The sequence below is a fragment of the Bos grunniens genome, chromosome 15, assembly GCF_055505025.1.
Source record: "Bos grunniens cultivar Pamir isolate PY7600 chromosome 15, Bosgru_T2T1.0, whole genome shotgun sequence".
NCBI classification, from domain to species: Eukaryota; Metazoa; Chordata; class Mammalia; order Artiodactyla; family Bovidae; genus Bos; species Bos grunniens.
The window spans coordinates 22400975-22689332 of NC_141179.1; the positions used below are offsets into that span (position 1 = coordinate 22400975).

Consider the following 288358-nt stretch of genomic DNA (forward strand, 5'->3'; position numbering starts at 1 on the left):
TTCCGGTCAAATAGTGATTATGGGCCCAAAAATAAAATTACTGTATTTAGTCTTCTGGGGAGTGGTCAGCATCTTCTTTCATCCTTCTGATTTGGATTTCCCTGGGCTACTGGATGGGGATGTTTTCTGTCCTTACATGGCAATTTGAGAAGGGTAGCTAAGTAGCATAATTGTTATTTACCATGTGGTATGCACTATTTGGGAGTTAGGGGCTGAACCTGACAGAAAATTAAATGTGATTTCTGCCCTCAGAAGTCCTCATTTTACTCTGATGAATAGATTTGGCATGTAAACACAGGAAGGAGAGGAGAACACCAGTCTCAAGGGCAATGGGGTAGAGATATACCCAAAAGAGATGTCTGTCTGTGGGATTACCTAATAAATTTAACTTTGATGATGAGTCAAAGAAAACTAATACACTTTTAAGCGGAAAAGCAAAGACTTTACAGATGCTGCCTCTAAAGCTGATCTCCACACCTCCAATCTTCTTCCCCCAAAGTTTCTGTATAAGTCATTCTATGACATCTGCCCACAAACCAGCTTCTTGGTGACATTCTATGTTCTTCACAAAAAAAAATATATATACTCCTCTCTCTTTCTCACTGTCAGCTCTGCCCTCCAAAAAAAATCAGGGCACTAGAAATAAGCATCAAATTATCTTCCTTCTTGGGGATGGATGGATCCCTATTTAGGAAGACATTTATTCAATATGTCAAAATGGGGCTGACCAGTAGAGGGGGCCTGGGCTTCATATTTGATATTCTTCAAAAACACAAGAAACCAGAAAGAAGGGTGCCTGGGTGAGGTCACAAAGCAGAATGAACTAGGTGTAGAGGGCACTGACAACTACTAAAAGGCTTTGTGAACATTCTCTCTGTATCTTTACATTCCTGCGTGGGCATATGAGAAAGGAACATTGTGCAGACTAGAGGAATGAATCACTCCCTTCCAACAGTGCATGACATTTCTCACTTGAGCTCTCTTGCAATCAAATTCTTCTTACTCAATGATACTTCATTTTAACATAGTTTTTCCATTGTGACACATATGTGCAAATTCCTCAACTTGCCATGGCATACTTTGGCAAAATGCTTAAATGAACTCTTTGGTGAACTCTTACCTTCACATATCTAGAGACTGTTATCCTCAGCAGAACAATTACTCAAGGTTGGTATCCTAGTGATTAAAACAATCTTCATGACCAGGAGCCTAACCCCGTTGTTAAGGGCTGGGCCTTAGAGTCAAACAGATGAGATTTCAAGTTCTGGAATCTACCACGTGCTAGCTTGATGCATCCATAAAAAGGAGATCATAGTAGTAACCCAAAATAGGATTGTCGGGCAGATTATTGATAACTAACAACAAAAGCAAAACATAGTGAAGGAGCTGATGTTGTTCATGCACTCAGCTGACCAGAAGTGGATTATCTTTGATTCATAGCTCATCACTGTCTAAAAATGGTCCTCTTTTGTTTTTATTTATATAAACTATGTATCCATTTATGAGTTTGTTTATTATTAATAAGATAAACACATATGAACCAACCACCTGAATACAAGAATCATTTACACCCACCTTTGGACTTCTCCCCAGTCTACTCTTCTACTTCCCCTTCCTTGCATCTTGCAGTTATTATTATAACTTGCTTTTGAAATTAATAGCTTTATCACATATATGTATTTTCTAATAATTATATTTTTTAGTTTTCTTTATTTTCAACATTATAAAAGTGTCAGTTCTATAAAATCTTAGGAAATTTCCTTTTTTAAAAAGTTTATTATTCAGGTTATTCATATTTTTGCTTGCAGTTATTTATTTGCTATATAACATGCCATTGTGTGAAATTACCACAATTTCTTTTTCTATTTTCTATTGAGAAGTATGTGGGTTGTTGCAGGTGTTTATCCTACTAGTAGTAAGAATACAGTAAGTGCTGCTGGGAACATTCTTGTTTAACTCTCCTACTGTACACAGTTTTTCTTGGGTATATTCCTAACAGTAGAATTGCTGGGTTACAGGATATGGAAATGTTCAACATTAGATAATGACAAACTTTGCAAAATGGTAATACCCATTTACACGCCCAACAGTTTGTATAAAACACCCAGTTAATGCACATTCTCTCCAATATGTGGCATTGCTCCATTTCTTAATTTCTGCCCACTGAATGGGTATAAGTTGATATCATTGTGGTTTTAATATGCCTTCTCCAATAAACAATGTAGTTGACCTTCTCACAATGATTTATTGATAATCTGTGTCTTCTCCTCTGTGAAATTCTTATTTGTATTTCTTGCTCATTTTCTCTTGGATTGTCTGGGTTTCCTCATTAATTTGAGGAAACCTCTATATATTCTTGCTATTAGTCCTTTGTTGGTTAGTTGGGTTGCAGACATCCTCTTCCAGTTGGTACCTTCTCTCTTTTCTTTTTATAAGATATCTTTTGGTGTTCAGATCTTGATTTTAATGCAGCCAGATTTATTGATCTTTTCTTTGGTGTTCAGGTCTTAATTTCAATGCAGCCAGATTTATTGATCTTTTCTTTTATGATTAGAGGCATATTTATAAACGCTTCCCTACCTCAAAGTCAGAAATATATTTACCTATATTTTCCAGTAAAGTTTATAAAAGTTAACATTTGATATTTAAGTCTTTAATTTATCTGGATTTCACTTTTTTCAAATGACATGAGGTAGGAATCAATATATTTTTCCATTATAAGTAACCAGTTATTACAAATATACTTATTGAACAGTTTCTCCACTCCCCATTACTCTGTCATGCTACATCTATCATATACGGAAGTACCATATATATAGTACATGGGCCAGCTTCTGAGTTTTTATCTGCCCCAAAGTTAATTTTTCTGAAAAGTATCACAGGTGGCACTAGTGGGAAAGAACCCACCTGCCAATGCAGGAGACACAAGAGATGCTGGTTCAAACTCTGGGTTGGGAAGATCCCTTGGAGGAGGGCTTAGCAACCCACTCCAGTATTCTTGCCTGAAGAATACCAGGGGCAGAGGGGCCTGGCAGGCTATGTCCACAGGGTGGCACAGAATCAGACACGACTGAAGTGACTTAGCACATCATACTATATGTATGTTTTAGAATAAACTATGAAGTTTCATTAAAATTCTACTGAAATTTTTGTTGGAATTGCATTAAGTCTATGAGCCAATATGAGGAGAATTGAAATATAATATTAAAGTTTTTTCCATTTAAGAAATAAGAAATATATATCATAGTATTGCTCTTCATTTCCTTAGGATTTCTTTAATGAATCTCAATAGTTTTAAGAAACCTTTTGAGAAACCTGTATGCAGGTCAGGAAGCAAGTTAGAACTGGACATGGAACAACAGACTGGTTCCAAATAGGAAAAGGAGTATGTCAAGGTTGTATATTGTCACCCTGCTTATTTAATTTACATGCAGAGTACATCATGAGAAACGCTGGGCTGGAAGAAGCACAAGCTGGAATCAAGATTGCCAGGAGAAATATCAATAACCTCAGATATGCAGATGACACTACCCTTATGGCAGAAAGTGAAGAAGAACTAAAAAGCCTCTTGATGAAAGTGAAAGAGGAGAGTGAAAAAGTTGACTTAAAGCTCAACATTCAGAAAACGAAGATCATGGCATCTGGTCCCATCACTTCATGGCAAATAGATGGGAAAACAGTGGAAACAGTGACAGACTTTATTTTTCTGGGCTCCAAAATCACTGCAGATGGTGACTGCAGCCATGAAATTAAAAGACACTTACTCCTTGGAAGGAAAGTTATGACCAACCTAGACAGTATATTAAAAAGCAGAGACATTACTTTGTCAACAAAGGTCCGTCTAGTCAAAGCTATGGTTTTTCCAGTGGTCATGTATGGATGTGAGAGTTGGACTATAAAGAAAGCTGAGTGCTGAAGAATTGATGCTTTTGAACTGTGGTGTTGGAGAAGACTCTTGAGAGTCCCTTGGACAGCAAGGAGATCCAACCTGTCCATTCTAAAGGAGATCAGTCCTGGGTATTCATTGGAAGGACTGATGTTGAAGCTGAAACTCCAATACTGTGGCCACCTGATACGAAGAGCTGACTCATTGGAAAAGACCCTGATGCTGGGAGGCGTTGGGGGCAGGAGGAGAAGAGGATGACAGAGGATGAGATGGTTGGATGGCATCACCGACTCGATGGACATGGGTTTGGTGGACTCCGGCAGTTGTGATGGACAGGGAGACCTGGTGTGCTGCGGTTCGTGGGGTTGCAAAGAGTCGGACACAACTGAGCGACTGAACTGATACTGATATTGAATAGTTTTAAATTTCTCCAAGGAGGTCCTTCACATCTATTAAAGAAATTTTATATCTATATATTTGATTTTTGAAATACATCATAAGTGATGTCTTCTTTAAAATTATTAAAACATTTTATGGTTATTTGATGCTAGGGTAGAGAAATAAACTGACTTTGCTAAATTCTCTTATTATTTTGAATAATATAATACTTTACCCCTGGTGTCTTTTTCTGTGAGACAATCATGTCATCAGCAAATAACTGGCAATTTTATTTCTTTTTCAATCCTTATGCCTCTACTTTCTTTTTCTTGCCTTATTGCATTAGCTAAAATTGTCAATACCAAGTTGAATAGAAATGATGATACTGAGCACCTTTAATCATTCTTGATGTTAAATGGAATACTTCTATTGATTCCTCATAAGTATAATGTTTGCCATAACATAACTGTCCTTCATTAGGTTAAGCAAATTCTTGATTTGTTAAGAATTTTTATCATGAATTTATGCTCATTTTCTATGAAATATTTCTCCAAATCTTTAAAGACAACTATACAATTTTTGTCTTTGAAGCTGTTAATGTGAACTATGTTTATGGATTTTCTATGAATCTATCTGCATTTTTGGGAAAACACTACATGATATATTTTACTTTGTATACTTTGCTGGACTTAGCTGGCAAATATTTTATTTAGGCTTTCTATACTTATAACCCTAAGGAAATAATCTATAATTATCTTTTCTCATATTGCCCTTTCCTTATTTGAAGATCAAGATTTTATGGCCTCATAAGCGAAAAAGTTGGCTTAAAGCTCAACATTCAGAAAACAAAGATCATGGCATCCGGTCCCATCACTTCATGGGAAATAGATGGAGAAACAGTGGAAACAGTGTCAGACTTTATTTTTGGGGCTCCAAAATCACTGCAGATGGTGACTGCAGCCATGAAATTAAAAGACGCTTACTCCTTGGAAGGAAAGTTATGACCAACCTAGATAGCATATTCAAAAGCAGAGACATTACTTTGCCAACAAAGGTCCATCTAGTCAAGGCTATGGTTTTTCCTGTGGTCATGTATGGATGTGAGAGTTGGACTGTGAAGAAGGCTGTGTGCCGAAGAATTGATGCTTTTGAACTGTGATGTTGGAGAAGACTCTTGAGAGTCCCTTGGACTGCAAGGAGATCCAACCAGTCCATTCTGAAGGAGATCAGCCCTGGAATTTCTTTGGAAGGAATGATGCTAAAGCTGAAACTCCAGTACTTTGGCCACCTCATGCGAAGAGTTGACTCATTGGAAAAGACTCTGATGCTGGGAGGGATTGGGGGCAGGAGGAGAAGGGGACGACAGAGGATGAGATGACTGGATGGCATCACTGACTTGATGGACGTGAGTCTGAGTGAACTCCAGGAGTTGGTGATGGACAGGGAGGCCTGGCGTGCTGCAGTTCATGGGGTCACAAAGAGTAGGACACGACTGAGCGACTGAACTGAACTAAAGTGAGTTGGGAGTATTCTTTTTCTAGTTTTTGCTACAGTTTGTACAAGTTTAATCTGATATGTTCCTTGAAAGTTTAGTAGAATTATCTGCAAAACCACTTGGCCCAAAATTTTATTGGTGAGATGATTTTTTAAATTGCTTTAATTTCATTATAACACTATTAAGGCCTTCTCGTTCTTCTTAATTCAATTGGTAGATTATATTTTTCCAGGAATTTGCCCATACTCTTCAAATGTGTTTGTACAGTATGGAGATGATATTGTAAACAGTAACATGGCACATTTTGTTCTTATCTCATTCATGCTCCAGACGTCTGAGGTTTTAAAGTTAAGATTAAAAGGTGATAAGAAAATACTAGTTTTTAAATTAGTTTTTCCCTAGATCACTCTTGCCATAGGCTTGCCTATTTTGTTAGTTTTTTTCAAGGAATCAGCTTTTAGTCCTGTTGATCTGTATTATTTTTGTTTCCTATTTCATTAATTTTGGCTATTTTCTCATCTCCTTCCTTCTACTTTCTCTAAATTTATTGTTTTATTTTTTCTACCTTAACAATGTTTAACTTAAAGACACCACCTTCGATATTGTATAAAATTTAAGTCTAGGTTATGGTAGACATACCTTCTCGTTTTCTTTTCTTTGATCTTTGGTAATTTTTAAAATACAACACCAAACTTTATCCAGGTATTTAATTATCTTTACTTCATATACTTCTAGTAGCATCTCCTGGATTTGCTTCTTTCCTTATTTGAGGGCTTTTTCCAACATTCTTTTCAATATGGGTTCTTTTGTGACAAACTTTTGAGGCCTAATATGCCTGAAAATATTATTATACCCTCAAAGTTAAATAACAATTTGGCTGGATATATTTTCAATACTTTAAAAATATTACCATTATCTCCTGTTGCTCTTGGAAAACCTGAGATCCTGGTGATTCTTGTTCCTTTGCAGTCGATCTGCTCCATCTTTCTAGAAACTTTTAGAATTTTATTTTTGCCTGTAAAACCTCCATTTCATTATTGGAACTGCATAAATATAAGGTCTTTCATCTTTCTTTAATTCTGGTAAATTTTTTACATTTCTTAAAATATTTCCTCTTCTCCACTTTTATTTTTCTCTTCTGACAATCCTATTTCCTGTAAGCTGAAGGTCACATTCCAATTCAGTCTTCTTTATCTCTTAGTTTTTATGTTTTTATTTATTCTTCCCTCCTTCCTTCCAGAAGAGTTTCTTAACCTGACCTTCTAGGTAATTTTTTTTAGCTATGTCTATTCTGTTCCCTGGGAGAAGGCAATGGCACCCCACTCCAGTACTGTTGCCTGGAAAATCCCATGGATGGAGGTGCCTGGTAGGCTGCAGTCCATGGGGTCGCTAAGAGTCAGACACGACTGAGCGACTTCACTTTCACTTTCCACTTTCATGCATTGGAGAAGGAAATGGCAACCCACTCCAGTGTCCTTGCCTGTAGAATCCCATGGATGGAGAAGCCTGGTAGGCTGCAGTCCATGTGGTCGCACAGAGTCGGACATGACTGAAGCGACTTAGTAGTAGTAGTAGTATTCTGTTCCCTCTACTATTACATACATATTTTTCATGTCCAGTATTTCCTCTTGACTTTTATGATTTCCTTATAAATTACTTAGTATGCTTATTTTATGTTTGTTAACCATTGGATTTAATGTATTTTCTTCTGGTGGCATCTGTAATCCAGGTTGTTACTTTCTTTTGACGTAGTTATGCTCTTAAACTATCTCATTGCTTTGGCCTTTAAGCATATATTTCTCTGATGGTATCAGCTGTTCTGTCTTCACATTTGGCATGAGAAAAGACAAAAGGGTAGATTTCAGTCTGTGTCAACATCCAGCAAAATCAAGGGGAGAGGGAAGGGTAACCTTAGGGTCAGAGAGTTCCAAGCACCAGACTACATAATTAGTTGCTTGGGCTGGGTACCATGCTGCCAAGTAACTCTTCAGACCAGCTCTCTACTTTTAGACTCACCCTACCCTGCACCCAAAAAGGAGAAGCAGCCTTAAAAGGAAGTACTCCTAGGCGCTAGAGAGAGTGGGGAGCAGAGGGAGATGTGAGTAAATGTTCAGAGTCAGTCAGTCTCTACCAGCTTTCTATACTCTGGCTTCTGTTCTGCCCTGGTTGTCATCCTTGAGAATACTTACACCAGAGGTCTGGGGCTCTATTGCTAATTTCCACACAAGTCTTCTGCCCCAGGCTTCAGGTGTATATACACACACACACAAATACGCACATCTGTTCTAAACAGCCTTTATTGTCCCTGGCAATTTCTCTTGAGTTTCCCCCTGTTATTTCCTATAGTTGCTCCAAAATGGATCTTGGATCAGCCACCAGCCTGTGGTAATTCTCCATTTTAGCAAAATTAGAGGCTACATAGATTTCTATTAGACAAAATTGTGAAAACAAGTATTCCCTGAACTTGTTTTCAACAAGCTTCAACAGGACAGCCCAAAATTCAAAATCTCCATTAACAATGTTTGTGTACCTGAGCCTCACTTCTCCATAGTCAGCCAAAGGTCTCTCCTCCTACTAGCCTTCTTTGCATTCCATCAATATGCTTATCTTTTCCCTATGCAAAAACCTAATTAACCCAATCATGAAAGCTAGTGGGAAAAAAAAAATAGCAAAGATGCCCTAGAGACTTTCTCTCCAGGTAACCTAAGTGCATTTTGATAGTGATTTTTGGAAGGCTATCTCATGTGCTTTGTTTAATTCAAAGGAATAAGTTGGCGTAGAAGGAAGTGGTGGTTGCTGGAGGGAGACTTCTTAAACGAATGTAATCTTTCAGCTTTCAAATTTCACTGTGTATAATCACACATCCATATAACATTATAATTCTTTTTAATATTTATAAGCTAACAACAATAGCATGTCAACTTTTCCCAATTCAAGTCTAATGGATCAAAATGTATTTCAAGATCTATATATACAGGACCCCACGTAATATGATCCTAACCTACCCCTTCAGGCCCATTCCTCTATCTCCATTCTTACTATTCAGTTGGAATATTTTCAGCTTTTTCCCACCTCAAGATATTTAGACATCTTTTCACTATCAGTGGTAGGATTCTCCCCACCTGTTATTCCCTGATTTACTCATACTGATTCTTCAGATCCTACCTTAAATATCACTTCCTTAGGAAAACTTCTTGACCCCCACTCCCAGACTAAATCAGGACCCCGTGTAATACAATCTCATAGCAAGCAGTAGTTTTCTTTCAGAGAATTTATCATAATTATAGTTAACTAATGAAATATGTGAGGAAGAGAACTGGTATAATATACTGGGAATAGAAAATAAAGATTTTGTATTTGCTTTTTTAAACACACATATATTGAAAACTTACTGTGTTCCAGGAATTGTGTGAAGTAACTGGGAAAACAGTGAGGAAAGAGGCAAACCATTTCTCCTCACTCTAATCACCCATTCTTGAGGATATCCCCTGGATCCTAGGCTCGTCTAAAACAACATCTAGCTTAAATATATCAGCATAGACATAACTCCTCAAGATCTTTCCCGTACTGACTCTCATTTCATTTATGCTCCAGACTCTTGAGCCCTCCATTTGCCCATCAGTCCTCCTGCTTTTTTCCCATATATGCTGACTACATGGTAATTGTTTTTAGCAAATTTCTTGCCAAATCCTCAACTCCCTTGACATTCTGTAAGATCCACCCAGCAAATTCAAGCCCTGTATGAATCTGACAACCACACTACCAAACGTGTTTGCAAAAAGTCCCATGACAACAGGGGTTTGATCCCCTGTCCAGGAAGATTCCACATGCCTCAGAGCAACTAAGCCTGTGTGCTGCAACTGTTGGAGCCCACTTGCCTCAAGCCTGTGCTCCACAACAAAAGAAGCCAGTGAAACACAGCGAAGAGTAGCCCCTACTCACCACCACTAGAGAAAGCCCACATGCAGCAACAAAGACCCAGCACAATCAAAAATAAAATACAAATGAATGAATTAATTAAAGAAAACAAAGTCCCATGACCATGTGGATTGATGTTTCTTCCAAGTCGTGGTTTTTTTCACCTCAACTGGAGATTCTTATTCCTCAGGAAATTTTCTGTGTGTCCTAATCAATTTCCTCTCTCATTCTCAGAGCAGATTTTCAAACTCTCACAACTCGTTGATACCTTTCTATGCCTCCACTTTCACTCTGCAGATAATCTGCTTTCTACCTCTCAGAGGAAACTGACGCCAAGAGTAAACTTCCTGGACTTCCAACTACCCACTTACCTGCAGCCAAAGTTGCCCCTGCTTCCTCCCCAGCCCCCACACCAGAGTAAAGGAGGCATCTCATCTCCTGACTCTTGCATTCAAATTTCATTGCCTTCTATAGATATCTAATCACATTATTTCAATCTTTCTCTCTTCTTACCCTTCCCCAGAAATGCTTCAACTTCCACCAGTGAGAATAGAACAAAACACCAAACTTTTCTTGACTCTGCATCCTCTTCTATCTTCATTCCTTCACAGACAAATTTCTTGAAAGAACAGTCTATACTCACTTTTCCTCACCTCTTCCCACTCACACTAGTTTGGCTTCCACCCTCAGTACTTTGAAATCCTCTGCAAAGATCATCCATTATCTCTTCATGGCTAAATCTAAAGATTTTCTTTTCATCTTGATCTTGCATGACATCTTTTCAGGGATTGAAAGTACTCCCTCCTTCTTGAAATTCTCCTCCTTTAAGCTCAGTTTTCCCTACACTTAAAAAATATCTTTCCCTCTTGATCCATGCTCCTTTTATTTCTCTGGCCTCTCTTGGCGGAGAAGTATTTTGTCATTGTTGTTGTTCCGTCTTTCAGTCATGCCCAACTCTTTGTGACCCCATGGACTGCAGCATGCCAGGCTTCCCTGTCCTTCACCAACTCCCACAGTTTGCTCAAATTCATGTCCACCAAGTCTTTGATGCTATTCAACCACTTCATCCTCCACTGCTCCCTTCTCCATCTGCACTCAGTCTTTTCCAGCATCAGGATCTTTTCCAATGAGTTGACTCTTCATATCAGGTGGCCAAAATATTACAGCTTCAGCATCAGTCCTTCCAGTGAATATTCAGGATTGATTTCCCTTAGGATTGACTGGTTTGATCTCCTTGCCATCTAAGGGACTCTCCAGAGTCTTCTCCACCACAATTCAAAAGCATCAATTCTTCAGTGCTCAGCCTTCTTTATGGTCCAACTCTCACATCTGTATATAACTGGAAAAACCATAACTTTGACTGTGAGGACCTTTGTCAGCAGTGATGTTTGTGCTTTTTAATACACTGTCTAGGTTTGTCATAACTTTCCTTCCAAGGAGCAAGTGACTTTTAATTTCATAGCTGCAGTCACTTTTTGGATTTTGGAGCCCAAGAAAATAAAATCTGTCACTGCTTCCACTTTTCCCCTTCTATTTGCCAAGAAATGATGGGACCAGAGGCCATTATATTAGTTTTCTTTTTGATGTTGAGTTTCAAGCCAGTTTTTCACTTTCCTCTTCTCCCCCCATCCCCATCAATAGGCTCCTTAGTTCTTCCTAATTTTCTGCATACCTGAGGTTGTTGATCTTTCTCCTGGCAATCTTGATTCCAGCTTGTGATTCATCAGGCCTGGCATTTTGCATGATGTACTCTGAATATAAGTTAAATAAGTAGGGTGACAATATACAGCCTTGTCATATTCCTTTTCCAATTTTAAACCAGTCAGTTGTTCCATGCCCAGTTCTAACTGTTGCTTCTTTTTTAAAATTATTAATTTATTTTAATTGGAGGCTAATTACCTTACAATATTGTGATGATTTTTGCCATATGTTGACATTAATCAGCTACGGGTCTACATGTGTCCCCCCATCCCAAACCCCCCTCCCACCTTCCTCCTCATCCCCTCCCTCTGGGTCATCCCAGTGCACCAGCTTTGAGTGCCCTGTTTCATGCATCAAACTTGGACTGGTCATCTATTTCATGATGGTAATATACATGTTTCAATGCTAGTCTCTCAAATCATCCCACCCTTGCCTTCTCCCAAAGAGTCCAAAAGTCTGTTTATATCTGTGTCTCTTTTGCCGTCTTGCACACAGGTCGTTGTTACCATCTTTCTAAAGTCCATATATATGTGTTGCTGCTGCTGCTAAGTCGCTTCAGTCGTGTCTGACTCTGTGCGACTCCAAAGACGGCAGCCCACCGGGCTCCGCCATCCCTGGGATTCTCCAGGCAAGAACACTGGAGTGTATGTGTTAAGATACTGTATTGGTGTTTTTCTTTCTGACTTACTTCACTCTATATAATAGGCTCCAGTTTCACCCACCTCATTAGAACTGACTCAATTGTGTTCTTTTTAACAGCTGAGTAATATTCCATTGTGTATATGTACCACAACTTTCTTAGCCATTCGTCAATCATCAGACATCTAGGTTGACTCCATGTCCTGGCTATTGTAAACAGTGCTGCAATGAACATTGGGGAACACGTGTCTCTTTCAAGGCTGGTTTCCTCAGTGTGTGTGCCCAGCAGTGGGATTGCTGGGTCATATGGCAGTTCTAGTTCCAGTTTTTTAAGGAATCTCCACACTGTTCTCCATCTAACTGTTGCTTCCTGATGCACATACAGGTTTCTTAGGAGGCAGGTAAGATGGTCTGGTACTCCTGTCTTTCTAAGAATTTTCCACAGTTTGTTGTGATCCACACAGTCAAAGGCTTTAGTAATCAATTTAGCATATGTTTTTCTGGAACTCCCTTGCTTTCTCTATAATCCAGTGAATGTTCACAGTTTGATCTCTGGTTCCTCTATCTCTTTGAAACCCAGCCTGTACATCTAGAAGTTCTCAATTCACATACTGCTGAAACCTAGCTTGGAAGATTTTGAGCATTATCATGTTAGCATGTGAAAGGTGTGTAAATGTATAGTAGTTGAAACATTCTTTTGCATTGCCATTTTTTGTTATTGGGATGAAAACTGACATTTTCCAGTTCTGTGGCCACTGCTGAGTTTTCCAAATTTGCTGGCATATTGAGTGAAGCACTTTAACAGCATATTTTAGAATTTATAACAGTTCAGCTAGAATGTCATCACCTCCACTAGCTTTGTTTGTTGTAACGCTTCCTAAGGCTCACTTGACTTCACACTCTCCAGCATGTCCAGTTCTAGGTGAGCGACCACACCATAGTGTGGTTGTCCATGTCATTAAGATCTTTCTTGGATAGTTCTTCTGTGTATTTTTGCCATCTATTCTTACTCTCTTCTCCTTCTGTTAGGTCCTTACAATTCCTGTCCTTTATCCTGCTCATCCTCGTATGAAATGTTCCTTGATATCACCAATTTTCTTGAAGAGATCTCTAGTCTTTCCCATTTTATTGTTTTCCTCTATTTCTTTGTGTTATTCATTTAAGAAGGTCTTCTTATCTCTCCTTGCTATTCTCTGGAACTCAGTATTCAGTTGAGTATGTTTCCCTTTCTTCTTTGCCTTTCTCTTCTTTTTTCTTTCCTCAGCTATTTTTAAAGCCTCCTCAGACAACCACTTTGCCTTCTTGCATTTCTTTTTGCATTTCTCCATTTGCTCACTCCTGTGAGTACAAAACAAATGCTGTAGGATTCTGTCTTCTCCTTCACTCTTTTCTGAGGGGGAGGTAGGGGCAGTTTTTAATTGGTTTGTTTTTGTATTTTATTATCTTTAGGCCAGTGAACTGAGCAAACTGATATATTCCTAATCCTGGAAAACCAAAAATAAATGCAAATCTTAAAATAATTTTTGCAGTTACAAATATAAGAAACTTAAATTCAACAAACACTTAATCTAAAAGTAACTGCTAAGACTAAGTTAAAATTAATAGTCACCAACACTGGATAATTGTATTAAAAAAACTGAAATTTACATATTCACAGCTCCCAAAATATACCTACAAGACCAAAAAGAACAGGTCCACTAGTAAATCAGCATCTACCATAGTGCCAGTTTTCATAACATAACACACTTTACAAGACTGAAGATGAGAAAAGAACAACTATATAATGTTTGTAATGTTTATTCCCTTAAGAGGTGAGTCACAATGGCAAAAACTCAAAACCTGGCCCCCATGAATCTGTGAGTTTATCTCCCAGAGCTGAAACAAGCTCCTAGACTTAGCAGAAGGCAATAAGTAGCTGCAACATCTTTTCCTTCAGTCTTGATATCTTTATTGCATGACACCATCCACAAACCTGACTGCACAGATCAGTGCTATCAACCTCTAAATTTTCACCCTAAATCTCCTCACCAAGCTCCAGAATTATGTGTCCAGAACTTGCAAATAGCAACACAAAATATCTGACTCCTGCATGTGTGCATGCGTGCTAAGTCACTTCAGTCTTGTCTGACTCTTTGCGACCCTACAGACTGTAGCCCACCAGCCTCCTCTGTTCATGGGATTCTCCAGGCAAGAATACTGGAGTCTGTTGCCATTTCCTCCTCCAGGGGATCTTTCCGACCCAGGGATCGAACACATGTCTCTTATGTCTCCTTCATTGACAGGCAGGTTCTTTACCACTAAGGCCACCTGGGAAGCCCCCATCTGACTCCTAGCACAACTCATCTTGCTCCAGTAGACAAACATAATTTATATTGATTTCTACAAATTATTTAACAGGCTCTAAGAGTGTGTGTGTGTGTGTGTGTGTGTGTGTAAATAGATAGATAGATAGATAAGAAATAAGGACTTAAATGTTTGAATGATATTGATTATATGCTCTTTGAAGGCCAGATCTTTATTGCACTCACTTTAGTGTCCAACAGATTGATGACACATAGTAAACTCTCAGTAATTGATTGTATCTCTTCACTCCTGTCAAAAACCTGGTAGTAATCTTCAACATCTCTCTCTGGTCCTTCACATCTCATCACTGCCACAGCTGGAATCCATCACTCCTGCAGCTTCCTGCCCAGTTGCAACTTCATAATTTCTCTGCGTAAAGGTTTAGGAGTAGCAGTCTGGCTAGAAGGGGAAGAAGGAGCCCTTCACCACTTGGTCCCATGTATCTTCCTGTTTTATCTGTCAACACTTTTATCACTAAGTCTTGATATTCACAACTGATGGTAGTTACCTGAGCACATCTTGTCTCTTCATCCCTTCGAGACCATGGCTCACACAGTTTTGTCTTCAAATGCTTGTCCCATCATTTTTCAGCTGTCTGGCTCTTAGGATTTACAACTCTACTCAACTTTCATCTTTTGGAAGGCTCTCTTACGAACCCTTAAACTGAGCTAATCACCTCTCCTCTGAGCTCCCTGTGCAAACCTCTTATCTTAATTCTCACCTCTTTAAGTATTTGTTTATTTATCTACCCTGACCACTGTAATACTTTGAGGCAGGTGCACTGTTGAACAGATGAGAAATTGAGGCAGAAAAAGGTTAAGCAACTTTCCCAAGGTAGACCCACAACTTACTCCTCAGTTATAGATTTCAGAGTTCCCATTCTAAACCATAAATTCTCAAGAAGGGAGACCATACCATATTCATGTTTGCATCCCCAATGTCTGCCATAGTGCCTAGACACATGAATGCAATAAGTGTCAAAAGAAACTGCACTTGTTGAATTCTGCTGAAAAGTTAAGGAAATTAAAAAGATGACTAAGATTAGATCCTTACCCTCAAAGAAGTGCACAACTTAGAGGAGTTAGGGAAGATTAGTAAAATACTACAATAATAGAAAGAAATGAACTAAAGGGAAAGTAACTGAGAGTGCAGTAGCTTATGTATTGAAACACTGGTATTAGACTGTTGAGGACTCTCTTTTAAATCTTACCCCAGCAGCATTTGGAGAAGGAAATGGCAAACCACTCCAGTATTCTTGCCTGGAGAATTTCATGGACAGAGGAGCCTGGAGGGTCCATGGGGTCACAAAGAGTCAGACACGACTTATGACTGAACAACAACAAGCAGCATTAGACATGTCATCTTCTTGGAATTCACAGTTGTATGAAAAACCAAATCAAATGAATGTTGACCCATAAATTGTTAGAAGTCAAATTAGATGTCTAGTGACAAGCTCTAAAATTCTGACCCAAACTTTGCCTTATTTACCAGTTTATCAATCTAGTTATGAACCTACTACGAATCACACACTTGTACTAGGAGCAGTGATACAAAGAATAATAACTGCAGTAAGGCCATAGAAGCATGCTTTGAATTTGCAGATGACTCCGAGTCATGAAGAGTCGGACACGACTGAGCGACTTCCCTTTCACTTTTCACTTTCATGCATTGGAGAAGGAAATGGCAACCCACTCCAGTGTTCTTGCCTGGAGAATCCCAGGGATGGGGGAGCCTGGTGGGCTGCCATCTATGGGGTCGCGCAGGGTCGGACACAACTGAAGCGACTTAGCAGCAGCAGCAGCCGAGAACTAAGATTAGGTAACATGAAAGACAGCAGAGTGAAAAATCCAAAAAAATTTATTATCTGGAACCATAATTAAAATCAGCAAGATGACATTTTAACTATCAGAATTTCCATTTCCATTTTTAAAAAAGGAATTGCTCCAAAAAATGGTAATATTAATTGCTACTTTTAAAAAGCCAGAGGTTTTAGTTGGCTTTAATCTTAACTGTAGGCTGTGGCTGTTAAAAAAGAAAGCTATCACAATCTTTGGCTGAGTTCTTATGAGTAGAGTGTCTGAATCAAAGTAGGGACTATTCAGTGGCCAGTGTTCTAAGCCACTGATACTACATCCGGGCTACTGCATTCAGTTTTGAGAACAATATTTTAAGAGAGACTTTGACAACCAGAGTCCAGAAAAGCATAAGAAAGAGTAAAGGAATAGAAATATTGTCAGCTAGCTAGTGAATTTGGGAATGTTTTGCCTGGAGAACTGAAGAAAGAATATTTTTTACTGAGACATGTAGTGAAGCATGAAGCAGTAAACCAAGGCTTGATGCCATCCGTCAAGTATATGGGGATTTCTGTATCAAATGGGAAGATGGACTCAAAAGATTCTAAGATCCCTTTAAAATTTAAGATCCTAAGGAAATCTGTCATCTGGGAGGAGATACAAAATCTTTCAAATTATTTCAAAAGTTTAGAAAGGACCACACATTCTTCATTTAGAGAAGACCCATCACAGCTAAAACTACACTTAAAAAAAAATTAAAACCAGGACATGGTTACCCATCCTTTAAAAGAGCCAAAGAAAGTTTTCTTTACATAATGTTAATCCTCTAGCTTGTTTCCATAATAACACCTTAACAAGTACTTGTAATTGGCCCAGGTCAATGATTTGGAATTTCTGATGTCCTTTCTGCTTTTTGCACTATAAAAAGCAAGGTAGTCCTTCTAACTTTGTAATCTATTTTTTCTAAGCAAAGTCATTTTAATAAAGACTTTACCAATTTTTTATTTGGACTAACTCTACATTCAGCCCTGAGCCTACCAGTGTATTGACTTTTTTCAGTCCTGAAAAGATAAAACAGCAAAAATGCAGATGTTGTTTATGATAAAGGAAACATAGAGTACTTATTTATTTTTCAAGTTCATGGGATCTGCTTCAGCAAAAGATGTACAGCACTGAGCCATAAAGTTTTCTTTCCTCACATTTCAAATTACTCTTCCATCACCTCTTTGCTACCTCCTCTTCCCATTCCACATTCCCAGTCTATGTCTGCTTTATTCTAAGTATGTTATAGAACTAATTCTTATCTCAAACTTTCATCATTTTCTTAATTCCTTCTATGTGTACAGGCTTTTGCTTTCTGAAGTGTTACCTGAATATTTTTTAAGCAACTGGATGGCAAGTATAGTGGACTTACAGCCTGAGCTGGGAATGCTGCATTTTAAAGGTCAAGCAAGTAGGAAATTTGGTGACTAGAGTACTCTACCTCACCAATATAAACTGGAGATGAAAAAGATGGGAGTTGTATGAAGCCTCTCTTATCTTCTCTTTTCTCCCTTTTTCCTTTGAGTTCTTTTCCTGAGGGGCAGGGTGGTGGTGCCTGTGGAGCGTGGAGGGTGGAATAGGGAGAGAGAAAGAGGATAGAAGAGAAAAAAAGAGGGAGAGAAAAAGGCAAGACGTGGATAGTATTAGTAATTGCTGCAATGTATATAATTATCAATTAATGGAAGCAAAAGTATAGAAGAGATATACAGGGTTAAAACTGGAGAGAGGAAGTAGATCTTTTGGGCCCAGGAAACAGAGCTGAATCATGGATCCCAAGGTTGCAATATTCTGACTTAGTCCTCATATATTTCTTCGGGGTTACATTGACAACCTACCAGTGATTTTCAGTGGCACCCTTCCTGCATTTCCAGGTGGCCAAAGTTTTTTTTTTTTTTTTTTTCCGCCAGCTCCTCCTACTTCTCTCCCACCTCAAGGCTCTTTTTCTCTAACCTCTAGACACTCAGCACCCTCACACTGAACTCTGGCTTGCCAGAAACCTTTTTATATTCCCCACCAATCCTTTATCTTCTTTCCATCCATCCCTAAACCAAGTGGTATTCCTAGATTGCAGAAGCAGGTAGTTGGCCTAATTATCTGATTAAAATAATCAGATAGAAATGAGTATTAATTTCTGTCCAAAAGATATATTTTTAAAGGAGGGGGTTCTGGTTCTTAAGTAAGTGGCTTTTCATCAGATTCTCAGAAGAACCCATTCACAGAGCAATTAAAATACATTAATCAAACTAGAAAAAATGTATATGGGAAGTCTACTTAGATGAACCCTCATATACTACTCCCAGCAATCATTAATCTTAAACCTTCTCCCTCCTCCAGCCCCAATTTCCTTCTCACTTTTATAAACAACATAACTCACAACAGAATAAGGTACTGCTTTGGGAGAGTGAAGGGCAGAAGCACAGTGAGCAAGTGGAGGTTCCAAGAGCCAAACAATCTTACACAAGGAAAATAAAATAAATTAATAACATAAAATTATGAAATGAAATAAAATTTATACATACAGAAATATATTAATTTTAATTAAAAAGTTCAAGTATAGAAAAGTTGCAAGAGCAATACAATGAACTGCCATATACCCTTTACCTAGATTTATCAATTTAACATTTGGCTACATTTGCCTTATCTTTGCTAAACCATTTGATCAGTTCAGTTCAGTTCAGTTCAGTGCTCAGTCGTGTCCCATTCTTTGCGACCCCATGAATCACAGCACGCCAGGCCTCCCTGTCCATCACCAACTCCCGGAGTTCACTCAGACTCACGTCCATCGAGTCAGTGATGCCACCCAGCCATCTCATCCTCTGTCGTCCCCTTCTCCTCCTGCGCTCAATCCCTCCCAGCATCAGAGTCTTTTCCAATGAGTCAACTCTTCCCATGAGGTGGCCAAAGTACTGGAGTTTCAGCTTTAGCATCATTCCTTCCAAAGAAATCCCAGGGCTGATCTCCTTCAGAATGGACTGGTTGGATCTCCTTGCAGTCCAAGGGACTCTCAAGAGTCTTCTCCAACACCACAGTTCAAAAGCATCAATTCTTCGGCGCTCAGCCTTCTTCACAGTCCAACTCTCACATCCATACATGACCACAGGAAAAACCATAGCCTTGACTAGACGGACCTTTGTTGGCAAAGTAATGTCTCTGCTTTTCAATATGCTATCTAGATTGCAAGTTGCATATATCAAAACTCTTATCTCAAAATACTTCTGTGCGTATCTCTTAATAAGGGTACCCTTTTCCATAACCACAAAACAATTATAAAATTCAAAACGCTTAACATTTAAATAATGTTGTTCAGTCCCATGTTGAGTCCAACACTTTGTGACCCCATGGACTACAGCATGCCAGGCTTCACTGTTCTTCACTATCTCCTAGAGTTTGCTCAAACTCATGTCCATTGAGTCAGTGATGCCACCCAACCTTCATCCTCTATCCCCCACTTCTCCTCTTGCCCTCAATCTTTTCCAGCATCAGGGTCTTTTTCAATGAGTTGGCTCTTTAACATCAGGTGGCCAGAGTATTGGAATTTCAGCTTCAGCATCAGTCCTTCCAATGAATATTCAGGGCTCATTTCCTGTAGGACTGACTGGTTTGATCTCCTTGCAGTCCAAGGGACTCTCAAGAGTCTTCTCCAGCACCACAATTCAAAAGCATCAGTTCTTCAGCATTCGTCTTCTTTATGGCCCAACTCTCACATCCATACATGACTACTGGAAAAACCATAGCTTTGACTATATGGATCTTTGTGGGTAAAGTGATGTTTCTCCTTTTTAATATGCTGTCTATGTTTGTTAAATAATATTTAAATAATACTATTATCTAATATGCAATCCCTATGAAATTTTAACAGTTGTCCTGAAAATATTCCTTTCTAACACTTTTCTCCCAATCCAGGGTCCACATTGCCTTTGGCGACATGTCTCTTTAATCTCTTAAATCTAGAACAGTTCCACAGTCTTTCAGGACATTGATTCAGGCCAGTGGTTGGATAGAATGTTCCTCAATTTGCATTTTTTTCTGATAGTTTCTTTGTGATTATTTTCAGAACACGTATCTTTGACAGGAATACTACAAAAGAGATACTGTATCCTTCTCAGTACCTCACATCCAAGAGGTACATCATGTCATTTTATCCCGTTAATTGTTAATTGGTGACATTAACTTTGATCTTTTAGTTATGGTGCTGTCAGATTTCTCCACCGTGGAAGTACTATTTTTATCCATTTGTAATGAATAAGAAATCTAAGGATACTTTCAGACTGTGTAAATATCATGTTCCCCAGCAAATTTTCACCCAATGATTTTAAAATCTATTGATAATTCAGATAGAATTATCTGAATCAATTAGTAGTATAATGGTTGCAAAATGGTGATTTTCTAATTTCATCATTTCTTCTACATGTATTAGTTGACATTCCACTATCAAGAAAAATTGCCATTTCTCCCCATTTTATACTTATTTAACATTGTAAGAGACAAATTGCTAACATTTGTTGGATCATCAAAAAAACAAGAGAGTTCCAGAAAAACATCTACTTCTGCTTTACTGACTATGCCAAAGCCTTTGACTGTGTGGATCACAACAAACTATGGAAAATTCTGAAAGAGAAATGGGAATACCAGACCACCTGACCTGCCTCCTGAGAAATCAGTATGCAGGTCAAGAAGCAACAGTTAGAACTGAACATGGAACAACAGACTGGTTCCAAATCGGGAAGGAGTACATCAAGGCTGTATATTGTAACCCTGCTTATTTAACTGAACATGTAGAGAAATATGGAGAAATATCAATTATGCAAAATGCCAGGTGGGATGAAGCACAAGCTGGAATCAAGATTGCCAGGAGAAATACCAATAACCTTAAATATGCAGATGACACCACCCTTATGGCAGAAAGCAAAGAGGAACTAAAAAGCCTCTTGATGAAAGTGAAAAAGGAGAGTGAAAAAGTTGGCTTAAAGCTCAACATTCAGAAAACTAAGATCATGGCATCTGGTCCCATCACTTCATGGCAAATAGATGGGGAAACAGTGGAAATGGTGTTTATTTATAATAAACAGACTTTGTTTTTGGGGGGCTCCAAAATCACTGCAGATGGTGACTGCAGCCATGAAATTAAAACACACTTGCTCCTTGGAAGAAAAGCTATGACCAACCTAGACATCATATTCAAAAGCAGAGACATTACTTTGCCAACAAAAGTCCATCTAGTCAAAGCTACGGTTTTTCCAGTGGTCATGTATGGATGTGAGAATTGGACTATAAAGAAAGCTGAGTGCTGAAGAATTGATGCTTTTGAACTGTGGTGTTGGAGAAGATTCTTGAGAGTCCCTTGCGGACTGCAAGGAGATCCAACCAGTCAATCCTACAGGAAATCAGTCCTGAATATTCATTGGAAGGACTGATGTTGAAGCTGAAACTCCAATACTTTGGCTTCCTGATGTGAAGAACTGACTCATTGGAAAAGACCTTGATGCTGGGAAAGATTGAAGGCAGGAGGAGAAGGGGACGACAGAGGATGAGATGGCTGGAGAGCATCACCGACTCAATGGACATGAGTTTGAGTAAGCTCTGGGAGTTGGTGATGGTCAGAGAAGCTTGGCGTGCTGCAGTCCATGGGCTCGCAAAGAGTCAGATAGTACTGAGTGACTGAACTGAGCTGAAACATTGTAAGAATAAGTAAGCACCTGTGGATTGTTTTTTAGAATTCATTGTTATAGTCCATTTCCATGAGTATTCATTCATGATGCTCCAATTGTCCCAGATGGGTAAGTGAAGGTAACTTCGAACTGACTCCTGTTTCCTTTTGACATGTCCGCATTCTTTGAAAATCTTGCTTTCTGGGACAAGACCTTTTAAGTGCATTTTATACTTTCCCTCTCTGTCTGGGAATAAAGCCATTTCTCCAGAGTCTGGTTCCTTTTATTCAAAATATTAAAATAACGCTGTACCTGTTTCCCTGGGTCAGCATATGAAAGATCAGTGTGGTGATTTGCTATCCTAACTTTAGCATTACCAGTGTGACCTTGGCAATTTCCTTCATTCCCAAGGGGTTGATTCCTCATCTGAAAAGAAACTGGATTAGGTAAGTATTTCTTAAGCTTTTCAAGGTCACCAACACGTTTAAAAGCTATATTCCCATCTTCCCAGAGGCAAGCTCAAAGAAGCAAAAAAAAAAAAAAAAGAAAGAAATTTGCACACATTTTAGGGGTTTCGAGCCCCAAAGCCCATTTGAGGCTCCAAATCCCTCGATTTGGTGATCTCCAAAGTCTACTTCACCGCTGATACACTGTAAGGGTCGGTGCGGGTGTCAGAATGAACCCTAAGAGACATCAAATTTGGAGGGATGTATATAGAAACAGATGAGAAAAAGATACAAAGAAAGGAGCCTGTGAGCAATGCATTGCTCAGCCAGAGTTCTTCGCCCGTGCCAAATTTAGGAAGAACAGTAGTCATAGGTGAGAGGTTTTGGCGGGAAGGTCCCACGGGTGGGCGGGGAACGCCTGGCCCCGGGAAGGAGATGCCGGGGGGCAGGGGAAGGAGACCCAGGTCCGGCCCCAGTCGCTGCAGCCCTCCGCGCCGCCCACCAGGGCTCGCTCTTACCCTTCGGCTGGGTGGCCGAGGAGCGGGGCGGGCCAGGCGGCGACCCCGCCCCGCTCCTCAGCTAGGCGGCCGTGAGCTCTGAGGGCGCCGGAGCCCGGAAGGAACGCGCCGTCCAGGCCCCTCCCACCTGCCCTCCCTCGCGGCCGCTCGCCGCCGACGTTGGCGGGGCTCCGGTCGCCATGGTGACCAATCGAGGCCCGGTCCCGCCCCCGCCCCTCTGTCCCGGCCCCCTGACGTCGGCTTACGTCAGCGGCGGCGCGCGCCTGGCTGGGCCCTGCGGAGCGGGAGGGACGGAGCGCAGGAGAGAGCGGAGCCGCAGTCGCCCGAGCGGAGCCGCGCAGCCAGTCCGCCCGCCAGCCCGCCAGCCCGCCCGCCCGCCGGCCAGTCCGCGCTCCAGTCCGCCGTGCCTGGCAGCGGGGCCCAGCATGGTCATGGCGGATGGCCCGAGGCACTTGCAGCGCGGGCCGGTCCGGGTGGGGTTCTACGAAATCGAGGGCACGCTGGGCAAGGGCAACTTCGCCGTGGTGAAGCTGGGGCGACACCGGATCACCAGGACGGAGGTGCGGCCCGGGGCTCGGCGGGAGCGTCCGAGGCGAGGGTTCGGGAGACGAGCTGTTGGCCGAGAGGGGCGGCTGCCGCGGGGGGCCTGGGCAGCTCCGAGAGGCCGGGTCACCGGCTCAGGCGAGAGGGCCTGGGAATGTGAGGACCCAGAGAGCTCCAGGGGTCGGTGAACACCACGGGGACCGGGGCCGCGTCGCCCGGACCTGGGTGTCGTCCGATTTGGAGAGCCGGGCCGCCAGGCGCTTTGCCTTCTCTGGGCCACCCTTGGGGGCCCCCTGGAATTTCGCCCAGAGCCTCGCACCCGGGGCCGTGACCTAGTCTGTGGGCCTCCGCTCCGGAGCCCAAGTTCCGCGTCTTCCCGGCTTTCAGCTGGGGGTGGGGTGGGAGGGGAAGTCTCCGCGCTCCTGGGCTGCGCGATGAGAGGCGTCGCCAGCCCGGCCGAGGGGACCGCCTGCGCCCCGACGCCCCGGACGGGGCTCCTCGAGTCTCCGGGGGAACCGCGGCGCCCCCTCCCCGGCCGCTCGAGGAAGGGGGCCCCCGGGGGCCGGGAGCCCGGAGCGCCATGGTCCCATCTTCTCTCCGTTCCTGGTGCCAGACAGTATCTCTGACCTGGTGTCAGGCTCGCTGGATCTCGCGCCTGAGGCATTTCCACCTTAGTACTCCAGACAATAGAGCCGGTTAAAATGGTCATCTGGGCATTCGCACAGTTGGTGGGGTTGGTCTTTCTTATGCTAGGTGATTTCTTTACCAGGTGTGCGTTCTGGCGGTGAATACGCGTTCCTTAAGCCGCGTCAGATTCTACCTGTCTACTCTAAAAGCCCTCGACTGCTTCCTGACGGGGAAGCCAGCATCTCCCCCCGCCCTCCATCGCACATTCTCGCGCACCGCACATATTTTCTCGCAAGTCTCTGTTCTTACCTAACCTGCCCCCCCTTCCTTTCACCGCCTCAAGCTGCTCTCCTCAGGGTCTCTATTTTAAGACGTGCAAATTAAATACTTTAGAAAAACGGTAGAAACAAAACCATTCTTTAGAATAAAACCTTGTGTTTTTGGCGTACTCTACTTTGCCTCATTGTAGTTGTTCTGGAGTTTCATCCTTTGCTTTTTTTTTTTTTTTTTCCCTTCCCACTTTTCATCCTATTCAGCGTTTCACCTTGTTAGTGCGAAGGTACCAGAGTTTGGATATGAAATAACAGGATTCTTTTTCAGAATGCCTGTGTAAGGTGAAGGGCATCGGAAAACTTGAGTGATTTTTGTAGCTGTTGTTCTTAGAAGTTTTGCTTACTGTGAAGAAGTCCGTTTCCAAAAAGAAGGGGCATATGTCATTCTGTCATTCTCATTTTTCGTCTTGCCCTGCTGATCCTGACTGAGGCAGCCGAATTCCGACCATTTTTTTTGTGTCTTTTTTTTTTAGCATCAGAGCCAAGGTCACAAATTTTCCTCTCACAAATTTACCAGAGTTAGCAATTTAAGTTTTTAATGTAAATAATGTGACTGTAGTGAGATTACTTAATCTGATCCCAGTATTTTTAAAAACGAAGAAATTGATTCCATTCTTCTTAAGAAACATGGCTTAATGCCATGCTGTTTGCCCTTTAGTTACATGAAAAGAAGACATTTTTAATGTGTATTTTTGTATAAGTACACATTTTTAACGACTCTAAAAACTAAACAGATTTCACAGTTAGAAAGAGCTTCTACAAAACTTTTGAACTGTATTGTTCAGTGATTGAATTCCAAACCCATCAGCTCATATTATTTTTTTCTCATCAGCTCTTATCAGTGTTAGTTGAAAGATTTGTCAGCTGTTACTTATTAGTAAATAGGACTGATCTGATCTGATCTGATATATTAGTATATAGTATCTAAGAATTACTTAAGTAGAGCTATGAGTGACTGACACTTTCTTGAGGTTGTCATCTCAAACCGTGTTACTTTTAAACTGATCTCTCTTGTAGAGCTAGGGGGCAGTGTGGAGTAGTATCATGGTTTGGCTATCGGTGAGATCAAGGCATTTGTAATTGAAGGCACAGGTCACATCAAGGGGCTAGTGCACTGGGACGACCCAGAGGGATGGTATGGGGAGGGAGGAGGGAGGAGGGTTCAGGATGGGGAACACATGTATACCTGTGGTGGATTCATTTTGATATTTGGCAAAACTAATACAATTATGTAAAGTTTAAAAATAAAATAAAATTAGAAAAAAAAAAGAAAGAGCACTCAGATCCTGAACTGTGGGCATGGTTTACATTTGTAAAATCATTTCAGGTAAAAGCTAACTTTCTAGTACATAGAACCCATTTACTGTTGCTTTTCCTAAAGAAAGTGTTCTTAACATATAAAAAGAAAAATTGTGAAGTTGAAGGTGGGTGAGTATGAGTGTGGTAATTTGGTGTAACTGGAAGTATTACAGATACGAGGAGTGAGGGGAACAGCAAGGCATTAATGAGAAAAGTTCCTGTAAATCTCAAGTTTTATTAAGTTGCTCTGTGAACTTCTGTGGTAATTTGTCATAAGAATTGTTTAGCACAGATACAGTTGTTCCTTACTGTAGTATGCTATTTGTTAAGGAGGATTTTTAAAGCAGTATTTGTTGTTTTTATTCACTGAATGTGTATCTTTGGTAAGCACAACAACTTCCTCAGATATTATAAGTAATATGGATAGTAGAAACTTTAAAGTGCTATTTAACATCATTTGAGGTTCTCATTGCTGAACATACTAATTACAGCGAGAACAATTAATATGGCATAAAGAACAATATTGGCAAAATATCATGATTATACTTACTGCTTAGAAAAGTTTCTTCAATATAGTATGCACTAGCATCAATGTAAGTTTGTGGTTTAAAATATAGAGGTCTTTTTTCCGAAGTTTGAACATCAGGCAATTTTTAGGGTTTAGTTTAAATATTTAAGTAATGAGCGTTTGGGCCCCCCTTTTTTTTAAATTGACTTTTCTCTATCTCTTGTTTCATATCTCCAAAATGATGCATTTTTACAGAGCTTGGGAGATCCAAGACTGTTTGCTTTTTCAGGTGGAAAAAAAAAAATCAGTTGACAAGAGAGATCTTCATTTTGGTCTAATCTATCAAATAGCTTAACATTGTGTAAGAAATACAATTGCATCATCATCTGAAGCAGTGTTCTCATGTTAGATCTCTGTGTAAATTTTACACACAAAAGGGAAGGCAGGTGGTGGTAGAACCCAGCTTCTTAGTATAATACTTCATAAACGCTTTGTAGTATTTGTTTGTGATTTATGAATTAGAGTAGCTAATTTTATAAAATTAGCATAATGGAAAAGAATAGTAGTATTTAGACTATTAAACTATTTTAGGCAGTCATGGTTGCTATTTTGCTATGCTTTGAGTGTCTTTGAGAAGTGTATTTATTAATACTGCACTAGTAAATAACTTTTTCCTTCTAACTAAGCGTATGACTAGTTTTTTGTTGTTTTTTATTGTCCATCAAGTAAGATTTCAGAAAAGTCATTTGTGCCCTTAAATATTTTTGTCTCTTACTGTTAAATAAATATGGTCTTACTGTAGAAAATACAAAGAATATAGTGCACAAAAAAGTACATGTGTAATTCCTCCCTCAATAGAAATAAATCATTAACATTATGGCATATTTCCCTCTAGTCTTTTTTTAATGCATTTTTTCCACAGATGACATCACATAGTAGATACACTTATATAAACTGTATCCTTTTTTCCACTTATCATTATAGCCTCAACATTTTGCTTCTTATATATAACTTTATTAAACACCTTAACATTTTACTATTTATTTATTTTTGGCTGTGCTGGCTCTTCATTGCTGCACAGGCTTTCTTGACTTGCAGGGAGCAGGGGCTCCTGTCTGGTTGCAGTGTGTGGGCTTCTCGTTGCGGTGGCTTCCCTTACTGCGGAGCACAGGTTCCGGGGCTTGAGGGCTTCGGTAGTTGGCGCTCGTGTGGTCAGTGGTTGCAGTTCCCAGGCTCTATATAGCACAGGCTCCACAGCTGTTGCACCCCAGCTCAGTTGCTCCGCGGGGGCATGAGGGATCTTCTGGGATCAGGGATTGAACCCATGTCTCCTTCATCAGCAGATAGATTCTTTATCACTGAGCTACCAGGGAAGCCTCTTAAACATTTTTAATAGCTGCATAGTGTTCTTCCTTGTAGATGAATCCTGTTTTACTTAACAGTGTTCTTATTTACCATTAATTATACATGTTCAAGTTTTCATTTACAAGAAATAATTTGCAATGTATTTTTATGTATATAACTCTGTATCTGCGTTCTCAGTTATTTTAGGAAGGAGTGATTGGAGGTAAATTCCTAAAGGGAAATTACCAAGTGAGAAGTTATTATTTTTACATTAAAAAATAATGTATTTCTGTTATCAAATCTATCATGTTTATTATTGAACATTTTAAGAAGTGTAGCTAAATAAAATGAATTAACCATAATATTAGCACCCAAAGATAACCATTATTAGTTATTTTCAGACCATTTCTGTAATAGGTCATTGTTTTCCTCAATACCATACCTCTTGTTTTGTTTGGCTAAAGAGCCTTTAAATGTTTGGTCCATGGGATCTTAAATATATTTCATACAGGTTCTGAAAATTAGTTTATTGAAATGGCATGCAGGTATTACTTATTTAAAAAATCTGGAATATAACAGTGATAGCAAGGACATTGGAAAGCTGCTTTTTTTCCACTGAAGACAATTCTTTGTGTGCTCAGAGGGTTTTATATTTAGGCATAATTTGTAAATTAAGTACTACTTTAAAATGTAAGTATTTTTAAAGTTCTCCAAATAGTTAAAGTACAAAATTGCATTTTTAGAGCAAAGGTAGAAACAAGAGAAGAGCATATTACTCTCTGATTATGGAATTTCTTGAAGAGGATAACTCAATTTTTTAATACATTTGAGTTTTATATTTTACTTAAAAATTTTAAGTCTCCTTTCTGTAATCTTGATATTATTAATCTTATTCTGTGAAATATTCCAGATGTCAAGAAGCAACTATACTATGTTCAACAAGAGGAATTGTTACCAAATAACTTGATCACTAATATCTGTAACTAAGTCTATGTATGATCTTTAATTGTGTGTTGAAATAAAAATTAGATTTTTCATGGAACATACATGTTTTGCTTGAAATTGGTCTCTAGTTTCTTGGCACCCAGACAAGTAAAATTTGCCAAGTTTATTCTGCGAAATATTGTTCAAAATGATCTGTTCTTTGGGAGGGAGGGTGGGGACAAATGTGGAAAATAAGTTGTATAAATGTTCATATTCTGTAGAAATGCTTACCAGAGTTTAATGCATTCTGCTTTTAATTCTACTGGGAAATTCTGTCTCAGGCAATTAAGAAAACATTTATTTGGAAATAACTGAAACTGGCCTTGATTCCTGGATTCACATGATGATATTTGATTCATGGCCAATGCTGATGGCAAATTCACTTCCTTGGAACCGAATGGATTCCAGAAATTCATTAAGATTTCTTTCTTTCTTCTTTAATGTACCTCTTCTACCTTCCACCTCCATATATTTGAAATATGTTATTTAGGTAAAAGTTCTTTATACAGGACATTTGTGGACAATGCTTTCCCACCCTTCAAAGAGAAATAGCCCATATTTCCCGTTTGAGATAATTACAAGAATGAAAGACAGTTACATTCGGGAATTTCATCAGAAACTTTTCATTTTAAAAATACTTTAAACAGGTTAAGAGATGAATCTTGGGTGAATTAAACTGAAAATTGATGCTAAAATTTGTTTTTTCTTTTTCAAAGTAAACATAGTATTTGTGTGTTTTTCCCCAGTTACAAATATATGTATGTTCTTTGTAGACATTGTTGAAAAACTTGAAGAAGAAAATAAAAACATTCTTATTTTAATTCCACCATCCAGACCAAGAGACAGCCACTTAATATTTGGTTCCTATCCTCTTAGCTGTTCACACATATTTTATATGTATGTAATAAAATTGATGTCACCTATACATAAAATCTGTGTGTTTTACTTAGTATGTTTGTTAACATTTCCCCAAGGTTACAGAAAAACGTCTAAAGCATGGTTAAATAGTATCTTTGAATTTGACCGTCTATATTTTATTTTAATAAATTCCTGTTATTGAACATTTAGATCATTTCTCTCTTGCTGTTTCTCTTTCTAAAATAGTATTTCAGAGAATAATCATGTTATATACATCTTTGTGCATCTATCTGATTATTTCCTTAGAATAATCCCATAGCAGTGGAATTCTTGGGTCAAGGAGTGTATGTTTATTACAAGTCAAATTTTAAATTGGGGAAAAAGTTAAATTTATTTATTCTAAAAGGGTAACTGGAGAACTCCATTTGCTACTGACTTTTACTGAAGCGACTTAGCAGTTAGCAGTTTACTTTTTTCAGAAACCGTTTCGTTGTAGACCACTCAATCACAGTCACTATTAAATCAAATCATAGGCTGGTATATTCAGATTCTACCTGTGATTTGATGTGTGAGCTTGAAAAGTGTGTTTATGTTTTAATTTCAAAGGTCTCACTATATGGTAAGGATTTTGCTACTTGGTATTTCAGAAGGACAATGTATAATTAATGTATTAGTAGTAAATAACACTGAAGCAGATGTTACCTGAGACAGCAAACATTTATTAATGCCTTCTGATTTTTCATTAGAAGAATAACTTCATTGTATAACTTCTTTGTGAAGTCCCCCAAAACCAGTTTTGTGTGTGGTTTCTTTAAGTGCAAGAAATTAATATATCTTTTATGAGAAGTGAAATAATTTTTTAAAAGTATCAGAAAGCGAGCTCTTACCATTAAATTACATTTTGAAAAATGAAAAAAATCCCTTTTATTCATCAGCTGAACACCATTTCATTTCTGATCTTATATTTAATCCTTTGTCTTCTTGCAAATTTATATTTTACATAGTTGTTACTTTTACATGTTTTTTTAACTTAATCTTGTTGGAAACACTTTTATTCATAATTAAGATTTAAATCTTATTAAATAATATAGCCATTTATAGAGAACTTAGAAAACAAAAAAATGAAAATGACCAATATTTCACAGATGGAGAAGTTAGTCTGTATAATAAATTTAACTATTTCACTTTTCATTTTTTCTAGTTAGAAAAGTAATTCATGCTCATTGAAGAAATTTTTCATGCTCATTGAAGAAAAATTGCACTGAAAAGTAAATTAGGAAAATAAAATCATGATTTTTCACCCACTGATAATATTTTCATCATATTTATATCTAGTTTTTATTGCTCTTTTTCTATGTATACTTTGTGTTGAAACTGCACTGATATTCTCATTTTTTTACTTAATATTTTAGTCTCATCATTCTTCATATTGTTAAAAGGAACTATTTTAAGTCATGTGATAGTCATAATACACCATAAGTCATGTAATGATTTCCCAATTATTGTTTTCTGTTTTTTACATTATAAAAAATACTTTTGAATATATTGACACATAAATCTTGATCATCATTTCAGATTATTTCCTGCAAATAATTTCCAAGTGGGATGGATGATTTTTAAGGTTCTTGGTAAAGACTGCCAGATTACCTTCCAGAAAAATTATAATCAATTTTATATTCCTACTAGCAATACATATGTGTGTATATATATAGCCATCTCATTGAACTTCAGCTCACAAGGGTGCTCACTTTTTCATCTTTATGAACAAGTGAAAAATATTTTTTGAGATTTAGTTGACATGTCACATTATGTTAGGTATATATACATTTTCCTGTTTATGAGATTGAATATCCAGTATTGCTGCTTTACATGAGATTTAGTTGATAGTAATTATCCTTGTTTCCCGAGTTATATAGAAAACTTTCCTTTTGTATCCCCCCAATTTTTTTATTGCTGTATAAATTCATTGAAGTTTTTTTTAAAAAGATATTGTATGCATAATTAGGAATTAGTGCTCAGGTGCTCAGTCATGTCCAGCTCTATGCGACCCCGTGTTCTATAGCCCACCAGGCTCCTCAGTTGTGTCCTACTCTTTGTGACCCCATGAACTGCAGCATATCAAGCTTCCCTGTCCTTCACTATCTCCCAGAGTTTGCTCAAACTCATGTCCATTGAGTTGATGATGCCATCCAAACATCTCATCTTCTGTCGCCTCCTTCTCCTGCCCTCAGTCTTCCCCAGCATTGGGTTCTTTTCCAAAGAATACTGGAGTGGTTGCCATTTCTTTCTTCAGGGGATCTTCCTGACCCAAGGATCGAATCTGTGTCTCCTGCATTGCAGGCAGATTCTTTACTGCTGAGCCACTGGGGAAGGCCCAATTTAGATGAGCAACAACAAAGAAAAGATACATTGATTTTTAGAGTTCCATGCATGACTTTGTTGTGACCATGCAGATTTTGTCCTTGGTACTATGTTTGGAACTAAGTAGAGAAGGGATGCAGAGAGGAAGTTCCCAGAAATCTAAGTTCATAGCTACCTTTAAAATGAACTAGTGGAACACAACTCTTTCGTAAATTCGGAATTGCATACAACATTGGGGAAATCCCCAAATGCAGATTTTTTTGTTTGTTTGTTGATAAAATTTGTTTTCCAAAATGTCTTCCCCCTTTTCTCATAGACCTATTAAGTTCTTTGAAGGTAGGAATCAGATCTTGTTCATTTTTGTATCCTAGGCCTAATTCCAGGCATACAGCAGGTGCTCAATAAATGTGTGACTAATATGTTCAATGAATGGTAAAAAGATGGAACTTGAAGTTAGAAGGCCTGTGACTTTTTTCCCCCATTAATTCACTTGAGCTTTAAGACCTTTGTGGATTCTGTAATGATCTTTTCAACCTCAGTTTCATCAATTCATCAGTATACTGCTTGTTACATTTACTTCTAAAAATTGAGAAATAAATGAAATAAAATTTATCTTATTTCTTAAGATTCCAAAAGAGTGTCAAAGAGGAGATATCTTTTCGGTAATACCTAACTTTAATTGTTATTTAGTATTTAAACTTTTTCTTGAACATTAAATATGATACTCAAGATGTTATATAGAATAAATTTCTTAATGACAGTAATCATGCTAAATTTTTTTAAAACATGATTCCTTTCTATTTATTATTCTTTTTATATTTAGTAGATATTTATGACCCATTTCATTATAAAAGCTTTTTGTTTGGGAAGGACTACTGATCTCTAGATGCACTCCAAAAATTGTAGGGCAAGAAATTTTCTTCAAAATATGCATCTGTAAACCTCCATCTTACCTTCCTAAGGAATATTGAGGATATTAAAATATACACTTACCCTTTTATCTGCCAACTTTTACCCAAAGTTACCCTGAATAACTGATAATACTGTATTCTGTCATACTCTTAATTAGGTGAAGGGGGTCACCTTAAAGATTTAGATTTGAGGTGGCCCAATAATGTTCCTAATAGTAAGTACAGTTTTAATCAGTCACTCATCTAGCAGTCTTACTTTCTAGAATATTTTGATCATGGGAATAAATAAAATACCACCAAACATAATGCTGCTGCTGCTGCTAAGTTGCTTCAGTCATGTCCAACTCTGTGCGACCCCGCAGACGGCAGCCCACCAGGCTCCTCTGTCCCTGGGATTCTCCAGGCAAGAACATTGGAGTGGGTTGCCATTTCCTTCTCCAAAGCATGGAAGTGAAAAGTGAAAGTGAAGTTGCTCAGTCGTGTCCCACTCTTCCCGACCCCATGGACTGCAGCCTACTAGGCTCCTCCATCCATGGGATTTTCCAGGCAAGAGTACTGGAGTGGGGTGCCATTGCCTTCTCCGCCAAACATAATGAAACTATCACAAAATCTGCAAACTTTACTGCCTTTTCAGTAAAAGAAAGAAGGAGCTACCGCCTTTCTTCTTAGGCAATAAATTTAATTTTACCCATTATATTTAGTAATCTGACTTCCCATGGGAAGCTTGAGTTCTATGAGTTACAGTTAATTCAAATTAAGCAACAAGCTATGGACAGCAAAATAGAAATAGAGAACGGTAAGAAATAAACCTTACAGTAGGACTTTAACAGCACAGGACAGAGAGCTGTAAGGGAAGAAGAAAGAATTAATTGTATTAACAGGAGTCTAAGGGAATTAAAAACCAAGATAATCACGATGGTGTGATCACTCACCTAGGGCCAGACATCCTGGAATGTGAAGTCAAGTGGGCCTTAGAAAGCATCACTACGAACAAAGCTAGTTGAGGTGATGGAATTCCAGTTGAGCTATTTCAAATCCTGGAAGATGATGCTGTGAAAGTGCTGCACTCAATATGCCAGCAAATTTGGAAAACTCAGCAGTGGCCACAGGACTGGAAAAGGTCAGTTTTCATTCCAATCCCAAAGAAAGGAAATGCCAAAGAATGCTCAAACTACCGTACAATTGCATTCGTCTCACACAGTAGTAAAGTAATGCTCAAAATTCTCCAAGCCAGGCTTCAGCAATACATGAAGCATGAACTTCCAGATGTTCAAGCTGGTTTTAGAAAAGGCAGATGAACCAGAGATCAAATTGCCAACATCCACTGGATCATGGAAAAAGCAAGAGAGTTCCAGAAAAACATCTATTTCTGCTTTATTGACTATGCCAAAGCCTTTGACTGTGTGGATCACAATAAACTGTGGAAAATTCTTCAAGAGATGGGAATACCAGACCACCTGACCTGCCTCCTGAGAAACCTATATGCAGGTCAGGAAGCAACAGTTAGAACTGGACATGGAACAACAGACTGGTTCCAAATAGGAAAAGGAGTACGTCAGGGCTGTGTATTGTCACCCTGTTTATTTAACTTATATGCAGAGTACATCATGAGAAACGCTGGGCTGGAAGAAGCACAAGCTGGAATCAAGATTGCCAGGAGAAATACCAATAAACTCAGATATGTAAATGACACCACCCTTATGGCAGAAAGTGAAGAGGAACTAAAAAGCCTCTTGATAAAAGTGAAAGAGGAGACGGAAAAAGTTGGCTTAAAGCTCAGCATTCAGAAAACGAAGATTATGGCATCTGGTCCCATCACTTCATGGCAAATAGATGGGGAAACAGTGGAAACAGTGGCTGACTTTATTTTTCTGGGCTCCAAAATCACTGCAGATGGTTATTGCAGCCATGAAATTAAAAGATGCTTACTCCTTGGAAGGAAAGTTATGACCAACCTAGATAGCATATTCAAAATCAGAGACATTACTTTGCTAACAAAGGTCCATCTAGAAAAGGCTATGGTTTTTCCAGTAGTCATGTATGGATGTGAGAGTTGGACTGTGAAGAAGGCTGAGTGCTGAAGAATTGATGCTTTTGAACTGTGGTGTTGGAGAAGACTCTTGAGAGTCCCTTGGACTGCAAGGAGATCCAACCAGTCCATTCTGAAGGAGATCAGTCCTGGGTGTTCTTTGGAAGGACTGATGCTAAAGCTGAAACTCCAATACTTTGGCCACCTGATGCGAAGAGTTGGCTCATTGGAAAAGACTCTGATGCTGGGAGGGATTTGGGGCAGGAGGAGAAGGGGATGACAGGATGAGATGGCTGGATGGCATCACCGACTCGATGGACATGAGTTTGGGTAAACTCCAGGAGTTGGTGATGGACAGGGAGGCCTGGCGTGCTGCGATTCATGGGGTCGCAAAGAGTCGGACACGACTGAGCGACTGAACTGAACTGAAGGGAATTAAGTGAGTTGACAAAACTGTAAGTGAAAGTGAAGTTGCTCCTTCACGTCTGACTCTTTGCAATCCCATGGACTGTAGCCTACCACGCTCCTCTGTCCATGGGATTTTCCAGGCAAGAATACTGGAGTGGGTTGCTATTTCGTTCTCCAGGAGATCTTCCTGACCCAGGAATTGAACCTGGGTCTCCTGCCTTGTGGGCAGACACTTTACTGTATGAGCCACCAAGGAATCAGCCTGGTGAATTCAAATCAGTGTATTGACAAATTGAGTCCAATTATCTTGGTTACTTTTTAGGAGCTCTAAATGTTATGGCAGTAAAATGATTGTTGTGCTGTGTCACTTGAGTCGTGTGCAACTCTGTGTGATTCTCTGGACTGTAGTCCACCGAGTTTCTCTGTCCTTGGGATTCGGCAGGCAGGAATACTGGAGTGGGTTGCTGTACCCTCCTCCAGGGAATCTTCCTGACCCAGGGATTGAACCCACAGCTCTTATGTCTCTTGCATTGGCAGGCAGGTTCTTTACCACTAGTGCTACCTGGGAAGCCAGCAATGCAAGAATTGATACTAAAATTATCCTGAAACAACAACATAAAACCTGAATTATGTTCAGAATACTTTTGGGTAGAATGTGAAGTACATTTCAGAATTTCTTCAGAACTTACTATAATTAAGTTTGGGTGGTTCCCAGTTATCTGAAAGTTTTATTTAAGTCAATGACTTATTTCCTAACTAAATGCCTACTGAAATTAAAAAAAAAATAGTTATTTTTAGTTCCATGAAAAAAATTGCACAGTTGTTGTTTTATGACTGCCTAGTTATTCACCTTCAGATGCATCTCCTTCAAATTATTCTGTGTAGCTATGACAGGAAGAGGCCATGTTTTTTGAAAATCAGATTCCTTTAAGTAAAAATTTCATATAATTACTAACATTTGAAGTTTTGCACTTGATTTTTAAAACAAAATTTAATCCAATTGGCATTTTTCAAGTAGTTGGATTTTAATTATTTATACTTAGGTTTTTTTTTTTTTTTCCAGAAAAGTCTGTATGCTTTGGAACCTGTCATTTGCTTTTCTAGACAAATTGAATTTCAGTTATCATAGAAACTATCTTCTATTTGGTTGATGATTTGTTTATAGGTACTTTGCAATGAGATGACGACTTGTTGAAATTGCTGAGATTTTATTTCTTCAGTTTTTAAATGGAGTAAGGAGTTAACTGTTGTACAAAAAGAGAATTATGTTTTATTAAAGTAAAACTTTAAAGGGATATTATTTTTCATAACACATTAAAATAAAGCTTTAAAGGGTTATTCATCATACCACATTAAAAACACTGCCAAGCAAAATCTGCCACAGCGCCTTATACGTGGCAGATGTTTGAGACAGTAAGATGCATGAATGAGCATTGAATTTAAACTAGTTATCATCATTGTCATGGGGACCTACCTACTGGTAGAGTCTTAGATGTCATTTATTTAAAAAATTTATAACTGGAAAATGTTAACCTTTTTACACTAATTGTATTTATTTGTGTCTGGGATGCAGGTGGCGATAAAAATAATAGATAAATCTCAGCTGGATGAAGTGAACCTTGAGAAAATCTACCGAGAAGTAAAAATAATGAAACTGTTAGACCACCCTCACATAATCAAACTTTATCAGGTATGACTTAACTTTATACTTCTCCATGCTTCTCACATTCAGAACTCTATTTTACATCATCATTTTTCTCTTTTGTGTTAGTTTTTTCAGTCTCTAAAAAGATAATTATATGCTTTTATTAATATGAATGTTTCCATTTCTCTATATTTAAAAATTAGGAAATAAAAACTACTCCCAGCTTAATTTTCAGTTGTCTCTCAGACTGTAAGTTATGTACTTTCAAAGTTTGTAGTTGTGCATTTATGATAATCTGCTTAAACCTGCTGGGTTTTGGCGGTGGGTGGTTTAATGGATACAACAGTTTTGCTTATTTAAAAAATAATGCTGTTTATATTATATAAACTACAAAGGCTAAAATAGACTATTACTTTAGTGACATACATTATAATACCTAAAGTCAAGTCTTTATTTGAAAGAGGGTTCTTTTATCAGGTAAAGCAAATCCTTCGTTTAAAAAAAATTAACCTTATTAAGGTATAATTTTTGTAAAATAAACTGCATGAGTTTCAAGTGTAAGCCATGCTTTTTAAAAGGAAGATTTTTCTCAGATTTCTAAAGAGTAATTTATGCTTAAGAATGGTAATGTAATACAAAATGTTTTATATTTCTATTAATATTTAGAATTTTTATATTAGAAAACTATTTTTAAGCTAAAATATTATAGTGTGCTTGCTAGTCTATAACTTTGCTCTCCAAAGTGCAGTGTGTGACCTTAGAGATGTGCTGTGCTCAGCCTATACTTGCTGTGGGAGCTGATTGTCAAATTTTCAGAAGTTTTGTGAGTCAGTTAACATGCTGATAGCTCAGAATCAGTGCTGGTAGGAGTATTTTTGCACTGCAGAAATTGGTTTAAAAGAGCCGTTTTCTCCCTCCGTGAGCTAGAGCCAGCACACTTTTGCATGCATGCGTGCTAAGGCACTTCAGTCATGTCCAACTCTGTGTGACCCTGTGGGCTGTAGCCCACCAGACTCCCCTGTCCATGGGATTCTCCAGGCAAGAATACCGGAGTGGGTTGCCATGCCCTCCTCCAGGAGATCTTTCAGACCCAGGGATCGAACCCACGTTTCTTACGTCTCCTGCATTGGCAGGTGTGTGCTTTACCACTAGCGCCACCTGGGAAGCCCAGAACACTACTCTGTGCACTCAGATTGGTTAGCACAAGTGTCCCTCGGGGTATAGTAAAAAAAATTAGAAGCTCCAATTCTGTTTATCTTTTCTATTTATCTTCTTGTGTTCATTTTATAATGTATGTATTTATAAAATGGCGCAAGTATACAGTTTGTGTCTCTGCATGTATATATTCATAAATACATCTACATATGTGTGTATGTGTACATTTACATGTACACATACATACATATACATATTTGGCTTTATTGAGAGAGATTTTGAGTTTAAACCTTGTGGAAACTGTTGGAGAGCATTTCCGTTAGCTGAGAATGAGAGACTATGGTGTATGTGCCACTCAAAACAATTCCTAAGGTTCTAAACTGCAGAGGGCCTCTTAAATCAAATTTATATCAGAGTACTTCTCCCTTTAAGCTGTTTTTTTTTTCCCTAAAGAGGATGCTTGTAATAAACTAAGCACATGCTTAGAAGTCTGATGAACCATAGCCCAAACTGAGGTTAAAACTACTGTGATTCTTCAACTATACTTCAATTAATAAACAAAGCAAACAAACCAAAAGCTGCCATGATTCACATGATAATTCTGTGTTTATTTGAACTCCAGTAATCAGTTACATTGATTTACTGTTTGACTTGTTTAGACCCAGATTGTAGGTAGCCCTTAGTTTTCTAGCCTGTTTTAGGAACAGTCTTAAATCCGAATGTTAGAGCAAAATTGGTTTTTAGCCTTTCAGTAGATAGTAGTTAAATATTACATTTACTAGCATGTGCCAGTGTGTATGTTCCTTTCTAGATTTAGAAAAACTAATGTAAATAAAAATGTATTGCAGTGGAACTGTAGAAGAAGATTTTGAACAATGTTTTAAAATAACAGTACTTTGTAAAAACGTGAAAGTGTAGTAAGAGGATTACCACACTGTGACAGATTAGCTAGGTTATAGGTCAGATTAACAGCTCTATTTTATTATTCGTTTCTTAATCATAATCTACCATATAACACAGCTAGAAAAGTCAGTGAGGAGGTTAAAAAGTTGTTCTTCAAAACTCCTATTACGTGTATCAGTATTTTTCAAACTTGAATGAGAATGATAGTCACCTGAAGGTGTGGTGAAAGTGTAAACCTGTGTCGGTAGGTCTGGCATGGAGTCTGAGAGTTTATGCTTCTAACAGGCGTCTGGGCAGTGCTGCCGCTGCTGGTTGTAAACCATGTTGGAAGACGCACAATCTAGAGTTTTCACAAAAGTATTAGGATAAGGATATTGTCAGTCTTATAAACATCACCAGTTTCCGAATCATCTATAACTTGATGCTTTTATTAGTTGTTTTAATTTAGGTAATTCCATAGAGGGCTTCCCTGGTGGCTCAGTAGTAAAGAATCCACCTGCCAATGCAGGAGACGCAGGTTCAATCTGTGGGTCAGGAAGATCCCCTAGATAAGGAAATGGCAACACATTCCATTATTCTTGCCTGGAATATCCTATGGACAGAGTAGCCTGGCGAGCTACAGTTCATGGAGTCGCAAAGTTGAACATGATTTAGTGACTAAACAACAACGGTTTCACAGAATGTTGTAGTAAATAGCAATCTTTTCCTGTCAAACTAATATGGAATTACTTATCAATAGGTAATGGAAACCAAAAGCATGTTGTACCTTGTGACAGAATATGCCAAAAATGGAGAAATTTTTGGTAAGCACATTTCTTTCAATCTTTTAATTTGAAAAATGTCAGTAAGCTTTTCGAATAGAGTATTTTCTATTAATTCTCCTACTTGCTTAAAAGTTGCTAATGTGAATTAGAAATTTTAAAGTATTATAATAAAATATACAGTAAGCTAAAAATATGGAATATAATTTGTTCTCTTGTATTTATGATATTAAAGCTATTGCTTAATTCTCTCATCTGTGTTAAAGAGATTGGAAAATCAAAGTTGAGGGAAACTTTCAGTCATACTGCAAAGGAGATTCTTTTAATCTTCCTTTTTACTTTCTTTACCGGGTAAAAGATAAGTCAACAAATATTTATTGAGCTTGTACTATGTCTCAGACATTGTACTAGGTGTAGGGGATACAGTGGTGACCTAAATAACAGTCCCTGCTGTTGTGGCTGTTAGCTTTAGCTGTAGGTCTCTGGAAAGTCACTAAACCTCTCTGGGACTCACAGTTTCTTTATTTCTTAATAAAAAGTATTTGATTAATTGGTTTGTATGACCCATTCTAACTCTTAAAATTATAACTATTTTATTGGTTCTAGCTTTCACCTATTTTATTGTTCCTTTATGGAATAAGAACACCCTAAATAGTCTAAATATTTGGTTTTTTAACCTAAGTCCAAAATTGTTTTTGAAATAGCTTTATTGAGGACTTCACATACAATAAATTGTGTGTACTTAATGTGAACAGTTTAATAAGTTTTCAGACACACGTATGAAAGAAACCATCACCGCCATCAAGATAACCATCACTTCCCAAAGTTTCTTCGTAACCCTTTGTAATCTCTCTTGCCCCACTTCACCACTAGGCAAGCACTGATGTGTTTTCTGTCACTATAGATTATTTCTTCTGCAGTTTAAAGGTACTCATGTAGTCTGTACCTTTTCTTCATCTGGCTGCTTTCTCTCAGTATAATTATTTTAAGGTCCCTCCATTTAGTTGCACTTATCAGTGTATCATTTCATTTTATTGTAGGTTGTATATAATTTTGTAAGTATACCCCGGGTTGCTTATCCATTTGTATGTGGATGGACATTTCAGTTGGCTTCAGTTTTTGGCTACTATACATGAATCACTGTGAACATTCAGTGTTAAGTCTTTAACTTAGAGACTACCGTCAAATAATATTCACCGCTTAACATATAGTATATATTACTATGCTCAGTCACTCAGTCCTGTCCAACTCTTTGCAACCTCATGGACTGTAGCCTGTCAGGCTCCTGTGTTGACGAGATTTTCCAGGCAAGAATACTGGAGTGGGTTGCCGTTTCCTCCTGCAGGAGATCTTCCCGATCCAGGGGTTGAACCCACATCCCTTGCATCTCCTGCATTGGCAGGTGGGTTCTTTACCACTAGCGAGAACCTTAAAATAATGTACTTCTTCTTTTTTTAATTAGTTAACTAATTTGGCTGTGTCAGGTCTTTGTTGCAGCACCTGAGATCTTCATTGCGTCATGTGGGGGCGTGGGCTCAGAAGTTGTGCACGCAAACTTAGTTGTCCCATGGCATCTTAGTTGGCCCAGGGATCGAACCCATACCCCCTGCATTGCAAGGCAGGTTCTTAATCACTGAATCACCAGAGAAGTCCTTGATGATATACTTCTGTTCAATGCCTCCTTGCCTTTATTGTCCTGTCATACATTTTATTTATACCTGTTTGATAAAACACAAAATGCAGTGTCGTCGTTTTTGTTTAAAAATTTAATTATGTTTTAAAGAGATTTCATTATTTTTAAAACTCATACATTTACTGGTGGACTTACCATTGACACATCCCCATATGTGGATGCATGTTTTCTCATCTTTATTCTTTTATTTGGATGCACACTTTTATCTGGCATCATTTTTCTTCTGCCTGAAGGACTTCATTTAGCATTTCTTACAGAGCGGGTCTGTTGATGAAGTCTTTCAGCTTTTGTGTATCTAAAATAATCCTTATTTTGTCTGTTTTTAAATGACACTTGTACTGGATATGTAATTCTAGGCTGACTTTTTTCCTTCAGTGCTTTAAAGATGTTGCCCCACTGTCTTCTCTTTTGCATTATTTCTGACAAGAAGTCTGCTGTCATTTTTTTCCTTTGTATCTCATATATAAAGTGTGCTCTTTTCCCCTGGCTGCTCCTAAGATTTTCTGTTTATCACTGTTTTTAACAGTTTGATTATGATGTGCCTTTGTATGGTTTTCTTCGTGATTCTTAGGTTTGCTGTTTGTTGCCTCTTAAATTTGTGAATGTTAATTTTTCATGAAATTCATTAAATTTTCAGCCATTATTCTTCTGGCTTTTTCTTCAGAGACTCCAATTACGCATATATTGGGCTGTTTAAAGTCCTCCCGCTGTTCACCGATTCTAATTTAGAAAATTCCTCTTTCTCTCTGCATTTCATTTTGGATGGCTATTATTATTTCTCTGTCTTCAAGTTATTTAAATTCTTTAGCTATTTGTTTCAACTAGAAGCTTCTTAACTGATGTTTTAATACAATTGTGTGGGCTTGAAGCCAAAAAAGTCTAGTTTACAGTGCTGGCTACCCCATGTTAATTGTCTTTCAAGAAATCTTTATTGAAAACTGACTGTATACCACAGACTCTTCTGTGTGGGAAAAATTCCCCAATAAGGAAAACAGACAAAAATTCCTTATCTTAGGAACCTTAGGTTTTATTGTGGAGAGAGAGACAATATGCAAAATAAGTAAATTGTATATAGTATACTAGGTGGTAGTACATGCTATAAAAATAGAAAGGAAGGAAGGGGGCATGTGGAGTGGGAGAGTTGTTTGTGGTATGAGATAGAGTGGTCAGGAAAGGCCTTGCTGACATTTGAGCCAAGACTTGAAAGCAGTCATGTAGATGTAGGGAAATGAGAGTGATCCCAGTAGAGGAAGGAGTAAATGCAAAGGTACTGAGGCAGCAGTGTGCTTGGTGCGTTCAAGGAGTAGCAGGGAGGCCAGTGCAACTGGAAAGAAGCAAGCAAGAGGGAGGAGCCAGCAAGGAGGAACAGTAGGAAGGTCAGACAAGATCAGAAAGGTAGAGGTGAGGCAGCAGTGGGGCAGATTTGGGAGCTTTGCAGACCATGTAAGGATTGTGATTCTTACCTTCAATAAAATTAGAGAACCATTCAAGAGGTATTTGAGCAAAGAAGTGATTGCATCTAATTTATATATATATATGCATACACACATATGTTTTTTTTTTTTATGCTGCATCCCAGAGCTTGTGGGCCAAGAAAGATCTGTATAGTCAAAGCTATGGTTTTTCCAGTAGTCATGTATGGATGTGAGAGTTGGACTGTACAGAAAGCTGAGTACTAAAGAATTGATGCTTTTGAACTGTGGTGTTGGAGAAGACTCTTGAGAGTCCCTTGGACTGCAAGGAGAGCAAACCAGTCCATCCTGAAGGAGATCAGTCCTGAATATTCAGTGGAAGGACTGATGCTGAAGCTGAAGCTCCAGTACTATGGCCACCTGATGCAAAGAGCCGACTCATTTGAAAAGACCTGATGCTGGGAAAGATTGAAGGCAGGAGGAGAAGGGGACGACAGAGGATGAGATGGTTGGATGGCTTCACTGACTCAATGGACATGAGTTTGAGCAAGCTCTGGGAGATGGTGAAGCACAGGGAAGTCTGGCATGCTGCAGTCCATGGGGTCTCAAAGAGTCAGACATGACTGAGCAACTGAACAACAACAACAACTGAACAACAACAACAAGAGCTTGTGGGATCTAATTCCCCAACCAGGTATCAAACCCATGCCCCCTTATAGGAAGCACATAGTCTTAGCCACTGGACTACCGTGGAAGTTAATATTTTTATAGCATCACTGGCTGCAATGAATAGATAGTAGTGAGCAGTAGATAATAGTGAGCAAGGATGGAAATGGGAGCCCAGGTAGGAGAGATAATGATGGCTCAGACCAGGGTAGCAGAAGTGTGCATGGTGCTAAGTATGCTAATGGTCTGTTTTGGATGAGTAGAATCAGTAGGACTTCTTGACAGATGAAAACCACCCAAATATTGAATATTAGGAAAGAGACCAATGTCTCATCCCTGAGGCAGTCAAACATTAAAAACTTGGAAAAATAGGAAGAACCAGCAAAGAAGAAAAGAAAACCAAGAGAATGCAGTGTCCTGGAAACCAACACATGAAGAAAGTGTTTTCAGGAGGACAGGGTGAGCATCTGTATCAGATGCTGCTGGGAGTCAAGAAAGATGAGGAGTGACATTTAAGCATTGAATTGGTCAAAGCTATGTTGAAGAGCAAATGAGAGAAGAAAACCGGAGAGAGCCAAATACACAGCTCTTAAAAGGATTTCTTCTTCACAAAGAGAGGGCAAAATAGGTGGGAGAAGGTAGTTGAGAAGGGCAATGGGGTCAAGGGAAGGACTTTGAAATCTTTATTCATTGGAATATTTTTTCAAGCTTTAGGCTGCAGTTTTATTGATAAACTAGAGAGAAATGGCTATTATGTGTTAGATGTCATTTTTATGAAAATGGAAAATTCTCAGTTACTCCTTCTTGCTAAGACCTTTGATGATTAAAGTTGGGTCACATTGTTTTATATAAATTGAAGCATAATTTTGAGATTTTTAATATAGAAATTTTATTTTGAATGTAAAATGGCCAGAATAAATACGGAAGATAAGACACAGTAAGCTGTAGATTTAAGTAGTTGCAAGCAAAGCCAGTTTCTCATGTGGTACCCATGAGGACGGTAAAATAGAATTGAGAAGATGCAGTCCATAGAATATTAATCAAGTAGTGAAAATATATATATAACATTCCCAGTCGATTCTGAGCTGAAAACCTTTTCAGTCTGTTTTAGATGACACAAATGTGATGTCGAACTATGTATGAAGAACTATATGTTAAAATCTATTGTTCATGTTTACAATATTGAGGTTACTCTTTACAAATACACCTTTAGCGCCTCCTCTGTGCTGGAGGGCATTGTGGGCTTTTTTTTTTCTTTTTTTTTGGCTGCTGGTGTGTCTTCACTGGGGCCCATAGGCTTTCCCTAGTTGTGGGACACGGGCTTAGTTGTCCTGCAGCATGTGGGATCTTGGTTGCATGACCAGAAATTGAACCCACATCCTTTGCATTGGAAGGTAAATTCTAACTACTGGACCACCAGGGAAGTCCCTGTGTTCTCCCCACAACACACACCTTTTTTTTTTTTTTTCCCATTCCCTTAGTTTAAAGGTTACCAGCAAGTCATACTTTGTGTTCTTGGAAAATAACTTGAAAATTAAATCCTGTTTTCCACAGTCATCACCGTTATCTAGGCTTTCATCACCTCATTTCAATTATGAAGACCTCATATTTTATCACCCTCTCTTTCTTTTCCAGTCAAGTACATTTCTGATATACTTCCTGTTTAATCTTCCCCAACTATTAGTTTTATTATATTACTACTGTGTTGTTTAACCGTTACTTACCTTCCTATTACTTATTGGATAAAATTCAGACTTCAGTCTGCAAATAGGGTAGCTCCACTAAGTAAATGAATGTGTCCAGTTATTCCTTACATAGGTCCACAGATGATCCTTAGTTATGGATAACCAGTTGCCTCAGTTAATAATCAGTCTTCCTTCCTTCTTCCCTCCCTCCCTCTCTTCTTCCATCTCTTTCTTTCCATCTTTCTTGGTCTGTATCTTTCTATCTTACAAGTTTTATTTTTATAAAAGTTAAACATGTACTTGGGTAAGAAGTTAAATAATTCTGCCAAATTTGTTACGAAAAAACGCCAGTTTTCCATCCTCTTCTCCACACCTATTTCTCTTTCACAGGGGCTGCTACTTGCACTTCTTTCAGCTGATTAATCAGATTTGCTTCCATTTTCCTAAGTAATATGATTATATTGCAGCTTCTGGCTTTTTCTGTTTAAGGCACAGTTTTTTGAATACTTCTTGAATTCTTTACCTACTCCTATAAGTAAGTAGCATATGTTAGAGAGGTGTGTAGGGTCAGTTGTGAAAAACCTTGAGTGTTTTGATAAAGGGTTAGGATGATTTGTTAGAGTGGGCAGCTGTGAGCCAAAAGGTGATGATGAGCCAAAAGGTAGTTATCTGTGTGAGGTCTTGCTTAGGAAGATAAATCCAACAGGGGTATGTAGTGTGAAGTAAAGGAGGAAAGAAGCCATCTAGGAGATTATTTTATTGTCTAGAGATAGGAGGCTGAATGCCTAGATTAAGATGTTAGTTGTCAGATTCTTATATGCAGAACTTATATGCGGAGTACATCATGCGAAATGCTGGGCTGGATGAAGCACAAGCTGGAATCAAGATTGCTAGGAGAAATATCAATAATCTCAGATATGCAGATGACACCACCCTTACGGCAGAAAACGAAGAAAAACTGAAGAGCCTCTTGATGCAAGTGAAAGAGGAGAGTGAAAAAGTTGGCTTAAAGCTCAACATTCAGAAAACTAAGATCATGGCATCCGGTCCCATCACTTCATGGGAAATAGATGGGGAAACAGTGGAAACAGTGTCAGACTTTATTTTTTTGGGTTCCAAAATCACTGCAGATGGTGACTTCAGCTATAAATTAAAAGATGCTTCCTCCTTGTAAGAAAAGTTGTGACCAACCTAGACAGCGTATTGAAAGCAGAGACATTACTTTGCCAACAAAGGTCTGTCTAGTCAAAGCTATGGTTTTTCCAGTAGTCATGTATGGATGTGAGAGTTGGACTATAAAGAAAGCTGAGTGCTGAAGAATTGATGCTTTTGAACTGTGGTGTTGGAGAAGACTCTTTGAGAGTCCCTTGGACTTCAAGGAGATCCAACCAGTCAATCCTAAAGAAAATTAGTTCTAAATATTCATTGGAAGGACTGATGCTGAAGCTGAAGCTCCAATATTTTGGCCACCTGATACAAAGAACTGACTCATTTGAAAAAACCCTGATGCTGGGAAAGACTGAAGGCAGGAGGAGAAGGGGACGACAGAGGATGAGGTGGTTGGATGGCATCACCGACTCAATGGACATGAGTTCAATGGAAAGGGAAGCCTGGCATGCTGCAGTTCATGGGGTTGCAAAGAGTCGGACACGACTGAGTGACTGAATGAACTGAACTGTCAGATTCTTGAGAAAAGATTTTAGGCAAGAGATATTTCCTAAATAACAGCATTTATTGAGTACTCCTTTTCATTGGGTGCTATTTAAAGTACTTTATATGAATTATTTATTTAAGCCTCACAAAAACCTTGTATAATAAGATAGGCACGGAAAGATTCAGTAATTTTTCCATAGAAAGTAAAGAAAGTTAAAGAAAGTTAAGTCGTTCAGTCGTGTCTGACTCTTTGCGACCCCATGGACTGTAGCCCACCAGGCTCCTCCATCCATGGGATTCTCCAGGCAAGAATACTGGAGCGGGTTGCCATTTCCTTCTCCAGGGGATCTTCCTGACCCAGGGATGGAACCCAGGTCTCCCACAATGCAGGCAGATGCTTTAACCTCTGAGCCACCAAGGAAGCCCTACACAGCAAGTATGTGGGAAAGTCTGAATTTGAACCATGCAGTTCCTGAGTCTATACATTAGTAATTATAATCTGTCAGTTCACAAGAGAGGAAAACAGAGAGAGTTACATTTTAAAGCAGATGTGATTGAAGAATATTTGTGATGTGGGATGACAGCAATAGAGAGACCTGGTTCCCAACTAGAAATTTACAAATTAGATTTTAAATGTGCTGTCAGAGATAACATCAGGACATCTAGTTTGATGTGAGCTGTTGGCAGTTGAAGATATAGAAGCAAATGACATTCAAAAGAGAACTTAAATTCAACAGAAAAAAGACAAACAACCCAATTTAACAATGTGCAAAAACTAGAACCAAGCACTTCACAAAAGAAGATATATTAATGGTCAATAAGCACTTGAAAAATTTCTCAACATAATTAATCACCAGAGAAATGCAAATTAAAAGTCACAGTGAGATAACATTACATATCAACTAGAATATTTTACATTTTAAAGATTATAGTAAATGTTAGTGAGAATCAGTTCAATTCAGTTCAGTCGCTCAGTCATGTCCTACTCTTTGCGACCCTATTGACTGCAGCACGCCAGGCTTCCCTCTCCATCACCAACTCCTGGAATCCACCCAAACTCCTGTCCTTTGAGTCAGTGATGCCATCCAACCATCTCATCCTCTGTCGTCCCATTCTCTTCCTGCCCTCAATCTTTCCCAGCATCAGGGTCTCTTCCAATGAGTCAGCTCTTGGCATCAGGTGGCCAAAGTATTGGAGTTTCAGCTTCAACATCAGTCCTTCCAATGAACACACAAGACTGATATCCTTTAGGATGGACTGGTTGGATCTCCTTGCTGTCCAAGGGACTCTGAAGAGTCTTCTCCAACACCATAGTTCAAAAGCATCAATCTTTGGCACTCAGCTTTCTTTATAGTCCAACTCTCACATCCATACATGACCACTGGAAAAACCATAGCCCTGATTATATGGACCTTTGTTGGCAAATTAATGTCTCTGCTTTTTAATATGCTGTCTAGGTTGGTCATAACTTTTCTTACAAAGAGCAAGCATCTTTTAATTTCATGGCTGCAGTCACCATCTGTAGTGATTTTGGAGCTCCAAAAAATAAAGTCAGCCACTAGTGAGAATATGAAGCAGCTAATATTCTCATATATTGCCAATGAGAGTCTAATGTGATGTATAGCAAATCAGAATAACTATTATTCAGTTTTTTAGAAAGTTAAGCATGTATCTACCCTGTTACTGAGCCATTCCATTCCTAGGTATTTACTCTAGAAAAATGAAAACAAATGTTCATAAAATGATTGTACAAGAATATTCATAGCAACCTTTTTCACAAACAGGAGCAACCCAAATGTCCATCTAGAAGAAAATGTATCCAAAACAAATTACGTATATAGGAATACAGTGGATGATGACACAGCAGTGAAAAGGAATGAACTACTTATACATGCAACAACATAAACAAATCCTACGTTATGCTGAGCAAAAGAAGCTAGACAGAAAAGAGTTTATACTGTTATGGTCCTCCTTACGTGAAGTTCTAGAACAGGCAACACTAATAAATGTGTAATGAGGTTGAAAAGTGGTTGTCTCTTTTCATTGTTTCTGGGGAGAGGGGAAAGTCGACTAGAAAGGGGTAAGAGCCAACTGTCTCAAGTAGTGGAAATGTTGATTTTTGTTTTGAGTAGTGGTTATACGGAGTATACCATGATCAGAACTTATCTAAATCACTGCCTAAAAATTTACATTTTGTTGTAATGCAAATTATAGCTCACTACATCGTTTCTCTCAAAAAAAAGGGCGGGGGGGAGGTTTGGTAACATAGGTATAGATTTAAGAATTATCTATAGAAGTATGAGTGAAGCTTTAATTAATAATGAGACCTCAGAGAGAAGGCAGCTAAAAATTGAGTTTTTATTATGAAGGCAGGTTAGTAAAATGGACTTAGTGAAGTAGAAGAGTGTCTTGCAAAGTGAGGATAGTTTCTGTCCTTATTAGACAAGAGAGAAGTTTAGAATGAAGAGGAATATGTTTGGTCATTAAGAGATCATCAGTTGGAAAAAGAAATGGCAAGCTATTCCAGTATTCTTACCTGGAAAATCCAGTAGACACCTGGGGGGCTAGAGTCCAGGGGGTCGCAAGAGAGTCGGACATGACTTAGCAACTAAACAACAACAACAGCAAAGTTGGAAAAAACTAATGTGTGTGTGTGATGTTTATTTTTTTACTTGGCCTAAGTTTGAAAGGATGAAGGTGAAAGCCAATTTAGTAAAGTGTTTTTGGTCAAAAAAAGGAAGAGAGATCATCAGTGCTTTGAAGAGAGTACTTTTCAATAAATTGGGAAATAAAGCCAAATTTCAAAAGGTTATGGACTTATGGATGGTGAGAAAAGGGAGAAAGGTATTATGAAACTTTTTTTGAGGCTTTTTTAAGGTAGAAAGGAGAAAAGGAAAAAACTGAGGGATAAATTGGGGTCTGTAGAATTCAGTATGTATCACCACGGTGGTCTTAGTGTTTGAAGAAGCTAGGAAAGAAAAGAATATAGATAGGAAAGAAGAAACAGTTGGTGAAACAAGGTCCCAGGTTAGACAAGAAACAGCGGGATGAGGAGCACAGAGGGAATGGTCGGCTTAGAGGAGAGGAATTCCTCCTCCTCTGAGAAGGTGTGCAGGGGTGCGCGCTCAGTGAGAATTAAAGCTCGGACCAAGGACATGGCTACAAAGGCACTTCGGGGAACATAGAAGGAAGATGAGTTTGTTTGTATAGAATAGACTTAATTCTGTAGTGTAGCAAGTGAGACATCAGGGAAAGAACAACCCATAAGACTGTGGTGTGGGGAAGGGTTCAGAGCAGCTGGTGGTGTTCATATGACAGCCAGGGGATGAATGAAAGTGTCGATCATTAGCTCTGTGGGAGCGCCTTCATGGTAGACTCCCAATGAGCAGTGCTTTCCAACCCGGGAGGGGAAACAGTGGACACCGTGAATGAGCCAGGCTGGGTGCCGGGAGGGGACGAGGCCAGAGGCCCGCACACGTTCCAGTGGCCAGTGGGATCAGCATTAAGGTGGCTAACCGTGAGATCCGAGTTCAGAAGCGAGATGAGTGAAGCAACAAAGGACTCTCATGAGCCAAGAAACAGAGCAGTGGAGCAGCTGAAGGTTAAGAGGAGGGTGAAGTACTTTTGGGAGAAAAACCATGCGTATATGAAAAATAAAAACTCAAACCTTGAGTCTGTGCGTAGCTCGCGACACCTCGCCGCTTGCAGGTTCCCGTGTGCTTCCGGCGCTGACTGCCCTGACTGCCCTGCTCATTCGGGAAAGGCCTTGGGTCTTCGTCTCTCCTCACCCACTCCTTTGCATAGAGAGAGGTTTCCTGCGCCATCTGGTTTTCTTGCCTCATCTGACTAGGTTTAGGCCAAAAGAGTGATTTTGGTGGCATGCTGAGAATGCGTCTACAGTGCATGATTCATGCGTTATGAGGCTACAGGTCTTTATGCCCTTAATTTTTGTTTGGTTAATTAGATTGCACCTTATTCCGCAGATGATTGAAATAGCTTTAAATGAAAATAATACAAAAGCAATCATTCTAAAACAGAAACAAGAATAAAGAACTGAATCAGAATACATATAAAACAGCTGTGGAAAGTGAAAGAAGAGAACACAAATACAGAAGCAGGAAGGGCCTAACAGCTTCCGGTTAGGCTCTAAGCTTTCTGGCTGTCAGATAAAAATAAGATGTAGCCCTCTACAGAATTTTATCTAAAAAAAAAGATACCTATTCTTCAAAGAAAGAAAAACATTATCTGGTAGTAAATTCTAGAATTAATTTTTCCTTTGAGGTTTCTAATAGCAGGTACTAAGTAAGCCATCTTTTTAAAACCAAAATCCAATTAGAACTGATAAAACTTTTCAGAGGCTTCCATTGTTTTTGGAATAAAGTCCAGGAACTTTAACAAGGCCAGTAAAGATGATTACATGCTGTGTCTGAGCCTTAAAAACAATTACAACAAAGACTCGCTCCTTGGACATTGGCCATGTGTTGGACATTATGCTGTTCATTTACTGTGTCACTTTGTCCTCTCAAAAACCTTATAAGATAGGGACCACTAATATTTCCATTTTACGACAGAGGATACTGAGAAACAGGTTACACAGTTTGCCCAAGTCACACAGCACACAAGCAAATAATCAACATAACCAAGGCTTGAAGCCGGAGTGTGACTTGAGAGCCTGGGCTGTGAATGACCCCAGTGTACTAACTGGTTATGTGCCTTCTTAAAGTTTTTTTGAATTTAACAAGCTTCTTCTGTCACAGTGTCATTGCACATTACTGTTTCTTCTGCCTGAAGGATTCTGAGCCCTCCCCCTCATCCCCTTAAGCATGTCAATTAATTGAATCTTGAAGGATGTAATTGATTTAATCATAATGAATTAAATGATCATTAAAACTAGAAACAGGCAAAGCATGTAACAGTTTTGTCCACGATGGTGTATGGAACTGTTCTCCTTGATAGAGCTGCTGTGTTGTTCTGGTCCTGTGTTCCCTCCTTGCCTTTAATGGAAGTAGGAAGAATTTGAACCCTTGTCTTCAGTACTTTGGAAACTGGCTGGTGGACTTCTTACTAAGCTAATGACCACAAAACCCATAACTAGGCTAATCTTCATTTTGATTCTCAAAATAGAACATGTGAATTTCTGATTCCAGATCTGTGTTCTCGTTGACCTGGAGCCCAGGAACAATTCTTTTCACTCTACATATTCAAGTCTTGTCTTTTTTAAAGGCCTAGTTGAAATTCCATCTCCTCAATAAAGTCTGTCTACACTGATTTCCTCTTTTGAAAGCATTTCAATCTCTTTCCTGTATAACTCACTTTAAAATTTGCCTACATAAAAAAATAAAAAAATAAAATTTGCCTACATACTGCCTTTCATTATTATTGAAGGGCTTCTTATGTATCTTTTTATCTCTGCTAGATTGTAAGCTCCTGCTGAGAACTTAGCACAATACCCAGCATTCTATAAACACCTGTCGGATGAATGGTGTAATAGTCTACTTTGACCTTATACACCTTATTTACTCAGTGCAGCCAACAGGAGAACACTGCCAGGTGAAGTAGTCTGAAGGTACTTCTTTGTTCAGATTTTGAAAGAAGTTTGCTGTTGGACTACTCTTCAAGAGATAAACATGAATGAGGAAATGCTAACTGAATCAAGGGAGAAAATTGGCTTCCTCTAGTGTACTGAGCAGTTTTTGAGTAGTTACTGGTAGTTACCACCCCATAGTTACATTCTTTCTTCCAACTCCCACGTCCCTAAAATAACCCATTTGGGAGTAAAATGATAAGAGTTAAAAAATTTAATCTGAGTAATTTTTGTTTTTCAATTCTTATATAGCAGTTAGTGCACACCTCTAAAGGATATTATTTTCTTAATCTAGTAGGGTGAAGTATGTAATGGCAAATGAATTTGCTGAAGAGAGCCTAGAGTTATTTATAAGGTTTTGACTCTGAAATTTTCCTTTGGAATTAAGTGTGTGATTAATGAAAGTTACTCAAGATTCCTGCATTCTTCAGAACTATTTCTCATGTTTGTCCATTTATTTACCCACAGAAAAAGGTGCAAAATCTTAGGGTGGTCACCTTGTCGGACACTTTGGGCACTGTTCAAACAATTAGACCAGCAGTCAGCAGATTACGGCCTGGTGATTAAATTATTCAGGGCCTTTGTTTTCAAATTTCTGCTCCTTGATATTCTGTATCTTTCAAGGCCAAGCATATGCCTGAGCTTTATTGATTCATTTCCTGTCTTTCCCTTTCAGTGGAAATGTATTAGGATGCTGGCTCTGGTGACTGAAAAGGGGCTTTGTTTTAGCCAAAATACCTTTAGACACGTGGTTACTCAGACACCCTAAGTGACAATTTTTGCAGCCTTTGGTTATCTTAACAGCATAAAGGTAATGTTTGAAAAATTGTTCATTTGCCTTTTATTATAAGTTTAAATAAATTGTGAAGGTTTTCCTTACTTTATAATTCCAGAATTTAAGTTTTCATTCTTTGGGTTTTAAAATTATTAACTAGGGTCCCAGGTGCAGTAGTGCTTAAATGTGTCCTTAACCTCTCCAGTGTCTTCCATCAGGGCTTTACTTTTGACCTTCATCATTTCTCACTTTAATAACTTGAGCAGCCTAAAGTCTCTTCACCTCCAAATTTGTCCCTCATCTAATCCATCTTCCATGTTGCTGTCAGAATGATCTTTCTAAAATGTAGATCTGATCCTTGTCAGTTTTCTGCTTAAAATAGTTCTGTTCTTCCCCATTGCCTTCAGTGTGTAAAATCAAGAGTTCATATAGAATTGATATAATGATTTAGCCCCCTGTCTGCCTTTCCAGTTGCAGCTCATCATGTGTTTTATGAGCTTAATTAACTGGACATAATCTATTATGCAGATGTATAGGCAAATGTTGCTTTCATGTACCTGTGGATGGTAGATATCAGTGTAGAAAGATATTAAACCAATGTACAGTTCAGAAGGGGTATGCAAATATTAAGTTCAGACAGATAAAGTTAGCCTGTCCTTGGGTATAAAACTTAGGATATTTTCTTTTGGATTTTTATTTGATTCATGAACATAGTTACCTTATCTAATTGGATTACTTGTACATTTTTCTAGTTAACTTTTAGGAACTACTAACTGCATTAAAGAGTCAGCATGATTCATAATTCAAAAAGTTGCTGTTTGTCTCCCATCACCTTTTTAAAATTTGGTCAGACATCAAAAGAAAAATCCCAAGTGAGGTCTGTGTGCTAATCCTAGGTCTTACTTGTAATATAAACATCATGGAGCAAGCCATGTAACATTTCCGAACCTCAGCGTCATCCAGAAATGAGGAGATTGTGCATGTTTACCAAGTGCTGTACGCTTGATCCTGTAACTTGTACGGGGAATTGAAAAAGAAAAAAGAAATAAGTGACTTGACCACTGCAGTAGAGTGAACAGTCATTTTTCTGGGTCTAAAAAGCTGATGTTTGTAAATCTTAAGAAACAGAGTTTTCAGAGCATTTAATGAATGAAATGGATTTGTCAGAGATGATTAAGTAAATTGCTTTTAAGCTTCGTATATTTGGAAATACAAGTGTAACAGGCCTTAATTGAATAGACAAGTTTCTGAAAAGCAGTCCAGTTTTCCTGTTAACTTCTATATTAATTTCAGCTATCTCCTGCTGATTATTGGCAGCTTGCCTTTAGTTACGGCTCAAAGCTGACCTTCTGTGTTGTGAGCAGTGAGCTTCGCTCATGCCTGGCAGCTATGGCCGCAGCTCAGCTACAGTGCAGGGAGAGAGAAGCATCGGCTGTCCTGATCTTGGCCAGAACCATACCCAGCCCATTCCTGTTAATGTGAGGCTTTTGGCAGTCTGTGTTTTCTGTTTCTTTAAGCATGAATTTCTTTTAAGTGGCAATCGTTGTTTTCAGGAATTTCAATAAGACTGAATTAATTCAGAGAAAGCTGTTTGTGAAAGGGGAGAACCAGAGATAGATTTGGTGGCTTCCCTCATAGCTCAGATGGTAAAGAATCTGCCTGCAGTGCAGAAGACCTGGGTTCAATCCCTGGGTCGGGACAATCCCCTAGGGTAGGAAATGGCAACCCACTCCAGTATCCTTGCCTGGAAAATCCCATGGACAGAGGTGGGCTGCAGTCCATGGGGTCCCAAAGTCAGGCACGACTGAGTGACTAACACTTAACACTAGAAGTAGATTTATTTGCTGATTAGGTGGAAAGAGAGAGAGATTTCCTACTTAGGATAAATGGGGAAACCTTAGTCCACATAGAGAATGATATTCCCTTCCCCTTTTGGAGAATATTCTTTCTGCTTTCAGAAAGAGGTTGCTGAAAGAGACCATTGAGACCTTGTATTTCTGAAAATGCCTACATTTTATCCTCATACATGAATAGATAGTCTGACTGCTGTTGCTCCATTGTCCACTTCTGAAAAGTTATTTTTTAATTTCTGTCAGAGCAATATATTGTTTAGAGAGAGTCTGTTGTATATCAGATGTAGTTCTAAGTGCTCAGAACACATCAGTGACCATATAGTCCTTGCCCTCTTGAACCTTATATTTTACTGAGAGTGTTTCAGGTTGGGAGGACTGAAAGAAAATGTACTATGTCAGTGTTTCAGAGAAGGTAAGGAGCATAGGATTAGGGTTAGATTTGTTCTTTTATGAAAGGTGGTCCAGGAAACCCTCTCTGATACATATTTGAGCGGAAACCTGAAGAAAGAGTGTGTAGTAAATTGTTTGAAACCATACATGCCTGGCTCAACTGGTAAAGAACCCACCTACAGTGCGGGAGAACTGGGCTCAATCCCTGGGTTGGGAAGATCCCCTGGAGAAGGAATCAGCTCCCCATTCCAGGATTCTGGTGTGGAGAATGCCATGGACTGTGTATAGTCCATGGGGTCACATGAGTTGGACACAGCTGAGTGACTTTCACTTTACTTGCCTTGAGATTTTGTGTGTCTGCCAAATTTTTAATAGTTTGTCTTGGAATAGAATTAAATACTTTCCCTTCAGAGTAATGAGGGCATGGTTCCATTATCTTGTAGTTTCCAGGATTGCTTTTGAAAAACTTTGAGTGATCCAATTCCTGATACTTTGTTGAGAATTATTGTTTTCTGTCTGTGAGCTTGTAAGACTTCTCTTGATCCCTAGTCTTCTGAAATTTCACTTTGATGTGCCCTAGTGTAAGTCTGTTTTACTTCATGTATTAATTGCTCAGTCATACCTGACTCTTTGCGACCTCATACACTGTAGCGCACCAGGTTCTTCTGTCCATGGAATTCTCCAGGCAAGAATACTGGAGTGGGTTGCCATTCCCTTCTCCAGGGGACTTACGGACCCAGGAATCAAACCTGAGTCTCCTGCATTGCAGGCAGGTTCTTTACTGCCTGAGCCACAAGGGAAGCCCACTTCTTGGTACTGGGCTATCGGTGGGCCCTTTTAACCTGGAAACTCATGCTTTGGGTTCTAGGAAATGGCTCTAAATTACTTAGTTGATAATTTTCTTCCCTGATTTTCTCTCTCACAAATGCCTGTTATTCAGATATTAATCCTTCTGAACTGGCCCTTGGCTTTTCTTTTTTATTCTCCTAATACCAATGTTTTTGTCTTTTTTGCTTTGCATTCTGGGAGATTTTACACATTTTCTTCCAACCTTTCTTTTGCTGTCATATTTTTAATGTCTTTATTTCTTTCCCTGATTGTTTTTTAAAAAGAACACCTATTTCTTATTTGATGATTTTGCAATGTCTCAGATCTCTAAGGGCAACAATAATTTTAGTATCTTTTCTTCTCCTTTTTTCCTTCAAGTTGACTTTCTTCTGTTGGTTTGTAAGTTTTGGTCTATATATTTGATGTTAGGAAACTTTTTTTCTATATGATTACTAGGCATATTTAGTTGTCAATTCCTGACAAGAACAAGGAACTAAGAGGCTGGCTGGAAACTAAGCCAGTGGATGGGGTTTGTCAGTTATGAATTTTCCTCCAGTTTTTCTCTGTATGTGTCGTTTATTGGAGATACACGACGTTTATATCTTCACTCTTGAGTTGACAGTCCCATGAGAAGATTCTTCCAGTCTTTTACCCACAAGGTAAAAACCTGGTTACCTCATAGGTAAGGAAGTCTAAGGCCTGTCAGTATCCAGTGGTCATCTGTTTATTTAGTACTCCGGAAATCCCATGGACAGAGGAGCCTGGCAGGCTACAGTACAGTCCATGGGATCGCAAGAGGTGGCCACGATTTAGTGACTAAACGGCCACCACATTTTCAGTGTGGTGTCCCTGTCCTCAGCTATGCCTAGGATCCTTGTAGTTAGGAACCCTCTGTTTTAGTCTCATAAGAGACTAAGCCTCTAGATTTCTGCTGGAGTGGAGAATGAGAAGATTCGGGGATTGAATTGCTTCTTAAAACATCTTCAACTGATCACCTTTATTTCAGCTTCACTCATACCAACTTTCAGAGTTCCTTGTGCCATCAGTTCCAGAATTTGGGGGTAGTTCTTATGGGTCAGTAATATTCATTCAAGGTGTTTTCCATTGCTGAGGCTTCAGGTGTCTCCAGTCAGTTGAGGTTTGTAATTCAACAATTAAACTTTTTGTTTCCAAGTTCTATTAATATAATGGGTTATTTTTCCCGTTTCCTTTTCTTTTTTCTTAGATGTGATTTATTGCCTTATATCTGGAAAGATTTTAAACCTATATACTTTCCTCTCTATGTTACTTTTTTTCTCATTGCTATGTTTTCCTTTAAATACTTGAGCAAATTAAAATAACACTTTTATTGTTATTGTTTGATAATTCCATCATTTATGTCATTTCTGGGTCTGTTTTCTATCATGATTTTCTCTTGGCTATAGGTTACATTTTCCTGCTTTTTGTTATGTCTAGTGCTTTTTTTTTTTTTCTTCTGTTGGATGCTAGACATTGTGAACTTGACATTGTCTATTCTCTGGATTTTGTTGTCTTTTTAAAAACATATTGATATTTGGTAGACAATTATGTTAGTCAAGGCTGTGGTCTTCCCATTGGTCATGTGTGGTTGTGAGAGCTGGACCATAAAGAAGGCAGAATGCCAAAGAATTGATGCCTTTGCACTGTGGTGTTGGAGAAGACTCCTGAAAGTCCTTTGGACAGCAAGGAGATCCACCCAGTCATTCTTAAGGGAAATCAACCCTGAATACTCATTGAAAGGACTGATACTGAAGCTGAAGCTCCAGTATTTTAGTTATCTGTTGGATCATCAAAAAAGCAAGAAAGTTCCAGAAAAAACATCTACTTCTGCTTTAATGACTATGCCAAAGCCTTTGTGTGGATCACAATAAACTGGAAAATTCTTTAAGAGATGGGAATACCAGACCACCTGACCTGCCTCCTGAGAAATTTGTATGCAAGTCAGGAAGCAACAGTTAGAACTGGACATAAAATAACAGACTGGTTCCATATTGGGAAAGGAGTACATCAAAGCTGTATATTGTCACCCTGCTTATTTAACATATATGCAGAGTACATCATGCGAAATGCCAGGCTGGATGAAGCACAAGCTGGAATCAAGATTGCTGGGAGAAATATCAGTGACCTCAGATATGCAGATGACACCACCCTTATGACAGAAGGTGAAGAAGAACTAAAGAGCCTCTTGATGAAAGTGAAAGAGGAGAGTGAAAAAGTTGGTTTCAGACTCAACATTCAGAAAACTAAGATCATGGCATCCAGTCCCGTCTGCTGCTGCTAAGTCACTTCAGTCGTGTCCGACTCTGTGCGATCCCATAGACAGCAGCCCACCAGGCTCAGCCATCCCTGGGATTCTCCAGGCAAGAACACTGGAGTGGGTTGCCATTTCCTTCTCCAGTGCATGAAAATGAAAGGTGAAAGTGAAGTCGCTCAGTCGTGTCTGACTCTTAGAGACCCCATGGACTGCAGCCTACCAGGCTCCTCCGTCCATGGGATTTTCCAAGCAAGAGTACTGGAGTGGGGTGCCATTGCCTTCTAGATGGGGAAGCAATGGAAACAGTGACAGACTTTATTTTTGGGGGCTCCAAAATCACTGCAGATGGTGACTACAGCCATGAAATTAAAAGACTCTTGCTCCTTGGAAGAAAAGTTATGACCAACTTAGACAGCATATTAAAAAGCAGAGACATTACTTTGCCAACAAAGATCCGTCTAGTCAAAGCTATGGTTTTTCCAATAGTCATGTATGGATGTGAGAGTTGGACCATAAAGAAAGCTGAGTGCCGAAGAATAGATGCTTTTGAACTATTGTTGGAGAAGGCCCTTGAGAGTCCCTTGGACAGCAAGGAGATCCAACCAGTCCATCCTAAATGAAATCAGTCCTGACTGTTCATTGGAAGGACTGATGCTGAAGCTGAAACTCCAATACTTTGGCCACCTGATGTGAAGAGCTGACTCATTTGAAAAGACCCTGATGCTGGGAAAGATTGAAGGTGGGAGGAGAAGGGGATGACAGAGGATGAGATGATTGGATGGCATCACCGACTCACTTGGACATGAGTTTGAGTAAACTCTGGGAGTTGGTGATGGCCAGGGAGGCCTGGCAGGCTGCAGTCCATGGGGTCGCAAAGAGTCGGACATGACTGAGCAACTAAACTGAACTGATGTGAACAGTTGACTCATTGGAAAAGTCCCCGAGGCTGGGAAGGATTGAGGGCAGAAGAAGAAGAGGGCATCAGAGGATGGGTGGATGGCATTGCTGATACAATGGACATGAACTTGGGCAAACTTTAGGATATGGTGAGGGACAGGGAGGTCTGGCGTGTTGCAGTCCATTGGGTCGCAAAGAGTCAGACTCAGCTGGGTGACTGAACAACAATTACATTAGTTATAGTTCTCTTTGATCTTTCCAAGTTTTGTTAGAGTGGGTTTTAGAATATAACCTTTTTGCCAGAGACAGTTTAGCCTCACGACTAAGGTCCCTAGTTGAATGCCTTGAATGATCAGTGAGAACTCTCCACTTCGGATGTTGGGAATTTGAATGATTCTCAGCCCTATGTGGCTCTGGGAACTATTTAGCTCACAGTACCCCAGTCATTCCTTGCCCACCTTGTAGAATTTCATCCTGTACACACATATCTTAGAATTTAACAAAGACTTAATAGCAGATTTGTGAGCTTTTTTTCTTTTTTCTTCTGCATCACTCCCTTCTCTCCAGAACTGAACGCTGCATCTTCCAGAAACCTGAGACTTCTTAAATCTCATTTCTGTCTCCTCTACTCTGCAAGACATCCATGCTCTGCTTGGGATGTCTGCCCCTGCTGTGAAGTTCAGTGTGTACCTCCACACAGAGAGTTAGGAGATGGTTGGCCTCAGATCGTTTGTTTCCCCTCTTAGGAATCATAGGCTTATGTTGCCTGTAGTCCTGTGTCTGAACACAGTTGTTTTATATGTTTTGACCAATTTTCTAGTTGTTATAAATAAAGGGTACATCTGGTCCCTGTTATTTTTTTATGGCTAGAAACAGAAGTAAATGTATTTATTTTAAAATTCTATTCTGATTATATTTTTAACTCTTTCTTTAGGTGTGTTCATTGAGCTTGTTTCATATCCTAAATGGGATTTAAATTCCTCATGCATTTGTTCATTCTTTGATTGCATATGTATTTTTATCATTGAAATTCCTTGTTAGATTCTTTTCTGCCTCTGTTTACACAGCTTGCTTGAGAAAAGGGCTAAAATCTGCCGTTGGAGTTTTCACTCAATTTTCTGTGAGAGTTAACGAGTGGATAGAATATTTCTGGACTAACTATCCTTGTGGCTGATCTACTGGGAATGAACACTTCGTTTTCTTTCTAGGTATCACCATTCACCCAGGACACTGCCCTGTCTCTTTAAGATCTTATACAGATCACTCCCTTGTGGGGTCATATACCCTCTGTCACTGCCAGGGGAATACAGAATACAATACATGGGAATACAGGCCGTTGTATTCCCACTGTAGTATTCCAACTCATAATGCTGTTGAGGATCCCTTGGCCTCTTCTATTCCTATATTCCACCTTTGAGCATGGTACACTGATAATTCTGTGGCTGTTTGTGTCTCTATTACCTTTGAAGATCCATATTGACCTTACCCTTGATTTTTCTTTTTAATTTGATTTAGTCTGTTGTCAATCACAGAATATTTCCAGTTTCTAATCTTCAGTTAACCACTAATTAATTTTTTTTCATTTCCAAGATTTGATGTAGGAAGGGGAAACTGGCCAGTTCTCAGTTTGCCATCTTGAAGCCAGTAGAATAATCTCTTTTGGTCCTGTGTTCAATAATTTTTAGTAGATTTGCTTTTCATTAAATATCAGGATTCTAAAAAATAAATATGTCAGTTCACTATTAGCAAAGTAAGCAATAAAGTATTATAACATTTTTTCTTTTCTTCTTTGTCCTATTTTGGACCATTTATTTGGCTGTCAATTAAGAAATAATTAGGCTTCCCTGATAGCTCAGTTGGTAAAGAATCTGCCTGCAATGCAGGAGACCCCAGTTCGATTCCCAGGTCAGAAAGATCCGCTGGAGAAGGGATAGGCTACCCACTCCAGTATTCATGGGCTTCCCTTGTGGTGCAGCTGGTAAAGAATTTGCCTGCAATGTGGGAAATCTGGGTTCTATCCCTGGGTTGGGAAGATCCCCTGGAGAAGGGAGAGGCTACCCAACTCTAGTATTCTGGGCTAGAGAATTCCATGGACTGTATAGTTCATGGCATCACAGAGTTGGACTCAGCTAAATGACTTTCACTTAAGAAATAATTATCAGATATCTTACCTAGATATTTGAGGGAGAGGGTACTGCCTAAAGAGAGAATTAAAGATACAGCTATGCAAGAATATGGTATGTGATAAGTGCTATTAGTAAGTACAAGAAAAGTTCTGTAGAAAGTCAGGACAAAGCAGTCATAACAAGCAAGGATAATATTTGCAGCATGAGGAGTTAAACTCGGTAACCATATATTAGGTTGGTGCAAACGTAATTGCAGTTTCAGATCGTGAATTTTAAATCATTATAACTAGGTTCCAAGCACATCTTTATTAATCAAAATAGAAACCATTACAATCAACACATTTTTACCAATGAGAAATAAGTTTGTTTATTCCTGTAGCATAAAAATCGGTGCCTCGGGCTTCAACAAACTCTTGCAAAGCATTTTCTGCCTCCTGCTGGCTGTGGAAGCATTTTTCTTGCAAAAAGTTGTCAAGATACTTGAAGAAGTAAGCAGTAGTCTGTTGGTGAGGGGTCAGGTAAATATGGAGGATGAGGCAAATCTTGACAGCCTGGTTTGTTCAACTTTTGAAGCGTTGGTTGTAAGATGTGTGGTCGGGCATTGTAGAGAAGGATTAGGCCCTTTCTGTTGACCAATGCTGGAGGAGGCAATGGCACCCCACTCTAGTACTCTTGCCTGGAAAATCCCATGGACAGAGGAGCCTGGTAGGCTGCAGTCCATGGGGTGGCTAAGAGTCTGACACAACTGAGCGACTTCACTTTCACTTTTCACTTTCATTCATTGGAGAAGGAAATGGCAACCCACTCCAGTGTTCTTGCCTGGAGAATCCCAGGGACAGGGGAGCCTGGTGGGCTGCCGTCTATGGGTTAGCACAGAGTCAGACACGACTGAAGCGACTTAGCAGCAGCAGCAGTTGACCAGTGCCAGCTACAGGCCTTGCAATTTTTGAGGCATCTCATCCATTTGCTGAGCATACTTCCCAGATGTAATGGTTTCTCCAGGATTCAGAAAGCAGTAGTGGATCAGTTGTGAGACAGATCACCAATGACCATGACCTTTTTTTGGTGCAAGTTTAGCTTTGAGAAGTGCTTTAAAGGAGCTTCTTCTTGGTCCAACAACTGAGCTGGTTGTCTCTGATTGTTGTATAAAATCCACTGCTCATCAAGCGTCACAGTCCAATTGAGAAATAGTTCTTTGTTGTTGCATAGAACTAGTAAAGAAAGAGAGTGTTAGTCACTCAGTCATGTCCGACTCTTTGTGACCCCATGGACTGTAGCCCGCCCGGCTCCTCTCTCCATAGGATTCTCCAGGCCAGAATACTGGTGTGGGTTGCCATTCCCTTCTCTAGGAGATTTTCCTGACCCAGGGATCAAATCCTGGTCTCCCGCATTGCAGTCAGATTCTTTACCATCTGAGCCACCAGTTGACACTTCAAAATGATGACATTTTTTATTTTTGCCCAGCTCACGAGACACCTACTTACTGAGCTTTTACACCTTTCCAGTTTGCTTCAGATGCCAAACAACTATAGAATGGTTGACTTTGAGTTTTTTGGCAACTTCTTATGTAGTTGTAAGAGGATCAGCTTCAATGATCCTCTCAATTGGTCATTGTCAACTTCCAGAGGCTGGCCCCTGCACTCTTCATCTTCAAGCCTCTCATCTCCTTTGGAAAACTTCTTGAACCACCATGTACTGTATATTTATTAGCAGTTCCTGGGCCAAATGCGTTGCTGACGTTGCGAGTTGTCTCTGCTGCTTTTATGACCCATTTTGAACTTGAATAAGAAAATCTCTCAAATCTGCTTTTTGCCTAAACATTTCCCTAGTCTAAAATAAATATAAAATATACAGCAAGTAATGTCATTAGCAAAAAAGTAAAATAAAGTGAGAAATGTGTGTTAAAATAATGTATAACATAACCATGTTTACTTAAGAATATATTCCAAAATCAAGTGGCAAATTTGAATAATGCAACACCGGAATTACTTTTGCACCAACCTACTAGTAATTTGGGAAGGGTTTACCAGTGACTGACCTCTTGGCCCTCTTGACCTCTGGGCTTCCCAGGTGGCACTAGTAGTAAAGAACCTGCCTGCCAATGCAGAAGACCTAAGAGATGCAGGTTTGATCCCTGGGTCGGGAAGATCCGCTAGAGGAGGGCATGGCAACCCACTCCAGTATTCTTCCCTGGAGAATCCTACAGACAGAGGAGCCTGGTAGGCCACAGTCCATAAGTCGAACAGAGTCAGACACGACTGAAGCAACTTAATATGCATGCACTCATGACCTCATGGCCAAACATACTTGCTTCTTTTTAGCCCTCATTCTTTGTCTTCACTGCAACAGTTTGACACTTAGCAAGCACTCTCTTTTCCTTGGAAATTCTTTTCTGGGACATGTTTCTTTTGCTGCTTAAGACCTGTCTACCTGTCTCTTTTTCCTATTCCCTAAGAGGAGGGCTTCTGTACATTCTCTCACTGTGAATTCCTCTCTTCTGAAGCCTTCAGTGCCTCCAAGATGATTCTCAGATTTTAGATCTGAGCCTTTTCATTAGCCTGACCTCCAAATCCTTGCTTTCTACCTTGGTATCTGGAGAATAAATTTAAAAACTGAGCGTATTACCTCCTCTTCTAAATAAGCTCTTCCTGTGTCCAAAATTCTGTCATCATTTTGACCATCTTATCACCACTCTGTATCTTTGACTCACACTTCTTTATGTTATTATCTACTTAGTTGCTGAGTCTTACAAATTTTTTCTTTAAAGTGTTTCTCATTTCTGCTCTTTAGTGTGTATTTCTATTGCCTTAACCCTCATTTCGTCTCTCATTAACTCGCCTCCAGCTTATGATTAGCATTCCAAGTGCTCTCTTGATCTAGTATTTCCCTTTCCAATCTGTCCTGTACAGAGTTAGTTGCCAGTTTAAAACTGCTCATTCACATATGGTTTTGTCTGTTGTAAAGTACCATTACAGTTTATGTATCTTTCTTCTACTCCACTCTGATTTTCTTGAGGGCAGGATCAGTATCTATTCATTTTCTGTGTCCTCAGCACCTGGTAAAGTGTCTGAGGCATAGCAGGCACTCAGTAGGTGAATGAATGGGGTAGGGCTTGTTTTGGTTTTAAGGTATATTCCATTTTTAAAGTATAGAGTAGTCAGGCTGTCATTACAAATGTATGAATAGGTTTTATTTTTCAATAGCAACTTTTTGATAAGAGACTAATAATTCTTGAATATTGATTTTACTGATTCATGAAAAGTAGACAGTACCTTGAGAAACAAAACAGGAAAATAAAATAGGAAAAAACCCATCAATTGGCATTATAGTAAGACAGAGTATGTAACATCTGCCAGTGTCAAACAAATGTAAACATCTTGTTTTCCCAAAAGGAACTGAGAAAAGAGGCATTTTTCATAACATGTTAGCCACTTGGCATGTATCTCACTTTTAGGTGACTGTTCTCAGGACTTCTACTCTTGAGAGTAGTGTTATTGTCATTGATTTTGGAAAATTCAGGTTTTTGGAGTGAGAAAAGTTCTGCTACACATTCACTTGTTTATTTCCAAACATATATTCTAAATGTACAGTATGTCTTATGCTGCAAAAAATGAAGGAATCCACAGAAAAGGAAAACTAAAAGACTCATAAACTGTCATGGGAAGGTTTTGCTTTTCTATGGTTTAAGGAATTTGATTTACAAATCTAATACTGCTTTCTTGACTAACATACTGAAAAGCTTTCTGGACCTCTGTTATTTATTTTAATTAGAAGAGATGGTTACAGAAAACCATAAAATCCATTTCCATTTTTTTGTTCCCACCCAGACATTCTTCCTTTACATGTTTTCCTTTTTTTTAAATTGAGGTATATTAGGAATTACCTGGAGATCCAGTGGTTGGGACTTGGCGCTTCCACTGCCAAGGCCTGAATTTGATCCCTGGTCCAGAAACTGAGATCCCATAAGCCATGTGGTGCAGCCAAAAAAAAAAAAAAAAATTGAAGTATAATTTATGCACAATAAAGGGTACAAATCTTAAGTTTATAGCTTAATAAATTTTCTACTTCTGGTTTGCCTTAGGTAGACATCTCCTCAGACAGGATACAGAATGTTCCATCACCCTAGAAAGCTCTCCCGTGTTCCTTCCCCACAGTCAGTATCCCCACAGAGTAACCATTAGCTTGATCTCTGTCACCATAGATTAGTTTTACCTGTTTTTAATTTCAGATAAATAAAATAATACTCTTTTATGTCTACTTCTTCTACTGAAGCTATGTCTGTGAGATTCATTCATGTTATTATATGTGTCAGTAGTTCATTCTTTTAAATTTACCTTTTTCACCAGAATAATACATTTATTGAAGAAATTTTGGAAAAACATGTGAAACGTAAGGGTGGGGTGGGGGCAAAGAGAGAAAAAGACCTTTCAGTGTTCCAAGACAAATATGCCTAAGCTTTGGTTTGTTTCCTTCAACTTTTATTCTCTGTATATACACATAGTTTTTAATAATTAAAATCATGTTATTTAAGTTATTATGTGTCCATGTTTTATTGTATAGCATATAATTATTTTTATCGTATAACATATAAGTTGCTGAGCAAGGCCAGTTGTCCTTCTGTTTAGTCCCAGCTGAAATTGCTAATGGGCTAGAATGTTCACATATTCATTTAGTAATGCACATATTTGTTCAGCCCCTGTTGTGTGTCGAGAGCCGATCTAGTCACTATTCCAGGTACTAGAAGTAGAGCAGTGCACGAGACAGGCCAAGTCCCCGCTCTCCTGGAGTTTACAGTCTATGCTGGGGGAAGATGAATATTAAACAAACAAAAGTAAACAGATTTTCAGGCAGCAGTAAGTGCTATGAAGGTAATACATGGATATGAAGCTACATGAAATCATGCTCTTGGTAGTGTGTAAATTATTAAGTAAATAATACTCTGTGACCCAGAAATTTCTTTTGTGGGGATGGTCTCTCTTCTTAATTGACATATAGTTGATTTGTAATATTGTGTTAGTTTCAGGTGTACAGCATAGTGGTTCAGAATTATTGCAGATTATAGATTATTACAAGATAATGGATATAATTCTCTGTGCTGTATAATATATTCTTGTTGCTTATCTATTTAACATGTAATAGTTTGTATCTGTTAGTCCTGTATTCCCAACTTGTCCCTCACCCCTTTGCTCTCCTCTTGGATAATTGCAAGTTTGTTTTCTATATCTGTGAATCTGTTTCTGTTTGCATACACACTCATGTGCGTGTTGGTTTTTTTTTTACATTTCATGTATAAATGATATTTGTCTTTATCTAACTTATTTAACTAAATATTCTCTTGGATTCTCCACGTTGTTACAGATGGCAGTATTTTGCTCTTTTATGGCTGAGTAATATTCCATTTTAATCTATATTTATGTGTGTGTGTGTGTGTGTGTGTATGCCACATCTTCTTAACCCAGTCATTTGCTGATGGATACTTGCGTTGCTTTAATGTCTGTCATTGTAAACAGTGCTACTTTGAGCATCCGGCCAGAAATTTTATTCTGTTTCATGTACATATAAACCAGAATGCACCTAAAAGAATGTTCATAACAGTCCTACCTTAATAGTCCCAAACTGGAAGCACCCAAAAGTCCACTACCTGTAGGACAGATAAATACATTGTAATATATTCATACAAGAATACTGCTGCTGCTGCTGCTAAGTCACTTCAATCGTGTCCGACTCTGTGCGACCCCATAGACGGCAGCCCACCAGGCTCCCCCGTTCCTGGGATTCTCCAGGCAAGAACACTGGAGTGGGTTGCCATTTCCTTCTCCAATGCATGAAAGTGAAAAGTGAAAGTGAAGTCGCTCAGTCATGTCCGACTCTTAGCAACCCCATGGACTGCAGCCTATCAGGCTCCTCCTTCCATGGGATTTTCCAGGCAAGAGTACTGGAGTGGGGTGCCATTGCCTTCTCCAACAAGAATACTCAGATCAGATCAGTCGCTCAGTCGTATCTGACTCTTTGCGACCCCATGAATTGCAGCAGTAAAAACCAATGTGCTCCACTATAAATGATTCTCAAAAACATATTGTTGTGGGAAAGAAAACAGACACAGAAGAATACATTCTTTGTATTTACATAAAATCCCCAAATACGTAGAAACTAAGCTATATTGTTTGAGGATACATACTGAAATAGTAAAAAAGCTTTTTTCTTTTTTTAAAGAAGTGATTGCTGTAAAAGTCAGGATAACCTCTGAGGAGAGGGAGGAAGTTGTGATTAGGAAGAGAAATGTGTGGGGAGGTGCTTCTGGTGTGCTGGAAGTGTTCTATTGCTTGACCTTAGTGGTGCTTATGTGAAAAGTGAAAGTGAAGTTGCTCAATCATGTCTGACTCTTTGTGACCCCATGGACTGTAGCCCACCAGGCTCCTCCAGCCGTGGAATTCTCCAGGCAAGTATTGGAGTGGGTTGCCATTTCCTTCTCCAGGGGATCTTCCTGACCCAGGGATCGAACCCGGGTCTCCCACATTGCAGGCAGATGCTTTACCGTCTGAGCCACCAGGGAAGCCCTGGTGCTTATGTAGGTATTGATAATTCATTAAACTACGTGCTTTAAGCACTTTTCCATTTGTATTTAGGATTTCAGACAAAGCTATGGGATGATAGCATAAGTACAGTGTGTGTGCTGTGTGTGTGTGTTATTTGACAGCTTTATTGAGGTATAATTGACATACAGTAAAATGTACATTTAAACTATTCAACTGGAAAAATCTGGGCATATGTATTAACCCATGAAACCATCACCACAGTCAAGATCAAGAATGGGTCCACCAGCCCCCAAAGTTCCCGCATATCCCTTTATAATCCTTCCCTCTCATCTGTTTCTCCTCCTAACCCCCTACCCCTAGGCAACCACTGATTTGCTTTCTGTCACTGTAGATGAGCCTTTTAGAATTTGATATAAATGGAAACACACACACACACACACTTTTATTTTTGTCTCATTTAATCACTCAGCATTATTTTGAAATGCATCCGTGTTGTCGCATGTGTCAGTAGTTCATTCCTTTTAATGCTGATCTGTAGTCCCTCGTCTGGATATACCACAATTTGTTTATCCGTTCACCTGTTGATGGATACTTGGATTGTTTCCAGTTTCTGGCTATTGCAAATAAAATTGCTATAAATATCCATGTACAAATCTGTATATAGATATACACTTAACTTTTCTCTTGGTTAAATACCAGGGGGTGGAATGACTAGATCATATGCCAGGAATATGATCTAAAAATATGATCTTTCTAAAAAATATACCTATGTATCCTCCTAATATCTTATGAAAATATTTTCAAATCAAAAAATATATTCATATAAAAAAATTATTCTAAGTCACTTTGTAGTAATTCATCAGTTAAACATAATATAATGTATTTAACCAATTTTTTGTAGATGGACATTTAGATATTTTCCCACTATCATAAAATATATTACCACAAATGTCCTTGAAACTAAATCTTTGAATATATTCTAAATTGTTTCTTTAAGATAAAGGACTAGAATTGAAATTGCTTAGCCAGACATTCAAGCTTTTGTTACAGATTGCCTTCTAGACATGACAAATTAAATCTTCATCAGATTTTTAAATTTGAATACTAAATTTATGTCACATACAGTCAAAACTATATATTAGATATGGTTTATCAAAATATTCCTTTTGTGTAATGAAGTACTTTTCTTTCAGTTTCTTTAAGATGTATAGGTGAAAATAAGTTTAGAATCTTAAAAATGGTTTATTTGTTTCATATAGTTAAATTTCTGTCTGAATCAAATGTGGCTATAGAACAGTTACCCTTGGAATGAGTTAATCTGTAAAGTTAAGAGGTAAATTGTTAAGAGATTAAAAAAATAAATTGTAGAATAATGTATATGGTTGGAGAAGGAACTGGCAACCCAGTCCAGTATTCTTGCCTGGAGAATCCCCATAAACAGAGGAGCCTGGCGGGCTACAATCCATGGGGTCTCAAAAGTTGGACATGGCTTAGTGATTAAACCACCATATATAGTATACTTGCGTTGGTGTGTTAGTCACTCAATCATGTCCAGCTCTTTGCAACCCCATGGACTATAGCTCACCAGGCTTCTCTGTCCATGGGATTCTCTAGGCAAGAATACTGGAGTGGGTTGCCATTTCCTTCTCCAATACTTGCATTTAGGTTTTCAAATATATACTACTTAACACTTTATTTAAAGTTGTTTTTTTCATATTGATATGAAGCATATAAGAAAATATGTATACACAATACATTTATTTCATTATATATACATATTTTCAAAACAGAGGGCAAAATTCAGATAATTTGATTTGAGCTGAAAAGTGTGAGATTATGGGAGGCTTTCATTTGTACTTTGTGTGTTTTTGTGTTTAAAATTTTTTCACAATGAATATGTACAGCTTTCACTGTTGGGGAAAAATTAAGTATATTTTTGTTTGGAAAAGTATAAGACAGCTCTGCAGTTAAGCTCAGAAGACATTTTAGAATGTAGATCTTTTGGAGATGGTCCAACTGGATGAAGCCTATGACAAGTAGATCCTATTGCTGGAATATATGTCTTGTTTATCAGTTATGGTCTCCCAGCCAGTGTTTGTATTCTTGAATTGTTAGTCAGCAAAATATATACTTTTTACTTTCTCTAAATTCTGCCAGACTACACATATTTTATAATTGATATGCCATGTAGCTTGTCAGTTCCAGTGTTCTAGCGCCTATTATAATTCAGCACACTGCAGCTGGTTAGGGGAGTGTCGAATAGTTTTTTTTTTTTTTTTTTCTGCGCATTTGTCTCTCCATCTGTGAGTACAGTATTTTGTTGATCCTTGCACATACTGCGTGTATCTGTCTATACTCTTGACTTTGAATCTGTTAATCATATAGTACGCACTTTAGCTGGTGACCACTGTGTTCTAAAATACATTCTTATTACAAGTATGTAGCACATTTTTGCCCTCATGTCAGTTAGCGTCTACCAAGATAACCCCAGGTAACCAAGTGAGGGTATTTGAATACTCGAAGTTTATAATACTACAATGGCTAAGTCATTTAACTACATACCAAGGATTCCATGTAATTATTTCTAACTCTCTGATGTATTTAATAAGGTGTGTCATCTACTGGAGAAGGCAGTGGCACCCCACTCCAGTACTCTTGCCTGGAAAATCCCATGGACAGAGGTACCTGGTAGGCTGCAGTCCATGGGATTGCTAAGAGTCAGACACGACTGAGCGACTTCACTTTCACTTTTCACTTTCATGCATTGGAGAAGGAAATGGCAAGCCACTCCAGTGTTCTTGCCTGGAGAATCCCAGGGATGGGGGAGCCTGGTGGGCTGCCATCTCTGGGGTCGCACAGAGTTGGACACAACTGAAGCGACTTGGTAGCAGCTTAGCAGCATCTACTTGGGGCTAGTAACACTTGTCTGTTGAGGTAACTTAACAAGGAATTCACATTCAATCATTCCTGAGGATTAAGCAGTATAATATATGAGAGAGCATTTTATAAATGATAAGGACAATGCAGATATGGTTCTGACACTGACATCTGCTTTTGCTGTTGTGTGGGAGTCCCTGTGATGGCACAGCTGGTGGGGGTGCTGGGTGTGTGGAAAGAAGATACCGCTGGTACTGTTCCAGCATCACTTTTTCATAGCAGACAAGATCTTTTCTCCAGAATAGGTCTTTGATTTTTAAAACAATTTTCACTGTTCTAGGCGCACTCATGGCTCAGGTAAAGAATCTGCCTGCAATGCAGGAGACCCGGGTTCAATCCCTGGGTCAGGAAGATCCCTGGAGAAGGGAATGGCCACCCACTCCAGTATTCTTGCCTGGAGAATTCCATGGACAGAGAGGGGCCTGGCGGGTTACAGTCCATGGGATCACAAAGAATCAGACATGACAGAGCGTGTAACACTTTCACAGAAGCATTCATAAGTCTTTGCACGTCCAAAAGTGCAAAAAGGAAGTGAAGAGAGGCAGACAAATAACCATTTAGTGGTTTCCTAATAAACACATATTCAAGGTTATGCAAATACAGTCGTACCTTCTCAGCATTGACTATAAATAGTTCATTAGCCCCAAAAGCTTTATTGCTTGACTGTGATTCTGTAGATTCTTCCCTCATAAAACACTGAGTTAGTAGAGGTATCACTTTATGTCAGTATGATGACCAGTTAAAATATCGCCTGCAATGCAGGAGACACAGGAGTCACAGGTTTGATACCTCGGTTGGGAAGATCCCCTGGAGAAGGAAATGGCAACCCACTCCAGTATTCTTGCCTGGAAAATCCCATGGACAAAGGATCCTGGTGGGGCTACAGTCCATGGGGTCACAAAGAGTCACTCAGTTGTGTCTGACTAAAATATTGCTTAATATCCTTCATTTAGATATATTTTAAATCTTCTCTTTAGCAATTAATTTTCCTTTTCTTTGACTTTTCTAAATAACTAAATTTCAACTCATGACTTAGTTCAACTATCTCTGTTATGAACTGAACAAGTAGAAAAAAATCTCTGATCTGTATAGAAATACATGACTTTAATTATCAGTTGTTATATATTCTACTTGCTGTTCTTTAAGACTTTGTTCAAAGAATTTTGACCTCTGTATTGAAAGTCAATAAGAAAAAACGCTTACGAAAATAGTATTCCCCTAAAAAGTAGAAAGGCTTATTTATTTCTAAAATACTTCTTTATTCCTATTGTAGAAATTATAATAATATAATACCCTAGTAGAGTTGTAAAATCTTTGGAGTAATCATTAGTTTAGGGAAAGTAAAGGCCTGGCATCAATATCTAAATATTATATTTAATATTATAAACATTTACATGTTGAGCTCATGTAAATCATTCTTAACCTCTTCTATTTTTTCTATTCAGACCACTGGTAATTCAAATAGCAAAATATACATTCTTTGAATTGATTATGTTGCTTGTTTTTCCCTAAGTTATTTTATGTTTAAAGTTAGAAAAATACTTTTTTATAAAAACTGTACAAAGTAAGTGAAAATAGCAATAATAAGCTTAAAGAAAGGTTGTATTCAATAGAGCTAAAACCAAAGTGAACTCTACTTTTATGTTTACCTAATAATATGGCTGGTCTCAGTAGGCATGCATTTTCTAGAAATAGTACTGTTTCGTTTTGACTTTCAGCAGAGAGGAAGAGTTGTATGTTCTACCTTTGATGTTATGTATAAAAATTAAATTTATTTTTACTGCTTTTATTGAATATCTTATAAGTCTTTAGTGAAGAGCACCTCTGAGTTCAAGTTAGATTAATAATATTGTTAAGTTGCCTCAAGATATATTATCTTTGCTGAAATGCTTAATATTTCATATATCATATACAAGGAAGATTGGTTTTTAATTCACTAGAATAAAGTAAAATTAAAGGTAATTTACATTTGAGTTATTAATGTAGTGATCTATAGGAGCTGTGCTGAGTTGCTCCAGTCGTGTCCCATGTCTTTGTGACCCCGTGGACTGTAGCCCACCAGGATCCTCTGCCCATGGGATTTTCCCAGACAAGAGTACTGGATTGGGTTGCCATTTCCTTCTCCAGGGATCTTCCCAACTTAGGGATGGAACCCGTGTCTCTCATGTCTCCTGCATTGGCAGGCAGGTTCTTTACCACCAGCACTACCCGGGAAGCCCAGTTCAGTTCTGTAGGAGTTAGATGGGCTTTAGCTGAGGTCTGATGGGAAACTTGCTCTTTTTAGTTTTAGTGCCTTTTTTTTAAAGATAAAATAATGTGTTTACTTCTTTTTGGTCCAGTACATGTGTACAAAGGTGACCATTGTTTGTCCATTCATTCTTTCAGTAGATATGCAGTGAACACCGACAATAAGGCAGGCACTTCAGTTTGATTAATTTGTTTCAGTGTAATAAGTTACGGTTTTGGCTTTACCAATGACAAGTATATTACTCTGGCCAGGATGACTTTGCGGCTCTGTAGCATCTGGTAGGTGGATAATTTTAATGGAAGTAATTTGCTACTTCAAAAGTATTATATAAATACTACATAAGGATAATTGTTAGCTATACCAAGGAGCCAATATCAGATGCTCTTTATACAAATATGTATCCCATATCACTTTGTGATTGAAGATGACGCATGGGTGTTTATAAGATCTCATCTAGACGTTTCTTTATAAATCTGTCAAATTTATGGAAACACTGAAAAACACACAGTAATAAAAATGGATAAATATTAATTATATATAGGTGTATCTAAGTGTATATACATAAACATGAATATGTATATATAACAATGTGTATAAATATATGACAGTTTTATGTATATAAAAACAATGTAATCAAATCCTGAATTCACACAGAAAACACATGTAACTTTAAATCTTGCCATTAGATTCTGTAGATCTATTGGAAATTGGTGGCTAGGAAACTGTAACTAAAATCCATCACTCTGACTTTTAAACACCTTTTATAGTCAAGGGTGTTACAACTATGTGGGGTAGGGTAGGGCTGGAGGGAGGGGGAAATGACAGAAATTGATAGAACATCAAAATCAAATCGCTTAGTTTATAGTTTTGCCTAGAATCTTGGTGGTAGACAGTATGTCATTAATATTGTCTTGGGGCTGTGGACGCCCTTTGGCTCACCATTTTAGTTTTAAACAGATTGCCATGAAAAACACAGATCACTTAGGTATGAATGAGAGTAACTTGAATTTGTATAACAGGGCATCTAACTACTATAAATACTTAAAAAGGCAGAACTAACCAGATTCAGATGGCCTTGATTAGAAAAGCTTATTCAAAATGATTGTTAATAATGCTAATAATAATAACTGACGTTTATTGAATCCTTACCATGTACCAAGCACTCTGCTAATCACTTTGTATGTCTTGTCTCATTTAAACTTACATAGGTGCATGTGTTATCATTATCCTCATAGGTGAAGAAAGGGAGACTCAGTGGTAAAGTAAAATTTGCCCATGGTGATATAGGTAATATAGGTGAAAAGGGTAGGATTCAAATGCAGATGTGTCTTGACTAAAAAAACTCGGGTTTTTAACCATTGTAACCGTGTTTCTCAGAGTATGTTTTGTTGACAACAGGCATCAAAGTTATATACATTTTAATGCTATATATGTAATTTATACATAGTATATAAAAATTATGTTGGTTAACTGTATAAGATTTCTAGGTCCTTTACCAGGTCTGCTGAGTCATATTTCTTGAGTATGGCATCCAGGACTTAGCGTTTTTAACTGAGCCAATATGGTTCTTACGAACACTAAAGTGTGAGACCCACTATTCTATACTATACTGGTACGAAGTTTGGATATGCAAATGATAAGGACTGGTGAGTAGGAGGATGAAGGATACTTCTGATGTTAGAGATGACACTTAAGAGGTATTGAACATGTGAATAAGCTCCATATGGACTCGCAATATTTCTAACACTGGAAAACATAGACTGTTTTTATATAGAGGACTTGGAGGACTTTGAACTCTAAATTAAAGGTTAGGACAGTGCTTTAGAAAAGGAGGAAGTCCCCGGTAGATTGAATAGAGTTGGATGCCAACATTTTCTGCTCCATTTACACTTTGCTCACACCTGTATCCTTCAGACTAGATATTCTGTTTTATTTACTGTTGTGTCCCAATTGCTTCACCTAGTTTCGAGTACATACAGATCCCTAATAAATGTCAGATTGTCTCACTTTTTTTTTTCTTTTAGAACTTTTGGAAGGCCCCAAGTGGGCTGGAGTCCTTTCTGGGCCAACTTATAGAAATTTGAGAACCTTAAGTATCACTTCCCTGTCTAGACTCACAGATCCAAGCAGGAGCTTCAAACTGTGACTTGGCTTGTATGAACCAACTATTGACGTTTGACCCAACCTTGAGCCCCAAGTCTTTCCAGATGCCCCAAGAGGAAAATTTCCAGGAAGTCTCAGCAGTGTGTCTTCACTCAGCTCAGCAGTACTGACAGAGGGTCTGGGTAACCTGACCCTTGTCTGTGGGACCCGCTACCTTTCCCCTCCACCAGAAGGATCACCCCAAGATCAGGACAGACGGGAGAATATTCAACAGCAAAGGTAATAGGAAAAGACAGTGTTACTTCAATTCTGAAAAGACAGTTTAGTTGGAGATCCTTCAGTCACAGTATACATTATAAAAAGAACTTCAGATTTGAATTTGAGTGTTGTCATTTCTGGAGTCATCCTGGGACGCTTAGAATGAGGAAAGCAGCCTCTTCTTCTTCCTCCATAGCTCAGAAATGCTCAGTGACTTGATCCTCAGCCCTTGTTCCATCCTTCCTCTGCACTAGAAGAATTGTTCCAACAGCAGGAAAGAGAAGAGACAATCCAAACATTAATAGAAGGGCACTGGGAAAGGGAATTGACATTTTCAGAGAGAGGCTTCTTCTAACACTGCTATAAAGAAGGCTTGTCTTTCTTGTTGGATGGCTATCAGATTACATACAGACATGAATGTACATACTGCCTTGCACGGAAGCTTTCTAAGAACTTAAAACAATGAGGTATGGTCAGCTGTAGCAACAGGATGCAGAATTATGCCAGAGAATCATATCAGGAAGTAGACTCGGTCGAATTTCAGAGCCAGTGCTAAAACGTTCCACCTGTGATTTTAGAGCTGCTGTGTGGCAAGCTGGGAGGCTTCTGGGATGCAAGTGGTCTTTTACACTTCTCAGTTCTGTCTTTCATCCCCATCCTTGTTATTTGCAGTTTACAGGTTATCTATGTAGGTTGAATACCTTCCTGATTTCACTTTGCTTTATTCCTTTTTATTGACTAGCCATTCTTTGGCACATGTACATGTATTTTAGAATTCTATAGTCAGTTGTAAGATGTGATCTATTGTTAAGAATTCGAAACAGAAAACCATGGTGAAAGCAAAGTTGTTTAGGTAAAACATGATTATGATAAAGAATATATTAATAAATATTTTTTGCTCCATGAGATCTTGTTATTCCCTCTTAAAGGAATTTCTGCTTTGTTATTTCAATGTTTTTCAGTGCAGATTAAACACGAAAAAAAGTCTTAGAGAAGCTCCAATAATGGGATGAATCCTTATGGGAAAAACAACATAGAAATCAGGGTTAGAGTAGCTGATTTCCTTTTCTCTGCCACACATTTCATTTGCTTGTTAAAATCTCTGATTGTTGGAAATCTTTTGTCTGCAGGTTTGTATTCTCTGTAGTATAGAATGCCCCAAGATTTAAGTCAAGATATAATATTCAAACAGTATTTGACCATTGTCAGCTTGTTTAGCCAAAAGAGGTATTATTTACCTGCCTCTTTCTACTTATTTCTTGACTTAGTTGTATGATTTGTCACTTAGTACTCTGTTCATAATTCTATATAGGAACCCAACTGAAGTGAAATATAGATTCTTTAATATTGTGCTGTGTTTCATCAGTGTAAAATAACTTTTTAAAGTGTTGTAAGTCTAAGACAGGCATCTCAAATAGCTTTTAAATTAGTTCCCCACACCTAAATTCAAGTGAGAATTGTACATTTTTCTGCTTGTCATCAACTGCTTCTTCTCCTCAGTCTTAACCATGTTTCACTAACCATGTCCATCTGTTGTGTCTTATTAAGAATCTGTACACTCATCAACTTCACACTTTTAGAGGAGTACAGTATAAAAACTTCATGGAGAATATGACTTTATGTTTTATGTGAGATAAAATTTCCCTTCCCAGGTAAGGACTGATTTTATTTTTCACATAGGCACAGCTCCTTTAGAAGATAATCATGAGTATGAACTCTGATTTCAGAATACACATTCCCTTGAGGAAAAAGTTAATCAGAGTATTTAAAACATTATTGTGCAATGTAGCAAACGATTTATTAGATTTATCAGCAGATCCTTCATATCTAGACATATATTTACCCTATATAATAGATTTTTTAATTAAAATTTTTTTCTTGTTCCTTTGGTCACTTTATCTACTAGTAAAGTCTGACATCTTAAATGTAATGGATGTCAGTAATTTTTTCATTTCTATTTTTTATAACATGCTCAGTCAGTCATGTCCAACTCTTTGTGACCCCATGGACTATAGCCTGCCAGGCTCCTCTGTCCATGGGATTTCTCAGGCAAGAATACTGGAGTGGGTTGCCACTTCCTACTCCAGGGGGTCTTCCTGACCCAAGGATCAAACCCGTGTCTCCTGCATTGGCAGGTGGATTCTTCACCATTATGCCATTTGGAAGCTCTTGCTTAAAATCTGTGGGGAATCTACCGCTTGCTTTTTTGGTGTGTACAGAGACTTTTGATGATGATCATGATAGTGGTGATAGACTGATGATAGGTGATAGGAGTTATTGAAAGAACAGGAGTGTGAAAAGCTTCTCCCGACTCCCTAGGCAGGTTAGGCAGAGGTCCCTTCTCTGTGTTCCCACAACGGCCTGTGCGTCTCAATGCTCTACTTGCCGTTTTATAATTATATGCTTCTAGATCTGCCTCCTCTGCCAACTCGAACTCCTTGGGGGCACAGATGTGTTTTATTTATTTGCTTATGTAATTTTCTCCACTTTTATTATTTTTTAATCTTTTGGCTGCACACAGAGCATGTGGGATCTTAGTTCCCCACCCAGGGATCGAACCTGCGCCTCCTGCGTTGGCAGCACAGGGTCTTAACCACTGGGCCACTAGGGAAGTCCTTTTTATTTATATTTATATTTTCAGTACCTGGCTGAGTGCTTAGCCCACAGCGTATTGTAAATACAATGTAAATATTTACTGAGGAATTGAGAGTATTGACTCTGCAACATTGATGGGATTGCTGTTTTAGAATAAGATTGCACTTCTGTGGACCTAGATAGTCAGCTGAACACATAATTACATTGCTTTTAACCATGTCTCTGTTTTTAATAGTTGAGTTATTTATTTAACAGAGGATGTGTTATTTTTCAGTTTGCCAAGGAAGTTTAACATCCTCAGTGTATTCCTGTATAGATCATTTTGTTCAGTATGTTGTCGTTCAGTCACCCAGTTGTGTCTGACTCTTTGTGACCCCATGGACTGCAACACGCCAGGCCTCCCTGTCCCTCACCGTCTCCTGAAGTTTGCCCAAGTTCATGTCCATTGCGTCAGTGATGCCATGCAGCCATCTCATCCTCTGATACCCTCTTCTTCTGCCCTTAATCTTTCCCAGCATCAGGGACTTTTCCAGTGAATCAGCTGTTTACATCAGGTGCCCAAAATACTGGAGCTTTAGCTTCAGCATCAGTCCTTCCAATGAATATACAGGGTTGATCTCCCATAAGATTGACTAGTTTGATCTCCGTGCTGTCCGGGGACTCTCAGGAGTCTTCTCCAGCACCACCAGTTCAAAGGCATCAGTTTCTTTGGCGCTAAGCTTTCTTTACAGTCCAGCTCTCACAACCATGCATAACTACCGGGAAGACCATAGCCTTGACTATACGGACCTTTGTTGGCAGAGTATAGTCAAATGCTAATAAGCCTTAACATAAGGATACTTTGTCCTGGTTATTAAATGACTTCAAGTTTGTTATCCGTTCTCCATATGTGTAACTTATCAATTTGTATTTTATCACTCTGTGAGGATAACTGACATATAGTTATCACCACCTTTTATCTCTATTTTGGAGAAACTCTTTAATGGAAAGAAACAGAAGTTACTCATAATGCAAAATAACCAATTCAATTTGATTCTGAAATGCATGTTAACATTTTTGAAATGTCTGAGCTGAGATTTTTATTTTGTGTTATTCCTTACATGTATTATTTAATCTTTACTGTTAATGATTTTGGCATTCCAAGTAAAATAATTATGCTATTAAACTCTGACTTGAGTTGCTAGTAAGCTTGTTGTCCGATTCAGTTCTCATTCAATTTTTTTATTTGATTTTTCTTAAAAGCTTCTATTCCTCCCCTAGTGTAATATCATCACACATTTTCATTGTTTTTATACTTTAAACAAGATGTTTGGCTAACTCAAATTCTCCTTGAGAGAGAAGTAGGAACCCTTTAAAAGGTTGTTCCTTTAATATTTTAACCTGCCACTAGAAAAGGAAACCTCAGTGTCTCTTTTGTTCTCCAATAGCCTAAGAATAAATTTATGCAAATATTTATTGAACATCTATTACTTACAAGTCATTGTTCTTAGTGCTGTGGACTACAAATTGAATAAGATGTAGTTTTCCATTTCCAAGTCTGTTGGAATAAATGAGACTTATTCCTATAACAATGACAAAGCTTAAAGAGCAAGGCAGGAGTTTTTCTTTAGTAAGGTGGCATTTGAGTTGGAATTTGAAGGACTATTGAAAGGATCTAGTTTCTCTGACTAGTGCCTTTGGGTAGCACTTAGATCGCTGCTGCCCTTGCTGACAAAATCCCATTTTGGCTGCATTCTGTCTTTCTGTTTCAGTAAAGGGTAACTGATTTGGTAGTCCTTAGATTGATTTTGTGTATATCTACTCTGATCCATTCATATGCTAATTTTATTCATTAGACTATGCTGCTATCCCTAAAAATCGATTACTCCTTTGTGCTGCCTTCAAGGGCAGAAGAGAATTAGAGTGGGGAGAGGTAAGATTCAGATGAAGGTGAATCTTCTTACCATGAGCTAAGGTACAAAATTCAAAAATTATAAGGTTTATTTGGAGAACAAAGCAGTTAGGTTGACTGGGGCAAATAGGGGAGGAAAGGTGGAGAGCAGGGGGAAATAGGAAGGGTGTAAAAATGGGATGAAACTATATATTATGGAGGTTCTGTATACTAAGCAGACTAAGAAGTAATACGGGCTTAATTAAAGCCATAAACATGTAAGAGCTACTGAGAATTTTTAAAAAGAAGAATGACATGACAGTTCTGCTTTAGAAAGATTCCTTTGTATTGGAATTGGGAGACTCCAGAGCTATGGTGAGTACCTTGACAAGTATTACAGTTTGTTGTTGCTTAGTCACTCAGTCATGTCCAACTCTTTGCAACCCCATGGACTGTAGCCCACCAGGCTCCTGTGTCCATGGGATTTCCCAGGCAAAAATGCTGGAGTGGGTTGCCATTCCTTTCTCCAGGGGATCTTCCTGACCCAGAGATCGAAACTCCCATCTCCTGCACTGCAGGAGATTCTTTACCACTGAGCCACCAGGGAATCCCAGTATTACAATAATCCAAGTGAACTGTAATAAAGACCAATATGAGGCAATATCAGCAAAACTCAGTTGTGCGGGGAGTGGAAGAAAGAGGCACCAGATGGGAGAAAGGTGGTGGAGAGGAAATGTCAGGCTTGGGCATTCTTTTCCAAAGCATAAGAATAAATGAAAGGTAAAAATGTGTCAGGAAAGGATTTGAGAATCTAATGCTGGGTCTGGGGTACCTTTTTGCTGTGTATAGAATATCTCTGACCCATGATCTTTTTCTCTTTTGGTAGCCAGTTTATTTGATACTGATTGTATGATAATTTTGTTCACTTTTTATTTTCTTTTATAATCTTACTTGTTAGGTTTTTGCTATCATTGCATCCATTTTTTGTCTGTGTGTCCTTCATTTTTGGCCCTTTTTAGTTAACAGTTTTAGTCTAATTTGACTTTCCCCTCTCCCTCAACCCTCATGTGTCCTTGGACAGGGCTTATTAAGTAGCAGAGAACACACTCAGCCTAACTAACTCCTGCAGGATAGTGCAGTGTCAGGTTAGAGGGATGTCATGGTAATTCAGAGCTAGGGAAAGCTTAGGTGGGCCCCGGGGGAACTAGAAAGCTAAAAGAATGTCTTTTTCTTGAAGGAGCAGTCTTGTTCTTTCTAATGGCTTCTCTGCTTCTTGCTACACATCTCTGTATTCCAGTTCTCTCTCTCTGCTAGCTGGCTTCCTCTGTCTTCTTACTCCTTTTATAATGGCTTGGTTAAGTTCAAATTTTTATACACTTGTTCATTTCCTCACAACTGGCAGCTTCCCTCTTTGTCTCTTAATTCTTATATTTCCCAAGAGAGGTGAATCTGATTCACCCAGCTCACTCAGTCCTAGTCATCATATCCTTTCTGATCCAGCAATCATTCAGCTACAAGTGATAAAGCTAATTAGTATTAGTTGCTCAGTCATGTCTGACTCTTTGTGACCCCGTGGACTGTAGCCTCCAGGTCCCTCTGTCCATGGAGTTCTTCAGGCAAGAATACTGGAATGGGTAGCCATTCCCTTCTCTTTACTGGCTGAGCCACAGGGAAGCCCAAACTTAAAGGCCGGGCTTATCTGGGGTATGAACCCAGGACCGCTTGCACCCTGAGCAAGAGTCATACTCCTAGACTAACGAACCAACACAAGCAATAAAAACCTGACTTATTGTGGCTGAAAATGAGGAACTGCATTATTTTCTATAATAGGAAGTTCCGAGGAAGAAATTTGCCTTTAGATTTGGTTGATTGGAGATTCAACAGTGTTCTCGAGAACCCTGAGTTCTCTTCATCCTTCTACTCTGCTATCCTTAGGATTGGCTTTATCCTTAGTAAGATAGCTCCTACCATTCTAAGCATCACATCCAGACACAACATTCAGAAGAGGAGGTGGCCATTTCTTCCTGTGGCTTTTTCTTAGGAGTGAGGAAATTTTTCCTAAAATCTGCTCTGGAAATGAGCAGGTTTTTCCTCGTGTCTCATTGACCAAATTTGCAGTTAGAGATCTGTTTGAGTTAATACGCTCTTTAGTAAGAAACAGAAATGGTGAGACTGTATCATTCCTGCCCCATCACTAACAAGGGGAACGTGATTACCCAGAGACTAAATCAGGCCCATCTCTGGAGCTGGAATAGAAGTCACTTTTCTCTGTGCTAAATGAAGCCTTGTATTTGGAGAGTGGAAAGGAATGACAGTCCATTGATGGAAACCCAGAAAAGTCCTTTTCTTCAAAGGTGTATGTCCATGTACACTGACATATAAACTCCTCTTTTAAAAATGAAATTTACTGTGGGAATTTTACCTAAAGAAAATTGAAGTGCTATCCGGATGAAAGACAGTTTATACAGTTATTTTGGGTGAGGTATATGCCGCTTTCCCAGTTAGCCAGTGGCCTGGAGAGAGAGGTATAATATAGAATATGCACAGAATAAAACAAAACCACTTTATACTGTAAGTGAGGGCTTTCCCAAAAGGTCATGGCAGACAAGAACCCTGAAATATATGAGGTCTATACCTCTTTGGGATCCATTTTCTGAATTCTTACATATACAGCCCTTCCTGGGAGATTTTCAATAATGAATACATTTATTTCAGTGAAACAGTGCTTTTTACTATTGTCATAAAAAAATGTTCAGTCACATAAAATTTTTGCAAAGTCTGGAATATAATATAAAGTCCCTTGTTCACAATGAGCATTCAGTATGAGTATAGTACCAGTAGAGACATTCTTGCCAAAACCTGAACCTAATAGATTTACTATCCAAGCTGTGTTACCTAATATGATTTTCAGATTTAATTTTTAGTACGGAGTGTCACACTTTGCATGGCCTGTATCTTGCTGAATTTGTGCATACTAATGAATCTAAAAATACTGAGTATCTACTATGAGACGCTCTGCTTGATACCGTATGCAAGCAAAAGATTCAAAATATAACATATGTTCATTGAAGAACAAGATTATTTATGGATCAAAATGAAAACTAAAGTAGGTTAGAAGCCCAGAAAGGCTCTTCTTTTCAGACATATTTGCCAATACACATATCTGTGGTTTGAGATGGGTTTTTTTCCCCTTAATAAGTTCTGTTAGTAAGAAAGAGGACCCATAGAATGTGGAAAAGGGATGTGGGGAAAGGAATTAGGAAAGCACCGAAGATAACTGTGTTCTTCACCTTTTAACCTAGAGCCCTGATGGCCTGTTCTGAAAATGGCCATAGGTACTTGCAGCATCTTTCACAAAGTTGGTCCTTGACCTGCTCCCTGAAAAGAATTCATTCTGCAGTCACAAACAGTGGGAAATATCAAATCTTTCTCCAGGAGATTTATAATGCACATTAGTATATTAAAGAATCTGAGAAAGAACACAAATTCCTCCCTATATTTTCCACACTTTCTTAATGACCAAGTCCCTCTTGTGATACAGCATCTATTAACATCTTGCCGAGCTTATTGAAAAACTGCTGAGGTCAAAGAGGAGTGTTCTTGAGCAGAGAAATAACATGAAAGCAAAGTTTTAGTAAGAATCATCTAATGATACCTAAGATGAATTGCTGTTTCAAATCCTGAAAGATGATGCTATGAAAGTACTGCACTCAATATGCCAGCAAATTTGGAAAACTCAGCAGTGGCTACAAGACTGGAAAAGGTCAGTTTTCATTCCAATCCCAAAGAAAGGCAATGCCAAAGAATGCTCAAACTACCGCACAATTGCACTCGTCTCACGTGCTAGTAAAGTAATGCTCAAAATTCTCCAAGCCAGGCTTCAGCAATACATGAACCGTGAACTTCCAGATGTTCAAGCTGGTTTTAGAAAAGGCAGATGAACCAGAGATCAAATTGCCAACATCCACTGGATCATGGAAAAAGCAAGAGAGTTCCAGAAAAACATCTATTTCTGCTTTATTGACTATGCCAAAGCCTTTGACTGTGTGGATCATAATAAACTGTGGAAAATTCTTCAAGAGATGGGAATACCAGACCACCTGACCTGCCTCTTGAGAAACCTATATGCAGGTCAGGAAACAACAGTTAGAACTGGACATGGAATAACAGACTGGTTCCAAATATGGAAAGGAGTATATCAAGACTGTATATTGTCACCCTGCTTATTTAACTTATATGCAGAGTACATCATGAGAAACGCTGGGCTTGGAGGAAGCACAAGCTGGAATCAAGATTGCCAGGAGAAATAAATAACCTCAGATATGCAGATGACACCACCCTTATGGCAGAAAGTGAAGAAGAACTAAAAAGCCTCTTGATGAAAGTGAAAGAGGAGAGTGAAAAAGTTGGCTTAAAGACAAGTTTTAAAGTTAAGAGTTGACAAGAATTTCTGTTGATGATACCGTGTGCCGGGTTTTATTTTAAGTGTTTAACCCAAATTATTTAATCTTCATAAAAAACCTGTGAGGTAGGTACAGTTGTTTTCTCTGTTTTACAACTCGGAGAACCAAGGCACAGAAGAGTAGCTTGCCCAGGGCCCTACAGCTCTTCCTTGGTGGCACTGGGTTGTGGACCCAGGCATCCTAACTCCAGAGCCTGTGGGCTTCCCTTGTGGCTCGGCTGGTAAAGAATCCACCTGCAGTGCGGAGACCTGGGTTGAGAAGATCCCCTGGAGAAGGGAAAGGTTACCCACTCCAGTATCCTGGCCTGGAGAATTCCATGGACTATAGTCCATGGGGTTGCAAAGAGTCGGACACGACTGAGCGCCTTTCACTTAGTTTCAGATGTACAACATAATGATTTCATATTTGTATAAGTTGCAAAACAATAACTAAGAAAAGTGATTCAGGGGAAATAGTAACACATACTGATTGGCTTTGTCTGTAAAACTACAGAACAATGATTATCACACAAAGTGCCATTTACTTTTACTTTACTTTTTCATGACCATGTCATTATTTACATAGGTTCAGAACAAACCTATCCTTTTCCTATGGATTGACTTTCCTGTGGAAAGACTGAGCGACTTTCACTGTGCTCTATTAAGTCATTCTGTCCCCGTGGCCCCTACCCTCTCTAGGGAGGAATTAGGAAAACCTTGGGTCAGTGCCTTTTATCTTCACCCAATATATGGCAGAAAGTGAAGAAGAACTAAAGAGCCTCTTGATGAAAGTGAAAAGAGGAGAGTGAAAAAGTTGGCTTAAAGCTCAATATTCAGAAAACTAAGATCATGGCATCTGGTCCCATCACTTCATGGCAAATAGATGAGGAATCAGTGGAAACAGTGGTTGACTTTATTTTTCTGGGCTCCAAAATCACTGCAGATGGTGATTGCAGCAATGAAATTAAAAGACGCTTACTCCTTGGAAAGAAAGTTATGACCAACCTAGACAGCATATTAAAAAGCAGAGACATTACTTTGTCAACAAAGGTCTGTCTAGTCAAGGCTATGGTTTTTCCAGTGGTCACATAGGGATGTGAGAGTTGGACTATAAAGAAAGCTGAGTGCCGAAGAATTATGCTTTTGAACTGTGGTGTTGGAGAAGACTCTCAGGAGTCCCTTGGACTGTGAGGACATCCAACCAGTCCATCCTAAAGGAGATCAGTCCTGGGTGTTCATTGGAAGGACTGATGTTGAAGCTGAAACTCCAGTACTTTGGCCACCTGATGCGAAGAGCTGACTCATTTGAAAAGACCCTGATGCTGGGAAAGATTGAGGGCAGGAGGAGAAGGGGATGACAGAGGATGAGATGGCTGGATGGCATCACCAACTTGATGGACATGGGTTTGGGTAAACTCCAGGAGTTGGTGATGGACAGGGAAGCCTGGTGTGCTGCAATTCATGGGGTCGCAAAGAGTCAAACACGACTGAGCAACTGAACTGAACTGAATATATGTACACTTCATTAGAAATAAAATCAAAGTTTTTCTTTAATCTGCTTACAAAATGTTTGAGCTAATTTTGCATAGCCTTGTCCTTTTCCTTGTTTTTCTGTGAAACTATTTTTGAAAGACTTTCAGAGTGTCTCAGGGGAAATCATGTTTTTTTTGAGTTTTTATTTTTACCGCAGGAAAAGGTTGGGGCAGCATAAACTGGTGCTGGGCAGACTGGAGTGTGGGAGAGAGTGAGATAAGATTCCAGGTGTTCTTTGGGGTTAATTCTGACAGTTCTTTGAAACATCCGCTCCCCGCACACCTCTTCTGGTAGAGAGATGGGATAGCCGTCAGGATGTTGTAAACTGCCTTTTGTTTTCAGCTCAGCTCTGGGGGCCAGACTACTTAAGTGATTCTGATGATTGAAACAGGAGAACTCTCATTACTGATCGTCATCTTACTCTTACCTTTTCCTTTTTTCTCCTTTGCTTGAGGGCTTCAGAGACCTTTCTGGGAGAGAGGAGGCAGTCTTAGGAGTTCACATATTTGAAACATTTTTTTCTGCTTTCTGATCTGGCATCTGAGGAGCTCAGAAGTCATCACGCCATCCTAACAACAAGTAAAAATCTGAACAAACTGAAAAATCAACACCAGGCAAACGACTGTCCTGTTCCCTCCTCCCCACCACCCCCTACCTCCCCCTCCCCCCACCCCACCTCCGCAAAAATAAAGCAGACAGGCAAATGCAAAGAACCACATGTTAACCAGAGTGGAAGTCTACAGTGAGAAACCTCTGAAGGAACCAGTACTGGGGTTGGAAAATCTGAATGATGAATAGCTGGAAGGTCAGTGTAGACAAGTCTGACAGCTCAGAACTTCAGGGGGCAGGGTAGGGGACTCCACACTTCTCAGAGTTTTAGAATTCTAGAATGCTTCCCCTTCCCCCACATCTTCCCACCACACAGCTACAACCTACTTACTGGAGCGCCTTTTAAAAATCACAAGGCATATCAAAAGGCAAAAAAACACAGTTTGAAGAACCAGAGCAAACATCAGACCAGACTCAAATATAAGAGGGATGTTGGGATTATCAAACTGGAAATTAAACAACTATAATTAATATGCTAAAAATTCTACTGGAAAAGTAGACAACATGTAAGAGCAGATGACTAATACAAGTAGAGAAATGGAAATTCTGAGAAAGAATAAAAAATAAATAGTAGCTATCAAAAACAAGAGGGCTTGTCTGGTAGTCTAGTGGCTGCCTCCACTCTTCCAATTCGGGGGCCCGGGTTTGATCCCTGGTCAGGGAACTAATACCACCTGCTTTAACTAAAAGCTCCTGCATACCTCAGCTAAAAACCTCTCATGCCGCACTAAAGATTCCGCCTGCCACAACTAATACCTGGCACAGCCAAATAAATAGATATTTTTTAAAAAACACACTGTAACAAAAATGAAGAATGTCTTTGATGGACTAATTAGTAGACTGGCCACAACTGAGGAAAAACCCTCTTAAGCTTGAGGATATATCAACAGAAACTTCCAAACCAAAAAGCAAAGAGAAAAAAAAAATTTTAATGGAACAGAGTATCCAAAATCTGTAGGAAAACTACAAAGGGTATAAGATGAGTGATTAGAAAGGAGGAGAAGAGAGAAAGGGACAGAAACAGTATTTGAAGCAACAATAACTGAGAATTTCCCCCAAATTAATGTTAGACACCAAATTACAGATCCAGGGAGCTCAGAACACCAAATTGCATAAATGTCAGAAAAGCTATACCTAGGCATATTGTATCCAAACAGCAGAAAATCAAAGATAAAGTTAAAAAAAAAAACTTCAAAGGAGGCCAGAGGTTTGAGGGAGAGGACTCACCTATAAAGGAAAAAAGATGAAAGCTATTAGGCTGGCAATAAAAGTTCATTCCGTGTTTTCTCTAAGATGTCTGTATTAGCATTGAGTTGTCTTTAACTTCATCTTCAGTTTTGTGAGGTAGTATTGTGACAGCTGTCACGTCAGCCTGCCTTTTTTTAAAAATTTATCAAAATTGGTGAAGATGGAAGATAAAAAGCAATGGTATATTATATGTTATCATTTCATCATATGCTTTATTATTTCAAGAAAAGTAAAAACACAACTGAAACACAGAGATTTGTGCCACATATGGAGAAGGTGCTGTGACTGATTGAATGTAACAGAAGTTTTTAAAGTTTCATACTAGAGATTTCTTACTGGACAATGCCCCATGGTCTGGTAGACCAGTTGAAGTTGATAGTGATCAAATAGAGACATTAATTCAGAATGTTTATACCATATGGGAGATAGCTGATAGACTCAAAATATCCAAAGCAAGCACTGAAAATTATTTGCACCAACTTGGTTGTGTTAATGGCTTTGATATTTGGATTCTACATAAATTAAGCAAAAAAAAAAAAACCCTTCTTTACCCTATTTCTGACCCTATTTCCACATGAAATTCTCTACTTAAATGTAATGAAAATGTTCCATTTTTAAAACAAACTGTGATGGGAGATGAAAAGTGTATACTGTACAATAATGTAGAAAGGAAGGGCTCATAGAGCAACTGAAATGAGCCACCACCAACCACACCAAAGGCTGTCTTTATCCAAAGAATGTGAGGTTGTATATATGGTGAGATTAGAAGGGAGTCTTCTATTATAAGCTCCTTGCAGAAAACCAGACTATTAAATTCCAGCAAGTACCCCTCCCGGTTAGACCAACTGAAAGCAGCACTCAACGAAAAGCACCTGGAATTAGTCAACAGAAAATTTCCTAATCTTCCACCAGGAAAACACAAGACGGCATGTATCTTTGAGGACCAGGCAAAAACTGTTATAGCTTGGCTAGGAAGTTCTGATTCATCCCCCGCATTTACCAGACATCACACCTTCGGATTTCCACTTATTTCAGTCCTTATAAAATTCTCTAAATGGCAAAACTAATACAATTATGTAAAGTTTAAAAATAAAATTAGAAAAAAAAAAATTCTCTAAATGGAAAAAATTTCAATTTTCTGGAAGACTATAAAAGGCACCTGGGACAGTTCTTTGCCCAAAAAGATAAAAAGTTTTAGGAAGATGGAATTATGAAGTTGCCTGAAAAGATGGCAGAAGGTAATGGAACAAAGTGGTGAATACATTGTTCAATAAAGCTCTTGGCAAAAATGAAAAATGTGTCTTTTATTTTTACTTAAAAACTGAAGGAACTTTTTGGCCAACCCAGTGTATTCGGCTTCCATGAGAAACCAACCAAGCAAGAAATGAGTGGAGTGAAATACTTAAAATGTTGAGAGAAACACTTTTCTCCAGTTGTATTGTCTCTAATCTAACCAAACAAATCAAGGTTAAATTAAATCTGACCCTTCTTCCACAGTCCACTGAACCCAGTTTCTAAAATACTGGACTTGGGAGAATGTTTGAAACTGGGAAGAAGGGAGTAGATGCGGTACATCAGTGCTAAGTCGCTTCAGTTGTATCCGACTCTTTGCGACCCCAAGGACTGTAGCCTGCCAGGCTCCTCTTTCCATGGGATTCTCCAGGCAAGAACACTGGAGTGGGTTGCCATTTCCTCCTCCAAGGGATCTTCATGACCCAGGGGTCAAACCTGTGTCTCTTACAGCTCCTGGAACTTCATAGAATTTGGTGACGTATCAGGGTGCTGTGAGGCAGGTGTACATCCGGAGTGGGATGAAGTGATCAGGGTAAGGCCACAGTGGGTGTGAGATTAGAATCAAGATTTAGAAATGGCAGAGGACCACTGAGCCTATAGTTCTGTTTTGCCTGGACTTTGGTTTTCCAAGTGCTCCAGGTTAGCCAGCCACCATTATGGGTCAGAACCTTGGAGAGTTCCACACTGAGCAGAGCAGAGATATGACTATAACTATTGCATTGGCATGTAGTAGACGGGATAAAGACTCATATAACAACCAATGCTGAAGCAACGCTCTTGTTTGCTTTCTGTTTGTATCTCCAAGATTTAAAGGTCTGGTGCCTCTGCTTCTCCACAACGTTATGGAGATCTTGGTGGAGCTAGAGATTTCAGTCCATCTTGTGGAACAAGCATAAAGCCATCACTGTGGCAATGGGATTTTCATTAAATGCTGATGTTATGAAAAGGACATGGGCTTTCAGATACCTGTATATTCTCTTTAAGGACTGTCCCAGGGAATCATATTGCTTCTCTGTGTTATTTACTGATCTACTGTGAAATTAATCAAAATCCTCTGTGGGGTTGGGAGGATAGTTTTACCTAAAAGTTGCTTTCTGATAGGCATTTATGTTTGAAACTGAAAAATAAAAAAGATACTCTGTGTATTAGAGGTGATTTATCAAAGCTGAAGTAATTCAATCTATTGGCAGCAACAACAGAATTTTGCGGTATAAATTGAAGGCTGACTAGACTCCTAATTTCAGTAATCTGGTTTGTTTATTGTTTCTTTTTATGGCACTAACATAATCCAAACATTTCTATTTCCATTGTTGTTCTCTTTTTTCTCAGTTTTAGGGCATGTTCATGATTTTCACGTCAGATTAATAAATTTCTAATGCTTCAATTAAAGCTTCACTTAACTTTAACAATCTTTTTTTCTAAATCTACATTTATGATGCCATATGTAGCTAAAAATAGGAACTTGAATGTAAATTTCCGGAAACACCCAACTAGTAACTCCTGGCGACAATAATAGTTAAGAGCAGAAAATCTTATGAAACTAGGAGTTATTGCAGAGAATAACTATATGACATATTTATGCTCTGTTACAGTTCTAAGATGTGTTCATGGTTTTTTTTGTACTACCTGAGAGAACAGGAGAGTTAGAGCTGATTCCTAAATAGCTAACTGATTTGCAATACCAAAAATAAGTACAGTCTCTAAAATGTGTGTTATTGAAAGTGAGTCTCCAGGATTGCATGAGCATTCTAATCAGATTTTGGGGAGTAGAAAAAAGAAAAATTTAGTTATGGGTAACAATAATAAGTATTAGGGAGAAAGAGACAAGATTATACCAGAGATTTGTGTCTCCTTCAAGAGGCATCTTTTAAAATGCTTACTAATGGCTGTTGTTGGTTATCTTCATTAAAGAGTATTATTTTGTTATATGATGCAGTAGACCCAACTTGTGGTAGTGAACTGAGTTTGGACTGAGACCTAAATGTGTGGTTCACATCAAACACATCAAGAGGCTCACTATTTGTACTCTGTAAAATATGGATAACTAATGGGAACATACTATATAGGCCAGGGAACTCTACCTAATGCATTGTGGTGACCCAAATGGAAGGAAATCCAAAAGGGAGGGAATATATGTATGTGTATGGCTTATTCATTTTGTTGTACAATAGAAATTAATACAACATTGTAAAGCAACTATACCGAATACAAATTAATTAAAAAAAAACACACACATTAAGAGGCTAGTAGCTAGAAAGTTTTCAGATGGACTGTGTAGTTGGGGGAATTGTGTCCTGAGTGTAAATTTGCAGATGTGACCTTACAAGTAAAAATTACAGACTGTGACAGGATGAAGGAGAGCCAGGTGTCACAGACTGACTATGAAGGAAATACTGGAGCCATTAACAGGAATGAGGAGTTTACAAAGAAAACCAGTTAAGAAGGAGGTCCATTCAGAATGTGTTGAATATGAGGATTGGTACGATATCCAGTATATTACTAGATAGTTGGAAATTTTATTTAACAAATATTTATCAAGCCCTAGAGATTTTGAAGAGGAACTAAAAAGCCTCTTGATGAAAGTGAAAGTGGAGAGTGAAAAAGTTGGCTTAAAGCTCAACATTCAGAAAACGAAGATCATGGCATCCGGTCCCATCACTTCATGGGAAATAGATGGGGAAACAGTGTCAGACTTTATTTTTCTGGGCTCCAAAATCACTGCAGGTGATGACTGCAGCCATGAAATTAAAAGACGCTTACTCCTTGGAAGAAAAGTTATGACCAACCTAGATAGCATATTCAAAAGCAGAGACATTACTTTGCCAACAAAGGTCCGTCTAGTCAAGGCTGTGATTTTTCCTGTGGTCGTGTATGGATGTGAGAGTTGGACTGTGAAGAAGGCTGAGCGCCGAAGAATTGATGCTTTTGAAGTGTGGTGTTGGAGAAGACTCTTGAGAGTCCCTTGGACTGCAAGGAGATCCAACCAGTCCATTCTGAAGGAGATCAGCCCTGGGATTTCTTTGGAAGGAATGATGCTAAAGCTGAAACTCCATACTTTGGCCACCTCATGCGAAGAGTTGACTCATTGGAAAAGACTCTGATGCTGGGAGGGATTGGGGGCAGGAGGAGAAGGGGACGACAGAGGATGAGATGGCTAGATGGCATCACTGACTCGATGGACGTGAGTCTGAGTGGACTCCGAGAGTTGGTGATGGACAGGGAGGCCTGGCCTGCTGCCATGGGGTTGCAAAGAGTCGGACACGACTGAGCGACTGAACTGAACTGAGAGATTTTTTGAAACATTTGATGAGACTGAAAGTAGTACAGGTTTCTTTCCTACTCCTGTAAGCTCAATAATGTGGTCCCAAGATGGATTACACAGCTGTAATAATTGCTTCTTTTTTTTTATCCACCCCTGTGTTACATCTTAGGATAATCACAATTGATGGTTTCCAAACTCAAAGAATGCTTTTAGTGTTGTTAAAAAAAATAATAATTCTCCCTGTGAATATACTAGGAAACATTGAATTGTGTGATTTGAATGGTTAAATTACATGTTTGTGCTAATTGTATCTCAGTAAAGCTGTTACAAAAATTATTCCTCACTGCACACATTGCTGAGTAGATGTTAAGATCTCTAGGGAAGGACCATAGTTCTGTATCAGTGGTAGAATGTGTGACACACAAATAAATTATTGAACATATTGTATTTGAGAGAAAGAGAGAACAGATACCACTTAAATTTTAGAATGATGTTTCAAGCTAGTTTTAGAGTAGAGAAAATGTATCAGTAGATACTCTTAATCTCGTCAACAAACCCTGAGCACCTGTCCTGCCCAACTGGAGGCGTCAGGAAATTCTTCCTTAAGGAGGTACTACTGTGATATGTCTTGAAGGATGCACAGAAATTAGTACAGTGAGTGTTGTAGACAAATTCAGAGGCAGCAGCCTATGCAATGGCAGGCAGATGTGGGGAACTGCACTCAGTTTGGAATTACTAAAGTGAGGGGTGTGTGTCAGAGAGGGAGAGAAATTCTTCCCTGTTAATACATAAAGATTCACCACAGGTTTTAACAGCTTCATGGTATTTCCAGTATGATTATATGCCATAAATTATTTAACCATTCCTATATTAATGGGTATTTAAATTGTTGCTTGATTTTGGCATATTTCAAATAATATTGCACTGAACATACTTGTGCATATATCCTTGCAGACTTGTGAATGCAATTCTGTGTCGAAGGTTAGGCCTTGGTTTCAACAGCTTTGACAGATTTGAGCATTCACCTCAGGGCTGAGTTATGACCAATCATACTTCATTATATTGTAGAATTTTTGAGTCTGCTGTATTGATTAAGTCAAAGGTCTTTTCAGTTTCAGATCAGTTAGGGCCTTTTTTCAGCCATGGTGAAACTTTGGCCTTTACTCTAAGTAAAGCCATCTATATGGGAAACCATGGGTGGATTTTGGGCAGAGGACTGACATGATATATAAAAATATTTCTAAAGATCACTCTGGCTATTGTGTCAAGAACAGAAGATGAAGAAGCAAGGACAGAAGTAGGAAAACTAGTTAAGAAGCTACTGTAGTGGTTCAGGTGGGAGATAATGGTGACTTGGACTAAAGGAGAAATGATAAAGAAAAATGATAGGATTCCAGACATTTGTTGAAGTTAGAGTTGACCTGATTTTCTAACAGATTGTTTGTCAGGGGTCTCTATATTAACTCTCAGATGAAAGTTCTAGCCCTTCTTAAGAGGACTGGGAAAGGTCCATGCTTAGTAGAAATGATCAAGAATTCTATTTGGGGCATGTTAAGTATGAAATGCTTATTAGTTATCCATGTGGGTTGGTGAGTAGGCAGTTAAGAGGTGAGGCTAGTGATTAGCATGGTCAATATTTTATTAATGAATGATTTATTAAGTCATGAATAGGTAAATTAGGAAGGAAGTGGATAAAGTTTAAAAGAGAACCAGAATTACAGTTAACTGCTTTATTACGACTCACATACATGGTCCTTTTCTCTCTGCTTGCAAGTAGGTCTTGTTTTGAATGGAATTGAATTAAACTGGTAATAGATTGGAGAGGTAAAAGGGGGGAGAATACATTTGTATATGTATATTTCTCTCTGAATCTACCTGTATGTAAGATATGATGGTCCTCAGAAAAAGTTACTATTAATAATTTTACATATTCTGTCTTTGTGAAATTGCTTTATCAAAATGATTATAAAGAAAACTTCTTTTAATTTTGACTTGGATGTTAAGTTAAAAATGTTTCCCCACAGGAATCCCTAATAGCTGAGTTGGAAACCTTCTTAGCACTTAAGATATTAATCACTTTGTGGTATACTGGCTCTGGTCATTTACCCAGCCATAATGACTTCATGGTCATTAGACCTCACCTTTGCTTTGCCTTTTGAATGCATCGTTTCTTTACTCCCCTACCATCCTCTCTGATCTTGGCTATCCTTTTCTTACGGACTATAGACTACATTTCCTAACTCTACTCCCCGTTCTCTGTTTCCAAGGTATCTTTACTGCCTTTTATCTGTATGTTACGGGGATACGCAGATTTGATGAAGCCTCATTCTTTTCATGGCCTGAGCTGCAACTTAATTATAGTAGTTCAAAAGCCTGCCAGTCCAGTGTTTGTCATTTACCCTCGTGATGAAATTTTCTTTAGGCAACTCACATGCTGGCACTGATTGCTTAATCCTGTAGATTTCAAAGGATCAAATCCAAGGTCAATGACAGATCTCACTGTTTTTTTCCAATTTGTTTGGTTAATAGACATCCTTATTTATACAAAAGCTTAATGGTTCACAAATATTTGAGTAGTACATAAGCTATCCTATTTGAACTGTTGGTAATACTAGCACATGATGGACTTCAAAAATAGAGCAAGCTCAGAATTTCTCCAAGGCTTTAGCTTCACTCCTCTCAGGGTTGCACAGCTCTAAAAGTCCATAGTATTATGGACATGTTAAACGCCAATAGGATATTCTTTGACTGTTCCTAGAATGTTTAGTAAACCTTAGAGTAGCAAATTTTAAATTCAGAATTATTAAGGGAATCTACTTTTTAAATTGCTAACATTCTTGTAATAATTGGCTAATTGATTAGATTTAGCATGCCTTAACAAATTCCTAGAAAGTAAAATGGGCTTGCTGCTAAGTCGTGTCAGTCGTGTCCGACTCTGTGCGACCCCATAGATGTCAGCCCACCAGGCTCCCCTGTCCCTGGGATTCTCCAGGCAAGAGTACTGGAGTGGGTTGTCATTTCCTTCTCCAATGCATGAAAATGAAAAGTGAAAGTGAAGTCCCTCAGTCGTGTCCGACTCTTAGCGACCCCGTGGACCGCAGCCTACCAGGCTTCTCTGTCCATGGGATTTTTCAGGCAAGAGTACTGGAGTGGAGTTCCATTGCCTTCTCTGAAAATGGGCTTACTATTAATTTTTTTCCTTTGTTCAAAGAGGAAGGAACAAGAGGATCTAAACGATTGATTAGAAAGATAGGTCAGAGACTGTTGAGAAACTGCTAACTAAACAACAATAAGGTAGTTAGAAAACTCTTGCTCTGAAATGCATGAACACCACCTATGAGAGAATACAAGGACTTTTAGTGTTTTTCAAGTCATGGAACCATGTTCTAACTTTAGTGGATATGGAGCTTTGTGAAGAGTGCAGACTCTTCTAAACTCTGTAATTCTGACCATTATTAGCTTAAACTCTGACTGTAATAAAATTTTTTGGATTAGTGAGAATGGTACCAAATTGTATCTTAGAGTGCGTAAACTTTTGTATGTCAGCAGTACATGATAATAGTATGTTTGGTCTTCCTAATAGTCATGATTAGAAACCCATGCTGATCTCTTTTATGGTTAGCCACACCTATAACACAAGGCTAGCCACTTAAACCACCTGGAGACATCATTAAATGTTAGAGTTGAATCTGCACACCCAACTCTATGAAGTCATGTCCCTTGTGGAATATTAATCATTCAAAGGCCACAGGAGAGAACTTTGCTCAAGACTATTCCTGTTCCTCTGTTATTCAGGATCTTCACCACTACATTCTTAAAACCAGTAGGTTTCATAAGCATTTACAGCTTCTTGTCTTTTGTTAAAAAAAAAAACATTTATTAATTAGCTACATGATTAGAGGCCTTAATTGTTTTTGTCACTCTGAGTACTCTTGTTTTGGCACACTGCGTGCGTGCTAAGTTGCTTCAGTCATGTCTGACTCTTTACAGCCCTGTGGACTGTAGCTCACCAGGCTTCTCTGTCCATGGGATTCTCCAGGCAAGAATACTGGAGTGGGTTGCCATGCACTCCTCCAGGGGATCTTCCCAACCCAGGAATCAAAGTACTACCAGCTTTATGAAATGTCAGATATTGTTATCTGAAACTATCAGAAGTAGGGATCCAAGCTTTCCAGACTGTATTAGACCCCTGAATACTGCCCAAACCTTAACCATTTACCTTTTGTCTTTCCTGTGAGCGTCTTGGATTTGATCTGTTTTCTCGAATCATCTCCACTTAGGATTCTGTCCTTTCCACATCCCTGATATATCTAACTTCTCTCCAGCCCTAAAATAGCAGTCCTCAGGATTTTTATACCATCAGTTACAAGGAAAAAGATTTTATAAAAATAAACCAAGGGGGTTACTTACAGCTGATTCACATTGTTGTACAGTAAAAACCAACATAACATTGTAAAGCAATTGTCCTCCAATTAAAAATTTAAAAAAAAATCAAGAGAGAACTGTACACTTAAAACTGGTTAAGACAATACTTTTTGTTGCGTGTGTTTTACCACAAAAAAGTTTTTTAAATAAATAAACCAGGGGGAAATTTGAAGTCACATTTTTACACAAAGTTGATATCTACTGAAGTATTAATATTGAATTAAAAAGCAGCCTTAGAGGCAGTCAAAAGATACAAACTCTCAGTTTTGAAGTAAATAAGTACTAGGGGTACAATGTACAACATGATAAATATAATTAACACTGCTGTATGTTATATATGAAAGTTGTTAAGAGTGAATCCTGAGTTCACATCACAAGGAAAAAACTATTTTTTGTTTCTGTTATTTTGTATCTATATGAGATGATGGAAGTTCATTTTGATAATTGTTTCATGATATTTGTAAGTCAGATCATTATGCTATATACCTTAAACTTATACAATAATGAATATCAATTCTATCTTAATAAAACTGGAAACAAAATAAAAAGCAGCCCTAGAAATTATATTGTGTATTAAGTATGTTTAGAAACTGAGACCTAGAAAGATTAAGTGATTTGCATAAGAGCTGAGAGTAGAGTCCAGTGTTTTCAGCATTAGTGCATGTCCATTTCGGTGCTATTTTCTTTAATTACTTCCTTGACTTAGGAATAGCCCTAAGTAACCCCTCTGTCTGTTTTATCTTCCTTTGGAATTGAATCGTAATTGGTTCTTCAGAACCATGTCTAATCAGTTGTCCCCCTTACCCAGCGCTGAATCTGGAAGGAGGAGGCAGTGGGCAAGGCTGGGGGCTGATAATGGGCAGACTGGCTTGGAAAACATGATCACGTGACATGCTTCTGCCAGGAAACCAGACTAGTCTGTTTTGCATCATCTTATATAACAGAGCCAATAACTAAGACAGTCTACGTGAGCAGTTGTTCTTCAGAAGGAATCAAATTGGTTTTGATATCTAAAAAAATCATTCAGGTGTGTAAAAATAATACGGGTGTACATATAATAGGAAACAAAATGTTGCATAAATTCTGTGGCAAAAGTATTCAAAAGATTTCCTTGTATAATTATAGTTCATTTTATAGCTGAGCAAATTCTCTTTTCTAATACTGGACACTTTATCAGTCATATTTTTGCTATAATAATATTACATAACTTCACAACTCAGTGATTTACATCAACAATTGTGTTTTGTCTGTGGGTCAGCTGGGGTCACTTTATTTCAGGCTGTAGGTTGGGTTCAGTCTGCTTCAGTGTCTCTCATTCTGAGGCTCTTCTCGTGACACTTGGTAGAAACATATGGGATCAAGTCAGACCACACACTTTTCCCATGACCAAGCACAAAGGCCATAGGGCGAGGATGTATAGCATCTATTCTACTGGGAAGCACACGGCAGAGAGGATAGATACATATAATCTTTTTACAGGGGTGAAGGAAAGATACGGGAACAAAAATCTGCCACAGAAATAGTTCAACTTTGTAATGTCAGTTTGTTACTGAATTAACTGTCCTCTTTGATTTCTGAATAGTTGAGCAAGTACCTCAGTTCAGTTCAGTTCAGTTGCTCAGTCGTGTCCAACTCTTTGCAACTCCATGAATCGCAGCACGCCAGGCCTCCCTGTCCATCACCAACTCCCGGAGTCCACTCAGACTCACGTCCATCGAGTCAGTGATGCCATCCAGCCATCTCATCCTCTGTCGTCCCCTTCTCCTCCTGCCCCCAATCCCTCCCAGCATCAGAGTCTTTTCCAATGAGTCAACTCTTCACATGAGGTGGCCAAAGTACTGGAGTTTCAGCTTTAGCATCATTCCTTCCAAAGAAATCCCAGGGCTGATCTCCTTCAGAATGGACTGGTTGGATCTCCTTGCAGTCCAAGGGACTCTCAAGAGTCTTCTCCAATACCACAGTTCAAAAGCATCAATTCTTTGGCAGTCAGCTTTCTTCACAGCCCAACTCTCACATCCATACATGACCACAGGAAAAACCATAGCCTTGACTAGACGAACCTTTGTTGGCAAAGTAATATCTCTGCTTTTGAATATGCTATCTAGGTTGGTCATAACTTTTCTTCTAAGGAGTAATTGTCTTAATTTCATGGCTGCAGTCACCATCTGCAGTGATTTTGGAGCCCAAAAAAATAAAGTCTGAAACTGTTTCCACTGTTTCCCCATCTATTTCCCAAGAAGTGATGGGACCAGATGCCATGATCTTCATTTTCTGAATGTTGAGCTTTAAGCCAACTTTTTCACTCTCCACTTTCACTTTCATCAAGTACCTAGGGTCTCATTTTTTCCAGATAGTTCTTTCCTTTCACTGTTCTCCTTTCTCCTCTTTGACAAGTGACTTCACAATGTCATTATTACTTACCTGTGGAAGACCCCAGGAAACATACATCATAGTCAAGCCACTGGATGATAAATTAAGGGGCTTGACTTTTCCTGAACTTGTCTGCCCAAGAAACTTTATTTGCTCTGTAACTAAATTTATTGAGAGAGATTCCTTGAAAAATTGTTCTTTTCCAGCACAGTTTAAACTACAGTCTTGAGTTCTCTGTGTACATTTCTGAATGAACCCATCCAGCCTGGCTTCATTGTTTTCCACTCACAATTCACCTGAAGAAGTCAGTGAAAAAATAAATAAATATATTTGCTGTTTGATTTATGAGTGAATGACAACAATATCTTAGATCTCAAGTATGTGCTAACCTTGTGTCCTTAGAGTATGTATATACAGAAACCAAAATATTAAAATTAACATGTTTTTTCCCTTCTTCATCTGCATCTTATTCTGTTTGTTTGGCTTTTAAATCCTAATTCCTAAAAATTGCATGGTTTGGTAAACCACAGCCTGTTCTTTAGCCTGTATTTCTTTCCTTCTTAAGAAATAATTGCATATCAAACTAGTTATCTGGATGTATTTATCTATGTAAAGAATGTGTTAGAAGTGTGACCAGATTGCATTTATAAATATTATTATAACACTACCATAAATTGGGTAAATAGCATACAACATCAGTAGTTCAGTTAAAGAGTGACTCATTTATCAGTCCAGTCATATTCATTACTCTGAAATAATTCACAACAGACCTTGAGGTCCTGTAAAGATGATAAAAATAGGTGAGATGAAAATACCTATTTAAGGAATTGTCTGGAATGTTTAATGCCATTGAGATGACATCATCATCTGGTAGTATTAAATATGAGTCTGGGCACTTTCCTAGGCTCTTCAGTTGACATTAAAAAAAAAATGCCATCTTAAAAGCAGTTCTGGTACAGTTAATGAAATGTTACTGCATATATCAAAATCAGTAAGAAAACCAGATATTGCTCTAAAATTGTATTGAGAGTCTTTATTATGTTTTATACAATGTCTCATCTTAACATCTGTAAGCCAGTATTATTACCTCATGACATCTATTATCTTGAAGAGCTAGTTTTTATTATTTAACCTTCTTTTCTCATGTGTATTGTAAATTTGTTTGCGTTATTAGGGACTGAGTTTTATTTCTTTCTGGCTCTTGCATCAGTCATCAGGATCGTTCCCATAGGGGTGCTTAAATTTTTTATTTGAATTTTTACTTGATGGAACTGTATTGCTTATTAACATAGAGTTCAAAGTTTCAGATTATCTTTAAGTGCTTCTAAATTGTGAGTTAGGTCAGGTCTCTCACCTACTTAAAACTGTTTAAAAATTTCCCAATATTTTAAATATAGACACCCTCTTCAGGCTTGTAAATTCTTGCTGAGTTTGACCTTGTTTTTTTTGTTTGTTTATTTTTTCTTTTTTGTTGTGTTTTGTTCTTAATTTTATATTAGAATATAGCTGATTGACAATGTTGTGATAGTTTCAGGTGGACAGCAAAGGGAATATATACATGTATCCATTCTGTCCCAAACTCCCCTCCCATCCAGGCTGCCACATAACATTGAGCAGAGTTCCTGTGCCTTACAGTAGGATCTTGTTGTTAATTGACCTTGCCTTTTCAGTTTCCTCCTATGCCTTCTCCTTTTCTTTGGTCTTATGACTTAGCCTTGGATTGGTTTCTTCTGTTCTTGAATGCTTTTCTCCCGAGTTGAAATAGTACCTTCTCGTAAAGGCCTCTCCTGATCACTCTGTATAAAATAGCCTCTCCCAGATACTTTCCAGAGGGTCACCCTATTTCTCTGGCATTTATTATACTTCATGATTATAATTTTTATCTCCTTATTTATTGTTGTTTACTTCACCCAAATAAAAGTTTCATGAGGTCAAAGTGCTGACGTAGTGGCTGACACAAAGAGGTCACTAAGGTGTTTGTTGAGTGAATGAATAAACAGATGACTGTTTACTTTAAACTCACAATAAAGTGTGACTTTCTTCCTTAATTTGATTCTATGAGAGAGAAAGCATTGTGCTTCAAGACTGATCTGAAAAGAATCAGTACGATTGAGGGCCCATGTCATCATATGCTACTATGCTCATTATTCCTGGGCTTCCCTGCTGGCTCAGACAGTAAAGAATCTGCCTGTAATGCAGAAGACCCAGGTTCTATCTCTGAGTTGTGAAGATCCCCTGGAGAAGGGAATGGTTACCCACTCCAGTATTCTTGCCTTGGAAATCCCATGGACAGAGGAGCCTGGCTGGTTATAGCCCATGGGGTCGCAAAGAATTGGACACAGTTGAACAACTAATACTTTGACTTTTCATTGTTCTTGGCAATTGAATTTTTTCTGATTCATAATTGAGATGTGTCTGTGTGCTTTTTTAAGATCTGTACACATATATGGAAACTGGACCCCAAATCATGTTCTTTGTATATATTTATTTTTACAAGTCTTCTTTCTTGATTTTTCTATTAAATATTTCAAAACTGGAAATACAATTTTTTTCTAAAGCTTATTTTGTGTCATAACTACTAGACTCATATCAGACACAGCAGAGAGTATGATGTTTTCATACAACAGGATAAAAATTGCTGTGTATAGATGGAAATCAATAGACTAGAATAGATATGGAAATAGAATACTCTGAAAAAGGTTCTATGCTATAAAGTTCGGAGAAGGCAATGGCACCCCACTCCAGTACTCTTGCCTGGAAAATCCCATGGATGGAGGAGCCTGGTAGGCTGCAGTCCATGGGGTCACTAAGAGTCAGACACGACTAGGCGACTTCACTTTTCACTTTCATGCATTGGAGAAGGAAATGGCAACCCACTCCAGTGTTCTTGCCTGGAGAATCCCAGGGACGGGGGAGCCTGGTGGGCTACCGTCTACGGGGTCACACAGAGTCGGACACGACTGAAGTGACTTAGCATAGCATAGCATAGCATGCTATAAAGTTAGACTTCATCTGAGGAGCAGGTAAGGTAGGACATTCCCACAAAGAACAAATTTGAGATTTATTACTGAAAAGTCAGAGTAGACAGGGGCCTAAATAACTTGTCCAATGTCATTCAGCAGTGAAAAGTAGAAACAGCATTCATAATCAGGCTTGTCTGATTCCATAACTTTTTCTGCTATATTTTGATGTCTTCCTATGTACAAGGAAATCAGAAATTTATTTTACTTACGTATTTTTCTAAAGATAGGACAATTTTTTGAAGTCATCTGCTTGTGTCCATTACTGTCATCGGATATCACCATCTGTTGGCTTCTCTGTGGGGTTTACAAATAACGTTAGAAAAGTTTGACCATATTTGCTTTTAATTGTCCCTCAAAACTTACATGAATAGTCAAAGAAGCTGATTGTAAATAATCTTTAAAACTTTAAGCTCTGTAACTAAAAGCTCATCTTACTTCTCAGAAGACTGTGGTTTGTTTCAGTAGTTACACATAGCTTGAGGAACAGATGCAAACAGTCTAATGTAGGGAAATTGCTGAAAGCACAATTAAATTGCCAGAGTATACCACAAGCAACAATTTCCTTTAATTTTTGACAAACTCCCAATTTGAAATGATTATGTACTTACAGAAACAGACAGAGAAAAGCAAAATGTTTTAAAATCTATAGTTTCATATTCATAAATGTGTCTACATTAAAAGTTTAATGTAGTTTAATAGTATAAATAATATTATAGTCTAGTATTTTGAATTAGGATAACCCTCGTTATCCTAATTCAATACAGATCATACAACTAATCTGTTTTCTGTTAGTGTTTACCAGTGTAAAGTGGTACGTGTATTAACGTGCTAAAAACTGTTTTTCAGGGTTTTGTTTAATGGACCTTCCTTTCTTAATTATATTTTATCCAAGAGTGATTGTTAGAACCAGCACAGACTAAATTGACAAAGACCAGCATCCTAATTTATAGTGAGATGGTTTTATTTTATAGTGATACTTTGTACTGATTAAAGGAAAGGAATGTTAGAGGAAAAGATGAATAAAGATTTGAATATGGGGCTTGAAGATAATGGATCTTCAGAGTATTTTGAAGAGAATAAATGAACCAATTTTGATTACCTTATTAGAGCTTCAGGATTCATAATGGTCAGATTCCATAAAACACTATCTGTCTTCAGATTTAGTCTCTGTAAATTTGTGGGTTAGGAATGTCTGACCAGGATTTAATTATCAGAGGTCGTTTGATTTTTGTCTTTTTTTTTTAAAGGCTATTTCACCATAGAATATTAAATTGGCATCAACATTTTTACTTTACTCCCAGATTACAGACTGATGAAATTACAAATTAAATCCTTTTAGCATAACATTAAGTATGTAATTGCATAAAGTATTAATCTTTTCGTCTATTACCCAGCTCCAGCTTTAAGGAATACTAATAATTTCTGGGGGAAGAGCATTAAGCTTAAAGTTAGTCATTCAGAGAGTCTGACTCTCCTGAAATTTGAGAAGAGTCACCTGACTGGGTTTCTCCACTCTGATAAGAGCCTTGGAAAGCTGCTCCTTATCCCAGGGGAAAAACAAGGGGTGCCACGTGAGGTGGTGGTGGTGATGATGAACAACCATGATGATGGTAGCAGCTATGATTTACTGAGCATATATGAGCACAGTCATGCACTGTGCTATGAAATCTAGACTCCTATAAAAGCAAGGTGAAAACTTTCATTAATTATACCATATAAAACTTAAATCTTAAAACCTACTTTTGGGGGCTTTGTGTGCACGCGTGTGCAGTCTCTCAGTTGTGTCCGACTCTTTGCAACCCCATGGACTGTAGCCTGCCAGGTTCCTCTGTCCATGGGATGTTCCAGGCAAGAATACTGGTGTGGGTTGCCATTTCCTCCACTAGGGGATTTCTCCAGCCCAGGGATCAAACCCACATCTCCTGCTGCTCCTGCATTGCAGGCGGATTCTTTACCACTGAACAATCTGGGAAGCCCAATTGGGGCTTTAGCTATACTTAATTCAGGGGTTGGTAGAAGATGATGCTTGAAATTTTGAGGTTGAGTGACTGTAAGATGATAGTTATAGTGACTTAGAAGGTGGTAGTGAAGTTTATAAAAAGAAAAATGAACTCAGTCTTGATAACACCACAGTAGCAGAAAGAAAATCTGTGTAGGTCCACAATTGTGTTAGTTATTGAAAGGTTAAATGTGCTTGCTAGATCTAGTGAAAGTCACTCAGTCATGTCTGACTCTTTGCCACCCCATGGACTGTATAGTCCATGGAATTCTCCAGGCCAGAATACTAGAGTGGGTAGCCTTTCCCTTCTCCAGGGGATCTTCCCAACAGAGGGATCGAACCCAGGTCTCCCACATTGCAGGCAAATTCTTTACCAGCTGAGCCACAAGAGAAGCCCCTTGCTAGATCTAGAGGAAGTTCTAATCAGGGAATGAAATCCCTTAAGGAAGAATTTCCTAACTTTGATTAAATTAAATTTTATAGACCCCCTTGAAATTGCACATAAAATTTTACATGTGTCTTTGTATGTAAGTATAATTTTCATTAGATTCTCAATAGAATTTGTGACCAGAAAATTCCAGGTCAGATGTTAGAACATATTTTGAAGTGACTGAAGAAGTACCCCCGAGACTGGCAATAAATGAGAAGGATGTGAAAGAAAACTAAAATCATCCAGTTAAGAATAAAGCAGACCAGGACTTCCCTGGTAGTCCAATGGCTGACTTCTTGCTCCCAATGCAGGGGGCCCAGATTTGATCCCTGGTCGGGGAACTAAATCCCACATGCCACAACTAAGAGATCTCATAACACAACTCAGACTCAGCGAAGCCAAATACATTAAAAAAAAAAAAAAAAAGAATGAAGCAGATCAAAGATTATCCCTACGAAGGTAAGAGTTTAGATTAATTCTATGAGGGAAGGAGCATAGGAAAAGAACAGCAAAAGGCCAGAGCTATACTATGGTAGTCTTAAGTGATTGAAGAGAAAGTAGAGACAATTAGTGAAAGAGATGGAGAAAAACCAGACAAACACAGAATCAACAGGAAGAGATGTTTATTTTGGGAACCAATTAAGTATAAACTAATAATTGAAAGGTCATAAGAGATGAAAGCTGAGAAAGTTTCCAGGGACATTAAAGCAGTGTTGGTGGAGTGTGAAATAAACCATATCACAAGGAAGAATAGCTTCCCTGGTGGCTCAGTGGTAAAGAATCTGCCTGCAGTGCCAGAGACCTGGGTCCAGTCCCTGGGTCGGGAAGAGCTCCTGGAGAAGGAAATGGCAACCCACTCCAGTACTCTTGCCTGGAGAATCCCATGGACAGAGGAGCCTGGTGGACTAAAGTCCATGGGGTTACAAAGAGTCAGACATGACTGAGCGACTAACACTTTCACACATACAAAATATAGCCTTAAAAGGGCTTGTTGGGACTTGCCTGGCAGTCCAGTAGCTAAGACTCCTTGTTCCCAGCTCAGGGGGGCACAGGTGCAACCTCTGGTCAGGGAACTAGGTCTCACGGGCTGCAGCTAAAGATCCGGCGTGCTCAAAGACTGAAGACTGCACGTGCCACAGTGAAGACATGGTGCAGCCAAATGAATACGTACTTTTTAAAGTTTTGTTATTAAAACCAAAAAACATAAAATTAACAATCAGAACAAATGTAAACATAAGAAAGAATTTTTTAGAACTATCCCTTCCTCAAAAATACGTAGGCAGTTCATAGAGAGAATTCCTATTTCACTTATAAGTTTTTTCTGTAACCATAATTAAGTAGTTTTTTAATCTGAAATGCGTGCTTTTTGCATATTATCTTTAAACCTTGTGCATTAATTTGAGTTGGATTGATAACAGTGCCTCTCATGGGGATGATAATTTGCAGTCACGGGTTTTTACCTTGGTTATTTTCTGATCTCTGGGGGTTAGTTCTGGGGGTTGTCTCCACTGTAGAAATCATAAAGAGTAGGGAAGAGCATAGATATGCTGAAATACTTGCTGAGATTTTTGCTTAAGAAGTGAAAATTCCACCTCTGTAAATGGTGTCTTACTCTCTGGAACATGAGTGTTGTCGTTTTTCTCACAGTGTTATAGGTTTATTGACATGTGATGACTGTAGCTTCAGATATACCCCCACTTTGTTTTACAGACAGTCCCTTCCTGCCAAGCTACAAAGCCTTTTAACCCCCTTGGCTATAGTAGTTCCAGTTTGGACTGATCACTTCAAAAAACCATCAGTTACTGTAGATTCTATTGTGCATCCCAGGACTCATTTTGTAGGCAATAGTTTGGGTTATTTTTCTACATATATTTACATGTACTTATTCATATTGCATCTGTTAAGTTTCTCTCTGTTGTCAAAAATCCCAAAAAAGTTTTTTCCATTGATCCACATTGACTCAGAATTTTCAACAGGAAGAAATTCTGTCTATTTGGAAAAGTCAGTCATTTGTCTGTGGAAAGATTGTCTCATTTAGTGATACAGTTTAAGTCGCATTTATCTAGACTCTTAGGAAGGTTATAACTAACTTGTCAAAAGATAATCCCTACATAAAGCATACTGCATTCCCCTTGGGAATTTGCATTTGCCCTTAATTAACCTATGTCCCTGCTCATCCAGAGAAATGAGGCTCCAGTTTACTATTATGAAAAGAAAGCACATTGTTCACTTGCCAATGTATTTAGAGTCACTCTGATGATAGTTTGGACAGTTTGGCTCAAAAGTCTACAGATTTGTTCTTAAGTGATCCTTTTTCCCCTCTTACAAGTATGAATGGCTACTTTGTGCTCTATAAAGGCAAAGGGGAGTTGTGACAAACTCATCTCAGTCTGTTAACAGTACATATATAAAAATATATAAAAGTTCACTCACATTTAAAGCCTGTAGCATGTAGAGTAGAGCACTCCTGCTCCATACTTTCATCATATTGTTTTTGGAACGTTTCATGATACAATCTGTATTAAGACCTTAGTCAGCTGTGTACTCAGTATTTTACCTCTGCTAGTTTGTGCATAGTGCTATAAACAATGTGGGGAGTACAGAAGAGAATGATATGGGTCTGTCTTCAAGAAGCCTAAATGAAGGGATCTTTTATTTTCTAACGCACAGAGTGTTAGAATAAGGGCTGCATGTGTCTGCACGTTAGATGTTTATGCTATACATACAGATAATGAAAGTACAAGACAGTGCGTTATAAGTGAGAAGGAGTCCAGAGGAGAGTGATTATTAAATACCACCTGAGAGATGGCTCAGACGGTAAAGCATCTGCCCGCAATGCAGGAGACCCGGGTTCCATCCCTGGGTTGGGAAGATCCTCTGGCGAAGGAAATGACAACTCACTCCAGTATTCTTGCCTGGAAAATCTCATGGATGGAGCCTGGTAGGTAGGCTACAGTCCATGGGGTCACAAAGAGTCACACACGACTGAGCGACTTCACTTCACTCCTTCACCTGAGAGATGAGGGGCTCTTTCAGGGCAAGGTGGCGTTTGAGCAGGGTTTTGAAAGGATAGTTAGGACTTTAGCAGGAGGCTAATAAAGAAGTTTGATACAGTTTTTCAAAAATGTTTTTCAAAGGTTCTAGTACCAGAGCAACCACGCATTTACCAATTGTCTGAATTCAGCCAGATTACTTGGTGCCTTGAGTTTCCTCATCTACAAAATGGGAATTAGAGTAATAGTTATCATAGAGGACTTTTAGGAAGATTAAGCGAAATACTGTGATATGAACATGCTTGATAAACTGTAAAGTGCTATACAAATGTTAGTAAACTTTATAGTAAATATTGAGGATGGCATTAGCCAAAAAGATGGAATTAGAAAACCAGTAAAACCACAAAGCCTAGAGCAGAAAATACGTGACGATGACTGTGAATATTAATGCACTCATACAGTTCCTAACTTCAGAAAAAATCTTAAACTGAAAAGCCTTTCAGGTTTTATGTTGACCCCATTTTCCTGAAAAGATCATGTCAGAGGCCTTTCAGATCTTCAGGTGAAACTTGAATAAGTTGTAATGTTTAGTTTTATTGAATTCATATAGAATTAATTTTCAAATAAAATACTTTAATAGATATTATAATATTGCATAGAAAGAGCTAATGTATCTTGCAAAGTATACTTGTTTAGAGGACATGGTTTTGAGAACAAGTCTGCATGTTTTAGGGTAGATCAGCATTGCTCCCCTGAACAAGATAACAAGGTGTGAATTATTTAAGCTACTTCCAGGGACTGTTATATCTTCTATTACAGATGGTTTGTCCAATAACTTCACAAATGGTTGTTTAAAGGAAGGATATCCCTTGTCTGATGAGAGGTTCGAGAATTTATTTATGTTCTTTGTTTTAAATAAATTTTATTTTTAAAAGATGGTTAGGAAAAGTATTCAAAAATTTATTACAAAGAGCAAAGAGAATGTTGAGGCTTTAAAATGCATTTTAAAAAAATTGAAGTACAGTTTTTTTATTTTTAATTTTTATTGGGGTATAGTTGATTTACGGTGTTGTGTTACTAAAGTCTAGTTGATTTGCAATATTGTTAGTTTCAGGTGTACAACATATTGATTCTATATTTTTACAGATTATACCCCATTTAAAATTATTATAAAATATTGGCTGTATTTTCCTGTGCTGTACAGTAAATATGTCCTTGTTGCTTATTGATTTTGTACACATTAGTTTGTACCTCTTAACCTAAAAAAGCTTTTTGAATTATGCTGTATTATGCCAATTGCTGTTGTCTGGTCTTGGGCTCTGTCCACTTATCCAGACTCCAGTGAAATATGTTTGGAATTATTTTTCTCAGGACAAGGAACTTGGAAACTATTTTACTTCAACCCTAACTCTCATTATTAAAAGAAGTTTTTGAGGGGAAAAAAAATCCTGATACTAACAGTGGGTTGTTTTCTTTTTTTTGGTATGTATGAGTAATTCTAAATTCTTTCTCCTTTTACAGACTACCTTGCTAACCATGGCCGGTTAAATGAGTCTGAGGCCAGGCGCAAATTCTGGCAAATCCTGTCTGCTGTTGATTACTGTCATGGTCGGCAGATTGTGCACCGTGACCTCAAGGCTGAAAATCTCCTGCTGGATAACAACATGAATATCAAGATAGCAGGTAACTGGGACGCTGCTGGCTCTGACGTGGTCAGACGTGAGCCACAGCACTCAGGGTGTGCAAACAGACCTGCAGGCAGAGGTTCAGGAGCCCTCCTACCTGGGACGTCACACCCTCTCAGAGTGTATTTAATCTGTTCCTTAGTCCTATGTGTAATGAAAAGTAAGGGGAAAAAGAGAAAAAAAGAAAAGTAAGGGAAATAAGTTGAACACACAGCATGGCAGGACTCCGACTGGGGTCTGATTTGCATCCTCAGTCTGGTTTGTGCTCAGGCCCCTCTGTGGTGCTCCGCTGAGAGTGTGAGTGTTTGGAGGGGCCGAGGGGGCTGGAGGAGCAGCGAAGGTTGCTGGCGCTCTGCCCTGCTCTCTTCAGTATGACTGGTGGCTGGAGAGAGGTCGCAGACAGAAATAAGACAAAGGAGGTGACCGTAGGCGAATGAGAGTGCTGGGGACACAGAAGCACCTTGCCTTCTTCTGATACAGTGGAGTTTTGATTTACAACATGAAGAATAAGATTATTTTTGCTAGTTTTCCTCCTACCCTTTTCACAATTAACAAAGACTTTTATAGTTTATATTCCAAGTTTACTTATTCACATGGTCAAAACTCTCATTCAGTCAGTAAGTATTTATGTGTCAGGTACTGTGCTGTGCTAGGTACTGAGGATACAAATCAAAAAGTCATTTCTTGTGATCTTAAAAGCCTAGTGGAGAAGTAAGAATAATGAAAATACAACATGATAAGTGCCCAAAACTGTATGTACAGACTGCAGTAGAAGTATGGGTGTCAGAACATCAGTCTACCTAAGAAATCAAGAAGCTGCACAGAGAAGGAACTACTTGAATTCAAGCTTGAGAGATGAGTCAGAAGCTTGCCAGGGAGATAAACAGAAGTAAGATATTACAGACAGGCAGGCCAACTGTGTAAATGTCACAGGTAAAAGAGAGAGAAAGGGATTGAGATTGAAATGGGGAATGATTGCTCACTATTGGGTAAATAAAAAATCTGTAGGCATGGGGGGTTGATACAGGAAGAGCAGACAGGCAAGGGTCAGAATATGAAAAAAGTGTTGAAGACCATGAAAAAGACGGTAGAGTTTATTCTGCAGGTTATAGGGAGCATAGCCTGTTGGAGCTTTTCATGTGGTGTGGGGATGGAGCGGGACTGGATAAGACGATCAGATTTGCGTGTTAGAAGGATGTCTCACTCTGGCCACAGAGTGCAGACAGGTGGCAGATGTGGGTGAGGCTGGGCAGGAGACTAATCAGGAATCTGATGCATTTGTCCAGTTAAGAAAATGTGGGTATGCACCAGAGTAGCAGCAGCAGAGTCTGCAGGTGTGGGAAGGAGAGAGGTTTGTTTCGGTTAGAGTTTGGAAGAGCATCAAGGGCACAAAGCAAAAGTTTAGCAAAGTTGCAAGAGGTGGCGATTTGTCCTAGGTTCATTAAAAAGGGACAGACATCCACACGAGAGAAGCTGAGCAAGAAGTGGATGACTAACTTGGGTGGGTACCCACTGGACTAAGTTTAGGGAGAAAGCAAATGCCTTAATTTGCTGCATCGTGGTATAAAATAGAAGTGAGAAGCCTCTGATTCATGCATTTCGCTGGCCTATTTCTATGCCATTTATCATCAGTTTTTGTCTTGGGCATTTAGGGAAGGCAAACAAATTAATTTTACTTACTTTTTTTACTTATTTTACTTCAATTTTAATAGCTAATATTAAATGCCACTGTTACGTATCTTTCAGGGAGTAATGGATTTTTCATTCTGTAGTCTTCGATTTTTTTCCTCTAATAGAATTGCCTAAATAAGACAGCGTTTTTACGTTAATTTGCTATATTCCCGTTATATATATATAAAGATTTGTATTGATTTGTCTTTTTGTTTTAAAAATGTAGTATTAAAAAAAATGTAGTATTAGTGTTTATGTTATTTAAATGCAGTATTAGTGGTTCTGTAATTTATAATGTACATTCATTTCTCCCACTTTTCCTTTTTTCTTTTGGCCCTTCCTTTGGTCCCATTCATTTCACTTCTTTTTGCAAACCTTCTGTAGTGCAGACCACTGGAACTTTTTGTTTACTTCTCTTTGAAAGCATCAGCTGCCCCAAAGTTGTCCTTGTCAGAGAAGGCTCTTGGTTTTTTTTTTCTTTTTTGGGGGGTGGGGGGAGTTCTTTACTCTGTAAAAAACAATACCTTTATTAAAGGAGTTCTGGGAGTCATTTCAGGCAGAGAAAGAAATGTTAGAGGTGGGAGTCATATATTATAGGAATTACAAAGTGCTCTGTCACAAATATGTCAAAATAGAGCACCAAAGAAACTTGCAACCAGAATATGCAGAATATTCCATTAAGGTTATAACCAAGTTTTGCCTGGCTATAATAATGTCTTCTGTAATTCTGACCTGTAAGTAGATAAACTTAGTATTTCTGTCATTATGTGAAATCTGGTTATTTGTTTGTTTTTGCTGTTTTTATTTTTGAATACTTGAACTTCAAAATCCTCTCATTTTCATCTGGAAGACAGGTAAAATGTCAGGAACCTACAGTTGTTCCCTCTGGTGAGGCTAGTGTAACCGCTCACGTTTACTGAGCCTTCGCTATCCTCGGGCGCTCTGCTGTGCACTTGTGCCATTAACCTTCACAGCAACCCTAGGAGCCGCGTACCTATTGCCGGTTTTTAGACGAAAAGCTGAAACACAAGAGAGATTAAGTCACTTGCCAAGATGCCTCAGATAATAAGCAGACCTGGAGTTCAAGCCTGGTCTCTCTGACCACAGTATCTGTGCTTCTTGGAGCTCACCAGCTTGGTTTGTCAGTTACTCCTGAGGGAGTACTCACTGACTGAATTTTGGATTCTGTCATTCCATATTTATACATTTGGTGTCCTTGATTCTGTGTCTCACAAGTGGATACACACACAAACATGTACATGCAGTTTAGCTAAGCATTCAGATTTCCTTCCTGCCCACATTTTTTTCTCTTGTCACCCTCACCACCATTGACCCCAAATTTCAGCAAATGTTTATTAAGCATCTACTATGCTCCTCAGCTAAGTCCTAGAAATTCAGGTGTTTCGAGGTAAGAACAACAGCAGTGCAAAAAAGCTCAACTCTGCTCTTACCTCAAGGAGTTAATCTGTTCAGAACCAGACCTTTAAATGAATACAGCACAAAAAAGATAATTGTCATACAAGCCATGAGGCTAGAAGAAGACTGTGCCTGGAAGAATGAGGAAAGTCATTAGTAAGACTTTATTAAGGAGGGAGGCGTTTGTGGTGGGATTAGGGAGAAGAAAGGAAGAGAGCTGAGGAGGTGAGGTAGGGATGGCAGCTTCAGGCAGAGGCAGGTAGGCCAGAGAACTCGGTGTGTAGGGAAACTGCAGACCAGAGCTAGTGGAGAGGAATTGTCAGTGAGGAGTGACAGGAAAAGAGCCTGGACAGGTAGCCGTGCAGGATCATGAAGGATTCCACACACCCTCAGAAGTGTAGGTGTGTTCCAGTGCTGTTAGAGAATTTCTGCAGGGTACTTATTTTTATCCATTGCTTTTTATCTAACTTTTTTATTGCCCTGCTTCCCTTTAAAAACATCATCTTCTGGTCTCTGAGGATTCTTCTTGAATTTTAAATAAATTTAACACATGTAGGAAAGATGGGGCTCCATGGAAAAATTACAGAACCTCAGAATAAAGTACAAAAAAATTATTCCCTCAAATTATACATTGTGTTTATTCTGCTTCTAAACATCTCTTACTAAATGGGCTGAATAAATGAACTGTTTTAGCCATCATCTATGGAGAAGGCAATGGCACCCCACTCCAGTACTCTTGCTTGGAAAATCCCATGGATGGAGGAGCCTGGTGGGCTGCAGTCCATGGGGTCGCTAAGAGTTGGACACAACTGAGCAACTTCACTTTCACTTTTTCACTTTCATGCATTGGAGAAGAAAATGGCAACCCACTCCAGTTTTTTTGCCTGGAGAATCCCAGGGGCAGGAGAGCCTGGTGGGCTGACGTCTATGGGGTCACGCAGAGTCGGACACGACTGCAGTGACTCAGCAGCAGCAGCAGCAGCAGCCATCCTCTATGTTGAACTTGGACCTCCCAGGTGGCGCTAGTGGTAAAGAACCTGCTTGTCAATGCAGGAGACACAGGAGGTGTGGATTTGATCCCTGGGTTGGAAAGATCCCCTGGTGTGGGAAATGGCAACCCACTCCAGTATTCTTGCCTGGAAAATTCTATAGACAGAGAAGCCTGAGGGGCTACAGTCCGTGGGGTCACAGAGTTGGACATGCCTGAGCACATACTTAGACGCGCGCGCATGCGCGCACACACACACACACACACACAGTGAAATTAAAGAGAAGTGTAAACCAAAACTAGGTTTAAATTAAAATATTTGCCTCTGTTTATAAGACAGAAAATGGAATGGAAGTATCAAACATGCTTTATTTTAATAAATACAGAATCTTGGCTTTCAAATCAGATTCTCTTTTGTGCTCCTCTAATGGGTAAAAGACTTCAGGTACTGGTGAGCCTTGGATTCACCCACACCTGTATATGCTCATCACCTCCATTATGAGACCTCCACCCTTCACAGAATACGAGTGTTGAGACATTCAGAATCAGGCAGAATGCAAAGAAATTTTGGCTTTCATTAGTTTTAATAATTGCAGTACTGTTTCCTCCATGCTATTTTTCAACTTTCCTAATCTGAAATGCTTACAATGAATACTTAGATAAGCATTAATGTGTATGAATCACTCAGAGAAAGTTTTCAAAAAATAATCAGAAGTCAGACAAGGCGTCACATAAAGAATGTGGAGTTTGATATCAGACGGTACTGGTGCAAATTCTAGCTGTGCCATTTAGTAGCTGTGTGATCTTGGGCTGATTATTTAACTTCACCAAGCCTAGGTTTCCAAATCTATTAAACAGAGATTAATCTGTTTGTCAGGAACATTGTAAGGATTAGTGATAATGTTAGACACAGGGAGCTCGTAGGTAAGATTATGGGCTCTGGAGCCAGGCTACCTGGGTTTGAACCCTGGCTCTGCACTTTACTAGCTCCGTGACCTTGGACATGTTCCTTAATCTCTGTCCTCAGTTTCTTTATCAGTTAAAAGGGAGTGATGGAAGTTCATATCTCATAGTGGTTATTAGTTAATGTTTGCACACTTCTAAGAACAGTGCCTGGTACATAGTTAGTGCTAGTTAAGTGTTTGTTAAATAAATTGTTAATTAAAATTCCTGGCACCATGTAAACAGTAAAAGGTATTTGTATTCAATGTATAATTGATTCCATGTGAAAACAAATCTTAAAAATTGATAGCCATACAACCCCTCACCATGTCTTTTTAATTACCAAGACTTAGTCTTATCAATACAAATCTCAGAGGTACAAGGAAAGTTTATCATTTATATTCTAAATTGTTTCTGCTTGATGCAAATTAATATGTTTTTCTAAGAGGGACCTTCCGTGTAATTAGTTGTGTGTAATAAGCCTAATAAATCTAACCTGTGCATCACAGGTCTCTTGTCGTTAGCCCAAGAGGAATACTTCCTTTCTGAACTGACCTGTAACCTATAAGTAGCCCATCATCTCTCATGATTGCTTCTAGCAATCTTCCTGCTTACTGGAAGAACCGGAGATCAGATTTCTGTATATATAATTCTAGTTTTCTGCCCTGGAACCAAAAAAGGGTGGGATAGGCTGAAACAGGTTTTGTTAGTAAAATGTTTATTAAAAGTCTTCCATTTGTTACCCTCCTGCCACCAGTATTATGTAAAATGTGCAGAGAGCTTTGCATCAGCAAACAGAGTGAGACCTTGTCTTTATCCTTCAAGCCTGCTTAGCCCTGGCCAGGCATTAAGCCTGGAGCATGGAAGGTGGCTCAAAGGCTTCTGTTTCCTTTTGTCTTATTTCTCCCCTCTTCATCTCCTTCCTCCTCCTCACTCCATTTTGGGCTGAGGAAGAGCGTTTAATTCACCTCTCAGCTCACTAAACTCTCTCACTGGACAAACAGATGCCTCACCCTGGTCAGCAGGATCACATTTCACGTCAGCTGTGATGATTGTTCTTGTGTCCTCCTGTCAGGTAGGGAGGAGGTGACTGATGTTTGGCAGTAAACTGTGCAGCTGGCCTTCTCTTGCCAGTGGGCAACAAAATACGCATTGACGTCAGTGATGGCTGATTGGCATTCAGTTTGTGCAGTGGGTCAGCTCTGGCTCCACACTCTGCTACTTTTCATTTGTCAGCTTTCATTTCCTCATAATTGTCTTCTTCTCTCCTATTATAATAACTGCAAAAGACATGTAACTCTTCAGCAAGACTGGATATCTGAATTCTACTGGCAATTTTGGAAACAAGGATAAATTTAACGCGAAAGCCATCTGCTTCTCTGTAGGAGGATTTTTAAAATTATAAATTAGACATTATAACACACTATTGGAGATTAAAAGTTGCCTGGGTTGTGTTGATTCCTGGAAATCATTTACTTTTTTCTTAGCCTGAAGACTGGTTTTCAATGTCTTGGTTACTTTTTTCTTTTTTAAAAAAAATGACTTGAAATAGTTTACCTAAGGACTTCTATTTAGTCTTTGTCATGTAAATAGTAAATCCTGAAAATATTTAGTAATTCTATTTCACAACAATAAACAGTGACAAGCTGTTCAACATCTTCTGTATCTTTTTCACCACCTCTGTTTTGTTCTTTATGTCCTGACTACTGGAAGAGTGGTCAGGGGACCAGCATGAGCATCACTTTGGAGCCTGTTAGGACTGCAGACTCTCGAACTCCCCTACCCCAGGCCTACTGAATCAGAACCGCATTTCAGTGGTTCCCCAGGTGATTTGTATGCATGCTAATATTTGATCTGTTTCACTCTGACAGTATTCGCTAATGTGCTTTGTTCCCATCAGACAGTAATCATCAGGATCAGCTTATTTACTCTTTGTTCAGTTCAGTCACTTAGTCGTGTCTGACTCTTTGCGACCCCATGGACTGTAGCCTGCCAGGCTTCCACGTCCATCACCAGCTCCCAGAGCTTATTCAAATTCATGTCCATTGAGTCTGTGATGCCATCCAACTGTCTCACCCTCTGTCATCCCCTTCTCCTCCCAGCTTCAATCATTCCCAGCATTGGGGTCTTTTTAAATGAGTCAGTTCTTCGCATCAGGTGGCCAAAGTATTGGAGTTTCAGCTTCAGCATCAGTCTTTCTAATGAATATTCAGGACTGATTTCCTTTAGGATGGACTGGTTGGATCGCCTTGCAGTCCAAGGGACTCTCAAGAGTCTTCTCCAACACCACAGTTCAAAAGCATCAATTCTTCCGCGCTCAGCTTTCTTTATAGTCCAACTCTAACATCTGTACATGACTACTGGAAAAACCAAAGCTTTGACTAGACGGACCTTTGTTGGCAAAGTAATGTCTCTGCTTTTTAATATGCTGCCTAAGTTGGTCATAACCTTTCTTCCAAGGAGCAAGCGTCTTTAAATTTCATGGCTGCAGTCACCATCTGCAGTGATTTTGGAGCCCCAAAAAATAAAGTCTGTCAGTGTTCCCAACTGTTTCCTCATCTATTTGCCATGAAGTGATGGGACCAGATGTCAGGTTGCTTACTCTTTGTAAGGCCTTGTTATTCCTAAAACATTAGCCCTTTGCTAATGGTGTTTGGGCACTGATAATTTATGTAACTTAATGATAAGAGTAATAATAGTTGATTTTTCTTATCAGGAAGATTTGGGTCAATCAATCACTTTAAAAATATAAAGCAGAAAACAATAATAGCAGTTCTAATACTGTTTTCAAATACATCCATGGTCTGTTAGTGGTTAGATAATAAATAAATAGAGGACTCAGCTTGTGAAGCCAAGTTGATTTCCAAGCGAACTAGTCAACAGTAATTAATCTGCTCTGTAGTTAGAAACTCTACCCCAAATGCTTTCTTTATTGACATTTTATGTGACATGTAAATCAAGTGAGAAAATATGGATATAGCAGGAAATCCCAAAGCTAACGTCACAGTAAAACCTTGGAGTATATGCCTCAGAGTATAAGATGCCATAAATCATCTTCATATGAAAAGGACAAGATGTGTCTATTTTAACATGTCATGCATTCTTAAAATAAATATGGATTTCTAAAATGAATGTAGGTGTATATTTGAGATTTGCCTTGTAAACATCCTAATTATTCCCATTCACTTGTTAAGGATGCTTTTAACAAAGCATCAATATTGCAGAGATGAGAAAGCCCTCACTTGTCAAGTTCTGCTAGCAGAGGGATAAATTAGAAAATCTGTCATCTCCATACAATGTAAAGGATTTTCCCCACGTTTTATAATAGCCTTACCTCCATTTTTAAGTTGTATTAAACTTCTTTGAAGAGTGATGGTGATACAGTTAAAAATAAAAAACAAAAAAACCCACCTGGCTTGGAGTTCAAAGGACTTGTATTTGAATACTGGTTAAGCCACTTGTAAATAGTTTGGGCAACTCAATTAACCACTTTCAGCTTCAGTTTCCCCCTTTGTAAGGTAAGGACATTCATGATTGAGATAATATATAGAAAAATACCAAGTGTGTAATGCTTAGTCCAAAGTAGGCAAGATTTAAATGATGTTTGGATTTGATTATAACTCATACACCATGTTGAAAGACTAGTTGTCATTTTGCTTCAAAAACTTATGCTTTCTTTTTTTTTTTTTTATTTTTAAACTTTACAATATTGTATTAGTTTTGCCAAATATAGAAATTAATCCACCACAGGTATACTTGTGTTTCCCATCCTGAACATGCTTTCATATCTTAAAATTTTGAAGCTAAGAGTTCTTTGAGAAAGTGTGTCTTTTCCCTGCTATGCTCAGGAAATGTTGAAAATCTTGATTGATCTGACACATTCAACGTATGTTATGAGTGAGAGTTCAAGCAATTACTCCCACACAAATAACAAATTACCTCAAGGAAAAAAACTTTATACCTTCAAAATTTTGTTGTTTAGTCAATCAAGTATGAATAAAAATAATATCAAAATAATGCTAGTCTGAACCCTGAATTGGAGTAAGAAGTATCAATATGAACTCAAAGGTTAACATTTCTTTTTAATACATATATATATAGAAAGGAATCAACATAAATATAGGGTGTGGGTGTGTGTACACCAATAAGCATTCATACATATATTTCTTCTGTTTGATGACAGCCCAGCTGCAGTGAGTACATCAAGATCTTAGTCTTGGTTCTTGAATACCATTTCTCTGTAAAAGAAATCAGGGCTCCTTGGAAAAGTGGTTGATTCCTGGGATGGGACAGGAAAGTACAAGATGAGCCTGGAACATCTTCTGGTACCAAAAGATAAGGAAATACTTAAAATAAAAAGAAAATTTTAAAAGATGGGGGCGTGTTGAAAGGATACAGGAGCCAACCTGAATTATCTCCTAGTGGCCAAAGTTGGAACTATTTAAGCATCAGAAGGTGTCTCAGATGGTAAGGAATCTGCCTGCAATGCGGGAGACCCAGGTTCGATCCTTGAGTTGGGAAGATCCCCTGAAGAAGAGAATGGCAATCCACTCCAGTATTCTTGCCTGGAGAATTTCATGGACAGAGGAGCCTGGCAGGCTACAGTCCATGAGGTTGCAAAGAGTTGAACATGACTGAGCTATTAAACTTTAGCTTTCTTCTTTCAGTATTAAATTATAATCCAAAGAATAAAATAAATACTTATGATGAACATATTATGACAGTGTTGTAAAAAATAAAGAAATGATCTAACCAATAAATAAATAAGAGGGGAAGAAGGGACAACTCTTGAAGAGTTGTGATTAATACTGTAGAAGGAATACAGGAAACAAAAGCTTCCCATTAGACCACCACAGTGATCATTGCTACAGTCAAGACCTGCCAATGAGTGCTAAACTAGTAGGTGAACGTTTAAGGAGAAAAGGGTATATATAGTGCCAATGTATCTTCTCTAAAATATTTATTAATTTCAAAGAGAAAAATAATTTTATAATGGGGTAACCCAGCAGATACCACCTTAAGAGATCAAGATTAACCCCACTTGTCATTAAGGCATAATACCTGCTCCCCCTGATATGAAGCCCTGAGAAGAATACATCACCTCTGTGATGTTCTTGGAGAAGGCAATGGCACCCCACTCCAGTACTCTTGCCTGGAAAATCCCATGGATGGAGGAGCCTGGTAGGCTGCAGTCCATGGGGTCGCTAAGAGTTGGACACGGCTGAGCGACTTCCCTTTCACTTTTCACTTTGATTCATTGGAGAAGGAAATGGCAACCCACTCCAGTGTTCTTGCCTGGAGAATCCCAGGGATGGGGAAGCCTGGTGGGCTGCCATCTATGGGGTCGCACAGAGTCGGAAACAACTGAAGCGACTTAGCAGCAGCAGCAGCTGTGATGTTCTTCTCCAAAAGTAATCATCTTAATCTAATCGTGAGAAAACACTTGGCAAACCCAGACTGAGAGACAGTCTACAAAATATGTGACCTGCCCTGGTCACAGTCAAGACAGACAAGGAAAGTCTGAGGAGATGTTGCAAATTAGAGAAGACCAAGCCTGGCAGACTACAGTCCATGGGCAGAGTCGGACACGACTTAGCAACCAAACAGCAACGAAGAAGTCATGACAACTAAGTGCAGTGTGGAATCCTGCACTGAGAAGGGACGTTAGTGAAAACACTGGGGAAATCTTAATGAAGTCCATGTTTTAATTAACAGTGCTGCATCGGTGTTATCCTTGGTTTTGATTATTTATAGTTATATGGAATGTTAATACTGGAGGGGGGAGTTGCATGAAGGACAGAGGGAGTTCTTCTTACTTTATTGTGGCCACTCTTCAGTAAATCTAAATTTATTTCAGAATTAAAAGTTAAATAATACCAAAACGAATCCATCATAACATGGCATACATTCTATGACAGAGAAACAAGAATCAAAAAAAATGTCTGAGGAAATAGCAGCCATCTTTGAAGTATTCACTTGCAGATCAGAGCATCAGAGAACACATTAAACTAGGCATTAAACTAAAAGGAGGTTTCCTTTCCAGCAGGACAGGGGTTGGGTCTGGGTCTGGTTTAGAGAGGAATGCCCACATGACTGTTCATAATGCTTTTCAAAAGTCAGGTAATAATGTGGGGTCCTTGATTTTTCGCTATTGTCGGGAGACTATCTTTCTTTGTTTGTAGAATGGTTGACACATGTATGCACTCAGATGTTTGATGAAGGAAAGAATTTGATGTGCTGAAACATTAACCCATTCCATATGAATAAATAACGATAAAAAATCCTGCATAGCTCTGCTGTTTTCATATTTCATCCCTCTTGCTCACCCCTTGTTTCACTATATGCCTTTAAGCAGAAAGCTGCAGACTGTGAACAAAGCAAGTTGTCCAGATTCCACTAAGAAATAAAAAGACTTTTAAGTGTCTTCCCATTGCCTGATAATTATTAACTTGTTCAAAAAATAGCTACATGTCACTGGGCCAGAGAAGGACACAAAGGTGGTTAACAGTGAATGCTCTGTAGTCAGATTTGGTTCCTCTTGCAAGCCTGCAGCTTAGTATAATTTCTAGCAAGATCCTTAACATCCTACCCTCATTCCTCCTAGAATAAGGATACCTTATGGGGTTATTAAGAAGAAATCATCTTAGGAAAGCTTAGATCAGCTTCTGGCACTTTTAAAGAGACGATGACAACATATTCATTCAGCAGTCCTTCACTAAGTGGCTGTCAGTGTGCTGAGTCTGGGGTTGCAGTCCGCTTTCTGCACTCTCAAGGAGTTTAGTCTGATAGGGAAGACAGATAAGTAAAACAGAAAGAATTGCTATTCTTCCCTCGTATTGAGTAGCTTACTCAGCGGCTACTGTTTATTGAGCACCTGCTGTGTTTCAATAGCATACCTAAAGCATTATATATTATCTACTTTAAGTGTACATATCTACATATACTCATTATATATTGCTCATAGTCACTTTGTGGAGCATAGACATTGTCTCTATTCTGCAAGTAAGGAAACCAGGACTCTGAGAAATCAAGTAATGTGCCCAAGATCACACAGCTAAGCGGAAAACCCAAGATTTGCCTGACTCCAAAGCCTTCCTTGGAGAAGGTAATGGCACCCCACTCCAGTACTCTTGCCTGGAAAATCCCATGGATGGAGGAGCCTGGTAGGCTGCAGTCCATGGGGTCGCTAAGAGTCGGACACAACTGAGCAACTTCCCTTTCACTTTTCACTTTCATGCATTGGAGAAGGAAATGGCAACCCACTCCAGTGTTCTTGCCTGGAGAATCCCAGGGATGGGGAAGCCTGGTGGGCTGCCGTCTATGGGGTCACACAGAGTCGGACACGACTGAAGCGACTTAGCAGCAGCAGCAGCAGCAGCAGCAAAGCCTTCCTTAACCCATAGATCGCATGATTACAAATTAAATATTTAATGCTTTGACAGGGTATAGACAACACCCACCTAAATGCTATCATAGTAATTCTGACGCACCTGATAGTGTTGCGGTGCCTCTTTGAATGTCCTGCAGGCTCAAGTTCCCGCTTTCTTCAGCTACCTGCAGGAACAGAGGTGACATGGGTGTAGCACTCCTCTTCTTCTAAGGTAGCAGGCGGCTTTCTTTTCCCAAATGGGTGCAGCCGAGGTTGAGTCTAGGCCACCATAGGCGCCCTGGTGCTCTCCTAGTTTTTCTGTCTTCCTGCCAGTGAAGCGTCCAGTGTGGGTGCTGTGAGGAGGGGAGTCCAAGCCAAGTCCCTCTTTGAGTTTGTTCTACTTAAACTCAAAGGGAGTCGGGGCGGGGTAGGGGGGAAGGGTTTCAGATTGAAGGGGATGAGAATGGCTCTTTGAGACATTAAAATGTTACAGTGCTATTTGGAGAGTATCCTCAACTTACATGTGCTGAAACTCATCCTGTGATTATGGTTTAAAGGACAGCAATTATTGGACCTATTTCAGGATCTCCAAACACACATCCCAGAGCTTCTTGTGCTTTTCCATGTGACTGAAATTAACATCTTCCTCTTTAGATATTATTTGACCGTCTTGTCTTTGGCTGGTTTGAGTGTAGTTTTTTAGAAAATGAGAAACACCTGTCAATATGAATACATGGATTGTGATGGGGTGTGAATTGTTAGGTTTGGAGTGAGCTGAGAAGATAAGACCTCTCTGACAGTCAGTTTGGAAAGCCAAGTGTAGGACTGAACTGTAGGCACATGATGGAGGGCGGCATTCTCGTTGCCTTGCGTTTCTGGACACCAAGGATGGACCACACCACTGTTCCTCCAGCTTTAGACACACCGTCCCTCTCCCCACGTGCACCATCTTTTCTCTTCTGAACCCTTAAGCTTCTTTTTTCTTTTTAGTATTTAGCTGTTTTTCTTTCTAGTATTTATTTGTTTGCTTATTTATTTGATTGTGCCAAGTCTCACTGAGGCATGTGGAATCCTCCATCTTCACTGCAGCACACGGAGTCTTTCAGTTGCATCATTCGGAATCCAGTTCTCCGACCGGGGATTGAACCCAGGCCTTCCTGCACTGGGAGCCTGGAGTCTTAGCCATTGGACCACCAGGAAAGTCCCTCTCCTCACCTTGTTTACCCTCCCAGTGTATTTTCTCAGGAGCCATTTCTGTGAAGGGCAGTCATTGGTAACGATGGCTTCACTTCAGGAGAAGGGAGCTAACACTTCACATCTACTGTGCTCCAGGAATCAAGAATCTTACGTTCCTAATCTCATTTACTCCTCATAGCATCCTATCTGGGTAGGCAAATTATCCCCACACTTATAGGTACAGAAAGAAAGATTCAGGAAAGTTAAATAACTTTAATTACTAGACAGCTACTGAAGCCCTCACGCCCTAGAACCTGTGCTCTGCAATAAGAGAAGTCACTGCAATGAGAAACCCACGCACCGCAACCAGAGAGTAGACCCCCCTCCCTGCAACTAGAGAAAGCCCAAGCACAAGCATCCGAGATCCAGCACAACCAAAAATAAAAATAAATAGAGAAGTGCGCCATAGTCTTAAGGTGTGAGTAGAGTGTGAGTTTCTGTTAACTTACTGGATCTGCACAGCAGCCTGCTGGCTACACATGTTTCTGTGTTACAGCTGTGGAGCTTGAGGCTCAGGAAGACAGCCTGTGTCCCACAGTCAGTCTGATGCAGGAGACTTGCTTCAGCCCCCTGGGGGCACCTCTGAAAGCTCACCCTGCAGTGCAGACACTGGCCAGAGGAGAGCCAGTTCTTATCACTAAGGTGTGTCCTTCAGTCAGGAGTCTGTTGCAGCATAAAGAGAGTATGGCTGTAACTTACAAAATAACAGGAATTTGTTCCTCGGCTGAGAACACGGAACTGTGTGAGGGCTTAGCAAAAGGGCACAAGCTTGCATTTACACCAGAGTGCTCACTGCGTTTGTCTTCCGTGGTAACTGTCATGTGTATTGAAGGCCACAGTGCTTCCAGAGTGCATGCTATATATCAAAGCTGCAGATTTGGTGTGACTGATATCATAAGGGGAAGGCCATTAACTGTTGAGAAGTATAATGCCACCACATTACATAAATGAGTAAATAAGTGATAATGATGATAAGTGGCCTGTGGTCGAGCCGCAGAGCCATCACATGTTAATGAGCTATTCAGATGAGTATCTGTCTATTCAGGATGTGGGAGCCAACACTTCATAGAGTTGTTACTTAGGAAACACTGTCCTCAGTTGCCTTAAAAGGTTCTCTTGCTACCTTGGAGTAATGGCTATGAGAGCAGCCAGTCCCTTGGTTGTGTTTAGGTAAATATCTTAGAGTTTTACTCATTTGTTTCTTTAGAGACTGTATAAGCTCAAGAGCTCTTAATCATGGAGTCATTGAAATTCTAAAATTAGCAAATTCAAGCTGGTTGTCCTTATCAGTGGAATTTTTCTTTTCAGCCTTAAAAATAAATGATTTAAAGTCCTTTTTCCAGTTTCTCACTCATTCTCTTTGAGAAGAAAACTTAATTCATTAACACATTCATTCAAGAAATATTTATTGAATGCTTAATATTTGCTATTCATTGTGCTGAATGCCCACTCCAGTACTCCTGCCTGGAAAATCCCATGGATGGAGGAGCCTGGAAGGCTGCAGTCCATGGGGTCACTGAGGGTCGGACACGACTGAGCGACTTCCCTTTCACTTTTCACTTTCATGCATTGGAGAAAGAAATGGCAACCCACTCCAGTGTTCTTGCCTGGAGAATCCCAGGGACGGGGGAGCCTGGTGGGCTGCCATCTGTGGGGTCGCACAGAGTCAGACATGACTGAAGTGACTTAGCAGCAGCAGCAGTAGCAGTGCTGAATGCTAAGGAAACACCACAAGTTACATGCCACCCCATGCTCACAGAGTGAATTAGTAGTGGTATTGTCGATACAGCGTATTATAAAATTAGTATGAGAAATTCAGTATAGTTTGAGAGCATAGATGAAAGTAACGTTTATTTCCATCCCACTAGATTTCGGTTTTGGAAATTTCTTTAAAAGTGGTGAACTGCTGGCAACGTGGTGTGGCAGCCCCCCTTATGCAGCCCCAGAAGTCTTTGAAGGGCAGCAGTATGAAGGACCACAGCTGGATATTTGGGTATTTCTTTGCTTTGCTGTGTTAAATGCATCTATCATGATAATACTGGGTACGCTGGCCCATTTTGAAGCTCTTGGTACCTAACACATAGATAGTAGTTCATACTTTTCCTGTCCACTGGCCTGTAATTAGTCAGCGTAAAGATTCTAGGAAAGAATTTCTAGGGGAAGATGTTACCATCCTAATATCAACAGTGATTTAAAGTTTAGTAATCAAAATGATTAAGTTTAGTTCTTTTGGTATTTATTATAGGATGCTTTATTGCAGTAGTCAGCATTCCAGCTTTTTTTTTTTTTTCTGAGACAGTAGTAAATTCAAACAGGAATTTTCAGTCCGTATAATTTTAAGAGCTTGAGGATATTTTAGGAAAACAAAGCGTGTTCAAAGTTCTCAGTAGAAAAATGACAGCCTTATTTTCTTCCACAGAGCATGGGAGTGGTTCTTTACGTTCTTGTCTGTGGAGCTCTACCATTTGATGGACCAACTCTTCCAATTTTGAGGCAGAGAGTTTTAGAAGGAAGATTCCGGATTCCATATTTCATGTCAGAAGGTAACAACCTGTTTATCTTAAAATTGTGCTTTACAGAATTTTTTCTGAAAATGAATGCCTAAAGAAAGGCTTCTCTTTTTCTAAGAGTTTGGGTGCTAAATAAAGTGACCGAATCACTTTAAAAGTCATAGAAATAAGCAACCCCCTCCATGTAGGTGAGAGAAATTCCAGCCTTCCTACTTGTAACTGGAACAGAAAGTGTCCCAGATTAAGAACAGTAAATCTTCCCGTTTGCCCTCGTCTGTGAGTGTCCTACGTGTTTATTTTAGCCTTTGAGAGGCACTTTGTAGATGCAGATTTACAACCATGTCACTCTTAAGTATGAAATGGATTTTCCCATATCTTCTGGTGGGAGGTTACAAAATTAAGCTTTTTATTTAAACTTAAAACCAACTAGCAAAACAACTGAATTAAGATGAAGTGCTATAATCCCTTCCAGTCTTGTACTGAGTTGCTGCATAGGCAGCAGTTAAGTTCACTCAGTTTAGATTTTGGTTATCATCCTTAACTTAGCAGTTCCTAGTAAGAGAAGTAATGTTCTAGTACTTAAGAAAGTAGATTTTGGAGCCAGACCACCTGGTTTAATCCTGAGTCCACCACTTACTGGCGGTCTGACCTTGGCAAGTTATATTTCTGTGCTTCAGTTTCCTCACTCTATAAAATGGAAGTAACAATAGTTGCTAACAGGGGTGTTGAGGTATTAATTAAATTCATCTGTGTAGAGCTCTTAGCATGGTGCCTGGCACTTAACTCGTGATGGAAGGTTAGCTTATGCGGGGTAGTAAAGAGGGTGCTGTCAGCTCAGAGGATAAGCAAGAGCCCAGAATTGCAGCAGTACAGTTTACCTAATGTCATCAGAAGTAACTGCTGTTTCACCTACATTTTCCTCAGTTGCACTGATATGGAGAATAGCAACAGTCCCTTGGAGGGCTCTTGCCTCACACAACCTTAGTATATCAGCCTCAGAAGTGACCGGAAGGATCCATTGCTATTTGCTTGTTCTAGGAAAAAGACTTTTTTTTTCTCTTTCTTTAGTGGAAATCTAAGTCTGTGTCTAGATATTTTCAATTAAGAAATTCAATAGAAAGGTTCGTTTAGTACAGATTTGAATAGACCTACACCCTCCTGTTTTTCTTAAGTATTCATTCACGGAGATGGTTAATTTCACGGGTCACCATGCATCGTGTGAACTTGACGAATACAAATAGCTTTCAGGTTTTATTTACTCATTTGACCTTCTGCTTTCCAGTGGGCCCTGTGGAGGATACAAAGATTATCACCACTGTACAAAGTCACGAGTCAGGTAAATACGCCAAAGTGCAAGGAGAATCACATGACTTCCGTAACACTGTGTTTTCTGTAGATTGTGAGCACCTTATTCGAAGGATGTTGGTCCTGGACCCAGCCAAACGGCTGACCATAGCGCAAATCAAGGAGCATAAGTGGATGCTTGTGGAAGTTCCCGTGCAGAGGCCTGTTCTCTATCCACAAGAGCAAGAAAACGAGCCGTCCATCGGGGAGTTTAATGAGCAGGTTCTGCGATTAATGCACGGCCTTGGAATAGATCAACAGAAAACCATTGAGGTAAAGGGATTGGAGATTTGACTAAAGATATTTCAGGATTCTGTTGTATCAATACTTAGTAACTTAAAATTTCATTCTCATACTTGTCAACCTGGTCTTCTGGCCAAACCAGCACCTCGGCGTGCAATTTAGTATTCCTGGACATTTCATCACACTCTATTTTTGTTTGCTTTTAATCAATATATAAATTCTTGCCTTTGCCCCATCAGCCAAAAAATTCAAAAGGAAGTGTTATGTATGTTTGAGGAAAGACAGTGATGGAAGCTTAGCAAATAAAAATTAGAAAGTTTCTTCTAAGATGAAACATAAACTCTTATAGGTAATAAGCTAGTTTATATGGGATGTAAGTGTGCAGATACAGAACAAGGCGAGAGCTAAACATAAAGGAAGAAGGGAAGACAGCAGGTTTAGGAAAACCAGTGGGATTTAGATGTGAGCTGAAGAAACTCAGAAGGCAACAACAGGTGGATTCCTGATTTGGAAGTTTTATGGGTCATAGACCTGAGAAGGTCAAGAACCTGGGAAATTGCTCATCAGCTTTATTTCTGTCCTTTAATAGTTAGCATATTCATAGGATATACATATTTTTAATACCTCCACAGCAGTCAAAAACAGTATTTTTAAGAATGAAGCATAACAAGAATATAAAATGCGCCCCGGTGAAGACAGAGTACTATGGCCCGTGCTGCCTTTGCGTCGCTGTTGCCATAAGTGAAACCACACTGCCCTGCTTTTGCCCACCACGCGCTCAGCGAGGCCTTTGTCCTTGCCCATGACGGCAGCTGTGAGCGCAGTTCCCTTGGCCAGTGATGTTTGCTGCCGCTGCTCTGCACACGAGCTGCACTGCACAGCACCTATGCAGCCTGTCACGTGGAATTAGAAGCCAAAGGAGCCGCTGTTTTTCTTTTTCAATAGCATCGTTGGAGAGCTGGCCAGCTAGGGATGTGAAAAATTGGGAAGCAACTTTATTTTCAAGGTTTCACGAGGGTGGGACTGCAAAAACAAGAGGAAAAAATTACCTAAGAATGGAGACACAGCGTCTCTCAACCTAGTGTCCAAACGTCATTCTCCAGCCCAAAATAATCACCAGAAATTTCCCCAAAGACTTTAATCATTGACCTCAGGGTTGGCAGTGCTTTGGGCTTGTGTCGAGGCTGTGGAATTAGAGCCTGTGGGCTCAGGTTGCTAACCAGCCTTACAGCCTAGTTACAGCCATGAGATGGGACCACAGTGACAGCGTTGGGGAACGCTGCATGAGACAATGATGGCGTTTTCTCTGAATGCAGAAAAATAAATGGATTCAATTAATGTAAAAGGACCAGTCAAGTCATTCAGAGGTATCACCCTTTATACAATTAATGAAGTTATCTGTCTTCTCTTCTGAATTCTGGAATACCTTTCATTTTGAGGCAGACTTTGCTTGTTACTCTTTTTTTTGTTGTTGTTGTTGTTTTTAAGAACACATGATCTCTTCCCTCCCTTTTTTATTTATTTATTTACTTATTTTAGCCAGACTCCTTGCATTCTGTTTTTTAATTTATTTTTTTATTGGATAATTGCTTTACAGAAATTTGCTGTTTTCTGTCAAACCTCAACATGAATCAGCCATAGGTGTACATATATTCCCTTAGGGTTTTCATTTTATTGAAGATTAGTTGATTTATAGTGTTGTGCTTTTCCCTCTTTTTTAGAAAGGTGTAAATCACTGCATTGGTTTTTATGGTTCTCCGCCTTTGGCACTTGTTTTCTCTTGCAGGCTTTGCAGAACAAGAGCTATAACCACTTTGCTGCCATTTATTACTTGTTGGTGGAGCGCCTGAAATCACACAGGAGCAGTTTTCCTGTGGAGCAGAGACTTGATGCCCGCCAGCGTCGGCCTAGCACCATCGCCGAACAAACAGTTGCCAAGGTAACGCCCTATTAGCCAATAGTCTTATCGGTGCGTGTGCCTGTTCAGACGTTTGACACGTTTTCCGTGGCCTAGTACAAAGGGCTAGGATTTCATCCTCTACACCTTGTTTCTCGGTAAAGTTTCTGTCTGTCATTTACTAGGCTCTCAAAAACTTTACCATCTTCCTATTTGTAAGGGTTTAATTTTATTTCAGACAGTTTTTTTTTTCTTTAAGAGGCTTCTCTCTTTTTTTTAAATCATTCATTTATGTTGAGAATTAATGTAACTAGTCTGTACATTCAATTTCATTTAATAAATTTTTATTGCAGATTTACTGTGAAAGCTTCACTTATTAGGCACTACAGGGAAGAAGATGTATAAAACGTACCTTCAGGATGTATAAATGTGCCCTCAGAGTCATTACATTATAGAAGCAAAATAAGACAACATCATGAATAGCAATCCTTCAAAAATAATGAAAAGGCAAAATTTAGAAGATGCTATGAATGTCATCATTTTGAACTTGTGTAGATGTGTCATAGAACGTTTTTTAGAAAAAGGGCAAAGGGGAGAGAGATACATCTGATCGGGCAAGGCTTTGTGGGAGAGATGGCATTTAAGATAGAGCCTCACAGCTGTTCAGGAGAGGCAGCAGCTAGAGGCATTACACGTAGACAGAAGCAGTGTGACCAGAAGTACTCAAGTGGGCCAGTATAGACTTGTTCCAGTTAATTCACTTGAACTGAAGAATAGGGAAATGAAAGAGTCGGAGTGGTTAAGTTGAAGCCATGCTGTGAAGGGATTGAATGCCAAGGTAAAGGACAGAGTTGTTATTCAGTCACTCAGTTGTGTCCAACTCTCTGCGACCCCGTGGACTGCAGCACTCCAGGCTTCCTTGTCCTTCACCATCTCCCAGAGCTTGCTCAAACTCACGTCTGTTGACTCGGTGATGCCATCCAGCCATCTCATCCTCTGCCGTCCCCTTCTCCTCCTGCCCTCAATCTTTCCCAGCATCAGGGTGTTTTCTAATGAGTCGGCTTTTCTCATCAGGTGGCCAAAGTATTGGTGCTTCAGCTTCGGTTTACTAATAATTCAGGAAGAAATGAGGAACTGCTGAAGACTATTAAGCAAAAAAAGTGATAAAACTATATTGTACTTTAAGCTAAGCAATCTGCTAACATTGTGAAGGACAGACTGGATAGGGGAGAGAAGAAATTTGGCGAGTGCTATTAGATGATTATAGTTGATGAGAAATACTGACGACCAAACTAACATGGTGCCAGTGGAAGTAGGCAGGAAGGGCACGCGTAAGGAGCTGTCCCAGGTGGGCCCTGGCTGAACTCAGCCCTGGTCTGGAGAGGCAGCCCAGCATGGTGGGCTCTGGAGCACATCCCAGATTCTGCCATCTCCTACTGTGCACCTTAAAAAAGTTACCTGAGGTCTTTCTGTGCCTCAGTTTCTCAAGCTTTAAAATGGGAATAATTATAAGATGCTGGGACATTTACATTAAATAGTTAAATAATTGTTCAGCATATAGTAATAAATAATCAGTGATAAGTAATAAATAATGTTGGGGAGGAAGGGACAAGGAGAGGCGGCTCCATTGTTGAGCCCAAGGCTGAGGGAGTCACAGTGGTGGCGACTCAGCTGATGGGGAAGAATGGGCCTGAGTCCCCAGAGAGAGGCTGGCGCTAAGGAGAACTGGGAGATAGCCTGTACAGATCATTCACACGATCTTTCAGGATTTCCATCTACTTCTGTGAGTACCGTATTTAAAGTGGGAGTAAGAACAAAAGAGGTTTCACTTTGTATTTCTTGTTTGGCAGTCCTGCAAAATTTATAGAATTATAATAGAATCTTGCATTGACTTCTCCAGAGTATGTGAAAAAGAAACCCAAGGAAATTGAAATCTTCTTGATTTTAATAGGCAAATGATATGCTTTCTTATACATACTTCAATATCTCAAATAATGTGAATATTGAGACTAACGTGAGTAAAATAATGTATCGCCAAAGTTCCAGATATTTGGGTTGAAGTATCTCTGAGCACTTGTAATCCTTCAAAGTGGAGCAGTATTGCTTTCAAGATAGAGGGGGTGACAAAATGAGAATTCCAAATTTGGGGCAGCAAAAGGAAAATGGAGGTGACCCTTCCCTCTTGAAAATGCTGCAGCAGAAAAATAAGAAGCAGGGAAGCCCCACACTGAGCAGCTGCCCTCCCAGGCCTCTGTTCTTCTGAGATGTTACACAAGTGAGGGTTACATAAACGATCCCGCCAAGCACACACGTCTGTTATTGCACATGATTTCCTTTTCACAGTTAAATTTGACGCAAGTTCCTTAGATCTCAAGTTGTATTTCATTTGGCTTGAGGTTCAGATGTATTAGCATAGCTTCTTCTATTTGATAATTACTTTTTATTAAAGAGCACCCCATGAGTTCTTTTCATTGTATACATTGACCTAAATTATCATAGAAAGCTATTTCCTGTGACTTGAAATGTATCTAAAGAGTATGAGTCCCGTCTGAGTGCTGAGCAGCAGGCACTGGGTTGAAGTTCTCCCTTTCCTATGAGACTGGGGTTCTCATGTTTATTGTTGAACTTGTTAAAAAATAGATTTCTCTGTTTTTGTGAATATAAATATGCTTTAAGTTTTAATAGAGCCTATCCCCTTGAATTCTTTGATGTTCTGCTCTCTTTTTAAAGAAGTGGCAGATCACGTATTACTTGATGGAGCGATAGGAACCAGGGAGGTCACAGGATCCCATGCAGAGGTCACATGAGCAGTGCAGTCAGGCAGAGCTTGGGCTCCATACTGAGCTGAGTGACGTCAGCAAGTCAGCATCTCTGAACCCCAGTGTCCTTAACTATAGAATGGAAACAGCAGTACCTACTTACTTCACAAGTTTCCTACAAAGATGAAATTGGTGAATTGATTCCAGCGGTTCAGTTCAGATAGAACACTTACGTGCCAGACAGTGCCAGCCCTCCCGGTTTCATAGGTGCCCAGAAAACAAGTCTCTGGGAATTTATGGTGTAGTGATAAATAGCCCATGATTACTACTTAGAAAACAGTGAGATTCCCATCTTAGATGGATTGAGAGTTCTTATATTTGCCACATAGTATGCAGGAAACATGACATCTAATTGACTGTCAGATCAGATCAGTTGCTCAGTCGTGTCCGACTCTTTACGACCCCATGAATCATAGCACGCCAGGCCTCCCTGTCCATCACCAACTCCCAGAGTTCACTCAGACTCACGTCCATCAAGTCAGTGATGCCGTCCAGCCATCTCATCCTCTGTCGTCCCCTTCTCCTCCTGCCCCCAATCCCTCCCAGCATCAGAGTCTTTTCCAATGAGTCAACTCTTCGCATGAGGTGGCCAAAGTACTGGAGTTTCAGCTTTAGCATCATTCCTTCCAAAGAAATCCCAGGGCTGATCTCCTTCAGAATGGACTGGTTGCCTTTTTATTGTGAATTCTCTCTATTAGGTTTTCAGCTGTCCTTCAGGAGCACTAAAGATTTTTTCTGATAGGAAAAAGCATTTTCATTTTAATGGTGCTGGAAAGCATAAAATCAGAAGAAGAGATTCCAGTTAATAAATATGTGATCTAAAAAGTTATTGCAGTTAGTGGACGTGGTTATTATTTATGACCACTCTTTTTTAAAATTTTTTATTAAAGTATAATTGACTTACAGTGTTGTGTTAATTTCTGCTATACAGAAAAGTGACTCAGTTATACACATATATTCCTTTCCACTGTGGTTTATCCTAGGATATTGAACCCAGTTCCCTTGTTGTTCATCTATTCTGAATGTAAGTTTGCATCTGCTGTCTGCAAACTCCCAGTCCAGCCCTCCTGCAAACCCCTCTCCCACAATAACCGCAAGTCTGTTCTGTGCGTCCGTGAGCCTCTCTCCGTTTCCTCGGTGGCTTCATGTGTGCCATGTCTTAGATTCCACGTGTAAGGATGTCACATGGTGTTTTCTTCCTCTTTCTAGCTCACTTCACTTTATCGTGATCATCTCCAGTCGCATCCACGTTGCTGCACATGGCATTATTTCACTCTTTTTATGGCTGAGTAGTATTCCACTGTGTGTATGTACCACATCTTCTTTATCCATTTGTCTGTCAGTGGACATTTAGATTGTCTCCATGTCTTGGCTGTTGTATGTGGTGCTGCTGTGAACATAGAGGTGTGTGTATCTTTTTGAATTAGTAGTTTGTTTGTTTTTTTTCTTTTTTGGATATACACCCAGAAGTGAGATTGTGGGATCATATGGTAATACTAGGAGAAGGCCATGGCACCCCACTCCAGTACTCTTGCCTGGAAAATCCCATAGATGCAGTCCATGGGGTCACTAGGAGTCGGACATGACTGAGCGACTTCACTTTCACTTTTCACTTTCATGCATTGGAGAAGAAAATGGCAACCCACTCCAGTGTTCTTGCCTGGAGAATCCCAGGGACGGGGGAGCCTGGTGGGCTGCCGTCTATGGGGTCACACAGAGTCGGACACGACTGAAGCGACTTAGCAGCAGCCGTAGCAGCATGGTAATACTGTGTTTAGTTTTCTGAGGAACTTCCACACTTTTCCATAGTGGCTGCACCAGCTTACTCTCCCACCAATAGTATATGATGATTCCTTTTTCTCTGCACTCTCTCCAGCATTTATTTGTAGACTTTTTGTTTGTGTTAGTCACTCGGTCATGTCCAACTCTGCAACGTTATGGACTGTAGCCCACCAGGCCCCTCTGTCCATGGGATTTGCAGGCAAGAATACTGGAGTGGGTTGCCATTTCCTTCTCCAAGGGATCTTCCTGATCCAGGGATCAAACCCTGCTCTCCTGCATTGCAGGCAGATTCTTTACTGTCTGAGCCACCAGAGAAGACTTCTTAATGACAGCCAGTTCTGACCGCTATGAGGTGGTATCTCTTTGTAGTTTTCATTTGCATTTCTCTAATAATGAATGATGTCAAGCATCTTTTCATGTGCCAGTCGTGTTTATGGCCACTCTTGAAGAAACGGGTAATATCTGCTTGTTTGGGATATTAGTCAACCATCTATTTATTATAACAACATATTATTTAGTTCACTTCTTAGTGTTGGGCATGCTGTTTGAATACTTATACTGTAATTTGTACCAAAAAGATTTATTTAATTCCATGATTCTAAGAATCCTAAAAAGCAGACCTCTAAATCTGTCATTGTATTTCCTATGAAGTGATTGTCACAATAAAATGTCTTATGTCTCTGTCTTTACCAAGTTCACGGTAAGCTGTTGTAGTCCAGGTTGGATGTGAAAGTTGCCAAGAAACGTGCTATGCTTGATCTGGCCCAGCACAATCCTGCCATTTAAAAAGTCACAGCTAATAAGAGGAAGGAAGTGAGAAGCACACCCGACCCTAGTTGTCATGTTGGGTTCTCATTTCCAGCGCAGCGTCTATAGGTAATGCTTTGCCCTAATAAGGAGCAGTCAAGTAAATTTAGGAAACAGAAATCAAAAGTTTAGCTTTATCCTTCGATTGAAAAGACAAGGATAAGAGCAGGGAGAATATATCAAATAGACTTTATTAGGAAGTTTAATTTTTACATTGTAGCTAAAACAGTTAATTTAAATGAGTAATGCTGGAAAGGGGCGGGGGGGGGGGGGAATATTTAGTTTCAAAAATGACCTGAGGAGCAGTGGTAGAAGAAAAGCTATTTCTTTATCTTTATGTATATAGTGCATTTTCTTACTTTTTTTTTAGCATCCGTATAATACCAACACTTTACTATTGCTATATTTTATTCTTTATTTCATGCAGTATATCTAATGATGTTAACATTGGAATATAAAGCATACTCTATATTCAAAGTATAGTCAAAGATAAAGTATATTTCTAACATACCCTGCTTTATTGAAAACCATCGGTCTGAAATTTTAACTGAGAACCATTAGGTAGTATCTGAGAACAGAAGTGTATATTCATTTTGCAGTCTGATTCCTATATTAAATTGTGTCATCATTCTAAGACTTCAGAAAGAAGGAGGAAGGAGGAATCAACATTACTGAGTGAAGGACTTTACACGTTGCCTGTTACAATCCTAACTTCACTGTGTAGTAGATATTATGCCCTTTTTAGGAGGTGAAGAAAATAAGATTAAAAGAGTTTAGGTAACTGATTAAGTTCACACAATTAGTAAGTGATGGAGCCAGAAATCAAACCCAGGTCTTGGGAAAGGAAAAGCTAGCATCATACCATTCTGTTCCTTTTCATTTTCACCATCCTGTATCTCCTGAAGCGATAATGGCAGAAAAAAATATAGGCCGTTCCTCTGCCTTTTAGAAACCGGTGTGATGATTGTTCCTTCCGACGTTTTGCAATGTCTGTTATGTTCAAAAGAGATCTAAGAAATTCTGCCAGTTTTAAAGAGATGGGGAGGAAAGGATTACCCAACAGTGTCATCTTCCCAGTCATTCCATACCATTAAGGAAAATCTTCTTTAAATGATTTTTCAAAGGAAGAGTTTGTAATACTTGTTTACTTAGAGGGTTTGATGGAGGAGACATGGAGAGTGGACTTTCTAGAGCTGGCTGCCTTCATGAACATTGTTTACTTAGAGGGTTTGATGGAGGAGACATGGAGAGTGGACTTTCTAGAGCCGGCTGACTTCATGAACATAACTTGCTCAGCAGTAAGCATCTCTGTTTCTGCTGGACAAGCAGGCTGTGTTCAGTCTGCAGTCTCCTTCAGAGAAGGAAATTCCTGCCCCGGCCAAGTAGCTGCTGCTTCTCTCTTCTTCCTCTTCACACACATCCTTGCCAAGAAATATGTACCATCTCACCCCATACCACCAAAAAAAAAAAAAAGATGCAGGTAGATAGCCCTTATTGCAGTGTACTTTGTGTTACAGTTGGTTGTGTGCGTATCTATCTCTGGTTCCATTTTGAGCTCCTGCTCCCTGAGACTGGGACTGTTCTATGCTTCTTTGTCTCTTTCTGGAGTAATATATTTAAGGATACGGATGATCCATGTTTGTTGAATTGGAAAAAAAAAGAACATCCTTACCTTTCTTGAAAAGACTAGCTTTCTTGTCATATCTGTGAAAGTTATGCACCTCACCGTGGGAACAGGAGTGAACTTCTGTACGACCTGTCTCAGAATGGTGGCAGAGACTGCTTCAGATGGATACCTATACCTGTACATACTTCATCACACATTTTCTGGAGTTTCCAACAAATCAGTGTTTATCCTTTCATTGCACCAGGAAGAATTGTCATATTTCAAGGGATTTGTACATTTATGTATATAGAGAGAGGATTAATGTTCCCGAACTTTCCATTCTTGCCCTATTTACAGGCACAGACTGTGGGGCTCCCGGTGACCGTGCATTCACCCAGCGTGCGAGCGATGCGATCTTCCCTCCTCCCACAGGCATCCACCGTGGACGCCTTCGCGTTTCCCACGTCTGGCTGTCAGGCAGAGGCAGCGTTCATGGAGGAAGAGTGTGTCGACACTCCAAAGGTACGGACGTGTTTGAGAGACTCCGAGCTTGCGGGTTGGCTGGAGCCGGCAGCTTGGTCTGCAGACATTGTACTTTGGCTTAGCTGAACTTTGTCATTTCCTCAAGGCGCTCAGGAGTGTTGTTTTTGTGCAGAAGACCTGAGAAACGTGTCCAGAGACGACCTCGGCTCCCTCTCCATCTTGTCTTCACCGTGATTATGTAACTCGTCAGAGCTCATGTGTACTTTTCAGAATCTTTCTTCCTTCTGTTTCCTTAACCAGTCTCTTCTCACAAGCTCTAGATCCCTCATAGGTTTTGAATTTTTTTAAGCCAACTGTAATTCTGAAAACAAAAACGTAACTATTGTGCTGACTTGGGCTTTGCCTGTTACTATGGCCCCTCCTCTGCATGTGCTGCAGCTACAAAATAATGAGTCTTTTTTGTTCAACTAAATATCTCTTTGTGTCCAGTTTGAACATACCTAAAGGAGATAAGTTTATTCTGGCGTGCTGTATAAAGTTGGCTTTTAGTATGTGGAAGATGATGGCTTCTCTCATTTAATGGGTGTTTGCTGTTGTTTAGTTGCTAAGTCATGTCCTGACTCCTTTGTGACCCCTTGGACTGTAGCCCGCCAGGCTTCTCTGTCCATGGCATTTCCCAGGCCAGAATAGTGGAGTGGGATGCCATTTCCTTCTCCATGGGATCTACCCGACCCAGGGATCAAACCCTGGTCTTAGGCTTGGTAGGCAGATTCTTTAGCACTGAGCCAGCTGGGAAGCCCAGTAGACATTTATTCCACTTATTATTTGTTTTATATACTTAGCATCAAGTGATATACTGAAGATCACATTAATGGGCAGGTCTTAGAGTATGTTTAAAATAGACTCATTTCTTCTCTAGCTGTGTGAACTTGGACAAAGTGACTGATTTCTTTGAACTTACATTCTGTCTTGTAAAACAAGGAAACCAACTTTATGAGACTGTTGTGAGGATTAATTTAGAGAATGCGTATGAGATTCTAGGCAAATTGTAGATACTCAATAAATATTGGTTTCCTGTCTTTTAGCCTCATTAGGTAATAAAAAGATGACTCAGACATTAATTCTGCCTCAAAGTCTGTAGTCTAGCAGAAGAGACATGATGCATAACTAACGGCAGTGATGCCGAGAACTGAATAAATTGATACCTAATTGGTCCCTTAAAGAGACAAAGATTAAAATGCTGCAAGACTAGGAGACAGTTCCAGTTTGATCAGTAATGTCTTTAATTTAACTGTCAGAGCTGGGAATTAAGAGACAAAATCAGGACGGATGGAAACGAGGGTGTGCTGGCTCTCTCAGTGGAGGGGAAATGTCAGGAAAGCCCCGTCCCTACAGGTCAGAGCCGGAGCTCAGCATGGCTGAGGGAGCGGGCCTGTGAAGGGGAGTCGTACAAAATAAAGACAAATAGCCTGCCTTGAATGGCAAAGCCAAGGGATAGACTCTCTCTAGTCTGAGGCTCTCAGCATGGGGACATGTTTCAGTATTATCAGGAGAGTTTTTCTCAGATGGATTTCTCCAGGAAACAACTGAAGATTTTTTGATAAGGAAGCACCATGATCCATGTTGTACTTCAGAAATAATCTTGGAAATGTCCATAGCCTGCCTTGAGTGGGAGAGATTCTGGTGACAAGGACAGTGGAAGGTTAGAGCGTGTGCCAGGGGAGATTGATAAGAGACTGAGCTACATGGTTCCTGTGAAACTGGACAAGAGGCGAGGGTATAAACGAGATTGCACAGATAAAATTGATAGACTGTTAGAAGTCCAAACCAAGGACAGCATTATGAGCCTTGAGGATCAGGAAGGTGAATGCCCTTTTCTGAAACAGAGGTAGAGCTGATTCGGAAGGTAAGTAATGAGTTCAGCTAGAGCGTAATCAAGACAGCCTGAAGCTAGGCTGCCATAAGCAGGTGTTAAGCTGGGTTCCCGACCACGAGGAGTTAGCGTCCGTGTCCCTGAGGACAAGGCCACTTCCTGTGGACGGTCTGTTTCCTCTGCCTGCGGTTGCCTAGCATGTTCAGATCCTCATAAACTGCTGTTACATTCCCACCCGGAAATTTAGACATAAATTGGGACAACATGATTCATTTATTTTTAAAATCTAATTCCCTTGAAAAAATTAAAATGCAGTGTGCTGAAAGCTTGGCTGTAAGGGCATCAGGCCCGAAACACAGATTGGGCACTGTCTGCCGTATTATATAGGGCAGGCTATTTTTAAAGCTTGTGATTGTTACCGTAACCAGGAAACAGACAGGAAATGAATGATTTTGTGAAAGATATAGACAGAAGCTAGATGGCATATTTGCATTTGTAGGAAGAGCAATGCCACGCTGGAACTGGCCACCCACACTGACAGGGCCACCCTGGCGCCTGGCCAGGCCGTAGCCTTCTGCTGTCTTATTTATGGAGCGTTTCATTTATGTCAGCGGTGCTCTCTGTGCCTCTCGCCTCCCTAGCACCTCTCTCTCTGGGCCCATAAATAAGCGCACACGCAAAACCTTCCGACAGAGATACCGGCCCTTTGTCGCTGGTCTGGCTTCGTACCCCTCACTCCAGTGCCTGTTTGTCGTCTCGAAGATGCCGAGTAACTGATGTGTTGCTCCGTCATTTCTGCTCGCAGTTGGTGGCAGGTACTGAGCCTCTCAGAGGTTTCACCTCTTTCCCTTCCAGAAGTTTTCAACTTCAACTTAAAACTGTCAGTAAAATCCTTCAGGGAGTCTGTGTGGAAACATGGGTTTGGGATTGCTGCAAAAGATAACACCTTTCTGAGACAGTCATCCAACTCTGAGCAGTCACCACGACCCCTGGGAAGCACAGAGGCCCATAGAGGGGGCAGAGCAAGCCTAAAGGGTTAGTCTTTCTTTTTTGAGAGTTTCTGGGGGATAATGGACTTTACCCACACACACGCACAGATACTTTTAACATTTTATTAGAGGTTATAATAAAAGGATTTTCCAAGTTACCATCTTCATAGCTGGAGAGTGGAAGGAAACTGTGAAACTGTGAAGTAGAGCTGTTCCACATCTATTGACATTTTTAATATTTTAATTATAAAGGTAGCACACATGAGACAGAGTCTAAAAAAGATCGTCAAAACCTTTAATAGTTTTAACCTCTAAGACTTAGTCAAGGGGAGAAATTCCTCTGAATTTGAATTTTTAAGTTTATAATGAAAAAATATCAATCAGAATCACACACAGAAAATTCAGAGAGGGATAAAGGAAAAAATTAACTTACTCATAATCCCCCTACCCAAAACAAAGGTAAGCCCATTTTTGACATGTTTCCTTAGAGTATGTTATAGATGGATAGATAGATGGATGGGTGGGTGGATGAGTATAGGGTGACTCAGCACGTAGGTAGTCTTGTTAAAACAAAATCTTATTCTATTATATATAATTTCAAACCTGCTTTTACATAATTTATCATGGGCATTTTTTTTCCATACCATGAAATCATGTTTGAAAGCATGGGTTATATTTAACAACTGCCTTATATTAGATGTACCCATATTTAACCACTCCCCTATTTTTAAACACCAAGTACTTTAATTTTTTTTTTTTTTTTTGCTGCCTTATATATGCTTCAGGGATATGAATATCCCTGTGTCTAAATTTTTGACTAGCTTTGATTATTTCCTGAGGATAAATTTCCAGAATTGGGGTTATCCAGTTCTCTCCTGAGGATAAATTTCCAGAATTGGGGTTATCCAGTTCTTTCCTTCCTTACCTGGTTATTTGTTTATTTTAATTTGCCTCAAGAGGGTAAAAATGCTTCAAAAGAAAAGGTTGCTTTATTCTCATGCTTTAAACAATTTTATTGTTATAAAGTATTAGCTTCAGTCAAGAAATGATGATAAAATATACAATGTTTTAGTTATCCCTCCTGGAAAACTTTACTCTCATTTTACAAGTGGGAAAAAAATGAGCTTTATAGAAGTTAAGCAACTTGCCTAATAAGAGCTGAGGTTTAATCCTCTTCAATATATGACAAACTTGCCAGGCACTTAAGATATGAATTAAATAAGGCATGTTCCAGCCTCCAGACTCACTGGCTGTACTATGCATTAGTCTGCTGTGTTAGCACAGGCTGCCATGCAAAATGCCACAAGCTGGGTGGCTTAGACAACAGAAGATTATTTTCGTAATAGTTGTTGGAGGCTGGAAGTTCAGGATCAAGGTTGTGGTGATTTCTGGTAAGGGCTCTTCCTGACTGGTAGAGGACTGCCTTCTCATGTCCTTCCATGGCCTTTCCTCTATGCTCTCATATATATAGAAAGAGTTTTCTAGGGTCACTTTGTGTAAGGACACTAATCCTACCAGATCAGGGCCCCACTCTTAAGACCTGATTTAATTACATTTCTCTAGAGACTCCATCTCCAAATACAGTCACCCTGGGGTTAGGGCTTCCCTTAACCCCAGTTAGGGGGTAAATTAAGGGGAGATCCAAACATTCAGTCTGTAACAGTCTACCAATCTCCTGTACTAGAATCTTGTATTTGTGGTAAGCTCAGGGGTGTTATTAGTTAGGGGTGGAGTTTCTGAGGGTCTGACTCCTACGTGTAGGCTACCTACTGCATGTGAGGTCTCTTAGCAGAGTGAAGTGATTGATCGAGTTTAAGGAAAGGCAAAAGCACTTTATTGGAAAATGTACCTTCCACTCACACTGTATTTTGAAGTCCTGTCCTGAAAAGGAAACACTCGTCTGGGGAAGGGGGAAGGCGGGCCTGATTGCTGCTGGCCGGCATTCAGAGCTGTTGTTTCCTAGTGCCATGATCTGTCTCGGTCTAGGAAAGAGCATCTGTCATCCTTCACTTTGAACGACCACTTGTCACTTTAAAACCTTGTAGTGCATTAGCCGCCTTATCCTAGTAATGGCTCCAGCCCCAGAACAGTTTTTTATGGAATAACTGTCCCTTCCCCCAAGCAAACAACCATCTGAGTCACCCATCTCCCTCTCCAAATAAAGGGCCTCACAGCGCCTCCCGAGTGGTTGCCATAAGAGGAAAGTTGCCTGCATCTGGCACAGTCAATTCCACGTCCCCTCTCACATACATGAGCCTCTCCTGCTTCCAGAGGAAACAATAGCTCTCGCGGGTGTATTCCAGGTGAAAGTGCTGCTGGGAACGCAGTGTCGCGCCTGGCTGCTCCTGAGCAGCTATTCACAGGAGAAAGCTGGATTGGTGTCCACAGGGGAATGGTTAAGGTAATGAGGTAAATAATTGTCTCCTCACTGGGGCTTTTACAGCCAGAACTGAAACCACAACTCCCCTTTGTGTGCGTTCCTGCCCGCCTCGAGGTGGTTTGCTTGGCAACTGCAGAGGCGGGCAGAGTTCTCACTCAGGAGCTGTGCTGAGCTCTTCCCCTTGGGGTAGGAAGCGTGGATACCCAGTATATTGCTGGAGGAAAGAGAATTCAGAGCCTTGGTGCTCGTTAACCTCTGCTGGAATTCCAGGCCTGTGAGTCATTTGTTATTCTATAATGGAAGGCTTGGCCAGTTGCCATTTGGATTTTTTTTTTTTTTCACTCCTTTTTGTGTTATGTACATCTTTAAAGAATTCTTTTTTCCATTCCTGGGGTCCATAGACCCAGGTGAAGACTAAATCAAATGTGCAGGTACTTAGATTCTGAACATAAATATCTGGAGCCTTCCTGTATGTTTTGTGGTTGGAAATTAGAAGAATGCTGATGACTCCTCTTTTCTTAGCGATGAGCCATGCAGTAGAATGTTTTTTAATCTCATCTTCCCCCTCTTCATTTCCCTTCTTAAAAATAATAACTGGTAGGCTTCAAGCTAATATGCCCTATTCATCTGGAAACCACTAAAAAAAATTGTTTATTGTAATAATGATGACTCAGAGAAACCTGGGAGGCAGCGCCAGTTTGGGACATAGCGGGCTTGTGTCTCTTAGTGCTGCAGTGGACTTGCCATAACTTCTAGTCTACACAGTTGGCATTGGTAACAAATATGGACATTTTTAATATTTTACTTAATTTCTGATTGGCCGCAGGTCTCTTGACATTTTTGCCTTTGCGGATTTTTCAAATGTCGCAGCAACTGATCCTTCCTCTCGCGTCCCTCTGCCCCTGACATGTAGGTAAACGGCTGTCTCCTGGACCCTGTGCCTCCCATCCTGGCGAGGAAGGGGTGCCAGTCCCTGCCGAGCAACGTGATGGAGACCTCCATCGATGAAGGTCTGGAGACCGAAGGCGAAGCCGAGGAAGACCCCAGTCAGGCCTTCGACGCCTTCCAGTCCACACGCGGCGGGCAGAGGCGGCACACGCTGTCGGAAGTGACCAATCAGCTGGTCGTGGTGCCTGGTTCAGGTATGATTTCTAGTAAGCACCGAGGGAGTCTCTGCAGCATCCTGTGTTGTCTGCTGCAAGAGATAGTAGTGATACCAGCCAGTTCCTGGAACGTGGTTTGTGTCCTGTTCCTTTGTGGACAGCATTCAGCAGGAGTTGAGATTAGGCCTGCTCAGCAACTCACAGAGATTAAACTGGAATGTCTGTGAGCTGCCCCCCACCCCCACACCCAACTCCTGGGACTCATCCGAGAGCTACGTAGCGCATCAAGGACTCTGGCTCTTCTGGAATGGCAAAGATTGTACAGTCCCAAATTCTGGAAGTGTTTTCCCACACAAGATTTAGTTGACATGTAAAAAAGTTTTGAAAAAACATTTTGGTTGGAGGTGGAAGACATGGTAGCCATGCATGCTTTGTATTCCATGTTCCAAGAAGATGCTGTGTATTGGTGGTGATCTTGGTGTTTTGTTTTGTTTTTTTCTCTTCAAGGGAAAATTTTCTCCATGAGTGACAATCCCTCCCTTGACAGTGTGGACTCTGAGTATGATATGGGGTCTGTTCAGAGGGACCTGCACTTTCTTGAGGACAACCCTTCCCTCAAGGACATGATGTTAGCCAACCCGCCCTCACCGCGCATGACATCTCCCTTCGTGAGCCTGAGACCTGCCAACCCCGCCATGCAGGCCCTGAGCGCCCAGAAGCGCGAGGCCCACAATAGGTCTCCAGTGAGCTTCAGAGAGGGCCGCCGGGCGTCGGACACCTCCCTCACCCAAGGTGCGCTCTCCACTGGCCCTGGGCGCTTCTGTGGGACTCCGTGGGGTCCCTTGCCATGTTGGCTTCATACCTGTGCTCACTTGAAAGGCCTTGTGTCTTATTTAAACCATTTGGCCACTCTTCTTTCTTTCAGGAATTGTAGCATTTAGACAACACCTTCAGAATCTGGCTAGAACCAAAGGAATCCTAGAGTTGAACAAAGTGCAGCTGCTTTATGAGCAGATGGGCTCAGAGGCAGACCCCAGCCTGGCCTCTCCCGCCGCTCAGCTCCAGGACCTGGCCAGCAGTTGCCCGCAGGTGGGTGCTCTGGGCCCTGCCCCCGTGGCTGTGTGAGAACGAGGCATGAGTCTGTCCTAAAGGTGTGTCATTTCATTCCGAGGATTTCCTCCTCCTGGAGCAGACACGTCCTTTTGGAAAGCCTGCAGCCTGAAAGCTTTCTGGGTAGCTGTTGTCTGCCTGACAGGCTGGGTAGGCCCACCCCCACTGGCCCAGGTGGTCAGTACCACATGGAAGCCTAGACACTCATGCTCTGCTCAGTTCATCACACAGATTCTATATGGATTCCCTCTTAGTCTCCCTGGAACTCCCTCCCTCCACCATGCACGTTCACATGCACACACACACACAGAGATTACCAGTAATAACATAAATGAGAAGCTTGTTGACATTTATTTTTGATGTGATATCACTTCATTAAATATTGTGAGTTATTTGTGCTAAAAGTACAAAAAAATATGGCTGTTTATGTAATTCATTTTATGTGAGCCCATGTTCAGTACATCAAAAATATTAGCACGTTTGATGGCCACATGAAGGGAATAAACTGCTGGTGACGGCAGGGGCCTTTGCTCCTGTCCTGACTCGGTCATCGTTTACTGCGGGTAAACAGCATGCATTCATCCTGTTGTTCAGTCGCTCAGTCGGGTCTGACTCTGCGACCCCGTGGACTGTAGCCCACCAGGCTGCTCTGTCCATGGGATTCTCCAGGCAAGAACACTGGAGTGGGTTGCCACTTCTCCTCCAGGGGATCTTCCCGACCCAGGGACTAAACTTACATTTCCTGCATCGGCCAGTGGATTCTTTCCCACTAAGCCATCTGGGGAAGCCCATATTCCTCTTCTGCAAAGTGATTGACCCTCAGCCTACTAGTTACATAAAAACCTTGAGGATTAAGTCTTAACAGAGCTGGAGTTCCCCTTGGACATTTGCCAAGGTGCTTTCACTCAGATTTGAAACTTTCTCCCACGTGGGAAACTGAAAGTGTGTCCCCCCCCCTCGCTCCCCAGGAGGAAGCGCCTCCACAGCAGAAGAGCGTGTCTGCGCTCCCCGGGGGCAGCGCACACCCGCAGCTCTCCCAGCGCCACAGCCTGGAGGCCCAGTACCTGCAGCACCGACTCCAGGTGGGATCCTCCTCCCTCTTGTCGCTCCGGCTCACCGTGATCATCCCCACTCTGCCTCTCTGCACAGCAGGAACCTATTTTGCTTGGTATTTATTTTGGGTAGCTGCTTAATTCCTTTATAGGCAAGCAGGTCTGACTCTGCATTTGTAGTTTCTAGAAACATGTTCAAACTTAGCCTTATGCTCTATCTTGGCAGCAGAAAAAGGCTTGTCCTCAGACCCCTGGAAAGGGTACTGCCACTGAGCAGCAGGGAAGGGAACTCTGGCTTCTTTGCTTCTGTTTTACACCTCTTACATGCATGCTACGTCGTTTCAGTCACGACTCATTGTGACCCTGGACCACCAGAATCCTCTGTCCATGGGATTCTCCAGGCAAGAATGTTGGAGAGGGTTGCCATGCCCTCCTCCAGGGGATCTTCCTGACCCAGGGATCGAACCTGGATCTCTGACGTCTCTCCTGCATTGGCAGGCAGTTTCTTTACTGCTAGTGCCACCCAGGAAGCCCTTATGCCTCTTAATACTTAGCAAAAAGGTACCATAAGCTCTCTGTTGGTGCTTGAAAATATTAGATCCCACAAAGAATGAATCATTTGCTCATTCAGTAGGTGCCTTTGCTAGAGACTTAACTCCACTTTTCTCATTGTTCTTAGTCTCCATGAACCTCCTGGTCCTGGAGAACTTTAGAGACAGGAAAGTAAAGCAGGTTGGAACTGAGACCACCCAGGCCTGCTGACGCAATGCTCTCCCAGGCTCTCCCGTGCTCTCAGCGAGCAAGCGTCAGTCCCTGCAGCCTGCAGCTTCTGGAGGACTCACGTGGCTTCATCCTCCAGGCAGAAGTACAGGCTGATGACTGTGTCCTAGATGACAACATGTCATGCTTGTATTTTTTCTGCTCTTCTAGAAACCCAGCCTTCTGTCAAAAGCCCAGAACACCTGTCAGCTTTATTGCAAAGAACCGCCACGGAGCCTGGAACAGCAGCTGCAAGAACATAGGTGAGAGACGGTGGTCGGCCGGAGAGGTCCCTTTCTTTGTGGCGGACTTCAGCTGGGTGCGTTGTCCTTCCCTCTAAAATTTCCCTGTACCAGGACAACAGGTTTCCATATGCTAATTCGGATGTTCCACTGTCCGTGGAATATAGGCCTGTCAGAGAAGAGCAGCCCTAAACCTGCTTTGTTTTCATTTTCTCCTGGTGTTTCCCCTCTGGTCTGTGAATAAGCCTAAGCATTCAGGACCTGGGGGCTAATGCATTTTAAGTGGGTTTTACTGGAAAGGAGGCATCCAGCCTCCCTTGTAGTAATAGGTGCTGTCCGGCCTCCCTAGTAGAGGCATCTCGGCCAAGGTGAAAGTAAAAGTCTCTCAGTCGTGTCCGACTCTTTGCGACCCCATGGACTATACAGTCCATGCAATTCTCCAGGCCAGAGTACTGGAGTGGGTTGTCATTCCCTTCTCCAGGGGATCTCCCCAACCCAGGGATCAAACCCAGGTCTCCCAGATTGCAGGCGGATTCTTTACCAGCTAAGCAAGGTAGACATCCCCTAATCCATGGTCCTCCAGAGGCCCACCCCCGCCTCAGAACCAGACGATGGGGAGTGAGCCCCTTGCTTCAAAGGGAGGAAAAACCTAAGGGTCTTAGAGAAAAGGAATTCACTGTGTTCACTTGAGCACGGAGGGATGAGCCAGAATGGAGGGACAAAAAATAAGACAGGGTTTAAGAAACCAAACATGACTGGTTCCTACCCCCGTTTTTTGTTTTTTTGTTTTTTTCCTGCCTTGGGAAAGAGAGAAGTGGGAGGACGGACGCTAATGACTGATACTGGATTTACGTTAGAATTGCCGTCACTGAAGAAGACCTAAACTTCTTTCTTTTGGTATTGCCAACTTAGACTCCAGCAGAAGCGGCTCTTCCTCCAGAAACAGTCCCAGCTGCAGGCATATTTTAATCAGATGCAGATAGCAGAGAGCTCGTACCCACAGCCCCTTCCCCACCAGGAGACGCCGCCGCAGCCCTCCCAGCCGCCGCCGCCTTTCAGCCTGACCCAGCCCCTGAGCCCCGTCCTGGAGCCGGCTTCCGAGCACATGCCGTTCAGCCCCTTCCTCAGCCCATACCCCGAGATGCGGCTGCAGCCGCTGCCCGCCTCGCCGGGGGCCCGCGGGGCCCCGCCGCCCCCGCCGCCACCGTCGGGGGGTGCCCCGGCCCCCTTACAGTTCTATCAGACTTGTGAGCTGCCGGGCGCGGCCACCCCGGAGCCCGAGCACCCCACTCCCGGTCAGTACCCCGCGGATGGAACCCCGCAGAGTAGCATGGACGGGCCGGACTGTCCCAGGAGCTCAGGACTACAGGAGGCCCCCTCCGGCTACGACCCTCTGGCGCTCTCCGAGTTCCCCGGACTCTTTGATTGTGAAATGCTGGAAGCCGTGGACCCACAGCACAGCGGCTACGTCCTGGTAAATTAACCTCAGCTTCACAGGAAGTGAGGCGGGTTGGGTGAAAAGAGTGTTGTCTTTCTATTTTCATTCCAGCCTTTTAAACTTGAAAGCTCGTTTTCCCGCCCTCTCCCTAATGGGGAAGAAGTCAAGTCACCCAACTGGAATTGGAGGGCCGGCCAGCCAGGTGTCGCCTCCTGCTGGTTCTGTCCCACCGTGGTTTTCTGTGGCAAGTGCTGGAACGTGGTTGTCGGCTGCAGCTCATGCCCTTAGGTCAAGTGGATCGAGCTCTCAGCTCTGGAGGCACCAACAAAAGTTTAATAAGAAAAAGACATCCAGACCTAGGTTTTACACAGAACTACATCAGTTCATCAAGGGAAACCTCGGTGAAAGCAGGAAAAAAAATATGTGCCATTATATGCAGGCAAAAAAAAAAAAAGGCAATATATTTTTCACTGAAACAAGCAACAGCATGTTCCTCAAAGGCAAATCAAGAATACATATTGAAACTGATGCACAGGAAATAAAGTTGTATTTTGTCGCTGAATCGTTAAGTTCTGAGCTGCTGATGCATGGTGTTCCCGAGACCACTCAAAACGGTAGAGCCTGAGCTCTGTTTCAGGGTCCACTTCGGAACAGCGGGCACTGACCCCTGAGACCGGCGGCCACCTCCGTCTGAGCGTGGGTGACACACCTCCTTGGAAGGTCCCTGGGTTCCAGAGTGTCAGAGTGTCCTGAGAGCTCCCAAAGATGTCACCTGTGGAACCGAGAGACACACGGCAGTGGAGACCAGGGGCGGGAAATGAAGAATCGGTCGAGAGCAGCAGCCCCGGGCCGGGGAAGACGGGCTCTTCCCGCGCGGTCTTCTGTGGAGACTTCCGGTTTGGGGCAGTTGGTCTGTAGGGAACCTCGTGTCTCTTTTAAAAATGTAATAACTACTTTGACTTTACACTAGGTGTTGCTAGTTGTTTATTGAGCTTTGTATATTTGGACAGTTTCATATAGGGCTTAGAAATTTTAAGGACGAGGAAAAATGAACTTTATCTCCCATGTGAAGTGGTGTGCTGTGCCTTTCCCCTCCCCCAGATCACACTTTAACAATTTCTTTTCTGTAGAAACCAACAGTTTTCCATTTACGTCAACGCTAAATCCAAAGTCACTTCAGAATTTGTTTTCCACCATGTGGGAATCACATCCTTAATTTCCTTAGAGTTTTGACGTGTAATGAAATGTTCAAGTATTACAGCAATATTCAGAAGACCACAGATGTGTTAACCATTTGAACAGATTCATCTGCCAAACATATATTACTCGTACAACTGAACCCTTACAATTCAGTCTTCAGAGTACGTGAAAAAGATGCCACAGCTAGTTGACTGTGTAACCTAGAAATAATGAGTAATCTGTCATTGGGACCGTAAGATCCAAGTGATACAAATTCAGTATTATGTACAAAGACTCTCATCTCTGTCCCTTAGAATGGCTTGTCCTGTGAGCAGATGAACGCGTAAGCACAAAGCATCTCCCTTAAAGCACAGAGAAGAGAGATACTACACTGATGCTGCATCTAGAAAACACCCTTAAGGTGCCTTTCCTCTGTAGTGTGTGTCCAGGGCAGGCGAGGAGAAGCGTGCAGGGTCTAGGGGTTCAGTGCTGGTGACGCTCCGCAGGCACTCTGCTCGGGGCTGGACTCGGTGTGAGCACGGGAGGGCGGTTTGGAGGACTTGTTTTTGTGATTGGATAAGACGCAGCAGAAACCCAAGAAGGAAGTAGGCTCCTTCTACGAATTGTTTATTCCTCCTCATGCTTAAGATGGATGATTTTGTGAAATAGGCAACATCGTCTAAGAGATCCTTTCATTAAGATCTCTAATCTGTTCTAAGTTTTTGCAAAATAAGCCAGTTGTAAAACAAGCTTGATTTGTTTAGACTGAAGGATGTTTTCCCAAAATGTTCTACAGAAGTGCTATAATATTTATGGAATTAAATGCCTTCTGGATTGAAGACGGGGGCCTCTCATTTCAGAGTCCCTAGGATGGCAGAGTTGCAGACCAGGCCATGAGCCGCTGAGCCCAGGAAAGCTGGGCGCTCCGGCAGGACTACTGGGCTGACGGATGAGGCAGCAGAGGCTCTGGGAGTGTCACGGCCCCAGAGGTAGGCTCTGGGGAGCACCCAGCAGTGCCCGGGTCTGTTCAGACCGCAGACCGCGGGCGAGGAGCATGACCCATCCTGCTGGACTGTGTTGTAAGCTCCTGTTTGCTTTTCTCATTTATTTCAAGCAGAAATCAATAAATTCCATAACGATCTGTATTCTCTGAAATGTAAGCTGGTGAGAGGAGGCTGTTTCTGTTGTTCAGTCAGGCATTTTCCCACCCCCATCTGACTATCTCCTTTGCTCTGTCCCCTGACTAGTGACCTGTGTGAGCCTCCAAGCTGTTTTCTCTTCACAAATACTAAAGTAACACTAAGAAGGCTTGTACTACTCTTTTTATAAGAGAGGTACTCTGAAACGACGCCTTTGCAGTCTGTCTCACACCAGTGTGTGTACACTACTGTATGATAACCATTAGCAGCATCACCCTCTTGTAAACCAGGCTCCTCTGAAGACACTTTGGTGAGACGAACGTGAGGTAAAAACTTCATTCAGCAAAAAGTGCAATATGTGTGGTACTTTATTTTCGTTTATGCTTTCTCTTTTAAATCCGGGATATTAGTCTATACTTTGGGAGAAAAAGCACTATTTCTGCAGTGTCCAATTGGGGAAATGTGTCTCTAGTATTTACGTGCAGCTGATATGCGGGTCCCTGTAAGGCAAACAGAGCACGTTAGCACAGCAGGCGCGGGTGGAGGGCCCTCCCGAAACGGCGACGGACGCCCCATCCTCCCCGCCACCTTGCTGCCGCCTTGGGAACAGAGGAGGAGGAGGAAGGTTCTCCACGCCAGCCATCCTCCAGTCTCCACAAGAGGGGCCCGTCAAGGAGGACGAGGAGACGGAGCTGAAGGGCTCCTCCCTCCCCGCGTCAGACCTCCAAGGACAGACAGTCGGCGTCCCCTTGTCCCTCAGCGTCGGAGCCGTGACCTGAGCCAGTCTGCTGGGGCTGGCGGGAGCCGCTGAGGGACGGGGGGCCCGCGCCCTGCCGGGGAGGGAGTGGCGCCCTCTGGTGGCGGCACGGGCCGTTTCCTCTCTGCCTGAAAGGGTGGGTCTTAGAGAAATGAATTCTGCCTAATTACCAGAGTTGGGAAGAAGGGTGTGATCACAGCTGAAGCGTGACTGGCTGGCCAACCAGATACGAAAGGAAGGTAAAAAGCAGCCGCCTTGGCTCTGGCCGGTCAGGGGTCCAAGTGCGTAGTGGTCAAAAAGAGGCCCTGCTCAGGTGCGAGCAGTTACCACGTGTGGACGTGAGGAGGTGAATGCTTTCCCTGGCAGGGTCCTCCCAGCCGCAGTCAAGCCCCAGGTTAATACTGGGTTCTGTGTTGGGGTCAGAATTTTCTAGCCACAATCACATTTAAAAGCCTGTATGAGGAGTCACACTTCAGTTGGCTTAAGAGAAATCTCACTCCAGCTAATTTTTCACATTTGTTCTCCTTTGAGACAATACGTAGGGTCTTTTGACAACATTGGTCCCGTGAGCAGTGGCGGAGTCTGTTCGGGGCTGACCTTGGCTGCACCTGGACCCCTAAACTGGTCTGCTTCTACTGCCTCCTCGGAAGCCACGCAAGCCACTCGGTCTCTTTGTGCCTAGAAATCAAAGGTAAAACCTGGAGAACGGGTAGTAAGTTGGAGTCACTGTACAGACAGGGATCTTTGATCATTTTATTGCTTCTGGAAGTTTTTCTAGAACTTGTCTTCAGAGTGATGTGTGGAAGACAAGAACGGTGTCATCTGCCTCTTTCTAAACTGGGACCAAAAGAATTTAACAAATCCGCATATCCCTTCTAACAGGTTTGGTAGTGCGGCGGTCCCTGGCCTGTGGTCCCAGGGAGGAGGCTGATGACGGAGCGCTGTCAGCCCGTGGCCCCTGGAAGGCGTGAGGGGACCCAGGCTGGCCTTCCCCAGCACCCCCCAGACCCTGGACCCTGAGACCCTGGCCTCACAGTGCCCCTCCCATCTTTGTTTCACTGCTCCTCCCCATGAAGGTGGCCTGGCTGATTCCAGAAGACTCACAGCTGCCCTAGTTATACCACCATCTTGCCCACATCTCATATGCAGATTTCAACACATTGGGCAGAGTCATGCACCTGCTGTTGCAGAGATTGAGAAAGACGCAGCAGCGCTGCCCACAGTCAGGGTAGGTTTGCTGGTTCCTGCCAGGCACTCAGCTCATCTGTCGAAAAGGAGCAGTAGCTTCTATCTGTTCATTGATTTACCCAGCACTTTCACAAGTGATCTCTGCTAATTCCTCACAGCAGTACTATGAAATTAGTTGAGCAGTTAGTCCTCATTTTTTACAGCTGAGGAAACCAAAGCTCTGTGAAGACTGACGTCCAAGCCACAGAGCTCAGGAGTAGAGGAGCTGAGGGAGGCTCTTGGGACGCTCTTCCCTCCTCAGTAGCAGTTGAGGCATCTCACGAGTAAACAGCTATATAAGCAAAGCCCCATGTTGGTTAAGCGCTGAATAAATGTGACATTGTCCCTGAAACCTTATTCCCAATCGACTGCTGCCTGGCTTTGGTGGAAGGGCTGCCCTCCAGTTAACAGCCGTGCATGAGCAAGGCCCAGGGAGACGGAGAGCCCACAGGAGCCGTCTTTCAGTGTCCAGTTAACTGCAGATGCTCAGGCTCATGTCAGAGATGCCTCGTTTCTCCATCTCCCAAAATAAAATAATTTCCTGCAGAAGCTGGTAATAGGACACACCCTTTCTTGATGCCAAGGGGTCCAATTGCACAGCTTTAGCCACCATTGCAGACGAACAGACTCAACCCCAAGAAAGGGTCCTGCTTAGAAAAGAATCAGGAGCTCAGTACAGCCCTGAGGAGGGGGGTGGAGCATATTTACAGTGAAGGCCCATAGAGTTAAAAAAATAACATACTTTGAATACTTCTGTCTTCAGAGGCAAAGTGGGTGGGTAGGGAGAAGCTTTAAAAATAGAAGTACAAAATAACATCCTGGAAAAATGTGACCCCAGATTGGAATAATGTTACATTAGCAAATACAGATAACTGGGCCTTGCTAGGGGCTGTGAGATGCTTATCTGTTCAAGATTTGCTCAGTCAAGGAAATTCATGTGGTGATATCATCCCACTATTGATGGCAAAAGAAATCTGCCTCCACCAAAATCTCTGAAGGCAAAAGAACCACAGAGAAAGGAGGTTTGCTTCTCTTTGGGGTTGCAATTTAGAAAACAAAAGTGATAGAGATATTTGCACTTTGTAGAAAGGGCAAAATTATTTGCTTATTTCTGAAGGGAGGAGGGTGGTCTTTGCTGGATGTTTGGTTTTGTGAAAGAGTTACTTTTGATAAAATTAATCTAATTGTAGTTATTTTTTCTGTGTGCTTTTTTTTTTAATTACTAAGAAAAAATGGTGAGTTCAATAGCTTTGGTATTTTGAGTGCAAATCATAATAGCTCCAATGTGAAAAAAATCAAAATGTAACCTGTCACTCAATGTTAGAAAATTGCTTAAAATACAGTTTAATAAATGATCTTTGTATCAAACGTAATTTAAATGGGGTAATTTTCTGCAAGGAAAATGTACTGTTTCTACCTTTCCAACCCTCTTGAATTAAAATAAAAACAACTTGTTTTCTAAGAGCCCGGGTGATCTGAATGGCAGGCGGGTGAAGCAGAGCGATTCCCTCGTCAGGCCTTGGGTGGAATTTTGAAAAGTATGGATGGTGGCTGTGTTCCCTGAGCTCTGGTGCTCATTTCAGGCTGCAGAGAAGGACAGTGGATAATATGTTCTCATTGACGTCAGCAGGGTAAATAATACCTTGCTCTGAAGTCACCCAAGCACACGGTAGTGCTGGAGAACGCTGGCCAGAGCACAGCCGACTGCAGTCTGCACATGGGTTGGGGTGCAGGGGGGGCGATGTTGCCACCGGCACTCACTGATGGACGCAGAGAGGGAGCCAAGCGAGGGTCTCTGCAGCGGGAGGGGGAGCTCGGGCTCCCCCCGCCCCGGGACAAGCAAGCTGCAGGGCAAGGGGACACTGGCACTTACTCAGGATGGCACATCTCTGCAGAACACACACACTACGGCCCCCCTGCCCATGGGACCAGACACACACACAGGCTATGGTCCCCCTCCCGATAGGAACCAGCTCAGTGCCCACGGGAGCTGGAGAACCCATTTGCTGAGGCATTTGGGGCACTCTCACTCGGCACTTGTTTCAGTGCTGGACCCCAAGTGAAAGGGCAGTATTAAATCCCACTTTCTGGGGATTTCCCTGGCCGTTCAGTGGTTAAGACTCCATGTAGAGGGCACAGGGTTGATCCTTGGTCAGGAAACTAAGATCCCACTTGCATAAGGTGTGGCCAAATTAAAAGCAGAGGAAAAAAAAATGCTACTTTCTGGCAGCAAATTTAAGATTTGGTTTCACTCAGACCATTCCAGTTGAGTCATGCTACAGCACTGAGACAGCTCCCAAACTGAGGGGTCACCCGCTGGCCCTGGTGGGGGGTGGGGGAGGGCGGCACCTGGAGGAGACAGCCAAGGGCGAAAGAGAGCAGAGCCTGCCCACGGACCACCCTGCTGTCCCAGCACCACCTACAGGCAACTCAGTCCTGCTCCCAAATGGCTCTTAATCTCTGTCTGGCTACCCAAGAATTCAGTAACACTGTTTCAACTGCTTTTTTTTTTTCTTTTTCTGAAGGAAAGCACTCAATTTCAGCAACAATGTTTTGCAAACTTTACCCTTTCCCACCAAATTTCTCCATCCTCTTGATTTTGTGTTGCCAAAAACAACTCCCGTGTCCAGGGTACAGGCAAAAATAACAGCCCTGCCAGCAGAGACTGGCCGGAACTCTAGCCCCCAGTCAAGCCCTTGACCTTCACAAGCAGAATCTTGGTTCTGTGGCCTTGATGAGCCAGAAGCTCAGTGCAAGGGGCAAGGGCACCCTGAGCTCCAGACACGGGACCTCTGGGGTCTAAAGCTTGTCAAGAGTGCTCCCACCTCCAAAGCAAGGCAGCATCTGCAGTGCTCCTCACTAGAGTCCCCCTCCATCACGGCCAGTCAGGGTCCCACCCAGGGTTCTGTTGACCATCTGTTCTTTTCTACTCCACTAGTTCTTAAACAGGTTTCACAGATGCCTCTGACATGCTGATAAAAGGCTCTGGATCCTCTTCTGAGCAACAAGCAAACATACATATACACAACTTGAGACAGACAATTTCAGGAGAGGAGTTGCTTCCCGGACCCACCGAGGCCCGTTTGTGGGGCCAGAGGGGTTTCTAACCCCCGACTTAGAGCACTAGCATCTCTGTCTGCAACCCCTAACACTCTTCAGTTACCCTCCTGGTAGTGGCTCAGTGGTAAAGAATCTGCCTGCAGTGCGGGAGACCTGGGTTCAACTCCTGGGTCAAGAAGATCCCCTGGAGGAGGAAATGGCAACCCACTCCAGTATTCTTGCCTAGAGAATCCCACGGACAGAGGAGCCTGGCGGGCTGCAGTCCACGGGGTCACAAAGAGTCGACGAAGCGACTCAGCAGCAGCAGGACTCACGCTTCTGAGTGTTCCCACCCCTCCCTGGGTGGATCCTGAAAGCAAGAGTGCCCCCTGCTCTGCCGGCAGCCCCAGGACACCACGGGAGGAAGTTCTAGGCTTTGTGCACTGAACTCTGGGTACTACATCGCTACAAGACACGTGTCACCTGCACAGGCGGCAGCCACTCTGCCCCTTTCATTTGGTCCCAGTGATAGCACTTCACAGAAATGACAGAACACGTGGAACTAACACAACATTGCAAATCAACGGGCGCGTCTGGCACGTAACGTTCAGTCGTGTCTGACTCTCTGTGACCCCATGGACTGTACCCCTCCAGGCTCTTCTGTCCATGGGATTCTCCGGGCAAGAATTCTGGAGTGGACTGCCATTCCCTTCTCCAGAGGAGCTTTCCGAGCCAGGGATTGAACCCGGGTCTCCTGCATTGCAGGTAGATTCTTTACCATTTGAGCTACACGGAAGTCCTCTACACTCCAGTAAGAATCTTTTAAAAAATGAAATGACAGGGTGGAGCAGCTCTGGAGGGATAGGATATTGTTCATGGCTCATCCTTTGGAGGGTCCCTTGGGAGAAAGATGTGGGTCCCGACTGAAGCGAGGGGGATGTCACCTCAGACATCAGTGGCAGACAACCGAGGCCATGCCCCAAAGCCAGGTCAGCAGAGCGCAAAGCTGGCGCGTGCCTCCAGCCGCTCAACTGATACGCCTTTCTGCCCCAGGTATGCCAGTCCGCTGGCCCAGCTGAGCTCCTCTGGACTGACAGTTGCAAATACCCTGAGGGAACACTGAAAGCTCCCTTTGTGTAAATTTCCAGGGGACTTTCCTAGGTGCGCTGACTCAGAGCTGGTCTGCAGCCCAGGAGAAGCCGGTGCCGGGCTGAGCCGCTGAGTGAGGAACCCGGGTGCAGGAGAGGGCATTGCCCAGGAGGGGTGGACGCCCCGCTGCAGCCGCAGCCCTGCGAGCTGGTGGTGCGGAGAGCTCAGGGAGTCTGGGCCCCAAGAAAGAGGTGTCGGGGATCCGGCCTCTCAGAGGGAGATGTTGTCGGCCTCCCTGTTGGGCAGGCTCTGAAAGCTTCTGACTCAGTCTTTCTCTTCACGCCCCAGAGATGAGGGAACAAACGGGGCCTGAGATACCAAAAGGGGGCCTGACTGGGAGCCCTGACCCTGAGGAGGAAGCGCGTCACCACACTGGGATCACCCACAGTTGGGGGGCGGGGGTGGGATGCAACTGAACTGAGGGAAAGCCCCCCAGGGCTCTCCCTGAAGCACGCCCCACTGTGGGACCCCGAGTTCACAGACCAGCTGGCGGCTCAGGTTCCAGTTCGGGGCCTACTAGAACTGTCCCCTGGTCACTAGAGAAGCCCCGGTGTTCAGCAGGCCCCTGCGCCAGCCAAGAAGCTGGAGGAGACTTCAGGGACAAAAGGGCTGGGCAAGAAGGGCCCATCCAGGAGCAAGTGTGGGAGAACGGGGTCCAGCCTCCCTGCCCACTCCCTGGAGCGGTCACTTGGCCACTAAGACCCTCCAGTCAGGTGGAATCTATCCATTCTCTGCCAGGGACAGCTTGGGAAGCAGCAAAGTTCCCCTGGCTGGGTCCTTGGCCCCTGGAACTATTCCCAGCCCTACTGCTAACCTGGGCAAATCACTGCAAAGGCTCATTATCCCAACGGTGACTCCGAAACACAGATGAGCTGACTCAACAACCGCTTTACTGGGGGGTTCAAGTGCAGCCTGGCCTAGCCCTGCCCTCCAACAAGGAAGCACTCAGAAGACTCCCAGATCCCTTCAATGGCTTGTCACTTCTACCGCTTGTTTCCATTTAACTCCTGATCATCCCAGCACTCAACATAGAAAATAGTTGTTTGGTGCCAATGAAATCTTGTCACAGATTTAAGGTGCCCTATTCCGAACAGGACTTCCCTGGTGGCTCAGGGGTAAATAATCTGCCTGCCAATGCAGGAGACGTGGGCTTGATCCCTGGTCTGGGAAGATCCCACGTGCTGTGGAGCAACTAAGCCGGGCCTCACAACTTGTTGAGCCTGTGCTCTAGAGCCCAGGAGCCGCGACTACTGAGCCCACAGGCCCCAGAAGCCGTGCCTCACAAGGGAAGCCACAGCAATGAGGTGCCTGTGCACCGCAACGAAAAGTAACCTCCACTCGTCGCAACTGGAGAAAAGCTCATGCAGCAACCAAGACCCAGCACAGCCAAAAATATCTAAACAAACTAAAAAAAAAAAATACAAAGAACCAAGAACTTCGCCTAGGATTTCTCCTTTCAGTGATGAATTCTAAGCATGGGTACCACAGATAAAAGAACAGCTGTGAGAATCCATATCCCACCTAGAAGGCTTTTCTCCTCCGTCTCCAATTTTTAAGACTGAGCTTCTGGATACAGGAGGGCTGGAGGGCCCACAGTCTTTCTCTGCAGAGACGGCTGCTCAGTCCCCACCCCTGAGAGAGGTGTGGAGAGGCGGCAGGCCCTGAGGACACTGCTCTGTGGCAGTGGTCTGCTGCCCCCCTCCCTGGGCCCTGATCTCCAGATTGGATGCAGGCCTTCTCTCATCATTCTGGGCTCAAGAAAACCAACCTCCTACCCTAAGGTTGGCCCTTCCTTGAGGAGCTCCTCCCCTTTAGACGTCCTCAGCCGAGCTCCTCAGAACTGCCCTGGAGACCCTCAGGCAGCACCCAGGCCCCCCAACCTGCTCTCGGGAGAGAAAAAGACAGGACAAGCTGTCCCTCTCCTCCAGGAAGCAAGCTCCAAAGGAGCCAAGATTCCCGAGCGGCAGGAGGGCCCCACCTCAAGCTGGCAAGAACTGCTGGTTTAAAACACAGAGGGGAGACAGGTGCCAGAGGCAGGGGTCAGAGATCCTAGGGGCCCAAATGAATGACACGCTGAGCTTGGGGCAAATAAGGAGAACTGGAAAAACCAGAAGGAAAAAAAAGGGTGGAAGGAAGAATGGGTGCAGAAGGGGCAGTGTCAGTGGAGACAGGGTGGCCGGGCTCTGGCCAGCGTCTGCACAGCACAGGCTGTCGAGTCAGAGAGAGCACAACAGCAGGTTCAGGGGGGCCATGCCTGCGACCTCTACAGATGATGCTTCACTTGATCTGAGTCTCTGAACCTGGGCTCAGCGTGGAGCCTGACTGTCCCTCACAGCTGCTCCTTCCTGCAATAACAAGACTGACATCACTGTTGTCAGGGAAATGGTGTTTTGATTAAAATCATGTGACAGCTACTTCGCGATTCAATAAACAAATCCTCTGTTAACCCTCGCCTGACAGAGGCCCGTCGGCAGCTCTGTCAGCAGAGAGCAGCCACCAGGGGCCAGTCTGGGAGGCCCCAAACAGGCACCCGTCAGCGCAGGAACTGGCCCTCGTCCCACGGGGCCATCCTGTCTTGGGTCAAGAGGCAGGCCAAGCCCCAGGTTGTGAAACGGTTCCCGCAGGGCCCAGAGGCCAGTGGACACTGGAGGCAGTTCCCAGGGCTCTCAGTAGCCGGGGCTCACCCCGACCCCGCCAGGGGCAGATGGGCCAATCTGCTACGTGCCACTGACAGTGAGTGAGGGGTTAAGAACAATTTCTGGTTTGCAACTGGATGACTTCCTGGATCACTCACTTGGCTGCTGGCCCCTGACACACAGGGCTCTGCCTGGCAACAGCCAATTCCCTTTCCATCTCACCCGGAGTCCATTTCCTTCAGTGAGACAGACTCAGGGAAGGCTCCCTGAGTCAGGACAGGGGGTTTTACCGGGCTGACTGATTTGGAGCCTCAGAAGCAGAGCACAGCTGGGCCTCCAGTGCTGGAAAAGACACCCAGTAGACAGGACAGGGTTGGGGGGAGGTTCTCTACCCGAGAAACAGAGCCACCAGCACCCACCACACAGGGCTGCTGCGAGGACGAAGGGAGATTTTGCTGGGAGCCTGACAAGCTGTCTGCAGTTACCAAGTTTCAGGGTTCAGGACATGGCAGCAAATGCTGTTTCCCCAGCTTGTGGCCATCAGGGGCCGCCTCCAGACCTGGCAAGTCTGCCACAGAGGGGTCGCCTCAACTAGTCCACGAGCAGATCACAGGCAAACCATGTGTTTAATGGCATAGTCAGTGGACCCTGAATGTGTAGGAAAATATAACTCCTTCTCAAGGAAGTCTGTGGCTTAGGCTTAAACATGTGAAACTGTTATTCAGACGTGGTAGTTTCCCTGAGGCCAAGTTCAGTGAAACAGAGGCAAGGACCAAAGGCTGCTGCAGCTGAGGGTACTGTCACCTCAGCCCTGCCTCCGGGTCAGGGCAGCCACTGCAGGGAGAGCTGAGCCGCTGGCCCTGGGAGAGCGGTGCACACGGCAGGAAGGGGAGAACATTCGAAGATGAGGTTGTAGCTCAGGGCCTGGGCCAGAGCAAAAGATTCTCATGGCCGCAGTTCACAAAACATGAAGGAAAGGGCATGAAGATTTGTAAGACAAACGTTTTGATGTTAGAACTGTCACCAAGCAAACGCACTGGAGTGGGTACAAAAATACCATTATCTTCCAGATAAACTAAACGCAGCCTGACATCAGCACATGGCAGCCAACCCCACTGTGCTGCTTCTCTGAAGGAGTCTGTAAGTCATACGTCATCCTCCGCACAAACAGCCCCAGGGCACTGGCTGGCACCAACTTTGCTGAACTTGAACTTGGCACATGTCCTTCAGAGTGGTGTCAAGGAGCAGGGGGGGGGGCGGGGGCGGGGGGCGGTGCCTAGTAAAACATTCAGACTATTACCCAGTAAAATGGTAAATGGTTTTTTCCTTGAATGGAAGTGACTACCTGAGATGAATTGTAGCAAGTAAGAACAGTCTCTTCTGGGAGGTATGTAGAAACAGCCTGCTTCAATAAGCAACTCTTTACCAACCACCTCTCTCCTCTGCGTTGGGGGCAGGGTGGCAGGGTGCTGGCAAGCCCACCCCACCCTTCAGAAGGCATTCCCAGAATGGTCAAGAAATATACGTAACATATATAAAAACAGACTCCCCTGGTCCCCGGAACTCCGCCGTCCTCTCAGGGAGAGAGCTCAAAGCTCTGGCTTCGCCACCTCTGGCAGCAGCCCCAGGCTGCGCTGGCTGCCCTCCACCCACACACCTCAGCCCAGGCGACGGAGGGGCCCGGGCCCGCGGCGTGAGGGCACTTACCTTCCCCGTGTCCTCTCCAGGCTCTCTGGGTCTCAGGAAGTGGTTCTTGTCAGGCCCAGGGGTGCTGGGCTCTTCACTGTCCTTCACAGGAAAATCTAGCTTCCTCAGCCTTTGGGCCATCGCTAGAGACACAGACAGCAGACGGTAACAGACCCCGCCAGGCCGCGTCCCCGGGAGCTCCCCTGCGCCTCCTCGCCACGGCCCTCAGGTGCGCCAGCCCTGCGATGGGGATGCACACAGGCCTCCGGGCACGGAGCTGGTCCACCCCCGCACCTGACTGAAGGTGCTTTTTCCTCAAGGGCCATGGGAAGAGCCACCCTACTGGGCCTAGGGTGCCAGCCGGGTGCTCCCCCACCTCTGGGTCACTGACAGCCTACAGAAGCCCAGCCAGACAGGAGAGACTTGGCTCCTTGCAAAATTGACATCAATTTAAGACAACAACGCTGAAGAAAGAAATGACTTGGCTTTTCTGCCCAATGAGTAATTAAAATCTCTTCATCCTCCAGAAAGATTTCCATCTCAACTGAACATTATGTAATTTCCTGGGAAAAGCGGGCTCATGGAGGCAAACGGGGAATAGTTAAGACTATTCTAGGTACAAAAAAAGACTGGAGACATGTGAGTGAACGGGAAAGAAGAGCATGGAGCTGGATGGAAAACAGGAGTATGAGAGAATCCCAGAGAAGCAATTACATAACATCAGACCACAATCTCTTCATTGTTAACTAGAGAGAACAAGGTGACCGCTCCTTCCCCCTCCAGTCTGTAACCAGGCAGTGCTTAGAAAGGAGGCTTTAAGACCAGAAGGCCAGGAAGGAAAACAAGCGTCAGAGGAATTTAAGTGAAAGGCGAGAGACAAGCACCCAACTTGCTGGGCCACTCTGCCCTGCCATCCCCAGGGCAACGGGACCAGTGTGATTTCCTCAGGGAAGAACCAGATTTTTAACTCCATGACAACGCAGCGATTAACAACACTGCCAACAAGCCAGCGTTACCACAGCCCAACCACTGGGTCAGGAATGACATGTCTGATTCCCCTGGAGGTCCATGCAGTATCTTGGCCGCTTGGAGAAGACCGCTCAAAGGTCAGGCTGCCGTCTCTGTTGATTCAGGACGTGCTGTCCAGCAAAGACCCCCAGGGCCTAGAATCATAGTGGCCAAGCCGCGGGATTTCTGTGACCTGAGGGCGCCAACATGACTGGAAACAGTCACGCTGGAAACCATACATTAACCTGTTTATGCTTACGAAACCAAATGCACTTCAGGTTCGTATCTTCACGACAGCATAGACAGAGAAACAAGATCTTGTCTCTTAAACCTGTGAAAGTTAAACCCCACAACACTAAGATGAATTCCACTCCTGATAAGACTTTTATTGGCATAACACTGTATACATGTCTCTGCTTCACTTTTCTAATCAAACAACTGCTGTAAACTGCCTAAGATGGGTATCTATGGCGGCGTTTATTCCAGGCGCTGTACAATCCAAATACAACTGCTGCCTAAGATTGGGGACTGGGGAAGGGCCACATAAGAGCAGTGGAATTCTTTTATTGTGTCAACAGGAGAATGAGAATAGTCTGGTACCTTGGCTGACTTGTTCCACACACACAACACAACAGAAGACAGGTTTTGGAAATTCACTGAACACATTTTTATTGAGCACCTACTATGTACACCAGACACTGACCCAGATGCTGGTGGTACAGATACAGCAGAAGACAAAACAAAAACCCCAGCCCTTACAGAGCTCCTGGAGCTTACATTCCTGTGAAATTAAGGCAAGAAAACTAATACATGGAGAAAAGGACAAGTTATGGGCCAAAGAACAGTTCCTCTGAAGAATAACAAAATGGATCCCTATTGTTGAAGTCAGAAGAAACAATGAAGTCCCTACAGGGTGACCCAAAAACACAGGGCCCTGCTGAGCTCCCTGCCCCAAGCCTGAGAAAGAAAGGGTCACAGTCTCCCCTCTGCCACATCTAAGGGTGGAGGTCAATGCACAGTGCTCCCCAGCAGGGCCACAAGGCCAGTGAAGAGTCTGTCCACAAACCAGAGGAAAGCCATGGCTGTGTAAATTCGTTTCAATCAAGACAACAGTCTCTCAAATATGAAATTCAATGAAGATGAGCATTAACTGCAGGTAATAAAAAAAAACAAAAAGAACCATGAAACAAACATTGTTTACAGCATAATAATTAATGATTTCTTCAGGGAAAGAAAAGATTTTTTTGCCTAAGAAAATATTTAATCCTTAGCCCAGAAGTAATAAAATAGAAAATTACTATAAACTAGTTTGGCAGTTTGAAATCCACTCAGATAATTTTGATTTTAAATGTTCCGCTTTTCTAAGGTAAGACAAACTTTAAAGTATTTGGTCAAACTTGGTTTTCTGAAATGGTTTAATGTACAAAGCTTCCTAGAAGTCTCTGTGTCTTCACAAAACACAACAGGGCCACTGGCTTTAAGAGACTATAAATGAAAGAAACTACTTGAAAACCAAAATGGAAACAAGCAGACTACAGCAAGGCTCAGACTCAGCAAGATGCACTGAGAGAAAAATAAGCTACAATAAAACCTCATTAATTAAAAAGTCATTAGTGCAAGGCAAGTTTGATTAGGTGAAAATTGTTCATAAATTTAAAAGAAAAAATACTTAAATCCTCCATTAAATATGTGTGTATATCTATCAGGTATAAAGAGCAAATTCAATGTATCTAAATAAAGGTGTGGCCGGTATTTTAATATAATTGATGAGAGTGATTAGAAACTAGGCATATCAAGTGGGAAAAGGGTGAGCGTTTAAGTAGTTCAGAAACATCAGGCTTCCTTACATACAATTAATTTGCTTCAGCAAACCCTTCAGCTTTAAGTCATTATCAATTCCAGGAGGAATTAATGAGGTTTTACTGTAAAAGTAGAATAACATTTCAAATGATAAGATTCCAGCATCACCCATACCAAACAAATACTGAACCTTCCGTTTGGAAAGCTATTACTGTGCAACAGCAAAAACCAAACGTCCACACAGCTGGAAGCAGAACCAGGTAAGGAGCAGGAAATCCTCCGTGCTGTCCCACTGGTTCCTTTACTCATTAGAGATGCAACTGCAGTCCTACAATCATACCGTGGAACCACTGCTTACTCAGGGGCACTAAATTTTAAGCATCTCAGCAGGGAGAAAGAGGAGTATTTTTGAACGCAGTCACAGTGGGAAGCTGCAGAAATGGAGTTAGGTTTCAACACGACACATTAGGAGCAAGATGTATCTGCATTTCAGGTTTCTGGATGACATGATTACAGCCACAATCGAGCAAATAAAAACCAAAACGATGAACACATGAACCCTGAGCATCCACATTCCTCCTTCGCGTGAGGCACTGACACGGACCATCATTATCCAGGAGAATATGGCTTTCACTACAGTTGAATCTCAGTGTGTCTCCCAAGTGGAGTGCTTATAAAATAAGTTATTCTAAACCATGTACATTTAACTTTGGAATGGAGACACACAGATACATGTAAACATCCAAAGAGTCACTCTGTTCCATGTCTGGGTCCAAAACCCGTCCAGGCTTGGTGGACTATTAAACAGGCTGGGACCTGATTAAACAATGACGATGCAGGAGCCCAGACAGTGCTAAATAAATCATTAGGAAACAGTCAAGAAATGACTGTGCCAAGTATCAGAAATTGGTCACAAACAATAAGAACAGTTTAAATTATCCCAACAAGGAAGACAAGTGAAAAACAATGCCATTTCATCTTTAGAAAGAATCAAGTCACTGAAATTTGATTTCTTGTAAGTTGCTGCCATTTGCTCGGATGAGGTCTTGAAGGTTTTCCATTTTTTTTCTCTCCACCCAGTTCAAGAACACATTGACTAGAAGTCTGTGATAAGAATTTAGTAAAGTCTTTCCCCTCGTTCCTCGTTATGCCAGTGCAAGCACTAGAAAATTCCAAACAAAATCAAGTTAGTGGTACAGAAAGTACATGAACTATGTACGCGAATATTCAGTGCAGCAACAATGATCCCGAAGTGCAAGACTAATAGCTTCTCACAGTGGTCAGCTTCCTTACTGTCAGGCTAATCCAAAGTTAAAACTTTAAAAACTGATTCAAATCCAAACAAAACACTGTTCTTACCAGTAAGAATTATTTCCCTACCCAGCCCTTAGATATGGAATTGAGAAAATGGCCTGCCTGGTGGTGGGCCAAGAAGGTTCTACTCAAAGAGGAGACGGTGTTTCAGGAGCTCACCCCCTCCCATGCCCAGGTGCTCATCGCCTGGCCCACTTAACACCACTCACATCCTGTGAGCCCAAGCCAAAGCTGGAAGGCAGAAACAGACATACCACTTATGGCTTCCTGTGCAAAATACTTGACATCCATGTCTTCATCTTGGCCTAGCTTCTGTAGTACCGGCTTAACCTCCTCCTGCAAAGCACTAAAATCCAACAGCATCATTTGTGAAAGGCAGTCTTCTGAGCCAGAGAAATGCTTTATGGTATGTAATATATATTATACTCTATGGTAATTTTCACAGTTTAAAATTTTTTTAATATTTTAAAACACCTATAATATTAACTTGACAAGTACTAAATAATTTCTCTAAGTCTCTGCAGAATTACCTTTGGACAATGGTCTACACATGTATAGAGCTTAAATATAAAAGAGCAGACACCCTCAAAATTGGTTGTTCAATTACTTTATTATTGTCTTTAACCTAACCCACATCTTAGGTGATGTGAAAATCACCAAATCTAATTATAGCTATTTCTGCCTACATGGGGTGAAAATTTAAATCTACTTTTTAAAAAAGAATATTAAAAATCTTACTTGGTATCTAGAATTGGTCCAATTTTCTGTAGAGATTTGGCCACATTGAAACGGACATTTGCTACTTGGTCTCCTGCCATTTTCAATACAATCGGCAGCATCTGCTTAGTGGTTATTTCCTGACCACAGGCTTCAGACAGTGCCTTGAAAAAGAAATAAGACAGCACATTAAAAAACACCTTTTTTAAAAAAAGTATCCCCAAATCTAAAGAGATAAGAAAGTAACTGGCCACCAGGAAAATGTTTCTAGTGTGAGTATGTGATGAAAGATACAAGGCAGAACAGAATCCCAGAATTAGACCAGAATTCAAAACTGACTTGACTATAGAGTTTAACACAAATTGAAAAACTGACGGTTTTCTCTCATCTCCTAAATATCCAACTTAATCAGTAGTAAGAAATATAGTCCAAACAGAGGACAACATATTCAGGATTCAGAAATACAGTCCTGAATAACTGGTTTAACATCAGAGCTTAACAAAACAGCTATGTAATACTTACATTAATGCAGAATAAAGTGGTCATTCTATGCAAGTAATTAGGATCATTCGCCATTACTAACACTTTGGGAACGATGGTATTTTGTGCCCACTCTGTACCAAACTTCTGAACGAGTTTCATGAGGTTATTGGTGGCAGCTTCCCGGATGGCATACACTGCAGAAGAGGTGAAGAAGATATTGTCGTGCTGCTCACATCACGGGCGTAATCTAGTTTACTTTTCCTTACGCCATCGTCAAAGGTGGGCCAAAAATAAAACTCTGTAAACACTCCAAATTTAGTCAGACTGCAATGGCAAGCATGCTCAGCTATGACTTCTAATATGCTGATGTGGTCTGACTATAGTTTCAAGATGTCCAAGGAAAAGGGAAGTAAGGAGCTCATTACAGGCATCATTAATTAGCAAATATGAGTGCCTGCCAACTATGTGCTATGTGTCACAGAAAGAATGCATAAGTTACTTGCCCCCAAAGACCACATACTCAAGCAGAGAAGTGAAAAATAATGCGTTCTGAGAAGTCATGGGGTCTAAGACGCATTATAATAAAGCATGCAATAGTAAAGACCCTGAGGGCTGTAGGAGTTTAGAGGACAGAGAACACGGAGGTCTGGGAAGGCTGTGGGAAACACAGGCCTTGCACTGGGCCTTAAAAATTATGGAGGATGTGTCTAAGTGGAGAGAAGAGGGGAGGAATTCCTAGAAAGGACAAAAAAAGTTACCCAGGACACAAAGGAAAAAACTGTAATCTGTGAGACTGTAAGTTTGAACAGTTAGGGTGGAGCCAGACCGGGCTTCATGAAAGCTAAATTTAGACTGTAAGGAAACCAATGACGGGTTTTTAAAGCAAAGATGTGGCCGTATGACCAATGTGGTATTTTAGCAAGATTATGCCAGCAGCAGCAAGAACAGCTGAGAGAACGACAGCGAGGAGGCTATTCAGAGGCCACTGTCATCGTCTACACAACAGCAAATAAAAACTTGAGACTGACTTGCCTTTTTTCCCCTTAAAAATGTTTCTGTTGAGGCAACACGTCAAATGCCTTCTGTGAATATACCTGCCTGCTTTAATCTCGTAATTCCCTACAAGGTCATTTAGCAAAGACATCATAAATCTAGATAATAAAGGCCTGAGCCACAATCTTCTCAACAACTAGTTACTACATACAGCAGCCAACGAAGACAGGTGTGGCAACGCTTCATCTTACACGTCCCATACACTCAAAATTTGGCCTTAGGTAACAGGGAAGAGGTCAGTACTCACTCCTTCTTCTACCCCTCCCTCCAGGTGCGCCCAAGGCTCCTGGCTGACAGCTGGGGAGTGACAGGCACCCAGGCCACAGCTCTGAGCCCGGACAGCTGACATACGGCTCCCAGCCAGGAAACGGCCACTTCTTCCCAGGCCAGAGCCTCTTGGGCGCCACCGCTGGTGAGCACAGGCCAGACACTTTAACAAGGGGCTAGATTATTACCAACATGCAACCTGACCAGAGCATGTGGGAGAGGCAACCTGCCATCGATATTCAGCAGCACTCTCGAAGGAACACGCTCAAGTCACCTGTTCCACTCATAACAAAAACTCCCTCCCTTCACCAGCACAGTCTTTGTTTTGAGCACACTGTCCCCCACCAACTTCTTCCCATCTGTGTCTTCTCCCCTCATTGTTTTTTTATTTGCTTGAGATTCTTCTCATCCTAATGCCATTGCCATAGGGAAGCGATCTCATTGCCAGAGTAACCAGAGACGAGAGCTCGGCCTTGACCCAGACCTTAACTGCACTCAACTCCACTTGGCCAGACGCCTACTATGTTCTTGGCTCCTCTCAATTCTGCTGTGAAAAGAATGCAAACAAACCACTCCACGGTTCTGCCTCTCCTCTCTGCTTGTTTTGTCTCTCTCCCTCCTTCTTCCCTCTCCCCTCAAGGTCTGGCTGATGTGCAATGTTCCTCTGAATTTCTAACACACTCTAGATGTGGTGTATTACTAACTTTGGTACTTTTTCCTTCCTCCTATAAAAAATCAATTCCCCTTCTAAATTCCTCTCTCTGATCAACACTATCCACCCAACCATGGGAAAAGAGGGTAAGTGATACTGTCTTGCTTCTAGTTCTCTGTACTTTTTCACAATTTCCTCTTAGTACTTTAATAAGCAAAAAAAGTTTCGAAAAATTTAACAGATCACTGATCACTACATGGCAGTTATCTAAAATGCAAAAACAAAACCTCCAACAATTTCAGAGCTGACACTTCATTGGTTCAAAGAATGCTTGCAAAGGCCACTTAAGTATGCTGCTGCAGAAAAAGACACAAGGGTCTCTTCTGCTCCTAAACTGGAAGACAAAAAATCAGAGAAAAAAGAAAGCATTAATTAACCTGCATTGACAGGTGAATTCTATATAGAAAAGATGTCAGGAATTCAATTCTTTGTGGAACATCAGGATTTTAAAAGTATGTCAAAATTAAGTGTAGAATACTAGCTTTCAAAGAAAGTATGGACCAATCTGCTGGGACTCACTAACATTAATATTTATCAGAAATAATATGAACATTTTATTTCTAAAAAGAGAAGACTATCTTACCTATGATTTCACCAAACCTTAGTTTCATCTAAGAAGAAAAAAAATGAAGCCTTACAGAGACAACTTTAGAGGACAAGAAAAAGAGAAATAAAATCTTTGCAATCTAGTTTGAAAACGAGATTATCTACATTTACATGTCTTTACGAAATTTACATTTTTTGAACCTCTCCTCTTCACTTTTTTAACCATATGATCCAACTGGCAACCCACTCCAGTAGTCTTGCCTGGAAAATTCCATGGACGGAGGAGCCTAGTAGGCTACAGTCCACGGAGTCACAAAGAGTCGGACACGACTGAGCAACTTCACTTTCACTTTCTTCAAAAAAAATCAGTTTGGCAAGGACTGACGTCTTGAAATGTGTGATGCTTCATCCGGGACGTCAGCATTTCTGTCCACTGATTCAGCTTCAGTTCAGCACAGTTATTTAACACCCACTACGCCAAGTCCTGTGCTTTACACTGGAGGTATTCTTTTAAATCACTCAGGAGAGCTGGGTTTTTTCTTTTCTTTTGTTTGTTTTGACCCTTAAAACCACCTACCTGCAGAAGCAGATACAATATCCCCTCTACTCCCAAAGGAGGGTCTCAGAGACACCCTCAGAGATATGCTAAAGTATATAATAAGGTGTTGTGGAACTGAAGCAAGATACCCATCATAAGCACCAAAATATGGAACCAAAGCTCCCAGGACATTGTAAGTGCTCAGGGCCCTCATCTGCACAGATCTCAGACCACACGGGAGCTGCCAGGTCTGGACAGGAGGCTGACTCTGGACCTCACTGGTAGACAGAGGCCCTCAACCCATCGCTGCCCAGCAGACAAGCAGACATCCAGACCTGAAACCTTGTTCAAAAGTCAACTGCTAACAAGTGAACATATCAAATAGTTTTACATAAAACATCAACTGTGTATTTTGATAAGCAGCAGTTTCAGCTTTTATTTTTTAACACAGTATGTGGCACTAGAGGAAAAAGATTCTGTGATTGCTGAAATGAGTTATGCTATAAATGCACAGAAAAGATAGTGAGCCTCTCACCCAAACCAGAAACCGGGGCCCTCTCTATCCTAGGGGACAGGCGATGTCTTCCTTCCACGCCCTGACATCTTTGTTGCACCACTGCACACCTGCTTCTCTATGTCACCTCAAAGAAGCCCACGAGCCATTTCTTCCCCCAGGTCTTTCTTCTGATTCCAATCCCTATCCAACTCAGTCTACAGTGGCTGAAGACACAAAGATGGCAAAGGACGGTGGAACAGAAGACCTTTGAATCAGAAAGGAATGAGTATATGTATGAAAGAGAAAAAATAATATAATGGAAAGAGTGAGAAATAGAACAGAGAGATTGTCCAATGAAGAAAATAAAGTTTAAGATAGGAAAACTGGTAGAAGATAGAAATGTCGAATTTTTTATCAGAACAAGCTAACTGGACTTTAATGAAAGACTGTCTTCATCACTACACTGGTAAAACAAAATGGTCAGATTAGGGTTCCTTTCTGAAAAGGAAATACACAAACAAAATGGGATATATGCAAAAACACAGGACTCCCATTAACTTATTTACTTACCATGGTCCACAAGCCAGGCCATACATAAAGAATTCAGCTTTTCATCAAAGAATTCCACACCCTATGGATACAGAAGATTCCATTAATACACGTCTCCAAAGTTTAAAAATCAAGGTCTATTTATATTACACCAAAGTGACCTGAAAGCTAAAAAAAGTCACTTATTTCCAAATAAGCTGAATTCATGGACCAGCCAGAAAAAAGAATACCATGAGGTCTGATTTACAAACTACAAAACTACTTTATTGGATAGAAATCATAAAGAAAAGGTAAATGAGATGGCCCAGGGACTGCTAAGTGGGAGAGAAGAGAGTGGCCTGGAACCAGACGCTACGCTGCAGAAAGAACGCAGCATGGACAGTCTGCCAAAAGATCTCTATGGAATATCTGTGAAAACCAGCCATCAGGAAAATACCAGTCAGAGATACTAATAATTCTCAAAATTCTCCCTTTTTGGTTAATATCTTTTTTTTTTTTTGGTTAATATCTTAATAAATCCTTAAGGATAAAGAACTTGACATCAAGAAATAGACTCCTCCCCAATTAAAGAGAGCACCCTGGGATCCATGGGAGAAAGCAGAGAGAGAATAAGCGGGCACAAGACTACAGGTGGGGTGGACCCATCCCAGTTCTCCCCATCAACGGTGGCCATACCAGCACAGGCCACAGACAAGCTCCTCAAGCTGGTTTACACAGACCTAGCACCGTGGACTTCACATCATGTGGGAGATGGCTGTGAACTACGCTTTCCCCACACCTCTCTCTTGATGCCTACATGTTCATACTCTTTAGCTTCTTTGGAACCTAAGAAGTTTCTGACCAGTGACCACATATTTTAAATATAGAAATGTTATACAAGTGCTTTCAAAATATAATAAAATGGCTTCATAATAATAGGTTATGAACCGGCTTTAGCATACATTTGGATTACCATGTCTGCTCTCAAAGACTTATTTTTCATTTCAGATCATGGATTTCTCTGAGTCCTAATTACCTTTTATTTCCTGATTCTTGTGGTTTAGCCTTACATTTACTCACTATGGTCCATAAACCAGGCCATACATAAAGTCTTGAAGGAATTTTATAAATTGACTACCTGAAATAAAAGTCTTTATGGATTTTTTTTTAAGAATAAACTATATAACACTAACAGATGTTGAAGTTGTATAATAAAACACTTCTGACTGATGCATGCCACCCCTGCTAGACAAGCATGAAGCAAAGTCACCAAGTGTCTGTTTCCAAGGAACAGAGTTTGTTAAAAGAAACGGTACTGAAATTCACCGTCCCTTCTGGACAGTTACTTCAACCTTCAGCAAACCAGTTAACCACTGCTGCTTTCCACTCTGAGTCATGACAGCCAACACTTAGGAACAGAAGATGACACTAAGTACTTGGGAATGGTAGGACAACTCTGGGAGACAGTGGAGGACAGAGGAGCCTGGCGTGCTGCAGTCTGTGGCCACAAAGAGTTGGACACGACTCAGCAACTGAACAGCAGCAACGGTGGGGGAAAAAACCGACAGGATGACTTTGACCCCATTAGGTATCCTCTACTTTTTGAAAGTTCACTTTATATCACTTCACTTTTACAAAAGAGCTGTAAAAGAGTACATGTCTTCACTAACTGAAAGAAATCTAAATTGCATTTCTCCTTTAACGAAAAAAGGTGAAAACAGTATTCAGTGTTCGTTTTGCAACAAGCCAACGAACCCTTAGACAGGCAGCAGCAAGCGTGGCACGGCCAAGCTCCTTCCCTGAGCACTGCACTCAACATCTCATTTCAGCATCAGGGGCCACTGCGCCAAACTGTCTGTGGGCATCTGTGCTTTCTCTAGTATCTCATGTATCTGTTAGCAGGATGTGTCCTAAGGTAACTGCTTCTTTGCTTTACACCACCTTAGGCTTGCAAAAGCGCTCTTAGGGATGCTCTACTTTCAGACAGCGGGGAAACCTGAACACTGCTCTCTCTGGCATCTATTATGGAGAATGGGACACTTCAAGTTTTACAAAACATGATCCCACAGACATGCACAAGACACATTTCATAAACTAAGTACACCAAAATAACAATACAAAGTCACTAGTCCAAGAAAAGAAAAAGTAAATCTCATATGCTATGATATGAAAGGAACAGAAGTGAAAGAGGAGAAACAAACTGCAGTAATACTGGCTATAAACTGACACATTATGCGCTTTCTCAGAAACTAGTCAAGTATTCATTTCTCTCAACAATCAACAAATGTTAGGTGCCTGATTAATGCCACACCATGGGAGGCACTGGAAATAAAACACTGAACACAGCCCTGCCCAAAAAGAGATCAGTTGTCTATCTCCTCATCTACATTTTAACAGTTAATAGTGACGTGCAACCACCATGATGAGGGCACATCAAACTCAGAACTGACTAGGGTACCTACTATAAAAGAAAGGAAAGGATATGGCTATAAAACCCAACACTGAAATTTTAACTAACTTGTTATCAATAAAACTATGCATAAATCTCAAATAGTAACAGATAATGTGATAATACAAACTCTGGCCAAAATATTAGCATTACAAACTTCAACACTCCTTTTTCATATGGGGAGTCCTCAACTCCCTTTAACCATAATGCAAGAAAAGTGGTAACCAGAGACATTTGCTCAGAGTACAGGCAGAGAAAGAAGCTTCCCTGAGCAAAAGTCAAATCTCGAAACCATACTCCCCTTTCTTCTCAGATAAATATTCCTTAAGTCACAGAGTCATTAAGTATCACAAAATCTATGTGACATATACCAAGAAATTATATATTCTTCTACGGCTTTGCTTTCAGATGGTGGGGAGGTGAAATGTGTTTTTATAATACCTTTTTGTTAGATACAAATGCACTGATGAAAATGAAAACCATTCTACAGGCAACTGACAGAGACCATACTTTCTCATGCATCTAAATGAACATAACCACACGAGCCATGTGGGCCTCCTGCTGGCCCTGGCGAGGCTGCTCCACTATGTGATGCTATCCTTCAGCTCACACAATACCCATACTCACCAGCTGGCCTGCCAGCAGTGGCATATACTCGATGATGGCCAGCCGGACCCTCCACTTCGCATCTTCAGCCAGCTCCACTATGGCAGGAAGGAGTGACTGAGAAAGCTGCCGGATTCCAATCACCTCATTTACACAATCCAAATTGGAGATGATATTCAAACGAACTTCAGGACACTGCAAATACACAAGAGCCAAAAAAGCACATATAAAGATCAAGTTCTCTGATCGATATTCTCCTACCACCATGAGGAGCAAATAAATTTTAAAATGAGAAAGTTACTTGGGTGAAAAAACTATTGTCTTGGAAGAAATACTTAATACTGAGTACACAAATAATTCAAAGTGCATAATTTAGTTGACTTAAAACTCTCAATGAAAAGTCTATAGAAATGTAAAGAGCACATAAGCTATGAAATCAAATTACATGTATTCAAATCCCATATGGATCACAGCTGAGACTTCAGGTAGGTTATTTTACCTCTGTGCCTCACCTTCTTCATCTGTAAAATGGGAGTAATAGTTAAGACCGACCCCCAAAAATAAGATTGCTGTGAAAATTACACATAATAATAACACATGCAAAGCATTGATGATCACGCCTGGCAAAAAGGGTAATTTTTATAATACTATATCTAAATTTTAATGAGACTTTTCAAATAAAGATCCATTAAGTTTAAAGAGAAGAAAAAAACAATGAATATAATCAGGAATTAGGCAGAGAAGATGGACAGACATTTTTACATCTGTATCAGTGGCCCATTTTCTCGGGAACTTGTAACTCCATGCCCAAATACCATAAATGGTTTAAAGTAAGTTACTTTTTCAGTGACATCCCAAACAAAAACCAAACCAAATCACCGACTATCAAAAGACAACAAAATTTATAGCCAGACTCACCTCATCCTTTAACTGAGCTAAAAAGAGAGGTAGAAGATGTTCAATGGTATTCTCTTTGCCCAAAATGGTAGACAACCCCATAATTACAGAAGCTAGAGCTGACTTGACATGTTGATTTGTATCAGATACTAATTCCTAGAATAAAGTCAAAATTAAAAGCCTTTAGTTTTTTTGAAAGACAACAGAAACTTCCATATGATTTCCCAAGGAATTTTAAAAGACATTACTCTTTCAATACTGATTAGTCGATAAAGTTTCCTCAGACCATCTGTCAGATAAAATAAACCTATGCAAAAGAGAGCATTTTGTACTTACAAAATAGTAATAAGTAATAAATACCAGTGTCACACATTAATATACCTGTCCCATTCATCCCTGGTCCACGTTTAAACCCAAAGAGCTTTAAGGTAATACAAACAAAAACTGAGGTCAGGGTTACCTTCACAAAAATAAACTAAAGTGAAACAAAAAAAAAACTAAAGTTAGGTTTACCTTTATATAGGGCAGAATTTGATTCATAATTATGGTCTCTCTACCTTCCATAGGCAAGTTCTCACAAAGTTCTAAAATATATAAAGAGAAAGAAAAAAAAAATGCTTATGTTGTCATTTACATAGGAGCCAAATGAAGGAGCCATTTACAAGGAGCCAAATGAAGAAATTTAACCAGATTTATCAAGTTTCAAGTTAAATCAAATCATATGTTTAAGCAAATAAGTTCCAAGGAAGAAAAATGGCTACTTTTAAATGCACTTTGTGGTCAATCTATATGCCACTGTGTACCACACCAATCCAACCTGGATTGGAATTTTTTTTTTTTTTAAACAGAAGCTATTTGGTTTTAAATATATAAGGGAGTAGCTTTGTGTGACAATGTTAACATTTTAACACATTAAAATCATCTCTATTTATCTGAAAACATAATCTAAGACAAAAAATATTATAAAATTCACTGACATAAAAAAATGCACCAAAGTGATCTAGTTACAACATAAACCGACACCTTAACCTTTTACTTTATGGGCAGCAGCTGCTCGGACTTCAGCTTCACAGTCTTTGAGTAGGTTCTGAAAGGCGGGGATGAGGTCATTTAGGGTGATTTTTGGACCCACAGCTTTCTGGAGCTATAAAAGAATTTGTACAGGTTTTAATGTACTCTAATCAAAATAACTTAACAAGCACAGTACAATCGTCAAGTATAGACAGTCCCCAACTTATGATCGTGCAACTTAGGATTCTTCAACTTTAGGATGTTGTGAAAGCAATAGACGTTGACTAGAAACCAAATTTCAGGTTTTGAATTTTGATCCTTTCCTGGGCTAGTGCTATGTAGCGCCACCCCCCGTGATGCTGGGCAGAGCGGGGAGGCCAGAGCTTCCCGTCAGCCATGGAATCACAAGGGGGAACAGCCGATACACTTAAAACCGCTCTGTTTTTCATTTCAAGTACCAGTAGTGAATAAATTACATGAACTATTGCACATTTTATTATAAAACAGGTTTTCTGTTAGAGTATTCTGCCTAACTGCAGGCTAATGTAAGTGTTCTTTAAAAGTTTAAAGTAGGCAAGGCTAAGCTATGCTGTTCAGCAGGTTAGGTCCATTACATGCACTTTCAACTGCAATGGGTTTCTCAGGACATAACCTCATCATGAGTCTAGGAAGGTCTATGTATATTTTTGCCTCAAGCACTTCCAATTCAGAAACTTTTGGTTATGACAGCAAATCTGTGGGTTTTTGGGGGGTTTCTTCCTTTTAGTACTTAAAAAATGTCAGTGCACTAATTTTACCTCTGAAAATTTGTCAGCTACCATATAGCGAACTCGCCAAGATTTATCTTCTGCTGCTTGTCGAAGTGTAGGCATCACCAAAGCCTCAATGTCCTCCTGAGACAGTAACTGGGCGATACTGACGCAGGCTTCCACAGCTAGCAGGCGCACTGAATCCTAATGAACAAAATTCCTTTATGTTAGTCAGACAGTATTTTCTGAAAGCCATGAGGCAGTGTGTGGCTGCGGTAGTGCTTGGGTGTCCTTAAAAAAAAAAAAAACCACATTATAAGCAGTTCATGTCTTTATGTCTTGAAATAGCTGTTCCCTTTACCTGAAATGGCAGGCATGTCAAAGCCATAAAGGCAGAAATGACTGTTCTCTGAGTGAATAGCAAAGTTAACGACGTTGGTTAGAATACAGAATTTTTCGTAAGGAAAATGAAATAAAAACGTAAAGATTATGTGAAAAAAGAACATTTTAATGATGTCTCTAAATCCTCACTCTAAGAAGCTGAGCAATAAAAATGAAAACCATGCTTGTACCAGTTGTTTATAGAAGATCAGAACAGAGGAAGAGAAAGGGGGTACGGGTAAGGGAGTTACTTAGGAATCTCAGTTTTCAAAACACTCAGTTTAGGATGGCAATAATCCGAGTTTAGGCATGAGATAATGACTCGGAAAAATACACAGAAAAACAAAATTTTTAAGTAATTTTTAAAAAACATTAAATTTAAATGCTGATGATCAAGGACAGAATAACTTCTGAGATAGCCAACCCTAGAAAACCCAGCAGAAAAAATTAGAAAGTTAAGGGATTAATGAATTCAACTTCCCAAATGTAAACTGCCAAGTATCAGCCTAGTATCTATATATCCTTTGTAAAAGTAGTAATATACAAATAGATAGATCAGTGAAAAATTAGGAATTGAGACTACAGATTGGGGAATCATAAATATATTAGTAGGAAGTGAAAATACATAAACATCTGAGCCCCCAGATGAAACGTCAAAAACTGTAAGAGTATGTAACATACCTACACGTGTGCATCCGTGCACACGCACGCACACAAGAGGCAACAGTGCCTCCAACTTTCCAAATGTCATAAATTAAAAAAAGTACAGATCAGCAATAACCTACTACACGCCCAAGACACTCACTACTCTATCTAAATGAACAGGCTAAAAAAGGCAGAACTGTATCTTTGGTAGTGGTCATACAGCTATTTTCAGATTCCAGAAACTATGCTGAATCAAGGAGCTACTATCACCGATGTAAATACATACCCATCAATACTTTCTCAATTAATCAACTACTTTTCTCCCAGAACTCCTGATTTTCTTCCCTGTATCTGCTACTCCTCCTGGAATCTTCTCCATCTTAGCAGTGACAGCAGTATCCACCCAGTTTCTCAAGTAAAATCAAGAAATCTTGATGCCTCTTCCCTTCTCCCAATTCAATCACAGTTCTACTGACTGCCTCCAAACCGATCACCAGAGTCTTTCCATCTTCACCATGCCACCCTAGTTCACCACTGTCTCTTGTCAGGATTATTGTGAAAGTCTCCTAACTCGTCTTGTTCCTATTCTCACCCTCCACCTTACAATTTAGTTTCCCACCTAGAAGCCAGAACAATCTTTTAAAATTTTAAATGACATCAAATTACATCCCTGATTAAAATCTTGGTGTGTTCTCATTACACCTAGAAAAGAAAACCCAAACTCAACACCCTGCTTAAAGGACCCCCACAATCTGGGCCCTGATTATCTTATCCAAATTCCTATCAGAGTCCTTTTCACCCACTATGTTCCAACCACAGGATCTTTATATATACTAAATGTCCTCTCCTCTCGGAATTCTCTTTTCCTAGAGCTCTGACACACTAGGAAAGGGCGTGGCTGGCATTTTTTTGTTCAAGTTTCAGTTTATGCCACCTCTTCATGGCCCTTCTCTGACTAACCAGTCTAAAAGAATGCCCATAATCACGCCCCACCACTATGTTACCCTACCCGATTTCCATCCGTTTTTACATTTATTTGGCTGCACTGGGGTCTTAGTTGCAGCATGTAGGATCTTTTGATACAGCGCACCAACTCTCTAGTTGGAGCACAAGGGCTTAGCAGTTGTGGCATGAAGGCTTAGCTGCTTCACAGCTGACCCAAGCATGCTGGATCTTAGTTCCTTGACCAAGGATCAAATCTATGTCCCCTGAATTACAAGGCAGGTTCCCAACCACCAGGGAAGTGGTGGTCAAAAAACATCATTTTGATCCCTAATATTTTGTTTATCTGTTTATTGTGCCTTCTTTCATTAAAATATAAACTGCGTGACAGCATGGTCCCTCATTTAACACTGAAAGCCAGCATGAAGAACAGTGCCTGATTCACAGAAGGGTCTCAATAAATACTTTCTCAACGAATGACTAAGAAAGGAGCAGCAATTCTATCAGTGGTCACAGTGAACATACACACACGTTACAACTAAACAAATAATTCTTTCAGCCTCCATCGCTGTTAATACCACAACCAGACATGCCTCTTGATGAAAAGCAGCCTCCAGCTAACAAAGTGATCTTACTGCCCCCAAAATATCAAACCAGCTCTCATTAAGCCTCTGGATCAGGGCCGAGGCAAATACTGGCCAAATACGGAAAGCAGCTAGTTTCTGTAAATAACATTTTCCTGGAACAGCACCATGCCCGTTAGTTTGCACACTGCAGTGTGTGACACCCAACAGCAGAGCTCTGTAGTTAGAACAGAGACTGTCCGGTCCACAAAGGCTAAAACACTTACTATCGGGCCCTTTACAGAAAAAATTCACCAATCTCCACTCTAGATTCAACTACCAATTTTGCAGGACAAAAGAAAACACTGAGTTATACCATGGGAAATGTAATCAACAAAATCTCAAATGAGGATTCTAAACCTGTGCTCTCCAATGTGACAACCATTATCCTACTTACTACCTACTTCTGAGTACCTGGAATGTAACTAGCACCACACACTCTAATGGTAGTTCCTCTGGATATACTGGGTTAAAAAAATACAGTATTGAAATCAATTTCACCTGCTTTTCACTTTGTAAACTATGGCTACTGTGAAACTTAAGATTAACAGGTAGCTTACATTGTATTTCTGTTGAACAGTGTTGTTTTAAACCATACTTTATGAACAGTAAAAATGCAAAGAAAAATAAGGAGGGGGTTACCCCAAAAATCAAGATAGAGCGTTACAGTCTTAAGGGGGTAGGGAGTAGGAACTGGGAGGGGTGTTTGTTTGGGAGGCAGAATCATGCTGGGCTTCCTGGATGATGGCTAACAAAGTTCTGTCTCCTTTCATAGATGAAAGTTACAGGATAACATGCCTTGTAATACTTAAGATGCATATTCACTTTGTACTACTTTGTATATATTATTTTAATTAATTTTAAAAATTATTTTCAAAGATTTATCATCTTCAGATCTAGAATCTGAACATGAGACTCAAGGTATGTATCTGCTGCTCTGGATCCTGTACACATACAGTGATCCGAGGGCAAAAACTAGGTAAATTGTTCCTCTAGAGTCCAGGAACTCTGGGGGCTGATTCTCCAAAGCACCATACAGAAGAGCACTACAGCTTAGCAGTGAAGGTCACAACTCTGGAGCTAAGCTGCCTAGACTCAAGTCCGCACTCCAACACTGCTCACTATGCAACCATGAGCAATTTACTCCAATTTCCTGTGCCTGTTTCCGAATACGTAAAATGTAAGTAATGACCTCATGGGGCTGTTGTAAGGGCTGAATTACTTCACATATGTAAACCACTTAAAACAGGCTGAAAAAGATTCATTTGGGTGCTTACTAGTGTATCATTATTGCTTTTTGTTGTTATTTAGTCGCTAAGTTGTGTCTGACTCTTTTGTGACCCCGTGGACTGCAGCCTGCCAGTCTCCTCTCCCATGAGATTTCCCAGGCAAGAATGAACACTGGAGTGGGTTGCCATTTCCTTCTCCAGAGGATCTTCCCAAACCAAGGACTGAACCCGCGTCTCCTGCATTGGCAGATGGATTCTTTACCACTGAGTCACCAGGGAAACCCATTATTACTGCTAATTTCTACACTGATGAGATGGAGATCCTTGGATTTATAACTGCCCTCATGCAAAGTTATCCTATACACTCATACAGAGGATGCAGAGGGTCAAAAAGCTTTCCCAATACATGCTATGCTTGTTATCTGAAAGCCAAAAATTCCAGGAAACATTACTGTCCCACAATAATTCAGCCTGCAGTACCCAAAGGTACAGTTACTCTTTAATGTGGCTTTGGTCTTCCTTCCTAATTATGGCTCCCAATTCCTCAACTCCCCTTCAACAGCTGCTAAATGGAAAAGAAAATTACCGTTTGGCTAAGAAAGAATTATAAGGACACTGGGATGGGTAATCTTAAACTTTAGCCAGGCCAGAATTAAGTAATAATTCTGAAAAAAAAAAATGATCCTAACATGAGAACCAAAACATCCGAAGAAATTCTTCAAATGTAAGAACATATTTGTGTACTTTAATTACTAAGAGTTAACCTACCTGTTCATCTGAAGCTAGATTGGTGAATAAAGGAACGATTTCACTTTTCACACTGTCTAATTCCAAAACTTTTGCAAATTCACCCAATTTGGAAGCAGCAGCACGGCGTACCATTGGTGTGTCATCTGAGCACAAGGAACGGAAGTACCTGCAACAGATAAAATAATGAAGGTATTTCCTGTTACATGTCACTGAGTAAGCATCCCCCAACACACACAGGAATTTCAGAGGTTTTCTCCTACAAACATCAGGCATTAGACTTCTACTCATAGAAGTAACAAAGGCAACCCACTGGTATGTGCACTTGGACACTGGTAACTGCTGTCATCAATCTGACTACCCTGATACCAGCCACTCACTGGTAACAGGGTACTGTGTATCCTGTCAGCTGTGAGCTCCCAATAACCCCAAATAACTAAAAAATACCATATCTTACTGTCTAATTTCTCCTTTGACAGCAACGGAAGCCCTGGGATAGCAAACGCTGAACAAACCACATGCGGATGTGCGAGAGGTGAACCAATCCCCACTTGCTAAGCGCTTCACCAGAGGTACGAAGTGAGCCTCCAGGGCCACTGGTGTGTGCTCCTGCGAGATCTGCCTCAGGGACTCCACAGCCTTGTCTCGAACCACAGTCTCTTCCACAGTTGCCAGGCTTTCCAGAGGAGGCTGCACAGACCAAAATGGAAAACCAGTGAGAAAACTTACTCAACCAGGTTAGATACAGATTATCACCTTTTAAAGTGACTGGAGGGAGGTGGGACAAGTAACCAGAATGTTAGCTACATCACACCAAATGGTTACTTTCAGTTCACACGGTGATGGCATATGCTGTGTCCAACCTGAAGACACGATTTCTGTAGGACAGCCAAGATTTCATGTCCCAGATGGCGATTCCCAGATGGTGTCTACGAATGACACGGTGGAAGAGACCTGACACAGTATTAATATCACTGTGAGCTGAATCACTCGACTTAAAAGCTGTATAGCCAAAGTCGACAGAACCATGTGTACTTCCTCAAGAGTGAGTGCAGAAACATGACCACCTCTGGGCACCACAATTACATGAGGACCCCGCATCAGGACACTGAGGCCACGGCGCCCGGAGTATCATTCTACCGTTCCTGGAGGTGGAAGCTACCTCTGTCAGTTCACTCCACACCACTGCCTTTTCCAAACTATTAAAGGCTGAGTACAAAATTACTTTTCTCAGAATGCATCCAGAATTTTTCCATGAGCCAGACATAGAGTGGGACTTTATGAAAGAACAATTAAGTGAAAGGTACAGAGACAGTAGGAAACCTTGCCTGCAGCTTTAGAAACAGGAGAGACCAAAGGGGTTGGCCCTGACTAGGATCAGTGAGCGAGTGCAGCACAGCCCAGGGAAAAGTGCAGAGGGCTGATTCTCTCAACTGCTGCTCTTCTGGGTTTGCACTCGGTCTGGACAAATTCAGGATACACCGTGAAGTGCCAATGTTAAAGACAAAAGCCACATGTAGAACTGACCAGGAGAGTGAAATAGAATTATGAGTCAAAGGAAACAAGGGTGTCTACATAATACATTTCAAAAATTATTTGACACAAGGTACTCAGCTTTCCTAAGGGAAATTTCAGAAGCCCTCTGAAAAGATACTGTTTTCTTAAAAGTAAAGGCCTTTCACGATCTGTCCACTGCCTTCTCTGACCTCCTCTCATGCAGTATCATTGATAATCTCTATCACCACTACAGAAGAGCAGGCTCCTGTCTCTTGATTGAAACGTGGCCTATTTCTCCATGACCTTTTCCTACAGCCCTGGGACCACCACTTCTGCCTACTCTAGCACCAACACTTTATACTCTTGCAATCAACCAGTTTCACACTTCCAAGGCTCCTAAACTCTTTCTTTTAAAATGATAATTACTTTTATATTCTAGCACTGAGGAGAGGGAAGAAATAAGGCCATGATTTCTTTGCGCTAGTTTACTTTTGGGGGGGGGTGTCTTTTGACTTTTCTTCTTAATTTTTTAAAGATTTACTTTATTCAAGTACCGTGGTCTTACAATGTTATGTTAATTTCTGCTGTACAGCAAACTGATTCAGTTACACATATACATTCTTTTCCGTTATCGTTTTATCACAGGACATTGAATACAATTTTATATTCTAATGGAGGAAGATAACAACTCATCAGGACAATAACTCTCTGTAAAGAGAACAGGGGGAATTCCGTGGCAGCCCGATGGTAAGGACTCTGTGCTTTCACTGCTGAGGACCAGGGTTCAACCCCTGGTTGGGGAACTAAGATCCCACAAGCTGTGTGGTGCAGCCAAAGAGGGGGTAAAAACAAGGCTGATGTGGTGAAGGATGATTGGGGAAGGAATTTCAGGTTGAGAGGTCAGGGAAGGCATTGCTGAGATGCATTAAAGCTGGCATCTAAATGATAAGGAGCCAGTCATAGGAAGCTCAAAAACACATGTTATTATAGGGACTATCCAGGGCAATAAGCTTGGTGTATTCAAAGAACAGAACAAAGACTATTGTGAATGGAACGAGGTTATTAAAGGGAACATGATGAGACAAGCTCATAGGGGCAAATTTTATAAACTAAGGTACAAACTAAGGTAGAAATTATGAATTTTCTAAGAACCATGGCAGGGAGTGATCCATCTCTGGGTGAAGAGTCAACTAGAGTGGTGGGGCAGAAGGTGTGAGTGGAAAGCAACTAGATTACTGCAATAATCTAGAGGAAAGACCAGTGGTCTAGAAAGACCAGTGGAAAGATGAGCTAAGCGGTAGTAGAGACGGAAGAAAGAGAACTGATTTGGAATACATGCAGAATCTACAGGAGTGATTGACGGATTAGATGTGGGAAGTGAGGGGAAACGGATTCAAGAATATCTTCCAGGCTTTGGCTGTCCAACTAACTGGGTAGATGGTGATGCGATTTACTGCAATGGGACAACTAATTAGGATACATTTTGGGGAAAAAACTGCGTTCTGTTTCAGACATACTAAATTTGAGATGCCTGTTTGACACCCAAGTAGAAAAATCATAGCAGATATACATAACACAGATATTTATATCTTTCTACATATATCTATATCTGGAGCTCCATGGAAAGGTCAGAGGTAAAGACAGAAGTCATGAGAGTCAGCAATATAATACAGCCAATATTGAAGCCTTGAAGCATACAACCCCATCATCCTGTGCAGCTGTCAAATTCCTAGTCATCTTTCACACCCTAGTTCAGACATTCTCTCCCAAGGACGTCTTCCTGATCACCCTGGGTTAATCCCTTTCTCTTTTATGTGCTTCAAATTTTTCCATCTAACACCACATAGTAATTACTTGTTGACACAAAAGGACAGAGGCCTTATTACCCTCCCAATGCTCATCTTTAACATGAACATTGTAACTTCAGTGACTGATATAGAAGGTTCTCAGTAAATTTCAACTGAATTAAACTGAATTCATGAAATTCACAAAGGAAGTCAGAATCAAAAGTTACACTTACAATTAAAGAGAAAACTAATAAACATTCCCAAAGCCACAGCATTGTTAGATGAGAATTAAGATTTCCACTATAAGAGGGAAAAAAATCATGAACAGAAACAATCCAGCCCTTTTTCTCCTAACTGCTAAGGTAACAAGTTAGAAAAGAGAAAGTTCCCACATTCACAACCAGAAAAAATAAGAAAGGTTGAGTCCAAAATGCCTACATTATTTGTTCTCTCAATTTGTTCTCCTGTGACTATCCATAAAAAGATCTTCATAAAAAAATGCTGCACTGTCCTATCACCACACAATGTATTATTTATACCGCAAAAGTTCTAGAAGGACAGCAGGCAGAATATACTCACCAGCAAACAGTGGGCAAAGTCAGGACCTCCCACCAGGCCAGTGAAATTTCCCAGCTGCTCAGCAAGAGCTAACAGTACCTCATCTTCATCATAAATTGTATCTGGAAATGACAAGAACCCAGTACTCATCAACAAGGATAGCTGGCCCAAAGCTGGACACTCACACAAAACTAGGAAGACACTCCATATGTAACTAGACAATCTGTCGCCATCCTAACAGCCTTTTCCTCCTTCTCAATCAAGTGTCTTCATGGATTTGTTTTATAGAAGGAACTAGAAATTCATAATCGCACATCAATTACTTTTCTATTAGCTAAATAATTAATATCTGAATATGTCCGGCCACAACATTACAATATATGCTTTGCCCTGTTTCTTCACAGTAGAAACAACAGGCTCAGTTTAGTACTAATACTATGGGCAACAAATACAAAACAACAATCCAAGTTTTGAAAGCCACTGGAAAACAGAAATGCCCAGGACTTTCCTCAAAGAGTCACATACCTGTAAGGAATGGCAGCAGTTCAGTTCGTGTCCTTTCTACTCCGAGTGCTAGAGCAATTGTTGATAATTTCTTAATACTATTGAGACGGAGCTTTAAAAAAAAAAAGTAGAAAGAAGAATGAAGTAAAGAAGCAGTTGTGATTTAGACCAAAAGAGAGTAGCTGCAAATAGGTGAGGTAATGGCATACTGATAAGAAGGAAAAAAAAAACCTTTAATTTACACTTTATTCTATGAGGAACCTCAAAAACAAGGGAACACGCCTTCTTTAGCTATTTCTCAGGAGAAATCCTCTGACGGGCCCATTAAAGAAATGAAAGAAAATACAATATCCGGAAAAGCGAGACAATTTTAAAAAGAGAAATGTAGCAGTGGTCAAGCAGGTGAGATGGTTGAGTACCACCCCAGGCTTTTCAAAGAAAAGTTCAATCAGAGATGACATCCCGCCTCCTTTAGGTTAGTTTAGCCACCCCTCCATTCAAGCCAGGCCAGTTTCCAGCAGGCCGCGAGGAAGGCAGTCATTCCCCTGCATTTCAGAGGGCGCCTCGGCGTCCTGCAGCCCCTCGCGGCCCCGCGCCGCCCGCCTCCCGCTCGCCCCGCTACCGGCGCCGCCGGCCCCGGCGTCCTCACCGCCCGGCCCAGAAAGGGCTCCCGGGCGGCAAGCCGGTTCCCCCACGAGCACCCAGGACCAGGTGGGACGCCGGGCCGCCGCCTCAGCGGGTCAGAATAAGGCGTGCGGGGCAGGCTCCGGGGCCGCCGGGTCGAGCCACCAGAACCCCTCATGGGTCCCTCCCCTCCTCCCCGTCAAGTTTCAGCTCAGGGTCCCGGCTTTCTATCCCCGGGCCTCCCCCACAACAGGGGCCGGCTGGCCCCCTTCCCTACCACGCGCTCAGCCAAGCCCGCGTCCGCTGCCGGGCGCGACTCCAATACCTGCACGTCCTCATTGCGGAGCTCGTCGATTAACACCGCGATGGGGTAGAGCGAATCGTCTCCATCTCCGCCGGCGGCCCCCGAGCCGGTGGCAGGCCCCGCCGCACCCGCCATGTTCTTCCTCCTCCGCCTGGACTCGGCCGCCCGCTGCGCTCCCTGGCCCCGCCCCACACCCTGGCCCCGCCCCGCGCCCTGATAGGCGGGGCTAAGGCCGGAGCTCGGCCGGAGCCGAAGTCCGGGAACTGAGTTCCTGCAGAGCGGGTGGAGACCCCTGCCAGGTCCCCGTTTCCGGAGCTGTAGGTCTGAACTCCAAAAGACAGGTGGGCTTAGAAGGCGAAAGGAGCCTCCGTGTCCTTTTCCCAGGCGAAAGAAACAGGGGCAGGGATTCATCTTGCTCGTGCTGATCTGAAGGCGTCGGGAACCTACCTGCGTGACCTGTGCTGTGCCCTCTTAGGACTCAGGGGACCAAGAGGATGCTTGAGGCCAGGAGGAAAAAAGACTTAGCGCCTCCCTCCCCCGATCTCATCCTGGCCCGGAGCCATTTGGGTCTCCATCCCTAATTTCCCCCGCTATATCCTCACGCTTCCACAAGCTTCCACAGAACCCCTCCACCCCTTCCTCCGGCATGTGCGCCAGAATTGTATCTGGCTCCTGCTCCGTAAGACAAATACCGCGGGCGGTGAGAGAAAATGAACAGTGCTATCCAAACACCCCAGTCAATATTTTTTCCGCTTTTTCCATGCAAGCTGTTAAAAACATGCTGCTCTCTTGTTTTTGTGTTTCTTTTCAGTTTGGTACTGGAATGCTGCCTTCTGTTGTATTTTCTTTCTCTTATTTTTTAGGTCTTTAGCATGCTAGAAGTACAACAATCAAGCAAAACTAGGACAAGCTTTAATCCTTCCAAATTGGGTGAAGCGGCTGCTTTGCTTGTACAAGAAAGGCTAACCTGACCTCTCTAGAACTCCAAGAGTCCTCAAAGGCAGCGGTGGGAGGAGGTCCGACGGTATGAGAGTTCTTGCAAAGTTTAGTAGGAAGTTTCCATTTACCCTTGGGCAGGCAGCACAGAATAACTAGAATGTCCTCTTTTTTGTTTGTTTTGGACTATAAGCTGCTTAGAGTGATCACTACCTGTGGTGATCACAAGCTCTGCAATGGTAATTTTATATGTCTGATGAATAAAAAAGGAAAATTATCAATAAATGTAATTTCAGTTCAGTTCAGTCACTCAGTCGTGTCCGACTCCTTGCGACCCCATGAATCACAGCACACACCAGGCCTCCCTGTCCATCACCAACTCCTGGAGTTCACTCAAACTCATGTCCATCCAGTGGGTGATTCCATCCAGTGGGTGATGCCATCCAGCCATCTCATCCTCTGTCGTCCCCTTCTCCTGCCCCCAATCCCTCCCAGCATCAGGGTCTTTTCCAATGAGTCAACTCTTCATGGCCAAAGTATTGGAGTTTCAGCTTCAGCATCAGTCCTTCCAATGAACACCCAGGACTGATCTCCTTTAGGATGGACTGGTTGGATCTCCTTGCAGTCCAAGGGACTCTCAAGAGTCTTCTCCAACACCACAGTTCAAAAGCATCAATTCTTCGGTGCTCAGCTTTCTTCACAGTCCAACTCTCACATCCATACATGACCGCTGGAAAAACCATAGCCTTGACTAGACGGACCTTTGTTGGCAAAGTAATATCTCTGCTTTTCAGTATACTATCTAGGGTGGTCATAACTTTCCTTCCAAGGAGTAAGCGTCTTTTAATTTCACGGCTGCAATCACCAGCTGCAGTGATTTTGGAGTCAAAAAAAGTCTGACACCGTTTCCACTGTTTCCCCGTCTATTAATTTAGGTGACTTTAAAAAAATGGGGTTCTTGGAAGTAAACACAGTAGATAAGGCTTTTGATCGTAGTGTAAGTTTAGGAACCAGTGAATCTGAACAGTAATTCTTAATTTAGGCATTCTGGACTATTTGAATGACCACTTTACAACCTGGTATGGCCTTGGGATTTCAATACCTGCATTTGCATGTGTGTCTTAGTGGTGCTTTTACTATTCTGGGATCATGAGAAAAGAACAGAGGTGGATTTAAAATGACAGTGTGTTTTCATGCACAAAATGAAAGCCAAACCACATCATAGACTGCATTGTCACAGTAGTTCTAACAGAAAAGTGATGAGAAAATTGAGATAATATAGGTCACTTGGTGGTATAGGTATGTTGAACTCAAAAGAAGCTGAGTTTTCACAGGAATACCATAATCACAATACAAGGGATAATTTAGTCTCAGCAAAATACATCATCTGCCATGTTAAATTGCTATAATATTAGTTTGAATGGTATTAGTTTTATGATATCATTTGTATTTAACTTGCAAACTTATATTTTTTAGTTATATAAGAACTATAAATAAAAGATCATTATATTCTTACTTTATATTTGTACATTTAAGTAACACTGTAATAAAAATAAGTAAACTGAGAGTTTTCAAGATTTTCCAAGTACTATACAAGTTGGAAAAAAATAAAAGAGGTTTTTTGATTTAGTCCTTTAACCAAAAGACCAGAGAGGGGTTCCTGTTGACATGAGGAAGAGAAATCTATTCTCGTAAAAGTCTTCATCAGACTTCCCTGGCAATCCAGTGGTTAAGACTCTGGTCAGGGAACTGAGATCCTGTATGATGAAGCAGGCCAAAAAAAAAAAAAAAAAGTCAGAAATGATAAAGGAAGCAAGCACAGAAAGAAGCACATTAAGTCAGTTTCACATCATCTCTCAGGGCAGATATTAACTCAAGCTTAGACAAGCTTCAATACGCTAACCTAGTACACTGATGGATGCTAAGCTATTTTGTTTAAAACTCAAATACACTTTGCTTACCCAAGCACAATGAATTGGACACCTATGAAATAACTATGATTAAATATGAAATCACAAGCTGAGAAAATAGGCCCCAGAAGATTGCCTGGTTTGAGAGTCATCAATTCTGGACTTCAATTCCCACCTCTGTGGCTGACTCATCACGACTTACCCCTCCCTATGCCTCGGTTCCACCTCCACCCCCTCACCCTCAATAAAATGGAGCTAACCATCTCTGACTCCCTTTCCAGTTACTGTGATTATGTGAGAATGAAACAGACAGTAAACATGGAGATGCTAGTAAATCCTTCAATAAAGAAAGTAATTAAAACAAATAGACTGCAGCAGAAAGAGCCTATTTCAAAAATTGGGTTGAAGGGAAACTGGAACTAAATCTAAGTCTTTTGGGGAGTGTGGTCCACTGACTACCTGAATTACCTAAAATGCTTGTTAAAAATGCAGATACCTGGCCTACATCCAGGATCTACTGAATAAGAACCCTTGAGAATGGGGCACATTTTTACCATGCCCCCTGGTGATTTTAATGTACACTGATATTCAAAAGTCATTGATTTGATAAGTTTATCCGGAAAAATCATTTCCAGGTCAACAAGGAAACATCTGCTCAGGAAGAGTCTGCTCAGGTAGCCTCTGGAAGCTACCTCTGTCCAGAAAAAGCAAATGACAACTCCAGTTGCTCATCGCGAAACAGTTCTGTCCCTTCTGGTTGTGGGTTTTGCCAGTTAAACAGATCCCTCCTTTGCGGGATTCCTGGAAGCTAGCAAAGCACCACAAATACAGTCCTGTGGCGCTGAGCTGTTTCCACGCTCCCCTCTCCCCTCTGTTGCTCTCTCTGGTCTCCTTTCCCTGTCCCACACCCACGACAAGGAACTAGAGGCCCGGGAGCATCAGGGGCAACCACTGAGATGAGACAGGATTGGAGGCAACCCCTGGGAAGCAGTGTGATATGCTCAGCACAAAAGCACGGAATTCGGACACCCACGTACAGTTCACTTATCCAGTCAATCAAAGGAAGACAAGGTTAGACTTGCCAGTTCTTGGTCAGATGAAGCATGGAGAATACTGAGAAGCACAAGCTGACGGGATCCACAGCTCTGAGTGTCACAATAGAAAAGGGATAGTCCTAAGGAAGTCTGAATGACGTCGCCGTGTTCTCCTGCCTCTTGCCTCACGTTTATTAGGGTTGCCTCTTCTGCAGAGCTCTACAAGTAAGCACTCCTTCAAGCGCTGATCTGTTCCAGAGTCACCCCACTGGGAGCAAAGGCTGAGTGCAGAGAAAGAACTGTGCATAGGAGGTTCTCTCAGGGCAGACCCAGAAGCACCATTCTCTGGAGAAGGCCATCGAGAAAGAGGTGGGTGGCTCAGTTCAGGCACGGAAAACCAGAGGCATATACAGATACTTTCCAACCCTCTTCATTTAGCGAGATGAACCTGGGAAACCGATTCCCAGGTCTGTACTTAATTCATGGCAGAGTAGTAATTATCACCACAGCATTAATGACATTTCAAATTTATATTTATATAAAGAATGTCTTCATTCTGTGAGACTCAAATATTTGCCCCTCAACTCTACCTTGATATTTTCTTCTTCTTTCTCTTTTTCCATTTTGTGGCAAAATTTTAATCCCAACGTTATGGATGGGAATACTTGGCAAAGAAAAAGAGACTTTACCTGGACTCACACAGTGACTCCAGGTGTCAAGTTCTCCAAGCTGAAGAACTCATAACCAGGGATGCTCACTATCATACCTTGCTTTATCCCCCAGCCCCCACCACGCCACAGCTTACCACTGTATGTAAAAAAGGTATTGGAGGACTTCTCTGGTGGTCCAGCAGTTAAGACTCCCTTCTACCAGTGCAGCCGGCATGAGGTCGATCCCTGGTGGAGATCCCATGCGCCATGCAGTGTGACCAAAAAAATAAACAATAAAAAGGTATTGGATTTCCAGAGCAAATCTTTCTTTGAATTCTTGGGAAGAATATAATTCTTGGGAAGAGATGGGCTGACTCAGGCCAGTCTATACAGTGGTTAAGAGAGTACACAGTGAAGTCAGGAAGACCTTGATTGACATCCTCGCTCTATCAATTATTAATTGTGTTCAGTTCAGTTCAGTTGCACAGCCGTGTCCGACTCTTTGCAACCCCATGGACTGCAGCACACCAGGCCTCCCTGTCCATCACCAACTCCCGGAGTTTACTCAAACTCATGTCCATTGAGTCAGTGATGCCATCCAACCATCTCATCCTCTGTCATCCCCTTCTCTTCCTGCCTTCAATATTTCCCAGCATCAGAGTCTTTTTTCAATAAGTCAGTTCTTCACATCGGGTGGCCAAAGTATTGGAGTTTAGGCTTCAGCATCAGTCCTTTCAATAAACACCCAGGACTGATCTCCTTTAGGATGGACTGGTTGTATCTCTTTGCAGTCCAAGGGACTCTCAAGAGTCTTCTCCAACACCATAGTTCAAAAGGAACAATTCTTTGGCACTCAGCTTTCTTTATAGTCCAACTCTCACATCCATACATGACTACTGGAAAAACCATAGCGTTGACTAGACGGACCTTTGTTGGCAAAGTAATGTCTCTGCTTTTGAATATGCTATCTAGGTTGGTCATAACTTTTCTTCCAAGGAGTAAGTGTCTTTTAATTTCATGGCTACAGTCATGATTTGCAGTGATTTTGGAGCCAACTAATTGTGTGACTTTGGGCAAATTACATACCCTCTCTGAACCTTGGTTTCTTCATCTGTAGAGTATGGTTGTAAACCTTACTTCTCGTGGTTGTTAAGATTAAATAATTAAGATGTAGTGCCTAGATTAGTATCTGACAAGATTAAGCCCTCAGAAATTTGCCATTAATAGTTATTATCCACTGAGGAAGCAGAAGCAGGAAAGAAAACATTCCAATCAGCTGAGCTTTGGCAACAAAGAGGACCCATGTGAAAAGCTGATGAAATCTACATGGTTTAGAGTCAGATGATCTGATTCAAGGCCTTCCAGGAGGCTTTCTCATTGGTAAGGTAGAGACAATGCTTACCTTACTTCTCTTTCAGGATTGTTTCAAGGAGTAAGATCCAGACTGTAAAGGACTTGCGAAATGGCAGGCATAACACAAATGTTGGCAGTTTTGTTTTTGACTTCCAGGGGCTCACTGAGTCCTTGAATCCAGTGCCCACACCAAACACATAATGAGAACATCTGGAGTAAGCCTCTGTTAGTAAGCCTCTGTAAGTAAGTTCAAGGTCTGTTGTCCCCCCAGTTCCTGAATAACAACAGTCAGAATGAGTACCTCCCTGACCACAAGGGTATATTTAAGATGCAACAAACCCGGTGATTGAGCAGGCATGGTGACCTTTCGCAAAAGTCTTAGGCCCCTGAGTCCTATCATTGCCCTAATATTCTAGGACAGACCGATGGGTATCTTGCCAGATGCTATACACAGTCCAACAAATACCCTTTGTTACAGTGTTAAGTGAAAAAGCAAAGAATACGGTGTTACTGAAACTGTAGTACACAGGGTACTTTGAACTGAAAATGTTTGGAAATAATAAATTGTTCCTAAATAGTTAATATTAAAATACCTTAAGATTTTTTTTTAAAAAAGCAATGTGTGTGCAGTAGTATAACACATTATAATACTACACAGTGTGTGTAGTAGCTATTTGTGTAAAATAGAATGAACACACATGTGCTTGTATGAGCATTTAAAAAAATTTTTTTTTTTTTTAAATCTCTAGGAGCACACACATGACTAACCACATTGGTTGATGGAGTATCTGGGAAACAGAAATAGGAGATTTTTCAGTGTACAATCTATTTATCCTTTTGTTTGCTTTTTACTATTTCAGTTCAGTTCAGTTCAGTCACTCAGTTGAGTCCGACCCTTTGCTACCCCATGAATCGCAGCACACCAGACCTCCCTGTCCATCACCAACTCCCGGAGTTCACTCAAACCCATGTCCATCGAGTCAGTGATGCCATCCAGCCATCTCATCCTCTGTCGTCCTCTTCTCCTCCTGCCCCCAATCCCTCTCAGCATCAGGGTCTTTTCCAATGAGTCAACTCTTCCCATGAGGTGGCCAAAGAAGTTTCAGCTTCAGCATCAGTTCTTCCAATGAACACCCAGGACTGATCTCCTTTAGGATGGACTGGTTGGATCTCTTTGCAGTCCAAGGGACTGTCAAGAGTCTTCTCCAACACCACAGTTCAAAAGCATCAATTCTTCGGTGCTCAGCTTTCTTCACAGTCCAACTCTCACATCCATACATGACCACTGAAAAAACCATAGTCTTGACTAGACAGACCTTTGTTGGCAAAGTAATGTCTCTGCTTTTGAACATGCTATCTAGGTTAGTCATAACTTTCTTTCCAAGGAGTAAGCGTCTTAATTTCATGGCTGCAATCACCATCTGCAGTGATTTTGGAGCCCAGAAAAATAAAGTCTGACACTGTTTCCACTGTTTCCCCATCTATTTGCCATGAAGTGATGGGACCAGATGCCATGATCTTCGTTTTCTGAATGTTGAGCTTTAAGCCAACTTTTTCACTCTCCTCTTTCACATTCATCAAGAGGCTTTTTAGTTCCTCTTCACTTTCTGCCATAAGGGTGGTGTCATCTGCATATCTGAGGTTATTCATATTTCTCCCAGCAATCTTGATTCCAGCTTGTGCTTCATCCAGCCTGGCATTTCGCATGATGTACTCTGCATATAAGTTAAGTAAGCAGGGTGACAATATACAGCCTTGACATATTCCTTTTCCTATTTGGAAACAGTCTGCTGTTCCATGTCCAGTTCTAACTGTTGCTTCCTGACCTGCATACAGGTTTCTCAAGAGGCAGGTCAGGTGATCTGGTATTCCTATTTCTTTCAAAATTTTCCACAGTTTATTGTGATCCACACAGTCAAAGGCTTTGACATAGTCAATAAAGCAGAAATTCATGTTTTTTTCTGGAATTCTCTTGCTTTTTCCATGATCCAGTGGATGTTGGCAATTTGGTCTCTGGTTCCTCTGTCTTTTCTAAAACCAGCTTGAACATCTGGAAGTTCATGGTTCACATATTGCTGAAGCCTGGCTTGGGGGAATTTTGAACATTACTTTACCAGCGTGTGAGATGAGTGCAATTGTGCAGTAGTTTGAGCCTTCTTTGGCATTGCCTTTCTTTGGGATTGGAATGAAAACTGACCTTTTCCAGTCCTGTGGCCACTGCTGAGTTTTCTAAATTGCTGGCATATTGAGTGCAGCACTTTCACAGCATCATCTTTCAGGATTTGAAATAGCTCAACTGGAATTCCATCATCTCCACTAGCTTTGTTCGTAGTGATGCTTTCTAAGGCCCACTTGACTTCACATTCCAGGATGTCTGGCTCTAGGTGCTACTGCTTCCCAGGTGGCACTTGTGGAAAAGGATCCACCTGCCAGTGCAGGTGATGCAAAAGTTGTGGGTTCGATCCCTGGGTGGGGAAGATTCCCTGTAGAAGGAAATGGCAACTCACTCCAGTACTCATGCCTAGAAAATTGTGTGAACAGAGGAGCCTGGTGAACTACCATCCATGGGGTCGAAAAGAGTTAGGCACAACCGAGCAATTGAGCACACGCACACAGATTTTACTCAAATTTCATCAATTTTTCCACTAGTGTTTTTTTTTTTTTTCTATTTCAGGACCCAATCCAGAATAACACATTGCATTTAAGCTTTTTAAATTCTGAACCAAAGAAGTTATTACATATTCAAACAAACAATCAAACCTTCTAGCTATTGGTTACCATACCGTAAACTGGACTCTGCCTCTGCCTGGCTGGTCTCACCCTTGACCTGCAGGGATCTGTATTCATAGTCCTCCCACCCCTACCCCAACCCTTGCCAACTAGTCCCTGTCTAGCCCTGCTATGTCCACGGGTTAGATTCCCTTCTTTGCCCTCATTTTTGTAAGCCCTCATCACCACGGATTGTACTACACCCACCCAACATAGGTAGCTTTCAGGATTATGGCACAGTGTCCCCAGACCCCAGTTAAACAGAGATTTGATTTAGCAAAGCAGAGATGACTTAAAATATTACTGATCTCCTCAAAGCTGTTCCCTCTGATGTCCCCTGAAGATGGTATTCTCATTTTTTTTTACCTTATCTGCCGAGCAGAACTGTTAGGGAAAAGGTCACAGGAGTAAGAAAGAAGCAGAGCCAAGACCCCTGGATGTACCATTTATATCTCAGCAGAAATTCCACTGGGACTGTAATCAGAAACCGGAATTTCCACTGACTTCTAGAACTTCAGGAAAGCAGCTCCCTTTCTAATCTAGCTGTGTGATTAAATTAGCTGAGGGCTCACCGTGTTCTAGAAAACCCCTGCAGACAAGATCAGGTGCATCCAGGGCGGTATGGCCATAGACAGACAAAGCAGAAACAGTCTCACAGACTTTAGAAACAAACTTAAGGTTACCAAAGTGAACAGGTAGAAGGAGGGGAATAAATGAGGTGTTTGGGATTCACATATACACACTACTGTATATAAAAGAGATAACTGGCCTTCTATACAGCACAGGGAACTATACTCAGTAGTCTGTGATAGCCTACCTGGGACAAGAATCTGAAAAAGAGTGGATATATGTACATACCATGACTGAACCACTTTGCTGTCCAACTGAACTAATAGCATTGTAAATCAACTTTACCTCAATATAAAGTAAAAACAAACAAACAAAAAGCCCCTACAAAAACTGAATATATTATTGGTACACTCTGTCTTACTAGGATAACCCCTAGGCTGTGATTATTGGAGGCAAAATAAGAAGGTGGTAAAAGAATGAAACAAATCTGACTAGATCCTGTTCTTGTTCTTGTAGTTATTCTTCGGTCACTCAGTCACGTTTTACTCTTTGTGACCCCACAGACTGCAGCCCGCCAAACTTCCCTGTCCTTCACCATCTCCTGGAGCTTGCTCAAACTTGTGTCCATTGAGCTGGTGATGCCATCCAACCATCTCATCCTCTGTTGTCCCCTTCTCCTCTTGCCCTCAATCTTTCACAGCATCAGGGTCTTTTCCAATGAGTTGGTTCTTTACATAAGGTGATCAAAGTATTAGAGCTTCAGCTTCAGCATCAGTCCTTCCAATGAACATGCAGGACTGATTTCCTTTAGGATTGACTGGTTTGATCTCCTCGCAGTCCAAGGGACTCTCAAGAGTCTTCTCCAGCACCACAGTTTGAAAGCATCAGTTCTTCAGCACTCAGCTTTCTTTATAGTTCAACTCTCACATCCGTACATGACTACTGGAAAAACCATATTTTTGGCTATCTGGACCTGTGTCTGCAAAAGGGCCTGTTCTTATCTATGCCCTTCTTATCATTCCAGATACCTAGACATAATATCTAAAAGAGAGGTCATGAGAGTGTAAGATCATGGTTAAGAGGGAAGGTCTGGTGCCAGAGAGACTGCTTGGGTTTGAATTCCAGGTCCACAACTTTCTACCTAGGTGATCTGAGTATCAGTTTCCCTATCTTTAAAAAGAGGATAATAGTTATCAAGCTCATAAAGATGTTGTAAAGATTATGAGTATGAGGGAAAAAAAGCAACTTGAAGTATTCTTGACATGTGGTGGTTTAATCGCTAAGCCATGTCCGACTCTTGTGACCTTATGGACTGTAGCCCACCAGGCTCTTCTGTCTGTGGGATTTCCAGGGAAGAATACAGGATTGGGTTGCTATTTCCTTCTCCAAGGGATCTTCCTGACCCAGGGATCAAACTGTGTCTCCTGCATTACAGGCAAATTCTTTACCATAAGCCACCTAGGAGTAAATACTTAATAAATATCAGCTATTACTCATTATTTCTCTACAGAGCAAATCTGATGATCTAGAGGATGTAAAAAAGCATAAAAGGAAAACAAGAAATCCCCAAAATAATGAAAAACCCAAACCTCAATACATTCCTGATAAAGTTCTAAGATTGAGTTCAGAAATAGGTATCTATCTTTGTGTGTTAAAGAAATCTTCTTTATCAAAGAGCTGAACTTGTCTGTCCCTAAAGGCCTACAGCGGCCTAAGTGGATATCCTATGCTTTTAAATGCAAATTCTACTTCCTTTTGCAAATGTTTGCTTTTCAACGCATGACCTACACATGAGGAGCAGTCAAAGGTATTTTGAAGCATTTTACTCTATAGAGGCTCAGCCCCTGCTACATTAAGTTGAGCTACTGTGCTGTGGATAATGTCAGCATCTGATGGAGGGGAGAACTTTGAACATTCGTGTATCCTTTGAGTTGCCTTTGATGATATCAGTAAGTTAGCAGAAGCAAAGTTAAGACTGTGCTTTGCTCATGTTTGGAAAATTGAAGATGGGTAAATGACTGGTGTGTGTTAGTCCCTCAGTCATGTCCGACTCTCTGTGACCCCATGGACAGTAGCCCACCAGGCTCCTCTGTTCATGGAAATCTCCTAGCAAGAATACTGGAGTGGGTAGTCATTCCCTTCTCCAGGGGACCTTCCCAACCCAGGGATTGAATCCAGGTCTCCTGTATTCCCCTTAAAAGTAGTTGCTTCCCCATCTTAACCAAACACATATCTTTTACTGCCTGAATACCATCAAGGTCACGTCAAACAGAAGGGAAATTAACTGTGAAAATTTTACTTGTGGGTCATTTACCAAGCAGGGAACCACTGTTGTGGTGATGATCCAGCTCCCACAAATTATGGACATGGGTTTTCCCAGGAAAACTGTGCAATTTTAGACACATAGGTATATATTTATTTTTTAGGTATATATTAATATTATATTAATAAATTTATGTTTAGAAATATAGGCATATAGAAATAACTCAGATATTTCAATTTACACTGGAATTTTGACACCAAGGATACAGCTAATATGAAACTAATCAGACTCCTGGAGGAAAAAAAACCCACTGAAGCTTCTAGTGAGTGCAGGGTGCCCTCTGCTGGATACTAGGGCATTGCGGACGAGGCTGCGTTGAGTTTCTGGAAACTGATACCTGGGAGTAAAACAAAACCCAAAAAGCATGGCAACAAATTTAAACTTTGGGTTCTGTTTTTTACAGTACCTCTGGTAATTTCAGGCTCTGGGAACACAATTATAGAAATGTCCCAAGGAATAGGGAAAGGGGCTGAGTTTTTAAAAATCCACAAGATTCTTTTACAAAAGCAGCACTGTAGAACCAGCCTCATTTTCTATGTAACTCCACAAATATTTCATCGAGAGAAAAAATGGGAGCATATTATAGGAAATACCAAGGAGGCTTAGAGACGTATTGTTAATAGGGAGACAAGGAGCAAGACCAATTCCGGAATGATACATGGTGTTTTTTTGTTGGTTGAATGAGCACATTTCAGGTCACTTCTCTCAAAACGAGATTAACCTTTGCTCTTATTTCTGAGAGGGGTGGAAAGCAGCTCCAAAGAAACTCTGTGGAAGACCAGTGGCAGAATAACAAAGACGAGGTTTTCACTGTACTTGTGTCAAATAAAGGGAGCCAAGTATGTAAAATCAGCAAAGCAGGTTCCCCAGTGTGTCCTGAGCAGGAGGGCCCAATACCCACATGTTCCTATTCAAGACAACCACAGGTCCTTATCTGAGGAGGCAGTACCGTTTGAAAACCCCCGGGCAGTCTTCCTGAAGGCTGGGTCTGCTGGCTCAAACTCTCCTCCCATGTAACAAGTAAATTAATTACATGACATCTGAATGGGTCTAAAATTGCCAAAACTAGTCATTCCTTTTTTTTTTTTTCCAGATTGTTATTCAAATGTACTGAGATGAGAGGATCAATGAGAAGGGAACCATAGTAAATTATTAACATCCATTCATGTACTTCAGTATCACATTAGTTAACTGTTTCCCAGAAAGCAGGGCCAAGAGAGAAGGAGAGATGAGACAGGTAAAGTTTGATAGAAAAAGCATAATAAAGGGTTGGGGGAGGGGAAGAGGCCTGGATGGAGTGTGGTTAGCAGGGGTTGTCATTGGAAAAGGACCCCAAACATTTTGCTGACTTAATTATCTTTGAGGGCTTCCCCATGGCTCAGTGGTAAAAGACTCTGCCTGCAATGCTGGAGATGCAGAAGGCGCGGTTCAACCTCTAGGTTGGGAAGATTACCCGGGAGGAGAAAATAGCAAGCCTCTCCAGTATTCTTGCCTGGAGAATCCCATGGACAGAGGAGCCCAGTGGACTACGGTCCATGGGGTCATAAAGAGTGAGGCACGACTGAGCACACACTCAATAATCTTTGATCTTTGGTGGGATTGCTTTCCAGTCTCTAGTGTCATCAGCAGTGGGTAATTAGAGGGTCCCCAGGTGATTCTCTTGTGGAGCTTCAGTTGAGAATCACTGCTCTATGAATCATCTCCATCTCCATCATCTCCAGCATTCAGTATAATCCACTGAAGCAAACAGACCAGAATCCATAACTTCCTCACTTGGCAACTTGGAACTCAAGGGTTAAAATGGCAAATTGCAGGCCAGTGGTACCAATTGCCAAATACTGATTCTGCAGGCAAACAAAGGTCAAAGAGAACCATCCTAAGGAAGGAAGTGGCTGAAATGCAGATCTGCAAAAAATCCTTGTCAGAAGAAGTTAGTTTTATCTCACACAATCTTTTGGCTGTTAGAACCATCAAGAATCACCTGCTTTATACTTTTATCTCTAGGCATGTCAAGACAGAAGAAGCAGCCTAGGAACTAGAAGCAAAAACAAACAAAAAAACCCTACCATTTTAAATTATTTTATGAAGATATCTTAAGATTTCCTCAAACATTTTAAAGAAATACTCGTATTCAAGTAAACTGCTATTTAACCCAATTAATTTAATTGTGAGCTGTTTATTCTAAGGAGCCACAACGGAAGTTCCCAGTCTGCCCTTATCACTACAATTCCACATTCTTATATCCCTTATCTGAATGGCCCTCACTTCATTTATCAAATCTGTTGGTTATAATTTGTTTCCATGCCAGGTCTATGCTGAACTCAGGGCTGAGGAGAGCCAAAATATCTTTCAGCTGTAAAAAACCACTTACCACTTGATATTATTGAATTTGAATATGTCACCACGAAGTCATCTTGCAGTTAGACTTCCTTTTCCTAGCAGGGCTTGTAGCTGGTAGGAACCCCACGCTTCCTCACACCTGGAGGAGAGGGCTCTCTGCCCCAAATTCATCAGAAGTTCTCCTGGGCTGTCTGACCCTCCAAAATCAAGTCATAATAAAATATTCATTAAGGGTACCCAATAAGGGACTCTGAGGAATCTGCCTTTGTGTGAAAGCATGTGTCCTTCAGAATTCCTAAAATATACGTAGCATTGAGCCTCATTCCGGAGAAGGCAATGGCACCCCACTCCAGTACTCTTGACTGGAAAATCCCATGGATGGAGGAGCCTGGTAGGCTGCAGTCCATGGGGTTGCTGAGGGTCGGACACGACTGAGCGACTTCACCTTCACTTTTCACTTTCATGCATTGGAGAAGGAAATGGCACTCCACTCCAGTGTTCTTGCCTAGAGAATCCCAGGGACAGTGGAGCCTGTTGGGCTGCTGTCTATGGAGTCGCACAGAGTCGGACACGACTGAATCGACTTAGCAGCAGCAGAGCCTCATTCATATCAATTGCTCTTTGAGCACTACAGGGCTTTTGACTTGCTCTATTTCCTATGGTCAAAAATTGACCAAACTGAAAGCAACAGCTGTATATTAGTTGTAGGTTTCTTTGTACTTTTCTTTATTGGCAATAAACACAGTACCCAAATTTGTACCATTTTGGTTCAGTACCAAAATATTCAGGGAGCTGTGTTGAACGCTGAGAATACACAGAAGTGCGATATGGTCTTTGCTCCCAAGTGCCAACAATGTTCTTGAGAGACAGGTTTACAGGGGTTACAGGAAAAGGTTCTATGTCATTAGTAAAGCCACTAGATACTCAGGAGGGTTAAGGGCGTAATCACAGTAGTCTGAAGTCTAGAAAGGCTTCAATTAAAGAGAGGGAGACTCAAGCCTGCCCTACGAGTAATTAAACAAGAAGGATGACCTTCTAGATAGGGAAAAGAAATTCATTAAGGCTGTGCATCTCTCCCTCCTGGAATTATATTAATAAAACATCCTTCTCGAAAACAACTTGTGAAAAATAAACCAAGTTTCATGGACATTTTGGGTCCTGCAGAAAGAAAACTAGTTAACCAGTGGTATTGGTATAAAAGGGCTTCTCTGGTGGCTCAGTGGTAAAAGAATCTGCCTGCAATGCAGGAGATGTGGGTGGAACCCTAGGTTGGGAAGATCCCCTGGAGGAGGAAACGGCAACCCATTCTGGTGCATTTGCTTGGAGAATTCCATGGACAGAGGAGCCTGGTGGGCATACAGTCCATAGGGTCACAAAGGTGGACACGACTGAGCAACTAAGCACCACACAGAACAGCCAGGTGGCTACTAGAAGTTATTGACTCTAAGGTGCGAGATACAGGAGTGATATTAGAAGTTCATTCACACACACATACACAAAGCTGTATTGTGCCTGACAAAGTGGCAAATTACCTAAATGTTAGATATGACTAGATCCCATTTCTATGACTATGGAGACTCTCATACTTTAGCCACCTGATGTGAATAGCCGATTCACTGGAAAAGACTCTGATGCAGGGAAAGACTGAAGGCAGAAGGAGAAGAGGGTGACAGAGGATGAGATGGTTGGAAGACATCACTAATTCAATGGACATGAACTCGGGCAAACTCTGGGAGATGGTGAGGGACAGAGGAGCCTGGAGTCCTGCAGTCCATGGGGTCACAAAGAGTCGGACACCACTTGGCCACCTAAACAACAAACAACAGAAGATTTTCAAAGTCCAGAGATTCTTAATTCAAAACCGTTAACGGGGACTCGGAAACTCTCTTGCAGGCACGATGTTGACACACTGGGTAGTTACCACTGTGCCTGGTTTTAAAACGAATCCTCACCGGGTTTTCCAGTGGCTTCTCCCCCGTTTTCAGAATAAACACGCTAGGTTGTTTGGTCTGCAGAGGGCAAGTCTGTACACTGCAGGGGAAAGCGGAGGGGATGGAAGGAGCTGAGCTCCTTCAGTTTCCAATCTTCACCAAAGATTCAAAAGCTAAAGAGAAAATACCACCTTAAGAAAAGGAAAATCAAACTGCCAAGATTTATTTAACTTTTTCTTTCACAGAAAATACAAGTATGTAATGTAAACACTGACATGTGAAATGAAGTACAAGCATTAGGAAGACAAAGGACCTGAACAATAACTCTTGCTTCAACACTGCAGTGCTTCCTGATTTCACTTCCAGCAGGAATCACAGGATTATACAGATTACATATCGGAAAAATCAAAGGCAACATCCATTGATATTTACCAAAACACCAGAGAGCCTCTGAAAATTCAACAATGCCATATGGAAGTCAGAGCTCTCTGCTGCAAAAAAAAAAGAAAGCTGAGCACATATCCATTAATCTGTTTACCCAAGGCGTTTAATGTAGGAGCCTAAGAAATTAACACATGAGTTTAATTTGCCGGTGGAGGTGAAGATTAAGTGACCCCTCTTTTCCCTCTTCAGAGAAAATGAAATTAACCAAATTTAAAGCAGAGCTGCTCAACACTGGCCAGAAGACGGCACCATCACAGTGAATTATTTCAATAAACCCCACAAAATACAAAACACAATAAAAGATTTCCATTTGTGCTCTGCCCAAATGGTCAATCCAGATCCAAGGCTGTAGGATCACATAGGGTGTTCTTTCCCCAAAATCCAAACTAGAAAAAGATGACCCAAATAAGTGGTTGGGATCAAGAACCACCTTGATTTAAAACAGATGATCTGTTTCTGAACTTGAATTCAGTAATAAAGGGTGCAGTCTTCACTTTTCTATTATTATCTCAAGAGATTAAAATGTTTCTTATTAGATGACACCCACCAGTTGGCAGGTCCACTTTGATAACAGATGCTACTACACAAGTTGGTTCAGTAATGGAACTCAGCATCATAAGATCTGGAGATCAGGGAGCCCTGGAATTGCCAATATATCTACTTCCTATTCTTGCCTGGAGGCATGGACAGAGGAGCCTGGCAGGCTACAGTCCATGGGGTCACAAGGGTAGGACACAACTTAGCGACTAAACCAATACCACCTACTTTCTCACTCACCTCCAAAATCAAAGATTCCCACCAATAATCTGTAGCCCATTATTCCTTGATAGTCAACAAACAATGGAGAAAAAAGGACTTCAGATACTTTATCTTCATGCTGACCACTGAATCTCTGGAGGAGAAATGCTACTTGCTCCAGTGTTTTGAGACACTTTCCCAGGCAAAGCTAACCTCCCTGTATTGCTGAGGTGGAGATGTTTTAATGTGATTATATGTCATGTGAAAAATACCTTCACAACAAACACCCCTCATTTTTATGTAACTTACCCATAGAATTTGGCACAGTGTTCTGTAATTTCTTGTGCTCTTACTAAAGATATTTGTAGGACAGAGAAAACCAAATCAAGTTTTAAAGAGATAGCAACTGACATTCCCAAAGAACATCAATCATGACATTTTTTGTGCTACGTTACAGTAAGTTGTTGCTCAGCAGGCTTTTTTTTTTTCAAACCTGCAAGATGATGTAACAGATCAGCACTGTACTACTCTGATTAGAAAAACGCTGCTCATCGTTGACCTCCATTACTGCACTTTCTCATTTACTTTTGCAGAAAAAGAGCTCTAGCCACTATGAAGGACAGTTTACCATTACTGCAAGTATGGCAAGACATTTCACTAAAAATTCTCTATCCTGTAGTCAGACTATACGTGCCAATATTTACCTTGGGAAACAGGAACCAAGTATTGAAAATTAAATGCCAGAAGTCCTTAAAGCAGTCAGTGGGACCCAAGTTTCTGTTCCCTCTCCAAGGAGGGAGCTCGTCTACAAGATCCAGCCCACCCCAGATATTCTGTCAGCGTGGACCCCAGTGAGGAGACTCTTTAAACCTAACTAGCTGTTTCTTTTCTTGTCACTTCTTTTCTCCTCTCTGATCAGTTCCTATTGAAAATCTCTTCTCTTCGAAAAAGCAAAGATGCAAACTCTGAAAAATTAATGCATCTTATCTGCAGATACTAAACATAATTACCTTTAAGGAAATAAGGCACTATAATGCGACCCCAGCCTGACTATAGGAATGGAAATGGAACTGATATTGGATCCTGTGTGGCTGCACAGAAGCTGGACTTCCAAACATGAGCATTGCTCTCCTGCCGCAGGCCAAGCTGCGTGCTGGAGTGCTGCTGTGATGGTCAGACCCACAGGCAGACCGGAGGCTCCATAGAACTGAGAAACCCAGATAAAATTCTTCCTTAAAAATAGAAAGTGATGTTATCAATCAGGTCTCTGGCCAGCCTCATCATTCCTTCAAGTAATGTTTTCATGGTCAAGTGAAGAGTATGGACGAGCGCTAGATGAGAAGTTAGGCAACCCAGATTGTGGTGCGAACGCTATTATTGGCTGTGTGGCCTCGGGCAAGTCACCTCACCTTCCTCTGCTCCCTGCCCTCTAGTCTTACTTTCTTCATCTGTAAAATGGGGATAAAACCACTTGCCTTGTCTCCCTCACGTCACGACTGTGCGGATTGAATAAGATAATGTGAAAGTGCTTTGTAAACTATGAAATACTGTGTGTGAAGGCAAAGTGAAATATATACTTATGTTCTATTTAAGTCCTTATCATTGCCTATTTGACTAGAGGTTTCCCATGCAGGATGTGCTTTGCAATAGAGAGACTCAAAAATAGATGCCATAAATATACACTGGTCTTTTTCACTAGGGCTGTTTAAAAAAGGGAGAGTCTTAATTTCCTCAGAAATGGTCTCAGAATAAATTACTTTAAAACGTGATGTCATTCAAACCCACCAACTGATAGAATTAATCTTCTCCACCTATGTCCTATACAGTTATAGTCTGGTCTGTTGATACCTTGACAGAGGGAAGTCTTGAATTCAAGAAAGCATGCTAAAACTGAAAAAAACAAAAACAAACAAAAACAAACACCAAAATCTCATAGTTACAGCTTGTTGTAACAGATTTAAATGAAAATAAGAGGCATCCTATATAAAGAAATTAAGCCACGGTTCCTCAAATGGTTGCCTTTTTCCTGAGATATCTCCAGGACAAGGTTCTAGTCCTGTGAAGTGCTTTAGAAAAGCTTAGTCTTGCTGGAGGTGAAAGGACATGTAGGTTGGTAACTAGGCTGTGCTCATTTTCAGCACTAGGATTTGAATGAGAAGGTCTGCTAGGAGCTCCCAGGGAGCTTGGGTGGAGAAGCCCACCCGGCCCCAGGGAGGCCAGTCCTCGGACACCAGGCCAGAGTGTGGAGAACAGCTCAACACTGCCATCCCATCCCAGGATTTTCAGCTCTTCCTGGAAGTTGGTTCTGCTCTTCTCCGGTCTAGTAAATAATCGAACAGAAGAGAAACAGTGAGATGCGGAGCAGCGTATCTGCCTGGACTGCAGGGCCTGTCTGCGTCTGGCTGTACAAGGCGCACATGCAGAGCAGACACAGGCAAGGAGTGAGCGTGACTGACTGACCGGCCCAAAGCACCCAGACTCCAGCATTCGTGTCACACGCCTTTATTACACACGGTACAAGCGGTGGCTTGGAGGGTGTCCTGTCAGTGGGATCCCCAGTGGACAGGATGGGAGTTCTCTGGGACCACAGGCATGATGCTAACCTCCGCTTCTCTTCCTGGTTTGCTTTGCTTTCCGGGGTTTGAGGATGGTATAGTTTGCATACACTGTATACTGATCTGACAGGAAGGGAACGTAGAATGCCCGCAACAACCTTGAAGACCTGAAAAACAAGAGAGAAAAAAGACAGAATCTTAGCATTTGAGAGAATTTACTCATGGTACTGATTAAAGGAAATGAATAAAATGCTATGGTGAGGGTTATATTTTACATAAGCTGTACTTAGCTACTAGATCTTGATAAAAGACTTAATCAAAACCAAGTACTGGGACTTCCCTGGTGGTCCAGTGGTGAAGAGCCCACCTTCTATTGCAGGGGATGTGGGTTCGAGCCCTGCTCAGGGAATTAGGTCCCACATGTCTAGGAGTAGCTAAGCCTATGCGCCACAATGAAGACCCAGCACAGCCAAAAGAAAAAAAGACCAAGTACCTTCTTGCCTGAACCCAAACGACAGTCTCGGTAGTCTCGCTAATAAGCCACAGGATATCTTTCAGAATAGCTCTAGGTCTGCTTAGAATTTGCCATTGAAAAGTTCTAATTCAGTCAAAGAAATGTTATTACGGAAATATATTCTTAACACCTCAAGAGTTTGTGTACCCCAGAGACTGCAGAGATGCTAAATGCTCAAATGATCCTGATTCCAGCTCTAAGTTTTCCTAGAGAGGTGAAGAAAAAACTATGTTCTTGGCTTCCTGTGCATACTGTTCTGGCGATTCTCAAGTCAAAGACAGAGTCCAGTCTTTTCTCTTTATACTGAAATATAGATAGGAACAGCTAAAACCCTGAATGGCTCACTAATTTCTAAAGAATATGAAAAATATCTCACATTTATTGAATACCTAGCATTGAACACGGAGAAGGCAATGGCACCCCACTCCAGTACTCTTGCCTGGAAAATCCCATGGATGGAGGAGCCTGGTAGGCTGCAGTCCATGGGGTCGCTAAGAGTCGGACACGACTGAGCGACTTCACTTTCACTTTTCACTTTCATGCATTGGAGAAGGAAATGGCAACCCACTCCAGTGTTCTTGCTTGGAGAATCCCAGGGACAGCGGAGCCTGGTGGGCTGCCATCTATGGGGTCGCACAGAGTCGGACACGACTGACATGACTTAGCAGCAGCAGCAGCAGCATTGAACAAGCCCTGGGGGAAGTGCTTACACTTTTTCAGATACTATTTAATCCATCCAACAAACCTATGTGGAAAGTGATATTACTTCTATTTTATAGATGGGAAAGTGAGACACACAGATTAAGTAGCTTGAGCAGGGTCACACAGTAAGTGATAAAGCCCTCATTCAGGTTCAGATTTGATTCCAGACTCTGCACTCCTACCACTCTGGTTTATCCTGCATCCCAGGAGACAGGCTAACAAGATTCATCATTTCCTAGAAAAAGTGGCAGTGATAGTTTTAAATTCTATATGCGGTATTACTTCTTGACTACGATTCCTGAGTCAAAAAACCAAAAGTTGGCCCAGAAACTGCCAACCTAAATGAGGTAGCTGAAGGGTGCTCCACTGCCAGTCCTTTTCCAGACTCTCAACTTGTAAATGTCATGTCAACGTGGCATTTGTACTGGCAGCCTACTTCTGAGTTTGGCAGACGCCCGCGATGCCTGCACACAATGGTACCGTGCTTGGCATACACACCTCCTAGAGATCCTTCCCAACTGGGATGCTGGCCGTGCGCTGTGCTCAGCAGAGATTCACTTCACTTCAACAGCTAACAGCTCAAGGGCTTTGATAGAGAAAAGAGGCTTAGCAGAGAGACACACGAGATAAAGCAGGGCCTCTGCAAAGAAATGAACAGGAGGAGGAAGCACCTACCTCAGTCAAAAAAGAAGCTAATTTTTCTTCTTTCTGTCCACGCTGCATAGATAAGGGGAAGGTCAGGACAGAACGCTGTAAGCTGGAACAAAGTCCCGCAGGCTTCAGTGTAGTAAAGAAAGGCTAAACTGAATGAAGCATCATTTCCATTCCAGGTGACTCCACGCTAAAAGCTTCACTAGTACAGTCAGTACATGTCTCCAGTCAACTCACCCCTTGGTATAACATCAGGTCCAATGGGCCCTATTTTACTTTTTTTACTTTCTTTTTGGAACGACTCCTTACGACTTGGAAAGATCATTATTTTGTAATTTTATTCTTCTTGGAGTCTTCCAAAGAAGAAAGGAAAATTATACTTATTTTCAAAAATAGAATAAAACTCATTCTATCATGTAACTACCATATGGGACCATTATAACCTTTTATAAATTTAAACTATATTAAAGAATTTTCGTGGTCTTTTTTCCCCTCTATATCTTGGATTATTTACAACTATGCTTAAAAAAAAAAAAAAAGACAAATGATAAGAAAAAGAATGATGACATCCCCAAAAAGGATTATGCAAAAATGATATAATTACATTATCCTTCCATTTTTTCACTGCATTGTTCAAAGTATGCACCATCTTTCAATAAGGTACAAAAGATTTGTGACACTATCTTTGCAGCCTGCATTTAGCTTTAATTGAGCACAGCTGAGAGTTCAGAATTTAAAAATTTTCTGTCCATAATGCCAATGAGAAGAAAATCAACAGAGGAAGACACTTCATAATTAGACAAATCAGAAGATGAATGCGGAGACAGCAGCACTCGAGACTCTGATGATGACAGCGTGTATGTGTGCGTGTGCGTGCGCGCATGCGTGAACGTGCACATGTGAGTGTGCTCAGTCGTGTCCGACTCTTTGCGACCCCATGGACTGTAGCCTGCCAGTCTCCTCTGTCCATGAAATTTTCCAGGCAAGAGTACTGGAGTGGGTTGCCATTCCCTTCTCCAGGGGATCTTCCTGACCCAGGGATGGAACCTGGGTCTCCTGCATTGCAGGCGGATTCTTTACCTTTTTTTTCTGAGCCACCAGAGAGGCCTATTTCAGGTATATATATTCAAAAGCAGGAAAACATGGAATAAAGATTGGGGTTGCTACATTCCAATTCTTACAAAAATTTCAAATGATGTTTTTTAAAACTATCCTTCCGTTATTACTTTTATGTTATTTATAAAATAATTTAAAAATATGAAAACAAAAGGGGTTATAGGCCCTTTTACAGACCAAGACAGTACCTGGTGAAGACAAGACAGTATGTGGTGACGACTATTTCTATGCTATTTCTATGCTAACTCCTTGGTCTCACAAGGAATTCTGAAAGAGATCATTTCAGGAAACCATCCAGGGTGATACATGGGACATGTTATCATCAAAAATACTGACCTCCCTAAAATAGAAGAAGGGTCACTATGCATTACTGCTGAATGCAAAAGGCAAGCTGAAACAAAGGTAAAAGAATAATGGAGACTGGGACAAAATATTTACCATATACATAACAGAGGAAGGGTATCTAGAATATATAAATTATATATATATATATGGGCTGGGCTTCCCTGGTGGCTCAGATGGTAAAGAATCTGCCTGCAATGCAGGAGACCCAGGTTTGATCCCTGGGTCAAGAAGATCCCCTGGAGAAGGGAATGGTAACCCATTCCAGTTTCTTGCCTGGAGAATTCCATGGACAGGGGAGCCTGGTGGGCTACAGTCCATGGGGTCGCAGAGTTGGACACTACTGAGCAAGTAACATGTATTGGGGCTTCCTGGGTGGCGCAGCATTAAAGAATCCACCTGCCAATGCAGGAGACACAAGACACACAGGTTCTATCCCTGGATCAGGAAGATCCCCTACAGGAGGGAATGGCAAACCCACTCCAGTATTCTTGCTTATGGGACTGCAATAACCATATGAAATGATGTTCAATTTTACTAGTAATCAGGGAAACATAAATCTAGATATAATTTTTCAACAATCAGGTTTGCAAAGCTGAGAAGTATGACAGTATCAAACCCTGGGGAGGAAGGAGGAACCCGATACTGCCAGTAAAAGTGGAAACCTGCAAGAACCACTTGGAGAAGCAGTTTTAACAATACCGATAAAACAGAAATTATGCTGTCTCTATGACATAGCACATGATTTTCATTTTGTACTTTGCACCATAATGCTTTTTTAAAAACAACCTACTTTACCATTTGTTACAATAGAAAAATTCAAACACAAACAAAAGAGATATTTAACTTGTAATAATTTTTAAAGCTATGACAAGCTAGACAGCGTATTAAAAAAGAGACATTACTTTGCTGACAAAGGTCCATATAGTCAAAGCTATGGCTTCTCCAGTAGTCATGTATGGATGTGAGAGTTGGACCATAAAGAAGGCTGAATGCTGAAGAATTGATGCTTTTGAACTGTGGTGTTGGAGAAGACTCTTTGAGAGTTCCTTGGACTGCAAGGAGATCAAACCAGTCAATCCTAAAGGAAATCAACCCTGAATATTCATTGGAAGCATGGATGCTGAAGCTGAAACTCCAATACTTTGGCCACCTGACACGTAGAGGTGACTCATTAGAAAAGACCTTGATGCTGGGAAAGACTGATGGCAGGAGAAGGGGACGACAGAGGATGAGATGGTTGGATGGCATCACCGACTCAACAGACATGAGTTTGAGCAACTTCAGGGAGATGGGGAAGCACAGGGAAGCCTGGCATGCTGCAGTCCATGGGGGTTACAAAAAGTCGGACATGACTGACTGACTAAACTGAACTGAGACAATGTTTTAAAGAGAGGAAACCTCAAATCCTTAAAATGAACAAACATAAAAACCCTATGTGCTTGCTACGTGTATGGCTTTGTGTGCTGGCCCTGAAGACACAAAAGCCTCTGTTCTCAAAGAGCTAATAATCTACAGTTGGAAGAAAGAGATTATGAGTGATATACAATATGTCTCTGTGTTAGTTGATCAGTCATGTCTGACTCTTTGCGACCCTGCCAGGCTTCTCTGTCCATGGAATCCTCCAGGCAAGAATATTGGAGTGAGTAGCCATTCTCTTCTCCAGGGATCTTCCTAACCCACGGATTGAACCCGAGTCTCCTGCGTTGCAGGCAGATTCTTTACCATCTGAGCCACCAGGGAAGCCCAACTATAATATGGCAAATACTAAATAAAAATAGCTAATATAGAAGTTCAAAGTGATAATACACATATTCAGAAGAGAGGATAAAAAAAACACTGAGGGTTGCATAAGTGTGGAAGAAGCATTTATTATACATTATTTTATTTGACCCATTCAACATTTCAAGGTATACTAAGCAAAAAAAAAAAAAAAAAAAAACAACTTGCTGATCTATAACCAAATCTATAGGCATCTCAGATTAAATTCTCTGTCTACTCAGCAACAATTGGAAAACGGCTTGAACAAAATCCAGACTCTGTAATGATCTACAAGCTGAAGGAGATCTAGCCCTCGCTAACCTGTCTCTCTTCACCTTGTACCATTTTCTTCCTTGCCCACTACACTCTCCCCACACCAGCCTCCTTTCAAGTTTCTCAAAATTACCAGTTCTTTCCTACTATGATTTCAAAGTCCCATTGAATGTGTGGTTTGGAATAATACATTGCTAGGGACAAGCATGTATCTGACTCAGATACATCAAGAGACCCAAGAAGAACTGGGATTCTCCCAAGCTTCCTCTGCGTGCAAGCATAAAAAATTTGGCATCAGATTCTAGATAATGTGTTCAAGAAGCATGGAGGCATTTCTAGTTAGACCTGAACACAAAGCTATATTAAAGGTGAGAACTAAATATAAGGAAAAGTTAAGAAAAATTTATAATCCAAATTTGGTACTGGAAAAATCCTTGTTTGAAGATGAATCTTCCTTTCTCCTGCAGATTTTGCTTATGATTTTTAATTATCTGTCTTTAACATGTAAAGCCTCTACTTTCTTCCAGTGGATGAAATGAGTAAACAATCAACACAAACACTTCTGTGCTGGGATGGGAAGAGTCTGTGTTTTTGTTTTTTCTTTTTAGCCAAAAGAGCAAGTTGGCTTGAATTCTTCACTTTTAATACTATGGCTGCTCTTCTAGATTAATTTCTTTCTCATCTGTAGCTTTACTAAATCAAGCACAACTGGGGCTGTTCAAATCATTATATGGTTGCTGGAAGAACAAATCGGTTATTTGTCTCTGTGAAAGAAGAGAGCAGTTGAGCATTGGAATAATGTGCAAACGCACACATTCATACTCATGGAAACAAAGATCAGACTGAATCACAAGTCAGAACCAGACTAATCCTGATCGAAACTCATGTAACAGTGTGTGTAATAACGTGAAATGCCAAAGCACTGCCCCAGAAAGCACAGGCAGCATAAATTAGGAAGGCGCTAAACGGACACTGAAGCACTTCCCCTCCCAGTGAGAAAGTCACTCAAGCAATTCAAGGATGAAACAGACATGGACAAAACGACCCCTGAATGGCATAATTAGCCGACAGCTCAGAATGTTTTCTAATTCAATTATCAGCCCTATTTATCAGGGCTGGGGGGCACTCTGCTGTGGCGATTTCAATCTGCTCTTGCTGACGTCCGTGGAAGACTGCCTGCCAGTCCCTGACGTCACCAGTGCAACAGGCCCGACGCAAATGCTGGGTCAATTTTTAATTTTAAAGAGAAAACATCTTAAGTACTCAGGCTGTCTCCATGATTTTTGTCTGTCTCTCCATCCATTCATCCACCCGTCCATCCAAACATTGCTTATTCCTGTGAACCTGCAGCCTGGGCTCCCTGCCAGTTCTCTTTCTTTTTCAAAGCTAGTTCCTTCTCTTTTTGTTTTTGTCTCTGTCTCTTATTCTCCTGCACTTAGCTCAGTGACAGACTTCCACAACCCTCAGAACAGAGCTGGCCTTTCAGACAAGTCTTTAGTTCTGAAGAGAATCTCACAATTCCCTCAAGATTTACTCTTAGCCATGGCCAGTCCTGAGTCTCATATCAAGCAGTTTAAGAACTGCTCAGAAGGCTGATAATGCAGCAAAAATGTGGCTGATCTTTAATATTCTTTAATAGAAAATGTGGTGAGAGACATTACCCTCATGATAAGACAGAGGTTCAGTTCAGTTCAGTCGCTCAGTTGTGTCCGACTCTTTGCGACCCCATGAATCGCAGCACGCCAGGCCTCCCTGTCCATCACCAACTCCCGGAGTTCACTCAGACTCATGTCCATCGAGTTGGTGATGCCATCCAGCCATCTCATCCTCTGTCGTCCCCTTCTCCTCCTGCCCCCAATCCCTCCCAGCATCAGAGTCTTTTCCAATGAGTCAACTCTTCACATGACGTGGCCAAAGTACTGGAGTTTCAGCTTTAGCATCATTCCTTCCAAAGAAATCCCAGGGCTGATCTCCTTTAGGATGGACTGGTTGGATCTCCTTGCAGTCCAAGGGACTCTCAAGAGTCTTCTCCAACACCACAGTTCAAAAGCATCAATTCTTTGGTGCTCAGCTTTCTTCACAGTCCAACTCTCACATCCATACTTAACTACTGGAAAGATAGAGGTAACACTTACCTATTTTCCAAAGTAGAGAAACATGTATGTTAATGTTTCCCTGGAATGCCAGGCCCTTGAAGACAGAACTTACTCTGACCAACTGCTGTACTGCAGCTTTTAGAACAGGCTCATTAGGCTTCCGGTTCAAGATGGCCAAGGAGAAGGACATGTGTTCATCTCCTGAGAGAGCACCAAAATCACAACTAGCTGTTGAACAACCATTGACAGGAGGATGCTGGAACCCAACAGAAAAAGACATCCCACTACGAAAGACAAAGAAGCTGCTGAAAGATGGTAGGAGGGGCACAATCACAATAAAACCAAACCCCATACCTGCTGGGTGGTGACCCACAAACTGGAGAACAATAAATACCAAAGAAGTTCTCCCACGTTGTGAAGGTTCTCAATCCCATGTCAGTCTTCCCAGCCTGGGGATCTGACAAGGGGACTGGGAATCCCCAGGGAATCTGAACTTGAAGGCCAGCAGGACTTGATTATAGGACTTCCACAGGACTGGGGAAATCAGACTCCAGGCTTGCAGGGCACAAATAAAATCTTGCATACACCAAGTCCCAGAGGAAAGGAGCACTGACCCCACAGGAGACTGAACAAAACTACCTACTAGTGTTGGAGGGCATCCTGTGGGGGCATGGATTGGCAGGGGCTCGCCACAGGGACAGGGGCACTGGCAACAGCAGCCCTACAAGGTCCCCCTTGGCATTAGCCCTCTTGGAGGTTGCCATTAACCCGACCACAGAGCCTGTAGACCCCAGGGCTGGGTTGCCTCAGACCAAACAACTGCCAGGGAGGGAGTGCAACCCCAGCCATCAGCAGATAAATAGATTAGAGCTTTACTGAGCAAGGTCCTGCCCACCAGAGCAAGACCCAGTTTTTCCCATTGCCAGTCTCTCCCATCAAGAAGATAACACAAGCCTCTCAGCCTCAGCCATCAGAGGGCAGACAGAAGAAGCACGAAGCACAGTCTCACAGCAGCTAAAACAAAAATCATATTACAGAAAGTTAATCACAATGAAGCTCCAATACTTTGGCCACCTGATGTGAAGAACTGACTCATTAGAAAAGACTCTGATGCTGGGAAAGACTGAAGGCAGGAGGAGAATGGGACGACAGAGGATGAGATGGTTGGATGGCATCACCAACTCAAAAGACATGAGTTTGACCAAGCTACAAGAGACGGTGAAGGAGAGGGAAGCCTGGCATGCTGGTCTATGGGGTCACAAAGAGTCGGACATGACTGAATGCTTGAACAGCAACAATAATCACAGTGAAAAAGCAGAAAGTTATGTCCCAGATAAAAGGACAAGATAAAATCCCAGAAAAACAACTAAATGAAGTGGAGATAGGCAACTTTCCAGAAAAATAATTTAGAATAATGATACTGAAGATGATCTAGGATCTTGGGAAAAGAGTGGAGGCGAAGATTGAGAAGATGCAAGAAATGTTTACCAAAGACCTGGAAGAACTAAAGAACAAACAAACAGAGATGAATAATACACTAGAAAGAATTAATAGCAGAATAACTGAGGCAGAAGGACGGACAAATGACCTGGAGGACAGAATGGTGGAAATCATTGCCACAGAACAGAATATAGAAAAAAGAATGAAAAGAAATGAAGACAGTCTAAGAGACCTCTGGGACAACATTGAACACACCCAACATTTGCATTATAGGGGTCCCAGAAGGAAAAGAGAGAGAGAAAGGACCTGAGAAAATATTTGCAGAGATAATAGCTGAACAACTTCCTGAACAGGGGAAAGGAAATAGTCAAGTCCAAGAAGCACAGAGTCCCAGGAAGGATAAACCCAAGGAGGAACACACCGAGACACACAGTAATCAAACTGACAAAAATTAAAGACAGAGATAAAATATTAAAAGCAACAGGGGAAAAATGACAAATAGCATACAAGGGAACGCCCATCAGGCTGTCAGCTGATTTCTCAATAGAAACTCTACAAGCCAGAAGAGAATGGCATAATGTATTTAAAGTGGTGAAAGTGAAGAACCTACAACCAAGAATACTCTACCTAGCAAGACTGTCCTTCACATTTGATGGAGAAATCAAAAGCTTTCCAGCAATCAAAAGCTAAGAGAATTCAGCACCATCAAACCAGCTTTACCACAAATGCTAAAGGAACTTCTTAAGGCAGGAAACGAGAAGGAAAAGACCTACAGAAAATAAACCCAAAACAAATAAGAAAGTGATAAAAGGATCATATATATGGATAATTATCTTACATGTAAATGGATTAAATGCCCCAACCAAAAGACATAGACTGGCTGGGCATTTGAAAACATGTACATGTATGCACTTCTACTTACCATATTACTCTGCTTGACCCCCCCCCCAAACTGTATGTAATTATTCTATATTGTTAGGTTAATTACGTTCCCATTATGGTTTGTAAATATAATTCTTTTATTTTTTCTCTGGTTATTGATTGTGAAAAGGCTGATAAACATCCTTTACTATTGTGATTATGTAAGTATTTCTCAATACCACTGCATCATGATTGGTCAACAGAAAAAAACAGAATTCTATATTACCAAAACTACCATTTAATAGAAAACCTGTAATTGCTTTTCAAAATCCAGATGTGTATCAGAATTATCTTGGAGTTTTTTGAAAAACACAAATGCCCAGGTATTGCTTTTTCACTCTAAAGCTCCAGATATGTTTCTAATGAGCAGCCATGTCTAAAAGCAGCTGGACTATCTGATGATCTTTTACTTTTATCTAGTTTGTTTCACTTTTTCCATTTCATAGTCAGTGCTCTCATTTTATTTAGTTTATATTTTCCAATTTCTCCATCTCTCCTTTTCTTTTTTGCTGTTCTTTCTCAAGCCTTTACCGAGTGTTGTAGAAAAGCTTTTGTATACATATATATATATATATAGAGAGAGAATGTGTAATATATATATTCTAGAAAACTTATGAATTTTTGCCTAATTAAAAAATTTATGACATTTTGATTCCACTGGCTTGACTTAGTAATGAATAGAATGCAAGACTTCTACTTTAAAAAAAATAGATATGCAACAAGCAACAAAGGTTAACTGTATGGCACAGGGAACTGCAGTTATATCTTGTAATAAACGGTAATGGAAAAGAATTTCAAAAATCACATATGTGTATCTGTATAACTGAATCAGCTTGCTGTGCACCTGAAACACCGTTAAGTCAACTATACGTCAATAAAATATGTATATATATTAAGGAAAAAATAATGTGAGGCTCTTCCTCTTCTCTTCCCAAACAATTCAGTCCTAAAGCCACTGGGCAGGGCGGAGCAAAGTGGGAGTCTTTGGAGCGCACACGGGGAATGGGAAGCTGTGGTGGGATGTTAGCGCCCAAGGGAGATGCAGAGGGCGTCCATATCAAAAGAGAGGGTATTCTTTTCTTTCCTAAAAAGTTTTAATCTTTTTTTGGGTGGGAAGGAGGCTTCACATATCCAGGGTTTATAAAACAAAATATGATATAAACTAGATGAGAGATACCTGTGGGACACAAACTGTACAACACAAATGGCCTAAATGTCAGTAAAATAATAGCTGGGGGAACCGACAGCGACTGGAAGGACAGGAAGAGGAGAGACAAGAGACAAGACCATGGAGAATGTGCAAGACTCTGATAAAGAGGAGAAAAGCGCTCAAATCCATTATGACATGACATTCATGTCATCTTCTGGTTCCTACTTCCTTTATGGCCTCGTCTGTGACCCCCTCCAGCCTCTCATTCTGTACCCCAGAGACACAGGACTACTTGCGCCCTGCCATTTCCTACCTAGCAAAGAGAATGTTCATGCAAAAGGTCAAGAAACCTCTTCGGGTTTCAGTTTACACAAAATCTGCTAAATCGTCATTACCCATGTGACCAGAATGACCCTGTTTTCAGAGGGCATGTCCACAGACCCTGAACATTCAATGAACACATTCACGGTTTTGGCTCTTCAGCAGCGACCTCCAAATCCACACTGGGTAACGACCTGGAAGCTTGCTGAGGCACAAACGGGGATCATGTCACTGTGAGACACGTGTACGGGGTGGATCATTTCACTGACGTGCGGCCTTGGCCAATCAGTATAACCTCTGGACAGTATAACCTCTTGACCAGTCACCTTTCACCAATATTCAGCATGAGGGGATTGAGAAAGAATTGGTATTAAGCAAGCGGTCATTTTCTGACCTTCAGTCCCATTAAGTTTGCTGGAGAAAAGCTCGTGAGCGGCCCTTTCCCATCTGATAGCTCCTGAGATGTTAAGGTACCACGTGCTCCATCCACTGTGCAGAAGACACTGAATGGTGTTCAGGAAGGGGTCTGCCCCTACTCTCTGGACCCTCGTCTGAGCTACTTCTCTGTGACAAACAGTAAGCGGCACTGGAGGCCACAGCCGGCTGACGGTTCTGGCAAGTTTTACAGAGGGGAAATAATGAGTATACTCTGAAATAACTCAACAATCTTTTTTTTTTTTTTTTTCCAGCTTAAAAAAAAAAAAGCCATCTATTATTTCTCTCAAATCTGTGGCTGACTGATGGGCTTTCTGTTTCACTGGGCTTTGTCTGGAATGCTTATGGCCAGCCGTGGGCTGCGAGTTCAGCTAATGCTACAGGCCTGAGGACTCCTTCGTGCGGGCTCCTCTCTGCACACAGTCTATGGATTTTCTTAAGGGGTGGAGCCTGGTTCTTAAGAAGGAGCACTCCAGCAGATAGGAAATAGAAGCCAATCAGCTACTCATCGATCTTTATTTTACCAAATAAGGGCATGAGATGGAGAAGGAACTGGCAATCCACTCCATTTTTCTTGCCTGGAGAATCCCATGGACAGAGGAGCCTGGCAGGGTACAGTCCATGGGTCGCAAGAGTCGGACACGACTGAGTGACTAAGCACACAAGCACACACAAGGGCATGAGAAGCTTCTGAAGAAATTCTATTTCATCGTTTCCCTTTATGCAATGTCAGATAATTGATAAATATTTTCTAAGACCCTAATATGTGCTAGGAGTTGTGAGAGTCAACAAGAGATGTTCTAACTCTCAAGAAACTGAGAATACATGTCTCTGATGATGCCAGTTGCCTGGCCTAAGCTAGCAGAAAGTGGTGCAGTTCTAAGACACTGTACATATGCATGCTTCAAGCCTGAGAGGCTCTTGCATCATGGACATGAGGCTCAGACAGTCTGTCTCCAGAGAACTAACTTCACAACAAGGCAAAGTAGACCCTCCGAGCTTCGGGAAAAAAAGAAAAGGGTTTATTCTCCTGCAAGTGTCAGTAGACAATGATTAAGCAGTCAAGAGTACAATGGGCAAACAGAGTGTGTTCTGAAGCCAAATCTAGCCTGAGGTAGTAGTGATGCCGGGCGAAGGGTCTAAGGAAACCATCTGGGGAGAAGGAAATAGGGACAGCCCCAGACTGGTAAAAAAAAGAGAAAGCATAAGAGAACAACGAGGAGTTAAGGAATTACAAAAGTACAAAAACTCTGACGGCTTTTCCCTTACAGTTTCTCAGTATTCTTGGCAAAGACAAAGGAGCTGAAGGCAATGCTGTGACTGACGTGCGGGGAACAGACAGGAGCACTTCATCACGGGTTAGGAGGGAGAACCGATTCCACTGAAAGGATCTGAACACCACGTGAAGCATGTCCAACCGCTGGCCTGGAGCCAAACTCTGCCAGGGGGTGCAGTCTCCCTTTCCACCTGGGTAGCAAGAAGCTGCAGATGGGAACAGCCTGCTGGACTATTTTGGGTGCCATATGTCTCTTCTGCAAGAAATCGCCTTCAAAAAAGGTTTTTGTTTTTTTTTTCCAAAAAGTGTCTAATTTGGATGAAGAATAGCATCAAAAGAGTAGTGATGTTTTAAAAACATGTCCATAAATTCTTTGACAATCTTCCCATCAACAGGGGAAATCTAATTCCTCTCCCCTTGACCATGGGCTATTAGACTGGCTTCCTTTCAATGAAAAGAATGAGGTGGGAGTGATGCTGTGTGAATTCCAAGGCTAGGTCATAAAAGCTACACTGCTCTTGAGATTCTAGCTCCTGGTAACAGCCACCATGCTATGAGGAAGCACAGGCCACATGGAGAAGCCACGTTAGGTGTTTCAGCCAAGAGTCCCAGCTGGGGGCTAACCAGTAGCCAGCATTCCCTGTCAGATGTGTAGGAAAGCCCTTAAGGGGCTTCCCAGGTGCTGCCAGTGGTAAAGAACCCGCCTGCCAATGAAGGAGACTTAAGAGACGCAAGTTTGATCCCTGGGTTGGGAAGATCCCCTGGAGGAGGGCATGACAACTCACTTCAGTATTCTTGCCTGAAGAATCCCATGAACAGAGTTGCCTGGCAGGCTGCAGTCCATAGGGTCACACAGAGTTGGACACGACTGAAGCAACTTAATAAGCACACACACACGCAAAGCCTTTGAAATGCCCCAGTGCCAACCACCATCTGATGGCCAATGCGTAAGAACACTGAGAAGCTTGGAATGGCCCACTGAGCCCAGTGAGTCCCCAGAACCATGAGATAAAACAATAACAAATTACTGCTGCCTTTTGATACCATTAAGTTTGGGATGCAGCAATAACTGGGACAAGAGTTTACAATTAGTTTTCACTTTACAGTGATCTTCCAATGGTCGTCTTATCTTTTGGAAACAGTTCTGCTTGTGCTGGGGTTAGAGTTGGGACATGATGCCTGCTATCCACGAGACAATGACACAGAACCAAACTGGATTCAGCACCATGGCCTCACAGCTGCTGGATTCACTTTCTGGATGCTAAAAGGAAAGTAATAGTCTCAGCTGAAAACTTCCACGAGGATCCTGTGCTGGACACTGAAAGAACACAAGCATCAGGTGCTATCGCCACAACCCCCACCTGGCTCTACAGAAATCCACTGATGAGTGTAAAGGCCCCTCCCCTACCACACCAGCTGAAGATATTATGTTTAACTCTTCGCTTGCATCTACCTGTAATGATACATTGGGCAGGGCTTTGAAATCCTGCCCTACTAAGTGTCCCCAAATTATCTCACATCCCTTGTCAGGCAAGCCTAAAATTCAGCTGGATGAGGCCAATAGGTTCCAAAACGGGGAAGAATAAAATATCACAATCCAAAAATCAAAGGTGAAGGCAAAGACAGCAAAACAGAAGGGACCTACAACGAAGGAGGAAAAAGTGGGTGGGAAATGGCTGCAAAGCAGTGGCTGGGCCTCCCGACTTGTTTCTAAAGCTACAAACAGGCTCTGCTGCTCAGCAGGCCAACTCCAACATCCTGGAGAGGCATTCCCCACCAGACTCCCTCAGCCAAACACTCTCACCACCCTTAGAAAGGAACCCACCATCCAGCTGAGTTATTGCAACAGTCTCCCTTCACTCCTCCCTGGGGAATCTCAGAGTAACCATTACATCCACCCACTTGTCCAACTATTTTATACAAGTAGCCATTATATCATGCTTCAAAGAAAGAAAGAAAACAAAAAAATCCGCTCATTTTAGAAAGTATGTAATATGAGATGTCCAAAGGGTGACAAATGTGTCTGGTTTAAAAAGTGATATGTCAACGAGTTTAGCCCCCATATCTTGGAAGTTTGATAAAAGCTAATATTAGCCAGACACAGACACAGCAAACTTAGGTAGAGGAAGTTGCAGCTCTGGTACCAGTCATGCGTGGGAGGAGACTAGAAAATGGTTATCAAGATCTTGTGCCTGATGGAGGGGACACTTGTATACCCATGACTAATTCATACTGCTATATGGCAAAAACCCTCACAACTGTAAAGTCATTATGCTCCAAGTAAAATTAAAAAAAAAATAAAAATCTTATGTCTGGATCTTCTAGACATAAGAAGATCTACTGTGGTCTGGCCTCTCCAGTCCTCTGATAAAGCAAAGAAGTCTTATTGGAAGAGCATGGGTGGGCATCTGGGCGGCCATTCTCCCAGACAGGTTTACAATGTTCAGCCCTCTTTCTGAGTCCTTCTCCAACAGTCCAACAGGAAACTCTGCTTATCTTCCAACAATTTCAGCAGAAAACACGCCTCTTCACATATTCATAGATATTTAGAATTCCTAAATTTGCACCAGTCACAGCACTGTCCTAATAATTTTAGGTTGCTTCCCCGGGGGTTGAGTCTCCCCTGGCACACACTCAAGAGTATGATTTTTCTATGTGCTGGTACTGTCTTCAAACTAGCCTCACCGCTTTCCTTTCAGACAGCTAAGGCCCAATCCAGGCTATGGCACCAAGCAACGTCTGAAAATTAAATCAAATAAGTGACCTATGGGCAAACCTGATGCTAGACATGGACTGACTGTAACCACGTGCTCCGCTCTCCAGTCCTGCTTTCTGGGATAAGCTCTTGTATTCCAGTCACATTACGACAGGATGACCAGCTATCTCAACTCACCCAGGGACCCAGGGCAGGGTCCCTTTTACTTTCAAAAGTGTTCTCATTTGGATACTATATTACAGATCACTCTAACTAAAAGCAAATTTAAATCAAAGAGGTAAATTAAGCTTTCCTCTATGGACCCTCGGGTCCCCTCTTTTAACAGGCTTCTTTTACTTTTTCTACTTGTGTTCATGATTCCTTCTTCTTGAATTACAGATATGATTCTGCCCTCTTTACCACGAATACAAATCCTTTTTCTTGTACACTTCGGCTAAGCACCACCTTCTCCAGGGTACACTCTAACCTCCACAGAGCTCTCCTTTCTCTGAAGTTTTAGCACACCACCCAGCACCTTCTATGGTCTTAATGTCTTCTCTGGCGGCTCAGATGGTAAAGAATCTGCCTGCAGTGCAGGAGACCCAGGTTCGATCTTTGGGTCAGGAAGATCCCCTGGAGAAGAGAATGACTACCCACTCCAGTATTCTTGCCTGGAGAATCCCATAGCCAGAGGAGCCTGGGGGGCTACAGTCCATGGGGTCACAAAGAGTCAGACACAACTGAGCGACTAACACTTTCACATGGTCTTAGTCCTATTTTCAAGGTGTTTATGTGTGACTACAAAGAGCGAAAGTGAAGTCCCTCAGTTGTGTCCGACTCTTTGCAACCCCATGGACTATAGCCTCCCAGGCTCCTCTGTCCATAGGATTTTCCAGGCAAAAATACTGGAGTGGGTTACCATTTCCTTCTCCAGGGGAATCTTCTTGACTCAGGGATCCAACTCGGGTCTCCCACATTGCAGGTAGACTCTTGTTTTTTCACCATCTGGGCCACCAGGGAATCCCTACAAAATTTTACAAAAGGAACTACAAAAGTTGTAAATTATTCAAAGGTAAAAATCTGTGTCTAATTGCTTCTTTCATAACCCCTAAATAATCTAGTGCTGTGACAAGAACATTATAGCTTTTCAATAAATATTTTCTGATTTCCAAACCTGCTTAACCAGCTGGCTTCATGACTTAAAAGCAGACTCCAGGGGCGTCTCCTTCTCTCTGAGCACCCTGTACTTTTCTCTTAAAGTACCTAACAGGGCTGTAATTCTAGACTGATCTAGATGGTTATTTGTTTAATGCTAGCCTCCCCATTATGCTGTAGGGCTCAAGAGGACAGAGAGTTTGTGTTCACCGTCATATACACTTAAGATCCATCACAGTTCCTGGCACTGTTCAAAAATACCTGCTGATTAAGTGGGTGTCAGATGGCTAGAAAGACAGAGAGATGGATAAAGGAAGGAAAAAAATGATCTCAAAGTGAACTCTAAAGAAAGCAGATTTATATTTCAGGGGCTTGGGCTTCCCTGGTGGCTCAGTGGTAAAGAATCTGCTTGCCAGTGCAGGAGACATGGGTTTGATCCCTGGTCTGGGGAGATCCCACATGCCGCAGAGCAGCTAAGTTCCACGTGCCACCACTACTGAGCCGGTGCTCTAGAGCCTGGGAGCTGCGACTACTGAGCCCACGTGCGCAACTACCGAAGCCTGTGCGCCTGAGAGCCTGTGCTCCACAAGAGGAGCCACTACACTGAGACGCCTGCACGCTGCAACCGCAGAGCGGCCCCTGCTCGCCGCAACTAGAGAAAAGCCCTCACAGCAACAAAGACCCAGCACGGCCAAAAATACACAGATTTTTCAAAAATTAAAAATAATAAATTTCAGGGACTTAAAACATTTGCGAAACTAACCTGCTTACATTTCTAAAAAGATCATGTGGTGGTATGTCACAGGCTCATGAAAACCCTTCCTCAGGAAGAGCCAGATAACAGCTAGGCCTGCAGCCCACCTGATCTAGGGTCTAAGACATGAGTGACTATGACATGTGGATAGTGCCATTCTCCTCCCTGTTACATAAATTGCTAAAATACAAAAACCATTGTTTCATGAAGACAGAGGAAATGTAATAGCCCCATTTGAGAGGCTCAAAGACATCCCAGGGTCGAGTTCTCAAGGGCATTTCATGCACCACCTCAGAGGGGTATCTCTGAGGCACACCGCCTCCCACAGTACAGCCCAACTTAACTGGCCCAAAGTCAGCAACATCAGATGTCACAATGCTGACAGTTACACACTGCTGTGGCAAAGGGCGCTGGAAGATCCTGCTGTTTTTGCAGTTGCGTCAGTACATACTAGGAATGGCTGAGGAAGAGAAATGTACAGAAAATCAGCATAACTTCAGAGCTTCAGGCAGCCTGCTAATTAATAGGAAGGCCTGATATTTATATAATGCTTTAGAATTTAAAAACACTTTCGTATTTCAGCTCTCCTTTAATCCTTCCAACATTCCCATAAAATATATAAAATATTATCTCTGTTTTACTGATGTGGAAGTGTGGGAACAGAGACGAACAACAGCAAGTAACCAGGACTGAATGCACATGTCTTCTGACCTCCTGTTCTTTTCATTATACTTCGCATACTTTCAAATAAACTTCCATTATGCTTTGCATATCTTCAAGAAATCTGTAACCAACAGATTTCTTTTTTTTTTTCTCCGCACACGGTCATGAAAAGAATGCCAGTTTAGGGAAATGAGTACAACTTATGGGAAATCGAAAACCTCTGAAGGCATTCTCCAGGGGTCTTCTCCTTTCCTCCACCTCCACTGGACGTGTGCTCGATGTTAAATGAAGCGGCACCAGGGACCAAGAGGAGAGACAGGATGTACAGCGGGATAAGCTTAGGGTCCTGTCTCTCTGGCAAGCACTGCTCAATGTGTGAAAGCTTCTGGTCAGGGAGCAGCCTAGCTAGAGAAAGAAAACCGTAACAGCGACTAGCACTGCATTTCTAATAGAGCAGAGGAAAATATTAAACGCTTGATCAAGGCCACTGGAGAAAATTGTGGGCTTCTGGGATCCAAACTCTGGCCTGATCCTTTTCTGCAAAAATGTGTCTCCTGAGTCCGTTCATCCTTTACAGCTGAGTTCACTTCCTCGTCACGGCTCATCGAGTCAAGCAGAATAGCCTCTCAGCTTGTTTGAATGCCTCCTACCATCCCGCCTTCCAGTCCACCTCCCACAGCGGAGCCAGTGTAATCTTCAGATGCCATGTCCTCTTGGAATCTTCCTTGGTCTCACCCATTCTAGCCTTTTGGAGCTAACGCCACCCTCTCACGCCCCAGTAGCACCTCTCTGAACTACGGTGCATCTCCCCAGGTAAACTATAAATTCCCAAGGCAGTGGTCTTGTCTGCACACAGTCTATAAAGTCTTATATGCAGAAGACGGCCAATGAATGTCTATCAAACTGAGCCTATCATACAAATGTCTGTCAAACTATGCCTTATTTCTGCCCTTAAAATCTAGCTGCTTAGGGAAGCAGATGTTCAGTGGGGAGCAGCAAATAGTATCTCTGGGAAAGGCTCTCATGTTTCATGGGCTCCCAATGTGTCCCCTGCTCCCAGTAACTGAGGAGAGTGCTGAACAGAGGGCCCTGGAGGAGCGATGCTCGGCCACATCATTGAGTGACAGTGTGGTCACCTCTGTCACTCTCTGCTCGCCACAAGGCAGGTGAGAAGGTGCCCAACACCTTCTGCTCTTCCCTCAGGAGATTTCCAGTTCTCCGGTGAGCAGTGTACAAGCATCAGGCTTCTTTGCCTTAAACAGGCTCTCAGTTCATGTCTACCAGCTGCTGGGCCCACGTGCTACCAAAAGGGGAAATGGGAAGATGAGGAACTTTTCCCACTCCAATCCTTTAAGACCAAAAGGGAAAAAAAAAAAAGTTGCTTCAAAAATACTCCCTTGCCCCATTCTGTGACCAAGGTACTGCTAGTCAGTATCCGTCACCCATTGCTTCCCTTTGTTAACAGGAAGGCTGTTAGGGAACTACTGACCCTCCTGGGCTGCAGATCTTTTCAGGCCCAGATCTCATGTCGTCATAGTTTCCTCAACTCAAAAATGAAGCCACGACAGTGACCTGCTCTCCAAATACTGTATCAAATAACAAGTCAGGCACCAAAAGAATATGTATGATGCAGAGAAATTCATACCTTTGCTGCTGCTTGAAAGGGAATTTCAAGTTCCCTCCTACTACTGTTCTGATTCTGACAATGTTTTTGAGTATCAGGTCATGATCCTATCATCTGTCATGGTCTCCCACTCCTTCAATGCCTACCCCCACTCCCTCCTTACTCACTTAAGGACATGATGATTGATCTTTTCTATTGTTTTCTTCATCTCTGTTTCATTTATTTCTGCTCTGATCTTTATGATTTCTTTCCTGCTAGTAACTTTGGGCTTTGTTCTTTCTCTAGTTGCTTTAGATGTAAGGTTAGGTTGTTTGAGATTCTTGTTTCCCAAGGCAAGATTGTATCACTATAAACTTCCCTCTGAGAACTGCTTTTGCTGCATCCCATAGGTTTTGGGTCATTATGTTTTCGTGGTCATTTGTCTCTAGGTATTCTCTGATTTCCTCTTTGATTTCTCCAGTGATTCATCAGTTGTTTATTAGCCTATTGTTTAGCCTTCACGTGCTTATGTTTTTAACAGTTTTTTTCTTGTAATTGATTTCTAATTTCACAGTGTTGTGGTTGGAAAAGATGACTGACATGATTTCAATTTTCCTGAATTTACTGAGGCTCGTTTTGTGGCCCAGAATGTGATCAACCCTGGAGAATATTCTGTGTGCACTTGAGAAGAATGTGTATTCAGCTGCTTTTGGATGGAATGCTCTATAAATATCAAGTAAGTCCATCTGGTCCATTAATGAAAGTGGGTGTTAAAAGTTCCGCACTATTATTGTGTTACTGTTGATTTCTCCTTTTATGGTTGTTATTAGGTTGGTGCAAACGTAATCACGGTTTTGGATCGTGAATTTTAAATAACTAGGCTCAAACACACACTTATTAATCAAAATAGGAACCATTACAATCAACACATTTCTGCCAATGAGAAATAAGTTTGCTTTTTCCTGTAGCATAAAAATCTGTTCTTCAGGATTTAATGAACTCTTAGAAAACATTTTCTGCATCCTGTTGGTTGTAGAAGCATTCTCCCTGCAAAAAATTGTCAAGATGCCAGTTGGTGAGAGGTCAGGTGAATATGGAGGATGAAGCAAAACTTTGAAGCCAAATTCATTCAATTTTTGAAGCACTGGTTGTGTGACCTGTGGTCAGGCACTGTCATGGAGAAGAACTGGCCCTTTCTATTGACAAATGGTGGCTGGAGATGTTGCAGTTTTTGGTGTATCTCATTGATCTACTGAGCATACTTCTCAGATATAATGGCTTCCTTGGGATTCAGAAAGCTGTAGTGGATCAGACAGAAAGTAGACCCCCAAACAGTGACCATGACCTTTTTTGGTGCAAGTTTGTCTTGGGGAAGTGCTTTGGAGCTTCTTCTCAGTCCAGCCACTGAGCTGGTCATCACCAGTTGTCATATACAATCGACTTTTTGTCACATGTCACAATTCGATCGAGAAATGGTTTGCAGTTGTTGCACAGAATAAAAAAAGATGACGATGACACTTCACAACAATGATTTTTTTGGATTTCCAGTCAGTTCATGAGGCACCCACTTATCAAGCTTTTTCACCCTTTTCAATTTGCTTCAAATGCCGAATGACCATAGAATGGTTGACACTGAGTTCTTCGGCAACTTCTCGTGTAGTTGTAAGAGCATTAGCTTCAATAATGGCTCTCAAGTGTCATTATCAGCTTCTGATTGGTAAAGGCCAGCCACTAAGCTCCTCATCTTCGAGGCTCTCATCTCCTTTGCAAAAGTTCTTGAACCACCACAGCACTGGATGTTCATTAACAGTTCCTGGGCTAAACGTGTTGCTGATGTTGCAAGTTGTCTCTGCTTCTTTATGACCCATTTTGAACTCAAGAAAATCACCCAAATTTGCTTTTTGTCTAACAGTACACCCATAGTCTAAAATAAATATAAAATAAACAGCAAGTATTAAGTCATTAGCAAAAAAAAATGAAGAAATGTGCATTAAAATGATGTATAACTTAACCACATTTATTTATAATGTATTCCAATATCAAATGGCAAATTTCAACAATGCAAAAATCACAGTTACTTTTGCACCAACCTAAACAGTATTAATTTCTGCCTTTAAATTGAGGTGTTCCTATGTTTTGCATATATAGTTAAAACTGTTATAGCTGCTGCTTCTTGGATTGATCCTTTGATCACTATGTAGGGTTCTTCTTTGTCTTTTGTACTAGATCTTTATTTTAAAGTCTATTTTGTCTGCTATGATATTGCTACTCCAGCTTTTTTTTTATTTCCATTTTAATGGAATGCATTTTTCCATCCCCTCACTTTCAGTTCTGTACATGTCCCTTGATCTGAAGTGGGTCTCTTGTAGACAGCATATATGTGGACTTGTTTTCGTCATCCATTCAGCCAGTCTATGTCTTTTGGTTGGAGCCTTTAATCTGTTTCAGTTCAGTTCAGTCGCTCAGTCGTGTCCAACTCTGAGACCCCATGAACCACGGCACACCAGGCCTCCCTGTCCATCACCAACTTCTGCAGATTACCCAAACTCATGTCCATTGAGTCAGTGATGCCATCTAACCATCTCATCCTCTGTTGTCCCCTTCTCGTCCTGCCTTCAATCTTCCCCAACATCAGGGTCTTTTCAAATGAGTCAGCTCTTCGTATCAAGTGGCCAAAATATTGGAGTTTCAGCATCTTCAGTAGCATATTGGGCACCTGGGGAGTTCATCTTTCAGTGTCCTATCTTTTTGCCTTTTCATACTGTTCATGGAGTTCTCAAGGCAAGAATACTGAAGTGGTTTGCCATTCCCTTCTCCAGTGGACCACATTCTGTCAGACCTCTCCACCATGACCCCTCTGTCTTGGGTGGCCCCACACGGCATGGCTTAGTTTCACTGAGTTAGACAAGCTGAGGTCCGTGTGATCAGATTGGCTAGTTGCCTGTGATTGTGGTTTCAGTCTGTCTGCCCTCTGATGCTCTCTCAGCACCTACCATCTTACTTGGGTTTCTCTTACCTTGGATGAGGGGTATCTCTTCATGGCTGCTCCCATAAAGCGCAGCCACTGCTCCTTACCTTGGATGTGGGGTAGCTCCTCTCGGCTGCTGCCCCTGAGCTTGGGTGTGGGGTAGCTCTTAAGGTAATTATCAATATCTATGTTCCTAGTGCCACTTTGTTAACTGTTTTGGATTTGTTTTTGTAGGTCTTTTTTCTTCCTTTCTTTTGTTCCCCTCACTTTGATTTGATGATTGACTTTCAGTGTTGTGTTTTGATTCCTTTGTGTGTGTGCGTGTGTGCGTGTGTGTGTGCATGTGTGTGTCTACTGTAGCTTTTCAGTTTGCAGTTACCAGAAGGCTTTGCTAGAGCAATCTATATATAAACAATACTGTTTTAACCTACTCATCTTTGAATACCAAATGCATTTCCAATATCCTGCATTTGAGCTCTCCTCTTCTCACAGTCTGATATCATATTTGTGTGCAGGTGATTTCTTACCTTTACTGTTTGTTTGCCTTTACTGGTGAATTTTTCCATTTGTAATTTTCTTGTTTCTAGTTGCGGCCTTTTTATCCCCAGAGAAGTTCCTTTAGACTTGGTTGCAGAGCTGTTTTGGTGGTGCTGAATTCTCTGAGTTTTTGCTTGTCTGTAAAGTTTTTGATTTCACCATCAAATCTGACAGTCTTTCTGGGTAGAGTATTCTTGGTTGTTGGTTCTTCCTTTTCATCACTTTAAATATATCCTGCCACTCCCTTCTGGTTTGCAAAGTTTCTGGTGAGAAATCAGCTGATAACCTTATGGGAGTTCCCCTGTGCATTATCTGGTACTCTTCCTTTGCTGCTTTTAATACTTTTTCTTTGTCTATAATGTTTACTAATTTGATCACTATGTGTCTCAGTGTGTTCTTCCTTGGGTTTATCCTGCCTAGGCCTCTCTGCATTTTCTAGACTTGGATAACTGTTTCCTTTCCCATGTTAGGAAAGTTTTCAGTTATTATATTATCTCTTCAAATATTTTCTTAGATATGTTCTCTTTCTCTTCTTCTTCTGTGATCCCTATAGTGCAAATGTTGGTATATTTAATGTCATCCCAGAAGTCTTTTAAACTGTCATTTCTTTTCATTCTTTTTTCTTTATTCTATTCCACAGCAGTGATTTCTACCATTCTGTCTTCTAGGTCACTGATCTTCTTCTGCCTCAATTATTCTGCTACTGATTCCTTCTAGTGTATTCTTTATTTCAATTAGTATATTGTTCATCTCTGTTTGTTTTTTAGTTCTTCTATGTCTTAGTTAAACATTTCTTGTATCTTCTCACTCTTTGGCTCCATTCTTTTCCCAAGATCTTGGATCATCTTTACTATCATTATTCTTAAATTCTTTTTCAGGTAGATTGCCTATCTCCACTTTACTTAGTTGTTTGGGATTTTATCTTATTCCTTCATCTGGGACATATTCCTCTACCATCTCACTTTGTCTAACTTTTTGTGATTGTGATTTCCATTCCATGGGCTGCAGGGTTGTAGTTCATCTAGTTTCTGCTGTCAGTCCTCTGGTGGATGAGACTGTCTTAAGAGGCTTGTGCAGGTTTCCTAGTTGGGGGGACTGGTACCCGCCTACTGGTGGGTGGAGCTGGGGCTTGTCCCTCTGGTGGGAAGGGCCATATCTGAGGGTGTGTTTATATCAGGCAGCTGTTTATTCAGGACAACTTTAAGCAGACTGTCTGCTGATGGATGGGGCTGTGTTCCCACCCTGTTGGTTGTCTGGCCCGAGAAGTCCCAGCACTGGAGCCTACAGGTTGTTGGGTGGGGCCGGGTCTTAGTTAGAAAATGGCAGCCTCCTAGAGGGCTCATGCCAATAAGCACTTGTCAGACCCATGCCACCAGTGTCCGTCTCTCCAGTGAGCCATAGCTATCCCCTGCCTCCATAGGAGACCCTCCAACACTAGCAGGTAAGTCTGACCCAGTCTCTTATGAGGTCCCTGCATTTTTCCCTGGATCTGGATGCCCATAACACCCTGTGTATGCCCTCCAAGAGGGGAGTTTCTGTTTCCCCCAGTGCTGTGGAATTTCTGTGCTCAAATACCACTGGTCTCCAAAGTCAGATTCTCTGGGGGCTCCTCCTCCTGCTGCTAGACCCCTGGGCTGGGCAGTCCAATGTGGGGCTTGGAAAGTTCACTTCTGTGGGAGAACTTCTATGGTATAATTATTTTCCAGTTTGTAGGTCGCCCAGCTGGTGTCTATGGGATTTGAGCTTATCGTGATAGTGCCCCTCCTGCCATCTCATTGTGGCTTCTTCTTGTCTTTGGTTGTAGGGTATCTTTTTGGTAGGTTTCAGCGATTCTTTTTGTCAGTGATTGTTTAGCAGTTAGTTATGACTTTGGTGTTTTCGTAAGAAGCGCTGAGCATATGCCCTCTACTCCACCATCTTGGTGCATTTCTCCCTGCCATTTTTGCTTCAATCCCTCTAATCTCTCAAATTCTATGCCCCCACCACTCCACCAAAATTGCTTTTATCAACTGTCCAATCCAATAGACAGTTGTTATTCTTCACCTTATTTATCAGTAGGTTCTGATCATTCTGTCTTCCTGAAAATATTTTCTTCCCTGTTTCTGAGTTCCAAATCTGCCTCTCAAGACCTAGTCCTTCACCCTTTGGTTTTTACTTGACCTCTTGGATCCTGGGCTTTGCCTATGAGACCTCCTTGGAGCTCCTTCAGCTTTAATCTCCTTGAACTTCAACTGTCTGTCTACCTGGACCTGGGCCCACAGACAACCTATACCTTCTAATTCTTTCCCATTCATTACTGCTTTACCTGAACGTCCTGACTCCCCTCTTATCATGAATTCTGAGGCCTTTCTGAAGAGCTAGTCAAGGTCTAGTCTATTTGGTTTCTTTACTTAAGATGTAGTAAGGCCTGGCCTCATCTCTGACTGAGCCAAAAATAATCGATATGAATTTCTAGCTCCACAAAGAACATAGTCAATCTTCCTAACAGTATTAGAAAACTCTGGTTAAGAAAGCTGAAGTTTATTGTCAAAAATACTCAATGTCAAACATTTTGTGTCTTCTTCAGTGGATCTATCTGTTTATAGATTCTTTATTTGGATGATACCAGAATATACTTTGCGTTCTGATGCCTAGAAAAGGACAGCACTCTTTTAGATTTCTCAGGGAACTGGACACAGATAAAATAAAATGGATACTAGAGTTAGCCCAGGACTGGAAGTTATTCAATCCCAGATTCCAACTTTCATCCTTATTAGTCCTAGTACATTGCTTAGGATTAAAGCCACATACCTAGAAGCATCAAGGAATGGTCTGTAGGCCAAGTTGATCCATTCTTCTCTATTGGATGAATATTTTGGCTCCCGGGGTGTTTCTCTCATGGTGTCCAAATCCACTAAATAATGGCATTTACTGATGTCAATCTGCAATGGAGAAAGATGAACTCTTATCAGGAATTGCAAAGGTCCTTTCAGGGTAAGAAAGATAAATTGTAACCCTAAGAATTCAGGCAGGGTTTTAGAAGCACAAACATCAAAGTCCTCAGATGTTATCAGTGCTCTCTTCGCTCAGATAAGAGTGCTGGGTGTTAGGGTATTATTTAGGCTCCTGGGGGAGGGAGGAGACATCAACTCACCCAGCCAAATATACATGTAGGCTCTGGGAGTTTTGACTCCAGTTTGGGCATGAAGTCTGTCTAGTCTCACAAACACTTCTGAAGCTAGCAAGAGTCCACAACCTACTCAAAAAACTTTCTTTTGTGGCTCACTACTGCTCCCTTCCAAACTATCACCTTTTGTTTCAGAGATTGAGAGGCCTGATCAAACAAAAATGTTAATGTGTGAGAAGCCCCGTCTCTGCTGACAGAGAGCCAGCAGGGTCACCGTATACCTCATAAGTAGTTCAAAGACATCATGCACATTGTTTCCTTCAAACTTCAACAGAACTGACAGAGACACAAGGACTGTCCCTGCAGAAAAGATCAGTAAAGCAGATACAAGGACTGCAAGAGTAGAGATTATGAAATGTATATACTACTATTGGCAAAACTAGAGTCATCCAGTTGCTCACAATACGGATACATCAGAGGATCACTCGTACTCATAAGAAATTATTAATGCATTTAACTTAAAACCATGTTGGTACTGTGCTTCTCACAAAATTGATTAATTCAACTGAACATGCTACAAAATCTGTAGGATACTTTTGCAGTTAAATGGTTCATCTCAAACTATTCTTCCTCTCATCTCAAAGCCAGGGGAGAAATTTTTAAGCCTTTTTAATAATAATAATAATCAAAATCTGTAGACTTAAAAAAAATTCAATACACACACACTAATGTTCATAGCAACACTATTTAAAACAGCCCAAACATGGAAGCACCTAAGTGTTCATCAACAGATGAAGCGATAAAGAAGATGTCGTATATCATTCAACCATAAATAAGAATGAAATAGTGCCATTTGCAGCAATATGGATGGACCCAGAGATTATCACAAGTGAAGTAAGTCAGAGAAAGATGAATATTATATGATATCATTTACATGTGGAATCTAAAGAATACTAATGAACTTATTTACAAACCAGAAATAGGCTCACAGACATAGAAAATAAATGTATGGTTTATAAGGGAAGAAGGGTGGCAGAGGGATAAATTAGGAGAATGTGACTAACAGGTACACACTACTATATATAAGATAAACAACAAGGATTTATTGCATAGCATAGGGAACTATATGCAGTATCTTATAATAATCTATAATGTGAAAGATTCTGAAAAGAATGTGTGTGTATGTCTGTGTGTGAATCACCTGCTGTATACCCAAAGTGGAAGTCACTCAGTCATGTCTGACTCTTTGCGACCCCATGGACTATACAGTCCATAGAATGCTCCAGGCCAGAATACTGGAGTAGGTAGCCAGTCCCTTCTCCAGGGAATCTTCCCAACCCAGGGATCAAATCCAGGTCTCCCTCATTGCAGGCAGATTCTTTACCAGCTGAGTCACCAGGGAAGCCAGTATACCCCAAACTAGTACAATATTGTAAATCAACCACAGTTCAAAATCATATAATACACAAGTTTCTATGATGTTAAATAAAAGCCCAAAGATGGAGAACATTACTGTGACATGATTTATAATAAATATTCTTGGGGGGTCTTTTTCCAAGGTTTCTGACTGGCAGCTCCTAAAACCCTGGTAATTTCCTAGGCAATAAGAGCAATGGGAGCTTTTTTTTGTTAAAATGTTTATACTCTTATCCTCAGTTCCTGATATCTCTTCAAAGCAATAATGGTGAGTGGAATGTCTTGTTATTCATAGGTAGCCCCTATGTACCACAACTGAGCTTAGGTTAATGGGGTGACTTTTGGAAATCCCCTAAAGATGGCAGGGATGCTGGTCACCAGATGAACTAACCATATGAATAGAATGTTGGTCTTTCCAATCACCAGGGGAGGGGTAAAGGGCTGGAGACAGCCAGTGATTTAATTAATCATTCCTGTGTCAGGACGCTTCCATAAAACCCTGAAAACCCAGGTTTAGAAAACTTCCAGGTTGGTGAACACTAGGAGATTTGGGAAGGGTGCTGAACGTGGAAAGAGCATGAAGACCCGAACTCTTCCCTCCTATCTTGCCCTATTCACCTCTTCCATCTGGCTGTTCCTGAATTATACCCTTTTATAACAAACCAGTTCTCTAGTAAGTAAAATGTTTCTCTGTGTGTGATACTCTAGCAAATTAATCGAACCCAAGGAGAGGGTCGTGGGAGACTCTGCTTTACACCCAGTCAATCAGAATTACAAGGAACAACCTGGACTTACAACCAGTACCTGAAGTCCAAGAAGGGGGTCATGGCCCCAGTCTGTCACCAGCCAGTCAGAAACAGGTACCAACCTGGGCTTGAGATTGGCATCTGATGTAGGCAGGAGAAGTGGGCAGTCTTGTAGGACTAAGCCCTCAATCTGTGGAGTCTGATGCTGTCTCTGGGTAGACAGCATGAGAGCTGCATTGAGTTGTAGGATGCCCAGATGGTGTCTGAGAATTGTTGTTACTGTGGGGAACCCCCCCAATCCCCAACATTAGAAATCAGTCCCAGAACCCTCTTAATTACTAATGTAGTCAGTTAAAGGAAAGTATATCTCAAGGGAAGGAAACTACTAATTTTCAGTGTTTTTTTTACATGCAAGTATGTTACACATATCATTTTTGAAATCATTATATAAAGGCCTATAGAGGAATTATTAATTTGTATTTTATAAATGAGGAATCCAAGACTCAGAGACAAATTATATAACTTCATTTTTTTCAAGATCTATATTAAGCCCCTACAATATACTAGGCATTAATAAGTTAGTGCTAACGATATAGAAATAAATAACAAATAAACAAATAATAAGTTCTCACCCTAAAAAGATATACAATCCTCACCAAAATCACAAAAGTTTACAGTAGAGCCATGTGGGTATTTAGCTGTTTCAGTTGTGTCTGACTCTTTGTGACCCCATGGGACTGCAGCCCACCAGGCTCCTCTGTCCATGGGGATTCTCCAGGCAAGATACTAGAGTGGGTTGCCATGCTCTCGTCCAGGAGATCTTCCCAACCTATGGGTTGAACCCAGGTCTCCCTAATTGCAGGTGGATTCTTTACTGTCTGAGCCACCAGGGAAGCCCAGTAGAGCCATACTGGACTCAGGTCAGTGTGACTGCCAATGTCATACATCAACTGCCCAAAATGACCGAATGAGAGGCAAAGTACTCTCAGGACCTCATCTAAATGTTGCTTAAAAATTACAACCAAAAAAGAGGTGTCCAAGAATGCCAGGTTTCAGCTAAGATAAAGACCATTTGAAATACAATTAGATCTATAGCAAATCTCATATTTCAACCTTGATGAAGGGTTGAAAGCTTTTCCTTTGGAAGCAGGAATAAGTCAGGCCACTTGTTATCATTACTCTATTCAACACTTCACTAGAGATTCTAGTCAGCAGCAAAAGATGAAAGGAAAAAACAAATGGTAGAAGAAACGAAAAGAAAAAACACTCATTAATTCATCACAATGATATGATTGGTATACATAAAATCCAAAAGAGTCAACAGAAAAATGTTTGGAATTAAGAGAGTTTATCAAACTTCACACTATTTATAGAATGTAAAATCAACATCATATATTCCTACGTAACAGCAGTAAACAACATATTAAATTATACTGAAAAAATTACATATTTTCAAATTATATTATAAAAGTACCATTCACAAGGATTTGAAAACATGTGGCTTGAAATAAATCTAACAAAATATGGGCAAGGCCTCCATTAAAAATTATAGAATTTTATTGACAAGTGTCTATCAACTGATGAATTTATAATGTGGTATATTCATATAATTAAAATGTGGTCTAAAATGCAGTGGTATATCACTTTCTTAAAAAGGATACATACTACAACAAAGATGAACCTTGAAAACATTATATTAAGTGAAAGAGACACAAAAGACCATTCTTGTGTAACTCCATTTATAAGAAATGTCCAGAAGAGGCAAATACATTAAGATAGAAAGCAGATTAGTGGTTGCTAAGCATTGGGGGAGTTAATGGGTATGGGTATTTTTTCTGCAGTGGGTTGGGGGAGGGGCAATGAAATGCTCTGAAACACTATGAACATACTGAAAGTCACTGAAAAAGTTCTGGAGATAAGAGAGTGGTAATGACTGCATAACAGTATGGATGTTCTTAATGCAACTGAATTATATACCTAAAAATGATTAAAATGGTAAATTGGATAATCAAAAATAATTGAAATGATGAATTTTATCTCAAAAAATTTTAGTAAACCATAAAGTAGACCTTTAAGATAAACCTTATTTCTAGGTTAAAGACTCACTATTATAAAGATGTGAATTCTAAGTAAATTGATTGAGAGATTAAATGCAATCTCAATAAAAATGCCAATAGACTTTTTTGATGAAATTGACAAACTGATTCTAAAATATATTTGGGAATGCAAAGGACAAGGACAGTCCAGGCACTCTTGGAAAAGAACAAGGTGGGTACTTGTTATGGTAATTAAGACAACGAGGTATTAGTGCTGGATTAGAACAGACCACCAAATAAAACAGCTTACAGACACACATGGACCCTAATCTATGATAAAAGTGACACCTTAGAGCAGTGGGAAGAGTATGGTGTCTTCACTAATGCATGCTGGGACAACTGAATATCCATTGGAGGGGAAATGAAATTGGACTTCTGCACACAATAAATAAACAACAAGGACCTACTGTATAGCTTAGAGAACTGTATTCAATATTCCATGATAAACCAGAATGGAAAAGAGTATTTTTTAAAAAGAATGTATATATGTATATATATAACTGAATCACTTTGCTGTATAGTAGAAATTAACACATTGTAAAATAAACTATACTTCAGTGAAAAAACACTGATAAAGTAAAAAAATCTACTTCAAATGGATTACAGAACTAAATGTGAAAAGCAAAACTCTTGGAAGATAATATGGGAGACTATTGTCAAAATCTAACGCATGGCAAAAGTTCTTTTAGACAAGCACAAAAAGTATTAACTATAAAAGAAATGATGGATAAATTTGATTATGTTAAAATTGGGAATATCCATTCATCAAAGATACCATTAAGAGAGTGAAGCGATGAGCCAAAGAATGAGAGAAGATATATGCAATATATTAACAATCAAGCACTCATGTCTAAAATATATAAAGAACACCTACCAATCAATAAGACAAAAAATGGACCGTCCAACAGAAAAATGGGCAAATAATTCGAATAGGTACTTCAGAAGAAGAAATCAAAGTGGCCAAAACCAAAAAGTTTTCAACTGCATTAGTAACCAAGGAAATGCCAATCAAAATTACATGAAAAATTGCAGTACCAAGTACTGACCAGAATGTGGAGCGATTCTTATACATTGCTAGCAGGAGATTAAGTTGGTACAAAATTTTCAGAAAAGAATTTGGCAGAATCTGCTAAAATTGAACATACGCATTTCTTATGATCCAAAAATTCTACTCCTAGGTATTAGAATGAACCATATGGAATCATTAATATGTGACTGATCTACAAAAAAAAAAAAAGGTAATTTCACATGGTTCAAGCTAATGTATATCCAACAGGAATGCATGCACCAAAAGATAAGTTCAAGAATATTCGAAGTGGCATTATTTACAGCTGGCCCAGATGGGAAACAACCAAAAAATGATCAACAGTAAAACAATAGTGATATAGCTATACAATGAAATCTATACTGTAATAAAAGAGAACAAACTACACTACACTCATCAACATGTGGTTACAAACAAATGTTAAGCAAAAGGATCAAGACATAAAAATGCAGTATGATTCCATGTATATGAGGTTCAAAAACAGGCAAAACTAATTTAAGTTGTTTAGGAATGCTTACAAAAGCAGTAAATCTAAAGAGAAAAGCAAGACCATTTTTATTATAAGCAAAAGAGGGAATGGGGTAATGATCAAAGGAATTACTCGGGGAACTTCTGGTGCTGATAATGTTCTAGTATTTGACCTGGGTGATGATTACACAGGTAGTTGCTCTATTATTATTGTATTATTACTAATTTAATGCACATTTATGTTTTGTGCACATTTAGGCTTATGGGTTATACACAACTTAAGGTTTGAAAAAGTGCATATAAAAACAACTTGGTCATCTCTGGCTTGCAGCAAACTCTGTTCTTCCCCAACCTCTAACTCACAGTACTGTTCTCATTCTCGCTCAGCATTATTTATATGTAAAAAAGACTTCAAGTCTCACATCTGTCTCTACATATGGCTATTCCTCCAGGGGAGAGAAAGCACACTGCGAATTGACGTCAGACCCAATTCCATTCCACATAACTCTCTAAAAATGATCCTTTGCATAAACATTCCAGGAAGCAGCCTTTTTGGTCTGAACACCCACTCTGTAGCTCCCAGGGATTTTAAAAACATGAAACAAGTTTTTTAAAGCTTTACAAGTGCCATGCCTCTGTAATCAAATAGAACCGGCAAGGGGTAAAGATTCACAGTCTCAAGTCTAGACCTCCTTTGGTGAGGGAGCTCTGAGTTTGACATTTCAATACTTGAGCTCAGCCTGGCTTTTTCTGGCCAGGCATGCTACAGGTCTGATTATTTAGCTTTGGTGCTGGACACATGGTTTACCAGAGATGTGGACAGTAACTAGTTAACACCCAACTATACCAGTTAGCTTTAGACTTCACTCATCACACCATCCATAAGCAAATTGCATTTAAAGTTTTTAGAAAGATACCAAGGCAAAAACTGTATTAATTGAAATACTAACCCATTAAAAAGAGAAATGTAACCTCTTTTCATCTATTCTGGAAAGCAGCTGATGAATATTCTTTTTTTTATAGCAATCAGTTACCGAACAACTGCAATACACAAGGACAAAGGTCTCTGGCAAAAAATGATTAGGTGTGATCAAGGGTAGTTTCTCTAGTAGAAAAGAAATAAAGCAGCTAAAAAAGGAGCCCAAAATAAAAAGGCAACCTATGGAAAGAGAAAAAAATATCTGCAAACCATCTATCTGGTAAAGGATTAATATCCTCAATGTATAAGGAACTCGTAGAACTCAACAGCCAAAAAGCCAAATAAATATGATTTAAAATGGGCAAAGGGCCTGAACAGACACTTTTCCAAAGAAGACACACAAATGGCCAACAGGTATGTGAAAAGGTGCTCAGTATCACCAATCATCAAGGAAATGCAAATCAAAACCACAATGAGATGGCAACCTCATACCTGACAGAATGGCCATCATCAAAAAGAAAAGAGATAAGCACTGGCAAGTACGTGGAGAAAAGAGAGAAACCCTGCACTGTTAGTAGGAATGGGAACTGGCACAGCCATTATGGAAAACAGTATGAAGTTTCCTCAAAAAAATCAAAAATAAAACTACCATATGATTCAGCAATCCGACTTTTGGTATGGACCTGAAAGAAATGCAATCACCAACATGAAGCGATATCTGCACCCCGGATGCTCACTGCAGCATCATTCACAATTGCCAACACATGAAACGAGCTAAGCATCTGTCACAGGATGAAATGTGGGATGGATAGCTAGCTTGCTCTCTCTCACTCTACCTCACACACGCGCATGCATACACACAAAAACGAATATTATTCAGCCATAGAAAGAAGGAAATACTGCTATTTGTGACAACATGGATGAACCCTGAGGGCATTATGCTAAGTGAAATAAGTCAGACACAGAAAGACAAGTATATCCTGTATAGACAAGTATATGACTTCACTCAGGTATAGAATCCCAAAGTCAAACTCACAGAAACAAAGTAGAATGGGGGTTACGAAGGGGCTGGGGGAAACGGAGAGATGTTGGACAAGGGCACAAAATTCAGTTACAGACGACTAAGTTTTACAGATCTAGTGTAGAGCATGGGAACCACAGTTAAAACAATACAGTGTTGTATACTTGAAATCACCTAAGAGAAGACCTTAAATACTCTCACCACAAAAGGTGATGGATGTATTCACTAACTTACTGTGGTAATCATTTCACAATATATACATACATGAAATCACCACATTTTACACCTTAAACTTGGACTTCCCATGTGGGTCTAATGGTAAAGAACCTGCCTGCCTACAGGAGATGTGAGAGACGTGGGTTTGATCCCTGGGTGGGGAAGATCCCCTGGAGGAGGGCATGGAAACCCATGGACAGAGGAGCCTGATGGGCTACAGTCCACAGGGAGGCAAAGAGTCAGACATGACTGAAGTGACTTAGCACACATACCTTAAACTTACATAATGTCATTTGTCAATTATATCTCAATAAAGCTGGAAAAAAATTATATTTAAAAAATTAGAAGAGGAACTCTAAGTCAAAAGCCTAGATTCTGGTCTGGGCTCCAGAAAAATTAGCTGGGTGATTCACATTCATTTAAGTTTTTTATACTTTACTTTCTTCTGTAAAAAATAAGGATGATACCATTTGGCTCAAAAGCTGCAATGAGGATTAAATGAGATGATTCATTTAAGTAAAACTTGCAAACTATAAAACACTACTATGCAAATAGCTATAATATTAGAAGGAAGTCTAATTCTGTGAAAAGTGAGAACTTGACTAATATAAGAGAACCTTGGAGCATTAGAGCCCAGTAAGATGAATTATTCTTGTTTTCAACCTAGATTGATATTTATTGTCAAGTCATGTCCAATGTGTAGGACACAACAGTTATAATATTAACTACTCACGGTCATTGATTAGCAATGAATTGGCAGCATCTGCTAAATGATATCAAAATGAATCTTCTGAGCGCACAGAAATAGAAAACAAACTTATGGTTACCAAAGGTAGGAGGGAGAGGGGAGACACAAATTAGGAGTTTTGGATTAACAATTATAAACTACTACATATAAAATACATAAGCAACAAGGATTTACTGTATAGCACAGGGAATTATATCTATTATCTTGTAATAACCTAAAATGGACTATAATTTGCCAAGTCCTGAATAAGTATGCTGTACAACTGAAATATAATGCAATATTATAAATCAAATGCATTTCAATTTTTTAAAAAACTGGAAAAATCAATCTCCTGGGCATCATCAAAGCCTTTATTAAGTACCTATAGTTAGGTGAATACTAAACTAGGTATATAAAATTCCTCTAAGACATGTCTTGTGTTATTAAACTTGTAATTTAGGTCAGGAAATAATACTGGCACATATGAAATATAGAAAATATTATAAGTAGAGTTCAGAGACAAAGAAATCACAGGGGGCTTCAGTAGTTGAAAAGCTTTCCAGGACATGGTGGCCAAAGTTAGAACAGAGAATAAAAGGCAGAAAAAAGCAAGGTCTTCAGGGGAAAGAGGTGGAATATCTGCTTGTCCCAGAATGTGTGCAATGAGAAACAGAACTAGAGAGAGGAGGTCCAAGGACTGATAACAGAGGACCCAAAGTAGGACAGTCTGGATTTTGTGCATCAGGAATCTACTCTAGGTCTCTTCAGTGAGTGACAGTCATTCAGTCGTGTCCGACTCTTTGTGACTCCATGGACTGTGGCCTGCCAGGCTTCTCTGTGCACAGACTTCTTCAGGCAAGAATACTGGAGTGGGTTGCCATTTCATTCTCCAGTCTTTTAACCAGGGAGTCTTTTAACCAAGGAGTAATACAACTGAAAAATGGGTCTCAGAACGAGAGGTCCATATTGGCTATGCCGGGGAGGGCAGGGGAAGGAAGCACTTGCAGAGAAGGCGGGAAGCTAAGACTGCAGTCACCATCACAGCATCTAGTTGCGACGGGACCACACCCTGAAGCTCCACGGCAGGCAGAGGGGTGAAGGGAGCAGAAAGGGTAGCTCTCGGGTCTGTCTGAAAGGAAATCAGTGACTCCGGGATTTCTAATGCAGTGAACTGGGGAGAAGGAGGAAATGCAGTGAAGAATCAGTTTAGGTTAAGACTGAGAGAAGACGATGTTTCAACACCTACTGTTTCAACTTGTTTCAACACCTACTGAGGTGGGAAGAAACATGGTGTATTTAAGTCCTGAAAGAAGCTCCGTGTGATTAGAATACTGAGTTAGAGTCTACAGTTCCTACTGCCTGGAATACTCCCTGCTGTTACCTCAGAAATCCCTACTCATCCTTCAGATTTTAGCTAAAAATGATTTTCAAGAAAGACTTCACTGTCCACTTAAACTAGGACAGGCCCCTAAATTACATGCTCTCCTATCAACCAGTACTTCTCCATTAACACATCATATAATTATAATTTATGAATCAATTGGGGAAAGAGTAAATTCTGTGGAAGTTGGGACTGTGTGCATCTCATTTCATGCATTCCAAAAATCTAGTATAGTGCAAAGTACACAGCAGGTGCCAAATAAATATGTTAATACATGTACACAGAGAGCATGAATTTTAAAAAGTGAAAGTAAATTGAGGGAGGAAAAGATGAAAGGGTAGGAGAAGGAAGAAGACCCCAGATAAAGCTTGGGAGGATGCCAAAAGAACTGGCAGAAGAAAGTGGAAGAAGTAGGGGCTGAAAAGATCCCTTAGACAGGCCGCTGGAGAAGGATCAAAGAAGTACACGGTTGGGAAACTCGGGGAGAGTGGATTTCAAAAGCCACAGAAAGGCTGCGGAGGAGGTTGAAGATTGAGAAAAAAATAACAACAGGACTGGGTTCAACAGCTGCATCAAACAATAAATTTATCACAGCTTAGAATGTCATGGGGGGACAAGGAAAGAACTAACCTCCTTCTCTCAGTGACCTTCCCTGCTGTCTACCCAGTGCCGGAGCCAAGCCCCCACAAGTCCTAAGGCAGGAAGGATGTGAACTTGCATTCACGCGTTTATCAGCTGGAAATGACAATGACGCACGTAGCTGTAAAAATAGAGATCTCTGGCGAGGGCCAACGTGAAGTTCAGGGAGTATCACAGAGAAACCATCTCCATGTAGAGAACAGACCTTATTTCTCAAACGTCAGTGAAAGTTCTCCAGTAAACAAATGCAGGAAAGAATCCTCTACGAGTTTAAGGGCAGGGAATTCCCTGGTTCAGCGGTTAGGACTCTGAGCTTTCACTGCTGAGGGTCCAAGTTCAATCCCTAGTCAGGGACACAAGGATTCCCACACAGCGTGTGGTGCAGTCAAAAAAAAAAAAATCTTAAGAGTTTAAGGAAATAACGTGAAAGATCAATCAAAATCGGCCTGTAACCTCCAAGAAAAGTGGGAGGACTGAAGTTGAAAAAACTGTTTAGATGCTTTGCTCAGCTGCTTATTAATTGTGATAAATCTACCAAAATGTCTCCAGCTATCAAAATGAGTTCAAGTTCCAGTAAACTGGCTATTAATTTTGAGTAAGGCTAGACAATTCATCATAACAAGATTTGACTTGCTTGTAATATTTTATAGAATAAAATAATTAAAGTATGGGAGTTGCCTAGAAAAATTAATTTGAACAATTATTCCGGGATCCCACTCCTGTGAACGGAACATACAACTCCCTTCAGATCTACGAGGGTGCTCCTGCTCTTAGGATGAGGGTTAGAGAATATGAAGAACACAGAAAATGAACAGAAGAATCGGACGTAAGAACAAACCAAAACTCCACATGGATGTTCCTTGCTTATTCTCAATTCATAGAGAAGACGTTAGAGACAATTAAGTCCAGATCTGCAAGCTTGCAGAACCTTCCGCTTATGAAGAACTTCTCTGAGAAGATATCTTTTGACTCCATTTTAGCCATGACATCTCATTATAAAAAAATACAAATATATAAAGAAATCCTATTGTATATAATACTACTATATTTAGACGTGGATTATGTCAGCAAGGACTCATAAAACAGACAAGTGTTTGAGACAGCTAACTCTCTGAAATGACACCAGCAGAAAAGCAGAATAATGCTTTGAACTCCTTGTGCCCAACTACACATTATTCTTATTTAAATCTATCTAATATTACCATTCTCGTCAAGAGATGGGACCTCTAAAGACTCTGCTTCTAGCTCCAGCTCTGCAATTTAGGGAAGTTCTTAATCTAGCCTAACCTTTACGATCTCTTTAAAGAGTTTAGCCTGCAAACCACTAAAATCCCTCTCAACTCTAACAACTACTATAGAGAAAAAATTCCATCACAATTATAGATATACTCCATATTGCTGACTCTACTCTTCTCAAACTGCTGGGGCGCATCATTAGATGTATTTTCATATTGAAAGACATCCCTGTACTAGACGTAACAAATACACAAGGTCTGCTTTTCGTACTGCCAAGACATGAGCAATCAAAGAGTCTGTCCCACTACCAGCACTGAACATAGCTGAAGACACGTATTTGTCAGGAATGGCAAAGGCAAAATAAGATCATTCAGTTCTCTGAATGTGCTGAGCTCAAGGAGCTGTGGAAGACTTCCCTGGTGGTTAAGACTCTGCACTTCCACTGCGGAAGATTTGGGCTGGATGCCTGGTCGGGGAACTAAGATCCAGGGATTCAAAGCCGAGATACCACCATTGTTGTTCTGACACTGTTAAAAATGTAAAGGGTAAGGGAAATTTTGTGGGCCTGTGTGCTTGAAGAAATTTTAAATTTTTACAGAGCTTCTTCAATTCCAATGGCTTTGTCAATAAATATGCAAGTGAATATCCAGAACAGTGGTAATTACCAGAACAGTGGTAATGCTACTCAATGAAGCCCAATCTACATATCCCTTAGCTCTCAATGACACATCTCAATATAAACAAACTTACTATTTTATACGAAATGCATCTTTAGAAAATTGAGAAGTCATGGGAAATTGTTTAATTCCTTTTGTTTTATAACAGCAAATTTAGGGTTTCTTTTCTAAATTTGATTTTTTTTTTTTTTTTTTGGATGTGTCTAATGGCTTGTGGGATCTTAGGTCTCAGACCAGGGAGCGAACCCAGGCTCTCGGCAATGAAATCACTGAATCCTAACTGGACAGCCAGAGAATTCCTCATTAATTTGATTTTTTAAAATACCAGTTTATATATAACATTTTAAGATTACATCTATAATATAGGATGAAATTCATTAGTTTTTATAACTAAAGTTACTATCATTACCACCTTTATGAAAAAATCTATTGATTACCAAATTAGGAAACAAAAGAAAAATCACTCAACTTCCAAAAAATTTCTACTTGAGTCATATATACAAAAAGCCACACACACCATTTTTGTCGAAAATTTTGATTTTCCTTTAAAGTTTTTATATTGTCACTGTAATTTAAAAGAGGACCAAAGGAAGACAAACATATAGATAGATACGTGCCCTTTAGGAGTTCACTACCTGAGATGGATAACACAAGGTAAGGAAATGTAAATGGCATTCAGCCAATGGAATAAAACAGTTGTGCCAAAGTAAAAATAAAAAATAACAGAAAATTAATTTTTAATCATTTGGAGCTGGGAAAACATGTTCACATAATTTTCTATTATAATTTTCTCTGCTTTATTAGTTGATTGATATTATTATCAGTTCCTGGTATATAGTTTGCATTCCAAGAAGAGGAAATGGCTTTTTAAACTCAAACCTTTCACAGTTGTTTTCATCATCCATTCAAAACAGTATAAATTCAAAAAACAAAGCTCTGCCTAGGTTAACATTTAAGCATCAACCTATAACGTGTTCTCTATATGAATACTGGAAAAAGCAAAGTAAGGGAAAATGGACTGGGGAAGGTGATAATTTTCTGATGATTCTTATGCTGGGTTTTAATGGGTAGCTTTTTTAGTTTATTTGAAATTCTGTGAATTCCCAAAATATTAGTAGCAAAATATATTCAAGAGTAGGGGTTATTAATATACTGCTTTTTCTACTAACATAGATAATTGAGTGGTGATTTGTTTTTAAAGGGAAATAGATGGTGCATAATATGGGATTAGATCTGGTAAACAGCCATGGGAAAATTGTGTTGCAATAACAAAATAAAAAGAAATATAAGAAGGTCTCCTTTGCTCAATCTGCAAGAACTCCTGTAGAAAACAAGATCCGTAGTTGGAAAAGTAGTTTGGCAGACTAGCTGGAGGAAGGGCAGCCGAAAAGAGTGGCATGACAGGAATAGCAAACTACCTTTGTGAGACTCACAGGTGTAAGTGAGCCAGACAGACAGGCCAGGTGGATGAGGCTATGTTATGTGAAGCAGCTGTGGTTCCCAGGCTTTGAATTAGAGTCTCTGCAAATGCCACTGACTGTGAAAACAGACCTAACACGGGTAAAAGAAAGGTAGAAAAGTATTCCGTCTTCCTGCAATACATCAAACTTGAGAGCGAACCAGCCAAGACATAAATCAGCCAAACGCTAAGCTCTGCCAACTCACATCAGAAACAAAGGACAGAAGAAGGCAAGTCTGTGTCTTAAGAGACCCTGAGGTCACAGATAGGATGCTGAAGGTCTCTGAAGCCAAGAGATGATACTTTCAATTTCTTTCCAAGTTAAAGGTCGGAAGTTTGGAAGAGAAAGATAAGGGAGGTGAACAGAAGAATACAAACAATGGGACCGAATCACAGTACTGTATTTCTGAATTATGACTTATAGACTACTGCATTTGTGGCAAGGATCAGAATATTGATACATCTCACTAAGAGTGAATGTGCTTAGAAAAACCTCCAACCAGATGAAGAAAATCTCAAACAAAAATCTGGAGGAAAAGAACTCCCAGAGAAAATCATAGACTAGACACTCTAGTCCAAAAAACGTGGTATTTCTTAAAAAACACACAGGTGATCCAGGGGTTAAGAATCCACCTGCCAATGCAGGGGGAATGAGTTCAATCCCGGGTCTGGGAGCGTCCACATGATGCAGGGCAAGTAAGCCTGAGGGCCACAACTACTGAGCCCACGGGCGACAACGACGGAAAGCCACACACCCTAGAGTCTGTGCTCTGTGACAAGAGAAGCCACTCCAGTGAAAAGCCTGTGCACTGCAGCTGGAGAGCAGGCCGTGCTCTCCACCACTAGAGAAAGCGGCAACGCAGACCCAGCACAGCCACAAGTTAAATTAAAAAACATACATGCACAGAAGGAAGAATTTAAATTTCAGGAGAAAATAGAGGAGAGAATTAGAAATAAAAACCTATGGCCTCAAATATCAATGAAGCATTTAATCTAATATGTTAAAAGAAGGTGACAAAGAAAAACCAGAGAAGGTACTTTTCCATATTCCTTCTGCTGAGTCCAGCTGAAACCCTGGACACCACACATGAAACACATATAAGACAACTCCAAAGAGTAGATGAAAGAAGGCAGACTGGCTAGGAACCTCAGGACTCGAGGAGCAATACTTTTAGACAATAACCACTCTATTCCAATAGTGATCATTAATTTTATGTGCCAACCTACTTGGCCACAATATCTAAATATCAGGCCAAATATGTTGCTACAAAGATATTTTAAGATTAGATTAACATTTAAATCAGTAGATTCTGAGTAAAGCAGACTACCCTTCATAATGTGGATGGGCCTCACCCAATTAGTTGATGACCTTAATAAAAAAACAAGTATTCTCTCACCCCCTCCTCCCCACCAGGAAGAGAGAATTCTGTCTGGAGTTGCGACATCAATTCTTCCCTAGGTCTTCAGTCTGCCAATCAACCCTGCAGACTTCAGACCAGCCCCCACCAATTGTGAGGCAATTCCCTAAATCAATCTCTCTCTGATACATACAAACACTCACACACACATACACCTGCACACACACACACACACACATGCACACATTCTATTGGTCTGTTTCTTTTGAGAACCCTAACATACTGGCCAACACGCCCTCAAAAACAGATCATTCCACCCACACCTCTGACAGTAAATGCCCAGTGGAGAGAACTGAGTTTCGCACCTTCATCAGGCTGTAAGAGGGACGCCTCCTGCCAGCCTGGATGGTGTCAGAGAAGACCCAGTAGGGAGGTGGGCAGCACCAGTGTCCCTCCTCCCTCACCACAGCACGGCAATAGCTGGAAGCCCTGCGGGGAGCCTGGACTCCCCAACTCCCTGGCAGTAATGGGGCAGCCAGCCTCTCAAATACTAGGGTGGTGTTGGAGAGGGCCCCGTGGAGGGTCAGAACTTTGACTACTGTCCTAAAGTAACAAGACCACGCCCCTTCCACAAACACACTCGTGGCATCAGTAGAGGCTACACAGAGAGTAGTGAAAAGGCATGACTGCCCTCCAACAGCCAAGGTGATATCAGTAGAGACTAGTAGACAGCCTGAACCCCCGCTGCCATCCAGCAGTAACAAACACCCCTGTCTAGCCCCAGGTATCAGCGGAGGCCACGTGGGGAATGTGGACTTCTATCCCCAACTGTCAGTAACAAGGCAACACTCCCTTCTTCCCATCACAGTAGGGTCAGAGGAGGTTGGCTAAAGCAGAAGCTTAAAATAGAAGAATCAGAGTCTCATAATACTCAAAATACCAAGGTTCCAAAGTAAGGAAGATCTCATGACACGACAAACGACAACAAACAAACTCCAACACAGGAATGACAGAGATGTTACCATTACCTAACAAAGATTTTAAAGCCACCGTGATAAACATGCTTCAATGAGCAACCACAAACATGCTTGAAACAAAAGAACAGAAAGTCATGGCAAAGAAAAGGTTTCACCAAAGAAACAAAGGAAGAAAAACCAAACGGAAATTTTAGAAATAAAAAAGGACAAGAACTGAAATTAAAAGCTCAGTGCATGTGCTAAACAGCACAACAGAGGAATCAGAGGAAAGAATCAGTGAACTGGAAAACAGAATCACAAAATAATACAATATTGGAATAACAGAAAGAAAAAGAACTGGGGGTCGGGGGAGGAGAAGAGAGCTTCGGGAGCTTGTGAAACTGTAACAGAAGATCTAACACTCATGTCATTGAGCCCCAGAAGGAGAGAAGAGGCAGGGCTGGAAAGGTACTAAAATAATGGCCAAAAGCTCCCCAAATTTGGCAAGAGACTTAAACTTATGGCATCAAGAAGCTGAGTAACCCCCAAACAGACTAAACTCAAAGATATACACTCTAAGACACATCATAATTCAACTTCTGAAAACTGTAAACAAAGAAAAACTCTTGAAAGCAGCCAGAGAAAAATGACCCCCACCTATAGGGGAGAAAGAATTAGGATGACAGCGGGTTTCTCATCAGGAAACATGGATGCCAGAGAAACGGACATATTTTTCAAGTGTTAAATGAAAAAAATTGTCAACCCAGAATTCCATATCAAGGGGAAATCAAAACATTTCCAGGATGCACACTGGTCAGAATGGCCTCATCAAAATGTATACAAATAATAAATGCTGGAGAGGGTGTGGAGAAAAGGGCACCTTCTTACACTGTTGGTGGGGATGTAAATTGATGTAGCCACTATGGAGAACAGTACGGAGGTTCCTTAAAAACCTAAAAATAGAATTGCCATAGGATCCAGCAATCTCACTTCTGAGCATATTATCTGGAAAATATGAAAACTCTAAAATTGAAAAGATACATGCACTCCAGTGTTCATAGTAGCACTATTTACAATAGTGAAGACATGGAAGCCCCCTAAAAGTCCATGACATATGAATGAATAGAGAGGATGTGTTGTAATTATATATATTCAATAGAATATTACTCAGCGACAAAAAGAATGAAGCAATGCCATCTGTAGCAACATGGCCGGACCTAGGGGTTTCCCTCATGCCTCAGTGGTAAAGAATCCACCTGCCAACGCAGGAGATGTGGGTTCGATCCCAGCTTGGGAAGACCCGAGAGACAGAAACAGCAATCCCCTCCACTGTTCTTGCCTGGGAAACCCCATGGACAGAGGAGCCTGGTGGGCCACAGTCCACGGGGTCGCGTGGAGTTGCACATAGCGACTGAGCCCAAGTACCAGCACGAAGTGACTTAGAGATTAGCAAACTAAGTGAAGCACAAAGACAAAGACAAATACAATATCACCCATGTGTGGAATCTAAAAAAAATGGTACAAATGAACTTATTTACAAAACAGCAACACACTCACAGACATTAAAAACAAACATGGTTATTAAAGGGGCAAGAGGTGGGGAGGGATAAACTAGATACATCCTGCTATATATAAAATAAAGAGCCAGGGCCTATTGTACAGCACAGGGAGTTATGTTTGATATCTTGTAATAATCTATAATGGAAAAGAATCTGACATATACATATATATATATAACTGGACCACTCTGTGGTATATCTGAAACTAACGCAACATTGTAAATCAACTACACCATAAATTTTTTTAAGTTCCTAGATGAAGGAAAACCAAGAAAACATGTTACTGGCAGACCTACCCTGAAAGAATGGCTATAGAAATTCATGAAACAGAATGATGATAAGAGAAGAAATCACGTAAGATTAGGAAGGAAGCAAGAAGAGAAAGCATAAGCATACAGATAAAAATAATAGAGGTCCCTTCTCTTGCATTTTCTAAATTATGTTTAGAGGTGGAAGCAAAATTATAACATATTCTAATGTTGTTCTCAATATATGTAGAGAAAATATTTAAGACAATTATATCATAAACAGGGGAAGGTAAAGGAATGCAAAGGGAGGTAAGATTTCTGCACATCACTTGAACTGGTGCAGCCAATCTGGAAAACAGCTTGGCAGTTTCTGAAAAACTAAACATATATTATACCTACCATATGAGCCAGCAATCACATTCCTGGGCATCTATCCCAGAGAAATTAAAATGTATATTCACACAAAAACCTGTACACAAAGATGTATAACAGCTTTATTTGTAAGAGTCAAAAATTGGAAACAACCAAAATGTCTTTCAATAGGTAAAGGGTTAAACAAACCATAGTATATCGATAGTATCAAATACTAGTCAGATATAAAGACCGAAGTGTACAATTTGGATGGATCTTAAGAGCATTATGCTGAGGGGGGTAAAGATCATTTCAAAGGTAACACACTACATAATTCCATTTATATAAAATTCTCAAAATAACACAAATCATAGAAATAGAGACAAACCAGCAGTTGCCAGGGGTCAGTGATGGTAGAGATGGGCTGTAACTATTAAGAAGCAGGACAAAGATGATCTTTGTGGTGATGGAACAGTTCTGTACCTTGACTGCAGTGGTGTTACATGAATTTACACAGCTGATAAAATGGCACAGAACTGTACTAAGGTCAATTTCCTGGTTTTGGAATTATACTATAAGTACACTGGGGGAAACCGCATGAAGGGTACATGCACCTCCTCTGTACTATTAATCTTTGTAACTTCCTGTGAATCTGTGATGATTTCAAAATAAAAGAGCTTTTTAAAATGAAAATAAAGCAGCAAGGAGCCTCAAGATCTGGGGGGATGGTATATGTGACTCAACTGGTAAACTTGTATCTGTAAGAGAAGGGTGTCTTTCTCAAAAACAAACCCAAATAATATAAACTGAATACCAAAAACTCATGAAATCCTCCTGAAAATCCTTCAACGTGAGAGGAGAAATGGAGAGGACTAAACAGGTTGATGAGACTTGAAAGAAAAATAATAGAAACAACACTAATCACAAGGAAATATCAAAGTTGTTTTCTAAAAAATAAACTGCTAACCAGTCTTACAGTTAATGCTATAATGTTAAAGCAATAAGTAATATGAATCTTTTTAGTGGGTTGGAATCTTGGTAGATAAAATAAACCTACTTAGCTCTCTTCCTCACTAAAGGCAGGCAGAGACCACGACAGAAATCAGGGTTTTTAGTCATGTAAGGATCTCATTAAAACAAGAGGAAGCAGGAGCATTTCTCTCTTTCAGTCTGGCATCTGTTAATAAAAGTGAAAAGGTTCATCCAATTACTATCTGCCAATGCTGGGCCATTGCAGTGATGCCTTGGTGGGAAGGCATCACTGGGAAAGGATGTGATCGCTGCCCTCCAGGGGCTTGTAACCTCGTACGCTCATCAGCGTACACCCAGACCTTGAAGAGGGACACTGCTCAAATCCTAGTCTGAACTTCTACTATTACCAGGGCCTGGGGAGGCCTCTCTTGAGTTCAAGAAGATTAAATGAAGGGCTATTTTAGTTAAATATTTAAACTATCTGCTATGTATAAGCCCTAAGAGAGGTACTGTGGAGGTGGCATGAACTCCTGTCCTTAAATAAGTGTATAATCTGTTAGAGAACACAGTCACATACATAAACAATGACAAGAAATGAAACATGCTCTGCCCAATTACTTCAAATCTAGAAACTTCAAACCATTTATTTCCCCCTAAACACTCAATGCTTTTTCATACTTGAAGGCTTTCCGCATGCTGTTCCCTTTGATGGAAAATGTTCCTTTTCCTTACTCCTCCAGGGAACCAGTAATTCTCCTGTAAGACCCAGATCCTCTGCTACCTCTCATGTGAAGCTGCCTCCAAACAGAGAAGTAGGAAGAGCCCTTCCCACTTTATCTGTGCTTCCACAGCAGATGGGGGGGCACTTATTACACTGTTGAAAATATTTTAGAACTCTCTCTCCTACTGAACTGCGAGGAAATGATTTATGGGTTTCTCTAAATTCACCTTCCGGTCTATTAAAATAACGTTTATGTGCATAGTTCAAAATGGTACAAGAAGCTTATTAGGAAAAACAGTACCTTCCCATTGCCAGGTCCCACTTCCCAGAGGCAACTTTCAGCTCTTTCAATGCTTTATTCTGGTAGCTCTTGATTTTTCAATTATTAATAATAATAATATACATTAACTTCTTTTGGTGCTTAGTGATCTGGGTATGAATCCTTTCTTATTCATCATTTTAGGTACACTTTGTGGGCTCTTTGAAACTGAAAAGCAGTATCGTTTAGTTCTTGGGCAATTTCCTCACATTTTTTCTTTGGCAATTTTCTTTTCTCCATTTCCCTTGTTCTCCCTCTCTGGACTTCCTATTAGCTAGATGCTGGATTCTCTGATCTTTTTTCCTTTTCCTATTTTCTCTCTCTTCGTTTTTCTGTTCTGTTTTTGTATTGTCACTGTATTGAAGATTTCAACTTTGGCCTCTAATCCAGCTCATTATTGATTTTTAAAATCTCAGTATCTTATTTTTAATTTCCAGAAGCTCTTATTTTCTGACTGTGCCCTTTTCAAAAAACATGCTTTTTTTTTTTATGGTCCCCAAACTTTTCCTTTAACCTATCAGGGACGCTGGTTATAAAACTTTTTTTTTTCTGCTTCTTATAGAGTTTTCCAAATTCCTTTTTATCCCCATAAACTTTTCCTTTCCTTTTCCATTTGTTCAGGACTTTTCTTCAATGACAGGAGACTATGTTTCTTGTCACCTTTGAATCTTTAGCACAAAATTTAGAATAATAAAGAGTCAGATACTGAGTAGATGAATAAAGAAGGAACAAAGAGAAAAACATTCAAAAATAGTTAAGAATAAACAGATGACAAAAGACTGGAGAGAACATTATTGTGCTGATAAGACTTACACGTCACTGTCTTTTTAAGCCAGTGATCCAGGACTGCTGGGGATGCACCTGTCCACAGACGCTCTCTCAACTGGATGGACACGGCCTTTTGTCCATACCTCACCAATAACCAAATTATTTAATTTTATTTGTGTAGAAAAATAAATTCTTTAACGCTCTTCCTGTCTGGAAGAACTGAACATATTACTTCATAATTTCTTTGCCACAGCAGCATTCTCTTTTAGTTTTAGGTTTTTAAAAAAAATTTTTCCTCATAGCTTGCAACAGATAAACCAAATCTATTTCTTTGAAGCAATCTACATCTAGTTTTCAGAAAGAACAGCAAAAGTAGTCTTAGATACAGTGACTGAAATGACTTAAGAGGCCAGAAGCCTACGAGGTATAAAAAAAAAAAAAATGTAACAGAAAATCTATCTTCCAACTCTGAGTGGAAGGTTCTTGTGCTTAAAGACAAAAACCTAATGTCAGCTGACTGTGTGCTGAGTTTTGTTTGTAAAGCCTACCAGAGATCTTGGTAGTTTCAAAGATTTGATATCTATAGCCCTTATTATGGTAACTTTTTTAAATTATGAAAGTAAGATATCATTTGTTATCAAAATATCTTTAAAATGCATTTTAAAAATCACTTATAACTCTACCACCCAAAGAAATCAACATTAACCTATTAGTTTATGTTCTAGGATTTTGTCTTTGGAGATAAGGATTTTTCTTCATAAAATCTGGATCACACATTTTACTGTGACTATTTAGAGTCTGAGATTTCTCAGTTTGAACCACTGGTAACACCAAGTGACTGAACCACTGGTAACACCAAGTGACTACTGCCCCTTAGGGCTAAGAGAATCAGAAAGAATAGTTTCTTCTCTAGATTTTATCAATATCTCAGTGCACAATCTGAGACCATACTCCATACCACATCATCTACAATTCAAAAATCAAAAGGCTGGATTTGTAACCAAAGAGCTCATTTTTTTTTTTTTTTTGTTTCTTCAGATTTAATCATTCTTTCTTGCATCAAAAATAACAAAATTGTAGGGTGACATTAACACATGATGGTGAAACAAAAATGTGTTTCATTTCATTAGTCACAGGCTACATATCAACCAGCTGTCGAAGCTAAAAATATGCCTTAGTTTAAAATTTTGTAAAATACAAGCGTTTAAGACTCATTTTGAAAGAAATGTGACTTCTTTTCATTTCTAACAACCCACTGGAAGCTTTGAAGAAGAAAAAATCAGCACCTCTAAAGCAAAAGAAAAAGAAAGGCGGTGGGAGGGGAATTCAAACGATTTATTGATAATCAGTATTGCATTGTTTACATCTTATCAGGAAGATGTAAGGATATTACACATTAAGGATGACAATTTAAGGCCACCCTAGAGGTAAACAAAAATACAGACTCTAAAAAGAAAAGGCCTGAGCCAGAGATCAAGACATCAATAATAAAAGCTGTGCGTCCTGGTGGGGAGCAGTGGGCCAAGGGGATGGGGCAATAATACTCTCACAGCTTTTTCTCACAGGGGTTTTGCCAGAGATGGAGTGTGCAGCCATGTCTTCCCAACTCTCAAACATCACACTCAGGTGCCATGACACAGATGCTCAACTTTGGGACAGAAACAGCAGAGAGACTTCCATGTCTGGTCATTAGGTCACATGGCCCAGAAATCATGTTTCAAGATAACACTTTCTACCATGAAATATCTTGATTAGAAAACAGGTCATGCAATCTCTTTAACAAGTTGTGCTGGGAAATCTGGTCAACCACTTGTAAAAGAATGAAACTGGACCACTTTCTAACACCATACACAAAAATAAACTCAAAATGGATTAAAGATCTAAACGTAAGACCAGAAACTATAAAACTCCTAGAGGAGAACATAGGCAAAACACTCTCCGACGTACATCACAGCAGGATCCTCTATGACCCACCTTCCAGAATATTGGAAATAAAAGCAAAAATAAATAAATGGGACCTAATTAACCTTAAAAGCTTCTGCACATCAAAGGAAACTATTAGCAAGGTGAAAAGACAGCCTTCAGAATGGGAGAAAATAATAGCAAATGAAGCAACCGACAAACAACTAATCTCAAAAATATACAAGCAACTCCTACAGCTCAACTCCAGAAAAATAAACGACCCAATCAAAAAATGGGCTAAAGATCTAAATAGACATTTCTCCAAAGAAGACATACAGATGGCTAACAAACACATGAAAAGATGCTCAACACCACTCATTATCAGAGAAATGCAAATCAAAACCACTATGAGGTACCATTTCACACCAGTCAGAATGGCTGCGATCCAAAAGTCTACAAATAATAAATGCTGGAGAGGGTGTGGAGAAAAGGGAACCCTCTTACACTGTTGGTGGGAATGCAAACTAGTACAGCCACTATGGAGAACAGTGTGGAGATTCCTTAAAACACTGGAAATAGAATTGCCTTATGATCCAGCAACCCCACTGCTGGGCATACACACTGAGGAAACCAGAAGGGAAAGAGACACGTGTACCCCAATGTTCATCGCAGCACTGTTTATAATAGCCAAGACATGGAAGCAACCTAGATGTCCATCAGCAGATGAATGGATAAGAAAGCTGTGGTACATATACACAATGGAGTATTACTCAGCCATTAAAAAGAATACATTTGAATCAGTTCTAATGAGGTGGATGAAACTGAAGCCTATTATACAGAGTGAAGTAAGCCAGAAGGAAAAACATAAATACAGTATACTAACGCATATATATGGAATTTAGAAAGATGGTAACAATAACCCGGTGTACGAGACAGCAAAAGAGACACTGATGTATAGAACAGTCTTATGGACTCTGTGGGAGAGGGAGAGGGTGGGAAGAATTGGGAGAATGGCAATGAAACATGTAAAATATCATGTAGGAAACGAGTTGCCAGTCCAGGTTCGATGCACGATGCTGGATGCTTGGGGCTGGTGCACTGGGACGACCCAGAGGGATGGTATGGGGAGGGAGGAGGGAGGAGGGTTCAGGATGGGGAACACATGTATACCTGTGGCGGATTCATTTTGATATTTGGCAAAACTAATACAATTATGTAAAGTTTAAAAATAAAATAAAATTAGGAAAAAAAAAAAAGAAAACAGGTCATGGGAGAAGCTGAAATCTAAACACTGCAATTAGAAGTCAGGTGTAGCTACAGCAAATTAGAGATGCAAAGCTATTTCAAGGGTCTCGGAAACCCATGAAATCATATAAGAATAAAATACATTTCACTGAATTTTAGAAAAGAGTCCCAGCTTCTCCTAACTCCCAGCCCAGTCAGTGCTCTTGCCACCACATCATTCTGCCAGACATCAGTACGATCCTGGGATTGTCTCTCTCTCTATTTTTCAAATAGGAACTCTGGGGCCTAGGATGAAACATCTGATAGGGAAAGATTTCAAGTATTTTTCTGGATTTTTCATTTATTTTTTATATACTAAAATTAAATTTTAAAAAGTAATTGTCACCCACAGTCACAGATTTATAGTTTTATTGCCTCCCATAAAGCCTTGATAAATGTATATTTGTTGAATGAATCTTTAAATTCACAAGTAAAAATTTACTTCCCTATAAAAACATAAACTCACAGGTAAAATGCTGGGGTCATTCAATCACTAAAGATCATGAAAACATCATTTCTAAATGCCAACACAATGGATATGAGTGAATTAATTTTAAAGAAGCATTTAGAACATACTTAAATTCAGAGTGGATTCCAATTTTACTGTACTGAACATAGTACAGCAATTTTAATCTGCCTGCTCTGCTACTCAAGGCTGATAATAATTACCAAGGATATCTATCAGGTAATTACTTTTCTCCTCAAATAAGGACTTTGAATAACAGTAGGAAAAATGATTAAAAGAAAAAAGGAAGGAAGAGATTAAAAAAAGGGACTAGACACCAATTTCTTTTGATAAACACAATAATTATATAAAGTATCTGGCATACATGTAACAGAGCTCTAGAAATGAAAAATAACCTCTTAAAAATGTAATGCTCAACAACTTAAGGGTCTATTCAGTCCTTCTACATGAAAGAACAATTAACCATTGCATGAAAACATACATTCAAGTGATACATTATATGTGACTTTGGAACTAACAGGAGTCATGAAAAGAATAAAAATAATACTGGGGAATCCTGAAACCAAGCTTTTATCTTAGGACTAACCTTTGTCAGGTTACAACCCAAGCCCCAGTTTTTTCACCCATAAAGTGAAAAAGATCTTTAAACTTTATGATACCTATACCTTCCAAAACCATAATTCTTTCCACTGGTTAAATGGTAAAAGCGGGGAGAAAGATGAAAATAATACACAATCAGTTCTGTTCTAACATTTGTTTTGAATATGCACATTTGTTTCAATGCAACTGAACAATGTGAGCATAATTCACTCTCCACATTTGCTTACGTATCATTTAATCCACAAGAAAAACTAGATGAATCCAGAAAACTGCACCCAACTGAACCAATCAGTCCAGATATATACAAAGTGCCCACACTCAAATATCTCCCAGCTTCTTCAGTTCACTGCATGTTATGAGACATACCCATCCATATCATCCATATTTGGCATTACAACTTTCTGTCGTATTTCAGATAATCCTTACTTCACAAGCTACAGCCCTCCTAATGCCACTTCAAGAAGCATACCTGAGGTCTCTTTCAAGGTAAACTTCCGTATTATTGTAGCATTTATGCATTTTTAGCCATGTAACAAATACAATGCAGCCAAAGATGGAGAAGCTGTGTACAGTCAGCAAAAACAAGACCGGGAGCTGACTGTGGCTCAGATCATGAGCTCCTTATTGCCAAATTCAGACTGAAATTGAAGAAAGTGGGGAAAACCACTAGACCATTCAGGTATGACCCAAATCAAATCCCTTATGACTATATAGTGGAAGTGAGAAATAGATTTAAGGGACTGGATCTGATAGACAGAGTGCCCGATGAACTATGGACTGAGGTTCGTGACATTGTACAGGAGACAGGGATCAAGACCATCCCCAAGAAAAAGAAATGCAAAAACGCAAAATGGCTGTCTGGGGAGGTCTTACAAATAGCTGTGAAAAGAAGAGAAGCGAAAAGCAAAGGAGAAAAGAAAAGATATACGCATTTGAATGGAGAGTTCCAAAGAATAGCAAGGAGAGATAAGAAAGTCTTCCTCGGTGATCAATGCAAAGAAATAGAGGAAAACAATAGAATGGGAAAGACTAGAGATCTCTTCAAGAAAATTAGAGATACCAAGGGAACATTTCATGCAAAGATGGGCTTGATAAAGGACAGAAATGGTATGGACCTAACAAAAGCAGAAGATATTAAGAGGAGGTGGCAAGAATACACAGAAGAACTGTACAAAAAAGATCTTCATGACCAAGATAATCACAATTGTGTGATCACTCACCTAGAGCCAGACAACCTGGAAAGTGATGTCAAGTGGGCCTTAGGAAGCATCACTACGAACAAAGCTAGTGGAGGTGATGGAATTTCAGTTGAGCTATTTCAAATCCTGAAAGATGATGCTGTGAAAGTGCTGCACTCAATATGCCAGCAAATTTGGAAAACTCAGCAGTGGCCACAGGACTGGAAAAGGTCGGTTTTCATTCCAACCTCAAAGAAAGGCAATGCCAAAGAATGCTCAAACTACCACACAATTGCACTCATCTCACACGCTAGTAAAGTAATGCTCAAAATTCTCCAAGCCAGGTTTCAGCAATACATGAACCATGAACTTCCAGATGTTCAAGCTGGTTTTAGAAAAGGCAGAGGAACCAGAAATCAAATTGCCAACATCCGCTGGATCATCGAAAAAGCAAGAGAGTTCCAGAAAAACATCTATTTCTGCTTTATTGACTATGCCAAAGCCTTTGACTGTGTGGATCACAACAAACTGTGGAAAATTCTGAAAGAGATGGGAATACCAGTTACCTGACCTGCCTCTTGAGAAATCTGTATGCAGGTCAGGAAGCAACAGTTAGAACTGGACATGGAACAACAGACTGGTTCCAAATAGGAAAAGGAGTACGTCAAGGCTGTATATTGTCACCCTGCTTATTTAACTTCTATGCAGAGTACATCATGAAGAACGCTGGGCTGGAAGAAGCACAAGCTGGAATCAAGATTGCCGGGAGAAATATCAGTAACCTCAGATATGCAGATGATACCACCCTTATGGCAGAAAGTGAAGAGGAACTAAAAGGCCTCTTGTTGAAAGTGAAAGAGGAGAGTGAAAAAGTTGGCTTAAAGCTCAACATTCAGAAAACGAAGATCATGGTATCCGGTCCCATCACTTCATGGCAAATAGATGGGGAAACAGTGGAAACAGTGTCAGACTATTTTCTGGGGCTTCAAAATCACTGCAAATGGTGACTGCAGCCATGAAATTAAAAGACGCTTACTCCTTGGAGGGCTTTCCTGGTAGCTCAGATGGTAAAGCGTCTGCCTACAATGTGGTAGACCCAGGTTCGATCCCTGGGTCAGAAAGATCCCCTGGAGAAGGAAATGGCAACCCACTCCAGTATTCTTGCCTGGAAAAATCCCAGGGATCGAGGAGCCTGGTAGGCTATAGTCCATGGGGTCGCAAAGAGTCGGACACGACTGAGCAACTTCACTTCACTTACTCCTTGGAAGGAAAGTTATGACCAACCTAGACAGCATATTTAAAAGCAAAGACATTACTCTGTCAACAGAGGTCTGTCTAGTCAAGGCTATGGTTTTTCCAGTGGTCATGTATGGATGTGAGAGTTGGACTATAAAGAAAGCTGAGTGCCAAAGAATTGATACTTTTGTTTGTTTGTTTGTTTGTTTGTTTTTGAATTGATACTTTTGAACTGTGGTGTTGGAGAAGACTCTTGAGAGTCCCTTGGACTGCAAGGAGATCCAACCAGTCCATTCTGAAGGAGATCAGTCCTGGGTGTTCACTGGAAGGACTGATGTTGAAGCTGAAACTCCAATACTTTGGCCACCTGATGGGAAGAACTGACTCACTGGAAAAGAGCCTGATGCTGGGAGGGATAGAGGGAAGGAGGAGAAAGGGATGATAGAGGATGAGATGGTTGGATGGCATCACCGACTCAATGGACATGGGTTTGGGTGAACTCCAGGAGCTGGTGATGGACAGGGAGGCCTGGTATGCTGCGGTTCATGGGGTCACAAAGAGTCAGACATGACTGAGCGACTGAACTGAACTGAACACATATAAAACTATCCTTCTGTTTTTGTTAGGTTGCTATACGAAAAAAGCTAGTGGAGGTGATGGAATTCCAGCTAAGTTATTTCAAATCCTAAAAGATGATTCTGTTAAAGTGCTGCATTCAGTATGTCAGCAAATTTGGAAAACTCAGCAGTGACCATGGGACTGGCAAAGGTCAGTTTTCATTCGAATCCCAAAGAATCCCAATGCCAAAGAATGTCCAAACTATCATACAATTGTGCTCATTTCACAGGCTAGCAAGGTTATGCTCAAAAATACTTCAGGCTAGGCTTCAGCAGTATATAAACTGAGAACTTTCAGATGTACAAGCTGGGTTTACAAAAGGCAGAGGAACCAGAGATCAAATTGCCAGCATTTGTTGGCCCATGAAGAAAGCAAGGGAATTCCAGAAAAGCATCTACTTCTGTTTCACTGACTATGCTACATTTTGTGTGGATCACAACAGACTGCAGAAAATTCTTAAAGAGATGAGAGTATCAGATCACCTTACCTGTCTCCTGAGAAACCTATATGTGGGTTAAGAAGCAACAGTTAGAATTGGACACAGAAAAACTGACTGGTTCAAAATTGGGAAAAGAGTATGTCAAAGCTGTATATTTTCACACTACTTACTTAACTTCTATGCAGAGTACATCATGTGAAATGCTGGGCTGATCAGTCACAAGCTGGAATCAAGATGGCTGGGAGAAATATCAGTAACCTCAGATATGCACATGATGCCATTCCAGTGGCAGAAAGGGCCTTCCCTGTGTGACTCAGTGGTAAAGAATCCGCCTGCCAATGCACGATAGGTGGGTTTGATCCCTGGGTCGGTTAGATCCCCTGGAAACGGAAATGGCAACTCACTCCAGTATTCTTGCATGGGAAATCCATGGACAAAGAAGCCTGGCAGGCTATAATACATGGGGTCCCAAAAGACTAGGACATGACTTAGCAACTAAACAACAATGGCAGAAAGGGAAGAGGAACGAAAGGGCCTCTTGATGAGGGTGAAAGAGGAGAGTGAAAAAGCTGGCTTGAAACTCAACATTAAAAAGACTAAGATCGTGGCAACCAGTCTCATCACTTCATGGCAAACAGAATGGGAAAAAGTGACAGATTTTATTTTCTTGGGCTCCAAAGTCACTGTGGATGGTGACTGCAGCCATGAAATTAGAAGACACTTGCTCCTTGGAAGGAAAGCTATGACAAACCTAGACAGCATATTAAAAAACAGAGACATCACTTTGCCAACAAAGGTCCATGCAGTCAAAGCTATGGTTTTCCAGTAGTCATGTACAGTTGGGAGAGTTGGACCATAAAGATGGCTGAGTGCCAAAGAATTGATGCTTTCCAATTGTGGTGCTGGAGAAGACTCTTGAGAATCCCTTGGACTGCAAAGAGATCAAATCAGTTAATTCCAAAGGAAATCAATCCTGAATATTCATTGGAAGGACTGATGATAAAGCTGAAGCTTCAATACTTTGGCCACCTGATGCAAAGAACTGACTCACTGGAAAAGACCCTGATGCTGGGAAAGACTGAAGGCGGGAGGAGAAGGGGACGACAGAGGATGACATGGTTAGATAGCATCACGAACTCAATGCACATGAATTTGAGCAAACTTTGGGAGATAGTGGAGGACAGAGGAGCCTGGAGGGCTACAGTCCATGGGGTTGCAAAGAGTAGGACACCACTTAATGACTGAACAACAACAAATCTCTTCCGTATGTCACTGACAAAGTTTGTGAGTATTGTGTCCTTAACTCCATTTTTCCCACAAGACTTGTGGCTTTCCACACCATTATCTTTAGCAACTGTACATCATGTTATAGCAGAACAGACTATATTTCTATTTGGGGAAAAAATTAATCAATGACCAGTTTTAATTTTTTCAATGGTAACAGATGGACAAGCTTCTTGAAAATCTGCTTAAGCATTAAGCCAAAGTCAGAGAAAAGTCTTTAAGCTCCCTCCTGAAGACATACTTTTTATTCCAAACTCTATCCATTGACTTAGTAGTTCCCAGATTAGATACCAGATTTGGAACCAAATGTTATCATTCACCTTGGAATAGTGAACAAAAATTGGGATTTGTCAAGAGATAGAGGAGACACTGAAGGTATCTTCTAAATTCAGACCTTGATTCTGAAAGAGAATCTTGGTAGGTACCACTGAATAATGCCACCTGTTCAATAATGGGATGTTCAACAGCTACTCAATAACTATCATGAAAGAATATGCAGCAAAAAAAAATAACTGCTGCAGTATAATTATAACACTACAGTAGAAACCACAGAACCTTTACAAACACTCCTAATTCTTGCTAAACTCAGAGGTGACAGAGCATAGGGAAAAGCAGGAGGTCAGGCATGTTTCTTAGTTTCCATTCAGAGAAGAAACAGGAGACAGACCGCATCACTTAGCATTGAAGCCAAAGGTTGGGTAAAACATGTTACTCAGAACCAAAGGGCAAATAAAAATAATGCTGCTATTCCACATGCACAGGAAAGACAGAGAACATGACTGTTTTGCCTGTTTGACTGAACCTGTACTTAAAACCAGGACTGATACCAGAAGTACCAAACACAAATGTAGAACAACATGAACTCTCACAAGCCAGGCAGACCTGCTTGGTCACTACAGTCTTGATCCTGGTACCAGTTCTTAAAGAACTACAGTATTTTTCAAAATAATTGAGATCATTGTTCACATACAAATGCACATATGAATGCAAGAGAAAAAAAGTGAAGGAAAAGAAACCATCAAAATGGTTATGGTGGTTTAATATTTGGGTAATTAGATTATGAGCTTCCCTGGTGGCTCATGATAAAGAATCCGCCTGCCAATGCAGGTGATGTAGGGTCCATCCCTGGGTCGGGAAGATCCCCTGGAGGAGGAAATTGCAGCCCACTCCAGTATTCTTGCCGGGAGATCCCATGGACAGAGGAGCCTGGAGGGTTACCGTCCATGGGGTCACAAAGAGTTGGACATGACTTAGTGACTAAACAACAGCAACAACAAATTAGATTACAGCTGATTTCTTTTCTTATTGGTAGCGTTCATTATTTTACACAATAAGTGTTTACTACTTGTATCATCAAAGGAAAACAAATGTCTTTTTAAACCCTTAACTGAAAGAAAGTAATCCCTGAACATAGTTCGTGTAGAAGCCACAGTAAGCCACCAATTGCGTCTTCTGCTTTCCAAAGGGTCAAAGGTGAGTGGGCTGGATTTGAAGGGCACTTCCCCCACTACACAGGAAAATCCAGGGAACTCTGCAAGAAACGCAGTCACAGAAAGGTCCAGGAGCACAGTGACAGACACTGCACACTCAGAGCACGTGCGGGACCTGCTTGTCCCTGGTTTTACCACCTAGCGTTTTGCTGACTCCCACAGCTCTTCTGGAAAATCTTTACCTTTGGGGTAAAGCTAATACCGTCACCGAACAGTTATCTTGAAGCAGAGAATATGGAAATCAACCCATGACAAGAGCATACCAAATGTACAATAGGCCACTGTAGTTTTAATTGAAGTGCAGTTGATTTACAATATTTTATTAGTTTCAGGGGTACAGCATAGTGATTCAGGGGAGTTTTGTGTTTTTGTAGATTATATTCCATTATAGATTATTATAAGATATTGGATACAGTTATAATTCCCTGTGCTATGCAGTAAATCCTTGTTACTTATTCATATATAGCAGTTTGTACCTGTTAACTCTATACTCCTAATTTGTCCCCCTCACCCCCACTTTCCTCTCTGGTAATCATAAATCTGCATTCTATGTCTCTGAGTCTATTTTTGTTTTGTACATAAATTCATTTGTATTATTTTTTAGATTCACATATAAGTGGTATCATATAGTATTTGCCTTTCTCTGTCTGACTTACTTCACTAAGCGTAATATTCTCTAGGTTCATCCAAGTTGCTGCAAATGGCAATATTTCATTCCTTTTAATGGCTGAGTGATAGCCCAGTGTGTGTGTATATGTGTGTCTGTTGACACTGTTGTAAATAATGCTGCTATGAACCTTGAGGTACATGTATCTCTTCAAATTAGCATTTTTGTTTTTTCCAGATATGTACCCAGAAATGGGATTGCTGGATCATATGGTAAGTCTATTTTTAATTTTTTAAGGACCCTCCATACTGTTTTCCACACTGGCTGCATCAATTTACATTCTCACCAGCAGCGTAGGAGGGTTCCCTTTTCTCCACACCCTCTCCAGCATTTCTTATCTGTAGACTTTTTGATGATGGCCATTCTGACTGGTGTGAGATGATATCTCTCTGTGGTTTTGAAATGCACTTCTCTAATAATTAGCAATGTTGAGCATCATTTCACGTGCCTGTGAGGACCTGCAGGTTTTATAGCCAGCTTTCTCTCAACATCATTATCCCAACCATGATGAATACTCATTCCTCAAGCCAGAAAGCATAGATTAATTACTAGATATACAGCACTATTTTAGCCACTATGGTGAATACAAAAGAAACAGAAGCAGTCATTCTTTCCATAGCATTCACAGTATGATAGCCAAATATATGACATACACATCAGAAATATTTAAATGACAATAAGATGACAAAATTAAATGGCTAAATGAGCTACACAGATCCATTTAAAGGAGGACACTGCTCACTAGGACTTAAATAGTTGGGAAAAGCTTCAGGGAGGAAGAGTTTTGGTAGCATAAGAAGGTAGACAAGGGAAGTCCAGGTACTGGTACCAAAATAAGCAAAGTCACTAGACAGAAAAACCAACAATGAGTCTGAACAGACTGTAATAAAAACCAAGTTAGGGAACAATAAATTTAAGGAAGGAGAAATAGCTTTGGGAAAATTACAAATCCTCTTAAGGGTTCGTTTACCTCTAATCCATCAAATACACCATTATCAAATTAAGAACATTTGTGGGGAAACCTGTGTACAGACACTATGCTATATATGACAGACATATGGTATCCAGTCTCACATTAATCTTCTAAAAGTAGGTATCATTATTCCCACTTCACAGACAGAAACTGAAATTAGTTAAACAGAGATGTTAACTAATTTGCTCAAGGTCACCAGGTAGGCAACAGAGTTTAGAACCCAGGCCTACTTGACTCCAAAGTCCGTACTCTTTTTTTTTTTTTAATTTTCCTATACTATCTCTTCCTAAAACACAGCTGCAACAATATCACTCTGAATTTATTATATGTCCCCTCATCACAGCATATTCTCCCATCTTTTTGACTATCAAGTGTCCCCATGATGATCCCCTGTGCATCAAAGCCTGCTCTCACGAGAGTATCTGCAGCTAAAATAAAAGTGGCTAATGGCAGTTTGTCCCACCCAGGAGTATTTTCACTGTTAGAGGAATCAAAGGCTTCAGTTAGAAAGAAACTCCAAGTCACTTAGTGGAATACACTTCCTACCTTCTCAGGGAGCCAAGCCAAAAATGTATTTTATGATGTTCATTTTCATAGCTTATAAAGCTAAAGCTCACACAGTAAGAATGTCACCCATAAACTGAGGGTCTCCACGGAAACCTAACCTGCCCCAATCCAGGAGACAAAAGGCCAGCTGTGGCTACAGGTTTGCTCTGAACAGGAATTGAGAGTCCTGATATTTCACACTTTAGGTATATGACATAAGGGAAATGTATTTGACATTTAAATTCCTAAATGTTTTCTAAACAGGCTGCCAAAAAAAAAACGTGCTTTCTAATAATTCTACAAAACGGTCCTTTACCGTCTCTGGGAACCAGGAACATTATCTTTAGTGCTCTCACCTTTTCCGCAGTCAAAGATCCTATGGGTATCAAATGGTGAAAGTGTCATCTCTCAAAGGAACCTACATGGGCTCTCAGAGTGGGTAAAGATGAGTGTGTAGAAGAGCATGGCCTGTTACGCTGCTTCACGGACTCTGTGTGAGAAGAACCCTCACTGACTACCCACTTGCTAAAGCCGGAATATACTAATCGTTAGCTCAAAGGTACCCACTCCAGTGTTCTTGCCTGGAGAATCCCAGGGACGGGGAAGCCTGGTGGGCTGCCGTCTATGGAGTCGCACAGAGTCGGACACGACTGAAGCGACTTAGCAGCAGCAGCAGCAGCTCAAAGGTAACTTGAACGTTCCCCAGGAAGTATTTTAATGGACCAAGGATGATAAGAGTTGCAGAACGTGTTTCAAAATGGCTTGAAACTGAACATAAGAAATTTTCTGATCCAGCTTAGAAAATAGGTTGGATTAAATATTTTATATAGAAAACAAAGGAGATCGTTTGAAAATAAAAATGACACCCTTCATTCTTTTTCAACAGTTGTTATATCCCTCACCTTAAAGAAATCACTTCCTAAAAAAACTCTCATTTCATCAAAGCTCTATTACGTATGCTAACAGATTTTAAGGGTGGAACTCTTGTCATGTTAGTAAAAGGAGAATTATGCCCTTACGTATCTGGATGGCTCCTCTAGGTTCTGGTCATTCATGTCAGTGGGAACAGTCCGGGTGGCCAGTGGTCCCTCTGCAAAAGGTTTTGGTAACTGGCCTCTGAACTCTGACGGGATGAACTGAAGCTGCCAACTGTCAGAAACACAAAAGAAGAATGAGAAAAACACAGGGGGCTCAGATTGCTAAATGTACTTGAAATACATAAGCAAAAAAAGGAAATTTCATGTGAAAAATATTTCCCTTGGAGACAAAATATTTCTGCGAAACCTTAGTCACAGAGCATAGAGGCAGAGGTCACAATTTAATCCAAGATCGTTGAGAAATTTTCAACTTGAGAGCTCTCATACCATTTCACCAACTCTCAGCAGTGAAATTTCCAACAGTGGTTATACCATCAAACAACTACAGAAACATCAAAGCTCATTGCCAATTATCATGTGATCAGGGGACCTCTCAGAATTTAAGCAAGTTCATCAGGCGTAGAGAGGAAAGAGTGAAATGTAGGGACTCACTGTGGGAAAACTACTTTGTTCCTGAGTAATCCTCAAAAGTATCTTCAGTTATGAAACTGTTTCAGATGGAAAAGGCAAAGGCTAAAGCGAACACTTTAAAAAACAAGCTTTAATTAATCATTAATGACTGATACAGGATCTTTATCAAGGAAAAAGATATTACCACCAGCTAAGCTGCTGCAGCCAGTCCCCAAATGGAGCAACATGACTCATCTTAACCTGACTTCTCTTTTCCCTAAATAGGACTCTTCTCTGTCTGAATAAAGCAGATACAAAGGAACTAGGAGCCCATGCTATCTAGCACATCCAACCACAGACAGCATGGAGGAAAGCGGTGCACAGGTCTTAGCCACAGCTTTCCCCAGAGTCCATATAGTGGGAGAGAACGTTCACTGTCGCTGGACAACAAATGCGTCTTATCTAAAAACACTCTAGACACCGAGAGTCTCTAAACCACTTTCAAAAGTGGGTTAACATGAGTTAGTCATAAAAATTTAAACACAGATCCTCAGGAAGAGCCACGAGCAGGAGCCCAGGACCCAGAACGTCCTCAGAAGGTCAGGGCAGCGCAGGGCGCATCACCAAACACAGGCCCCGGGTGCTCGGCAAGCTGCCCATGGCTGCCCGAGATGGTGAATCACCAAACACCCCCGAACAAACCCAAAGTGGAGGAAAAACTAAGATGACATTGCCACAGATTTGCTGTTTCTACACCTCGATTTAAAACTCTGAGGATTAAAGGGCAGCTTACTTGTCGGGCAGAAGGAAGCTGCTGGGGAAGCGATGCCACTCTTTCCCAACACAGACATTGACAGGCCGGCCTTCAGGAACACTGTGGATGGTGGGGTCTGTGGCAATTCGATAAAATTCTGGATACAGATCAAGGGGTCCGTGATACCCTGGAAGGGAGAGGGGTGTGTGAAAGCCGAAGATGAGAGAGGTGAGATTCTGCTATTTAATTACAATGCGTGTTAGTGTCCCACTGTGATCCGTGTGAGAGGCACACAGCAACTCCAGCAGGATCCCACTCAACTGGCATCACACGCCTCTGCAGTCAGGAAGATGATTACAGGAGGCCCAATCTTTGACAGAAATCATCTGCTTTCTTGCCCTTCTCTACACCCTCCACCTTTTTAATTTCATGTTCTTTGAGCCCATTTCAATATTCTGGATCCAAATGAAGATTATAAGAAAGAATATAATCATGGGACTTGAGCCACAACTCTGCATCCTATGTTTAAGGCTTCCTTAATTCATTCTTTAAAAGGAAAAAAAAAAAAAATTAGTAAGAATAGAGAAGTGTATAGTTAATCACATTGAAAGGAATTCTCAATCTTCTCTTCAGTCCTAAGGTACAGATGTCACATCCCATTCTTAATACGAAGTCCACAGGTTCTCCACACAGAAAAGCCCTCCCCCTCGGCTTAAGCTGAATTGTATTAAACACTCACGTGTCAAGCAAAAACCAAGGTAAAGTGAGTGTGGATTAAGTTACTGTCTGTACATCTACCTCTGAACAGCGCCACAGAGCGAGAAAAAGACAGGAGCCCGAACAGGAAGAGTGTTCCTAACGCCAGCCAATTCGACGTCACGGTGTAATGCTCCAGGCGGTATCGCTGAAACACGAAGTGGTAACATTTCTAGAAAGAAAGAAAACTGCTCTGAAAAAAAGATATACCTTGCAGGATACACATCATCACAAGACATCATCATAACTTAAGAGGAAGGAAAAGAGGTTCTACCAAGAGTCTGAGCTTTTGCACACAGTGGGGTACCCACTCCACATTCTAAGATGAAAGCAAACTCTGCTAAACTGTAGATCAGCCTCACCAGAGGGCGTGCCAAGAGTCAAATCTCACTGGCTTCACAGGAAACTTAGTTGGATACTTCCCTAGTGACTAAAGTCCTAATAATTTACTTTTAAAAAAATATTTAAATGAAAATGGCTTTTGGTAGTTTTTTTTTTTTTAAATATATGAAGTATCTCAATCTATTCTGATGTAACTGGTGATTAACCTTCACTTTCCTTACTGACAAGTTTTCATCAAAGTTTTTAGTAACAACAAAATGTCTCATGACCAGACAAGAAGGAAACAGAATTCCCCTCATGGAACGTTAGGAAAATGCAGTTAATTATATGCTAAACTAACTTCACAAACTAGATGAATGTCATTAAGAATATATACACACCTGCATGAGTTCTGCAGCCTTTCAGCACCTTCCCATGAGACTTCCTTCCTGCCTTCTTTCCCTCTCAGACTAGAACTACTTTTGGAAAGCAATTTTGCAATACATAACAAGGGCCATAAATATGTTTGAACTCCTTTCATACTTTTTGGAATCTTTCCTAAGGAAACAATCCAAATACCTAAACAAAGATATTTATCCTAGCATTATTTATAATACTGAAATAAGTGAGCAACCTAAACTCTAACATAAATTACGTCTAACCGTTATATATAACCAATTCAATATATTATGTATTACATAATAATGTTATATAGTGTATCCAACTCAGAACACTATATTGCTATTAAAATGATGCATATAGACGTGGCAACATAATGATATAATTATATTAAGAGGGATACAGTTACATGAACCCTAAACTACAAGCATAATAGATTCCGTTATATGATAGGCAAAAACGCTAGAAGGAGATTTTGTTTGGGCAGCAGGACTGATTTTTAGAAAGAGGTAAAAGAAAAATTATCCGTGATGAAGTTCAATTACTTTTATAATTAAAATTATTTTTAAAAACTATTGTCCTAACAAGGATGAGATTTTAAAGCATTATGCTACATGAAAGAAGTCAATCACAAAAGCCCACATATTCTATGATTTCGTTTATATGAAATGCCTAGAATAGGCAAAGCTATAGAGATACAAAGTACATTAGCTGTTGATTGTGACTGAGGAGATATTGGAGGGGGGCAGCTACAATAGCTAAAGGATTTTTGAGATGATGAAAATGCTATAAATTGAGTGGAGTAATGCTTACACAGACCTGTGAATAGCCTAGAAAACACTGTATCATATACTTTAAATGAGTAAATTCTGTGGTTTGCGAATTGTGCGTGCATGTGTGCTAACTCGTTTCAGTCCAGTCAGACTCCGAGATCTATGGACTGTAGCCCGCCAGACTCTTCTGTCCCTGGGATTCTCCAGGCAAGAATACTGGAGAAGATTGCTGTGCCCGCCTCCAGGGGATCTTCCCCACCCAGGGACTGAACCCTTATCTCTTTCATCTAACCAGCATTGGTAGGCAGGTTCTTTACCACTAGCACCACCTGAGAAGCCCTTGTGAATTATATCTTATCATAAATCTGTTAAGGAAAAAAAACCTATTACCCAAATTATTCATTTTTTAATAATTGCAAATGGAGCAGAGGTTTAAAAAAAAAAAAAAAAGAGTCCGACACTTCCAAGGCCATAAATACAGAAATATTCATGATTAGTTCTGACCTGGACAGGTTTTAAGCCAGGATTACAAGGTCCCATATCGCTAACTGCCTGAAGTAATCCCAAACACCTAAGCCAGTTTCATTCAGGTTTCATAACTGAAGAACAGACATTCCATTAGCTCCGCTGGGCTACTACCATCCTGTGCTAGGCTCATGTAACGACTTAAAAAAATTCCTTTCACAGCAATTGGGTTCTTATTGGCAAGAGAGACAAATTATTACTAACACAAATCAACACTGCAAATATGTGATCAGCAAACAACAGTACAGACAACGCCTAAGCAATCAAAGCTTCAGAATATGATCTGTATCACCTTTAATGTATGGATAACATATCTTAGGTGGAAGCATTCTGTAACCTGCCTTTAAGCTTTTTGAACGATTTAATGTGAAACAGAATGAAGCCGACATACATTTCCCTGAAACTCACCTGAAGTGCAGAAAGGGCCACAGCACCACAGAGACAGATAAGTGGATACACAGGGAAAAGAAATCTCTCCTCTTTGTGAGGCTGGATGAAGAAAATTATAAACCAAATATACATTGGAGCCAAGGTAAGCCAATATGGGTGGCCTAAATTCTGAACTGTAAAACACAGAAAAAAATATCCACCTTTCACCATATTAGACCAAAACAGCACATTTACTCTCAAAGTTCTCTTGATCTCAAACTCAGGCATATATCCTAGGGCCCCCCACTCTTTTATTCACACTTCCTCTGATATAATTAAGGAGTCAAATAGAAAGAGGTATATACTTCTTAGCTCTCCCAAGAGATCCAACATTTAAAGGTAGGTACAATGCTGGATTTAGCTGGAACACAAATGAATATCAGGTGAATGGGTAATAGAACTTAACAATTTCTACACTGGATGAAGAAAAAACACACCTCTCTCTCTCTCTCTAGAGAGAAGAGTCCTGCCACTAAGACTAAAGATTCTTGAGATTAACCAAAAGCATAACATAAGTTCACTTCTTAGACTTTAATTCTTCTGTTTACTACATTAATCTTCTTACATATATACCAAATAGCTATAGATCAAAGGAAAGAAACAGAATTGGATTCTCAAACTCATCACTGGTTTCTGTCAAGCTAAAAATGACACTTTGTTTCAAAGAAAATATAAAACCATTCTTAAAGGAAGTTTGCTGAAGGAGTTTTCTCTCCTGTTTGGTAATGCACATCCATCCACTCTGTACCTCAAAATTAAAGCCAAGAATGTATTTTAAACCATATGAAAGAATTGCAGGAATTTAATGAACACTAAGACCCAAGCACCTGCTGGAAAGTTCCTGTGGTCATGGCTAGGTACATGGACACTGAGTGATAAGCCTACAACCCACAGTGAAGGCATCTCAAACTGTGCTCCCATTAGCGGTAACGAGTAGTACATGGGAAGCACCGACCAAGGGTGGACAGACAGCGCCCCCTGGTGTCCGTTATGTCTACGATGAGCGAGTTGAGGTGAAAGATCAGGGTTGTCATCAGAGCCCAGCTTAGCATTGCTTAACCTACTGCTCCTTAGTTACACATGCTTTTAAAAAAACAGGTGTCTTTTTTTTTTGGCCTTGAGACATGCAGGATCTTAGTTCCCCAGCCAGGGACCAGGGGTCAACCCGGCACCACCTGCAGTGGAAGCACAGAGTCTTAACCATCAGGGAAGTTCCTGCAGAAATTCTTTAAGAATAAACATTCTTCAACTGCAATAACAAGTTTATCTTTTTTTTCACTTATGAAATTTTAGGCTATAATTTAGGGTATTTACCTTTCCAAGAAGTATTTTGGGTTGGAATTTTCTTTATTATAAAAAAAAAAGTTTATCTTCTACAAGTAAACAATCTTTTCTTCTTTTGCATCTTAGAAGCTAACAAACATATTTTAAAAATATGGCCTAAAATTTTGGAACATCCTCTATAAAACATTTATAGTTTCTGTTAAACTATATTCTGTTAAACTGTGTTAAACGTATTGTTGCTGTTATAAAATATACAAAGCGTATAAAGAAAAAACAGTCCTCAATTTCTTACTAGCTGGACATGTAAGTACATGGCACAATTTTAAACCAAAATTGGATTCCTACTTTAGAGAACAGCTTAATATACTGTTTTTGTTTTTACTGTTTTTATAGTTGTATCACAAGCATTTACAAATCTTCCACAAGTATAAATTATTTTTATTGTCAGAAAAAGCTACTTATCAAAAAAAAAAAAAAGTGATCCTTAATAAACATAAGGAGTGGAGGAATGTGTTAATACCTCACGGGAACAAACAGCTGAATCCAAACGCAGGACACTATGTATGCAAGATGAGTGGCATGGTTTCTTTAGAAATCTTCAGGAGGACAAAGGTGAGGGGGGGGGGGAACCTCTAGAAAAGCTTATGAAACGTAACACCAAATTCAGTATATGACTCATTTAGATCCTGCTTTAAACAAACTATAAAAGTTTTTTTTCCAGACAGTGTAGGAATCTAAATACTAGCTGGGCATTAGGTGATATTAAGAAAAAAACTGTTAATTTTGTTAGATAACGGCATCAGGGTTATGTTACAACAAAAGTTCTAAAATAAAGCAAAAGTGACTCTGAAGGCTGCTTTCATATTCTATGAACACAGCGAACTCGTTATAAACCACTAACTGTAGAAAAGCAGAATGGGAAATGGTATGGAGGGATCACCTGGCATCCAAACCAGAACGAAAAGTTGGAAATTAAATCTTCCAAAACTCAAACGAGTTTCTGCTCAGCTCTGTCTTCCAGTCAGAGCAAGCACCAAATGTGGGGGAATCTCTACATGGCTTAGTTTCCAGATTTTTGGTTGAATTTCCCAGAAATTGTTTGCCTCTAGAGTTGATTATCTTAAGCAATTTACCATACTAACATACACTTCTTTAAATAGGCTTATCTCCCAAGATTTTTTAAATGCTTTTGCCTCCCCAGATGATTCTATAAATCATACAGACTTCCTCACTTGCAATTATTAACCAGATTATCACATAGGTTAACACAGGTTGAATAAACTATAAACAGAGATGGAAAAATGCAATAAGCTAACCATTTCCATAGGAAGAAAATGGAAAATAAAATAAGTAGATTGTTTTTTTATTTCTTGGTATACATTGTTACTTCTCTTCCCTCCCCCCAAATCTATCTTTGCTTATTCCACTTACCATGAAATCTCTGCAGTAGGTATTCCATGAGAGAAGTCAGTGGTAAGACCAGGAGGGCTAAAGCAAAGACTACATTGAAATTCAGAAATCCATTAATTAAATAGAAATACCAAGGTTCTGTGCCTGAGGGAAATAAAGAGACATGAACTCATTAGTGGACGCCTCGGATACCTACTACAATGCTTGACTCCCAGTGTTCCTTGTCAAGCAAATTTGCTGGTCCAGTACCTCCTGCGAGAGCCCACAAGCCACTCCTCCCACCTTAGAAATCAGGTTTCAAATATTTAGCTCTCATGACCACCATTTGTTGTTGTTCAGTCGTCAAGTTGTGTCCAAGTGTTTAAGACCCCATGGACTGCAGCATACCAGGCTTCCCTGTCCCTCACCATCTCCCAGAGTTCGTCCAAATTCATGTCCATTTAATTGGTGATGCCATCCAACCATCTCATCCTCTGTCGCCCTCTTCTCCTTCTGCTGTCAATCTTTCCCAGCATCGGCATCTTTTCCAGTGAGTCAGCTATTCACATCAGGTGGTCAAAGTACTGGAGCTTCAGCTTCAGTCCTTCCAAAGAGTGTTCAGGGTTGCTATACTTTAAGATTGTCTGGTTTGATCTCCTTGCTTTCCAAGGGACTCTCAAGAGGCTTCTCCAGCACCACAGTTTGAAAGCATCAATTCTTCGGCGTTCTGCCCTTTATTGTTCATCTCTCACATCTGTACATGAGTACGGGACCACTATATCCAGCCCAAATTGCCAAGTCCAAATGGGACTAATACTTTTCAGAAAACCAAACAATATAAATAGCTTAGCAGCGATATTGTGATTTATAATAAGAAGTATTTATTTGGTCTTCACTCCCATTCCTAGGAGAGAGTGCCTAAAACGACCTTCCTAATTCCTAAAGTGGTAAGAAGTGTCTTTTGTTATGTTAATTCAGGGACTTCTGGCAAAGTCCTAGGTAACCTCAGGATGGGGACTAGTTGTGAGAGGAACCACCTAGTGATTGGAGGGTTAGAACTTTCAGTCCTGCCTTTCCCTCCTCTGGGAAGGGGAGAGGGTATAGCAATGGGGTTTAAACATTCAAGCAATGGTGCTCAAGTAATGAGACCTCCATAAAAACCCAAAAGGACAGTGTTCAGAGGGCTTCCCGGCAGGTAAACAGGTAGGGAGGCACAGGGGAGGAAGCAGGGATAGTGAAAGTGAAGTCGCTCAGTCGTGTCCGACTCTTTGCAACCCCATGGACTGTAGCCTACCAGGCTTCTCCATCCATGGGATTTTCCAGGCAAGAGTACCGGAGTGGGTTGCCATTTCCTTCTCCAGAGGATCTTCCCGACCCAGGGATCGAACCCGGGTCTCCCGCATCGCAGGCAGACGCTTTACCCTCTGAGCCACCAGGGAAGCACCACGTATCTTCCCGCCCACCCTGCCCTATGCATCTCTTCCATCTGGCTTGTCTCCTTTCTAATAAACTGGTCAACAGAAGTAAGTATTTCTGGAGTCCTGGGAGCCATGCTGGCAAATTAACTGAACCTGAGAAGGGGGCTGCTGGAACTTCTAATGTGGTCAGTCAGAAGCCCAGGTGACAACCTGGACTTTCAAATGGCACGAAGCAGAGGCCTCCCCACCGAGGGCTGGGGGGTGGCGGGGTGGGTGCAGTCCTACAGGGCTGAGCTATGAGGGCCTTGCCTATCCGTTTATCCTATCACATTCTAGTATCCTTCCCCCTGATGTGCTCAACCACTTTTCAACAGTGTCTGTTCAAGGGGGACCTTCCACAAAAAAGCAGCGCCTTTCTGAGGAAAACCATGTTCAGAGACCCCAGACCCTGCTCAGCTTTTCGGATTCAGAATGAAACAACATGACCGAAAACGCAAGCCTTGCTCGCACAAGTTTTGATTCTTTAACTCCAAATCCTGAAACTCAAGCGATGAGAGACAGCCCCCTTTGGCACATTCCGCCGGTATTCATCTGCTCTTCCCTCCTGTGATTACTTCAATCAGGCAGTGAATGACACACGCGGGTTTTAATCACTGTGTGTTGTGACACCCGCCTTGCACCACAGCAATTTCCTGCAATCAGCATTGCTTAAAAGGGTAATCAGAAGGCAGAGGAATACTCAGAAAAGCCTGACATTTCTGCAGCTTGCACAGCAAAATAAGATTAGAAACCAAACCCATAAGGCGAGAAACGTCTAAGGGAGGAGGAAGATGCAGAGGGGACCCTGGGGAAGGACTCAGGTTTGACAGTGTGTCCACCTTTAGGGAAAGCTCCCTCCCTCCTGTCGAAACCCAGGGACAAGGACTGTCCAGGAAGAGAGACTTTGTCCCAGGCCAAGCTCATTAGAGATTTGTATCTTGTATTCTTTACAAATAATCTTTTAGGTTACAGAAAACTGCCGGCCTGCTAAGTCACTGCAGTCATGTCTGACTCTGCGACCCCGTGGACTGTAGCCCGCCAGGCTCCTCTGTCCATGGGATTCTCCAGGCAAGAGTATTGGAGTGGGTTGCCATTTCCTTCTCCTACAGAAAACTATTGGATGGTTTTATTTTCAAAATGGAAAACACACGCCTTTTCTGGGTTTTCATTACTATTTAACAGCATGTTTCCTAAATTGAGTCCTTTTCCACTCCAGTTTCCAGAGAAGTAAGTTTTCGCACAATCATCTCCTGACCGCCAGTGTGGAGGCAATGCTATCAACCCTGAGCCAACTTCTTCTTTACAAAATTCTGGAAATTTGACCCTGGGATGATAAAGCAGCGTGACTAGAAAAAAGGGGGTCACCCTTCACATCATCTACTACAGATGCTTAAACATCAACAGATAAAAGCCTTTCTCTTTGATCCTTGCTAATATATGCTTTTTCAAGGAAAGTCCTCTAGTGTTTTCCTCTTTACCACAACTTACTATGCCCTCCTGTTAGGGCTGTCTACTTTTTTTTTTTTTTAAATTTGTTTATTTTAAGGCTGTCTACCTTTTAACCAAGGTATACTGTACGCTGAGATGTGGAACCAAAAGCATTAACTTGGTAAACTCAATTATTTTTATGTGTTAGAACCTCATAGATCAAGTTCATAGCGAGGCCATGAACATTTCATAATAGACTGTTACTTCCCTGAAGGATCGGGTAGAGACTAGGGAATAAGTCAAGATTTGGGAAGGTTCAAGTGACATGAGTCTTAAAAACAAGGGCAAAAGGGGACAAGGAATCGTGAATTCTGCTAACCAGTGTCCTCCCCTACCTGATGAGGCATCTACCTTATAAGAGTAAAAACCTGTATCTCTTTCAGGGAGACACTCAACACTGCTCTCAGAAATTATCAAAAGTGAACTATGTATTGTAGAAAAAAATATGTCAGAATGACAAGCTAAGCATTTAACTCGTGCAAAATGTGAGGTGAAAGGAAGCTGGAAGCAGGGTGCAGGGGGGCTCACCTATCTCCCTTTTCACGGAAAGTGCCTCAATCCCTTTCATTCAAATGAGCTCAAGGGAGCTTTGTCAGAGACTAAAAGAAGAAGGGATAATGTTTATTGTTCCATCGACTGAATGAAGGGGAACTACTTTATAGGCCTACAGTTTTACAGAACTCTAGGAACTAAATTATAATAAATCATCCTTACAAATGTCAAATTTGCACCACCAAGAGGAAAAATCCACCAAGGTTCAACACAAATGATTAACAAAACAAAGAAGGCTCCAGAACAGGTCATGCTAGTTGGTGACCTTAAGCACGCCTCCAAAGCCTCCTCTGGGGCTTCATCCTCTGCTGCTGCAGGACTGGAAAGCCGTGGGCCTTCTGACCAAGGGCTCTATCCTTTACCTTCTGAAATCTCCCGTCCTGTGGCCTGACAGATTTGATAAGACAGACACGCACAGATCATATCCTAAGCTCCCAGCAGCATCCCTGAGCAGACCTGCTGTCATTCTTGAGAGAAGAGCACTTCTTACACCCATCCTCCCACACCTGTCCTCCCACGCTTCTCCCAGGCCTGTGTTCTCATCAGACAGCACAGCTCTTCACACAAAAATACTCAACCTCAACATCTGAGAACTTGAAATGTTACAAGGGGAAGAGGCCAAATCAGTGCCAAGCCTAGTCACTTTCGTTTTTGCAACACGAAATTTCACCTCTTTATCTTTGACCCCATAGAGACGTTTCACCTACAACTTTGCAACTTCCATGTCTACACTACTCTAAATTTCCTAAGCATTGAGTATTCTTGACCTCATGCAAGTAATTGTGAAAAACTGCCTCTGTCCCCTGGCTTCAAAAGTCAAGAGTCAGTCCAGGTCCGGAATGTGTCATTAATAAATGCTATTTGGCCAAAAAAAGGATAGAAAGGCCCCTTGGAAAACCAGGAACAATAGAGAGAATAAATATTTACAGATTTTCCTCAATCTATGATGGGGTTAAGTCCTGATAAACCCATCATAAACTAAAAACATCGTAAGTCAAAAACACATTTAATACACCTAACATACCAAACACTGTAACTCAGCCTAGCCTACCTCTAACAAGGTCAGAACACTTACATTAGCCTACAGTTGGGCAAAAGTCACCTAACACCAAGCCTGTTTTATAAGACAGTGTTGGCGGTCTCATGTAATTTACTAGCTACAGTACTGAAAATGAAAAACAGAATGGTTGTCTGGATAAAGAATGGCTGTGACAGCTTCCACGGTTTACCCTCATGACGAGTGGCTGACTGGGAACGTAGCTCACTGCCACTGCCCAGCATTACGAGAGATACCTTATCGCCTACTGGAAAAAGATCAAAATTCAAAGTATAGTTTCTATGGAATATGTATTGCTTGCACACCATCATAAAGTCAAAAAAAATCATAAGTTGAAGCACCATAAGTTGGGGTGGGTTCTAAGCAGCTTCAGTCGTGTCCAACTCTTTGTGACCCCATGGACTGTAGCCCTCCAGGCTCCTATGACCGTGGGATTCTCCAGGCAAGAACACTGGAGTGGGTAGCCATGCCCTCCTCCAGGGGATCTTCCCAACTCAGGGATTGAACCTGCATCTCTTATGTCTCCTGCATTGGCAGGTGGGATCTGTACCACTAGCCCCACCTGGGAAGCCCCATAAGTTGGGGACCACCTGCATATTATTACAATCACAATGGAGAGATTGACATTATCTTGCTTACACCTGTGTAGTTCTTACCTAAAATTGGCTAATGCTGTAAAACGGCCTTAAGTTTTTAAAAACGAACTCAATATTCAATCTTTTTGGCTCAGCAGTCCGACATTTGACATTCTGTTCTTCTGCAGTGTGTCCACCTAGTGTCTTCCTGGCAAACTCCTACTCTTCCTTCCAGCTCAGCTCAAAGACCACCCCGTCTAAGAAGTCTTTCCTGACACCAACAGATGAACTTGCTCCTTCAATTCCCTATCATTCTACTGCTGCACATAACACATTGGACTATAATTAACTATTCATGTGTCTGCAGCCTTATCAGACAGCAAATTCTATGAGGAGCATAATCAATGATCAAAAGCAACTGATTGAATGTTTCTTTAACTGAACTCATTTATCCATTCATTCAAGAAGTATTTATAGGCTTATTAGGTTCTTATACTTAAGAAAGTGAAGTGAAAGTTTTTCACTTTCATGCACTGGAGAAGGAAATGGCAACCCACTCCAGTGTTCTTGCTGGAGAATCCCAGGGACAGAGAAGCCTAGTGGGCTGCCATCTATGGGGTTGCACAGAGTCGGACACGACTGAAGCGACTTAGCAGGAGCATACTTAAGAAAACACTAAGAGATGTATGTAAAAACTATCAGCATAAAGCACTTAATCTAAAATTTTCAGATTAAAAAACCAAGTGCCACAGCTAACAAAGCACTTGAGGTGGGAGACTCTTTAAAAATAGCTGAAATATGCCCAAAAGTGCCAAACAAGTGAAAGAGTTTCCATGACAAAGACATGCTGTCTGTTTGACAACTGTACAGCAGCAAAGCATCTCTTAAAACATAAGTCTTAGGACTTCCCTGGTGGTCTGGTAATTAAGAATTCACCTTGCAGTGCAGGGGACGAGGGTTTAATCCCTGGTGGGGGAATAAAGATCTCACATGCCAAGACTATACTTTCGGGGATCATGTCTCTGCAATCTACAGATTCAGTGTAATCTCTATCAAATTACCAATGGCATTTTTCACAGAACTAGAACAAAAAATTTCACAATTCGTATGGAAACACAAAAGACCCCGAATAGCCAAAGCAGTCTTGAGAAAGAAGAATGGAGCTGGAGGAATCAACCTTCCTGACTTCAGATTAAACTACAAAGCTACAGTCATCAAGACAGTATGGTACTGGCCCAAAACCAGAAATACAGACCAATGGAACAACACAGAAAGCACAGAAATAAACCCTTGCACCTATGCGTACCTTATTTTTGACAAAGGAGGCAAGAATATACAATGGGGCAAAGACAGCCTCTTCAATAAACGGTGCTAGGAAAACTGGACAGCTACATGTAAAAGAATGAAATTAGAACACTTCCTAACCCCATACACAAAGATAAATTCAAAATGGATAAAAGACCTAAATGTAAGACCAGAAACTATAAAACTCTTAGAGGAAAACATAGGCAGAACACTCGACATAAATCAAAGCAAGATCCTCTGTGACCCATCTCCTAGAGTAATGGAAATAAAAACAAAAGTAAACAAGTGGGACCTGATTAAACTTAAAAGCTTTTGCACAGCAAAGGAAACTATAAGCAAGGTGAAAAGACAAGCCTCAGGATGGTAGAAAGTAATAGCAAATGAAACAACTGACAAAGGATTAATTTCCAAAATATACAAGTAGTTCACACAACTCAATACCAGGAAAACAAACGACTCAATCAAAAAGTGGGAAAAAGACCTAAACAGACATTTCTCCAAAGAAGACACACAGATGGCTAACAAACACATGAAAAGATGTTCAACATCACTAATTATTAGAGAAATCCAAATAAAAACTACAATGAGATATCACCTCACACAGGTCAGTATGGCCACCATCAAAAATCTACAAACAATAAATGCTGGAGAGGGTGTGGAGAAAAGGGAACTCTCTTGCACTGTTGGTGGGAATGTGAACTGATACAGCCACTATGGAAGACGGTATGGAGATTCTTCAAAAAACTAGGAATAAAACCACCCTATTATCCAAAGAAATCCCACTCTTAGGTATACCCTGAGGAAAGCAAAACTGAAAAAGACACACGTATCCCACTGTTCATTGCAGCACTATTTACAATAGTTAGAACAAGGAAACAACCTAGATGCCCATCGACAGATGAATGGATAAAGAAGTTGCAGTACATATACACAATGGAACATTACTCAGCCATAAAAAGGAATGAATTTGAGTCAGTTCTGATGAGGTGGATGAACCTAGAACCTATTATACAGAGTGAAGTGAGTAACAAAGAGAAAGATAAATATCATATTTTAACACACATATATGGAATCTAAAAAAGTGGTACTGAAGAGTTTATTTACAGGGCAGCAAAGAAGAAACAGACATAGAGAATAGACTTATGGGCATAGGGAGAGGGGAGGAGAGGGTGAGATGTGTGGAAAGAGTAACATGGAAACTTACATTACCATATGTAAAATAGATAGCCAATGGGAATTTGCTGTATGTCTCAAGAAACTCAAACAGGGGCACTGTATCAATCTAGAGAGGTGGGACGGGGTGGGAGATGGGAGGGAGGTTCAAAAGAGAGGGGATATATGTGTACCTGTGTTGAGGTTTGACAGAAAACAAAATTCTGTAAAGCAATTAATCTTCAATAAAAAAATAAATAAAATTTAAAAAAAGATCTCACATGCCACAGAACAACCAGGTCTGCATGCCACAAATACTGAGTCTAAATGCTCCAGAGCCCACAGGCCACAACTAGAAAGTTCACGCTCTTCACAACTAAAGAGTCTATGCACCGCAACGAAAGATCCCACGTGACACAACTAACACCCAACACAGCCAAGTAAACAAATACATATTTTTAAAAAGATTAGTCTTTCATATTTAGTGAATGGACTCAACAATTACAATAAAATTAGCTGACAGTGGTAAAGTACTACTTCACCTGGTCAAAGATATGGTTTTTCCAGTAGTTGTGTATGGATGTGAGAGTTGGACTATAAAGAAAGCTGAGTGCTGAAGAATTGATGCTTTGAACTGTGGTGTTGGAGAAGACTCTTGAGAGTCCCTTGGACTGCAAGGAGATCCAACCAGTCAATGCTAAAGGAGATCAGTCCTGAGTGTTCATTGGAAGGACGGATGCTGAAGCTGAGACTCCAATACTTTGGCCACCTGATGCAAAGAACTGACTCATTTGAAAGGACCCTGATGCTGGGGAAGATTGAGGGCAGGAGGAGAAGGGGATGATAGAGGATGAGATGGTTGGATGGCATCACCGATGCAGCGGACATGAGTTTGAGTAAGCTCTGGGAAGTGGTGATGGACAGGGAAGCCTGGTGTGCTGAAGTCTACGGAGTTGCAAAGAGTTGGACACAGCTGAGTGACTGAACTGAACTGATTCTTTTTTATTTATTTTGGTTGCACTGGGTCTTTATTGCTGCACACAAGCTTTCCCTAGTTGCAGAGAGTGGGGGTTACTCTCTAGTTGCTATTCTCTAGGTGCGTGGGCTTCTCATGGAGCAGAGCACAGGCTCCAGGGCGCATGCACTCGAGCAGCGGTGGCTCACAGGCTCAGTAGCTGTGGCTTGCAGGCTCTAGAGCTCGGGCTCAGTAGCTGCTGCACCTGGTTTTGGTTGCTTCACGACCTGTGCAATCTTCACAGTTCAGGGCTCGAACCCATGCCTCCTAGCAGGCGGATTCCTATCCACCGTGCTAACAGAGGAAGTCCTACTTCTATTATTCTTAACTTGTACGAAGACAATCCCAACCTAGCACACAACAGGCCTGAACAAAATAGTTCTAGGATATAATAGCGATCCGGGCACTGATGCAATCTGAGGGGTATTCCAGAACGTGCTCATTCTTTCATTCACGCATGAGAAATCTTTACTAAAGACCTAGAATACAGAAAGACTACCAACTCCTAGGTGGAATAAATATTCTCTGCAAGCCTGCTAAAGCAAAATGGCATTAACATGGAAATCAGACACTCTTGAAGATTTGTCAAATCCAAAGATGAGAAAAAAGCAAAAAAATTCTACCACCAAAGAGCACCCCCGAAAGTCTAGCTGGCTGCACATCAGTCCTGTGGATGCCCACATGACAGTTCTCTAGGGAAGCCCGTGGCTCAGTGGTAAGGAATCCACCTGTAGTATAGGAGACGTGGGTCCAATCCCTGGGTCAGCAAGATCCCCTGGAGAAGGAAATGGCAACCTACTCCAGTATTCTTGCCTGGGAAATCCCACGGACAGAGGAACCTGATGGACTACAGTCTGTTGTTCTTCAGTCACTCATCCACGTCCAACTATTTGTGACCCCGTGAACTGCAGCATGCCAGGCTTCCCGGTCCTTCACTGTCTCCCAGAGCTTGCTCAAACTCAGGTCCATTGAGTCGGTGATGCCATCCAACAATCTCATCCTTTGTCATTCCTTTCTCCTGTCCTCAATCTTTCCCAGCATCAAGGTCTTTTCCCAATGAGTCAGCTCTTCGCATCACATGGCCAAAGTACTGGAGCTTCAGCCTCAGCATCAGTCCCTCCAATGAATGTTCAGGATTAATTTCCTTTAGGATTGACTGCTTAGATAACCTTATAGTCCAAGGGACTCTCAAGAGTCTTTTCCAACACCACAGTTCAAAAGCATTAATTCCTCAGTGTTCAACCTTATTTATGGTCCAACTATCACATCCATACATGACTACTGGAAAAATCATAGCATGATTATACAAACCTTTGGCAGCAAAGTAATGTCTCTGTTTTTTAATATGCTGTCTAGGTTGGTCGTAGTTTTTCTTCCAGGGAGGAAGCATCTTTGAATTTCATGGCTGCAGTCACCATCTGCAGTGATTTTGGAGCCCAAGAAAATAAAGCCTTTCATTGTTTGCATAGCTTCCCCATCTATTTGCCATGAAGTGATGGGACTGGATGCCATGATCTTAGCTTTCTGAATGTTAAGTTTTAAGCTTTTTCACTCTCTTTCACCTTTATCAAGAGGCTCTTTAGCTCCTCTTCGCTTTCTGCCGTAAGGGTGGTGTCATCTGCATATCTGAGGTTATTGATTTTTCTCCCAGAAATCTTGATTCCAGTTTGTGCTTCATCCAGTCCAGCATTTCTCATGATGTACTCTGCATATAAGTTAAATAAGCAGGGTGACAATATGCAGCCTTGACGTACTCCTTTCCCAATTTGGAACCAGTCCATTGTTCCATGCTCAGCTCTAACTGTTGTTTCTTCATCTGCATACAGGTTTCTCAAGAGGCAGGTCAGGCGGTCTTGTATTCCTATCTCTTGAAGAATTTTCCACAGTTTGTTGTAATCCACACAGTCAAAGGCTTTAGCATACTCAATGAACCAGAAGTAGATGTTTTTCTGGAATTTCCTTGCTTTTTCTAGGATCCAACAGATATGGGCAATTTGATCTCTGGTTCCTCTGCCTTTTCTTTTTTTTTTTTTTTGTAAAGCTGCAGCGCGAGAACTGCGAGGGAATGTTCTCGCGAGACCCAGTCTCAGCAGCCTTTCTTCCTGAGGCTCCGCCCCCCAGTCCCTCTGCCTTTTCTAAATCCAGCTTGAACATCTGGAAGTTCTCGGTTCACGTACTGTTGAAGCCTAACTTGGAGGATTTTGAACATGACCTTGCTAACGTGAAATGAGTGCGATTATGCAGCAGTTTGAACATTCTTTGGTACTGCCCGCCTTTGGTATTGGAATGAAAACTGACCTTTTCCAGTCCTGTGGCCACTGCTGAGTTTTCCAAATTTGCTGGCATATTGAGTGCAGCCCTTTCACAGCATCATCTTTCAGGATTTGAAATAGCTCAGCTGGAATTCCATCACCTCCACTAGCTTTGCTCCTAGTGAGGCTTCCTAAGGCCCACTTGATTTCACATTTCAGGATGTCTGGCTCTAGGTGAGTGATCATACCATCATGATTATCTGGGTCATGATGATCTTTTTTGTATAGTTCCTCAGTGTATTCTTGCCACCTCTTCTTAATATCTTCTGCTTCTGTTAGGTCCATACCATTTCTGTCCTTTATTGAGCCCATCTTTGCATGAAATGTTCCCTTGGCATCTCTAATTTTCTTGAGGAGATCTCTAGTCTTTCCCATCCTATTGTTTCTATTTCTTTGCATTGATCACTTAGTAAGGCTTTCTTATTCTTGCTGTTATTTGGAACTCTGCATTCAGATGGGTATATCTTTCCTTTTCTCCTTTGCCTTTCACTTCTCTTCTTTTCTCAGCTATTTGTAAAGCCTCCTCAGATGACCATTTTGCCTTTTTTTCTTCTTGAGGAAGGTTTTCATCGCTGCCTCCTATACAATGTCATGAACCTCCATCCATAGTTCGTCAGGCACTCTTGTCTATCAGATCTAACCCCTTGAATCTATTTGTCACTTTCACTGTATAACCGTAAGGGATTTGATTTAGGTCATACCTGAATGGCCTAGTGGTTTTCCCTACTTTCTTCAATTTAAGTCTGAATTTTGCAATAAGGAGTCCATGATCCGAGCCACAGTCAGCTCCCGGTCTTGTTTTTGCTGACTGTATAGAGCTTCTCCATCGTCGGCTGCAAAGAATATAATCAATCTGATTTCAGTATTGACCATCTGGTGATGTCCATGTGTAGAGTCATCTTTTGTGTTGTTGGAAGAGGGTGTCTGCTATGACCAGTGCATTGTCTTGTAAACTGTTAGCCTTTTCCCTGCTTCATTTTGTACTCCAAGGCCAAACTTGCCTGTTACTCCAGGTATCCCTTGATTTCCTACTTTTGCATTCCAGTCCCCTATGATGAAAAGGACATCTTTTTTTGGTATAACTGGCAAGTAATTTCTGCCATCTTGGAGGTTACTCACTGGCTACAGTCCATGGGATCACAAAAGAGTAAGACACAACTTAGTGAGTGAACAACAATAATAATATGACAATAATTCCTTCTTTCTCAATAAAGCTTCTATCAGTAGGAAAGTGATCAATTCTTGGACATTCAACATACCAAAATCTGAACTGAAGCTAACCCAGGTTCACTAAAGCAGGTGGAACAGAGCCCCAAGGACTGTTCCCCATAAAACCTGGCTGAAATGAACAGCAGATGCCAACATCCAGGCAAAGACTGGCCACTGCTCTCTGGATCCCAAAACCTACTCACTGTTAAACCAGAAATATAAACTTAGGTCAGAATTTATTCTTTTTTCCCTACTCTATCAACATACTTATTTTTAGATGTAAAAACTTCACCAATCTAGAGGAATATACAAGTTAAAAAACTTTCATAGGCTCTCACACAAAGTTTTACAAATAAGCAGTCAGAATACCAATATGTAATAACCCATTTAAAAGGTACAGAAGTCAATTTTTCAAAATTAAACTCAAATTAACACAATTTATTCACCCATATATAATGCATATTATGCTTCTAATAGGCTCCATGTAAACCAACTTCTAATATCCGTCTAGATCCAGAAGTGAGTCCCCCTTCTATTGTCTTGTGGAATCAAGTAAAATTTTACGAGTAAACTAAAACAATGGGCAAATTAAAACCTGCAGCTCTCCCTAGATAAAGGGAGACCCCTAGAGGCAAAAGCTGAAAAAAATTCTCTCCATATCCTTAGGGATCTTAGAGGCACGTCAAGAAGTCTGTCAAAATCCCTTCACTTGGCAATTATTCTCTATGCAGTTTGTAAATTCATTTTATTTTTAACCTACTACTTGTCATCTAAAACGACAATGTTCCCCAAATCCCAGGTGGTGGTTGTCCTGTCGCTAGGTTGTATCTGACTCTTTGCAACCCCATGGACTCTTGCTCAAGTAAATTTCACTCACACACTTACTCTAAATCTTATTCAGTCTGTTGGTTCTGTTGGCAAAGTGGTAAAGAAAAATGAGCATGGGTTAAACTGATTAGAGAGACAGAGATAACATTGATGTGTTTCACACCGGAATATAAGATAATCACATACACAGAAAGATCTGAGATCTTCAGAAGGTTAAGTCAGAAGAAACTATGCTTATTTAATGAGAAGTTATCTTATACAATGTTTACTGACTTGACTGATCTGATCAGAAAGATCTCTAGCTTATCCCTCTGTAGTGGTCACTAACTAAAATGCTCTCAGGCCTCCCCGCCCCCGCCAGCTACAAAAAAAAAAACAGGCTCCAGGGCTGGTTGGAAAAGGGAAAAAATAAAAGACTAGCGGAGAGAAAACCATCAGGCAAGGGGTGGAGATGGACACAAACTGGAGAACCAAGCCCAGACTGCTCCACCACAAGTGGCTCAGACGGTAAAGAACTTGCCTGCAATTCAGGAGACCCGAGTTCAACCCCTGGGTTGGGAAGATCTCCTGGAGTAGGAAATGGCAACCCCTCCAGTATCCTTGCCTGGAGAATTCCATGGACTGAGGAACCTGGCAGGCTGCAGTCCATGGGGTCACAAAGAGTCAGATACAACTTAGCAACTAAACCAGCACCAGACTAAAGGCATTCCCTTTTTTCCCCTCTTAATGCTAAGCTGGCCAGACTATCCACCCTCTCAAGCTGACCTCACCCTCATTTGCTACACTTTGTCTACAGATTTTGGGAACTTTCTCCCCTAATGCAAAATACTAAAGTAACACAAATTATTGGGTTGGCCAAAAGGTTCATTCAGGTTTTGGCCAACCCAACAAAAAAATGAAAAAGGAAAACCAAATGTGTACTTGTATAGAAAATGCCTGGAGGAATATTTTCCAAGGTGTTAACAATAGCTATCTGGGGATGATGAGATTATGAATGTTTTAATCATCTTATTTTTGTTATATTCTTGATTTTCTAATGAGAAGAGAAGAAAGTAACTTAATTTTAAATAAGGAGCATCAAAAGCCAAGGCATGCCCGACAGAGTCCTTACCGCTCTGTAACTGAGAATAGGAGGCTGCAAGACTAAGAGGAAGCCAGAACTGAGTACCACGTTAATCAAGGAAAAATATTTAGTTGCCACATATCACCACTGTGCTGTGTTCAAACATCATTTATTTTTAAATAAGAAAAGAAGATTACCTTTTGTTTAAATAACAAAAGGCGATCTTTGATAAATGAAGCAACTGAATTAAAATTTCAAAGCTGAGGCCAATTAAACTATCTCCCAACGCTTCCCTCACTTCATACAGCCTTACCATAAAGATCAGGTCCATGAGGAGTAAAGACATTATACAAAACTATGTTGAGTGGTGCAATCACCAGCTTCCCGTAATAGTAGCTGTCAATGCCCACCACAGGCACCTAAAACAGAGCAGAAAACAAAGCAATTGTAGAGTTTGGCTACAACTAGCATCCTCACAATGCTAAGAGTATAGACTTCAGAATGAAAAACTGAATCAACTCCTAAGGCTCTCTTTTCCACCCACACCACAGGTTGCTTTTGTTAAAACTTTAGAACAAAATAACGTAAAAAGACAACTCACCAGAAACAGCACTAGAGCAACCAACGACCAATGAAAGAAATTCTTCCACCTCTGTTTCATGATCAGCAGATCAAAGGCAATAGGTAAACTATTTAACAGAGAAACAGAAAGTGGGCAGTTAAATACTCAGAATACAGACTCAAACAGGACAGATTCACACTTAACTCATGCTGAATTGAGAATCAAATGTCTCTAGCAACGACTGTGAGGGAAGAAGGTGGTACAAGAAAGGGTGTCTTCTCAAAAATAAAAATGTGATCTCTTCAGAGGACTCATCAGAGGATGATGCATTCCACAGTGCACAAGAAATACAAATACTCAGCTTCAGAGTGAGCTCCATTTTATACGTATTTATGTGCAGTGGGCACTTACAATATATTAATCATAACTAAACGACCTTATTGTCCTACTCCCACCCTGCCAAATAAACACTTATTTCTCCCTTCCATGATTAGCACTTTAGTAATAAAATAATATTACACACTTTCACTTCAATTCTGATATATCCCTTTCCAATATGTAATATTGTTCCAATATGCAATATGCGCCCTTCTTCCTTTC

At 40.9% G+C, this 288358-nt stretch overlaps 3 protein-coding genes and 1 long non-coding RNA gene across 20 annotated transcripts in view; 2 read left to right on the plus strand and 2 right to left on the minus strand.

The window, feature by feature from the left end:
- Positions 1-23109: 23109 nt before the first annotated feature.
- On the plus strand, positions 23110-152990 carry SIK2 (salt inducible kinase 2). Of its 4 annotated transcripts, none has more exons than XR_015141817.1 (15): positions 23110-23367; positions 36585-36701; positions 39454-39517; positions 109004-109165; positions 124658-124782; positions 125209-125332; positions 126696-126916; positions 128673-128825; positions 136155-136319; positions 142436-142664; positions 143133-143417; positions 143551-143714; positions 144704-144817; positions 145718-145865; positions 146701-147556. XR_015141817.1 is itself a non-coding variant. In XM_086339152.1 (15 exons), exons 1-15 carry the CDS (start codon positions 23233-23235, stop codon positions 147269-147271), a joined length of 2721 nt encoding a protein of 906 aa, XP_086195278.1. In that variant the 5' UTR covers positions 23110-23232; the 3' UTR covers positions 147272-152990. The 4 variants fall into 4 exon arrangements, 3 of the variants coding, with proteins under 3 accessions (XP_086195278.1, XP_086195279.1, XP_086195281.1); XM_086339152.1 differs by having other exon boundaries at positions 145718-145809; positions 146701-152990; XM_086339153.1 differs by having other exon boundaries at positions 145718-145809; positions 146601-147788.
- On the minus strand, positions 149895-185921 carry PPP2R1B (protein phosphatase 2 scaffold subunit Abeta). 3 transcript variants are annotated; one of them, XM_086339157.1, is made up of 17 exons: positions 185075-185921; positions 184147-184237; positions 183643-183743; positions 180237-180469; positions 179801-179948; positions 175261-175416; positions 174482-174596; positions 173966-174036; positions 173474-173608; positions 172577-172750; positions 169543-169603; positions 165400-165554; positions 164899-165041; positions 164415-164506; positions 160060-160181; positions 150899-150979; positions 149895-150044 (listed from the first exon to the last, which is right to left on the minus strand). In XM_086339157.1, exons 1-17 carry the CDS (start codon positions 185462-185464, stop codon positions 149937-149939), a joined length of 2376 nt encoding a protein of 791 aa, XP_086195283.1. In that variant the 5' UTR covers positions 185465-185921; the 3' UTR covers positions 149895-149936. The 3 variants fall into 3 exon arrangements, with proteins under 3 accessions (XP_086195283.1, XP_086195284.1, XP_086195282.1); XM_086339158.1 differs by lacking the exon at positions 149895-150044 and having other exon boundaries at positions 150934-150999; XM_086339156.1 differs by lacking the exons at positions 149895-150044; positions 150899-150979; positions 160060-160181 and adding an exon at positions 161690-164008.
- On the plus strand, positions 184720-186294 carry LOC147357421 (uncharacterized). Its single transcript, XR_015141818.1, has 2 exons — positions 184720-185394; positions 185917-186294. It is a non-coding gene; the product is annotated as an uncharacterized LOC147357421 (long non-coding RNA).
- Positions 186295-201076: 14782 nt separating this feature from the next.
- The window catches only part of ALG9 (ALG9 alpha-1,2-mannosyltransferase), a 114748-nt gene continuing 27466 nt past the window's right edge, over positions 201077-288358 (minus strand). For 8 of the 12 annotated variants that reach the window (XM_086339159.1, XM_086339161.1, XM_086339164.1 and 5 more), the window contains 10 exons: positions 287798-287885; positions 287510-287615; positions 273226-273348; positions 270490-270644; positions 268106-268235; positions 267347-267494; positions 266086-266215; positions 230770-230900; positions 204655-204773; positions 201077-204371 (listed from right to left, as the gene is read on the minus strand). In XM_086339159.1, the coding sequence (XP_086195285.1) occupies positions 204334-204371; positions 204655-204773; positions 230770-230900; positions 266086-266215; positions 267347-267494; positions 268106-268235; positions 270490-270644; positions 273226-273348; positions 287510-287615; positions 287798-287885 (1168 nt within the window). In that variant the 3' untranslated portion in view covers positions 201077-204333. Of the gene's footprint in view, positions 204372-204537; positions 204774-217886; positions 222669-230769; positions 230901-266085; positions 266216-267346; positions 267495-268105; positions 268236-270489; positions 270645-273225; positions 273349-287509; positions 287616-287797; positions 287886-288358 lie in introns of those variants that run through there. The other 4 variants (XM_086339171.1, XM_086339170.1, XM_086339169.1 and 1 more) reach the window with 3 other exon arrangements.

Coding starts and splice junctions, on each gene's coding strand:
- SIK2 (XM_086339152.1), top strand. CDS start 23,233: ATGGTCATGGCGGATGGCCCGAGGCACTTGCAGCGCGGGCCGGTCCGG. Junction 23,368..36,584: donor ACCGGATCACCAGGACGGAG/GTGCGGCCCGGG, acceptor TCTGGGATGCAG/GTGGCGATAAAAATAATAGA. Junction 136,320..142,435: donor AGTGTGTCGACACTCCAAAG/GTACGGACGTGT, acceptor CCTGACATGTAG/GTAAACGGCTGTCTCCTGGA.
- PPP2R1B (XM_086339157.1), bottom strand. CDS start 185,464: ATGAATCCCTGCCCCTGTTTCTTTCGCCTGGGAAAAGGACACGGAGGC. Junction 175,417..179,800: donor ATCTAGCTTCAGATGAACAG/GTAGGTTAACTC, acceptor TTTGTTCATTAG/GATTCAGTGCGCCTGCTAGC. Junction 165,042..165,399: donor CCACTTTATTCTGCATTAAT/GTAAGTATTACA, acceptor TTCTTTTTCAAG/GCACTGTCTGAAGCCTGTGG.